General features: G+C 38.0%; 1 protein-coding gene and 1 pseudogene across 1 annotated transcript; one reads left to right on the forward strand and one right to left on the reverse strand.

The window, feature by feature from the left end:
• The first annotated feature begins 14624 nt into the window (after positions 1 to 14624).
• Positions 14625 to 234484, forward strand: LOC149203253 (palmitoyl-[acyl-carrier-protein] 4-desaturase 3, chloroplastic-like; annotated as a pseudogene).
• Positions 234485 to 253840: 19356 nt separating this feature from the next.
• On the reverse strand, positions 253841 to 254973 carry LOC149203254 (uncharacterized). The gene is made up of 2 exons (XM_089401808.1): positions 254417 to 254973; positions 253841 to 254319 (listed from the first exon to the last, which is right to left on the reverse strand). The coding sequence occupies exons 1-2, from the start codon at positions 254436 to 254438 to the stop codon at positions 253841 to 253843; spliced, it is 501 nt and encodes a 166-aa protein (XP_089257934.1). The 5' UTR covers positions 254439 to 254973.
• Between the last annotated feature and the right edge of the window lie 33385 nt (positions 254974 to 288358).

The raw sequence follows: 288358 nt of genomic DNA on the forward strand, positions 1-288358 counted from the left end.
AATAAAATATCAGATCTGCATATTGAGATTCAGATTTTATGATAGTTATATTGTTTACTTAAAGAGAATTATCTGAATCTTCACGTTTTGGAATGTTAGAAGCTCCTGCTAATAACCTGCAAAAACCTTGACCTCTTACAATTTTCGCTGGTTTAATATCTAAATCATATTCCTGTAATGTTGTAACCCAGTTGGCTCTCTTCTCTCCTACTTCCCTTTGGACTAGAAATTGTCTCACTCCTGAGAATGGGACTATTACTTTTGTATGAGTTCTTAGGAGGAATGGCCTAAAGTGTTTAATAGATTTAAACATAGCGAAATCTTTTTTTTTTACTTAGGAATAATTAAGTTCAGCTCCTTGTAAATTAGAACTGAAGAAGGATATGGGTGCTTCAACTTGCTGATCATTGATCTGCGTTAACACCGCTGCACAAGATGTTTCAGATGCTAAAGTATAAAAAATAAAATGATTAGAAAAATTTGGAGTATTCAATCTAGGAGAGTTAATGATTGTCTATTTGATTGAATCTTTTTCATTATGTCCCCATTTGAAAACTGAATCTTTCTTAATCATGGTCTGTAAAGGTAAAACAATATGCAAAAAACCAGGAGCAAATCTTTTTACAAAATTTATTTGACCTAAAAATGATTGCATTGATTTTTTGTTGTGTGGCAGAGGAATATCAGAAATCTCCTTGATCCTTTCTGGATCAATGTAAACGCCATCTTTAGATACGATAAACCCTAAGAGTTTACCTTCATTAAGAGTGAAGAATGATTTCTTGGGATTTAATGAAATCCCATACCTTTCACAACGTTCAAAGATTTGTTTCAAATCATGTAGATGATTCACTTTTTCCTTGGAGAAGACAATTATGTCATCTAGGTAGACAACAACTGACCTATTAATCAAACCTTTGAATGCTATATCCATTGCTCTTTGGAAAGTATCTCCAGCATTAATCAAACCGAAAGACATATTCTGGTAGGCATATGTTCCCCATTTGGTTTTGAATGTAGTCTTTAGTTTGTCATCTGGACGCACTAGTATTGGTTATATCTAGAAAAACCATCCAGAAAAGACATTAATTCAAAATCAACAACTGAATGAAGTGTTTGCTCCATTGTTGGTAATGGGAAATTATTTTTTTGGCATGCCTTATTGAGATTTCTGAAATCAATGCAAATCCTAATATCACCGTTCTTCTTCCTAACAGGTACTAAGTTAGAAACCCATTTAGAATGTCTAACTAGGAAAATTATCTTAGCTTTCAAGAGTTTATTCAACTCTGCTTTGATCTGACTCTCCAGATTTGGATGAATTTTCCTCAATTTTTGTTGCACAGGTTTCTCCTCAGAAATCATTGGAATTGTGTGTTGTATGATAGAAGTATCATACGTTTTTAGATCATCATAATTCCAAGAAAAAACATTTTTATATTTGTTCAACAATCTGATAAAAGCAAATCTTTCTTCTGAAGTGAGCCCTAGTCCCAGATTAATGTTTTGTGGTTTGGCCTCAGTGCCAAGATTTATTAATTCAAACCTCAAAGTAGAACTTTGAAGTTTTGAATTAGTGACTTGTTTAAACCTATCCTTGATATCATAAAGATCTTCAAGTTTGACCACAGATTTAGGTATGGAATTCTTATTGTCTTTGTTTTATTTGAAGATGATGATCATTCTCATCAATAATCTGGTCATCATAAGATTTCTTAGAAGTTAAGAAATTTAAAATGTCTTCATCATGATTAAATACCTGCCAATTGGTGACATTGTCTAGAACAGATGGTCTAAAAATTAATTCAACTGAAAACCTATCAGGACTGTAATCCTCAGATGGAAGGAGCTTAGAAGCAACATTAGCTAATAAATCAGCTGCTGCATTTTGAGATCTAGGAATAGGAGAAATATTAAATGCTAGAAAATGAGATATGAGGTCTTGAACCAAGGACTGATAATGCTTGAGATGTCCTGAAAGGCAATGGATAGTATTCCTTACTTGTTTGATGACAATCTCAGAATCACCAAATACTTTTAGATATTGAATATTCAAGCCTATCGCTTTATAAAGCCCTTGAATCAATGCCTCATATTCAGCAATTCTAGTCTGCATGATAACATAGTTTTTTCCCCTTCAGGACTAACTGAAATACATCCTGCTCCTGCACTGTCATTGGATTTTGATCCATCAAAATATAAATACCAAAATACAGGCTTTATCTATAGGTTTATTTACAATTTCTTCAGCAATACTAACATACCTTGATGTATTTGTATGAGAAAAATTTTATATCTGTGATGTGAAACTATTAACAGAAAAAGGTGATGATTGAGCATTAAAATTACCAAAGAATGATTCAGTTGAGTAATTTCCAAGAATATTATTATTGACAGCTATGGGTTGATTTTCCTACTCAAACTCCATTACAGTATGGGTCATGTGCTTCTCTCGATTGATTTTAATTTGATTTGGTTTCCCTTTATAGGGAAGCCACATATGAGACCAATCAGTAGAAATGTAACCATGGAGTTTCTCAGACCAATCCCTGCTTAAAATTAACCCATAAAACTCAGGGATGTCAACAATCAATATATCGATTCTTTAGACTACTCTCGGATTAGTTGATAACCTAATGGTGACTGAATTAATCTCTCCTAAGACTTTAACCTTAGTTCGATCTAATTGAACAATGTGTACTACAGATTTTTGGGGCTCGATATTTAATTTTGAGCAAACTGAGGCTGGCATTATGTTTGATGAAGCCCCTGAATCTATTAAGAAGTTGTGCAGATTTCTATTGTAGATCTCATAGGTCAAGAGAAAATATGGAGTATGAGAATTAGATCTATCTCCAATCAAAACAACATCAATAGCATCTACTTTATCTGATGGTGGCTTACCTGTTCCTTTAGCTGCCTTGGATAATACAACATTTGGAAGAGGGGAATAAGGTACTGCATTTAATTCTTTGAGCAATAATTTATGTTGATGTTTGAGCTTGTTACGGTCAAATAAAGAAATATTCACTCTAGTCTTCTTCATGTCTTCAATAATGTTGTAATCCATAGAGTCAGAGACTACCAATGTCTTGGATGATGAAGGTGGATTGGAAGATGATGGCTGATTTTGAGTTGGCAACACTGGAGATTTCTTCATGGGAGCCTTATCTTTGGTAGTAGGGCTTGCATTTTTCTTCTTTTGATTTGATTGAATAGGCTCTGCAGCGATTTTACTTCTAGTATTTACTAGGAAAGCTTCCTAATTGTTTTCAGTATCAGAATTAGGCAAAATGAAGTCCCACATACTGTGACATTCAACTATCTTATATTCTTCTGTTTCCTCGAATGAAAAGACTATGTCTTCATCCTCATCATTATTTGGATCTGATTCTGCATTAGATATGCCATTAGGTGGTTTCGATTCAGCTCTTTCGAAATTCCTAAATGGTTTTTTAGTGGAGGTTTCAGCTACCTATTTCTTTATCTCTACCATTTCATTAGACATAGTCTTCAAAACTTTTTGCAAACCCTCCATATCGTAGGGATGTTTAGCTGCTTTCTTTTTCGAATCATCTTTAAAAGTAAGTTTTTTGGACTTTCTTTCATCAAGAGCAGTTTTCTTTTTTAAATCAATAATATGTTTCTCAACGGCGATTGCTTCTTTCATATTCTCTGCTAAAGTTGGCTTTGCAACTCTATCAATGAAGATGGCTATATTTGAAGGTAAAGTAGAAATATACCATTCGATTCGGACCTCTTCACTAGGCTTAGACATAGCAATAATTTTATTTAAGAGTTTATTAAATCGCGAGTTGAAATCTTTAATGGGTTCTTTTGATTCAGTTTTAAGATTGGAGAGATCATTTATTAATGTTGTCGTGGACCTATCATCTCCGAACTTAGTCAAAAGCTTCCCTTGGAAAGCAATCCAACTATTAATGGATCCTGGTGGTAATGAAAAATATAATGATCCAACTGCTCCTTGTAATGTGTATGGGAAAAGCCTCACAACAACATCTTCTTCTGTCACTCCATTTATTGAGAAGATAAAGTTGTTTATGTGTTATTCTACTAGTATGCTAATATCCGGATTAAACTTTGGCAACCACCTTTCAAGGTGCGCCGGTAATTGACTCAAGGGTGCAGGCATTGCGATTGCCCTTCGATTTGTCCATGGCCTCAGTTATGGTTGATTATGTGCCATTCCCACACTAACAGCAGAGGAAGGTGAGGATGTAGTTGCAAGTGATTGGGTAGGGGATGTAAAAGTACCTGTACCCTGTTGAACTATGATATGAAGTTGGGGAGTGGATGGTTGACTTTGCAATGGATTGGATGAAATGGATGATGATGATGAAAGAGTCTCACTGTCAGACTCTAAAGGTGTCTTCCTAGCTCTTTTCCGACTAGGCAGAGGAAATTCTGTTGGTTCAATACCAAGCTTTTCTCTCTGTAATATTGTACGAGGTTGAGAAGGAATGTATTGCGAAGTCACACTGCCTTTGGATAACTCATACTTTTCTTGAGATATTGAAAACCCTTGGAGTTTATGAATTAAAGATTGAACTTCAGGGGGTTCAACAGAAGACTTGTCTAATATGTTCAAGTTTTCAGCAGTGGGTGCTATCTTTTCAACTTCTCGCTTGGAAATTGGAGATTTAGAATGCAAGGGAGAAGTTGGAGGAGATGGTGAGGGAGATTTACTCTCAGAATGGGCTATGGATTTGGATTTTCTTGCCGTTCATAGTTCATGCCCTCCTTCTAGTGGCAAAAATGTTGATGTCTCTAAAATCGTTGCATCAACATCGGGGAAAACCACCCGGTCTAGACCTTAGTGCAGCTCCTTTTCAGTTTGTTGTGGTGGCTCCGACTAGATATAATGGGTCTAGTTTCCCAGTGATGTATGAGTTGATGGGTGATTGTTTTGTAATGTGTAATGAAGGTGATAAGTTTTTTATCCTACAATTCAAAAATATACAAATATAACTAATCTAACCTAGGTATCCTATTAACAACACGATTTTTTATTATTTCTATTAAACAAATAATCATAAAGATGGCTTATTTGTAAAATAGAAAGATGCATTCATATAATGATTACTTTGTTTAAGAAGTTAAACAAAGTAATTATAAAAACATTATCGCACTCATCACAATATATATCACTGAAATATATATCCAAATGATAACAATTCTAAAACCTTTAGAAATGATATGCTAAAGAATTATTTGAAAAACATACATATATCAATAATAGCAAGTTTTAAGAAATGTTCATTCACATAGAGAAATAGTACAAAAATAAAGATAATAGTACCATATGTATTTGAATTCTCCCGATGTAAACAACACTTAGATTCTGCTTTCCTATTTGAGAAAACCTTCAGAAGAATGCAAAAGTGCAAGTCTTGAAAAAGCTTCTTTCACAAAAATGTAGAACTTCGGTCCACTTTTGATAAAAAAATATTAGAAGTACAGAAGTGCAACTCCCAAGTCAAGTTTTAATAAAAATTGAGGACCCTTTCTAAATACATGAAAGGATCTTAAATAATAAAAATAAAAACTAACCATCAATAAAAATCACTATGTGTTGTTCTAACTGTAGATGTGAAAATCTATGATTCATTATAAAAATAGTAGTGCAATAGTGGTTGAACTAATTCACTCAATCGACTTCTTTTCTTGTGATTGTAGCTGACATATTGCAAGAATTGGCTGGATTTCTGGAGGTTGACTCATCCTGGAGCATAGCTAGGCTGTGTAGGTGGCATTGGAAAGTTCGGGGATCATGCAGTTGACCGTGTCAGAAAGGCATTTCATGGCCATTTGTTGGCTATGTGGCTTGACTAGAAAAATCTAGAATGTTTGCCATGTCAAGTTTTGGACTTCTCCAATCTATTTTTCTCTATTCGCCAGCTCCTTCCAATGATGTTCCAATGCCTTCACTTCTGGGAGTTTACCTGGAGAGCAATCGAGGATCAAATTAGACATATGTAAATTTTTATTTACTAATTCGATCAAACTGTTTGTTGCAGCTCTGAATCTAGAAGTTGCTCTTTCGGCTTTCATTAACTGGGACTCCCATCCCAAAAACATGATTTCCTTGTGCGATTCTTGTATTTTTGGAAAGTTGGCAGCCATTCCTTCTATGGAATCTTGCCAATACAGAAAATTTGTTATTCTTTCATCTGGTTTTTCCAATTCCAGTCTGCCGTCCGCTGCCTTTTCAATTAGTGATGCAGAGATATCACACAATGGGTTGGCCAATGATATGTTGTGGCAAGGAATGTTCAACTGTTGGGACAAGACTTTGGTTATCTCCAAGGCTTCTTTTATGAATTCACTTACCTATGGTTAACCCCTGTACCTTTCTATCTTTTCTTGCATTTGTGCAATTTGATCTTCCTTTGCCTTCTTTTCTTGCTCACTTATCATCTGAATTGTGCTTAATTCTTGAGACAACTCTTGTTGTTAATGGAGATTATACTCATCAATCCGTTATTTTTCTAGTTTCAACTGCTCTCTTAGTCGCTCATTTTGTTGTTTCAGCTCTACTAGCTGTTGTTCAAGCTAGATAAGCCTTTGTTGTCCTTCTGTTGATTGCACCTCAAGTTGAGTGATCCTCAAATCCTTTTCCCTGATCAGCTAACTGACCTTTGAGGCTTTATCCATTGTTGTTGTTGTTTAAGCTCCTGCATACTGAGATAACTTTGTTAAATCCTCAGAGGGATTGACTTCTACTTTCCATACCACATCCATCATTTCTGCCTGAGGAGTTTTCCTCTGTCTTTTAACCATAGCCCTGTGCTTCGGATCGTAGAATACATCTAGGGGTGGTATTTATTATGTTCTTAGTACAATCGCCTCTGTAGGATTTTGGGGAATGATTTCTATATCCTGATGTAATATGGGTAGGCCACTTGTCATTTCAATCGGAACACTAATAACTTCAGGCTTTCGTGCTGCAGGCAATTTTGGTGTAGTGAGCTCTTGGGATTTATTCTTTTTTTTATGATTAGGTCAAACTGCTCCCATTCCTTGATTAAAGTAGGATCTATATTGATATTCGTATCAAGGGTCTCACTAGTTCCTTCCTTTATCTACTCCCCTTCTGGGGTCTTTTCCTTTTCAGGAGTCTTTTCCATAATTTTCTTCTCACAATGGCCTTCTAGTTGTACCATAGAGGTAGTATTTAACAAGTCCATAGGTAGTTTTTGCAATCTCTGTGTCCTAAACTTCAAAAATTCCTCTAATACCTCTGCTCCCAATTTGATTTTTTCCAGTTGTTTCACTTGAGAAAATAACTCGGTTGAAGCAAACAAATCATCATAATTATCCTTCTCATGTTCAAACTTGGCAATTTTGACATGAGAAGTGAAATTGCAGACAACATATTTTGGATCATACTGCCTCTTTGGGATGACTGCTAACTTTAACATTTTAATTTTATCAGCTTCCTTCTCTGCATGTTTGAAGCCATGTAGCATGAAAGTACCACATCAGAGGGGAATGAAGGCCACATCTGTTTTTTGGACTCCTTTAGGTTCCTTGACATCCATTCTACTGTTATCTAATATGCTATTTATATGGCAAATAACTTATCAGGGATGTATAAGGGAAGGACATGTGGGTGAGTAGTGCTACCCAAAATTCTGATGTAGGTGAACTCCTCTTCACCAAACCAACTACCAATTGATGTTAAGTTGACACTAGCTTCATTGGAAAACCTAGGAGCAGGTCTATTGAATATATCATAATGAACGGGCAGGATGAAACCATGACAGATTCTATAAAGATGATTTTTATAATGGGCTTTCCACAATTCCTTATGATAGATATGAATGGGGTTCGGGTCCTGTGGAGTCCATTTCCAACCTAAAATGGGATAATTAAAATTGAAACAGATAGTGTCCAAAATATAGGCACTCATATAAAATGGGGGTATTACCCGGGTAGTCACAAACCTGTTTTTCCTATAATCAAGTATTTGGTTGGCCATTTTATCAGAAAAATGGTCACCCAATCCATGATATAAGAGTTAACTACAACCTCCATTAAAGTTACCATCTCTATAGAAAATGTAGCCGAATCTTGGACTCCAAAGAGTCTGCATATCATAGCACCAACATAACAGTAAGGAGATGCTAATGAGTCTAGAAAGTACATACCCGATGATTCATGCTTGTGTTTGTTTGGGTAATGCCTCCACTGTCTGATAGGGTCTAACTCCGTGGTATTTCCTTGGTGAAGGATTCCAAAAATGCTTTGTTGTACTGCTTCTGTGGTTCAGGAAAATGGTACATCCTTTTGATATCTTCCGCTCTAAATGACGCAAACATCCTTCCATCAGTCGTAAAGAACATTCTATTTGTTATGCTGATAATTTCAATTACCCACCTGACTAAGTCATTGTAGGGTAATACTTTGGCATGGGCTACTATTCTGTGAAGACAAGAGCTGGCCAAATCCTTAAGAGTACTCTCTGACTTGTCAGTGGAATCTGTTGTTCCTTGTTCTTCTTCGATCTCTTCCAGATCGTTGGCTTCCAGTAAATTGTATATACTTTCCCATGAAGCCTTGCCTAGACGGAGGCATGTAGTATCAGCTATCAATACCTTTTTTGGTGATTCCTCCTTGGCTATGACAGGGGCCTTTGGTTTCTTTGATTTCTTCATTATTTTCGTTGGATTCATCAATTCATACTTGCTTTCCAAAAAGAAACAAAAGACCGTAACGGAGAAAAAATATGTTTAAAGCCAACACAAAATATAAAACATTAATGGTAATTTAAGCGTGATAAGCAATGATAAGCAATACAAACTCAAATATTACCACAGATGAAACCCTCGAAGGATTCAACCCTAACTACTCTATTAATGTTTTCCGTAACTACCAATCATGATACTTAAATGCCATAATGATATGTCGCATCGCTCATATTAGTAATAGTTCTTTAAAGTGAATCTCGTGACTTTCTCGATCAGTGGTTAGCGAAAATCACATATCGCAAATCGGGGGCACAAACATTATGTTTTAGTTGTTTACTTATATAGCTCTGATTACAATATATAGTGAGTTGTCATAGGGAAGTGAGATAGTCTTTAGGAAATCAATGAATCGTTTGTTTTTCATTTATAATTGATTTAAGTTTTAGACCTGCAAACATTGGTTTAACAATCATATTTCACCTTTTATTGAAAAGCACACTTTTCCAATAATGAAATCGCATCGGCAGATTCCAAATGGGCATTCATTATGTGTTTCATGTTTTTAGTGATGGCTGATTGCGATCGAATTATCACATCAAGAGGTTTACATGGACCCTTGGAATGTTTCCTTGATAACTTGTGATTTGCACTTTCCCATAGCGTTATCACATCGACGATTGCTAATGGAAGCCTTAAGTATATATTTTAAACAAAAGGCGTGACACATTCCTTTATATTTGTTTTACAAGAAGGTCTTGTTTAATATTTAAATTAGATCAGACCTTTTCATAAAGAGTTTCATGTGTTGTATGGATTTTGCAAAGTTTGCGATTGTTATTGAATTATTCATTTTATCTAATTCCTAAAAAGGGGACCCATTTCTTGTTAAAGTTTTGGATGAAAATTTTGAAATGGGGAGGGTTGTTGTATAGCACAACAGTTCCCAAACCTAATCTTTGGATATCATGTAAATTTCATTAAAATTGGTGGTTTTGTATTTTGGATCCCCCCACTTTTAATTGTTGACTAGGTTTGTGGAGGTACAGGGGGGAGGAAAAATGAATTATAACGACCGATCTAGAAGTCGTGTAAACTCGATTTGGAGAAATGATTTTACATTGGCTTGGTGGAACTTATTTTGGACATTTGACTTTATGGTTGAGCATGATATGATGAGGGATTTACTTGACAAACCCATCCAAAATTAAGACAGTTCCCACTGCTCCATCTATATCACAATATTTGAGAATATTAGGCATGCATGTTATAAAAAACTCTACATTAAACTCAATTTGGGAATACCACCAAAGAATTTTGACATAGAATGATGAATATTGTCATTATCCCATCTAGTTGAAGTCCTTCGCTCTATTGATATTATCTTGCAACTTCCACCCTTAACCTTTATATGGACTTCACCATTAACCTTTATATGGACTTCACCATCTAAGGCCTATTCTCCAAATGTTATTAGATAAATAGAATTTTACATGAAGGAATACAAATAAGAAAAGTTGTAATGTGAAGGTCTATGTATTATGCAACATTTTTCAGAATCTATAACATTTAAATGAGAAAAACTAGACTCTACATTGAGGAGTTTTAGAGGTTCCTTCCAATCCCCCTTTGAATAATGGAAGTGGTTAACATCTCAATCTTGTTCTAATAGAGAAACAACAAGAATAAACTCGTGATTTTTAATTTCCTATGCCAATGTATTTTTAGTGCTATCCATGGAAACTATATAATGGACTACTAAAATAATAAATGATTGAGAATTTTAAAAATGCTCAATGCTTATCCTACTTTTGTTTCCTTTATTAGTTGAAGATAACAAAGATCCATGTAATGAAAACCATGTGATCCAGAGGACAAGGCCTTCAGATGGAATATATAATCCCATCCTGTTAAAATTGGGGGTCAGAAACTCCTATTTGTTCACCAGTGGGGCTCACTAGGTCCAATGGACCATTCACTATTATCTATATTAGATCCATGTGGCCTTGCAATGACACAACAAAGTGACCCCATCTTAGCTTTGTCACAATGAACGAAAAATTGATCTTCTACTTAGACGTGAATATCAATCTTGTATCTAATTATTGCCCTCTATACTTGAATAATAACAAGGTCCCATATGTGAATAATAACAAAGTCCCATTCCCTAATCATTTCATGTTACAATCCTTTGCATTCCAACTAAGTGTGCCCATTTTGACTCCTTACTTCTAAATAGAACTAAAATTATGTGATGAAATTCCTACTTTGTTTCCATGGCATCTAATTAGGAATCATGTGCATTTTATTCATCAATTATGGACATAGTGTCATTATCTCTTTATAATGAAATTTATTTTATTTTTTTGTTTGTCAAGTTGTCTGAGTTCTCCAGAGATTGCATTAGGCTTGACCAGTGGCTTGAGAAACCACAACCAAGGGGAATCTAAGGCATCAAAATCACCCATGATCGCACTCGTCTTAGGCCACACTAGCCCTTAACATGGCTATACTTTTTGCCACAGAGTTTCGAACTGGTGACCTTCACATCATAGAGTGACTTAACAATACACCCCATCATCATCTATTCTATGCCCCATGGGAATAATGAATTTTATCATTAAGTTTTATTGTTGTAGAAAAATATATTGTAAAAAAACTTAAATGGATATCCTAGATTGCATAAATCCCTTAGCTATAGATAATAAAATTAGTTTGTACATTGTGTCAATGCTTGTAATTAATAGTTCCTTCAACATAAATGTATTTGTAGACTAATAATAATTCACAAACAAAGGTAGGGATTCATTACGAGGATATTGTTAGTTGCTAACATAGAGAGAGATTACTATTTTTTTGTTATATATAATTAATTGTAGATTGATGTAAATAAAACAAAAGATTTCTTAAATTTTGAAAGGAAAAATATTATACTTTTGAATATTATACATCAAATTTCTATTTTTCAAAGAGAGATTAGATTAACCATTGGCAACAAGAAATGAGTGTGACTATAGTATTGGCCTAAATATGATAAAAAACAAGGGAATGTTGCATGGTATCTAGTCTCTACCAAGGTTCAAAAATTATGTTATAAATTTATTATCAAGGGAAAAACAAATAAATAAAAGATTGATTTGTCAACAATAGAGTGTGACCAATATTCTATAAACTTTTACTTAGAACTTGTAAACCTTTAACGATGCCTCTGAGCCTGGCTTCCCAATCGAGAAACACCTACTTTCATTCCTTTGAAAGACTATTATTGGATGCATAAAGTTTTATACTTGACTATTTGCACCCATGGCTAAGCCAAGGTAGAATCAGAGAAACAATGCACAATAGTAACCCACACACAAGGTGAGATGAACCATCTCACCACCACCATTATTGATCATGAAAATGCATACATGCATACATACATGAAAATAGGTTCTTTGGATTCCTATAAATTTGGATTATTACAAACTACTATTGCCAAGATTTTAACAAGCTTGATTTTGTGACTACCAACTTTCCAACATGTAATAGTTCATTTATACAATTATTTATATCATCCCCCTTAATGGATAAATGAATTCTCTATAATTCCTAACTTGTCTCTACATATTATGAATTTGTACCTTGCCAAAGACTCAATGAATGTATTTGTCACATTATCATTTGTATTACAGTACATTAAATCAAATTTTATTTGAGTGAATCGTTTCTCTTACAAAGTGATCCTAAGTTTCAATGTGCTTTGATCCTACATGGTAAATTGGACTCATTGCCAATTTTATTTAGCATTGATTATCAAATTTGATAGATACAGGCACTCGTTTCCTTTTCACATGTCTTCAAGAATACACCTTAGCCAAATTGCTTCACAGGTAGCATTGCACAATGATCTATAATCAAATTTAGTTTAGGAAAAGGAAACAATTAGTTACTTCTTGCTACAATAAAACACAATTGTAGATTTAATACTAAATGTATATCTAATGGTGGATTTCTATCATCTAGATCTCCTACCCAATCAGAATTTGAATAACCTGTCAACTCAACATTCAAATAATTAGTATATTCGATATTAAAATCTACAATCCTTTTCAAATATTGAATAACTCTCTTAGCTTCTTTATAGTGGTTGTGATGTGATTTAGACATGAATTAACTAAGCATGCTAACTAAATTGCAGTATTAGGTCTTCTTGTGGCTAAATGGTTTATACTTCCCACCAAACATTAATACAAAGTACCATTTACTTCTTTTGTACCATATTCAATGCAAAGATTATCTTTCTATTCTAATGGAGTGGATATTAGATTACATTCACTCATATTGAACCTTCTAGTCAATTCCTTTGTATACTTAGTTTGAGTGATCAAATGCTTACCATATTCCCTCTAATCCTCAATTCCTAAATAACAATGTATCTCACCAAGATCCTTCATTTCAAATTCCTACAACAATTTCTTTTTGATCTCATAAATCAATTTTATAGCACTTTATGTTATGATAAAATTATTAATATAAAATGAAATCAAAGCAACATTCCCATTTCTATCTTTCTTTATGTAAAGATTTGAATCACTCTTAATTTTGATGAAACAATGTTGAATGAAGAAAGTGTTAATTTTCTCACACCATGACTTGAGACCTTTTTTGAGACCATATAGTGTTTTCTTTGACCTGCATATAAGATGTTCTTATCCCTTTTCTACAAAACCTTATGGTTGAAGATGATACATTTATTCTTTTAACTCACAATCTAAAAATATTGACTTAACATTTAAATAACATATTTTTCAATTGTACGTAGGATTTAATGCAATCATTAATCTAATGGCATTCAATTTAGTTATAGGTACAAACATGTCCCATATGCATGATTTTTGTGAATATCCTTTTGCAACCAATCTTTCTTTAAACTTATCTATAATGTCATTGGCATTGAAATTTGATTTGAACAACCGTTTTGAACCTATATGAAATTTATTTTTCAAACAATTTAAGTTCCTAAGTTTCATTTTTCATTATAGAATCATATTTCTCTTTCATAGCATTCATACATTCCATATGATCCTTTTCTTGCTCAAAATTCCAAAGTTCTTCTATAATCATAACTTAATCATCAAAGCATAATATTTATATATAACAAGTGTCTAAATTTCAAACGAGTCTCTATGACATGACATATGAATAAAAACACTTGAATCTATGAAATTTGCATATTACAATCATTTATTTATATTGATAAAGCTGCATATGAAATAAGAAACTTGAGATTTTTGAGATTATTACTTAATGTTATTTCTCTATCAACAAAATTGCCTACATGTCTTACATGCCTTCCATCTTTAGATTCTTGAAACTTATTTTTCCTATGATCCTTAACATAATGCCCAAATTTACCACAATAGTAACATGAGTAATTCTTCTTCACACTTGTATATATCCTTGATGATGCCCCAACTTGATACAATTTTACATAAGAATTGCCTCCAACATTCTTGTTTACTTTACCATGTATAGCCTTTTGGCTTTGGCCATAAACTCTAAATTTGAACTCTAAAACCTAGATTTTTCCTCTATTCCTCTTAGTTGAATAGGATACTTGTCAAATCATAAAACCAAGGCGATTTCTCTCTTGTTGCAAGGCTGATGATAAACATATGAAAATCATCTAACATACAATTTAATGTCATATGTCAACTTTATATTAATCACTAAAAGAATTAAGCATAGATTTTCTTTTTTATTAAGAATCGACAATAATACATTTTATTATTATTAATATATTTTTTTACATGGTATGTGTCAATTTCAGGTTAAATATTATACCATTTTTAGAGTTCTATAAAAATTTGATACTTGAAAAACTCGGTGCTTCCATGTAGAAAAAACAAGTCGTCTCTCCCCTGCAGTTAAGAGATGGCGTCTGCTGTTTATATTGCAGAGTGCACGGAATTTTTCCATGGCGCCACGCTGCCCGCGCGTCAATTTGGCATCCATGACTCCAAGGTTCGAGTGTCTATAAAAGTATAATCCCTATCCAGAAAGCCAACGACCTTAATAGATTTGTTGCGTTGCAAAATTCGATCTGCACACTGTAGCATGGGTAGCTGCAGAGAAAACACGAGGGAATTTTTGTGCTATGTCAATAGTGGATTATGTTGTCCAAGCTCAACCATGTTTTAGAAAATATGTATGTAATTATTAATGAAGTTATTTATTAATATTTTAAAAATTTATTTGATCGAATTTTAATGGCTAGAATGATTATTATGATTAGAAATTTTATTATATAAAATTAGTTTATTCTTGTATTTTAGTAACTAAATTTTTTAATTCTAAAAGAAAATACGACAATTACGCTAATTATAAGCTAGGGAAAAATTGTTGTCAAGAATGTGTTTCATGTTCTTGTCAATTAATTTGGATTTATTGTTTTTTTTTAGTAATTAGGGATAGTTTGGAGACTCTTTGATATAATTACATAAATGCCTTATCTTCTAAACAACTTTAGTATAGACATAGTATAGTGTTCAAGTTCACAAAAGGCTCAAAGAACAATTTTTTCTAGGATTTGGTTATTTTAGAGCTATCAAGCACATACAAAATCAAATTTCTGACACTATATTTCATTTTTCCATCTCATGTATTAATTCCTTAATATTAAATAATAATAAAATTACATCTTAAGAAATTTGATAACACTGGGTGATTGATACATCCAGATTTATGATGGATTTATGCCAATTTATATTTTATATGTTCTCATGTACATATATAAATAACAATTTTTTTTTTTGTCATGGAAATATGTATATGAATAGGTTTTTCTTTTGGATACATGATAACAACATTATCATATTACTATTATGGTAAAATTAACAATATTCTAAATTTTTAATTCTAACTCAAAAACATAAATTTAAGAAAAAGCACACACATATAAAATCTTTGAGAAAATTTGTATTTTTAAAATTATAAATTTTTGTTATTATTATTAGTGATATATGATAAATTTAACAATTTTTTTGTTTATAATTTTAATTCAAAAACATAAATTTAAAATTAGTTTAAAATTATTTCTATTTTTTTTTTATTTTTATTTTTAACCAAAATGAGAATTTTGTATTCATATTGTAGCAAATACATCAAGTAGTACATAGCTATATCTTCAAAAAAAATTCTAAGTTTTCTTATCTAGCAAAACGACAAATTTTTCCAAATGGACTCCAAACTCGACAACAAAAAATGAGGGTTTTGTAGGTATATACCTTACAAAACTGACCCACCAAAACACAAAATTTACATGTCATACTATAATCCTTCATAATTGTGCAAGGTCAATCTATTTAGCTCTAAGGCATAGGAGAGGGCATGATTCGGCCATTAATTTCTAAATCTATAATATTAATTTACACCCTTTCATTAGTGCATAAGTCAGCATCTTTATTAAGATCACAAAGAAGATGGAAATATGCTATTGAAGAGAATTGTTTAAATCTCTAATCTTAATTTACACCCTTTCATTAGGGCATAAGTCAACATCTTTATTAGATCACAAAGAAGATGACAATATGTTATTGAAGAGAACTCTTCCTCTACTTTTCTAGTTCTTTTCATAGGAATTTTTAATTTTTTGTCCCTCGAAGAGGAGCCCTTCACTAAATATTGAACGAGGGAGTCTCCCAAAATAGTGAGAGATGTGTCCTTATTTTCTTTGCCTAGCTAAATCCCCTCGTAGAGGGCATAATCTTCAACTTAGTTTTTTTCATGTATCCTAAGCCCCATGAATACTTTGCAACTTTGACTTCCTCTGAATCATACAACACCCTCTCTTGCCACCCCTTTTTAATTTTAAAACATATATATATATATATATATATATATATATATATATATATATATATATATATATATATACTTTAGGCTCATGCTACATGACAACATGAGACTGGACTATAGAGCCTGTGTGCAAATATAAGTCTAAATTGACTTTATCTGCTTGAGCACAACGATAGATCTGTAACTTAATATGTGAATCAATTTTTCAAACATATAAGGTAAATCTAGTGAGACAAATGTATAGTTGCTGAAGTTAAATAAGCCAATGTATGGTTTCCAAAGTCAAATAATAATAATATAAATGGATGAATTAGAATAAAGTCATTGCATGTAGAGAAAAGTATATGGGTTTTGAGTAAAACCAATAGAAGGTATGGGTCGAAGGGTAGTGTCATCAACCCTTTGCCAACCAAAGCACCATTCTTAAGAATGATGTTGACCATCCACTTTTGGGATAAAGGTTTATGTAGCTTAAGAAGGCTACGAGTATCTTATTCTCATGGTAAGAAGGGTTCTTATATCGTAAGAGAGAGAAGAATACAAATAAGATTATATTCATGTGTCGAATTACAATTTTTAAACATGTTGGTTTAGGTGTTGAACACTTGATCTCTTTGATATATTTCTTCACTGGGTTGTTATTTATTGAATGTTAGATGGAGAAAGGAACTTATGAAAGATAAAAGAAAGCATTTATTATATATTAATGTTTGACGGAGAAAGGAAGTTATGAATTATAAAAGAAAGTATTTAAGTAAGTGAAGCAATTGGAATGTTTATTTGCAGTAAAATAATTTATATTATTTTTATTACATAAATTTTATGAAGGTTAAAATTAGCTTAAAGGCTTTCCAAGAGTTTTAGAAGGATAGAACCAAATTTATTAAGTGTAAATTTGATAGAACAAGAAGTGTGAACCAGTAATGTGTATGTATTATCGATTGTTTGAAGCGTACTAAAACTATCTTTTATTTGCATGGTTTTCGTTGAGTGTAATCCATTCCTTATCTTAGTATGAAGTGATAAAAGAGTAGTGCAAATCATTGATTGTATGATATTATTCTAAGAACAATCTTCACACCTTTTTAGTTTGTTTGACATAACATAGTGGATTCTAGGAGGAGATAAATCTAAGAGTGGGTTTCATGAAAGTCCATTCTACCATTATGACAAGGGGGCTTCACTGGGGGAGCATTACCATACCACGTGCATTCATTTCGTGGGATAGTTGCATGGTGCAAGTAATGCGAACAGGAGATGCAAAGAATTGTTGAATGAACTACAAGGCTAATGCAATTAGACTTTGAGATGATGTAATTCAATGGACCTTTTATATTGGCAACCTTTAGGATTAACATTCCATTGTAGAGGTCTTCATTAGTTATATCGCTCAAATTTCTATGCTCTAACGCACAGACAGTGAGCATGACTATCCATAAGAAAAAATGATCAAGCTTAGATCTCCTATGAATTTCGATGTTAAAGTCGTAAAGCATCTGACGATAAATTCTTAAAACCATGCTCCAGATCTTCAATTGATTACATGGCATTACAGGGCAAGACAACGCCGTAAAAATCCCGAACAAAAGGTCTGGAGAAAAATTAGTATCCTTGAAACCAATCAAATCCAGGAGCATGCACACTTCCTTGCACACTTGTTTCAAAGCATCACTTCCTCCTCTTATTGACAAAACACAGCCCTGTTTTCAGGTTGGCATTGGCAATAGAGGCAGAGAAGATTAAATTTCTTCCACAACACTTTCCAATAATGCTCTTTCAGCACCTCGATTACAGAGAGAGAAGCAGTAGCCTCTGTGTGTGAAACATAGCAAGAGCTAATAAATGCTCAAGGACTCCACTGTAACGTGGATGATAGCGATGATGGTGAATCTCACTATGATGAGACACATGTGGAAGATGATTGTAAAGTTATATGTGAATTGGTGAATCCAGCCACAACTGATGGATTTGGTGAAGTTGAAATTGTCAATGAAATTGACAATGAGCACATGCATGCTCGGATATCATACCATAGTGTAGATGAACATTATGTTGATGATATGTGTGGTTTCTTTTCTGAAACAGGGGTTGATTGTGGCAATATGGTAAGTGCAATGTTTGATAAAACATTGAAGGTTGAAGATGTCACTGTAGCAGCAAGATATGAAGCCGTTGGAACTGTTCATGAAGCAATATGTCATCTAGCAGTAGTTGATGATCAAGAACATGATGAAGTGATTGAAGAGTTTTTTATGAGAATGTTCACTAACATCATAGTAGTTGAAGACAACCTCCATGCAATTGAAAATAAGGCAGATGTAGAGCAAGAGGCTATCACTGAAGAGAGTCATATTAAAGTTGTTTTTAACATTGTTTTTTAATATGCAGGTGTTCAAAATAGCATGGGAGTAGAAGTTGAAAGAAAGGTTGTTAATAAATTTGATGCAGATTACAATAAAAAAACAACAGTACCTGATGATGAAAGTGAAAATAATGATATGGATGTTTCTGAATACAAAGATGAATGCATTGAAACCATTTTTCAACAATGGAGTCAAGAAGAGATAACATTTTTCTATCAAGAAATATGGAAAAAAGAAAGTCATGAATATGAAGAGCAAAGAAGACAGTTTGAAGATGCAATGTTGTGGCAACAATCCATAGTTGAATGAATATTTGAAGAGGAAGGTGTAGAAGACATGATCCAATTGTTTTTTAGAACAAGTTCAAAACAAGTCAAAGAAAAATTGCAGTAACAACAAGTGAATAAAGCCTACAGCAAGAAAGTTCAACAGAGAATGAAGCAATTTCGAGGATATAGAATCTGGAAGTAGAGAAAAAGAAAATGCAAAATTGTAAAATTCTTGAGTCATTGTAAGCCTAGCTGAGACATAGACCAGCAAGCATGTTTATGTGATAGTGAAGTCATGTTGAGTCATACGGTCGTAATTAAGGGGGAGTGTTAGAAATTGTAATTACTCTCGCATGTGGAGTTGGCTAAACATAGAGAGTCAGTTAACTGAGTGATTGAGTGTTTGAGCGTTGAGTCCAGTCAAGTTAAGTGATAAAGGACTTTTAGTGTGTGGTGAGTGATTGGGTATTTGAGTGTTGAATCCAGTCAAGCGATAGATGACTTTTAGTGTGTGGTTGCATGTGGATGCATGCCAAGATATGTTAGGCAAGTCGCTAGTTGGAAAAGGTTAAATACCATTCACCGAGTTCATTGTAATCATCATGTTTTGTGTAATCAATAGAATAGTAGTTTTTCGTGTCTTTTATGTGTGAATTCATACTTTGTCTCCTTTGCCTTTTCAACACCTGCAACCCTCACAACCTTTGTTTATCGACAACCTTCACTGGAGCTCAATAACTACGTGCAACCTTCAAAACTTATGTTTACCTTCACTATTATGTCTATGTAATAGTGTTTTCCTTCTTCCCCATTGTGTAATGTAATGTGTAGTATGTTCTAGGTTTAGTTTAACGGATAAGTTTATGTTGCTATAAGATTTAAGTTTCAAAATTTGTTTTTTTTTTTTAATTTTTACTTTAAAATTTAGAATTTAGGTTTTCAAATTAATTTTTTTAATTAATTTCTTTTAGTTTAATGTTCATAATATTAGAGGAAGTCCTAAACTCCGCTTAAAAGTCCCCTATTTTTGAGGGACAGTCTTAAAGTACACAATGGAATTCCTGGCCCACTGGTGAAATCATTAGTACGAAATAAATGTCATTAATTTCGGTTGCTAAACGCCATGAATGGACCGTCGCCCTTAGCAGGACAACTACGTAAATATATGATATTTGTTAGCATCAAACATGACGTTCTAATAATAATATAATTCTTCCCTCCACAACTGAGGACGCCAGCGATCACAAAAGATGCCCCACGCAAATGAATAATTGTACAAGTAATTGTCGCAGGAAGAGACGAAGCAGGCTACACCCAAGTGGTAGTGGAAATGGACCTTCGATTACGTAATTATAAGATATTTGTTGGCATGGAACGTGATTTCATGATAATAATATAATTCTTCCCTCCACAACTGAGGACGCCGACCAGCACAAAAGATGCCGCACGCAAATGCCAACGTGGGATGTGCTTGATCACCAATTAATTTTAAGTATTAGTGGTCAGCCCGGATAACGGTATCGGAGGAAGCGACAGAGCCAGGCCTCGAATTTCAAATTCTCTTTGCTCGTCAAATGAGAATTTCATGACGTTTTTGTATTCTACATGTCTTTCATTTTAAGTTTTATCTCAATAAATCAGGTTTTATGTTAATAAATTAAATCAGTAACATTGGATCTTCTTTCATTTAACCTTTTTATGTAATAATGAAGAAGTAATTCTATGTTTGTTCATAAAGCTTTGAGGTAGAATCATATAGTTTTCACATAGAACATCCGCAGTGTGAGCATGGCCATTCAAGCTTCCAATGTGAGTATAATACTAATTATATTACACTATATGATGTTGAAAATATTGTGGAATTATGGCAATTTACTAAAAGTAATAGCTAGCAGCATTTATTCATGCTTAACAGAACATTATTTAAACCAAATTACCAAAGTTGTGCTTATAATTGCAAACTTCCAGAGGTCGCATAGATATATCCATCTCTAACAAAAGCAAATGGCTGAAATGTCAACAGGGGATCCCCAATCTCGACAATCTTCAATCACGGAAACACTTGAACAGTTACAAATCTTTCTTGTAAACTTATTTTTGAGTTGACAATTTCAAACGTTGCCAAAACAATAATTTAGGTTTTTTTTAACAGATCAAGGCTAGAGTTCAATTCATAAACGACCTTTAGCATAAACAGAGCTTTCTCATGCGTGTACAAACCAGATTGAATCGAGTTTCCTCATAAATTCCAAAACAAGAAAGGGAAAATTCTAATTAAGAACCCTTTTCATTATTCTAAAAATGCTTAGAAAATTCTAATCACAAACCTTTTTCATTATTCTAAAAAGGCTTTTAAAATTCTAATCACACACATTTTTCATTCTTCTGTAATATTTTATGTAGTTTTACCATTAGCAACACATCTGCAACAATGTACAGAGGACAAAATGTTCAAACATTTGTCAACCCGGAAACATTATTTTTAACATATTCTCCTACGTATATTATATATGAAAGTTTTCAATATTTCCTCACTAACATACTCGAATTCTAGTTTTATTACAATTTCCGGATAAAAAAAAAAAGGATGTGTATGACTAAAATTAAAAAGAAATATTTGTTTTTCATTTTTTTTTAACTTAATTTAATAAAAATAAAAACAAACTGACACCAGTAAGTTTTCAATCTAGTTTTATTATAATTTCCAAATCCAAAAAAATAAGATGTCTGATTAAAAATAGAAAACAAATATTGGGTATTCATTTTTCTACCTTTATTAAATAAAAATAAAAATACAACACAATTTCAAGTAAATTTTGCTCAGGTATGTTAAGATTAGAATGTATGAATGATTTAAAATTCAAGTTAATTTTTTATTTATGATTTCTATATTTTTAATTTCCAAAAAAAAAATAATTTGAAGTTTGAGTTAAGAAATATGTATTATATTTTGGTATTTTTTCTTATAGGAATTTCTATATGTATTTGAAAAAAGAATTCAATAGCTAAATCATGATTTCCTAAAAAAAAAAAAAAAATCTTTTTTCAGTGAAGTTTGAATTAAGAAATCTGTATTATTTCTTGGTTTTTTATAGGAATTCCTGTATGCATTTGAAAAAAAAATTCCAAAAGTCAAACCATGATTTCTTAAAATTATCACCATGAAATTTGCTACCTGTTAATAGCATGTAATTTCAAAGTATACGGAAATTGCCAAATATGATGGTTCATAGTGATTTTTTAAATATATTTTTAAATACATAAATAGATTTAATGTCTAGTGATATTTGAAATAGAATTAAATTGGTTATATTTTAGTTAAATTGGTTAAAAATTCTTACCTATTGCAATTTGAAAATTCAAAATCTTTAATTTTGGATTCCAGAAAACTACCAAATAGCATGAAACATCTTATCCACTCCAATTTTGAAAATTTAAAATCCTCAACTTTAGTTTCTAGAAAACTACCAAATAGCATTAAACACTGTTATACAGATTTTAGATACTAAAAATTCTATGCTTCAGTTAATTACTTAAAATTTATTTGGATGAGTGTTGGATTACTTAAAATTTATTTCGATGAGTGTTGGACAGCTTACTAAGTTTGGACAGGCTCCTTAGTTATGAAATTCCTTACTTAACAAGGTTTCGAACCTTAAAATTTATTTGGATGAGTGTTGGATTACTTAAAATTTATTTGGATGAGTGTTGGATAGCTTACTAAGCTTGGACAGGCTCCTTAGTTATGAAGTTCCTTATTTAACAAGGTTTCGAACCTTAAAAATTTTGTAAAACAATTTTCAGAACATCATGCACAAAATTGGGGAGAAATGGACGAAAATGTTGATTTTGAAATTTTGATTCATAAATAAATCTAATACTTTAAAAACCTCTTATCTATTCCAATTTTGAAAATTCAAAATCTTCAACTTCCAATTCCAGAAAAAAATACCAATAGCATTAAACTTCTTATCCACTCGAATTTTAAAAATTCAAAATCCTCAACCTTTTAATTCTAGAAAACTACCAAATAACGTTAGAGATTTGTTGGCATTGGGCATGGGATTTGAAAACTACCAAATAACGTTAGAGATTTGTTGGCATTGGGCATGGGATTTGATTGATGAACAATAACTGAATGAGTAATTGTTGTAAGTCCCGATAACGGTGGTTGCTACAGAGCAGGTTCTGGAGTTTCTCTTTTGTCAGTAATTAGTTGAAGTGGTAGTGGTCAGCCACGTGGTACTACAGGTGGAGTTTTTCTTTCGTCTATATTTCAGCGTCCATTGCAGTTTCCAATTGAAACCCATTTTTATTCTCCTCACCAGAAGACATGGCATTTACTGTTTATGTTGCAAGATGCACACCATGCTCTGCGTTTTCGCCATTGTTCCACGACGCCAAGCTTCGTTCTTCGGCTCTGCGCTCTAATTTGGCCAGATCGCACATGGTTTCCATGACCCCATGGTTGCCTTTTTATTGGATCGAATTTTTCAATACAATAAGGTTTTTTTTGTTGATTTTTGCATTCTTTTCATTTGTTTCATGTGCTTCTGGATACCAAGGTATAGGTTTATTTCATAGGTTTCTTTGTACGAAGTTATAGGTTTAAATCCGCTAGAATATATGTATCATTGATCAGATCAATTCTTCGGCTGTATTGAAAACGCCGAATTTTCTCATTGGAGCGGGATTGCCAGACACTATAGATCGGTGACAGAGGTGACAGATCGATCTGACAGGTATTGTTTTTTGTTGTTGGGTAGATTCATTTTGTAGATCTGGTCAGAATGAGTAATACGATGGAATCTTACCTTAACGAATCTGGTAAACTTGATGGATCTAACTTCACGAATTGAAAGTTTAAGATCCAGACCTTGCTTGAGGGTGTGAATTCTTGGTCCATAGTTACAGGCGATGAGCGGAAGCCGAACACAGGGCCATAGGAGCATGATTGGGAAAAACGAGAGAACAAGGCCAAAGTCTTGTTTAAGATGTCTATGAAGGACAACGTTATTGCACACATCAGAGACTGTAAAACGTCCGCAGACATCTGGACGAAAATCAAAAATGTGTATCAGACCCAGAACACAAGCCGAGTCTTGGCACTTAAAAGCAAGCTATTTTCAATGAGGATGGATGAAAGGGAGACTGCTACTGCATTTGTTGCGCAAATTAAAGATGTGAAAGACGGATTGGGGGCCATCGGAGTGACGGTGTCTGATGAAGATCTTGTCGCAATCACAATGAACAGGATGCAAGATGAATTTCAAACGTTCATCATTGGATTCTCGGCAAGGGAGAAAGCACCCACATTTGATGATCTCACAGGGATCTTGCAGCAAGAGGAGGAGCGGCGGCAGAACTTGAACCCCCAGAGTGATGATCTTGCGCTGATGGCGAAACGACGATCATTCAAAGGAAAGCAGTCACAGCAGCAATCAAAGCAGAAAGGAGGAACATCACATAAGAATTCACATTCTCATAAAGGTATGCTTGCAAATCATTCTGAAAAGAAATGTTATTATTGTGGAAAGAAGGGTCATATACAGAGTGAATGTTATAAGAAGCAGGCTGATGATGCAAAGAGGAGGCAGGCAAATGCAAAGCACAGAGGATACTTTGTTGAAGAAGATAAAGACTTCAGTCATGAATTTCGACTATTCACAGTCGACTGTGCCCTTTCAGCATCTAATGAGGACGATATTTGGTATGTCGATTCCGGAGCATCCTCTCACATGACAGGTAAAAAGGAATTTTTTGATAGTCTTGAAGAAAGTATAAATGGATCAAAAATATATCTAGGAGATGATAGTGGATATGAGATTAAAGGTTATGGGGTGATTTTAGTTAAGTTACCAAATGGAAAAATTAGTCACCTTACAAATGTTTTATATGTACCTGGAATTAAGAAAAATCTGATATCTGTATCCATGATGGCTGATCAAGATATGCAAGTTGAGTTGTTCAAGACTCATTGTGTGATAAAGGATTGCAGGAATGAAATAGTTGCAACAGGCATGCGAGTTGGAAGCCTATACAGACTGGATGCAAAAAGTATACCAAAGAAAGCCATGGTTGCAGGAGGATCGACAACCGAACAACTCTGGCATCAAAGGTTCGATCACTTGAATCTGCAGGACCTCATGTTATTGCAGAAGAAAGGTATGGTTGAAGGACTCCCTATCTTTCATAATATTCAGTTAAATTGTGATGGTTGTGCCTTAGGAAAAATGCATAGAGAACAGTTTCCTCTGCATGATAGCAGGAAGGAAACAGATATTTTAGAACTAGTGCACACTGATGTATGCGGACCTATGCAGACAAGGTTGCTAGGAGGAGCATATTATTTTCTGTTATTTACTGATGACTGCACTAGATATTCATGGGTTCATTTTTTGAACAAGAAAAGTCAGACTTTCCAGTGCTTTATAGAATTTAAAACCTTGGTGGAAAAACAATTTGGTAAGAGTATAAAAATTCTCCGATGTGATCAAGGGGGAGAATACAAGCTAAGGGAATTCATGAAATTCTGCAAATCTCATGGGATTGTTCAGCAGTATACAGTGCCACACACACCACGGCAGAATGGAGTTGCAGAGCACAAAAACAGAACCTTGGTGGAGTGCGCAAGGAGCATGCTACAAGGTAAGGGTCTGTCTAATAGTTTTTGGGCAGAGGCTATCAACGCTGCTGTATATTTGAAGAATAGAAGTCCTACCAGGTATCTTGGCTTCAAAACCCCTTTTGAAGCTCTATATGGATTTAAAACAGCAATAAATCATCTAAGAGTATTTGGGTCAAAAGCATTTGCCCATATACCCAAATTTGATAGGAAGAAATTAGACCCTAAAGCAGTTATATGCATCTTTGTTGGTTATGGCACAAAATTTAAAGCATATAAATTATTCAATCCTGAGTCTCGTAAGACATTTGCAAGCAAGGATGTAGTGTTTCATGAACAGGTATAGGAAGGGAAAGATGACGTTGGTGATGATTGGCACATTCCATTGTTGTTGGAGGAAAGCAGCGAGGATGAAAGAGAGTAGGAGCAGAAAGAAGAGCAAAAAGAAGAACAACAAGAAGGTGATAATGCAAGCCCAGTTATAGCAGAATAAAACAAATTTGAGGTAAGTCCCCTACCAAGGAGATTAGGTAGGAAGACTTAATTACCGTTAAAATTGAGAAACTATGCTTTGATGTCAAAGGTTTTGAACATTGTAGAACCCTCTAATTACAAAGAAGCTAGTCAATTTAAGGAGTGGAGAGCTGCAATGAATGAAGAAATGGAATCAATTCTTAGAAATGATACTTGGGATTTAGTTGAGCTGCCTAAGAATAAAACACCCATAGGATGTAAATGGCTGTTTAAACCAAAAATGAATGCAGACAAAAGCATAGAGAAATTAAAAGCTAGGCTGGTTGCAAAAGGTTATTCACAACAGGAAGGTATAGATTTTGATGATACTTTTGCACATGTAGCAAAGTTAAATACAATCAGAATACTTATTGCTTTAGCTACTAAATGTAATTGGGAATTACACGAACTTGATGTTAAATCTGCATTTTTAAATGGTGATTTAAAAGAGGAAATTTACTTAGTACAGCCAGAGGGATTTGTAAAGCAGGGGCAGGAACATCTTGTTTGCAGATACCATGGAGATTCGCAAATCTCTCACCAAGAATGGCGAATATTTTACTCAATTATAAAATCTTGTGTTTATTGAATACACAAATGAAATCATTGCATTTCTTTAAAATATATTTTGAAATCAAAATTACCAAAATTACATATCGATAACCTAGTGGGTGTAGGATAAAATTCACCCGTGCCATTCACAGAAAGCATGAGAAAAAACCTAATACTATATATAAAACCAAGAAAAATTCAAATTCATCACTTCTAGGGACCTCGTAACCACCCTTCCAATACACAAGTATGTTCCTGTTTGCAATTAGAAAAATTACCCAAATTACAATTTGTTTACTCCAGCATATGTTGGAAATTTATAGAAGGATGACTAGTGCAATCAATCCATTCCTTTTAGCCCTGGATTTGTTTCAGTTTAAAACATAAGTATACAAATATACCTGTCCAATGTCTATGCTTTAACCATTCACCTTAAGATGTTTTTACAATATAATTTCCTAAGTCTATTTAATATCTTCATTATCATAAAAACCAACCTATATCCATCTTAACTCCACATCTACCACTCTTGGGGGGATGAAATCTATTTATCCCTCTGAGCACTTAGTAGACCCAGAATTAAGATGGATTTAAGATGATAGAATTTCCCCTTTAAATAGTTTATGCTCACATGAATACCATGGTATTACCATGGGTCAATACCATGGGTTATCATAAACCTGGAGCTTAAAAATCACTATTAGTAATTTATAAAAATTAATAAAATTAATAGTTGACCAAGCTAAAATTATTTTTTATTTTAACCAAGCTAAAATGTTTAACATACATTAAATTACAACATCCATTTTTACTCTTGATCGGATCAAATATTTTTCACTCTATTCTAGTTTGCATATCACGATATTTGATACCTCTCGGGGGTTAGTAGATCCAGAGTAAAGATGGATCTATGCTGGTTTAATTCCCCCATTTAAATAGGCTACATTTCAGGTGAATACCATGGGTCAATACCATGTGCCATTTTTATTTTTATTAATACTAATATTAAGGTTAATAATGTTTTTTTGCATGGTACTAATAACAATCTAGTCCATGGTATTTGTCCCATAGTATTTTGCCCATAGGTTTCACCTAAATATAACACATTTTTTGAGTGTTCATAAATATAAGGTGACTTATGGAGCAAATATAAAAAAATGTTTTATTTGTTTACCATACCTCTAGTTTATTTATATTTTTATTAATTTGCCATACCTTTTTTACAAATATGGTATTTGGCCCATAGGATTCACTTAAATAAAACCTCTTTCTTGAGCCTTCATAAATAGAACGAGGGTTATGGACTAAATATAAAAAGAGTTTTATTTATTTACCATGCGTCTAGTTTATTTATATTTTTATTTATTTACCATACCTTTTGAGTAAGTATAAAAAGACGTTTTATTTATTTACCATACCGCCACTTTACTTATATTTTTATTTGTTTACACCCTTGCATGTATATAAGGTGACTTATGGAGTAAATATAAAAAATGTTTTATTCATTTACCGTACCTCTCATTTATTTATATTTTTATTAATTTACCATACCACTTTTATAAATATGGTGTTTGGGCCTTTGGCCCATAGGATTCACTTAAATAAAACCTATTCTTGAAAATGGGCGAATGGATTCACTTAAATAAAACCTATTCTTGAAAATGGGCGAATGGAAGGTTGTAACTCCTAATTTCAAGGGCTAAATTTAACTTTTTTACCCTCTCCCTTAAAATAAGGTGGGCTATTTGAGGTGATTTGTAAAAATGTACTATGATACAAAATATTCGCCCACTAAAAATTTAAAACCCCTTCATTTCGCCAAAGGGCGAACATTCGCCCCTAAAATTTTCTATGTTCATTACTATCTGGGATTAGAAGTATGCAAAGATACTGGGCAAACTTTTCTTACCCAAGGGAAGTATGCTAGAAATCTATTGGAAAAGTTTGGTATGAACTAGTGTAGATCAACAGCGACACCTTTGCAGCAGAATCTAAAGTTGAGCAGTGACGATGGCACTAAATAGGTTGATGCTACAATGTATAGACAACTGGTTGGCAGCTTGATATATCTTATAACAACCAGACTTGACTTGGCATACTCTGTTAGTGTGTTGAGCCAATTCATGTCGAAACTGCTTGAAAGTCACTGGGTAGCAGCAAAAAGTGTGTTGAGGTATCTTTGTGGTACTGTTAATTATGGTATTTTATACACTGACGCATCCGATGTTACTCTAGCAGGTTTTTCAGATTCAGATTGGGCAGGTAACTTGGATGATCAAAGGTCCATCATAGGTTACGCATTCAACATAGGATCCGGGGTCATAGCATGGAGCAACAAGAAGCAGAATACTATAGCCTTGTCATCGTGTGAAGCTGAGTATCAAGCATTGTGTGCAGCGACGTGTGAAGCGATCTGGTTGAGAAGGCTTCTCAAAGATGCAGGAAAAGAACAGAAGAATCCCACTTCCATCAAAAGCGACAACCAGAGCACCATTAAATTGGCATACAATCCAGTGTTTCACAAAAACACCAAACATATAGACACTCAGTTCCATTTTGTTAGAGAGAAAATACAATGAAAAGAAATTGTTGTTGAATATTGTAAAACTTGTGACAATTTACCTGATATTTTTACAAAGCCACTTGCACGTGTGAAATTTGAATTGTTTAGAAGGATGTTAGGAGTCCAGGAGAACCCTTTCTCCATTAAGGGGGGGAGTTAAAAATAATTAATATTATTTTGTATTGATGGAGAAAATGGTTACATTGTTGTAAAATTCTCCCTAGTTTAAGATTAGTTCCTAAAGTTTAGGGGTTTGGGTGCAACTTCCTAATTCCTAGTATTGCATTTAATGATGTAATCTTTCATTGATGAAATAGAGTGTACGAGAGTGATCTCTCTGTTTGTGAGTGTAGTCTCCAGCTGCAGGCCACACCTGAGAGCTACATCTCTTTCTTTTCAATTATGTTCACATTTGATCTCTTTTCACTTACATTGCTAGCTATTATAAAGTGTTGGACACCTAATCCTCAATGGGTTAGTGTGGAAGCTCAACAGACAAAGTAGTCCAAGAGACCTTGGGATGTGAAACCCAACGGTCACAATAGTGTACTATAAATGTATATCATTTGTCAATAAAAAATTGTACTGCATGTTTTATCTTTCATATTTTCTCTTGCTGCCCATGTGTGTTTAACATGGTATCAGAGTAGGCGTATTCCTGCCCTGCATAATTATTTTGAGCCATTTTTTTTATGGCCCTTATGTGTAGATCATTTCAGGAATATTTTCTCAGCTAAATTTTAGCTGCAACTTATCATTTCTCCAACGCCATTTTTGGCCTCTCTCTGCCATTCTGAATCTGCTCAGTCATAATAATCTATGACTTAAATTCTCCATTCTGAAATCCTATCAGCCATATTTTAGCTGAGTTCTCTGCACCCACTAACCAATAGAGAATCCTGGAAACTCTGACTCATTATTCCCCTGCAACTCATTATTGTTCCACTGACCTCCACTACTGAATTTCGTTGAAGCTAAATTAAATTTGCCTATCTGCCAAAGGAACGATCTACGGACCTTCATATGCTTTCTTTCTAAACGCTGTCCTGACTAAGTCTGAGCACTGTCATAAACATTCATCATAAATCTTCACCTGAACGCTGTCCTGATTGAGCGTTGTCATAAACGTTCACTTGAACACTGCTAGCCTGCTCCATCACTAGCGTTGTGCGTTAAAATTGTTTTTGAAGGACTTCAATGAGGTCTTATCCCATTGCTAGTGGCATCCCATTCACCATTTCTTCATGGCACTGCATTACTTGATGAGACAGCTGCTCCATTAATCTGCATCATGCAGAAGGACTGTCTTAAATTCTGTGGTTCATTTGATTTCTCAACACCATATGCAAAGACCCTTGACCAAAGAAAACTAAGCTACGGATATGTCGTTCTGATGTTCACTCTCTTTGGTGGCATCACAAAGGCTGTTGGAGGTCCTACCAAGATCCGAACTCAGGTCGCTGGATTCAAAGTCCAGTGTGCAGAAGCGTGGTGTGTGAGCCCTGGTCTCACGAAACTACACCATAGAACCGTCTCACTGCATGGTCGGCGCTTCTTTTATGACTTCGTTCCTTCTGTCAACGCTTCTTTTGTGAGTTTGAGCAGCAAATCATTTGTGTTGAATATTTTGACATGCCATCACTGTTTTGGTACAATGTTATTCACCACAACCGTTGAATGGGATTTTGACAAATGAAGAAGAGAAATTTGATGTGTCGAAATCGGTATTTATGTTGCATTGTTATGCGAATTAATTTTGTTGTATGCTAAACGTTGCGTGTGATGGTTTGGTGCTTGAATGCATGGTAGTTTTCCTTGGAAGATCTTGTTGCGTGTATAAGACTCTATGTCAGAAATTAAAACGATGGATTGATATTGGATTTTGTGGATGGTGGACATACATGGTTTAGTATTAAATGTGATTGAGAAGCTCCATCGAGACCCATGAGCCATTATCATTATTTCTCCATTATCGTTATTTCTACATTATTTCTGTCCATAACGCATCTGTCCATATTCCTTTCTGCTACGCCACTGCGATCTGTCCATAACGCTCTCTATAACGCATATGTCTCTCATAAGCCGCGGCTTGTCTCTGATCGCATCGGAAACTGAATAGTCGAGGTTCTAATCTCCATTATTTCTGCACTCCATCTCTAGTATCTATTGTTTAAAATTGGTCGCTGTAAAAGAGCAGTGGTGTACATATGTATTGGGCTGTAGGTATACATATTATATTATAGTCATTGAACTGTGGCATATGACAGCATATGGTGTGGCATATGACAATGTATTACTCCGGGAAACATGTTGTTCGGTGCGTTGATAAACCATGAACGTTGAAAGTCATGGTATATGTTTTTTGCTGCGCTGAAAAGCCTTTGAAAGGCTGTAAATGAAGTGATGGCAAATATGAGCGTTGGAATTAAGCATATGGTCTTTGTTGTGAAGCCGTAAAAGAAATCTTGAGAATTGTTCATCAACGAATCTCATATTGCAGCCATTGAATTGTGCTCCAAGACAATTCATCACCAGCAAAGAGGAAACGTAGTGAACTGTGACAGAAATGGTCCTGCAATTGCACCCAAGAATCGCCTTCTGCATAAACCACAACCACATGTGACAGGTAATTGATTTTTTGAGGATAAATTCTCTGAATTTTTGAGCGAATACGACGAACGAAGCTTCAGCGGCTGCTGTTTCTTATTATGAAGTATTTGAAGTTTGAATATAGAAAAAGGAAGTGTTGTGGTATGGAGCGAAGGTGTCAGGCAATTTGAATGAGAAGGGAAGCCCTGCGAGTATCGGCTTGAATTGGGCAGAGCCATCGCCACAACAAGGACGCGATGCAACAGGTAGATAGTCGAAGTCGCCGATTCGGTTGTGGTTGGGAGAGAATGTGCGCAGTCACAATCCTGCGACTGAGGTGACTGGTGTTAACCATTCATATTCCTGGGTAAACAGTACGCAACAGGCTCATCATCCTACAACGGAAAACCCTTTCCCTACATCATTCGGCCTGAATCTTCTGGCACATATGTCAATCAATTTCACTCTTTCCCTGTCAGCAAAAGAGAATGATCGACATGAGCGTTCCCTACTTTCACTCGATAGCAAGATCAGGACCGAGGGGAGCGCTTCCATCGGCCATGTAAGAAGAGGCGGCGGTGTGATAGGCACAAGATATCAAAGAACGCACAACGAGGAGGCAATTCCATTTCTTGGGCAGTGCACATTAGAAACAAATGTTGAGGTGCCATTTTGGGCACTGATAATTGCATATCTACTAATTTGTGTTAGCTGACATTTAATTATCAGGTTCTATCTTCCAATTTGCTCGTTGTTTAGTTAAGCTTTTGAATGAGAAAAGTCCATTATGGAGTAGCTATCACTTAATGGCCATTGCATTTAATTTCTGAATTTGCTTTTGGAAAATATAAGTTTATTTGGAGACTGTTACTACATGTGGAAGCATTAAAAACAATGTACAGTGAATAAACTTACGAAAATCACCCACCGTGGAGAACATTGTGGCAAAAATCATTTACATATCAAGGTTTATCTATTGAGATAATGACCAGACTTGAAGATGCATTAAAGTTATTGAATATCCTAATTCATTCCACTATTGATGGGATGCTAAAAGTCAACAAAGAAACTCTTTTTGACATTCAAACTTATTTGCAAAATGCACAAGAAAAAATCGATTTTTTGCAGCTTGAATCACAGCTATAGCAAGAAGAGATACATCAAAATAGACATCATTCTGGACCTGTTTCTGTTCAGAACAATGAAACAAACTCCCATAAACAACGAGGAAATATTGTTGAAGTTCATTCAGATCCAGTGCCCAATAAAGCAGCAGTTGTACATGCAGATGCAGAAACTCAGTCTTCACTTCCCAAGCCCATCATCAGACCTTGGGAACAGCTTGTCCACAACAAGCACAGAACTGGTCTTGGATATGACAAGGACTTGTCCTTTCATATTCCAGACTATGCCAAGCCCATTCAGTTTCAGAGTGTTGGATCCATTCATGACAGTTCACCTGCTCCTCATGACAGTTCACCTCCAGCTATTCCAGATTTTGCTCCTCTTCCACAGCAACAACAATAATAGATTGCGAAATGCCAACACTGTGACCGAGTTGGCCATTTGAAAGATCACTATTTTGATCTTCATCCATGTAAGCATTGTCATAAAACCAGTCATTCTTCACATAGATGCTTCAGAAACAAACGTCCTGCAACAACAAAGATTCATCTTGGATGGATCGCTTCTTGGCAATGGGCATCAATAGCCAAGAAGATATTCCAAACACATGTCAGAACTTTTTCCAGAGTATTGAATAGTCTTGCAGTTGAGTTTTCTCCATCATCTCACCTTGTATCTGACAGGGGGAGAAATGATGGTCATCTACAAGCTTCAAAGTTACATCAAGCGAGCCTGAGCCTCAACCTGCCACACCGTTTCAGAGTTGTAGCCAGAAACAAAGATGCCCGTGAACATGCCTTCAGTTGGTAATCTGGGACACTTCCTCTAGCATAAGACTTCAGCTTCTTGCCAGTTTTGGAAGAATTCCAGAAACAAAATTGAGAACACTTCCTCTAGCAGAAGACACCAGCTTCTTGCCAGATTTGGAAGAGTTCCAGGAATTTCACTAAGCATTCTAGAGTTGTTGGTTATCCTTAAACCATCACAGGTTGAGACTTCCCTTTTCAGGTTGAAGTTCTCCCTTTTATACGGGGTGAGACCTCCCTTTCATGGTTGAAGGTTTCCCTCTTCAAAACAATAGGAGCACTTCCTCTAGCAGAAGACTTCAGCTTCTTGCCAGTTTTGGAAAAGTTCCGGGAACTGCACTAAGCATTCCAGTGTTGGTGGTCATCCTTAAACCACCGCCCTTTATACCAACATTTCATAGAGCACATTCAACCTAGTGTTGCCATGCATTTTTTGCACATTTTGTATTACAGCTCTCTTCTTGGACTCATGCATAACCCTTCGGATTAAGGGGGGGAATGTTGGACACCTAATCCTCAATGGGTTAGTGTGGAAGCTCAATAGACAAAGTAGTCCAAGAGACCTTGGGATGTGAAACCCAACGGTCACAACAGTGTACTATAAATGTATATCATTTGTCAATAAAAAATTGTACTGCATGTTTTATCTTTCATATTTTCTCTTGCTGCCCATGTGTGTTTAACACAAAGTATTAGCAAATTATTTTATGGAATTTGGGAGTTTCCATGAATAAAAGTGCAGATCCTCTGTTAATCACATGTTTGGTTATGTAGTCATAGATTTTGTTTCTCAGTGATCTATATTTTAAATTCTAACCCTTCATTTTTTATTTTGCAGAGCATCTGCATATGATTTCCTAAATATGTATTTGATTATCATAAACTTCTAATGTCATCTTTCAGGGAATTCGAAAATATCAGAATCCACTTCCAACCACATGAAGAAAAGAAAAAGATCAGAATCCATTTCCAACCACATGAACCGCCAATAGGTGGCCCATTCCATGCCACCTGAGAAGGCTGAGATCTTTAAATCTGTAGAGGAGTGGGCAGAGAAAAATATACTGATTCATTTAAATCCCATTGAAAAGTCTTGGCAGCCACAAGACTTTTTGTCTGATCCTTCTTCTGAGGGCTTCATTGACCAACTTATAGAATTGTAGGAGTGGTCCCATGAATTCCCAGATGACTATTTAGTTTGTCTAGTGGGAGACATGATTACCAAGGAAGCATTTCCTACTTACCAAACTCAGCTTAACACATTTGATGGTGTCAGAGATGAGACTGGTGCTAGTCCCACTTCCTGGGCAACATGGACACGTATGTGGATAGCTGAGGAGAATAGACATGGTGATCTTCTTCACACATTATCTAATAGGGTGTGCGTTTAGTTGAATATTCAACAAACAAGTCCTGATTTAGAAACTTTCATGCGCTTCACCTTAGGACAACTATTGTAGTACTTTCTCTGTGTCTGTAAAATTATAATCCCTGTACAGGAAGCCAGAGAACTCACTGGATTTGTTGGATTGATAGCCTTGCTGAGTTTATTGGATTGGAAAATTCAAGCTGCACAGTTTATTTTTAATAGTTCATTTCTTGTTGTGCAGAGCACCTGAATTTAGTTCCCTAATTATGCACTTGGTTCTCATGCATTTCTGATGTCATCAGTTTCATCTTTCAGGGAAGAAAAGATTAAAATGCATTTCCAACCACATGAAGGTCGTGAACAGGTGGCTCATTCCATGCCGCCTGAGAAGGTTGAGATCTTTAAATCACTGGACGAGTGGGCAGAAAAAAATATATTGATCCATTTAAAACTTGTTGACAAGTCTTGGCAACCACAAGACCTTTTGCCTGATTCTTCTTCTGAGGGCTTCATTGACCAAGTTATAGAATTGCAGGAGCGGTCCCATGAATTGCCACATGACTATTTAGTTTGTCTAGTGGGAGACATGATTATTGAAGAAGCATTGCCTACTTATCAGACTTAGATTAACTCATTTGATGGTGTAAGAGATGAAACTGGTGCCAGTCTCACTTCATGGGCAACATGGACATGTATGTGGATAGCTGAGGAGAATAGACATGGTGATCTTCTTCATAAATATCTTTACTTGTCTGGCAGAGTGGACATGAGACAGATTGAAAAAACCATACAGTATCTTATTGGATTTGGAATGGTAAGTGACGATACAGTGTCTTAAAATCAAAATGAGAATTTTTAAAATCAAAATGAGAATTTTGCATTCATATTGTAGCAAATACATCTACTATTACATAGTTATATATTCAAAATTTCTTCTAAGTCTTCAAACTACAAAATTTTCCAAAGAGACTCCAAACTAGACAACAGAAAGTGGGGTTTTGTAGGTATATACTTTACAAAATTAACCCACCAAAAAACAAAATATACATATCATACTATAATCCTTCATAATTGTGCAAGGTCAATCTATTTAGCTCTAAGGAATAGGAGAGGGCATGATTCAACCATTGATTTTTAAATCTCTAATGTTAATTTACAATCTTTCATTAGTGCATAAGTCAACATTTTTATTGAGATCACAAAGAAGATGGAAACATACTATTGAAGAGAACCCTTTAAATCTCTAATCTTAATTTACACCCTTTCATTAGCACATAAATCAACATCTTTATTAGATCACAAAGAAAATGGAAATATGCTAGAGATCACAAAGAACATGGAAATATACTATTGAAGCGAACCCTTTAAATCTCTAATCTTAATTTACACCCTTTCATTAGCACATAAGTCAACATCTTTATTAGATCACAAAGAAGATGGAAATATGCTATTGAAGAGAACCCTTCCACTACTTTTCTAATTCTTTTCATAGGAATTTTTAATCTTTAGTCCCTCAAAGAGGAGTCCTTCACCAAATGTTGAATGAGGAGGGAGTCTCCCAAAATAGTGAGAGACGCTACCTTATTTTATTTGGCTAACTAAATCCCCTGGTAGAGGGCATAATCTTCAACTTGGTTATTTTCATGTATTCCTAAGCCTCATGAATACTTAAAAACATTGATTTCCTCTAGATCATACAATGCACCCTCTTGCCACCCTTTTTTAATTTTAAAACTTATTTTTATGTGCATTTTTAATATAAATATTTTATTATTATTTTCTAAACTAATTTTATTTTACACTCATGCTACATGACAACATGAGATTGGACTATAGAGCTTCGGTGGAAAGATAAGTCTAAATTGACTTGATCTGCTTGAGCGCAACGATAGATCTATGACTTAATATGGGAATCAATCATTCAAACATATATGGTGAATCTAGTGAGGCAAATGTATAATTTCCAACGTTAAATAAGAAAATGTATGGTTTCCAAAGTCAGATAATAATAATATGAATGAATGAATTAGAATAGAGTCATTGCATGTAGAGAAAAGCTTATGGGTTTTGAGTAAAACCAATAGAAAGTATGGGTCAAGGGTTAGTGCCATCAACTCTTTGCCAACCAAAGCACCATTCTTAAGAAGGGTTCTTATATAGTAAGAGAGAGAAGAATACAAGACTATGTTCATGTGCTAACTTAAAATTTTTAAACTTGTTGGTTTAGGTGTTGAACACTTTATCTTTATTATATATTTCCTTACCAATAGGTTGTTATTTATTGAATGTTAGATGGAGAAAGGAAGTTATGAATGATAAAAGAAAGCATCCATGTAAGTGATGCAATTGTAATGTTTATTTGCAATAGAATAATTTATACTTTTTTTATTTCATAAATTTTATGAAGGTTAAAACTAAGGTTATGCCCAAAGGCTTGCCAAGAGTTTAAGAAGGATAAAATCAAATTTATTAAGTGTCAATTTGATAGAACAAGAAGTGTGGAACTAGTCATGTGTATGTATTATCGATTGTTTGAAGTGTGTTAAAATTATCCTCTATTTGCATGTTTTTCATTGAGTGTAATCCATTCCCTATCTTAGTATCAAGTGATAAAAGAGTAGTGCAAAGCATTGATTGTATGATATTAGTCTAACAACAGTCCTCACACCTTTTTAGTTTGTTTTACATAACATGGTGGATTTTGATAGGAGATAACTCTAAGAGTTTGTTGCATGAAAACCCATTCTACCATTATGACAAGGGGGCTTCACTAGGGGAGCATTACCATACCACGTGCATTCATATTGCGGCATATATATTGAGCAAAAATGGTATTATATATTGGGGGATATTGTTATGAAACCAGCTCACAAAAATATAGAAAAGATAAAAGAATGACTTGGAAATAAGCCTCTTCGAGGGGGCAACCTCCTTTACATTACAGAAATGAAAAATTCTTGGATGATACAAATGACAAGACCTCCTTTTTATATATATCAGTCTAAGGGGTCATAATGTAATCAGAGCCGACATAACAATTATAATGTAAGGGCACAATAATAATAATACTGGGCTTCTATGGGGCACAATAATAATAATATGGGGACTACATGGGCACAACGATATAATAAGGGGGTTGCACTAATAACAATAACAGGTTACACTAGTATTATAGGGACCTAACATGCCCCTCTCCTTCAAAAAATGTTGTCCTCAACACTTGAGTAGTTTTGGATGCTTATGTATAAAATTCTCGTCCTCCCATGTGGAATCTTCAGTAGGTAAGTTCTTCCACTTGATGAGATACTTTTAAATTGATCGATTTCATAGCTGTCGGGTTCTTGTTTCCATGACTACTTCAGGTTCCAATATGATTTTTCCTTCCTCGTCAAGTTCTGACAATATTATTTGAACTGGGAGCTTGTCACTTATAAACTTGTTTAATCATGAAACATGGAAATCTGGGGGAACTCAGGAAGATGCAGGAAGCTCCAATTTGTATGTCATAGTAAAAATCTTTTGCAGCATCTTGTAAGGACCATAGTAATTTGGTGATAGTTTATTATCCTTCTTAGCTTTCTTGAGGGACATTTTTTTGTATGGTTGTTTTCATAAAAATACCCAATCGCCTATATCAAAACTTCTTTCGCTGCAATGTTGATCTACCTGTTGTTTCATTCGTTTCTGTGCCAAAGTGAGGTTATCCTTTAAGATTTGGAGAACTTGTTATTGTTGAGGGTCTACCTTAACACCTTCATGAGATACAATATGACCTAAGTATTCCACCTCTTGTACTCCAAAGAAACATTTGGAGGTTTTTTCATATAATTGTTTCTCATCCAATAGTCTGTGCACTCTATCAACATGTTGAACACGATCCTCCCAAGACTTGTTGTAGATTAGTATATCATCAAAAAATACTAACACAAATTTTCTAAGGAAGGGTTTGAAAATTGAATTCATCAAACCTTGGAATATAGAAGGTGAATTGGTAAGGCCAAAAGGCATGACCAAAAATTCATAATGACCCTCATGAGTTCTAAATGTTGTTTTCGGAGGGTCTTCAGTCTTCATTCTGATTTGATGATATCCTGCATAAAGGTCCAACTTGCTGAAGTAAATTTCTCCATGCAATTCATCTAATAATTCATCAATGAGAGGAATGGGAAATTTATCTTTAATAGTGAGCTTGTTGAGCTCTCTATAATCCAGAGACATCCACCATGATCCATCCATCTTTTGCACGAATACTACTGGAGAAGAGAAAGAACTTTGACTAGGTTGAATTATACCAACCTCTAGCATTTCTGCAACCATACATTTAATTTCACTATTTTGTGCAAAGGTATATCTATAAGGCCTGATGTTTGGAGGAACATTTCTTGGAAAATGAATAGCATGATCATGATCACAAATAGGTGGGAGGCCTTTGGGAGTCTCAAATACCTTGGAATGATTGTCCAAGACTTTTTGGAGATCTAGAAAAATAGATGATTTCGACGTGGGAACCTCTAGCGAATATAAATGTGCAATTATGTCATGTTTTTCTTCCTTTAGTAGCTTTTTCATACCGTTAGTGTTGAAAATTGGCAACAAGAAATTGCTAAAAATAGAAGTGCTAAAAATAGCAGTTTGGACATCAGTGCTGGATTGGGCAATAGGGAATGAAAAATGGGAGTGCTAAAAATAGAAGTTCTATTTTTAGAAGTTCAAGTTGGATTCCTATTTTTAGACAGTCCCTGGTCTAAAATAGGAAGTAAAATTTGAATTTGGTCTTACCAGTAGTTTGAATATTAATTAATTAATTCTCCATGAGTTAATTAGTTAAGGAAAATCAAACTTGAAGTCTTTGTGAGAACATGCAATAATTTCTCCACTGATTGGGAAATGTGTCCTTGATTTGCTCCACTGATTGAGGAATTAAGGATGAGTTCTATATTGACAGGATCAGTTGACTTAGTTTAACTTAGTCAAGTTCAGTTAGATTAATTTAACAAGTTGTTAAATTAATGAGATATAGTTTGTTGATGCTTGCATGCATGTGACAACTGTTATTTTTAGATAACTTTGTATTCACTCATGGATAACTGATGCATGTCAGTTCTGTCAGAGACCCAGTTGAGATCAGAGAAGGGATAGTGTACTATCAGCTGGATGAATATTTTTCCTATAAAGGAAGCTCATCCATGATGAGAATTTATCTCCTTCAGGTTCGTGCAGTTAGATCATAGGTTAGTGAGTGTGTAAAGAGGCCAATTCACACAGGTGGTAGCACTGGACCCCAAGGAAAACTACACAAGGAAATAGGAGGCTTGGAGGGTAGAGGAGAAGTTTTGTGAGAAGCCTTTGACTGTTTATGAGCAGCAGAGGGATTGTACTGAGAGCTGGATAGCTTCCGAGCTAAGGCTTTGTGTAATCCGGACTATATTTCCACTTGTATGATAATACAGGGATGGGGTTTTAGGCTAAGGCTTTCCCCGGGTAAATTCTTCTGTGCTATGTGTGGTTGATTCCTTCTTATCACTTATATGTGTTCTTATTGATGTTGGTCATGGTTGATTAAGCTTCTACTAAATTGTTTGTAGAAGTAGATCAAGTGTTTTGCTTTAGTACATTGCATTACCAGGTTGATCTACAGGTGGGAAATTTCTACATGGTATTAGAGTTGCCCGATTTGTAGAAAAATTCTACAAAATTCTGCATGGTATCAAAGCACAGGTGATCGAGGAGAGAACAATATACTGAGAGGAGATTTCAAAGTTTTGAGTTTTGGGCCGAGAGTTTGCAGAGCAGATATGAAAATTTCTGTACAAAATTTGCAGAAATAAATAGCAGATTTTGATTCCTTGTGGAAAAATACCCAAAATCAAAAAAAAAAATCAGCTGAATCGGAGTTCGGATGAGGGAGATATCGCTGATTTAAAATCAGCTCTTTTTCTAGAAAATTTCATGATGGTGGGAAAGTGGAAATAGATTGGTGTGCTAGCTAAGAACCTGTATGCACTTGAGGTACAAGATGCATACAAAGCCTTGAGGAGCAAGGAAAAGGTTAGATACTTGGTGGTTGAGAGGGAGAGTAAATTACCTCTCAACATGTAGCGCCAAAAGAAGTCTCAGACAATTGTGGAGGAGCCATGATTGTTGCAGCAACTTCAAGAGGTTGTGGAGCAGCCATAACTAGAGAAGCTGAGAGGAGATCGAGTAAGGACATCCACTCATGCAGAGACCTCCAGTAGGGGGGAACTTCAAGCCAGGTGGGCAGAGGGATCACATGCAACCATACCTCCAGGTAGGAGGTGGGGCGATGTGGAGTGATCATCCCATGGAGGAGGAGCAGAATCCTTGAGGTACCCAACCTCTTGGATGAGACCTTGCTATGGGATCCCCAATGTGGAGTAGAAGGAACTGACTGATTGAATAGAGACAGATGCAGATGGAGCGGTAGAGAGAGCTACAGTGTAGGGAATCCCAAGACAATGCAGAGCATGCAGGCTGTAGCAATGCGAGAGGCACAAGTGTGTTGCATTGTGCAGGGTAGCACAGAGAAGGGTGCAACGGTGTGAGATGCATGGATATGTTGCAGTAGCTCAAAGGTCAGAGAGGGAGCACTTGTCAGCAGCAAGTAGAGCTTCAGCATCAGAGTATGTTTCTAGCCCAACAGAGTGGTCAGTTGGGAGTTTTTTTTGTTCCTAGAGTTGCTGGAGCAACCACACTTGGTAAATGTGTTGCATGCAGAACATTCTAGAGGTACGAGATCAGGTTCGAGAGGAAGCCTTTCTTGTTGAGAGGGAGTGTTGAAAATTGGCAACAAGAAATTGCTAAAAATAGAAGTTCTAAAAATAGCATTGCTAAAAATAGCAGTTTGGGCAACATGGAAAGAAAAATGGAAGTTCTAAAAATAGAAGTTCTATTTTTAGCAGTTCAAGTTGGATTCCTATTTTTAGACAGTCCCTGGTCTAAAATAGGAAGTAAAATTGGAATTTTGTCTTACCAGTAGTTTGAATATTAATTAATTAATTCTCCATGAGTTAATTAGTTAAGGAAAATCAAACTTGAAGTCTTTGTGAGAACATGCAATAATTTCTCCACTGATTGGGGAATGTGTCCTTGATTTGCTCCACTGATTGAGGAATTAAGGATGAGTTCTATATTGAGAGGATCAGTTGACTTAGTTTAACTTAGTCAAGTTCAGTTAGATTAATTTAACAATTTTTTAAATTAATGAGATATAGTTTTTTGATGCTTGCATGCATGTGACAAATGTTATTTTCAGATAACTATGTATTCACTCATGGATAACTGATGCATGTCAGTTCTGTCAGAGACCCAGTTGAGATTAGATAAGGGACAATGTACTATGAACTGGATGAATATTTTTCCTATAAAGGAAGCTCATCCATGATGAGGATTTACATTCTTCAGGCTTGTGCAGTTAGATCAGAGGTTAGTGAGTGTGTGAAGAGGCCAATTCACATAGGTGGCAGCACTAGACCCCAAGGAAAACTGCACAAGTTAATGGGAGGCTTGGAGGATAGAGGAGAAGGTTTGTGAGAAGCCTTTGGCTGTCTATGAGAAGCAGAGGGATTGTATTGAGAGCTGGATAGCTTTCGAGCTAAAGCTTTGTGTAATCCGAACTATATTTCCACTTGTATAATAATACAGAGATGGGGTTTTAGGCTGAGGCTTTCTCGGGGTAAATTCTTCTGTGTTATGGGTGATTGATTCCTTCTTATCAGTTATATGTGTTCTTATTGATGTTGGTCATGGTTGATTAAGCTTCATCTAAATTGTTTGGAGAAGTAGATCAAGTGTTCTGCTTTAGTACATTGCATTACTAGGTTGATCTACAGGTGGGAAATTTCTACATGGTATCAGAGTTGACTAATTTGTAGAAAAATTCTACAAAATTCTACAGTTAGAGATGATTATCTTTCTCAGTTTCCCTGCAACACCCCTTAATTTAACTTCCTTTCCTTTCGAAAAAAAAAATCAAGAAGAGTTCTTGAAAATTAAAAGTTATCATACCCAAAGATTGTATCCATTGGACTCCTAGTACAACATCAGCGCTGCCCATTGGAATGGAAAGCATTGGACTATTCAAAACATATTCTCCCATGGATAGCTTAATATTATGGCACTTTCTAGAGCAATTTATGGTTTTTCCATTTGCAACCATCACTTGACACTTTGGTACTGGATATAGGAAGAAATTCAATTCCTTCACTATCTTACAATGAATAAAATTATGGGTATTGCTCGAATCAATCAACACTATTACAATTTTCTTCTTGATACATCATTCTATCTTGATAGTTTGCACAGTGGTAATTCCTACCAATGCATTACAATATATGACCAGACTCATTTCTTGATGCTCGATGTGATCTTTCACTTCTTGAACCTTTTTCTTCTTGACATGTCCTTCTATCTTGAGAGTTTGAGGAGCAGTAATTCTTGCCAATGCTTTACAAGATATGATCAGATTCATTTCTTCTTTCTCTAGGGTTGGTTCTTGGTGTATATCCTCTTCTTTTGATGTTTCTTGATCCTTTTCTTGATCCTATTCACAATCTATGTAAAATAATTTCTTCTCAGCACACTTATGACCTTTAGTGTACTTTCTATGACAAATGTAACAAAGCCCTTTTTCTCTTTTTCTTCCAATTGTTGTGGTGTAAGCCTTGTAGGTTGTGGAAGGCTAGGAGAAAAAACACTTCCATATTTAGAGTTGTGAGTGGTATGATTCCCTTTTTCCATAATTCTGCTTTCAATTTTTCTTGCCAACCGGAATGCCTTCTCCAATGAATCAGGTTCCCAAAGACGAACATCATGTTGAATGTTATCCTTTAAAGTCCCTATGAAGACATCAATCCTTTGCTTCTCTAGAACATAATTTACCCTTATATTCAATTTTTGGAAGTCCTCAATGTGCTTTTCCATTGAATCCTTTTGTTTGAGATTTATCAATTGGCTAAAGAAGGTGTTTCTCTTTGTATCCTCATAATGTGCTATCATTTCCTCCATGAAAATTGACCAAGTGAAAAGTGATTTACGAGAACAAAGCCATTTATACCATAAAAATTGATTTGATTCTAAATATAAGGATGCAATACGTACCTTTTGTAACAGTTGTACATCATGTAGAACAAAATTTTATTCCATCTGTAGTATCCAATTTACCGGATCCTTGCCATTAAACTTCCTCAAATCTTCTTTTCTTTATTTTAGGATCTCGATCTTGAAACAACTGTAACTCTGTAATTTTGGATCTCCAAGGTCTAAAATTGTGACCTAAAATGACCCTCTACATCCTCTTTCCAATGCCACCAGTATGATCAAAATTGGATTCTCCAAGAAAGAGTTATGCCCAATCTCCCAAGATGACCTACTTATATACTTTTTCAATAGAGAAAACTTGTATAAAGTGCCACGTGTTACTGTTTTGACCTTCAGACCCAAAAATAATATACAGAAAAGAACATTCTATCCTATTTCCGTAGCTTCTGACGAAATTTCAATCTGATGCTCAGAGCGAAAGTTATGACGATTTTCCCTAGATCACCTGTTTGGGATGTAATTCAGGAGCCTGTAGAAACCATAAATGTCTTGGACTGTATCTCCAAAAATATAGTGAAACAAGATCTTAAATTCAGGCCTAAGCTTCACCATGATTTCCACTCAAATGGGTTTTAATTTTAGAGTTTGAACCTCGTAGATAACAAATTATAGCAAAAAGTCCACGATGGCCTGTTTGAGTTGGAATTTTGGAGCTTGCAAAAACCCTAACTTCCTCATATCATATCTTCGAAATATAGTGAAACAAGATCTGAAATTCAGACCCAAGGTTTAGAACGACTTCGGCTCAAATGGGATTTTGTTTTATCTTCTGAAACTTTATATAAAAAACGTTATATCAAAAATTCCATCATGGCATGTTTGGAGTAGCAAAACCCTAGACTCCAAGTCTCTGATACCAAATGTTATGAAACCAGCTCACAAAAAAATAGAAAAGATAGATGAATGACTTAGAAATAAGCCTCTTTGAGGGGGCAACCTCCTTTACTTTACAGAAATGAACTATACCTCCTTTCTATATATAGGAGTCTAAGGGGCATTGTAATCATAGCCGACATAACAATAATAATGTAAGGGCACAACAATAACAATAGTGGGCCTCTATGGGGCACAATAATAACAATATGGGGACTACATGGACACAACGATATAATAAGGGGGTTGCACTAATAACAAGAAGGGGTTACACTAATAGTATAGGGACCTAACAGATATATAGAGGGTAAATGGTTTTTATATTGGTAGGTATTAAAAATGGAGCTCGAAGTTAATGAAAAAATATAAAGGGATATAAAACATGTTAATGAAAAAATGCATACCTACAATATATAGTGAAAGTAGGAGTTTTTTTAATTGGAAAGGTGTATTGGGTTCATAGTGGTAGGGGGTTAAATAATATGATTTTTAGAGGTATTTTCTAATGTATATTCAAATCAAGGGTATTTTTTAATATGTCATGAATGCACGTGATATGTCAAAGGTTCATTGAGTGAAGCCCCCGTGCATTATGATTAGATATAAAATATTGGGAGTAGGATAATGAGATAACATAACTTCACATTCATATGGTCTTCTATGAACTCACCTATTTTCCTTGTTTACTATATTCTAAATCTATAATTGAATATGGGATATCATATATTTTTCTAAAGAGAATCAATATAGTTTATTATTTTTAACATGGAAAATTACTTTAATGTCTTCTCTAAACTCGAAGCCTTATCTTAATTTGTCTATGGGATGGTAGAGTTGAACCTAAAGAGTAGTTCAATGAAAACATAAACATGTGCAATAGGCCTTAAGAGTCTACTTTGAAATTCTTATGATTAATTGCATTTGAACTTAAAGCCTTATGCCCTAAAATATCAAAACACTATATGTGTATTATTAATAAATTAAAGAGATAATACTATACTTCAAACTTCTTTTTATTTTGTGATTCTTTTAGAAAACATGCCTAGATAATCTCAAAAATTGATATGTGGCATAGTAGCATACATTGTTGTACAATGCCATGGGTGACATAACCGATTGTTGACAAGGATCTAATCATAAGATTTCCATAAAACGATGAATATTTTGAGGTTTTGGCCACTAGAGTGGTCCCTACGAGAGAACTAGAGAATTAAACATGTCTTCTCCATCTGATTCGTATGTTAATGAGCATTTTTCTTTGGTCTCTTGTGATAGGCCATGCTACAAGAATGAATGGGTTCCATCACCTTCCATATAATATTTATAATACTTTCAATGCTTCAATATTGAGGGGTAATCCCCACTAGTCAATCAAATCATCAAAGGTATTTTAAAGGTGGTCTTTCTGGTATTTTAAAGTTGAATCTTATCCATCTCCTTTCATAGACATAACCAGGTCCTTCTAGCTTCTAAGGAGAAGATTTATCCAATCTTATAGTTTCCGTAGAACATTCACTTTTGGTTGACCTCTCCAGGTCCTTTTCGATTTGAAAATGAGTTTATTCATCTCTACTTGGTCAAGATCCTTTATGACATATCCAAATCTGTTTGTATACCTCATCATTCCTTTTAATGAGGGATACATATTCACATCATAATAAGCTAAAATTTGTTCACTGGAGCACTGAATATGCACTGGAGCTCAATTTATAATTTCTTCATCATGTCTTAAATGAAGTGATCTGGCCATTTCTTTATGCAAAGACTCACTTCATTTCTTGAGATATATCCAATATTCATCATAGGTACCAATGTGCCATCCTTTATCTTTTACTTCCTTTTGAAGTAAGTCTTTCATGTGTTGATCTTGGTTGTTCCTTTTGTTACAATAATAATCCTTTCATCAACGCTTCCATAAGCAAGTTCTGGTGCTCCCTTTATCATGTAGGCAAGCCTTTTGTACTGTTGTTATTCCCTTTGTCTTGAGACATCCTTTTAGTCATAATTTTGTTTATCCGTTTTTATTCTTAGTATCATAATGTTCCTACAAACCTTATTTAGGATATCAAGTAAGAAACAAATATAAGGACAAAACATGGGAATAAATTTAGCCAAAATAGAAATATAAAATTACTTATCTTTTAGTTTGTAGTTGTCAAATCCCTCTTGATCCTAGCTCCCTTACAAAAATCCACCTGCAATCCTTCTTCTTAACATCGATTATACAACTTTATTTCTTGTAAGAGTTATAAGAGCTAGGTTTTCTTCATCCCCTATATCTTCTACTCGCATTCAATAATCTAAGTTTGCACTAGGGTTTTATCCTTAAAACCCTAGGATTTACAATAGGTTTCCCTTTGCCTTTTGTAAGAAAAATCCTTCTTCCTACTATATAGCTTAGTACTTTATAATGTTATCATAAGTCATTATAATAGTAGTCTTTATAAAGGTCTTCATTTTAGAGGAAGGATTTACCATATAATTATAAAGGAAGTACCAAAGCTATGCATAAAAAAATATTTAAAAGAACAAGAAACTTGAATAGAGTAAAAGATACTTATCTCTTGATTGAAAGAATCCTTTTACTTCCTTTGAGGTGGTTGGGTTATCAACATCCTTGACCATCAATTGTTGCTTTTGAATAATCAATTTCAATTCATTTTTATGCTTATCAAAGAAATGCATCACATATCAACATTCTATCGATTACATTATGGTTTCATCTCAAAAACCCTAGGATTCAAGTTTTTAATACAACTTGTAGTTTCCAATTTTTCTAGGGTTTACAAACCTTAATACTTCCAATATCTTGTGTCATACAACCATAATGATCTTAAGAAAAATTTCCCTCTTTAGATTTTACGAGCCTAGCTCCCTCTCACTTAAATTGTCTTTTAATATTATTGTTTTGGATCTTAGAATTATGTTCACCCTTATTCCATCAGTCAATCAAGGATGCTCCTTCCAACAAAGACACAATCATTACACGTCGAGACATATTTTCAAATCTCCAATAAAAGTGAGGTGTTTTTATAAAAAAATCTTATAGTGTCAAGATTTAATGATGGGGATAGTTCTATCTTGGAAACACTTGAAATCCTTAAACCTTAATTGTCTTCTAAAATGAACTTGGATTGAAACTCGATCATGCAACTCAACTTTTAACCTATCTCAATTTGGGTAGGTCTTGAATTTAAAAAACCACTCTTCTTAACTTTGGAAATGCTTCAAATGTGGCATTAGATCAAGCCTTTGTTTCCTTTAGAAAATTTGGTCTAGTTTCCAAAACAAAAATCTCCTTGTCTTTGGTTTTTTATCTTCATCATTTTCTAAAAGTAAATTTCAGTGCATTCAAGGGCTACTCTTTCACCTCGGCTTTGATACCATGTTGTTTTTTCTTATAATAGAAATGGATTTCCTAATATGAAAATTACTTCCAATGATTTGTAATCTCAAGTTGTCTTTATGTGACTTATATCATTAAGTAATTATACATATAAAATATCAATTATAATGCAATAATGACCATAGGATCATAAAGAGATATACAAACACAATAAGAGACACAAGATTACCCTATGGAAATCCAACCTTGGGAAAAAACCAACCAATTTTTCTTCTAAGGAGAATTCAATCTTCAACAAATTTTATAATATAATTTGTCTATAAATATGTGCCAATTTCCAAGCACAAATACTTATTCATGGTTAAAGGATAGACAATATCTAACTTCTATTTATCTTGATCAAATCAAGTTAACAAGTTGCATTTCGATATGCCTAGAAATATTTACGCAAAATCTTGGTCTTCTTCAGAAACCTGACTTTCTACATCTGCTTCAAAAACTCAACTTTTTACATCTGCTTTAGAAACTTGGCTTTCTGTGTCTACTTCAAAAACTTGGCTTTCTGCCCAGAGATGCATCTACTTCATAAACTCATATTTTTGTTTCTTGTCTCCTTTGCTTAAATGAGCAAAAGGTATCTTGTCTTGTTTGATTCGAATTGCTCCATTTGGGGAAGTCAAATTAAGTATTTATATTGGTAAAGTGGGTTCCCTTTTGACCAAGGGTCACCTCCCTTGGTGGTGTGAACTTAGGCTTCTTAGAGCCTACATAAAAATTAAATTTTCCTTTTAATATTTATAATTTTATTTTTTTTTATTTTGAAGGTTCCTTGGCATGCAGGAATACCTCCTGATGCTACACAAATAAACATAGGGGTGGTCCCCTTGGAAGGACTTAGGAACTAGAGGATATCACAAGAAGATATGAAATGTCTCTTGATTTCAAGGTCGTCCTCATTGGAGGAGACTATAGGTAGAGATGGTATAGTGTCCTAGTCATAGTACTTAGGGGTGGTGCCTAATGTAAGATCAAGGCATCAAGGGTCTTCTTCGTCTTATTGATTATTATTTATTTTAGAGACTCATCTCTAGAGATGGTCCCCACTAAAGGTAAGGTATGTAACAACCCCCTTTTGATTCCTTCTCTCTTAATTACCCAAACCCCTATGGGTGTTCCCCAATGAAACCCTGGGAATTTGAAATGGGAGGATAGAAAAAAAAACCATAGATTTGAAGAATTTCCTCCCAATGAATAGGAATTATAATGGAATTGGGCCATTAAATGATACAAAACAATTACTACAACAAAAGAGACTAAAGAAGTCTTATGTCTTCAATCTGAAGGGATGGTCCTAACTAGTTGATTAGAGCATCAAAAAGGTAATTTTCCCTAACTTGATTTTCAACGGAGGTATCCATTAAAGGAATGGGGAACTTGAGGAGATCGCAACAAATATCATTTAGTTTCTTGATTTTAAGGGTGGTCCCATAGAAGGAGATTGTAGGTATAAATGGTATAGTGTGAGGGTCTTGGTACTAGGAGGTGGTCCCTCAGGTAATATCAAGATGCCAAGGGCCTTCTCTTTTACATTCATTGTGCTAGATTTTAAAGTATTTTATCTCTCGTTATGGTCCTCACTAATGTAATAAATCACCATGTGGTATGTAACACCTCCATTTTGAATCATTATCTCTTAGTCACCTTGACCCCTATGAGTGTCCCCCAATGGTACTTGGGTAATAAGAGATTACAAGAGAGAGAAAAAATCCCATGGAGCTAAAGGATTTTTTTCCCAATAAACAAAGCCACAAGATAATAGAAACAATCAAAGAGACATACAAGTGAATAAACAAAGACGAGAAAGCAAGTAGAAAGAAATTTTTGGAATCATATATGTGTGTTGGGCTAATTAATTACCTTAGTTATTAAAAAATTTCATACATTAATTCAACATAGGGTCCAAATGCTTAAAATATGTTGTTCATTTTATGTGCAAGATACAAATTCTTAACTTGTATTAGTTTGTGTAAGAAGGAAAATTTGTATCATTAGTCTACAAATTGAAATGAAATTATGACAAGCAAATGCACCACACTTCATAAGAAAATAAATCACAGTTGAGAAAGTAAACAAATGGAAATAGAATGCATTGCACATTAAGTAGTGCTTTGTCAACTTCACATTTCTCTCTTATTTCTTATATCCCGAGGGATTGAACCATTTTCCCTTGAAGTTGGCCTTATCTCTCTTCTTCCAATATGTTTGGAACTCAACCCCATGCTTGGATTGCTCATTGCAATACTTATCCTTTCAGACAATGTCCTCCAAGGTTCTTGACTCATCACACTTAATTCTATCTCAATAAGCTTCTGGTAATCCACTAAGGTACCTTTGAATATTCACCTTCTCAACTCTAATATACAATGCATACCTCAATAGTTCTAAGAATATGTTGGTGTAATCATCTACGGTAAGTTGGCTTAGCTTATGTGTATGGAACTCTTTAAATTTTTTGTCATAGTACCTCTCAGATAGATACTTATCTCAGAAATATTTCTCAAACTTTCCCCATGATAGTTCTCTCTCTCTAATTCCCTTGACATATCTCAAACCCTCACACCATATATCAACTTTTCTCTTCATGTTGAGAATGCCTACTCTAGCCTTCATGTTTCTAGAGTGGTCATGGACTCTAAAATATTTCTTCATTCCCAATAGGCACAATTCCTCTTCTTCAGCCTTCATAACTTCTCCATCAAAGGTAGGGGGATTTTCTTTCTTAAAATCCTCTAGCATTAAGTTTTTCTCACTCCTTTTCTAGTGATGTCTTCTATTTGCAACACTAGACAATTGCTCATGGTTGTCAGCCCTTCTTTCCATAGTGATTAATGGAGCTCCTCCTCTCATTGTTTCTTCCCTTACCTATTGACCTCTTTTCTTTGACATGCTTCCTTCTACCGTATTAGTCTCCAATCCATGCTTCCATACTTCATATGAACTTTTCTTCGATTTGTGCCTATCGAGGTAGTTGGAACCAAACTCATATTTCTTTTTCCATTGTAGACCTAACAAGCTCTATAAAATCACCATATTTAGTTATGCTTGTTTTTCTTCATATTTGATAATCCTTTCATTGTCTACCTTACAACTTCTCAATTCATCCCTTAAGCTCTTGAGGGTTTCCATCTAGTGAGGGGAATTTTCTTCAGTCCTCTTCCTGATTATGTTGGGATTTATCTATGTTGTATTTTACCATTTTGTTGCTCAGTTATTCATTTCTTAGCTATAAATTTGTGTCTTCTTATGTGCTATCACACACACATAGCTATTAATTAAATCTGGAATGAATATAGTAATTTATTGCCTTGGTATATCAACATTAAACATGCTAATAGGAAATTGTTCATAAGAAAAACACCCATATTAGTCACATAAAATAAAAGGACATGTAAGCATCCTATCAAGGTTAGAAACAACATCAACTGTAAATCCAAAAAGATTAGCATGTGCAATAGTTAAATTGTTGTATTGATTTAGTTTGTGAACCACTTCAGGTCCAACAATTAACCTAAGCTCTGATATTACTTTTTAACACTCTCTCCCACACCCTTGTACCATCTTAGGCTGAGAGAGGTGCCATTTTTTTCTTTAACCTAAATCTAAAGGTCTATTATAGGGATTGGGTTAGAAAATATATATATTTTGTAAAGTATTCAAATCTCAAATAAAATTCCCACACTGCGTTTAGTTTGTTGTGATATTTCCACCTCAATCTAACTCTTGGATTGAAAGTCATGCCCCTTATAATTCTATCCAATCATATTACACCATGTGAACATTGAGCTTCCACATAGAATCCACGGTCCCTATTGTTTTCCTTTGAGATAACCTAAGGTCAATTGGTTATGCCAAAGCATCTATAATGTTTTGTTGATTTTAATGATTTGGATGTCCAGTGAACTATTTACAAACATGTGCTTTAAACTTAGAAAGATTCTTAATAAAACAAAAGGTTGTTCTTTACATAAACATGGTTATTTTGATTTTAGCGGGATGGATGAGAAGAAAATGTAGAAGTATAAGTGATTTAATATTCAAACTAAGTATTTAATCGTCTATAAGAAGAAATCAAGAAAACAATGTTGCCCAGATCAACAGAATATAATTAAACTATTACAGAAATCTAGTACAATTTAATTTCAAAGAGGAATTTACAACAACAGATAGTTCTACAAATTAATCTCTTATTTAAATGTAACTTCACGTTGGATTCAAAATGAAACTGAGATTCAATTAAATTTTCAATTGGATGACTGTAAAATAATTAATTATTATGAAGAATACATAATGAATAACATGATGAAAATAACTCACTGAGAGACAAGCCATATGAAGTAAATCCAAAATATTTTATTATATAAAAAATGGTCCAACTTAGTAAAAATCTGTGTGATAACTGGTTCAATGGTTCAACCCTGAATACTTCGAAAGAATGAAGTATTTAAACAAAATTACAAAAATATTATAATAAATGCCTGAGTGACATGACATTCTATTATTACTTAGAACTAACAGAAACATAAGTAATTTGATCAAAAGGAATGAATGTAAACATCTAGCGTTGTTATGTTGGAGAGTAGTGATGAGTGGCCACTATTTGGGTGCTGCGTTGGTGAAGTTGACGTGTCCTTTAATCCTGAAATTCACACAACTTTTCCCACCTTTCTTCATTTGGAACAACTATCTTGGTTACCTTGCGGTAGATTTCATCTACCTCAGTATACCGAGAAAAAGTGGGTTTAACTGTGAAAATATGTTTTATCTCATGTTGAATAAAACTTATGTTGTTGATGGCTTCATAAAATTCTCTACCTGTCATAGAACCTTTGATATTGGAGGACTTAGTTGTATCCCTGGCAATGTCCTGAAGCTTCTTCATGTAGTCTTCCCTGGTCATTAATTTATCATTGATTACAAACAGTGAAGGCAGACCCTTCTGGTTCAATGCATCAATCCTTGTGAAAAGCCTGTTGACTGCTACCTCTAGAGTGTGACACTTCTCTGTCAACTGTATAACTAAGTTCTTCTTGGTTAGAACTTTCTTCACATCTAGGATGGTTTCTGTTTTGTCAGCCACTCCTAGATCATCCAGCTCATTTATATTTTTAGAATTGAGGAATTTTATGATGCGGTTGGCTGTAGTAGGAATTTCTCCCAGTTGAGCATTGATAGTGGCAATGGTCTTCTTTTCCTTCTCCATGAGTTCCTTCTGCTAAAAAATAATCTAAATACATGTCCAGATTTCATCTACTTCTTCAATAATATTATTCCATATGACTTATTTAACCTGACCTAGTGTAAAGCCAATAGAAGATTTAGTTGTTGACTTCTTCCATGCCTCGATCTGATTTTGAGCTCTCTAAAGCTCTGATGCATGAAAAATCTTAGATTTCTGGTGATGATCATTTAGAATTTTCACTTGGTCCTGCAAATTTTTGATCTCTTCAATCTGGAGAGACATGTTTTGTACTGCATTGGCCAACTGATCTGTGGCAGCTCCTGTACTTGTTGTAGTAGATATGGCTGTAGGAATTGTTGTGATGGGAAGTGCTTTTAAATGGACAATAGTATTTTTAGCAGCTTTCTCCTTTTCTTTAATCAATTTCTCCATCTCAATCTCCATTTTCTTCAGTTGTGCAGTCTGCTCCATGATGAGCTTCATCATATCTGCATTTTGTGTCTCTGTCTCTTTAATATCCTTGGCTAGAGGATCTTCTATAGCTGGTAATTTTAACTTATTCCTTAATGTTGCTATGTCCAAATTATTTTTCTTCACCAATTCCTCTGAAACATTGATGTTGGAAGGATCATAACCCAGTTTGATTACCAATCCCTCCAGGGTTTTAACCCTGGTGTCTTTGGCAAGCGCAGAGACCTTCTCTATATTTAGCTATGATTGGACAGTTTCTAAGGTAACCTGCAGTTTTGATAAAGTCATAGAAATGTTAGTAACAGTTGAAAATATAATTTTCCCAGTCTTCTTATGCATCTCCATTTCGTCAATGGGATGTATATCCCTTACATTGAACTCAAAGGTTGTCTTCTTGTAGTCTGATGTTTCCTTGGGCTGGGGAACTTGTGCTTGTAGGAATTCCATTTACATCTTTCCTTTTTATGAATCAAAGGCTGAAAGTAGCCTTCTTTGAGCACCGAGAGTCTTCTTCGAGAACTAGTTGTAGGTGTTAATATTCAAGGTTTGATTCCTGACTTTTATCTCCTTGAAGATGTCCATTATAATCTTCTATGTTTCCCCTGAAGTATATGTACCTGTTTGCATAATTTTTTGCTGCTCTTGTGAAGTTGTGGAGGTGGTGGGAGAATGTGTTGTTTGATCACCCACTAATGAGGAAATAAGTGGCTCATTAGTGGTGATAATGGTCTTCTTCTCTGAATATTTGATGATGCTTCATCTGGAACTAAGCATGGCCTTCTTTCTATACATTACTTTAAATCCTTCACTGAAAATGTTAGTCTCTAAAGGAGACTCTTCCTCTTTGCTTCTCTTGGTTGTTTTCTCCTGCATGGTAGGAGTTTGCACTATAGATGATGATACCTTGTTATAGACATATTTGGGCACATCAACCCCAAACTTATATATCGATAAACTAGGGCTCATCAACCCCTAAAAGAGTTGTTTCATGCCCTAAAAGAACATGGTCATCTGATTACATCATTCCCCAAAATTTCCACTTGAGAAACCATCCAGAATTGGCCTAAACTGAACCATACTGACTGCTACACTGGCTAGGTGCGATGCATACTGAGTGATACACTACTCAGGTGCGATGCATATTGATTAGGCCTTCCATAGGGTGCAATGAGCGAGGATGGACAAATGTCTGGGACAGTTTGCTAAGTGGATGTTCATAGAATCTTCTAGAAACTTCCCCTTTGCCACTTACCTCTCTGAATTCTCCCAAAGTTGAGTAAGGGATCTAAACTTTAGTTATCTCTTCTCTTGTGGAACCAAGTGTAACAAGTGGAATGACACTAAACAAACCCCAGAGATGACTCACACCCTTGCAAACATCTATAAATGGATCCCTCATCCAAGAGATCTAGAGGGCTGGAATGTTGTGAATTACAAGGAAGTGATGATAATTTGTAATTGAGGAAAGAGCATTGTATTTTTGGTGTGATCTTGCTATTTCATGAGGTGAAGAGGGCTTGATGCTAGAAGGATGATGTTGGATCAGACAACTGGGTTGTAATTCTCCCTTTTATTTAATAAAGTTCTTCAATTTTTCTTCCATATGATTGTGCAATTGTGAATGTTATCATTTGTGAATGCTATTATATGTTCATTATATATCTGATTGTGCAATGTGTATGTTGTAATAGATCATCATGCTTTGACGGTTCTTTGCTGCTGTACTTGTGCAGGTACTCTCCAAGCGGATTAAGTAAGAAGAGGAGTTGCAAGCTTTGTTAAGGGGGAGAGAGATCAAGCAAGGGATTAAGTGGAAGTTCCAGGTTGATCTTTCTCTTATCTATTACACATAGAGGAAATCATTGAATTGCTTTAAACTGTTGTTTCTAGGGTAGCTGCCAAACCTAGAGGGCTAGTCGTTCGACAAGACACTAATTTCCCAGAAACAAATTGGCGACTCTGCTGGGGAATTGAATAGATGTTTGTTTGTTGTTATTTTTTGCTTTATAAACTATAGACAGACCCTCAAGTCAGCCAGGTAGCCTTTGAACTACTCTTTCTCTGCAATTGCATAGTAGATGAATGCTACTTCAGTCAATCTTTGGTTTAGTTTATGAATTAAACATTTGACTTACAAGCATTATAGATGCCCTTTTGGTAGCTCAGTAACCTCTCAAGACATTCCTCTGTACTTTGCTCTTTACTCTCCATCATAGCTCAGCTTAACTCACTAAAAACAGCTACACATCTGAGGCAAAACCCACTTCAATTGCACTCCCTGGCCCATCGCACTGTCTATCACTATAAACCAGTATGCATTGCACCTCTCGAGTGTGTAAAGTGCGATGCATCCCTATTTCTATGAAGCCCAGGTGCGATGATTGACTGAACCTATTTCCATTCCAGAAATTGGGGGTTTTTGTCCTTGTTTTCAGTTTTGTTTAGTTGTTTTGCTACTTATGAATAGTGCCTCCTTACTCAAGCCTGCTTGCATCACATAGATCAGCCTCCATTTATTAGGATTAGTGAATGTTTTTTGTATTTGTTCATCATTTACAATCCTTTGTCGAAAAGTTGTTTAAATCGATTGGTCGCTTTGATGCAAAAAGTGTCGTAATTGTCGTTTTTTGTCGAAAAGAGAAGTGTCATGGATTCTTCCTTCCCTGGATAGTCGATTGAACTTTTCATCATGTACTTGGTTTGATTTTTTGATATTCGAAGTGTCGAAAGCATTGTTTTTATTCAAAATTGAAGAGTGTCATTTAGTCTTCCTTTCTCTTTTAAAGAAGAAATTGTCGAAATTCCATTTTGAAAGAAATATTTCATATCTTTGCTGCATTTAGTTTTCCTTTCTAGCATTTTTCACATTAAGGAAAACAAAAAATGAATACATGCATTTGCATTTGCATTTAGTTTGTGTGCGAAAAATGATTTAGGAAAATGCACTAGTGTGTGCTCTTTGCTCTTTGCTGAAAGAATTGTAATCTTCTTTCCCTAGTAGCTAGGACTTTCATTGATCGAAATAAAAAAAGATTGTTTATCATAGTAGATTGCATTTTAGGAATTTCAAATCATCATCACGTGGTGAACCATTGAAAGGAAAACTTTAAACAAGATCAACTTTAAAATAAATTTCAATGAACTTAACAACGTTTTGGAACTTAACGCAACATATCTAAAGGTCTAGGCTAGAGATGTGTTCCGGCGTTGTAAAAACTAGTAACTATCGTTTTCATTGAAGGTTGAGTGATTCCTCCTCATTGATATGACAAGTGCTAGCACGGACTTGTGCTCCCCGTACTGTTGCGTATATATTGGGAGACCACAATAGGCTTATATCCTTTATCCATAGGAAGCTGAGTCTACCGCCTTATTGATCGCAATGCACTGAACACAGCATTCAAGAAGATTGACTGTCGTACATAAGTCCTTTGTAATTTCTCTTTAATTTATCACCAAGGTGTATATTGCAGTTTTGTGATTGGTTTGGTAATCCCTCTGTTTAGATTTCCAGAGTAGTCACTTTCATTCCTTTTCAACTCTTTAAAAGAAAAGGTCCATCTGAGCACTTGTCACTTCAGGCTCATTAAAAATCGAAGGGGACTAGAGTCATCTTTAGCTTTTTCTCGACTCTTAAAAACTGAAAAAGAAAAGTTGTGTCAAAGCGTCATTAAAATTAATTAAATTCAGAATAACATCCCTGTTCCTTAGTTGATCTTAGGTTGAGATATATGGAGACAAATCCTGGATCCACCAATCAAGGAATCCATTTTGAAGGGAATCCTAGTCCTTTTTCTTCTTAGGGAAATATTGGTGCTCCGTATATGGTTACATTTTCCCTTCTGGAAATAACCATTGGCCTGCCGGTATGGCTGTTTTCAACCAATGTGGTTCAAAATGCCCTGATTCCTCCATAGTCGAATCAAAATCCAGTTGATATTGAAGTCGACCCTTCACCTTATTCTTCGTTTGTTTCTCCCTCCCCTTCCTCATCTTCACTTGGTGAAAGTAGTGATGCTAGTAACCAAGTGGTCGAGAAGAAGAAGAAAGGGAAGGAGAAGAAGAAGAAGCCAACTCAGCAAGGGGGAACCCAAGCAACCATTGCTTTTAATGCATCATCTGGTGAAAATCCGAACAGTAGACTTTCCAAAGCCAAATATCCATGCATAATTTTTGCGAGTGACAATTTTTTTCGAGACTGTCCTTGTTTTCCTTGGATCTTGAGAGAATGGTCTCCCCGTTCACACCATCTTGTGTCATCAACTTTTGGAAATCATGTTGATAACACACCTTTAACTGGTGATAGTAAAGTTCATGGATAGACGAGAAAAGTTAGATTTCTATGTAGGTTATGTGAAAGGAACCATGCCCTTCACCTTTGTCCCTTTTTGGATGAAGCCAAAAGAGTGTTGGATAACCATCTTGCTTCATCGTAGTGACTTCTATTTGGCTACAGGAAACTCTCCCCAAGTCCTTTACTAGTTGAAAAACCGACTGACTTAAATCAACCATCAGTCGAAACCACTCTCTCTGAAAGTGAATCTTATGAGTCTATACCTGACCAAAGTCAACAGGTCGAGGTGACAGGTGACCCAAGTTCACCTTCAGATAATCGTACCCTTCCCAAAGAGAGTGAGAACGATACCGTTCAAATTCCTTTTGTTACTTCAGATGCCGATGAACTTGGGGGCAATCCGCCTGTTCCATCTAGACAAGAGGAAAACCCTCCAGCTCTCATAGCTCAAAGGGTTGATTCCCCCATTTTTCGGTACCCCCTCCAAGTAGTCTAGTCACTTCCTTTAATTGGAATCAACTAACAAGATACTGCCTTCCTTATCATGTACCTTTCTAGATCATAGTACAAATTTGTAAAATGATCGTGTTTGGCACTATTATAGATGAAGGGGCATTAGTGAGTATCCTTTCCTCAACTGCTTGGAAAGTGCTTGGTTTGCCATCACTTATGCCTGTTACACAGAATCTGTTAGGCTTTAACAAAGGAACCAATCAACCGTTAGGGATCCTTCCTAAGTTATCGATCACTTTGAGAAGGAAAACCGTTCATTTGAACGTGATGATAGTCCCAGGACCGTTAGATTACAATTTACTTCTTGGGTGTGAATATGTTTATAAAATGGAAGCTATTGTTTCAACACTCTTCCAAGTGATGCATTTCCCGTATGAAGTCAAAATTGTCACCATTCACCAGCTTTCATTTCCTGGTTCAAGCATAGCTCCAAGTCAATCATCATCCCTAAATGGTTCTTTTACATCAACTGTATCTCTTGAATCTTCATTCCATCCACCCAATCGCCATGATTACTCTAGTGAATGTAATGAAGATTAGGGGGCATGCACCCTTGTCTATTTTGCAGATGAATCCAGCTGAAAAGATAAGTTTCTCTGTAGGTGATGTGATTGGTCTGACACACCATTCACCTTTGTCTATTTTGTGGACAAAGCCAAGGAAGTGCTTTGTCTTCTGGACGAAACCATCCTACCTAACCTCAATAAATTTCCATATGGCTATTGGAGACTCTCCTTTTCATCATGCTGGGGGCATGCATACATTTTATTCCCATTTTTCAATTTCATTTTAATTCTTCGTTTTGACATTTCTAGCTTTTTAGTTTTGTCATTTCTAGCTTGTGTAAAAATGAAACTAAAACCGAGCATAGTTCCCCCATGGTTCAAGCTCATTAAAAAATGAACCCACCTTCGGGTAATTAACCTTTGTGATTGCCATGCTATCAGCCTTTTGAGCCTTGGTTGTGTACCTCTCATCACCTCCATTCTTTTGGCCAATCATACGCTTCCACATGGTTGTTTACCTTTTTTGAGGAACAGTTGCGATCAGTGGTCTTATTATCCAGCCTCTTCACAGAAATCACCATGTTTTTAGAAGTTCCAAGATTACCCAGAACTAATTGCTATCCTAGACACCACATGTTCCTAAAAATCGAGTCTCCTTTAAACCCTTTTTAGACTCGTTAAATATGAAAATATTGTCGAGCAACTGGCCTTTCCAGCTCATTAAAGTGCTTGGAAATGTCATCCCTCCTGTATGATTTTAATCTTTTTCTGACCCAAGGGATTATCTCACGAAAAAGCTCAAGCGCTTGTCTTTTTCAGCTCGTTAAAGTGATCGAAAAAGTCATCCCTTTTGTATTATTTTAATCTTTTTCGGACCTATGGGATTATTTTACAAAAAATAACTTCTAGAGTTTCCTTTTCGTCCCTTTTAAAACTATCTAAACATGAAAAGCACTGAGTTATCCTTGTCGTTAAACTCATTAAAATAATAGTGACAAACTTGTCCATTCTAGACAAGACCGAGTTTCACTATTGCTAGACTTGTTAAAACATAGCGATAGGTCAAATTATAGAACAAGCATATGTTATCCTCCTCAAGCTTGACAAATTTTAGGGGGTACTGGTCAGCAATGACTGGGGAAAAAGAGAAGAAAACATGAAGAATTTATGGTAGCAGGTCGCTCCTGAACATGACACTTTCACTTCATCACCATGATTGAGTTGGGTTGGGTTATTCTATTTACCAGTCATCTCACCATTGGTCTTTCATACCATCCATCTTTTGGGGTTAATGCTACCAATTCATCTCAGTGTCACCGACATGTTCAAGAGAAGTCATTTAGTGGAGAAACCACCACCCAGTTAATGTCTCATCCACTACAATACCTTCAATCTTCATTTTTCATGACTGCCATTCCTAAACCTTGTGTCGTCATATCGTTTTCAACTCCAGAAAATTATTTGTTTTGTTTCCTGTCGTAGATGTGGGATACATCAAGGCCCTCCTACGATGAGTCACTTCTTGTCAACATCAGCTCATTATCCAAGAAGTTGACTTAGAAACAACCCTTTCAGTGTTTTGAAGCTTGCATGCCTCAATGGCAAGTTTCTCACTTCCGGCGATGGGTTGATACCAGTGGCCTTCGATCGAAAGATTTTGCATGGTGTTCGACATCGGATCGTATATTCACACCACATGAATTGTATTGTAGTACCTTGAGGGTCATTATCATTATCGGTGATTCCTCTCACGTCTGTTAACAACTCACATTATTGGCTGGTGATCAGGCGATGTCTTTCCATGTTCGACTTTAGCACATCTCTTCACAAGGATTGACTTGTACATCAAGCGAAGATTGAATGAGTTTGAAGACCCCAGATCTAGTTTCATCCATCCGGGCTGTGATATATTCAGGGATATAAAAACATCAAATGTACAAAGACGCTGCACAGATGGTCATTCGAACCAAGGATGATGACTCTACATCTGAAGAAGCATCAGTCCACATCTGTCGACGACTATCTGATCTATGTACATGAAATGAATTTATAAAGCTAAGCATGGGAATGCCTACCTCAGCTAGATCATGAAAATTATATTATGATGATGTATTGTATTATATCTTATACAGGTCACCTTCCAATTCGAAACCTCGGATCCTCATGATAAAGCATTTCACTCGACATCAATATTTACGACTTCATGCTTTAGGGGGCAACTGTTATAGACATATTTGGGCACATCAACCCCAAACTTATTTGTCGATAAACTAGGGCTCATAAACCCATAAAAGAGTTGTTTCATGCCCTAAAAGAACATGGTCATCTGATTACATCATTCCCCAAAAGTTCCACCTGAGAAACCATCCAGAATTGGCCTAAACTGAACCATACTTACTGCTACACCGGCCAGGTGCAATGCATACTGAGTGATACACTGGTCAGGTGCGATGCATACTAATTAGGCCTTCCATAGGGTGTGATGAGTGAGGATGGACAAATTTCTGGGACAGTTTGATAAGTGGATGCTCATAGAATCTTCTAGAAACTTCTCCTCTACCACTTACCTCTCTGAATTCGCCCAAAGATGAGTAAGGGATATAAACTTCAGTTATTTCTTCTCTTGTGGAACCAAATGTAACAAGTGGAATGACACTAATCAAACCCCAGAGATGACTCACACCCTTGCAAACATCTATAAATGGATCCCTCATCCAAGAGATCCAGAGGGTTGGAATGTTGTGAATTGCAAGGAAGTGTTGATAGTTTGTAATTGAGGAAAGCGCATTGTATTTTTGGTGTGATCTTGCTATTTCATGAGGTGAAGAGGGCTTGATGCTGGGAGGATGATGCTGGATCAGAAAACTGGGTTATAATTCTCCCTTATATTTAATAAAGTTCTTCAAGTTTTCTTCCATATGATTGTGCAATTGTGAATGTTATCATTTGTGAATGTTGTTATATGTTCATTATATATTTGATTCTGTAATCTGTATGTTGTAAGAGATCACAATGCTTTGACAATTCTTTGTTTCTATACTTGTGCAGGTACTCTCCAAGTGGGTTAAGTACGGAGAGGAGTTGCAAGCTCTGTCAAGGGGGAAAGAGATCAAGCAAGGGATTAAGCAGAAGTTCCAGGTTGGTTCCATTATATTTCTCTTATCTATTACACATAGAGGAAATCGTTGAATTACTTTAAACTATTGTTTCTATGGTAGCTGCCAAACCTAGAGGGCTAGTCGTTCAACAAGACACTAGTTTTCCCATAAACATACCTATTGTTCTTCTGCCTCTTGTAGGGTATTCGTTCTTCTCTATCTCTGGCCTGGATGTGTGAAAGTAAGGATTAGACTTGGTTTCTACTCTTAATTTAGAAATGATCCCTAATGGATCATATGACCAGGTAAAGCTAAGGCTAAACTACATTTCCTTCAAGAGTTTATCTGCTTCTTCCCCTGCTACCCTGCTGTTGCAAATGAAAGGGCCAATCTATGTTTTAATTTTAAACTGGGACTTTTTCTTGGCAGTAACAAAGTGGATTTCATCCCTGTTGATCATCTGCCTTATTTGTTCCAAAGCAAAAATCCTCATTGGGAGGAATTTTGGTAGCTTGTAAGGTGGGAGTTCACATCCAAATATTCTTAGTTCTATATAATTCTCATAAAGGTACCAGTCTCTTGTCTAAACTTGATCTGATAGCTACAACACCCTTCTGATTTCCTCACTGATCCTCAGTTCTATTCTGCTGCTTAGGAGACCTATTACTGGGTGAACAAACATCTCTATAAGCTTTTTATAAGTGTACTCTTTCTGCTCCTTCATGACCAGAGTAGTCCAAAAGATGTCTGACTACTGGTTTCCTGTCTCATCCAACTTTTGCAAAGATAGGTTGATGTTGTCCCCTTGAAAGTATAGGAACATGTAGACTAATACAGAGGCATACTTGAATACCTCTTCAGTTGGAAATTTGATAAGTTGTTGATGAATGGATTTTGCAAGAAATTGGCTGAAGTTAAATACAATGGAGGGCTTAGAATCAACATAGAAGATGGAAAAAAAATCCTATAATGGCCTCATCTACCCACTGATCAAATTAGTAGCCAAGGAGGTAGGAAACAACTGTAATAATATGCTTGGATCTCTCAGGGAAAATTGAGGAGGGATAAGGAGGATTTTTCTTTGGTAATGAAGCATCTTGTGTCAAAAACAACTCAAGTGTTTGGGCTCTCTTGGAAAAGTCTAGTTTATGGTATAGTACAACCACTGCTTCATAGAAATTGTGGGGGCTTGCATCATCTGATCAATGGCCTGAGGGGTTATGGTAAACATAATTTCTCCAGTGGGGGTGACAATGGCCCTTTGGCTTGGAAAATAGGATGCATGACATTTTCTAATAAAATTTGGGGTACCGTGGGTACGAGGAAAGATGTAGTGAGGTAAATTTGACTCCCATAGCTATATGTCATCAGACTTGTCAATGTATTTGTCCTCTAGCCAACAATACATCTCGAAGAGGTAAAATTCACAGAGTGTCTCATGGATTTTATAGCCTCTGTCAGGAAAAGGAATATGATGCAAATCTACTAGAGGATAGATCAAAGGATTAACAGGTTCCTCTGGTCCTTTGTCCTTTGGAGGCATATTGGCTATGGTTAAGAACAAGAGTGAAAATTGATTGGAGGTTTGAATGTACAAAGAGGGATCAAGTTTTGGAGGTAAAAGCAAAGGTAATAGGTTGAAAATGATTGAGCAGAGAGTGTCGATGGCAATTGAAAATGTTGGAATGAGTCCAGCAACCTGTAACAAATCAATATTAGTGACAATATGAATTTAGTAACCTAATCACAAGTGGAAAGGAGGTTTATATAACAAATTTGGTTTTTCCGTTGAAAGAGCATGGGTCCGTATTATTAATGGCTAAGCAAATTGAATGCTTAATGGGTTAATTCTGGAGGGAATGAATGTGATTTGATGGATTTAATGGATATATGAGGTGGCAAACGGTGAATGGTGAGAGTGCAATGGATATGCAAATGGTATCGGCGGTAAGGGAAGCAAATTTTTTTTTTTTGGGGGGGGGGGGGGGAGTGGTTAGCGATTTCACCCAAGGGGGGTCTGAAATTCTTTGGCATTGGCACGTACGGAAGGGCGTAGTTTCATATACCACCCATTTAGGACCCCCCACTCGATGGTAAAGCTCAGATGGTGAGGGGGGAGCCGAAAATGTATGCGAGCCGTCAGATGTGGGAAGATGGGCAGAGATAGAGTGTGATATCTTGGGGAGTTAAATCATGACATGACGAGACTGTTTGGTGGGGTTAGGAACTGATTTAATACAATGTTGGGGAACATGCGATGTAAGAGGAGTGTTAAAACTTAGGGATATGAAGGTGGAGGGTAATGTGAGAAGAGGGGGAATGGTTTGGGATTTTAAACTTAGGGATAGGATTAATACCAAAATTGATTGATATATGAAACCTTACAATAAACCTTTACTCCTCTGTCTTTTCTTCTGCACATGAGAACAATGTTTTTGATAATTGACTTGTGGCACATTTAGAATAGCAGTCTGTGCATTTATAAAAACATAAAATGAAGCCTTTCATTTCTTTTTGCTTCCCTAGCATTTTATTTTCCTTTTTCCTTCTTTATTTAGGGAAGCTACCACGTAACATTTTATTGATATGGATGCCTATAAAACATCAAATTTTCCTAACATTTTAACTTTTATTTCTTTTGCATCCATATCCTAACTTAACATTTTAAAATTATTTTGACTAATATATTAACTTATCAAAACCAAATAATGTTACAACATCAGCTCCATCTGGGGACTGCTTCCTCCTGTTGGATGCAAAGAACAAGCAGATCCAAGGGCCTTCTCAGGCTATGCAGTCTTCGCTTAAACAAATACTCACTTTCAAATTTTTCAAAAATTAAATAAACTCTCTGGATATTTACAGATGGCAAATAAGTGGAAAATCAATACTGAATGTAATGTTTCAAGTATCTCTCATTTACTTGCAATGAGGAATACTCTCCATCCATATTTTGTAGGATGAATGTATTTTTCCCTTTGACTTCTACAATGCTGAATGGACCAAACCAAAGGTTGTCAAATTTTGCATGCTTGCCTTTATCTTCTCTCCTTGTATCCCATTTAAGCACTAGATCTTCATTCAACTCAATAATTTGATTAATCCTTCTTGAGAAATCATATTTTTCTTCATAGGATTCCTGGAAGAATCTCATAACAGGTAAAGCTAAATGAGTAGGAAAAATTGCTTCCTTGCCATAAAGTAATTGGAAAGAAGACTTGTATGTTGATATCTTAGGAGAAACTCTGTTTGCGCAAATTGCGTGGATTATATGGTTGTTCCAACTCTTTTTATGGTCTTCAAGAGACCTATTAACGACTTTAACTAAGCTCTTGTTGGAGGACTCTGCTAGTCCATTACCCTATGGATGGTATGGTGTAGAATGGTGTGAAAGTATTGAATACTTTTGACAAAATTCAATCATTTTAACACTGCTGAAAGCTGCTCCATTATCTGTAACAATTTGTTGAGGACATCCAAATCTTGATAGGATGTTTTCTTCAAGAAATTTAATCACAACAGTATCAGTTGCATTTTTAAGAGGCATGGCTTCTACCCACTTGGTGAAATAGTGTGTAGCAGTTAAAATCCATCTATGTTGATTACTTGATTGTGGATGAATTTCCCCTATAAAGTCCAATCCCCATTGTAAAAACAGAGCATCAACTCATGCTGGAACCAAAGGAAGTGTAGACAGTTTCTATTTTCCTACAAATAATTGACATGGTTTGCAACTTCTTACTCTTACTCCAACTTCTTTGAAAAGTGTGGGCCAATAGAAACCTTCTTTTAGAATTTTGTAGGCTATTTCTCTCTAGGCATAGTGTCCACCACAAAACCCTGCATGAAATTGATCTATAATTCCCTATGTTTCATTTTCAGTTAAACACAAAAGAAGGATATTAGGAGGGTCTTTCTAGTATAGATTAGCATTGATAACAAAGTATTTTACTGCTTTAAGCTTTAGGGATTTTCACTGCCTCAAATTAAGATCAGATGGACATTGAAAATCCTTGAGAAACTGCACAATATCAGAGTACCAGACAGAAAGTAAATTTTTCTTATCTATGTGAACAGGAATGGCTTGGTCTGAAGAAAGAGGTTCTTGTGGATTCTCTCCTTCTTTAAGAGGAAGAGGTTCTTGTGGATTCTCTCCTTCTTTAAGAGGAGGAGGTTCTTGTGGATTCTCCTCAGATGTCAAAGAAAGGTCTTGTGGATTCCCCCCTGATATTAAGGAAGGTTCTTGTGGATTCTCCCTTGATGAAATTTCAGAAACCATATTAATCCCCAATACTTTGCAGTTGGACTCAGCTAACAATTTGGTCAGGCCTTGGCCTTTTACTAGCTTTTTGGTTTTAATTTCAAGGTCATATTCAAGGATTTTAGCAATCCATCTCCCTCTTCTTCCTTCAGTATCAGGCTGGGTCAAAACAGTTTTAACAACATGATTAGGGACATAAGATGTAAGGTGTCAATGCAGGACATAGGTTCTCAAGGCTTTGAGGGATTTAAGTAAGGCATAAGCTTGTTTTTCAATGATATCATACCTAAGTTCAACATCCCTCATAACTTTGGGAAGGAAGGCTATAGGCTAGTCATCACCATTTGTGTTCTTCTATAAAATTACAGCAGCTAAGGTTGTCTCGGATGCAAAAGAGAATATGCTAAAAGGTGAGGAATAATCAGGGCTACCTAATGTAGGGGCCTCAGATATAAAATCTTTGATCTAATCAAAAGCATATCTAGTAGGGACTGTCCATTTCACTTCATTTTTTTTCTTCATCATATCTATTATATCTTTAACTATCTCAACATAATTTGGGATGAACCTTATGAGAAAATTGATCTTTCTAAGGAAGATTTGTATTTCTTTCTTGTTCCTTGGTAGAGATAGGGTCTGAATAGCTAAAACTCTCTTTGGGTCAATTATAACTCCCTCCTTGGAGATTATATGGCCTATTAATTTCCCTTCCTTCACAACAAACAAAGATTTCTTTGGATTGATGGATATGTCAAATTCCCTGCACCTGTCAAAAATCTTACTCAATTGTTTTAAATGATTTTCATCACAATCAGAGAAAATAGTTAAATCATCTAAATAAATAATAGTAAATTTAGATGTTTTACCCACAAATGCTTGGTCCATGGCTCTCTAGAAAGTGGCTTCAGCATTGGTTGACCCAAATGACATTCTAGCATACATGAATGTACCCCAAGGTGTGGTGAAAGAAGTTTTGTCGTGGTCAACAGGACTTACCATGATCTGGTTGTAGCCAGAAAATCCATCTAGCATAGAGATCCTATTGGAACCTGAATCTTTCTAAAGTAGATGGTATATTTTGGGCAATGGATAATTATCCTTTAAAGATGATTTGTTCAAATTTCGGAAGTCTACACCTAGCCTAATCTCACCATTTTTCTTTTTGACAGGAACTAAGTTGGCTACCCAATTAGAATACCTTGAAGGCACAATGATATGAGCATCAAGCATTTTTTAAATTCTTTCTCAATGGTTGACAATAGTATGGGGTTAATTCTTCTTATTTTTTTACTGAAAGGGTTTTTTTCTGGTTCCAAAGTAATCTTATGCTCAATCAAAGATGTATCATAAGTTTTTAACTCATTATAAGACCAAGCAAAAACATCTTTGTAATTTCTAAGAAGATTTAAGGATTTGTTCTTTACATCTGAAGGTAAAGTTGATGACAATATAATATTTCTCACATCATCCAAAGTCCCAATTTTGCATTCTTCGATTTCCTCTTTAGGTGAGTTAAACATGGGGTTTTTAGAGACATCATTATTATCAAACAGTTTTCCCAATGGGACTAATCCTTTAGGAATAAAAATATTAGATAATTGGATGATATCATGATCAAGAATTTTGGGACTGAATGAAGTTTCTGGATTTCGTTTATTTAATTATTGAATATTGTTTTGATCTCCTTCAATTTTCATATTTGAGAATTCATCAATGACTTGAAGAAAAGATTTTAATTGTTCATGATATTCAAAAATCTGCCAGTGTTTAAGGTTATCAGGAATTGATGGTCTATACTTGACTTGAATTTGGTATTCTAACAATACTAGTTGAGGGATTTTGAAAGAGCTTGTTGATACAACAAGTGAGTCAGCATGCATATTTTCGTCTTTGGCAATAGCAGTTATGTTAAATCCTTGGAAGAAATTTTCAATTGTGTCCCAGGCTTCATTTCTGTAGGACCTAAGCCTCGGGTGCTTTCTTTGACACAAATTTCTAACCTGGTTCACTATAAGCTCATAATAAAAAATACACTCAAGTTTTGAACCTTTAAACTCCTAGCTAACTCAAGACCAAGAAGAAAAGCCTCATACTCAACCACATTATTTGTGACCTCAAATTCAAGTTTACATGGTGGAGTTATGTTTTCCTTATTTGATGATATTAGAAAAATTCCTACTCTTGCTCCTTCTTCTGAGCAAGAGCCATCAAAATAAAGTATCCAAATATCTGATTCTACTACTTTAGGTTGGGAAACTATATTTTCAATGGAAAGTTGAGTGTTTGATGAATTTTGTGAGGAGAAGTGAAGGCACCCAAAATCCTAATCTACTGCATAGAGAGGGTGGTTTTTTTATTGATCGGGCCTACAAAAGGTATGAAGGAATTTGACTTCCCTATATAACCTTAGATTCTCACCTCTACAAACTGGAATAGTAGCAGAAGACATGTCCATCTAAAGTGATCCTCCAAGTTTAGCACAACATGATCTAGATAGAAGCATGCCAAACTTGGCAGAAATATCAGTGACAACTATGCCTAAAACTATACTCTTGATAGTATTTGAGCTAAGGTCACAACTAGGTCTTTAATCAATCCTAGGCATGGTACTTTCTTTGAGTCAAAGGTATAAAAGTCACGATAAGAATGGGTGACTTGTAACTGATGCTGATCCATAATTACCTTCGGCATAAGGTTATGAGAAGCTCGAGAATCCAGCATGCAGATATACAAAAGAAAATCATGATCTCTTAATGTTACATAAAATGGTGGAACAATTTCATCAATCATATTAGAAGTAGGGCCAAACACTACCGATGGCTTTTCATCCTGCAAGCTAGTAACATCTCCCTCATCATCTACACTAGAATATTGTATCCATTTAGACACTTGATTTTTGTAACCATGATTTTTGGAAAGTTCAACTAAAGGTATATGAATCTTGACCCTTTCCAATTCCTTTTCAATATTAAAAGTTGTCAAAATGGTCTTGTCAGATGAAAATGTTTCAATGGATGACTTTGTAGTCTAAGGTGTTGGGGTTTGTGTTTGAATGGCTTTCATTGCAGGTTCAATTATGGTGGTAGATTTTCACTACAACAAAACCCTATGATTAGTGTCCCTTTTTACATTTTTTTTGCATATAGAGCCCATTTTTGGTGCTATTTGCATCCATTTATCAAATATGGTGCAAAACTTGACACAAAATTTGCATCGAGTTTTGCACCAAGTCTTACACCAAGTTTAGCACTAGGTATTGCAATAGGTTTTTCACTGGGTTTTGCACCAAAATTTATACCGAGTTTTGTGTCATCCTTTGCACCAGGTTTTGCATCAAGTTTGGCACCTAATTTTGTTTGACATACTTTTGCATCCTCATTTGCATCCACCTTTTTCACCTACACTTGCTTCACCTTTTGCATCAACTTTTGCATCCTTTTTTAAATCATTTTTGCATCCATTTTTGCATCACCTTTGTGCCAAGTTTTACATCGAGGTTTGTGTCTAGTTTTTCATATAATTTTGCATCTACTTTTGTTGCATACACTTTTCCATCTTGTTTTTCATCCATATTTACATCCTCTTTTTCATTTATTATTGTGTCCACTATTGCATCTAATATTTTTGTGCCACAATTTGCACCTAGTTTGACACCTCTTTTTGCACCCACTTTTGATTATAATTTTGCATCCACGTTTGCATCTAGGTTTTCATCAAATTTTACATATATTTTTTCATCCCTTTTTATATCCACTTTTGGATTAGGATTTGCATCGGGTTTTGTGTCTCGTTTTGCATCTACTTTTGCATCGAATTCTATTGCATCCACTTTTGCATACAATTTTGCATCCACTATTGCGCCCATTTTAAAGTCCACTTTTTGCATCCCTTTTTACATCTTCGTTTGCATCATAGTTTGATTCTTTTTTTGCATCTATCATTACATCCATTTTTACATCCACTTTTGTTGTGCCACAATTTTTGCCATGTTTTGCACTTACTGTTGTACCCACATTTGCTTCCAATTTTGCATCCATGTTCACAACCTCTTTTGCATCAAATATTTTCATCAAACATTGCATCTCTTTTTGCATCCACTTTTGTGTCAGGCTTATGCATTGGGTTTTGCATCTCCTTTTGTATCTACTTCCATTGTATCAATTTTTTGCATCCAATTTTGTTTCACCTGTTGCATCAATGTTTGCTTCCACTTTTACATCCCTTTTTTCGTCTTATTTTGCATATTTTTTTGTCTGTTATTACATGCACTTTTGTTCCACCATATCTTGCACCTACCATTGCAACCACATTTTCTTCCACTTTTGCATCCACATTTTCACCCTCTTTTGTGTTCAGGTTTGCATCGAATATTATGTATGTTTTTGCATCCCCTATTGATCTCCTTTTGTTGCATCCATTTTTGCATCTAATTTTGTGTCCACTATTGCACCCATGTTTGTGTCCATGTTTACATCCCTTTTTGCATCTTATTTTTCATCCACGTTTGTCTCTTTTTTGCATCTAAGTTTGTGTCATTTTTTGTGTCCATTGTTGCATCCACATTCGTTTGACCACAATTTGTGCCAAGTTTTACGCCTACCATTGGACCCATTTTTGCTTCCACTTTTGCATTCATGTTTGCATCCGAGTTTGCATTGACAATTGCATCTGCTTTTTCTTCGACTTTTGTGTCAGGTTTTTCATGTTGTTTTGCATCTAATTATGTTGCATCCAATTTTACTTCTATTGTTGCCCCCATTTTTTTGTTCGCTTTTGCATCCATTTTCCAACACTCATCATATTTTTTGCATTGATGATATTCCTTATGACATTAACAATTACGAACAATTGATGACAATGTCAATAATCATGACAATGATGAAAATGAAGATGATGGCAATGACATGAATTGTGAATATGATGATAAAGATGATGGTGGTTACAATGACAATGATGATGATGGCAATGATTATGAAGATGGCGATGCTAATGACCTTGGTGAATCTTCCCAATTTCAAAATGCTGTCATTGTCATAATCATAAGCATTATCTTTGGTGTCATCATCCTTGTCATCATCATCATTATCATCATTATCATTTAGGTTATCATCATCAACAATAATGACATGAATGATGATGATGTCCATGATGACGATGACAACAATGATGATAGAAATTACATTAATAATGATGAGGGTGATGATAAAAATGACAATGACGACGATAACAGTGGTTGTGATGATGATCATTGATCATCTCTCAAAAATAGATTTGTTATTTCTCTTGCGTATATCGTATGTGTCCTAAACAACCCTTTTCTAGCACTGATCACATTTTTTGGGTTGATGATATTTCTTACGACACCTCTAATTATGAACAATTACAAACAATGTCCATAATAATGATGACAATGATGATGATGATGATGGAGCTCATGATGATGGCATGAATGGTGATTATGATGATAATGTAATGATGGCAATAACGATGACAATGATGGTGGTGATGATGATGATAATGAAGATGATGACAATGATTATGATAATGAGAATGACCTTACAATCTTATGGATTCGTGAACAATTACTAGTTTCAATACCATCTTCTCGATACATATTACTATCATACTTTTTACATTTTCCGTCTCTCTTGAGATATCTTACTATAATGGTGTTGTCAACACTAGAAATATATCTTCTTGTAGTGGTGGTTCTATTGTTAGCACCAGAAAAGTTTTTGTTAAATTTTGGTATAAAAAAATTGATTTATGCAATTATTTTGATAATATATGTAAAAAAGTAAATAACATACAATTATTTTCATTGTGCTGTCATTGATTTTCATGAATTCACCAATTTTAAGACCATCTTTGACATACAAATTATTATTAAAGTTTTGTTCATTATATCCTTCTTATATCTTGTTGTAATGGCAGTATTAGCACTAGAAAAATATCTTGTTGTAATGGTGATGTTAGTTTTAGCACTAAAAAACCATTAAATTTTGGTTAAAAAAAGTTGATAATTTTATTTTGTTTTTTATTTTTTATTTTTTAATTTGGGAATTTTTTTTTTTTTTTTTAATTCTATTTTTATGTAGTAATATTTTTTTTTGTTAAATTTTGGTTGTAACTAGTTTTTGGTCAAATCATATGTATTAACCATGTTCTTTGTACTACAATTCTAATTTTTGGGACAAAATTGAGCTTTCAAATAAGTTGCAAAAAACATATAAATGGAAGAATAGCGATGACAACTATTTGTATTGTCCAATTGTTCCAGATATCATGCATGAAAATCTTCAACATTTTTAGAAACAATGGATTAGAGGTGAGTGTGTAAGTGTACATAATGTTTGGATGATACATCAAAACAAAGTTGGTTTCATTGATGTGCTTAGGATCTAATTTGGACAAGAAACCCTAGGTTTTAGAAGTATGCAAATAATTAATTTGGTTTACCTTTGATAACCAATGAAATTTTATTTCCTTTTCCTCCTAAAACGAAGGAGGATATGGAAAGAATCCTCATTAGAAAAAAAACTTCTTGCTGAAGATTTATAATTGGTTGCAAAATCTCAACAACTGGCTATAGAAGTTTTTAGTTGCTACTAGGGAAATAATTGTTGGGTTGTGTTATATTCTTTCCATAACTAGCCCACATAGTTAACTGGGGGGTTAGAGGGGGGGCGGAAGCCCCCTTCGTTGCGCCGATTGTGTAGCGGGGGGGGGGGTCATAGGGGGTTTGAGGTGTACCCGTAACCCCACTTTATGGGGTCCGAGGTAGCGCCCTGGAAAATTTTGGTTTTGGACCCTATGTTAGGATGGGCGGACCCACCTATGGTTTTGTGCATGATTTTCGCACATGTTTTTGGACGTGATGGTTTTCGGTCCATGGTATTGGACGCAATGGTTTTCGGTCCATGTTATTGGATGCTTCGACATGTATAAATATGTATTATAACATTGAAAGGAATATAATAAAAAATCGAGCTGGTAGTCCCAGTTTTGGGATCTAGGGGAAAATCTTTGTGTATATGTGTTTTATGTGTTATCCTCTCGCATTGTTTATTTTCTGTGTTTAAGAATTTGTATGCAGGTAATTTCTATACGGGGTTAAAACCTACATTTGGTATCGGAGTATTTTTGCCTTCAAGGGGATGCCTTTGTTACTGAGGGGTTTCGCTCGGGCCTGTGGTAGACCCTGTTCAGTGGGAGATCTGCGAGATTGATTCTGGTGGTGAAAGAAGATGGCAAGTAGTGGAAAGATAGAGATCGAGAAATTTAATGGTAAGAGTTTTGAGTTGTGGAAACTCAAGATGGAGGATCTGTTGGTGGATAAAGATCAGTGGATCGTGGTAGATCTGGGTACTAAACCAACGGGAGTGTCTGATGGAGAATGGAAGAAGTTGGATCGGAAGTCAAAGAGCACAATATGATTGTGTGTCTTAGATTCAGTATTGTTGAATGTATTAGGGGAAGCTACGGTGAAGGCTTTGTGGGATAAGTTAGGGACTTTGTACCAATCTAAGTCTCTGGTGAATAAACTGTTCCTGCGGAAAAAGCTATATAACATGAGGATGAAAGATGGAGACTCAGTGACAGAGCATCTGAACGCATTTAATACTGTGGTAAGTCAATTAGCATCTGTTGATATTAAAATTTCAGATGAAGGTAAGTTCATCAGTTTATTGTGTTCTCTACCAAATTCGTGGGATAGTCTGGTTATTTCAATAGGTAGTAATGCAACTGCCTTGCAGTTTGATGAAATAGTCTCAGCCTTGCTGACCGAGGAGATGAGATGAAAAAATATGGAGATCCAAAATGGTGATGCCTTTTCTGTGCAAGGACGGTCCCAAAACAGAAACAAAAATAAGTCATCGAGTGGGAGATCTAAATCTAGAGGGAGATCTAAATCTCCAGGAAACCCTGTAAAGGCGGTGTGCTGGAAATGCGGAAAGGAAGGGCACTACAAAAGGGAGTGTAAATCTAAAGCTCCTGATAAAGGAAAGGGATCTAATGATGCTCCTTTTGCAGAGGCGAAAACCACCTTAGATGAAGGTGGGGATTAGTACTTGGCTTCTTCAAGTACACATGTAGATCATGAGGCATGGTTGATTGAATCACGTGCATCCTTTCACTTCACTCCCCATAGAGAGTGGTTCTGCGAGTATGAGAAATACAATGGTGGTGATGTCTTCTTAGGGGATGATAGGAAGGCTAGAATCATTGGTCATGGAAAAGTAAAGTTGAAGTTGCAAGGTGGAAGGGTTAGAACATTTCTGATTGTTCTGTATATTCCTGCATTGGCCAGAAATTTGATTTCTATAAGCAAGCTGGATGATGCAGGTGTAAAAATAGTGTTTGAAAATGATACGTGCAAAATGGTTCGGGGAGTACTGGTATTGATGCGGGGAATTCGAATTGGAACTCTCTACAAGCTGCAAGGTAGCACTATTATTGATGAGTGCAACAGTTTTGTGGTTCTTGAAAGTGAAGCAGAAAATCTAGTGGTCTTTGGAGACAAGAACATGTTGCGGCATCAAAGGCTTGGACATATTGGAGAGAAGGGCCTTCGAATACTTCATGGTAAAGGTATGGTAGAAGGTATGAGTAATAGCTCTCTGGATTTTGATTTCTGTGAAAATTGTGTATGTGCGAAGCAGAATCGGGTGAGTTTCCCCTTTGGTAGTAAGAGGACGAAACAGATATTAGAAATTGTGCATAGTGATGTGTTTGGACTTGTGAAGGTTCCATCACTAGGTAAGTCTATATACTATGTATCATTTATAGATGACTGCTCAAGGAATACATGGATATATTTCCTTAAGAAGAAATCTGAAGACTTTGACAAGTTTAAAGAATTTAAGGCTCTCATGGAAAATCAGGCAGAGAAGAAGATAAAGGTGTTGAGGACAGATAATGGTGGAGAGTTTTGCAACAAGGAATTTGAAGAATTCTGTAACAAGTGTGGTATAGCACGATAGAAGACTACTCCATATACACCTCAACAAAATGGAGTTGCAGAAAGAATGAATAAGACATTGATGGAAAGGGCAAGAAGCATGCTCAGTGGTGCTAGGTTAGGACAAGAATTTTGGGCAGAGCCGGTGGATACTGCATGTTACCTGGTCAACAGGTCACCTTCATCAGTGTTGGAGGATAAGACTCCACAAGAGGTATGGACTGGTAAGAAACCCTCTCTTTCACATTTAAGGGTATTTGGATGTGATGCATATGTACATGTTCCAAAGGAGAAATGAACCAAGTTGGATAGTAAATCTGAAAAGTGCATCTTTATTGGGTATAAGGATGGTTTAAAGGGTTATAAGCTTTGTAACCCAGTCACATGGAAGGTTGTGTATAGCCGAGATGTGGTGTTCGGAGAGGTAAAAGATGTTATTAAACATGAATTCCAACCAAAGGAACCTGAGAAGATAGAGTTTGAGCTTAAGGAGGAAGAATTAGACTCTACAGAAGAGGAGGAATCAGAAGATGAAGATCCACAAACTCCGGGTGAGAAGATCAGTTCGAGAAAGAAGGCAGCCAAAAAGGTATAGTCCATCTGCTTTTTGTTCAAATTTTTCTTTATTTATTACTGACGATAATCCCAAAACTGTGAAGGAAATAGTAGATTCAGAGGATGGAAAACTCTAGAAAGAGGCCATGGTTGATGGAATGGCATCTTTGCACAAAAATGAGTCTTGGGATCTGGTGGAGTTGCCGGCTAGAAGGAAACCCATTGGCAGCAAATGGGTGCTCAAGAAGAAGACAAATGCAGAAGGAAAGGTGGAGAAATACAAAGCTCGGTTGGTAGCAAAAGGTTATTCCCAGGTGCCGGGAATTGGTTTTGGTGATATTTTTTCTCTTGTTGCCAAGGTAACTTCTATTAGATTACTTTTATTTGTTGCTGCTGCTTTTGATTTTGAGGTAGAATAGATGGATGTGAAGAAAACATTTCTTCACAGGGATCTAGAAGAGGAAATATACATGAAGCAACCTAAATGCTTTGCGGTGAGGGGTAAGAAAGAACTAGTATGCAAGTTAAAGAAGTCTCTGTATGGGTTAAAACAGTCATCAAGGATGTGGTATCAGAAATTTGATGCATTTATATGGGGACTTGGCTTCACCAGAAGCAAAGCAGATCACTGTGTGTATTTTAAATTAATTGGTGACCATGTTATTTATCTGGTCTTATATGTGGATGATATGTTGCTAGTTGGAAATGACAAAGAAATTATCCAGGATTTGAAGACCCAATTTTCCTTCAAATTCGACATGAAAGATCTTGGTGCTACAAACTATGTTTTGGGCATGGAAATTAAAAGAGATCGGGCAAAGAGGAAGCTCTGGTTAAACTAGAGGAAGTATGTCGAGACAATACTACAGAGGTTTAATATGCAGGATAGTAAATTGGTGAAGGTTCCTATTCCTGTAGGTGTGAGGTTATCTGCTGAACAGTGTCCCAAGACACAAGAAGAGGAAGAGGACATGTCCCGTGTTCCATATGCAAGTGCAGTCGGTAATTTGATGTATGCAATGGTCTGTACTAGACCAAACATTGAACATACAGTGGGAGTATTGAGCAGCTTTATGTCAAAACCAGGGAAGGAGCACTAGACAACAGTGAAGTGGGTTTTCAGGTATTTGCGTGGCACTAGTAATTATGGTTTGTGCTACCAAGTAAGATTAGGATTGGAAAGAATGTTGGATATTCATGGCTTTGTTGATCCAGACTGGGCTGGAGATCTGGATCATGTAGAAATTTTGAATAATATGAAACTTATTCATAGAGATTATCCTGATTATACACTATTTCAGAATGCATGCATAATACATAACCTCCTCTACGTTGATCATCAATTTTGTAGAATTAAAAACAATGAAACATCAATCGCATGCGCACATTAACACAGTATGTATTGGGGAAAGCATAAAGCTGAAAACCCCCAACTATCTATATATTATAATGATAGAGAACATGTAACAATACATAGTACAATACTCCTCACAAGTACTCAGTACTATCTCCACCTGCTACACACAAACGAGCTCAGATCTAAATCAAGTCATAGGTTCAAATCTCCTTCGCTGTCTGCCTGCCTCTACTGTGCAATCCAAAATAAGAATAGGAATGATCCAAGCTCATTTTCCTTGGCTTGTACTGTGCAATCCTCATTGGAAATCTCCATCATTGATTGTGCAAATCTCATGCACAGCTATAATCACAACTGATAGTAGTCTCCACCTCTAACACCTGTCTCCACTGAATTGTCCATGCACTGAGTTAAATGATGTATTCTTTAGTTGCTTTATGAGTTAATAATTAGTGAATTAATTAATAATTAATTCACAGCACTCATCACTAGTGTATTTGGCAGTTAAACTAAATACAACTAGTTCAACTAAGTCAAACTGAACACAACTCCATCAACTCCTCAATCAACTCCACCAAACTCAATCACTTGAGTTCTAACTGAAGTCCATCATGCAATAGCAAAACTAACCCATAAGAAAAGCATATTTCCTTCTAGCAATTTCATGTGCCACATCCGTAGCTTGAACTGAAGTGCTCCAAGAGGATAAGATAATGTTTATAGTCCAAATATTATTAAGAGCTAATAATATTCGACTGTTCTATTTTTAGACTGGCAGTCTAAAAATAAACTCCGCCCAGATGTCTAAAAATAGAAGTCCATCTATTTTTACCAACATGACCAATCATCCACAAATAGCATCCTGCAACTCATAGACCATGATCCATATGTCTAAAAATAGACATAGTCTAAAAATAGACATAGTCTAAAAATAGACTTTGCGCCAAAAATAGCCTATGGGCCCACTTAGTGAAGGCGACTTCTTTTCACTAACCTCCATCATCTTGTTGCATTTTCAACACTCCCTCTCAACAAGATATGGATTATCTGCAACCCCTATCCTGCAACTCTGGAATGTCTGCATGCAACACATTTGCCCGGTCCACTTGCTCCAACAACACTTGGAACAAAAACACTCCCAACTGACCACTCTGTTGGGCTAGGAACATACTCTGATGCTGAAGCTCTACCTACTGCTGACAAGTGCTCCCTCTCTGACATCTGTGCTACTACAACATCTCCATGCATCTCCCACCATTGCACACCTCTCTGTGCCACCTAACACTGTGCAAAACACTTGTGCCTCTCACATTGCTGCAGCCTTCTAGCTATGCACTGTCCTGGGATTCCCTACACTGTCGCTCTCTCTGCCGCTCCATTTGCATCTGTCTCTACCCAATCAGTTAGTTCCTGCTAATCCACATCGGGGCTCCCATAGCAAGGTCTCATCGAAGAGGTTGGGTACCTCAAGGATCCTGCCCCTCCTCCCTGGGACGATCACTCTATATCGCCCCACTTCCTACCTGGAGGTATGGCTGCATGTGATCCCTTAGCTCACTTGGCTCAAAGTTTCCCCCTACTGGAGGTTTCTGCATGAGTAGATGTCTCTACTCGATCTCCTCTCAGCTTCCCTTGTTGTGGCTGCTCCACAACCTCCTAAAGCTGCTGCACCAATTCTGGATCCTCTACAATCATCTAAGACTTCTTCGGGCTCCGCATGTTGAGAGGTAATATACGCTCCCTCTCAACCACCAAGTATCCATTAGTTGCCTCGCTACTCAAGGCTTTGCATGCATCTTGAACCTCAAGAGCATACAGGTTCTTGACCCATGAACCAATCTGCTTCACCTGTCTAGTGATGATGTGTCCAAGGAAAACCTTTCCCTTACTGAAGACTACATCATAGCCTCTATCTTCTAGCATCACGATCGACACCAAGTTTCTCTTCAGTCCTAGTACATACTTGACATCGGTCAAGGTAAGGTGAGCTCCATGCTGCCTCTGAAAAATAACCGTGCCTACACCTGAGACATTATACTTCTCATCATTACCCATCGCTATGAGTATCTGGAGATCTTTCTCCTCCAAAGTATTGAACAAACTCTTGTCACCGGTCATGTGGAAAGAAGCTCCACTATCAAGAAACCAACTACTTCCGACCATGGATGAAACCATGCATGCAAAGAGTGTGAAATCCAACTCAAACTATGAAGCAAGTGCCTCACCTTCAGATCCTTCCCCGAACCCCTTCTTGGATTTCCTCCGTGGACAATTTGCAGCATAATGGCCCACCTCATGACAACGAAAGCATCACACTTTTGATTTTTCAACCTTCTTCCCATCATTGGAAGAACTAGATTTAGAAAGAGAACCATTCTCCTTCCCTTTCTTTGCTTTGGCAGCCAAAGCGCAATTTTCATCATCAGATGCCTTTGATGAAGATTCGTCCCTGGTATTCCGCCTGATCTCCTCTTGCACAAGATCAGGCCAAAGTCTCTCCCATCTTGGCAATTTCTCCCAACCATTATTAAAGTCCTGATAGGAATGCCAACTCTTCAAAAGACCAAGGAGAGCCAAGCTCACCAAGTCCTCATCATCGACAGTCACCCCCACACTTCCCAGCTCATCCCAGCATTGAGTGAACTTCGTGAGATACTTGGGCATACTATCTCCTTTCTCACACTTAATGTTTCTGAGTTTATCCTTGAGCGCCAACTTCCTCTGGTTGCTCTTGCTTTGGAATAAATTTGTCAACACTTTCCACATCAAGTATGGAGAAGCCTTTCCATGCAGGCTGGATACAATGTGATCCTTCACGCCCTCCAACAGAACCCTTCGACACTTTGCTGTCTTCTTTTTCCAAACCTCAACGTCAGCAACATCAGTAGGCTTTGGGACCTTAGCATCTATGAACTCCTTCAACCCATTGTCATCTAACACCGCCTCCATCTTGTCTTTCTATGCAATATAATTCGAGCTGCCTTCAAGAGCATACTCTAATCGCAATCCGTTGAAAGACATTTCAACTTCGACACCAAGAAAACACTGTTGCAAATTCGAATTCCACCAGCTCAAAACTCAACCGCTTCTGATCTAAAATTCGTGAGAACAAAGTATTTCTCGTACAGAGATTGACTGTATGGGCTTTTACTGAATATCTCACCTTCCAAAAGAAGGATGAATCCAGAGGCTACCTGGCCCGATTACAGACTCTGCCTAAAGAAATAAAATGTAATCACTTTCTGAATAATAGATCTGATGATCAAATCTGCTCTGATACCATGTAGAAATTTTGAATAATATGACACTTATTCACAGAGATTATCTTGATTATACACTATTGTGGAATGCATGCATAATACATAACCTCCTCTACGTTGATCATCAATTTTGCAGAATTAAAAACAATGAAACATCAATCGCATGCGCACATTAACACAGTATGTACTGGGGAAAGCATACAGCTGAAAACCCCCAACTATCTGTATATTATAATGATAGAGAACATGTAACAATACATAGTACAATACTCCTCACAAGTACTCAGTACTATCTCCACCTGCTACACACAAACTAGCTTAGATCTGAATCAAGTCACAGGTTCAAATCTCCTCCGCTGTCTGCCTGCCCCTACTGTGTAATCCAAAATGAGAATAGGAATGATCCAAGCTCTTTTTCCTTGGATTGTACTGCGCAATCCTCATTGGCAATCTCCATCATTGATTGTGCAAATCTCATGCACAACTATAGTCACAATTGATAGTAGTCTCCACCTCTAACACCTATCTCCACTGAACTGTCCATGCACTAAGTTAACTGATGTATTCTTTAGTTGCTTTATGAGTTAATAATTAGTGAATTAATTAATAATTAATTCACAGCACTCATCACTATTGTATTTGGCAGTTAGACTAAATACAACTAGTTCAACTAAGTCAAACTCAACACAACTCCATAAACTCCTCAATCAACTCCACCAAACTCAATCACTTGAGTTCTAACTGAAGTCCATCATGCAATAGCTCAACTAACCCATAAGAAAAGCGTATTTCCTTCTGGCAGTTGCATGTGCCACATCCTTAGCTCGAACTGAAGTGCTCCAAGAGGATAAGAAAATGTTTATAGTCCAAATATTATTAAGAGCTAATAATATTCGACTGTTCTATTTTTAGACTGGCAGTCTAAAAATAGACTCCGCCCATATGTCTAAAAATATAAGTCCATATATTTTTACCAACATGACCAATCATCCACAAATAGCATCCTGCAACTCATAGACCATGATTCATATGTCTAAAAATAGACATAGTCTAAAAATAGACTTTGCGCCAAAAATAGCCTGCGGGCCCACTTAGTGAAGGCAACCTCTTTTCACTAAGCTCCATCATCTTGTTGCATTTTCAACAAATCAGAGAAGATCTACAAGTGGGTATGTGTTTAACCTATTTGGAGGTGCAGTCAGTTGGATGAGTAAGAAATAATTTGTAGTGGCACTATCAACTACAGAGACAAAATACATGGCAGCCACTCATGCAAGCAAGGAAGTAGTTTGGTTGCAGAGATTGTGTTCAAGTATGGGGTTAGTACAGGGAGCTATAAGGATAGATTGTGACAGCCAAAGTGAAATTTTCTTGGCGAAGAACCCTGCATATCATTCAAAGATAAAGCACATTGATGTTTAGTATCACTTTGTGAGGGATATGATAGAAGACAAAAAGGTGTTGCTGGTAAAGGTGGACACTTTGAAGAATACTGCGAATGCATTGACAAAATTTGTGAGATCTGAGAAGCTCTCTTGGTGTAGAGAGACAATGGGCGTTTTAGGGCTGGAAAAATTACTAAGCTCTCTTTTGGCCCCCTGCGGAAAGAAAAAAACAAGTGGGAGAATGTTGGGTTGTGTTATATCCTTTCCATGACTAGCCCACATAGCTAACTGGGGGGTTAGAGGGGGGGCGGAGGCCCCCTTTGTTGTGTCGATTGTGTAGCGGGGGGGGGGTTCACGAGGGGTTTGAGGTGTACCCGTAACCCCACTTGATAGGGTCTGGGGTAGCGCCGTGGAAAATTTTGGTTTTGGACCCTATGTTAGGATGGGCGGACCCACCTATGGTTTTGTGCATGATTTTCACACATGTTTTTGGACGTGATGGTTTTCGGTCCATGGTAATGGACGCGATGGTTTTCGGTCCATGGTATTGGATGCTTCGACATGTATAAATATGTATTATATTTTTTTTTGGTTGATAAGTGGGTGAATCCTGAAAATGACTCTTACTTGAGATTATGAGTTCTAAACATGGTAATTAAATGACTATTACAACCAAATAACAATGAATCATTTCAAAATGGGACATAATAATTGTCCTTATTTAAATATGAATTACATACCCTGTAAATTATCTTGAAGTCTTCATTGATGTTATCATCTGCTTCTATGTCTTCCAATTGTTCCTTGTCAATGTTCCTATGTTCTTGTACGCAATTAATATTACTCTTCATAAACCATTCTGCTAAAGTCATATTGTGATCATCCTCATATTCACCTTCATCATGTTCTGTATCAATAAAAGTTGTTTCTAGATAAAAAAATATCAATGTTACCAGGTCTATTAATTTGATCTTAATTTTGTATATCATCAATATTCCTTCTTCTATAAGATCATTTTCCTTTGGAAATTGTTGGTTTTCATGGTGAATTTCCTCATCTAATTTATAATTTTGTGAAAATACACCTTTGGCACCGCTTCTCCATACTGCTAAAGGAATGTTGTCACCATGATCTAGTTCATAGTCTTCTGGCTGAACATCATCATCTTGAACATCATCATTAATGCCAATTTGTTCTGTGTTCCCTGATTCTTGAACTATATTTGGTTGGTCACCATTACTTTTCTTTGTATTAATTGAGGCATCTTCGAATATATGCCTTAACCTTGGATCATAATGAATGACAAATATCCATTTTGGATCCAAAATATCTTCATAGAAAAAAACCTACATGTGAAGAAGATAAATATATGAGATCTCCACTGGTATCAAATTTTATTATCAATGAGAATGTATATATCCACAATAAAAAATGAATTAAAAAATTACATAAGACCATTATTTCTTATATTGTTTAGTGAAAAAATGCCTGTTCACAATGAATTGGTAGAACATAAGGCTCCTTATCATGTGGTAGGTATTTTGATGAATCTACAGAAAAAAATTCACTATGGATATCATGTCTTCATGTCCTATTAAATGCTTCATACCATTTAAATTTAAAAATACTACATTTGAAAGAGCGGTAATCTAACTCAATAATTTCTTTCATTTTTCCAACATATTGAAGATTACCTTCAATTACATTTTTATCTATTGGACTTGCTCTACTTGATTGCTTGAAATCAAGCATGACCCCTCAATCGCAAGATCATATTTTTGCATCTACTCTTTCTACTTGATAATGATGACTGTATGCCCACATCGCGGGATACTTCCTCACCTATGACAAGCCATTTACTCGAGTGAAAATAAATATGATTGTGCATAGTTAAATAGTTAACCATGTGATTAGTGTATTCAAGAAACATTTTGTAATAATTCAAACTTTACCTTTTTTTCACATCCTCTGCACATGTTGATCTCATCTTCTATTATGCTTGCATCTATTCCTTCCTCATCTATTCAGTTTTGAATTTGTTTAGAAACCCATTCTATTGTGCATTCTTTTCCCCATTGACTGGAAATATCAGTGGGAAGTGGGGTATTCCTTGGGTTTGATATCTTAAATTGTTTCCTTGCTTCTAACACTTGTTTCCTTTTTATATCATACATATCAATACATTTATTCATGAATTCCATTTGGTAGAGGACAAACTTATTGAGCACAACACTTTCGTCAACACCTATTAAAAATCAACATGTATAATTCAAACTTTAAATATTATTCTTTTAATTCAAGAAGCCCAAAATTATTTAGTAAATGATTCTAAAATAACTATAATAATGAATATTTTGCATACCAATTACTTCTTGAACACCATTAGTTTGAGGCTTTTCTCCATCTATAATATCATATGCACGTTCTTGATCCCAAAATTGTGCACCATCTTCAAAATATTTACCAAGGAATTCACATAGGAAGAAAAAATCTTCATTTAGTACATACCCTTCAGCCACACAACCCTCTAGATGTGCCTTTTGCCAGACATATCTTTTTAGGGTTTTCATGTATCTCTCAAAGAAAAACATCCATCTCGTTGAAACGATACCTGCCATTTCAATGTCATCGACTAGATGTATAAGTAAATGGACCTGTATGTCCATGAAACTTGTAGGGAGCTCCTTTTCAAATACACATACCATTTCTATGATTTCCTTCTTCCATCTTGGCACTTCAGACTCATGGATCTCCTTAGAGGTCACCCACCTAATTAGATATTGTCATTAAGTTAGTATAAATTTTTAGGGACATTTAGAATGAGATATAATATATCATTGTGTCATATAGAGGAACATTTCATACCACGTAAAACCTTGTAAATATCAAGCGACCACATATCTCGTAAAGGTTGACAATCGACATATGGCATTCCTCAAGTCAGTTGTAAGGCATGAATCCCATGTTATTGCTAGTAGCATGATATGCTGTCAAATCAAATTATTATAGTTAATTAGTATTAATTTATCATAATATATGAAAATATTTTTTAGTAAGTAAATGATAAGAATAATAATTAATTGATGTTAATACCTTGATAAAATTGTGATAATCATGTGTTTTAAATCCTGTGATATGTCCCTCTACTGTAAAAGCTTTATTCAATGATGATCCATATCCAGTGAGTGTTCTTATTGAATGAATCACATTTTTGAGTTGATATAACTCTTTCATTTTTAGTATCCATGGAGCTTCTGCATATGAATCATTTTCCTTACTTGTCCACAAATGTCTTCTATCAAATTTGGTACGTGAAGGAGCAATATCCCTCCTTGATGATAAAGTGTCTTTATCTTTGCTAGATATATGTCGAAAAATAGAATCACAAACATTTTTGAAAATATTTATAGAAGCTAATAAATGAGATATTAATAGATCCTTCCAGTAAGGGAGATCATAAAATATGGATTTCCTTTTCATTCCCTTTGGCATTTCAACCATAACTTGTTCTGGTTCCTCAATTGAATGATCATGATAAAAAAAATGGTTCCAAGCTTTTGATTCATCATCTCCATACATTTTAAGCCAATCAGTTGGACCCATAACTTTGGGAGGAGATTTATTTTCAATTTTTCCATCAAATTGATTCTTTAGGCGGTTTCTAAACTTATGGTTAGGTGGTATAAAAACCCCGTTGTTTGCATAAATAACTTTGTGTAGATATTTAGAATATCGCCCCTCAAATTGTTCTGCACATCTTGGACATGAAAAAATCCATTTTGTTTGTAGCCCTATAATCAATAACTAGCTTACATAAGAAAACAATAATAATGTCATACTTATATACAACTTGAATTGAAAATAAATTATGATGTACTACGAATATGCAAATTATTTGATCTCTTACCAAAACAAACACCAAGTCCTAGGAAATCATGAATTGTCCAACATAGTATGCCATAAAACATGAAGGACATATTTGATGGAGGACATGATATGTCATACATTCTTATGCCTTTCCATAACAATTGCATCTCATCAATCAAAGGTGCAATGTAAACATCCATTTTTTCACTTGATTTTTTCCTGCAACGATGAGAGTTAGCATAAGGTGTTCACTTCTAACGCTTGTCCATGGGGGAATATTGTATACTATTAGTCCAACTGGCCAAACACTATTATTTGAGCTTAGGAAAGTGAAAGGGTGCACTCCATCCATTGCAAGTCCTAACGTAATACTGCGAGGTTCATCTTTGAATTTTCTTGGCCATTTTTCCTCTATATGTTTCATTGCTTTGGAGTCCATAGGTTTTTGCATGAATCCATATTCACTCTTGTTCTTTGCATGCCAATCCATCAATTGTGAAAGAGATTTACAATGAAACATCTGTTGTAGTCTAGGAATAATTGACATGTGTCGTAAAACCTTATTTGGAACTATAGAACCTTGTACATCTGTACGATATCTTTTCTCTTTGCAAACAGGTCATTCTTCATTGTCTTCATATTCATATTTATATAAGATGCAACCATTTTTACATGCATGAATTTGCTTATATTCAATCCCTAACTTGACTAACAATTGACACGCTTCTCTACAGGTTGATGGAAACACATTATCTTCAGGGAATATTTTATCCTTTAGAGCCCTGTAAGTTTTTTTTTTTCAAACCCACGTGTTAGAAATGTCATTTATAACGTTGTTTATATACCATAATGTAAAATCCACCTAAAATTAAATTAAATGAAGTTAGTAATTATGTTCTAATTGAGGACACAAATTGACAGTGCAAAACTAGAAAAATAATTCAAATTACTTTAGTAAGGTAGTGAAGCTCTTGTCTGACCAACCAAATAATGACATGATTTCCAATAATATTAATGTGCATGAAAGCTTGGATGTTCTACTTGCACCCGATTTCAACACCACTTTCTTTACTGCTTGCTTAATTGATTCATTGATGTTGATATCATCATAACTATGTTGGTGGTAATTTCTCTCTATATCAGCATCATCATTATTATGCATAGGATCATCACCCTCATCATTGTTTCCATCCCCAAAGAAACTTGTGAGCATTTCGTTCAATCCTTCTTCATTCATTACATTTCCTTCAACATCTCTACTTTGAGCAGTGGATGGCATGTCATCAGTGTATGCTAATTCCATCAATTCCTCAAATTTTTCATGTGGTAGTGCTCTCTTCAATGCTTCTCTTCTTCTCCTAGTATGGTTTAAAGGATGAATTGGATCATCTCATTGAATTCTTAATGGTCTACTTGGATCTTGATCATTAGTAGGTGTATCATCAACATCATTTACCTATAATTAAATACAACCATTATTTAATGTTAGATAGCAATTATTGTATAAAAAATGGATCCATTTCAAAAATATATGCAATAAATTACTCAACAAAACAATATTATACATATATACAATAAATTAAAAATATTATCTTTGAACACATAGTCTTAAAAATAAGCCACATCAGTTTCATATTCTTAGATTTTTTGCCTTAGGAACATCCAAAAACAACAATTGTCTCAAAGTATTCATCCATGCATGTAGTATCATCATGACCAACCTCTTGTTCATTGTGTTGATTTTATATTGCATTTACAAACTCCATTTTCATATCCTCTTCCACCCATTTCTTTTTGTGTGATTTAATTGTATGGCGTAGGCCACGTCCATATGTAGGTATTTTTATTGGTCTATCAAAATGATTAAACTCTTCATTTGTTCTAATTCCATTGCCAACCTAAAATAATTGATACATGCATTATTTTTTCCAAGGTTAGAGTTTAGACTATATAATGTACTTATATTGTCCATTAATTTCTAGTTGAACTTATTTATCACACCCACAAAGTATAAAAATTGTATCAAAGTATTCATTCCATGTATTATCATCATGACTAACCTCTTGTTCATTGCCACCAATTTCTATTGTATTTACAGACTCAATTGTCGTATCTTCTTCCACCTACTTTCTCATGCGATGTGCTTTAACAGTATGGGGTCCACCCTTGTGTACATATTTTGGTTGGTTTACAGTAAAAGAGTTCAACTTTGTATTTGTTGCAAACACATTTTCCACCTAAAATAATCAATGACATGAATTATTTTTTTTCAAGTTTGAATAATAAACTATATAAATTATTAGGTTTAGGAAAACAACGATGGGAAACTAAATTTCATTTTATTAATATTTCATAAATTAATGTAATATTTAAGTACCTGATGCCCTAAATCATGTTGTGTGTCTTTATTGGAAATAAATTCATTTGTTTCCATGGCCTCTCCTAGCACCTGCAATACACAACAATGATTGCAATTTTTATTAAAGTCATCTATGGAATTGTTATAATCTTATTTCTTATTCCATTATTTTAACCATTCTAATTTTCATGTTAGTTATTTTCATTTTCATTTATGAAATTCTCCACCATTGTTGTGACACTCTTTTGATAATGATTGAACCCGAGTTGAAGACTTAACTTTTCATGCATATCTACACTTCTAATTATTAGGGTCATATCTATTGAATTTTGGATACTAGTTTTTAACATGGATATCAAGTTGTTTATCTAGTTTGAATGTACATTAGGAACATAGTGGTACTAGACTATCATGAAATTGTTTGAATCCTATGGAGATTTCAATATTTACTGAACATTAGATGTTGCACATATTATAATACCATGTCATACATGTGAAGCATATTTAATATATGTTATATGATCTAAATTACACCTTTTCACTAATATTAATACACAAATGATATTTTTTTATTATTGGAAAAAAAACATTATGGCACTTCCACCTAAATAAATAATGACTAAAATAATTATTGCATAAATCAATAAATCCTAAAATGATGCCTAAGTGATCTAGTCCTCCCAAAGATACATGAGTAAAGTATAAATGGTACAACTATGAGCACTACCATGTAAACAACACATGTTCAAACCTTTACAGGGGTAGAAACTCTATGCACATTGTGCATGAGGGAAGGTGTTTGATATCTTATAGTTGGTTTCCCTTCATCACCAAAGTGGATTAGGTTATGAGTGGATTGGAAATGCAACCCTTATTTGTTCCTTTCAGCTTTTGGGAAATCTCAAGTTCAACTAGTGCTAGTAGATGGTTTCAAAGATGTTTGCTAGGGTTTTTCAACAAGGTCACTAGATCCCAATGCAACATAGATACTTCAGATTTGTTGAAAAGTAAAACCCCCACATGGCACTGAATAGATCATTAATGACTACCTAGAGAACTTAGACCAAATTAATTGTAGAAGTAAAACTACAACCAAATTAATCATGAAAGTAAAAACTACAATTGAAAAACAAAAGATACACTTGATAATATACTAGAATTCATCCTCTCCCAATCCAAAGTTGATGAATAATATGTTAAATATTTGATGAAACTCATGAAAGATAATAAGCATGTCTATCAATATAGGAGTGCATGAACTTGCTTAATGTGTAGTTGTTAATCAACGATGATGAATATCCAAAGTTGATGAATAATATGTTAAATCTTGATGAAACTCATGAAAGATAAATGTGTAGTTGTTAATTGGAGATGATGAATATCCAAAGTTGATGAATAATATGTTAAATCATTGATGAAACTCATGAAAGATAATAAGCATAGGGCATGAACTTGCTTAAGGTGTAGTTGTTAATTAGAGATGATGAATATGTATATATATTTATTTATGTATTTACAAGGGATTATTGTAATTTCAAGAAATAAATATACATGGCCAATAAATAGGTTATTTTTTTTTGGCTTTCCCTAACTACGTTGGAACCTATGGCCCTCACCCCCATGTTCAATGGCTGACCATATATCATTCGCTTAGGAAAAAAGGTGGAACCTATGGCCCTCGCTCCCATCTTCGATGTGCTGATCATAGATCATTCACTCCGGAAAACCCCGATTTCGAATAGAAAAAAGGTAGAGGGAGAGGAATTGGGAGGATAACCAAAAAAATACGTGGTGGGAATGAAAAATGGCTAGTGCTGGAACCTATGGCTCTCATTCACATCTTCAATATGTTGACCATAGATCATTTTCTTTGGGAAAGCCCCGATTTGGAATAGGAAAAAGGGCAGAAGGAGGGGACTTGGGAGGATAACAAAAAACAGTAAAAGATGCAGTGGGAACGAAAAAGGGCCAGCAATACCAGATCATCCGTAGATTGAATCTATCGGTGGTAGGAGAGAAGGAATGTGCATGGGTTGGGGAGGCAGCGGGACAAATCTGCGTAGCTTATAAAGACGTAGCATAGAGGTTAGCTGATCCATCTAAACTTACCCTCACCAAATTTGACATTATTCATGCTGTTTATACACATTGTGTGAACAACTGATGGAATCCCCTAAAATTTTTGTTCGTAGAGTTATTTTTTAGTATTTTTAATGAAAGGATTATTATAAGCCCTGACTTCCTATTTCTAGGTTATCATTACTTTTTCCTAGGGCAAAGGAATTGTAGACGTTCTATTAGCTAGCCACTTCTAGTAGAAGAAATTTGTGATTATCTAAGATAGTTATTGCATCCCTTAACATTGGAAAATACCTTGGAACCTTTTGCCTCCCATTAGACATAGTTACAGGTTGCCTCCCTAGGGTTTTTAATTGAACTGAGGGTAGAGGATCATACTCAGGAACCCCTTAGAATGTAATGGTTTAAGGCTTGGAGTAGAGGCCTACTTTGCTTTCTCTTGTTGAATAATTAGTTTTGGTGTTCTCTCGATTCCCAACATAGGGTGGAGGTACTAAAGCTGAAATTTTCTGGGTGGAGAAATTCTCTGGAAACCTTGAAAGGTGGCGAAAATCTCTGGAACCATTGAATCAGAAGAGGGTGGAGATTTTTGTATCTCTATAATCCCTTCAATGTCTGATGGGTTAAGGAAGATTTCCTTTAGAATCTTGGAATAAGCATACATATATAGGCAGGGTGGGGGTGGAAATGGCCTCTAGAATGCTTGGTTAGGTCCTAGGCTAGGGGGTGATAGCTGCTCTACTCGCATATTTTCAATGATTAGGAGGAGAACTAGGGACCTTGTGCCAATGCTGATTTGGATTACTCAGAGTTAGAAACCTAAAAATAGAGTTAAGTATGGCGGTATTGCATGTAAGTCCTGTATGTTCTAAAGGATTCTAAAAATGTACATTTATGCACTAGTTACTAGTTGTACATTTGCATGATGGATAACAAACAATCATGGTATGGATGTGCTGGGGTATTTACTTAGCAATAGATTCATTGACTTGGAGCTAATTTAATAACATGTATTTTCTTTAGTGACTGGAATTATATGTACACAGTAAAAAGAAAAGAGACTTATACTGAATTAACTAATGTGATTTCATAGCAAGAAAGAACTCATGGCAGCATGCCATTCCTACTGTAAAGTTATCCACCAATATTGTGTAACTGGAACTGCTATTAAAAATTGCATACAATTCTTGTTGTTACAAATTTCATTGTTATAATGTATTGCTATGATTGTCTATGTCCTATCACTTGTTGTTCCACTTTAATATTCTAAAAAGATATTATGAGTTGTTTTATTACCAAATACTACCAAAAACTTATGGAGTGAAACCTAATATGTTGTACTGCATAACCATGATTTAGGCACAAAGAGAAATGTGTGAGTGCATCTTAACCCTAGGTAGGACAAGAATTTACTTGTAGATGGGTATGATGTCATGAATGCTATTACTATAGTGTTGTAATTACCTTCGAAATATCTCAATATAGGGTCTGATGTGACATGAACAAAAATGTGCAATCCTATTCCATTATTAGGCAAGATGCAATGATACAATGGCATGTACTATTGTTATGAAACTTTGTTGAGCCAATTATATAAGTTGGAATCCATTATAAGCGCTTTTGTAGCATGCACTAGTAATCCTATAATATACTTAGTCGACGAAGAATCAAACATTGTATCATTCTACTACACCAGTTACTGAGACTAACAATTTTTTATAAGGTATTTGGAAGGTGACAAAGATTCATGGACCTGTTAATGCCTCTTCTTTCTCATTTATTTGATGTTGATAACCTCATTATGGGCTACCATTTCATTGGTATGTTTAGAAATGAAGTTTTGAGTCTATTCTACAGTCTTCCAATTTCAGGCTTAAGTTTGTAGTGTCCTTACAATTTGGACATTTTTCTTAGCCGTTTTTGAACTAAGGAGTTAAGTTTGAGAACTAGTTGTTGACATTGTCCTGGCTGGTTTGGACTGACTGGTTGAAACTTGGTCCAATTACAGCTAATTGTCCTTTCTTTTCTAATGTTAAAATTGGCAACTAGGGCCAAACTCCATGTGGGTCACCTTATTTATGAAAGCTAATATTTTTCTTGGATTCCTCTCTTTCAGAGGTGTAGGATTGATCTAAAGATCATCTGATTTTGATATGAATTTATTTGTATTATTGACAAATTGTCAAGGTCGGCCAGCAAGCAAATTACCCCCAGCTCAACCTCAACGTTGCATTCAAAAAGAGGAGACCTCAAGTCATTTGAGGAACACATCACTCATGATGTCTATCTCCACTCATTTGGGTTTGTCCTCTCACAAGGAGGATGTGGTGGAAAGAAAGGCCACAAAGGCATCCTAGCCACAGTTAAAGAAGAGATCCCTAGCCATAGTCTTGAAGGAGAAGAGGTCATGCCCTAGCCATAGTCTAAGAAGCCTCTTATAACAAGAAAAGGATCCTTCCATCCACACTCAAGTGGAGTCCTATCCATTGTCAAGAGGAGCTCCAATACGCAGCCCTAATTTGCCATCAAAAGGACCTACCTGCTGTCAAAAGGAGGGCCCTAAAATGCAGTCAACAAGAGCCCTACTCTGCAACAAAGAGAGGCTAAATCCATAGTAAGGAGGAGGCCTAGTCTACAACAAAGAGAGGCCTAATCCATAGTAATGAGGAGGCCTAATCCACAACAAAGAGAGGCTTGATCCATAGCAAAGAAAGAGCCTTAACATGCTTAAAATGGATAGTGTATAAATTTTCTTTGCTCTAGGTGAAAACATGGTGATAGAAACAATCTAAGACATGCCTTAAAGACTATGTGGAAGGTTGGTAAGGCACGGTCATAAAGTGAAGGAATGTGTTAAAGAGATCTGCCCTATAGATTAGTGTATGTATACAGTTGGATGCTTGAAAGTGTTGACAACAAATTCAAGTTCTTGTAGGATAAAATATTGCTACGTTGATGGTGTTTGGACATTGGTTGATGAAGGATCGTAGGCCTAACTTGCTATTGGGCTAGACCCAGGCCATAGCCAGTTGTAAAGGTTTTTCTAAGGGTTGCCAAACCAGACTTTGATAGCATGGCAGTGGTGGAGTCTCTCCTTGGTACCCCACAACCTTAGAAGGCCTACTTTATTGAGTGTGTGGAGAATCAAGATCATGAAGTAGTGACAGTTAGTGCAACAAGAAGACATTAGAGTTTTGGGAGATGTATTAGGTCAAGGGTTGACCATGTTTAGCTCATTTTAATGAACATCCTGTTGGTGCCATATGAATGATCTTCAGAGGAATATTTTGTCCTGTTTGATCAGCATTAACTTCTTTGGTCAAGACTTTACAGTTGTTGTCATAAAATATCAGTTTTTTATATTTGTAATATCTCCATCTCTCTGCTGAACTATTGAAGAATATAAGGATAATTGATCAAGGGTTTCCCCACATTGGGTTTTTTCCCTGACTGGTGCCACATCTTCTGTCCTCTTGTCTTGGCTTGTCTTCTACTATTTATGTTTATGTTCTATCTATGTTTTACTATCTTGCCGATGTGGTTTCTAATATGGATATTGATATTGGGCTAACAAGAAAATTGAAGTAAATTGCTCTTAAGCATAGAACATACCAAAAATTAACACCTAATCATGAGCTGCCTTGTAATTGCATCATTGGAATGGATAAGCTTGAAATCTATCTACAAAGCATGAAATATGGACTTTGTTTTAGTTAAAAGGAAAGAAAACTAGTCTAGCATTATAAGTTCAAATAAGACCTTTGAGGATGTGACACATACATTGTTAAAATTCGAAACTAGTGCCAAACTCCATGTGGGTCATCTTATTAATGGCAGGTGACATTTTTCTTGGATCCTTCTCATCGAGAGGTGTAGGATTGATCTAAAGATCACCCAATTCTGATAAGTATTTATGGAGATGTGAATTTATTTGTGTTATGGGACAATTCGTCAAGGTCAGCCAACAACCAAATAAACCCCACATGTGCTCAATGTTTTAGTATAAATAGAGGTGCCTTGAAAGTCATTTGGACACACTCGCTTGGGATCTCTTCCTCTCTAATTATCTTTGGGTTTTAGTAGGAGAAGAGATCCTAAGGGATAATGCTGCCCTAATGGAGAAAGGTTCTACGCAATCTAGAGGGAGTGCCTTAGGCTCTACGCTGCCCTAATGAAGAAACCCTAATCAGCCCTAATGCAGTGATGGATGAAACTACTATAGTGCAGCAAGGAGAAGTTCTAAACTGCCCTCAACACTGGTCTAGAAGAGACCTAAGCTGTTTTCCTAAAGAAGATACCTAGCCCTAGTCACATATCTAAATGGAGCCACAAACAAGCCCTAGCCGCAGTCATGATAGAAGCCCTAGCTACAGGTGGAAAGGAGACTCAACCGCAGATGGAGGAGATCTCTAGAATTAGTTAAGGTAGAGGTCTAGTGGTAGTTGAAGAAGGCCTAAATCTATAGTTAAAGGAGGCCTAAATCCACAATTATAGGAGGCCTAAGTCCATAGTAAAGAGAGCCAAATTCATAGCAATTGAGGAGACCTATACGCAGCTAGAAAAGGAAACCTAGCCACGTAAGAAGGACCCTACATGTGCTATAGGTGACAGCATGGAAATATATGTGTGATGTAGGTGAGAGCATGGAAATCTATGTGTGTTGTAGGTGACAACATGGAAATCTATGTGTGTTGTAGGTGTTACAGTGGGAATGCAGTATAGTTGTACATGATGCAATACATGGACAACAAGTACATGAAAAAATGCATGAAGCAGAAAGGTACAACATGTCTATATGGGACAGTTAGTGCATGGAGCAGCAAAGTACAACATGTCTAGATGGAACAACTAGTACATGGAGCAGCAAGGTACAACATGTCTAAATGGGACAACTAGTACGTGATGCAGCAAGGTACAACATGTCTAAATGGGACAACTAGTATGTGGTGCAGCAAAGTGCAACAATGGTACTTGGGACAACAATGAAGCTTGATGGTGTAAGCAAATGGTGCAACAGTATGATGTGTACAACATGGTCATAAGGTCCAGTAATGTGATGATGTGTACAACATGGTCATGAGGCCCAACAATGTGATGATGGGTGCTGCATGGTGCAACACGGTGAGGTGCAACATGATGACGAGATGCAACACAATGAGAGGTGAAGGAGTCACCTTGGAGAATCAGTTGAAGCAACATGTCTTCAATTGATCTCATGTAGAGTTGATCTACTCTCTTATCTAGAAAGTGTAAGTGTTGACTTCTGTTGTAAATGTACTATCTCTCTCTCTCTCTCTCTCTCTCTCTCTCTCTCTCTCTCTCTCTCTCTCTGTGCTGAACTATTGAAGAACATATAAGAAGAATTGATCAAGGGTTTCCTCACATCGGGGTTTGTCCCTGGATAGCGCCACATCTTATGTCCTCTTGTCTTTGATTTTCTTCTGAGATTTATGTTTATGTTCTATCTGTAATTTACTTTAATGCTAATGTGATTGCTAATCTAGAAAAGATATTGAGCTAACTATGAAAATCAAAATAAATTTCTCTAAGCATAGAACATACCTAAAATTAACATATATTCTATAAAATTTTGGAATGTATTAGTTATTCAACAATGATTACACCAACCATTAAATCCCGTGAAGTTCAAGTCTGGTTACGTTGATGTTGTATACAAAATTCATAAGAACGAGGCAGATGGTATCACATCAACATCCAGTTTAGTAATCACATCAACATGATAGTAAAATGTAGATAGAACATAAACAATAACAGTAGAAGACTAGCCAAGGCAAGAGGACACAAGATATGGCACCAGCCAAGGACAAACCCCAATGTGGGGAACCATTGATCAATTCTTCTTATAATTCTTTAAAAGTTCAACAAAGAGAGAGAGTACAATGTATAATATTCACTTGTCCAATTACAGTGAAAAATATGATTAGTCAAATAGGACAAACATAAAGCCTTAACCCGAAAGTCAATGTTGGTCAACAAGGTAGATTTCTTCCTCAATTCAGATCGGTCAAACCCAATCAAATTTGGCCTTCACCAGCAAGTATAATAAGCCCAAAATAGTCTGAAAAAGTCCAGTCAAACATGGTCAACAAAGGTCAATGTTGTAGCCATCCCTATCACAGTCAACATTGGTCAAACATAAGGTCAAATTGCCTCGGATTTTTTGCCCACAACTGTGACATGCTCAAATAGAATTCCTCAACCCAAAACTGTACCTAAAATAGGTCAACACTTGGTCAACGCAGAAAAAATAACCTCTGCAATTTTGATCAAATTTGGTCAATGGATGGAGCATAAAACCCTTCCTTTCCTTCGTACGTGTGGAGAGCAGCTTCTGATTTTCATACCCAATCAATGAAGGACAGAGAAAAGGTGGACCAGGGAAATGTTACTTTCCTTTTAGGGGTTGGAAACACCTAATAAGGTTGACCTTTAACCATCCCTACATAGGGAGAAAACACCATTGCAAAATCAAGGTCCTAATTTTGGAAAGGGATCCTCGTTTGAAGTACTAAATTTCCCATAACATTTGAGTTTGGTTCACTTAGATGCATTAATGATCTTGGTCCCTAATGACTAGTTGATTTCACAAGAATCCTTGTTGCTCTTGTCAGGTGGACTAGTAGTCCAGGTCTTGGGCACCTACTCCATAGGTACCCAAGCCCTTTAGAGAAATATATTGGCATAAATAGGTGAATCATTGAGAATCTTAGGCCTCCTAACAACATCTTTGGATGGCACATGTCCAAAAGCACCTCCAACACCTAGGACATTGGTTGAATTTGTCCCAAATTTGATGATTCTTCATGATGCCATAACTAGACCCAGCATGCCCCCATGCCAGCCTTGATATAGATTGTGGGGTAGTAATTGATTCAGAGCTCAAATGAGGATAATATCACCATGAGAGACTAGGGAGGGCTTGTTGCACCAAAGAAGCCCTTAACGCTAGAGCAAAGGAGGCCACTTTTTGCGGTTGGAAACCCATAGAGCCCACTTTGTGGTGCCCCAGCTAGATCTTGGGTCTCCATAGGGGGAAATGAGGTGCATTTGAGGGCCAACCATCAAATCATATACTTCACATGCTTCTACACCACCTTGGACACCTCATCGCCATTGGACATGACATTTGGAGTAATGATGTTTTATGAATCGGCCTTAGAGAGCTTACAATTCACACATGGGGTTAATTGTTGGCATTGTTGTGTTGGCATGGATGTCAACAATGAGTTACTAATGTAATAGCATGGATTGCAAGTGTCTAATACAATAGAGGCTTGGAGATATTTGCCTAATAGTGGTTGATTAAGGTATAAGTCAATCTTGAATTGATCAACAAAGAAATCATGATTTACATGGGGTAAACCTATATTAATTGTGTAGTAATAATTGTTTACATTGACTCATTGTCTACAGTCTATGTAAATTACACAATTTCTTTATTACACACCCCTGCAGATGTTGCCAAGCACCGAAAACAAATTTTCCCCTATCCATTGCCTCAAAAACCTTGGCTTCTCCATTGGTATTCTCTCGTGGTTTTGGTGTCGGCTTGATTCCCATCAGATTTTCCAATGGTTTTTCCCATGGTATCTCCCATCAGACCAGAGTGATGGTTATATAAACTAGCACTGAATGGCACAAAATGAAGCATTGATTTCTTTGGCAGCATGTGTTTTGAAGTTTGGTGAATGGAGGAAATCAATCTGGGCATAATTTTAGCTTCAACTTGGCACATAGAACTAGTATGATGGCAACGATATCTATTGATATAGTAAGTTATAAATATGCCTTAATGCTATTTTTGTGAATTGGTGTAATAAACCTATAAAATTGCAGCAACGTTCTTTTTGTAAAACCAATAATTATTTGATGGTCTGGTTTATCCAATATGGTGAGTGCAATGGCATAATATGCATCTTTGTTTCAGTGTCAATGGGACCAAGGTACTGATTTTCTAAGTTGAGAAAGGTGGTTTTTAGGAATGTGTAGATATTTTAAACAGATCAAGAGCATGAGTTTGCTGCCTTGCAATCATTGATCCAGTTGATGGATCGAAAGTGGATGCTTCTAGATCAGTGGTTTAAATCATATGTATGACCAGTGCGTTAGATTGCATTTGAGTATGGCAGGAATGGTAATTTGATGGTTTGATATGTGTAGAACAATGGTTCATGCGATAGTCTGGTAATGTATTGATTTAATCTTCTATAGTGATTTATGCTTGTCTGAATAGAAGCGTGATGGCATATGGTCAAACATGGTTCCTCTCTGTCTATAGTCTGTGATGCCTATGCCTTTGGAGATAGTACAAGTGTTTCAGCTTCAAATTGTAATGATGTTTGAACTAGCTACCAGAGTGTTCTAGACACATTTCCTGAAAATAAATTCAATCATGTAGCCTCCTACTTAGGTTGTTAAATTTTATTAACAAGATACTGGAATTTGTGTTAGATCTGAGCATTCTATGGTGGCTAGAAGATATTATACATCTCATCCTTAGTTAGGCCACATGTTTATAGTTTCTAATGAAGGATATGATTTGTGACTGAAATTTCTTCTTTGCATAAAAGGTAATTCATCTGACACAATTGTCTGATCTAGTACAAAAGTATGTAGTTGCTAATCAAGTTCGAGCTGATTAGTTTGAACTGGTGGATTGTTTGATGATTTGATGGGAGAGCTGCATAAATCTAAGGTAACGGTTTGCAATAATAGTGTTGTGTTTGCAGGTGTGATTTGTAAAATTGAAGATATTGGTTACATGATTGATTATAGCAGACCTTGTTATGTGGTTAAAATTTGACCATTAACATCTGATGACCACTCATCATGAATTCAACCTGAAGTTCAAGAGGAATGCGAGGGTACTAAGAAATAAGGGAAGGCTAGTGAAAATAAGGAAGAGGCTCTTAAAGAATTCAAAGGTCCAAATTTACATGTTTCCGCCCACACATGTGAGAAACCTAGGGATTTTGGATAAACTTGAGGTTTGAAAATTACAAGATAAGTTGCAGACTTCCCTTGGAGAATCAAATGACTAGAAGAGCATTTATTTGAAGGAACATTGTTTCACTACTCTTGGAAGACCTTATCTTGCTAAGGAAAGGAAAGAATTTGGTGGCTAACGTGGTTCTTGGTTGCAACTTGGGTCTAGGGTTTGGTCTTGGAAGTCTCCTTTGAAGTTGATTCCATAAGAAGAGAAGTTATTTTTGGGTTTTCCCCTTGGGGGGGTTTTGCCTTGGCCTGGAGCCTATATATTGTGGTCATTGTGTATTGCTATGATCTTTGTGTTTTGGCATTTATTTCATGATAAGAACATAAGAATAATAATCATGAGGAAGAATGTAAATCACAAATAACTTTCATGGTTTGGAAAAGTAAATTAAATGCTGACCTAATAAAATTTTTCCAACATGGTATCGGAGCTTAGGGAAAGAGTATAAGAATTTTCGCAATGCTCAAAATGCCTAAAAGAAGGGGCTCATTATAATCTCCTTGAAGAAAATCCAAGCTAGAAAGAACTATTCCCAAGGCATTTTTAGGCAAAGATCATATCGAAATTATGTACGAGTTCTAAAGCTATTATGGAAGACATAATGCTTACACTTTACAAAATCATGGGCTGAACTATCTCAATTTATAAAACAAAATAAAGGAAGGTCTATTAGGGCACATCAAAGGTTTCCACAGGGACATAGAAACAAGGTTGAAATTTTTACAACAATAGTGAGAAGGCTGAGCTCCTATAGTGGCTGTTGGAAGTGATGGAGGTGTCTTAAAGGGTAGTGTTGCATAAGCTTGTAGAGAAATCGAGATTTTAGAGGTGCAAACAAGCCTCTATTGTAAGCCTCATATCCCTATAATGGTTTCATACCTAAGCCAAAGTCTATAAGGTCTAGACTCAAGCTCATAACAATCTTTCTAGCCAGAGAAGGAAGACACCTTGTAAAGGATATTAGACCAAAGATTTGAAAAGCGTTATGAATCTAATGTCAATGTTTTGCAGTGATTGTTGTAAGCCCTAACTAAGAGGGATAAAGTTGCAAGAAATATGCACTAGACAAACACCAAGTCCGTTTCTAAGACAAAACAAATTAAAGAAGAAGGGACTAGAATGGTAATTACAATGTACCCTAACATGAAGTCTTAAGGAGTAGTAGCCCGGCATCCTGAATAGGGGAATTTTTAAGTGTCTTGGGATCATTTGAAGCAAGCCTACAATTAAATCTTGAAGGTAGTAATAATGCTCAGGACTGTGAGATCGAGAAGAAGGCTTTGAAGCAACCTCCAATGATCATGAAAGACAAAGGTACATAGTCCTTATGTTCGGGAAGAGTCAACCAAAAATTAGAGGATAGGTTGCTTTAGTGATAGTGGTGACTATTCTAGTAGTTCTTGCTTGGGTTTCACCTAGTGGATTAGAGATTTTTTCATTAAATTGAAAGAGAACTATTATTAGCTCTAATATTAGCTCCTACTGGCCATTGATACCTTTGTAATTCATCAAGAAGCTTCAAAACAAAATGCTACGAAGGTAGTCCACAATACTATTGAAAATAATGAAAGTACCATTCCTGTTACCAATCACCAGGCTGGAGCCACCACCTCCATTAGTGCTAGAATAAAAAGGGCTCATAGAAAGAAGAAGAGGAAGGAATGTCTAGTTAAATTTGATTCTTCCAACAATTTCTTGTTGACATTTAAGGATCAGTTTATAAAATTTCTTGTTAAGTTAGTTTAATTTGACATAACAAGTTGGCTAGCTAAATAACGGGTTGGCTAGCAAAATAATAGGTTGGCTAGCTAAATGAAAAACTTCACAACAGAAAACAGAGGGAGCTAAAGATGTAGTGTTTATAACAAATTGATATATCTTATATGTTTTTGCAATTTGGTTGAGTTTTACCTTGAATTCAAATGAATAAAAGCAGTACTATCCAATCTACTTTTCATAGAAGCTAATTGACAGTTGTATGACCAGAGTTATAATAACCACTTTAGGACTCCTCTTGTGACAAGGAAGCCATAGAATTGTTATGAAGTGGAGCCTACCTGGAGTTATTTGGTTAAAAGAGAACAACTATGAATAGGAAGAATCCTGCTAAAATAACTATCTCACAATCTTTTCAACTATTTTCATTGATAAATTCAATGCGTGCCTCATTTTTTTCCATAACTTGTCATCCAGATGCCTAAGCCAATGTCTAAAACCTGCCATTGCTAGAAGTTGCTTGAAAGACTAAACCAGTACAGACATCGGTTGAAATTATACCTCTCCTTAAACCTGTAAAATAAATGATTTCAAAAGATTTAATCACTTCTTTATTTCAAAGGTTTAACCTATTGATATTAATTGTTCTTGGGATTGTGACCTTATTCATAATGCCTAAGATGACCATTGAACCCCCATGGAACTTTGATGCTTAAGTTCTAAGAAAAATGCAGACCAATGCCTAAATCCAACCTTTTTGCCATGATTTTGGAGTTGATTCAATATTCCAAGGAAACTTAGTTATCAGTCATCCTCCTTGGTTATCATAGGGTTCTAATACCATTTGGCCTTACTCATTGAGACCTAGCAACCCAATCTGAAATGGGCATTGGTATAAATTTTTAAATAGGAAACATAAAATATATCATGTGTTATAAGTTATGAAACTTATGAAACAACAAATCTACTGAATTCCGCATTTTGTATCCAAATATGAAACTTATTGTAAGGAGGCCATCTAACTTATGAAAATATTCACTTACAATAAATAAAATACTTTATATATTTATTCAAGTCATGTAGATGTCTGTTTGTCCTCCACATATATGATAGTATAGAATTAATGAAACTTTCCTTCAGAGATGACATGACAATATATTGTAAAACAAAAGAATAGTACAACAGATCTACAGTGCCTCCCCACATAAGAAATTTCAAACTAACATGCTACTTAAATTGAACTTGGACCATAATGCAAACTATGATGAAAAATATTTACCTTCATATTTGGAAAATTACTAAACTATTGAAGTGTGGTGTTATGTTTTCTATGTTTCCAGAAGATCAATATGCGTTCGTTGTTGTATTTTAGAATCTAGATAAGCCATACAGAAACATGTTGAAGGCTAGTTATTTGGTCCCAATTCTTTTCTAGAATCATTTTAGTCAGTGCTCAGGATTAGAAACAGACAGAAACAAAATTATACTCTAGGGCTTTTAATTTTACTCATGCAACCCCAGTTTGCTTCAAGGGTTGTTCATGCCTCATTTGGAGATGCTGAAACTGAAGTTTAACTGAAAGTTTTTCTAGGAGGTAAGCCCCAACAAGAGATAGATTCTAAAGAAAAATGGTTAAATGATCTTACCCAGCAAAGACATCATTTTATTACTATCCTCAAAATCATAGCGAGAAATTGCATAATTAGGAAAATCTACACAAGTTTCATAAGTTTCATAAGTTTTATATATTTGGATACATTAAGTTTCAATAAGTTAGACCTCTCCTTGGTTGTTCTTTACAACTATCTCCTACTTCTTCCCCTCTTCCCTTGTAGAAGACATCAGGTCTTGAAAATACAAACTTATTTTATAATATTGCACTGGGAAAAAAGGACATTGGATCCTAGTACTGATTACCAGCTCAGTGATGGTGTTGAAGTGGCCAACCTTCTATTTAATAGAAACATTCTTGGATTTAATAAGAAGAGAATATACTCAATTCTACATTATGTATCCAAATATGAAACTTATTGTAAGGAGGCCATCTAACTTATGAAACTCTTCACTTACAATAAATAAAATACTTTATATATTTATTCAAGTCATGTAGGTGCCTTCTTGACCTCCTGAAACGTTTTATCCTCCACATCTTTGATAGTATAGAATTAGTGAAACTGGCCTTCAGAGATGACATGACAATATATTGTAAAAAAAAAAAACAGTACAATAGATCTACAATGCCTCTGCACATAAGAAATTTCAAACTAACATGATACTTAAATTGAACTTGGACCATAATGCAAACTAAAATGAAAAATATCTACCTTCATATTTGGAAAATTACTAATATGTTGAAGTGTGGTGTTATGTTTTCTATGTTTCTAGAAGATCAATATGTATTTGTTGTTGTATTTTATAATCTAGATAAGCCATACAAAAACATGTTGAAGGCAAGTTATTTGGTCCCAATTCTTTTCTTGAGTCGTTTCAATCAGTGCCAACGATTAGAAATAGACAAATACAAAATGATACTCTAGGGCTTTTACTTTTACTCATGCAACCCTACTTTTCTTCAAGAGTTGTTCATGCCTCATTCAGAGATGCTGAAATTGAAGTTTAATTGAAGGTTTTTCTAGGAGGTAATCCTGTGCGAGAGAGAGATTCTGAAGCAAAATGGTTAAATGATCTTACCCAGCAAAGACATGGTTTTATTACTAGTATCCAAATCATAGCGAGAAATTACAGAATTAGGCAAATCTACACAAGTTTCATAAGTTTCATAAGTTTTATAAATTTGGATACAATAACTTTCAATAAGTTAGGCCTCTCCTTGGTTATTATTTACTCCTACCTCCCAATTCTTCCCCTCTATCCCTGTAGAAGACATCATCCTTGACAATACAAACTTATTTTATAATATTTCACTGGGAAAAAAAGACATCCGATCATAGTATTGATTACCAGCTCAGTGAAGGTGCTGAAGTGGCCAGCCTTCTATTTAATAGAAACATGTTTGGATTTAATAAGAAGAGAATAGTTTCCAATGGAGGACCATTCTTTCCAATTACTATCAACTGTTAATGGAAGTTTGGATTGTAAATGTCTTTTAGTCTTTCTTCCTAACAAATTTCTAGATATTTAATTCCTTTCTTAATTTGAGCAAATGTTTAACTTTATTCTTTGTAGGAATGAATGTTGACGAAAATAAATCAACTATGCAGCAAGAGGAGGGAGAATATCCTTCAAATGCAATTTCCGGTAGATGTTTAGGAACTTCTACAAGTGCATCAGGGCAATCAATTTCTGTGGAAAGTGCAAGTGGTATATCAAGAGGTAGTGATGCAGCAATTGCAACACCTTCCAAAAACAATCATATGGCAAGGGTACAACGTTTAGATATTCATCATTAGGACATAGATTATTCAAATACTACAAGGTGAGTCTCATGCATTACTCTATGTTGTTGGTTTCTTGGGGTTGTTTGTTTGTTATGTTTGAGATAGAGCATTACTGATCGGTTGTACCTTTGCACTTGAACAACACAAAGAAGAGAAAAAGAGTTCCTAGAGTCAATGGTGGGGAGAGGAGTGGGAGGTGACTCTAATAGTTCAACATGAAAGGTGTATCACCACAATTCACCTATTCTCTTTCTTTTCATGACTGAAATTTTCTTTTGGTACATGATGGTCGATGGACGTCTTTATGTTGTTGGAGGTAATGGAATTGATATAAATCAATAGTAGATTCATATGTGTTTGTTCTCATAATGGCAATCATCGGGCACAAAGGGAGGTAAAATGCAAGATAGGTGTGGACCTCTCCATCCATGGAGAGAATGTGGGTAGCTAATATATGTGGAGTTCTGTTTAATTCCTATGGTTGACTAGCTCAAAAAAAATCTTGATCCACTGGCAGATAATGTTTTTGTTTGTTATACATGGTATCCTTAGGGCATGCTTGTAATTATATTTGTATTAAACATTGGCCTCAGGGGTTTGTTTCACTTACTGTCGATTGTTTAATTGTATCCAGTCAGTCAGAAGGTTGAGAGCAAGTGTCGGACCACATATAATGAGGTAAAAACATGACCATAGAGACTGCTTATTATTTAGCAATTGTTCCTTGTTTATTTGTTAAGTATGAATCCCATTTGTTTTCTCATCATCTTATCTTAATTAGTTATTGAAATTATTATATGTAACATTTTTGAGCAAGCATTGTAGAATGCATATCTATAATTTTTTACCATTTCATATAAAATGCTAAACTGAAGTAATGATTGACAAATAGTACAATCAATGGGAATTATTACATCCTCAGATCTCTGAAATCGATCAATATGACTGAATCACTGGTGATATAGCTGGGTAGGTAAAACGAATATTGGTTCAAGTGAAAGTTCTACAAATGATATGTTGAGAATGCCCCCTAGGCACATGCTCCAGTGTTGGCTTGTTGAGGCCTAACCAAGGTTCAGAGGTGATTTAGCCAAACAAATCCCAATACTGCTGGCCCTTCCGGCAACATTCCACGGAGCACGGACTGAGGTCTCACTCGAAGTAGTATGGGAGGGTGCTAGAACCAGGTTTCTGCACCCTCGAGATGTCTGATGCTTTCAAGTGGTCCATGGTTCGACCCTGCGCACACGTCACTATGCACACTTACCGTATATCGCAGCCTGAGATGCTACCTTCATGCAGTGCTACTTGGGGGCCGAACAGTGTTATTACCCAAGTCCTTACTAGTAATCCTATATGTGTTGATTAACTTAGATTATTTGTATGCTTTCAATTATAATTAACAATATTCACAATTCATACAAGTGCACACAGTAAATAAACAGTATAATTGAAATTCATATCCAACAGATAATAACCCAAGACAGATACACATAATTCAAAAAAAACTTCTCTTTATTATTCTCTTCCTTTGGTTACAAACTGTATTCTACCATGCGCACTCAGCTGCAGGGGTCCGCGCACTCACCTGCAGACTCTCTGCAGAGCCTTTTCCTACTACTACGACCCAAGACACACTTAGACTCTTCCTCTATGCTTCTATCTCATACTTCACTCTCAATTTCTTTCTTAACTATCTTTTCCACTTAGAGCTTCACTATATTTATACAATCCCATGGTCCGCAGACCATGGGTTGGCCGACATTACATTCAAACTTAGGGCGGACAACCCTATGACTCTAACATACATTATGCACCCGCAATTTGTGGGGTCTTACAATAATATTACTCAAAGCATGGGCTTTGAGCCTCAAAACATGATGTGGGGGGATTCCATGCCCAACAGGCACCCAACACAAAAATCGTCACTCACCCTCGAGTCACTCAGCCGGCGCGGCGATCTCGGCGTGGAGTCCCTCCAACTGGTCACGAACGGTCGTGATATTCACAATGCACTGAGCTAATGCTTGTGGAACCTGCTTCATTCGTTTCTCTGAGACCTCTATGTCCGGCGTGTTAGCTTGCATCTACGCATGCATTGCCTAAATGTCTGCAAACTTCCCTTCAATATTTGCTGTGATTGTGAAGGCCTCGTCAATCCATGGCTAAATGCGCACTTTGAGAAATTCTTTCTTATGGTGCATCATGTCCACCTTCTCCTTTAATGCCTTGGCTTGCTACATCCTCGCAAGCCGCTGAGTGAGGACTATTTTCTATGCAGTTCCTTTGATGCTATCATACTGCTGCTAGAGTTCACGTGCCTCTGTCTCTAGCCACTCGATGTTGGGGTCCTCCTGCAAAGTCGTGAGGACCCTAAGTGCTTGTTCCAAAATGTCGGTAGAGTCATGCACTGCACCTCCAATTTCTTCCATCCTTGCTGTAATAGCACTAGCACGCTATTCTCAGACTTCTGGGGGAGTGGAAGGCTATGCCTTCAAGCACAGCTAGACAATCTGAAGGTTCAACTCCAGTTGAACCTTTATCGTCTCTTCTCTTGTGTCACGGACTCCACTTGCAAAACTGTGGATCCACACTTCTACCAGTAGATTTGATGCAATGGCTAGCTCCGGGACGTGTCAGAAAGCGTCATCTACCATGTGCACCAAATGTTGATTCTGCGACACCAACTTGTCATGCTGCAAGTTGAGCTATTTTATGTTTATTTTCTGCTCGCTAAAAACCTAAATTATGCAGCTCTCCCTGGCCCACAGCTTTGTTGCTATCCCATCCTGTAGCTGATACAACATTTCCCGGGGAAGGGTAGTCAGGTTAAGGCCAAGGTCTATCATCGTGCTAAGCGACAACGAATCCATCGTAGTAGATGACACTAGAGCGCCCTCTAGAAACGCTATTGTTTTTTCCATCCTCGCATGTAATATTTTCTCTACTGCTGAAGTTCCTACTATGACGTGTGTTGATAGGGTACATTCCTAAGGGTGTCATACCTGTAACTCCTATAGTTTCACCCTGAGGGCCCCCAACACAGTCTGATGCTCCTACATGAAGCTGTGAAGTGCTACACCTGTGACATTGCAGACCGTCTCGCCGATGTCATGGAGATCACCTTTGGTTAAGGTGATCGGGTCAATGGCCAACCTCAAGGCCTTGACCTTCTTCCTTGGGCCTAATCTTGCTAGGATGCGCGGGCATTTTAACTGGGTTGAAGTGCCCCTGGGTCTGTGATCCCTCTTGTTGTTTCTATTTCCTCTGCTTCCTACCCTGAGGACGTTGCTTGGCCCTCATCTGTTTATTTTGTTGTTGCCTCTGCTACCTTCTGTTGCTCCGTGGCTTTCTGTGCTACTTCGTACACTTCCCTTTCCTCAGCTGTTGCTTTTTTGTTCCACCTTTTCTTTGCTAATTGAGTGATGTGTAGCTTAGCATTGTCCTTTTTCTTCTAGGCTGCCGCCTTCTCCAATTCTGCCAGGTTTGGAGCGCGCCATTCGGGAGCCCATGTCTCTAAGACAGTAAAAATTGCGTCATCAGTGGCTACAAACAGTAGTTTCATCAACTTTGAAGTCTACAAAACTCTGTAGACTATTGTTCACTGTAGGATAGGCATGACCTCTTATTGATCTAGACCCGGATGCTCGCCTCCATGAGTACCCATAAAATTTTGATGTCGCGGATCCATTTTTTGTCCTTGGTGGCCCAAAGCGAAGTGTACTTCGTGGTGATCCAGATTCAAACAGGAATGCAACAAATTACAGAGGTAACCATAAACACAAAGATATAGTAGAACTAATACTTCATTTCATTAATGTAAAATACTGAAATATGCTTACAAACAAAATTGAAATAAACCAGCTAGGGCAATGGTAGCTTATCTCTGAGAAGAGATGTGGCGGCCTCTGAACTGTGTTACAATAAATCTCGAGGGCCTATTTATTGTTGAGAAACAATGGAAAACCCTAATCATCCAAAAACCTAACCCTAGAAGATGAAACACCAAACAGTGGGCCCTGTTTCGGTAAATTAGTACATCAACTTCTCAGGGTTGTCAATTTGGCATACGATCTCTGTTTGACGTGAACAGTATCTCGTTAGAAATATCTATATGAGAACTATAACTTTGGGAAGAGAAACATTGGACCATGGACCCATGTTGCTCCCAGTTTTCCCAAAAAACATTGTTTAGGGCCTCAAAACGGCTTCGGAAGTTCAGGACCTGAAAAACTGCTAAAAATAGTAAATTTTGCTACAATTAAGGAAACTGAAAAGCTGAAAGAAACAATGGTGGGGGTCCAAGTGGAGTTGGCAGGTGGCCACCAATATCCACTTGGATCATTACTCCCCCCTTAGGAAGAAATGGTCCCCATTGCGTTGAGTTCCTCCATTAGATGAGGAAACTTCTTCTGAACTTGGTCCCTGATGAGCCACTTGCCTTGGTCAAGGAGTTGGCCTGCTTTGACAACTTGATACAATTGGATATTCTAATAGTGAGTGTGCTTGATCTGTGTGTCCATGATCCGATCCGTTGCAGCTTGTTCCATGCAATCTGGATTTAACTTTGTGGGTGTGAGCTGTTCTACAATGTCGGATGTGTCTAGTAATGGTGGAAAGTATGGTAGAGGATGGTCCACATTGAACACTTGATGAAAGCGAAGGAATGGGAGAATGATGTGATCCAAAGTATTGTCTTCCGCAGCCTTGGTACTAGTGTAAGGACCATGTCGGAGTGGTATGAGCCTCTGATGGCTCTTGTAAGGCGTTATTTCTGTAGATGCAACTAGACTTTGTTGCGCACTTGAAACTTGCGTGGTACCTGATAGTGCAACGGTGTCCCTATGGGTGAGGAGAAGATGTTCCTATTTGTTTTCATGACCATATCCATCTGTTGCTACTGTTGCTGCGTGGAGGAACCCTTTGCGGGGGTCATGGATATGGCGACGATCTTCCCCTTACTTTGGGAGAGAACCAGGCAGAAAATAAATTTCCTAGTCTGTGAGATGATCTTGCTACCTTTCTTAGCAGTGATCAAAGAGGTGGCGGTAGGTGGGGCTACCTCTGGTATCCTGTATAATGAATTACCCAAAGAAATAATAACAACACGAGGCCTTGACTCATACACAACATGTCGCCTCCACAAGTATGGTTGGCCTAATAATACATCACAAACATCCAGAGGTGTAACATCACACAATACCTCATATGTGAAGGGCTTGATGCTGTAGGGAAGGTAGCACTGCTGGCGAACTCGAAGATCTCATCCTTGGTGAAGCCACCTGATACTGTGTGGCTGCGGGTGTGGTGTAGTCGATAAGCCCAACCGCTTCATGATCTCTGCTGAAATGAGGTTCTTTTGGCTGCCACAGTCAACGATGAATTGAAGTGGCGAACTCTTCACCCACATATGTGAGTGGAAAAGACACTCTCCCTCTTCTGGATCTTCGAGCTCATTCTTCTGGACCTTGGCGGTGGCAACAATGGCACTGGGCTCTGCGTCAATGATCTGCTTTCCTTTGCCATTCCCCTTGTCGGGTTCTAACTCAGGGTGGGAACATGCATCTGATTCTGAAGCCTTCAACTTGGCCACTAGTGATTGCTTGGTCCTACACTCACTTGTGTTGTGAGTGGGGCTCATGTGGAACTCACACCATTTTCCTGTGTCCTTCTTCGACTTCATGGTGTTTCTCTTTTCTTGTGGCTTTGACGGGTTGTCTTGGGTTGCCCCATTTTGGCTTTGTCCTTGGTTCTGCGATTTTGGGAAGCCTTTCCCTTGCTTCGAATTTGCAGATCCAAAATCCCGCTTCTTTTGTGTGAACTTTTGCTCGATTTTGATAGTGTATCACTACGTCGTGCTAAGTGAGGAGATGTTAAGGAACTCTATTTGTTCCTAGATGTATCTATGTAGGTAGCCGTAGTATTTGAGTACCAAATGTAGCTCAGTGTCCTTGATACCCAACTATGTTCGAAAGGTATGAAAAATTTATGTGAACTTTAGCACATCTTGGTCCCTTCCCTATCAGAGCGTGGTCCACTTTATGTATTTGTCCTCATAGCTTTTGATAAGGTAGTACTGCTCCTTGATGGCTTCCCAGAATGAATTCCAAGTGGGTGTGGCTGAAAATAGTGAGCCTGTACTTTCATCCTTCTGCTCGCAATAGGTTTCCCACTAGTCCTTGACATGGGGGGCTGCCTTGAGAAGAGAAAAAATAATCTTTTCCTGGCCGAAAACATCATGAACAGAAAAATACCCTTCTAGCAAATTTAACCATTTATCGAGGACATCTGCGTCTATCTGACCCTCGAATATGGGGATTTCAAAATTAACTTTTACCTTAAAAGATGTGGCATTTCCAAAGTAGCTATTGGAAGTCAATACATCACCCCTGGGTAGCTGCTGAAGGATCTGGGCAAAGCCATCCATCATCGTGTTCCTTTGTCACTCGAGGGATTCTTCGAGCAAGATTGTAATAGGATCTCCTGCCCCCTCGTCTTTCTTTTCATCTGCCATGGGAGGCCATCGGTATTTTCAAGGCTGGTCTTGCAAAGGTTCGACCAATTCAAACCTTAACTCCTTATATCCCGAACTCGTTGGGGACATGCAAAGAAAAACAGAGAAAAAGCAAACTTGGCTCTGATACCACTGATCCAAATTGAAATAGGAATGCAACAAATTACAGAGATAACCATAAACACAGATGCAGTGGAACTAATACTTCATTTCATTAATGTAAAATACTAAAATATGCTTACAAACAAAAATGGAAATAAACCAGCTAGGGCGATGGTAGCTTATCTCTGAGAAGAGATGTGGTGGCTACATGACTCTAAACTATGTTACAAGGAGGCTCGAAGGCCTATTTATTGTTGAGAAACAATGGAAAGCCCTAAACATCCAAAAACCTAACCCTAGAAGATGAAACGCCAAATTATGGGCCCCGTTTGGGTAAATTGGTACATCAACTTCCCAGGGTCGTAACATTGGCATACGATCTTCATTTGACATGCACAGTATCTCGTTAGAAATATCTATCCGAGAACTATAAATTTGGGAAGAGCAACATCAGTCCATGGACCCATGTTGCTCCCAGTTTTCCCAAAAACATCATTCAGGGCCTCAAAACTGCTCCATAAGCTCAGGATCCGAAAAACTACTAAAAATAGTAAACTGTGCTACAATTAAGGAAATTGAAAAGTTGAAAGAAACAATGGTGGGTGTCCAGGTGGACTTGGTGGGTGGCCACCAATATCGACCTAGATCATGCAGCCTCTGGTATCTCTCTTTCAATGCTGGGGAATTGACTGTCCTCCGACAGTTCTCCCACTACTAGCAATATGGATAATAGCAACCATGCGTAGTGGAAGGTTTTACCATACTCTTGGGCTTCATGACAGTTTGTCAAAAACTCCTCACAGAGGAATTCAGAGTAGTTGAACTGGTCCCCCTCTGTGCACTGCTCGGCTAGCGCGACCACCGATGTTAGTACCTCATCGGCACAACACTTTGTCATTACTTTGCCAGCCAGGAGTTGGGTCGTTATGCACAACCCTTTTTCCTTGATGCAAGAGATGACGTAGCCCCTCTTCTTCTTCTCCAGCTTATATTTTGCCTTCATGACTTCCGCGAGAGCCAAATCGCTACCTTTTCTAGCTATAGTCGCAAGGTCAATTCCATTATAGGGGAGCTAAGAAATCCGGTGAATGAGGTCTACCATGATGGGAATAGGATCCTCCAACCATAGATACCCATCATGCACCAGGCAGAGTAGTTTCCTGATGACGAAAATGGTGATGGGTGCGTGGTGGAAATGTGGTAACCATAACAAGCGCAGCAACCTAGCCTTTTCCACACTCTGCATCCATTTCCATGGCTCTAACGTTATCACTGCCCCCTGAGTGTTCTAATTCATTAAGTTCCCAGTCTCTAGGTGTGGAAACTTCTCGCTGTTAGCAAGGTCCCAGTCTTCAAATTTCATGGTTGGCATGCAGCCTAGGTGCATGCCTTCAAATATAATGCCATATGGGAGGAGCGGGGTCTGGAGTGAACTTTTCGTTTCGTCCATGCCCTTTGGCACATCGGTTTTCTCTTTTCACGGAGTGATATACACTAGCAGTTTTGTTGCAGAGCCCAACTGTTGGATACCTCCTCCATGTCTTCTTCTTCCTCTGTTGTGGCAATCAGGGCCTGCAAGTCTTCTTCTTCCTCATCTGTTTCTATTGTGACTGCTTTCCCCTTCTCTTCCATTGATAGTTTGTGCCGAAAATTCCATGGGGACATTCGTACTGGCCCCATTGCCTATTTATCCTTCTTGGGCCTCGGTGTTCGTGGTGATTTGGGGATTTCTGTCATCACCTCAGCACCTTCTGGAACATCCTCCACCATGTGGGTCTGCGTGGCCTTGTCGGCAGGTACCTCTTCAATTCTGAACCCATTCTTAGTGGCTTTCATCCTTTCTAGGTTGTATTCTGTCTGTCATGAACTTAGGGGCTCAATTATCGCTCGGCTCTCAATGATCTGTGCTCTGCTCAAACGCTCAATTCTCAAATGACCAAGTGTTGTTCACTGGCTAGCCCTGTGAGTTTTATAGCGCCTTTCGAATTCGAATTCGAGCATTCCCCCCAATTTCGAGCCATTAATGCTTTCGTGGTGGTAGAGTTTCCCAAATCTTGCCCATAAAACGCATCTTAAATTCCCGCCACCTGCTCCATTTGGCCTCAAATCGGACATCCCATCATGAATAGTCATACCAACGGTCACTTCCTAGCTGACCCGTACAACAGCGCAACCCTCCATGAATGGTTGTGAACCTTGTGACATTCTGATTCTGTGCACATCTCTAATATCGTGCAGCTCCCAGCCATAATATTTTATAGTCCTGCACTCCATTTCAACTGCCTGGAGCGCTAAGACTGTTCTTCCTATGACTAGTTAGGTGGTTGCACCACCCTTCCGGGGCTCCATCCCATCCTCTATCATAGTTCGTGGAGAATCCCCAGCTTCCATTGTGGTGATCGGCATCGCACACTCTCCTATTTACAATGTGTTATCCTGTTTGGCAATATGCGGTCCCAACCACGGCAGCAGACTAACTAGTCCATGACGATAGTCCTCCAACTCGTTAGTACGATTGTACGCATTTTGCCTTGCCATCCTCGGTTTTTCAACGAGAAATTCTTTCTTTATTTCGATTTCCATCTTCTTGACCTGTGAATCCATTAAAGTGCTTTTATGCCTTAGTTGTACCTGGTCTTTTTGAAGTTCACGAAGTATAAAGTTTCCCTGTCGGATTTCTTCCTAAAGTCTTATATGTTCTATTTCACGTAGCTGTGTGATTTCTTCATTCTGGTTGGCGTGGACTATCATATCTATGGGTGCTATTATGCGCAGACTCGGCTTCACAAGCTCCACAAGGACTACATCCTCTGCTTCATACTTCAGCTTCAGAAACGCTTACATAGTCAAAGTTTTGCACTTGGTCCTATAAGCCCATACAACCGCTGGTATGCGCAAGTCCCAGACAGTGTGTCTCACATGATGGACCCTATTCAGCACTTCGCACACCTTGTCAAAGGCTTCCTCATTTATGATTTTTGGTGTGCTAGGTTGTATCATACTTCGCTGTTCGTGCACTTGTCTTGCCTGCTTCTGCTTGTTGTTCATGTTTCCTATCGTGAGACCGGTGTGCATTCATGCGTGCTGCGTACCATACCCCTGTACTCATCTGGAAAGGTGGGCACGCATGCTGCTTCATCCATCTTGCTAAGCTTCCATCCTCATCTGAGGCTTCCAAAATCGTAAGTGCATCATCCTTTTGCATCCACGCCAGTCCTCCAAGCTTCTCTAATTTGTACCCTACCACCTTGCAGGATTAGCGCACAGTGCCCATTTCAGAGCATTGAACTGCTGCTATTTTGGCACTGCGCTTTCAAATTTGTTTAGGAATTCATCCACCGCTATCAACCCTTCATACATAGGCAAATTTCTTACCTCGGTTGTCACACAGCGTAGTGATCTCACCATCATGTTGCAATTGAGCGTGGTTACCTCATGTAACTGGTTCTGCCATCGTTTTACTTCCTCATCTAAATCTGATGTGTAGGAGCTTTCACGCTACCATGAAATCTGGCCATCCACTGTAGGATTCACCCAATCCTGTTCCCGAGTGGTTATCTTGTAGATACAGTCTAGCCCATCGTCACTCTCGTCGTCATGTACTGGCTCTATGTAGTGTGATCCTTCTGCGAGGTCTAAAGGTACCACTACACGTAGTGACTTTTTCTCAAAAATCATTGCACTTCTTCAGATTTATGACTCTATTCATATCAGTAGCCCAATTTATTCCCAATAGCATAGTATAGGGATTGCTATCATTGATAATCTCTATCACCTCTAAATCTGCAAGCGTGCTCACACCTCCAATGCCTACCATTATTCCCAGCAATCTTCCCATCGGTAGGATCTTATGTTGGTTCGCCATTCACAATTGAATAGGGTACCATTGCAACGCAGGCCTACCCGTACACTCCCATGACTTCTTTGGCAGTACATTCGTGTCCAATCCTAGATCTAGAATTACTTGATCCATTTCATACTCCTTGATTTACGCAGTTAATCTCATTTCCCTTCATGTTCGCGATGTGTGCTTTCCGAGATTTTAGACTATGCGCGATTCTCCCAACCCAATGCACGTGGTGATAAGTTCATGTAGTCCCTTCACTGCTTTGCTATCGCTCAACAGCTTCATACATGTCTACAGAAAGGCAGTGAGCATTGAAGGATCCATCTCCGGCTCTAGTTGATCCTAACTACCTGAAGTGGAGGCCTCCATGAAGCTCTTCTTAGCTTCCATGAATATCTCCTTTGCGTGCCCCAAATCAAATTCAAGTTCCTTTGTAGGAGCCTTACAAACCCATGCACTTTCTTCAGGCTACTTACCTTTGTCATCTCCTATCATGATACCGCTTCGGAGCACTATGTTTACATTTGGGTCCTCTTTGCATGGCTTAGACCTCATTATTTACAAATTCTGAGTTGAGGGAGGCTGGAGTGTCACTTTATCGCATAGCCTCGCTATCAATGTAGAGCAATCCTCTGTCTCATGATCAAACTGACTGCAATATAAACATGATGATCTCATCGGATTTGTACAATCGCAGGCATAATGCCCTGTCCCTCCACAATTTTAACAAATTAGTTGTCCATGACCGCTTCCTGGTCCCATTCCACCTTGACCTTGTCCGCGCCCTTGAAATCCAACATGCTCCATCCCTGAATTTGGATCGAGGGCTCACGTTTTGGTTTGTGCTTTGTAGGCAGGAGTCTGATCCATCATCAACTTGTAACTTCTATAGGTGCGCTCATCATGGCCTACCGACTTGTAGTAATTACAAAATAGTTGCTAGGATGTCTTCGTATATTTCTGTAATAGGTGACAGTTATTTGTAGTGTGTTTAACTCCTGTCTGACAAATCATGCACCATAATGTAGGCGTCGTGCTCAGCCCTGCTTGTGCCTCTGGTCTTAATGGCATCGGCCCTCCTACCGCTAGATAGTTCGCGAAGACTGGACAATGGTCCTTGTCATGCCTCTAGCCTTTGCATTTAATGCATCATACTTCATTGCGTGCTTCTAGGCAAGTTTTCCTGTCTTGTTTCAAACTCTTCATTTCCAAACAAAAATTTTGCAATTGCGCATGGATTCGTTGAACTACTAGGCCAGGATCTTGTATTGGGGTCTCGTGTAGTCTCATCGTAATCTCTAAAGCTTCTACCTGGGTGGATAACTTCTGCTGTGATAATGTCGTCCTCAAATGTGGCGTTAGTGATGCTACAAACCATGCGCGATGCTGTCCATTCGTTAAGGTCATGTTGGCTTTGTGAATCATACTCTTCAGTCTTTGATCTAGATCCCATGGGGTCTCACCTAGAAGCATCATAATTTCCTTAAACCCAATAATTGATTGTGTCTCCGAATTTGGCTGCTAAATTCTCTATTCAGTGTAGCCTCGATATATGTGATCCTCATGTTTGGATGGTCATTAGATGCTTAATCTACCATGTTAGTGCGCGATCCTGCAACGTGCTTACTAGCGTTGCCTTCTTTATATTGTCATCCACAACTCCTTGTGCTTCCCATACGGCCTTTACCACGAACCAAAATTGGTCTAGATCTTCGTTCCCTACTCCTCTGAATACCTGAAATTTTCGCACTCACCATATTGAACTGTGGTGGTGGCAGAGGTGGTGAGGGTGGAGATGGACATGAAGATGGTGAGATTGGTGGTGGTGTAGGTGGGGGTTGTATGTGCAGAATTCGCTGCATTATCACATTAATCGCGCTTCTCGAAGAAACTTTCACGAGCTCTCCCTCACTTTCCCACTGAGGAAAAATCAAAGGGATATTTTCTATCTCTGTGCTACCTTCGTTTCTATAGATCCTCCCAATTCGTGTAGCCCCAAACATCAATTTATTCACATAACCCTCTTTTCACACAATAGCATCTTAATCCAAGTGTTCAACGATTTAATGTACTTACCTTGCTATCCTTTGAGGAAGCTTTGTTCCACCTCACTGTAGCTGACGGTCGTATCTATAGCGAATTCATTGATAAACCCTCCTATAAGTCGATCGAGCCAATGGTCCATAGCGCAAGTGATCTTATCTTTTGATGCTTCTAGTCTGCGCACTAATTATGGAGTACACACAATCGATTTGTTGAGCCTACACCTTCCCTGACTATCTGTAAGCTTTGTGATCCACTCATACAACGTAGAGGACAAGGATGCAAAGGAAATTTCATGGATTTCTGTATATAAGTAGTACTCTAACCACTGTTTCTTTGATACTCGTGGATTCTTGTTTTCCTACACTGTGAACTCGTGAATTTTTTTGTCCAGCCACTCTTCAATTTCTTTCTTCGTCAGATTCTAGTGACACGACATCAGACATCCCTTATGTAGATCCTAGTCCCGACAACAAAACAATTTGTTGGCTTGTTGGGGCCTGACCCAGATTGGAAGTGATTTAGCCAAACAAATCCCAATACTACTGGCCCTCTCAGCAACAGTCCATGGAGTGTGGACTAAGGTCTCACCCGAAGTAGTATGGGAGGGTGATAGAACTAGGTTTCTGCACCCTGGAGATGTTTGATGCTTTCAAGTGGTCCGCGGTTTGACCCTACGCGCATGTCGCTACACACACTTGCCTGTACCTTGCAGCCTGAGATGCTGTGTTCACGCAGCCCTACTCGGGGGCTGAACAGTGTTATTACCCAAGTCCTTACTAGTAATTCTATTTGATTTGATTAACTTAGCTTATTTGAATGCTTTTAGTTATACTTAACAATATTCACAATTCATACAAGTGTGCGCAATAAATAAATAGTATAATTGCAATTCATATCCAACAGATAACAACCCAAGATAGATACACATAATTTAGACAAAACTTCTCTTTGTTATTCTCTTCCTTCAATTACAGATTCTATTTTTCCTTGGGCACTTAGCTGCAGGGGTCCGCGCACCCAGCTACAAACTCTACTAGGCCTTTGTGCACTCAGCTACAAAGCCTCTTCCTGCTACTACAACCCAAGACACGCTTAGACTCTTCCTCTATGCTTCTATCTCATACTTCGCTCTCACTTTCTTTATTAACTATCTGTTATAGACATTTTTGTGCCTTACAGCATTGAGCATGAAATGTCCATAATCTAAGGGATCCAAAGTCCCTAAACATGTTGTTCCTACCCCTAGAGGAACAAGGTGTTACACTAAAAAATGTCACCATGGCTATTTACAGTTAGTACGGCTCTATCAACAGTCATGCTATCCTCCTGGGCAAGTCTTATGCCTCTGCTCTCAATGTCAAACTCCAAAAAGAGAGAAAGTCTTTGTAAATGTGTTTATCTCTGGGTATGCAGATTCTCTCGTCCTTACCTGCGTATACGCGCCTAATGTTCACAAAAACTACGTACTTGTACGCTCTATATGTAAAGGGGCAGGTGCGTACCCCTGTAAAGGTCAAAAGGCGCGAGTTTCATCTTTAAAAAGTTACTTGTGGTCACTTATAGATCATTCTAGAAGGTTGTTCGACGTGTATTGAGCGCCTCCAGATGGTTCATGTACCCCTATGAAAGAGGAACTTATCCCATCAAGAGAGGAGCTATCCCATCCAAAGAGGGGATTATCCCATTGATGGTGGACCTGATTAACTTCCTCTTGAGCACTATAAATACAGGCATTGGGCCAGAAGGAGGGGAGGTTGAAAGCTAAACATTTCTAAGGGTAGATGCTGCTGGAATTAGGACTCCCATTTAGAAGCTTGTGAGGAGAGATTACCATCTTTGCTTGTTCTATTTGGAAGTGGGTGAGCTTTGTCAAAGTAAAGGAGAACTCTTGATGGACCCTGGGAGGGACTTGCACAACACCAAGGCTCAGGTTGTAATTGTTCCTTTTGTTTCCTATTAATGCAAATGAGTCCATTCTTCTCAATAACTTGTTATTTATGAGTTGTTTCATGTACTCCTTGGTCTACGTGTTAAATATGTTTTATTTTATGAGATTATCAAGTGCTATTTAATCGTTTGATTGTTAGTGAATGCAGGTTTCGAAGTGAAGGAGGAGCTCATCCGGATCAGCGAGGCTGGACTGCTACAACAGCGTTGGACTACAGGTAGGATCTAAACACTTGATTTCTTGTATAGTAAATGCATGTTTAGAGAGGGATTGCTCTTGTTTGTCTTGTTTGTCACTAGAGAGTCTTAGGCTCCTAGGGAGGTTGGTTGTGTCCGCACTATCGACTCTTTCCGCCTGACAAAATGGTGACTCCGCTGGGGACTCCATTGATGTGAAAGTTTTTTCCTTTGTATGCAACTTTGATCTGAGAAAAGTCATTTATTTTCTGGTTTTTGGCTCTGTGACTTTGTATTTGGGTGGCCTAGCTTAGGGTTAGATTGAATTTAGTTTTTCTTGGTTTTTCCAGTAGTACGCACCCTCTGAGTATTGCACAGTGCGTACCCGTACGCACTGTTGCTGTGTGCACAGAGCGGGCCCGCACCTGTCTTAACAGGTTGCCTGCGTACCCTGCTAAAAATTAAGAAATTTCCATTTTTTACATTTTTCCTCTTAGATTTTGCTTTTTCTTAGTTTTTACTGCCCAGATCCATTAGTCTCCTGTCAAAGATCTTCACCTGAACTTGTTTCGATAGAATTGAGTGTTTTAGTGGATTTCATAGAAGTTTAAGCCCTAGGGTTTGATTTTTGAGTAGGTCCTGTAGTGACTTTGGCGGTAGAAGTTGTCAAGCCTTAGATCTCTCTGGTTTTGTCAGCCTTCTTAGGAGTCGGACCTGTCATAAAGTCTACCTGTGAGAGCAACTTACCTTTGAGTTGTCTCTTTGGCGAATTTTGAAGTGCTTGTTGATTGAGTATTGAATTCCATTTTACAAAAAGAACAAAAAGATTTGAGTTTTGTTTTGACTGGTCTTTTGATTCTACATTAGCTGGTCCTTGGCTTGATTGTAGTCAAGTAAAACAACCTAGAATCATCTTTGTAGGCTTTTGCCTCGTTAGGTTTGCTTTAGAGTAAATTTCTTTTTGATTTGCTTGAGAGTCAATTTTTCATAGATTTTATAGATTTTGAGATTGATTTTCGTTAAAATAGATTTATATGCTTTATTAAATAAGAAAAAATACAAAAACATCTCCTTTGAAAAGTTTTGTTTCAAGTAGCTTTGAGGTATTTTGAAAGAAAAAGAATTTTTCGTGCACGTAAGGAGTGGTCATGTTTGTATGCTTGGAAAGATAAAGAGAATTGTTTCTTTGATTGTCTTTACTAAGAAAGTTGTTTTCTATAAAATTTGTGTTTTCCAACTCTCTTAGTTAGGAGTTTCATTGAAAGAGAAAAGTAGCGTAAATCATCTTAGGTGCATCTTTGTAGTGGTTTGAATCGAGTCTACACACCATTGGTTTCATTTCCGCTACCTTTTGTCTTTAAGAAAAACCATAAAAGTAACGCTTAAAGTACATCAACTTAGTAACTTTTATTTACTAGGGCTCTAAAACACCAATTTAGATCAGGCTAGTGTCTTGGAGTAGGAGAGTAATTAACTCTCCAAGACAAAAAAACCAAACAAGTAGCTTATCTTGTGATAGAATAAATCCAATTGTCTCATTTGTACTCTGGGAAAGCTCCTCTTAAAGGAGCAGCACGAGCTCCTGTCCGAACCAGTGAGGGGATCAATCCTCCCTCGTTGGGAACGACGCCAGACACGCACGTATTACAAACGGTAAACCTCGGATTAACCATTGTCGAGGAGCCAGGGGTCACTTGTCGGTAAACCTTCGATTATTGTCAAGGAACCGGCAAGGGGATTGAGCTTGATACTCTGCCCTTGCGTGCTGTCGGAGTGTAGACTGTTCCCCCAGGTGCATTTGTTGCGATTGGTAACCTTAGTGACCATTATCTTTAGGATTCTACCGAGGTGACGGTGGAGGGAAGATCCCACTGTACCTGGAGCAGACGTCGGCTAGACTCACTTGGATTTTCCAGGGGGTTCACTTCACTCGAGACGGTTAAAGTAGAGGAACTTGTGTCGGTCTATTCATTAAGCAGGTTGTCGGGGTAACTGTTCCACCCGCCACTTCTGTACTGAATCCAGCGATGTTGGGTTTCATCTCCAACTAGCGTTTTCGGTCTGGAAGGCTACTGTTTGTGCTTGGTTTGACGCCCTAGATTCTTTAGGCGTGTGATTCAAATTTGTTTGGTTCTTTAGAGACTTTAGGTGGTTTGATTTGAGATTTTACTTTGTTTTCGTGTGTAGTAGTTAAAAGTTTTTAGCTGTGGCGGAATTACCGAGACAGTCCCGTAGACTTCGGGGCAAGTCACCTGAGATTGTTACCGGAACTGATTTGTTGAGGAAACTCCGTAGATCACGGGGTGGACCTCTTGAAGACGTCCCGGGTCAGTACGAAGGATTGAAGGTCCTTGTAACTCCTCCTAGTGGCAGTAGAGTAGGTTCACCTGAAGAAGGAGAGTCTTCCTTGGTAGTCCATCCAGATTACCAAAGTCTAGAGATAGGTTATAATCCCGACGCTGTTATAGTTTCCGAGCTTGCTGTTAGCTTTTCATCTACTAGTGATATAGGCGAAGAACCTGAAATATCTGAACCTGTTACTCCAACTTCTAGTGTTCCAGATTCACCAAGATTCGAACGAGTTATCACCAAAAATATTCCTACTGGTTTGATTGCTATTGAAGAACTTGCTCCAGAGGAAGAAATAGGCGTCTCTAACCTTGAAGATCAACCTACTATTGAGCTCAGGGAGCGTGAATCTATCTTTTACAGTCCTCCTAGAAGTACTACTTGGTACCTTTCGTTAACAAATTATTTAGACAACTCAGGGATAGGTTTTTCTACACCTCGTACTCCTTTCCCACCTGGAGGTATTTATGCTTCTGTAAATATGTCTGGTTAGTCGTCCGTGTTCACTCAATCTCCTGAATCTTTCTTACACGGCGGTCCTTCTGTTCCCACCGGGTATCAGTCACTTTCTGGTACCTTTGCGGGGGCATCTCCTCAACCCATTGATCATGGGTTATTAGCTGGAAACAATGGTAATAAACCGTTGGGTGTAGGAGACATTTACATGATGTCAGGTTCAGTTCCTGTTTCTCAACCTCAAGGTGGCCAATTACCGCCTGGGGGGCAACCTCAAGGTACACAAATTGTGTTTGGGGGGAAGCCTCAAGGTCAGTATGTACCTATGGTGAAATACATGCCTCAAGGTCAACCCCAGCCTCAATATGTACCCTAGGGTCAACCTCAGTATCAATATTTACCTCAAGCGTATCAACCCCAAGGGTATCAACCTCAAGGGTATCAACCTCAAGGTCAAGGTCAACCCCAGTATCAATATTTACCCCAAGGTTATCAACCTCAAGGTCAATACTCGAGTCAAGGTTATCAACCACCTCAAGGTCAGTCATATGTTCAAGGTATGGGAACTGTACCTTTCAGTTATCAATCCTATCCTCAATCCGGTTATGGATCTCAGTATCCTCAACCTGTTACGGGTCAATACCCTGGAATGATAGTGTGGGATCCATCACAAGGTCAACAGGTGTTGCAGCCAAGTATACAGTTGGTACCTCAAGCTGGACAACCCGTAGTTTCTGGTCCACCCCAGCAACCGCAACCTGTCCAGTCAAATGTTCAAACTTCTGTAACTTCGGTAGTTACTCAGCCGCCAATTGCACCTAGTACTCCATCTCAAACGGCTGCTGCAACTACCGCCACATCTGCCGCACTTACTTCTGGAGTATCGACAGCTCCGGTTTCTACTGTCTCTGCAACCACTCCTCAGACATCTTTACCGTTGTCTGGATCTACGATTCAAACCACGGTCCAGATGCCTATAGGTCAGCCTGGTATAAGTACGGTTGTCACTACTCAACCTCAATTTGTTCATCAACCGTACCAGGGACAGTACCAATATGGGCAAGCTGTCCAGCAGCCAGTTTACCAGTATCAACCGTATCCTGGGTACACTTATCAACAACCTCAACAACCCCAGTACGGTCCGGTTAATCCTGGTTTTCCAGGAGGATATAATATCCCTAATGCGATTCCTGTTCCTAGTTATCCTGGATATCCTCCTCCTGGGACTGGTCTTGTGACCCAGAGTTTTAGAGATCCTAACCGGCAATTACCGTTTATCGCAACTTTGGATTTACCAGACTTGACGCGCCTAACGAACGATCCAATTCAATATCTTCCGTTCTGGCCGCCAATGCCAAATAAGTTGCCCAGTGATATACCCAAGTTCGAAGGTAAGTCTGGAGAGGATCCGTCCAATCATGTGATGACTTACCACCTCTGGTGTGCTTCAAATTCTATCTCGGATGATTCGATCCGCTTACGTCTTTTCCAGCGTACACTCATTGGTCTCGCGGCCAAGTGGTACATTGAGTTACCACGGGCCTCTTTTTACAATTTTAGCCAGTTAGCTACCTCGTTCTTAACTCACTTTCAGTTGCCGGTCAGATACGATAATGGCACGGAGTTATTAACTTCACTAAAACAATCGACGTCCACGTATATTTCTGATCACATTCATGAGTGGAGACGTCGAAGAAGGTTAGTGAAAGGTTAGTGAAAGTTTTTATTCCGGACCAAATCTTAGCTGAATGGTTTGTTAAATCATTATTACCGAAGATTACTGAAGATGTAGCTAAGGCCGGAGTAGTTACTGAGGAGCAAGTCATTGCTCAGGCGCAGTACCTTGACTTAGTTTATACTCAGTCAGGTACGTTACACGAGAAGATCCCAGATCTTCCAAAATCGAATCAAATCGCTGCTGCTCCTTCGGGATCTCATGCCGCTGATGGTATGATTGGTACGGTGAACACAAAGAGCAAGAAGAAATCTTCCAAGAATTCTACTACTCCTATAATCACCTTGCCTGATTCCCCGACAGGAGAGTCTTCTCCTGAACTTTCCGCCGATATTCACGCTGTAGAGTCATCTACGGCCAAATCAAAAAACGGTGGAAAGAAGAAAGGAAAGAAGAAGGCTAAAGCAGACAAGGCTCCGAAGGAGAAAACAGAAAAGTCGGAAACCAATGACGAAAAGCGCAAACCTCGATATCCTTGTCTTATTTGTGAAGAGGATCATTTTACAAGAGATTGCCCTCATCGGGCCGAGGTTGTGAAAATAGTCAAAGGTTCTCCCACTCCTGCTGTGTTAAAAGATCCATTTCCAAAGCAGGAGAGTAAGATGATAGGTTCTTCCTCGACTGCCAGTGAAGAACCCATTTTGATGATGTCTCATGTGAGGATTGCGACTCGGTCGCAAGATTATGGTAGTAAGAATCCTGTTGATGGTAAGGAAGCAGAATCTTCTCATTCTAATCCATCAACCTCAGCTCCTGGTTCCGATCCACTACAGATCGAAAAACCTAACCCGGACTTAGTAATCAAACCGCCCGCCAAGGGTGTACTTCGAAGGTCTGCTTTCAATCCACATGCGAGAGCGGCCCAGAATTACAACATTGTTGAGGACTTAGCTGTTTCACCCTCAGCAATGTCGGCTTTAGAAGTGCTGCAATCATGCCCAGCACAACGAAAATTACTTTTGTCGGCTATCGGAGCTGTTGATGTTCAGGACCCGAATCTGATAATCTTCGATCTAGAAAATAGTACACCGCGTCTACCCCATCAAATGGCTTTCCAGATTCCAGTGATAGTAAAAAACAGGCCTATTCATCGGACTGTAATTGATGAGGGAGCTTCCACGTGTATTATGTCGATTCAGTGTTGGAGATCGCTTGGTTCTCCTTCGCTGAACCAATCCCCGACCATCCTTAAGGCCTTTGATGGCCGTGGGTTCCGTCCGTTTGGTATTCTACAGGAATTGCCTATAGGGGTAGAAGGTAAAACCGTTAGTCTGGATGTGGAGGTGGTTGATGCCCCTCTAGACTACAACCTTCTTTTGGGTCGAAGTTGGTCATATGCTATGACAGCGGTCGTTTCATCGGTCTTCAGAGTAATAAAGTTTCCACATAACGGTAAGATCGTGACAATTGATCAGCTGACATACTTTTCATCCGACCCAGCCTCTTCAGAGAGTATCCAGCATGTCGGTAAGACGACAATCCCTTATAGGGACGTTGGCGTAGGTTTAGTTAAAGATTCCGGTTTACTGGGAACTTTTCCTTTCCCTCCAATCAACGCAGACCCTTCATTTGCATCAATTCATATGATTACATCAGACACCATTATTTACGACGATCCTTGGATTGTCCCATCTGAATCTGAGATAGACTCATTCGGTGATGCTATGCCTTTGAGTCCATATGAAATTGCTTATGAAGCCGTCATGTCTTTTACCGACTCGCGTTCAACCCAAATCGACCAAATGAATGTGGTCAGTGAAGAATCACTTTTCACATCAACCTCAGAACGGATAGCGTTTCCCGAAGTCGTGTCATCTGACGAACAACTTCGCGAAATCCTAAGTGTAGACGATCTACCATGGGAAGATCTCCATCATAGATCTTCGTTTTTACCTGAGGATGATGCTTTTGAAAATGATTTTTCATCTATTTTTACCGCTGAATATGTCAAAGACGCTCAGAATCCAACGAAACATTCTGATTCAGAGTTGAATTTAGGGAATATTTCTCGCACTATTCCCATTGACATTTCAGTGAAGCCCGGAATTGAGGAAAACATTCATATAGGTGCCTCATGTACAGAAGATGAAATTCAAACTTACAAGGCCCTATTCCAAGAATTCCGCGATGTGTTTGCCTGGTCTTACGAGGAAATGCCAGGAATCGATCCTGCCATTGTTGTTCATGAAATAAAGACCTACCCGGACGCTAAACCCGTCCGGCAACGGTTGCGTCAGATTCACCCTCGAAAAGCGGCTGCGATTAAAGCAGAAGTCGAGAAGCTGTTGAAAGCAGGTTTCATTTATCCAATCCCGTTAACGGATTGGGTATCGAATATTGTTCCGGTTAACAAGAAACAAGGAACAATAAGAATCTGTATCGACTATAGGGATATAAATCGAGCTTGTCCAAAAGACAACTATCCTACGCCTTATATCGATCAAATCATTGATGATTGTGCCGGAAGTGAAATGTTTTCCTTTATGGATGGTTTTTCGGGCTATAATCAAATCAATATTCTACCTGCCGATCAACCAAAAACGGCATTCATTTGTCCATGGGGGACATTTGCTTACTGCAAATTACCTTTTGGGCTTAAGAATGCCGGAGCCACTTTTCAACGGGCGATGTCTTACGCATTTCATGACATCAAGCACATTGTGCAACCGTACCTCGATGATTTGCCTGCTCATTCTTTACATCGAGCTGATCACCTTGTCCACTTACGAGCAATCTTTATGAGGTGTAGGCATTATCGTATTCGGTTGAATCCCCACAAGTGTGTATTCTGTATAGAAACGGGTCGATTGCTGGGATTTTTTGTTTCAAAAGCCGGCATTCGCGTCGATCCCTCGAAGGTCGAAGCTATCATCAAATTGCCTCCTCCTTCGAGTTTGCGCCAACTCCAAAGTTTGCAAGGGAAAGCAAACTTTTTACGCCGATTCATTCCAAACTACGCCGAGGTCACTAAAGGTTTTACACGGTTGTTGAAACAGAACGCTCAATTCTTTTGGGACGAGATTGCCCAACAATCTTTTGATGCACTTAAGCACGCGTTGACCCATGCACCGTTGTTGCATCCTCCCAACTACAACCAGGACTACTTCTTATACCTCGCAGCTTCGCATTCCACTATTGGAATGGTGTTAGTTCAAGAAGATGAATTCGGAACGGAACATGTGATATATTATCTTAGTAGGACATTAAACCCCACTGAGCTAAAATATTCGCATGTGGAGAAATTGGCCCTGGCAGCCGTTCAAGCTGTCCAGCGTTTTCGTCACTACATTCTTCTCCGTAAAACTACAGTTATTTCGGATTGCAACCCTATGATTTATATTTTGACTAAACAACTGCTAGGGGGCAAGTACTCTAAATGGATCGTTATCCTGCAAGAGTTCGACTTGGAGTTCGAGAAGTCCAAGTCTAAGAAATCCTTAGTTTTTGCGGAATTGATGTGTGATTTCCCGCATGCTGACACAGAAACTGTGGCAGAGGAGTCCATTGCGGACGAATCTTTGTTTCTTATCAGTACTTTAGATCCGTGGTACGGGGATATAATCATCTATCTCCAAACCCAAACCTTTCGGCCTGAAGCTTCAAAGTCGGAACGTCGAAAAATTCGGTTTCAATCCCAGCAATACAGAATTATTGGAGATACACTTTATCGCCGGGGGGCAGACTTAGTTTTTCGACGTTGTTTAACTCACGAAGAGGCTGAGAGGGTTTTGAATGATTGTCACTCTGGAGCATGTGGCGGTCATATGTCTGGGTATGCCACAGCTCAGAAGGTGTTGCGCGCTGGCTATTTCTGGCCGTCCATGTTTAAAGATTGTATCATTGTGGTCCGAAAGTGCCACAACTGTCAAGTGTTTGATCGCAAGATGCGCGCACCACCTGCTCCTCTCCATCCTATAATTTTCGTTGGTCCTTTCGCCAAATGGGGTATCGATTTTATTACTTGTAACCCTCACTCGGCCGGGGGGCATGCGTATATCATCCTCGCGGTTGATTATTTTACTAAATGGGCCGAGGCGATGCCTACATTCGACGCAAGCGGCAAAACAGCTGCAGTTTTCGTATTCAATCACATTATAACTAGGTTTGGTGTCCCACAAGTGATCATCACTGACCATGGGAGCCATTTTCGAAACATCATGATGACTGAGCTTACAAGCCAGCTTGGTTTGCGCCACGATAGCTCTACTCCTTATTATCCGCAAGCCAACGGTTTGGTTGAGTCTATCAACAAAGTTCTGGTTATCATGATCCGACGAATCATTGGTATTCATCGGTCGAATTGGCACAACATGTTATTTTCAGCGCTATGGGCATACCGAACTTCAGTGAAAACTTCAACAAGGTTCACTCCTTTCCAGCTAGTTTATGGCTTGGAAGCTGTGTTACCCATTGAATGCGAAATCCCATCACTTCAAATGGCTGTCGAATTACTCCCAGCTACTTCCGAAGAGGAGAAACGTTTATTATACTTAGCTTAGTTAGATGAGACTCGACGTGACGCTGCATTGGCAATCGAGACTCACGCGAAGCGAATGAAAGCTCAGTATGATAGAAATGTGACCCCTCGAAGTTTTTCGGAAGGAGACCTAGTGCTATTATATGATCAAGCTAACGATAAGCTAGGTGCTGGAAAATTCATTCCTATGTGGCATGGACCCTACATTGTAAAGCGAAAGCTAGCAAAAGGGGCCTATGAGCTGGTAGATTTTGATGGGGACTCTTTGGGTAAACCCAGAAATGGACTTTACCTAAAGAGGTATTATGCTTAAATGGTGGGTATGGAGAATTTTAGTTAGGTTAGGTTTTCTTTCTAGCTAGTATGTTTGTTAGTTTAGATAGTGTGATTAGCTTAGAAAGTGTGTTTTTCATCGTTATTCTGGCTTATCTTGGTTTTACTCTTGATATTGCAGATGTCGACGCCTCTCCAAACGTACATTGGATTTGCCGATGGTGCTTGTCGTAGTACACGGAATATCTCTTCTGCAGCTTGGGTTATCTATTCACCCTCTGACGAGTTAGTTTCTATGCATGGGGTGAGCCTCGGTCAAACGATGAACAACATTGCAGAATACAGTGCAGTGGTTGAATTATTGTCTGAATCCATTTCATTTGGAATTCGACGTTTGATAGTGAGGTTAGATTCTGAACTCGTTGTATTACAGCTTAATAGAATATATGCCATTAGAAATCCTGTGTTATTAAGGTTGTTTTTGAGAGTTCGCCTCTTGGAACGTGAATTTGATTACATTGAATATCAGCATATTCCAAGGTCTTTAAATACATTAGCAGATGCAATTGCTTCTCGAATGTTGGACAGACATTTGCGATAATCATGAAAGTAAATTTAAAAACATTTCATCACATATGTTAAACAAGATAAGCCGGTAATAATGATATATATATAGATAGGAGTGTGTCAAAAATATACATCGTCTTCGATCATAGGTTGAAAAACACCTTATGATCGGCAAAAATGATAAGTACAAAAAACCAAAAATGTCATATGTGTCTACAAAAGTGACTAGCCAATCACTGGTGGTGCTCTCTATACGAGACCACTGCCCGTGCTACCCTACACAGGAACCTCCTAAAAGGTCCTGGGACTGCGACCACATAGCGCTGAAGTCGAATAGGAATGTCATCTATGGTGGTCTCTGGTATACCCACCGTCAGATGCTCTAGATCCTGTTCCAGCTCGGCTAAGGTCTCTGCGGCCGCATCCTGTGGGGCTGGTGCTGGTACAGCTGGTACTCTCCTCTCAAAAGCCCGGAGGTTGGCCGGACGCCGTGGACCTACATCTGCATTTTGAAAATTTGTGCTGTCAGTTTTGAGGCGATATATATATTAAAAAAAAAAAATACATAATTTAAAAACTTGTGAGGAATGAAATACCTCTGTCGTCCCACTGTTCTCCCTGTGGAAGAACCATGTCCGGATCATTCCGAAAATCCATTCCGGCATAAGGAAAATCCTGAATAGCAAACACCTGGCTCTCTAGCCAGTGAAGGTAACCATCAGGAAATCGAACAACTGTCGTGCCCTCATCAGGATGCCGGGCCATTACCGCAACCCATCTCGTCAACTTAGGCTCCCGAGGAGCCCCAACTGGAACAGTAAGATGCTGGGGGATCAGCATTGGAACTCTCTTTAAGGCAAAGCTCACAACTAAAGGCCCATATCCAAAGGTCTTCAGTTGTCCGTTCTTTGCCCTGGTCAGTTGGCCCTTCATATTGGCCAACACAACATCGCACCAGTTGAAAATGGTGCCTCGGTAGCAATCTATCGCCATCCGCATTTGGGACCCGGTGGCAATGTGTAAGGCGGCTGCGCCGCAGAGTCTGGTAACAGTAAAGGCTATCACCATAAGTTCGGGCAGGGATATGTACTTGATTTCTATCCCTTTCTCCTGGTTCTGATAGTTACACCACTCTAGCCGAAGGCTAGCAAGGGATTGGCCACCCGGCCTAGTCCCGGACAGAGTCAGTTGCTTGCCCCTATTTGGCAAGCCAGAGAGAAAATATATGTGGGAGGGCTCTATCTCGAGCTGGTTCTCTCCGATGTAGAAGCATTGATCCTGAATGTTCCACCTTTCAACCAGCCACTCAAGGAATGGCACCTGGCCCCTCATGCCAGGTATGGCCCAGTATTTGTATAGTCTGCATGCTTTTAACGCATCAATGGAAGGTTGATGACCAATTGCGGCCAAATCAACGTCCTCGTGTTCTCTTTCTCTCCAATCTAGCATGGTGAATGCCCTACACACCAAAAAACAATAGTTAGAATTCATTTGAAAAAATTTGGTTGGTTGAATTTGGAGTTTGGGGTTTCAAAATGCGTGTTTCACGGGGTACGCACCCCGCGTTCAAAACACAGAGCGGCGGTACGCAGCTGGTCTGAAGGCGGGCTACGTACGCCGACCTTTTTTCTATATACAAAAAAGGTCGGGGGACGCAGGTCACCCATGGGGCACCTGCGTACCCCGAGAAACATATCCTAAAACCCTAAACCCCCTAAAAAAATCAAACTAAAACCTAAAAATGAATTTTAAACGGATGAAATTGAAGAGGAGGATGTTGTGGAATACCTGAAAGAGACGACGCTCGATTCTGACGGTCGGATTCTCCGCAATGTCCACAGGAAGTTTTCTTGTCAAAAGCCCTTTTCTCAACCTCAACAGTAAAATGGTAAAAATGACACGGTAAAAAGTCTTTTTATAGGTTTTTTGGATGAATGAATGTTAAGTTTGTTTATTTTTCACCATGAAAAGATATTTTTCAATGTATTTTTGCCCATATTAAACAGGTATGAGTAATGTGTTGTTTTTGTGCAGGACAAAAGGACTTTAGGGTAAAATCATCATTTTTCACGAACCAAAATATCAGAGTCATCTTTTAAGCTCTTTTCTGACTCCTAAAACATGAAAAGATTGCCGAGTGTTTCTTTTACACTCGTTAAAACGGAACTAAAAGACGGTCCCCTTATAGCTCTTTTCTGACCGTAAAAACAGGAACAGATTGTCGGGTTTTTGTCGTTTCAAACTCGATACAGAAATAAAACAACGTGTCCTTGATCACTTTTTACTTTTCAGGTCAGAGACACTAATCATGAAAGTACTCCTTGGTCGCAAGATCAAGCGGTTCTCCCAGGTATTATTTTATACTTTTTCGGGCTTGGGGGACACAAATTTACGAAAAAGTTCAACCTGGAGTCTTCTTAAGTTTTTCAGACTCTCTAAAATTGAAAAACGCCGAGTTTCTCCTATACTGGGCTCGTTAAAATTTCACAGTAAAGGACCTGTTCAATTACAAACATGAACGAACCACTCCTCCCTAGGGTTCGAATCAAAACTAGGTTGGACTCATCCAAAGGATGAGCTTATAATCAAGCATATGTTATCCTCCTCAAGCTTGTTAAAAATAAAGAGGTACTTGCCAGAAATGGTGGGGGAAAAGAGAGAAGAATGAGCCTATTTGTTATCCTTTGTCTCAGAAGAAACCTTATTACCACTCTTGAACACGACACTTTTCATTCACCTGGGTTGGGAAATCCTTTACCTCACAGTTGATCAAACCACATTGAAAGTCTTCAGCTGGGTTCTGGGGATTAACTTTGAGTCATTCGTCACCAAGCCATCTGTTGTGTTGTTATGTGTTCAAGAGGTCTGCAAACAAAACTTTCATCTGCAAAAATACTTGTCATCCATTTGACCATCCCTGAGTCAGTCCTTACAGCAACATTTCTTCAACTTGAACAATGATTTCGTGTTGTGGGCTTGCCTGCAACGGGTCGCTTTCTATCGACATCAGCACATTATCTAGAGAGATGACTTAGAAATCGTCAGTACCTTGAAGTCTGCATGCATCAATGGCAGGTTTCTCGCCTTTGACGTCAGTTTACATCATTGACTTTCGATCGAAGGATTCCGTGAAATGTTCGACATCAATTCATTTATTCACATCTCATGGATTGTACTGGGTACTTTGAGAACCATTGACATTACTGGTGGTCTCTCTCACACTTGTTAACAGTTTACATCATCGACTGGTAATCAAGTGGTTTCTACCATGTTCGACATCAACTCATTTATTCGCATGGCTAGAATCGTACCAATTCGGGAAGTAGAAATGAAGACCCTGGATCTAGTTTCCACCATCCAGGCTGCGAGGAGTTTTGTATTCATTATCTAGTAGACTAATCATAAACAGATGGCTGCGCCCATACTGTGTCTACAAAAGTCTATGATTATGATGTACTGCAAGATCATTCCTGTATCAGAGTAGTTAGTCTGTTAGTTAAAGTTTTGATCTGAGTATGGGAATGCCTACCTCAGCGATGATATAATCTTATACATGTATCTTGTGTTGAAAGTTGCAGGTTCTGACCAGGTTCTCCACGAGATAATCCTTGAAATGATAAAGCGCTTCACCCTTCCTAGATAATACAAAACCCTAATCTACTACAGGCTTCACACTTTAGGGGGCAATCTGTTACACTAAAAAATGTCACCATGGCTATTTACAGTTAGTATGGCTCTATCAACAGTCATGCTATCCTCATGGGCAAGTCTTATGCCTCTGCTCTCCATGTCAAACTCCAAAAAGAGAGAAAGTCTTTGTAAATGTGTTTATCTCTGGGTACGCAGATTCTCTCGTCCTTACCTGCGTATACGCACCTAATGTTCACAAAAACTGCGTACTTGTACGCTCTATATGTAAAGGGGTAGGTGCGTACCCCTGTAAAGGTCAAAAGGCGCGAGTTTCATCTTTAAAAAGTTACTTGTGGTCACTTCTAGAGCATTCTAGAAGGTTGTTCGACGTGTATTGAGCGCCTCCAGATGGTTCATGTACCACTATGAAAGAGGAACTTATCCCATCAAGAGAGGAGCTATCCCATCCAAAGAGGGGATTATCCCATTGATGGTGGACCTGATTAACTTCCTCTTGAGCACTATAAATACAAGCATTGGGCCAGAAGGAGGGGAGGTTGAAAGCTAAACATTTCTAAGGGTAGATGCTGCTGGAATTAGGACTCCCATTTAGAAGCTTGTGAGGAGAGATTACCATCTTTGCTTGTTCTATTTGGAAATGGGTGAGCTTTGTCAAAGTAAAGGAGAACTCTTGATGGACCCTGGGAGGGACTTGCACAACACCAAGGCTCGGGTTGTAATTGTTCCTTTTGTTTCCTATTAATGCAAATGAGGCCATTCTTCTCAATAACTTGTTATTTATGAGTTGTTTCATGTACTCCTTGGTCTACGTGTTAAATATGTTTTATTTTATGAGATTATCAAGTGCTATTTAATCATTTGATTGTTAGTGAATGCAGGTTTCGAAGTGAAGGAGGAGCTCATCCGGATCAGCGAGGCTGGACTGCTACAACAGCGTTGGACTACAGGTAGGATCTAAACACTTGATTTCTTGTATAGTAAATGCATGTTTAGAGAAGGATTGCTCTTGTTTGTCTTGTTTGTCACTAGAGAGTCTTAGGCTCCTAGGGAGGTTGGTTGTGTCTGCACTATCGACTCTTTCCGCCTGACACAAGGCCAACTAAGCACAGCAATTCACAGAAGTTCTCCACCTGAAACCACTCAAAAACAAGTCAATTCAGGATCATGTCAACTGCTCCACTGAGCATCTGTGCTGAATGTCAACTGCTCCACTGTCTACCTACGTTGAATGTCAACTCCAACAAAGGCTACCTACGCTGAGTGAGTTTGGACAAGTGGCAGGCTCATTCCTCAATGTGTCAATGCTTAGGAAGCTTCCAAAATGACACTTGCCTCAGGGAATTCGACTGGTGATGAGTAAGAGGTTCCAAATCTCCAAGTGGAAGAAAGAACCTCCAAGTGGACTCAAGAACTGAGAGAGGGAGAGGACACTAGTCAGATCTCAAGCTGACTCACCCTCTCTCCAAAATAACTATATATAGATCTCTCCTCCATGAGATCTAGAGGCTGGAATTTTGTTATTGCAAAGAATTGTTGTTGGTTTGAGACTGGAAACATTGGGTGCTTAATGCTTTGAAAGGAGCTGAAGAAGGAATTCCATTTTGCTGGGAAGGAGATGCTGGATTGGAGCCCTCTGGGTTGTATCTCTTCCTGAACCCTGTTATCAATCAATAAAGCTATCTTGGTTTTCTCCTATATACTGGTGTATTTGTATGATTGCATTAGTGTATTTGATTTACTTCTAATCCTGAATCATTTGTGAATATGAATATCTGCCTTTGTGTTGTGTTCTTCTCTTGTCGCAAGTAGCTGTTCTCTTGTCACAGGTAGCTGTTCTCTTGTGATCTCGTGGGAATCAAGTAGCTGTTCTCTTAAGCAAGCGAGGAGGCAAGTAGTTGTGAACACCCAAAGAGAAGAGGATCTAGATCGAGGGACAAACGGAAGACAACGGTAAGTCTATCGATCTCCCCTCTTTCACATTTCATAAAGGAAGAAACCAGAATAGCAGTATCTGTTTGTTGCTAAGGCACTGTCACACCTTAGGTGGATAGGATCGTCCTGCATAGGCATTTTTCCCCACAACACTATCTTTTCCTCTTAGAGCTTCGCTCTATTTATACAATCCCATGGTTCGTAGACCATGGGTAGGCCGACATGTAGGTTTTAACCCCAAAAATTACATGCATACGAATTCTAAAACACAGAAAATAAGCAATGCGAGAGCATAACACATAAAACACATATACACAGAGATTTTCCCCTGGATCCCAAAACCGAGACTACCAGCTTTATTTTTCATTATGTTCATTTTAATGTTACAATACATATTTATACATGCCAAGGCATCCAATACCATGGACCAAAAAACCATCGCGTCCAAAACCATGGACTGAAAACCATCACGTACAAAACCATGAGCAAAAGATCATGTAGAAAACCATAGGTAGGTCTGCCCAACCTAATATAGGGTCCAAAAACAAAATTTTCCAAGGTGCTGCCCCGGACCCCATAGAGTGGGGTTACCTGCACCCCTCAAACCCCTTGTGACTCGCCCCGCTACACAATCGGCGCAACGAAGGGGCGGCTCGCCCCCCTTATAACACCCTAGTTAACTATGTGGGCTTGTCATGGAAAGAATATAACACAACCCAACATTCTCCCACTTGTTGTTTTCTTTCCACAGACGTCCACATGAAAGCTTTGTCATTTATCCAACCCTGCAACGCTCATTGTTTCTCTACACCAAGAGAACATCTCAGAGCTCACAGATTTTTTCAATGCATCTTTAGTATTCTTCAAAGTGTCCACCTTTACCAGCAAAATCTCTTTGTCTTCTATCATATCCCTCATAAAGTGATATTGAACCTCAATGCACTTTGTCTTTGAATGATATGCAGGTTTCTTTTCCAAGAAAATTGCACTTTGGTTATTACAATCTATCCTTATTGCTCCCTGTACTAACCCCATACTTGAACACAATCTCTGCAACCAAACTGCTTCCTTGCTTGCATGAGTGGCTTCCCTGTATTCTGCCTCTGTAGTTGATAGTGCCACTACAGATTGTTTCTTACTTATCCAACTAGCTGCACCTCCAAATAGGTTAAACACATACCCACTTGTAGATCTTCTTCGATCCAAATCTCCAGCCCAGTATGCATCAACAAAGCCATTAATATCCAACACTCTGTTCAATCCTGGTCTACCTTGGTAGCACAAACCATAATCACTAGTTCCGAACAAATACCTGAAAACCCGCTTCACTGCTGTCCAGTGCTACTTCCCTAGTTTTGACATAAACCTACTTAATAATCCCACTACATGTGCAATGTTTGGTCTAGTACAGACCATCACATACATCAGGCTATCGACTACACTTGCATATGGAATAAAGGACATGTCCTCTTCCTCTTCTTGTGTCTTGGGACACTATTTAGCATATAACTTTACACCTATAGGAATAGGAACCTTCACCGCTTTATTATCTTGCATGTTAAACCTCTGCAATATTGTCTTGACATACTTCCTCTGGTTTATCCAGAGCTTCCTCTTTGTCTGATCTCTTTTAATTTCAATGCCCAAAATATAGTTTGCAGCACCAAGATATTTCATGTTGAATTTGGACGACAAATGGGTCTTCAAATCCTGGATAATTTCTTTGTCATTTCCAACCAGCAACATATCATCCACATACAAGACCAAATAAATAACACAGTCACCAATTAATTTAAAATACATGCAATGATCTGCTTTTCTTCTGGTGAAGCCAATTCCCGTTATAAATGTATCAAATTTCTGATATCACATCCTTGGTGACTACTTTAACCCATACAAAGACTTTTTTAACTTGCATACCAGTTCTTTCTTACCCTTCACCGCAAAGCCTTCAGGTTGCTTCATGTAGATCTCCTCTTCTAGATCCCTTTGAAGAAATGTTGTCTTCACATCCATCTATTCTACCTCAAAATCAAAAGCAGCAACAACAAATAAAAGTAATCTAATAGAAGTTACCTTGGCAACAAGAGAAAAAATATCATCAAAATCAATTCTCAACACCTGGGAATAACCTCTACCAACCGAGCTTTGTATTTCTCCACCTTTCCTTCTGCATTTGTATTCTTCTTGAACACCCATTCACTTCCAATGGGTTTCCTTCCAACCGGCAACTCCACTAGAACCCAAGCCTCATTTTTGTGCAAAGATGCCATTTCATAAACCATGGCCTCTTTCCAGAGTTTTTTATTCGCTGAATCTACTGTTTCCTTCAGAGTTCTGGAATCATCATCAGTAATAGATAAAGAAAAATTTGAATAGAAAGCAGATCGACTATACCTTTTTGGATGCCTTCTTTCTTGAATTGATCTTCTCACACCCGGAGTTTGTGGCTCTTCAACTTCTGATTCCTCCTCTGCTGTAGAGTCTGATTCTTCCTCTTTTGGCTCAAACTCTATCTTCTCAAGTTCCTTTGGTTGGACTTCACATTTAATAACATCTTTCACCTCTTTGAACACCACATCTCGGATGTACACAACCTTCCTTGTTACTGGGTTCCAAAGATTATAACCCTTTAAACCATCCTTATACCCAATAAAGATGCGCTTTTTAGATTTATTATCCAACTTGGTTCATTTATCCTTTGGAACATGTACATATTCATCATATCCAAATACCCTCAAATGTGAAAGAGAGGGTTTCTTACCAGTCCATACCTCTTGTGGAGTCTTATCCTCCAACGTTGATGAAGGTGATCTGTTGACCAGGTAACATGCTGTCTCCACCATCTCTGCCCAGAATTCCTATCCTAACCCGGCACCACTGAGCATGCTTCTTGCCCTTTCCATCAACATCTTATTTATTCTCTTTGCAAATCCATTTTGTTGAGGTGTATATGGAGTAGTCTTCTGCTGTGCTATACCACACTTCTGAAAGAATTCTTCAAATTCCTTACTGCAAAACTATCCACCATTATCTTTCCTCAACACCTTTATCTTCTTCTCTATCTGGTTTTCCACCAGAGCCTTAAATTCTTTAAACTTGTCAAAGACTTCAAATTTATTCTTAAGGAAATATATCCATGTATTCCTTGAGAAGTCATATATAAATGATACATAGTACACAAACTTACCCAGTGATGGAACCTTCAGAGGTCCATACACATCACTGTGCACAAGCTCTAATATCTGTTTCACCCTCTTACCACCAGAGGGGAAAATCACCCGATTCTACTTCCCATATACATAATTTTCATAGAAATCAAAATCTAAAGAGCTATTACTCATAGCTTCTACCATACCTTTACCATGAAGTATTCGAAGGCCCTTCTCTTCAATATGTCCTAGCCTTTGATGCCCCAACATGGTCTTCTCTCCAGAGACCACTAGATTTTCTGCTCCACTTTTAGGAACCATGGAAATGTTGCATCCATCAATAGTAGTGCTACCTTGCAGCTTGTACAGAGTTCCAATTCTAACTTCCCGCATCAATACCAGTGCCCCCCGAACCATCTTGTAGGTATCCTTCTCGAACACTGTTTTTACACCTTCATCATCCAACTTGCTTACAGAAATCAGATTTCTGGCTAATGCAAGAATATGCAGAACACCTAGAAGTATTCTAACCCTTCCACCTTGCAACTTCAACTTTACTTTTCCGCGACCAACTATTCTAGCCTTCTTGTCATTCCCCAAGAAGACATCACCACCATCATATCTCTCATACTCATAGAACCACTCTCTATGGGGAGTGAAGTGAAAGGATGCACTTGCATCAATCAACCATGCCTCATGATCTACATGTGTACTTAAATAAGCAAAGTACACATCCCCACCTTCATCTGAGGTGGTTTTCACCTCTATAGAAAGAGCATCATCAGATCCCTTTCCTTTATCAGGAGCTTTAGATTTACAATCCCTTTTGTAGTGCCCTTCCTTTCCACATTTCCAGCACACCACCTTTACAGGTTTTCCTAGAGATTTAGATCTCCCTCTAGATTTAGGTCTCCCACTTGATGACTTATTTTTGTTTCTATTCTGGGACCTTCCTCGTACAGACAAGGCATCACCATTATGGCTCTCCATATTTTTCATGTTGGGTTGTGTTATATTCTTTCCACGACCAGCCCACATAATTAACAGGGGGTTAGAGGGGGGGTGGAGCCCCCCATTGGTTGTGCCGATTGCATAGCAGGGGGGTCACAGGGGGTTTGAGGGGTGCAGGTAACCCCACTCTATCGGCAGAGCCACCTATGGTTTTGCGCATGATTTTCACACATGGTTTTGGATGCGATGGTTTTCGGTCCATGGTTTTGGACGTGATGGTTTTTGGTCCATGGTATTGGATGCTTTGACATGTATAAATATGTATTGTAACATTGAAAGGAACATTATGAAAAATCAAGCTGGTAGTCCCAGTTTTGGGATCCACTGGAAAATCTCTGTGTATATGTGTTTTATGTGTTATGCTCTCGCATTGTTTATTTTCTATGTTTTAGAATTCGTATGCAGTTAATTTCTGCATAGGATTAAAACCTACATTTGGTATCAGAGCAATTTGGCTTCAAGGGGACACCTTTGTTGCTGAGGGGTTTCGCTCAGGCCTGTGGTAGACCCTGTTCAGTGGGAGATCTTCAAGATCGATTCTGGTGGTGAAAGAAGATGGCGCGTAGTGGAAGGATAGAGATCGAAAAATTTAATGGTCAGAGTTTTGAGTTGTGGAAACTCAAGATGGAGGATTTGTTGGTGGATAAATATCAGTGGATCACGGTAGATCCGTGTACTAAACCAACGGGAGTCTCCGTTGAAGAATGGAAGAAGTTGGACTAGAAGGCAAAGAGCACAATACGATTGTGTGTCTCAGATTCAATAGTGCTGAATGTATCAGGGGAAGCTATAGCGAAGGCTTTGTGGGACAAGTTAGGGACTTTGTACCAATCTAAGTCCCTAGTGAATAAACTATTCCTATGGAAAAAGTTGTATAACCTAAGGATAAAAGATGGAGACTCGGTAACAGAGCATCTAAACGCGTTTAATACTGTGGTAAGTCAGTTAGCATCTGTTGATATTAAAATTTCAGATGAAGATAAGTGCATCAGTTTGTTGCGTTCTCTACTAGATTCATGGGATACTACTGTTATTGCAATAGATAGCAATGAAACTTCCTTGGAGTTTGATGAAATAGGCTCATCCTTGCTGACGGAGAAGATGAGACAGAAAAATATGGAGAGCTAGAATAGTGATGCCTTGTCTGTACGAGGCAGTCCCAGAATAGAAACAAAAATAAGTCATCAAGTGGGAGATCTAAATCTAGAAGGAGATCTAAATCTCCAGGAAAACCTGTAAAGGTGGTGTGTTGGAAATGTGGAAAGGAAGGGCACTACAAAAAGGATCATAAATCTAAAGCTCCTGATAAAGAAAAGGGATTTGATGATGCTCCTTCTGCAGAGGCGAAAACCACCTCAAATGAATGTGGGGATGTGTACTTCGCTTCTTCAAGTACTGATGAGCCTCATAAATAGGTAATCATATGGGCTCATTTTGCCTCCTAACCTAGTCAAACCAACCATTCTCTTAGTTTATTACATGATTTTCTGATTATATTTATGCTTATAGAGTGAGTTGAGTTAGTTATTGTGCCATGTGGTCTAATGTGCATTTAATGTAGATTATTGATGATTTTTGAAGTCAAAGTCAAGGATCTAGTGGAAAAATGGCAGAAATAACTCGAAGGGGACAGAGGAGAGGACTTAGAGGAGGGAATCCCCCTCATTTATTACTCCTCACTTTGAATTCTCCTTCATTTAGCTCAGAGTACAAGCAGTCGAATCATGCAGCCGGGCAAGTGGAGGATGACCGATGATTATCTCGAGTTTTGGAAGCCAAGCCTCCCTGATTTTAAGGAAGTTTTTGGTAGCTTCATTTGTATAAGTAGAGAGGCCTAGAACCTCACTAGGGTCAAATTTTTGTTGGATTTTTGCTTATGTAAACTCTGCTCAATTTCAAGCTCATTATTTTGTGACAGTTTCATGTAATCTTGTTATTGTTTTGAGAATAAAGATGGAATCCTTTTTGAGCTAGCACTTAGTTACCTCAGAGGGTTGAAGCTCTTGGGTTAGGGCCCAATCCAAGCAGCCAAGCTCCTCTTTACTTGTATCTGTATGCTTTGTTTCAGTTTGTAGATTAGTTTGTTGTTAGATGTATTTCTTTTATGTTTAAGAATATGTTGCTTTTGATGATTTAGTAGTTTGCTTTCATTTGTGCTTTCTATAGCAGGTTAAATATTGATCAACAAAGATTCAAAAGGCTAGCAATAGTGCCTTGCCCTCTATTCCTCCCTTTGGGACCATGATTTGAGGCAGAGACCCTCTTGTTGCCCCAAAAACACAGATTTTCCTCCTTCATAGGACTTCTAGTGTTTGCAGCTTTCTAGAAGGTTAATAGTCAGGTCTTGCTTCACTTTAGATATTCTTCATCATGCTTACTTCCTGATTTGCAATAGTCTTCTTTCATTCTTTCCTTTCCTACAATATTTCTCAACATTTCCTTTCATAGATCATAGTTTAAACACTTTTTATGCAAAACTCTGTTTTTCCTCAATACATTCACTTCACTTGTTGCTTGATTTCCATTGTTTACTGTCAGTTCCTATGTAGTAGATCTCTTCCAGTAGTATCCTAGGTTATCAGCAATCACACCCTCCATCTAATCCATGCCCTATTGGTCTCCCAAATCTCACCTCAATTCTGCCTTAGTTTCCTGCATTTTTCCTAGGACTTCTTCCTCTCTCCTTGAGCAAATCCAATCATCTTTCTCTCTCCTGGTGATTCATGGTAGGCCATAGGCACCCTAACACCTCATTCCAATCTTCATCCACATTTTCACCCCCTCTCACACCCTCAAAACAGTGAAAACTACTCTTGGCCTCCTCCTATAGGCGTCCTATAGAACGTTGTTTTTCCTCCTGTAGATTTCTTGTGTCCTCCTGTACATTTTTTTGTAGGCTTTCTTTTGAAGGCCAAGTGTGGGAAAAGCCTCTAGAAGGCCACCTAAGACCTCCTAGGACCCATCCACACCATCCTACATCCTCTCAAGTGCCAAAACCACCCTCCAATGCCACCTATTCGCTGCCGCACTCACATACAATAAATTACATGCATGTCAATTTCACATAAAAATACATAAAAATCCAAAAATATGTTTTTTTGCTTATTTACTTCCAGAAATAGAATAGTTAGATGTTGTTTACTTCCTTGAGTAGGTAATGGCATTCCTTTAATGGTTTTCATAGTGCTTTATGCAAAAGTAGAATTAGTTGGTTAATTAGGATTTACGAGGTTTTCTTTACATTTCAACTTTTCTCCTTTCTGCAGTTAGAATAGCATTTGTAGAGTAATATTTCTTTCCTTCCATCACATATAGAGCTTCTTCTGGAATCCATAGAAGTTGGCTTGAGTTCCTAGTGATCTCGCGCCAACTGATCAAGTGACAACCTGTAGTGAGAACTAGTACTTGTGCATACATCACCAACACTTCCAAGTTTGTTACAAACTACTGGGTTGATAAGAGTAAAGTAGGCAGCCCAGGAGTTGCAACATTATTGCTGCAATATTGGTGCTCACCACTTTTTGACACCGTTGCTGGGGAAGCATCAGAGTATTCTGTGATTACTACTTTCTTTTATTTCCTATTGCAACATTCTGCTAATAGTTCATTTCATCAAAAGTAGACTAGTTATTTCTTTTCCTTTCAGGTTCGACATTTCCTTGCTTTCCCTTTCAATTATGCAAATTTCATTTTAGCAAGTTCATTTTAGTTAGTTGTAATTTATTTTGTTCAATCAATTTTAGTTTTGTAGGTACTATTAGTGTGGGGAAAAAATAAACAAAAACCAACAAAAACGATTTCCTTTCATGCCTCGTAGGAATAGAGATAACTTAGGAAAATTCTTTCCCAACACCCCCACTGCTTCACACATCCAACCTTCTCCCTTCTTCGGTGGCTGTGATCAAGACGAACCCTTAGGTGAATAGCCAGACATATTTGAAGAACCTATAGGGGAAGAAGAAGAAGAAAACATTCCTTTGGAGCCAATGGTTGAAAACATAAATGCTAGGGGGAATGGAGAGAGAATAGAGGGTACCTTTCCCATTCGGGAGACCAATGGGGACACTAAAATGAAGAATATAAGCCCTTCTGCCCTACCTCATTTCCATGGTCTAACTACAGAATATCCTAACACCTTCTTGTTCAAGTTTGTTGTCATCTGTCGAACTTATGACTATGCAGAAGATGAGAAAAAGTTGAAATTGTTCCCTTCTACTCTCAAGGATGCAGCACTATGCTGGTTCATGGGATTACCTGGCAATAGCATCACAACTTGGGCTCAGATGCAACAGGCCTTTAACAACAAGTATCGAGACTATTGTAGGTCAAAAGATACTAAAGAAGAAATCTTTTGAATGACCACAGGAAGTGATGAGTGCCTAGAAGACTATGAAGAGAGGTTCCAGCTCAGTTACAAAAAGGCCGGGTGTACACTTTACCCTGAGTCTCTGAAGCTGGTCCTGCTCAGGGGAATTTAGGAAGATCTTCTAGACACCCTCCATTTGCTGGCTAGGGGAGACATCTACCAGCTACCCTATGAGGACATAAATACATTTTTAGAAACCATTCTAGGGCAGCCAGAAAGAAGGGTATGGGGAGTCAACCCATAGCCAGTACCTCCTCCTCCAACTCATCCATCAAAGGAGAAATTGGAAACATGCTGGAAGACATCAAGAGTGAGATGCTACAGACTCTTTCCATGCAAGTGGACACCTTACATATCAAAAGAAAAAAAAGAGGAAGCAGAGAGGTCTTTGGCCATTTTTTGTCGTAGATGCACCAAGAGGCATCTTAGGAATGAATGCCCATTGAAATCTGTAGAGGTTTGTTCAGTCTGTGAAGAAAATCATTCTACAGATAAGTGCCCTTCCTTGCCCAAACTTAAAGCTGTATATCAAGGGGCTGAGGGAGTCACTAAACAACTCTATTACATAAACCAAAGAAGGCCGCATGGACCTAGACCATACCAGCAGGGGATGCAAGGGACATCTTAGGCATACTATAACCCCAACCAAGTGCCCTCCATACCTTCTTGGAGTCACCCTGCTCATCCTTCCTGGTCCATACCACCTCCTTTGTCCTTCACATCTTAATATCATGCCCAACCAGCCACCCATTTTTTTCAATCCTATGCTCAGCCGCAGCCTTAGTGGAATGCATCTCATCAAGGATGGAGGCCCCAATACAACTCCCTTCCCGCTCTTATGCCTCCACCACCTGCCCAACCACAACCGTTACCTTCAACTCCACCAAGGCAATCCCAAATGCCTGCCTAGCCAAATCCGAACCCGAACAATAGACAGGCTTAGCAAGTGTATAGTGGGGAACCATCATGCCCGACTTATGTTGTGGAGATTCAAGAAATCAACTTGCGATCTATGAAAGTTCTCCCAGATAGCCAGCCTCCACCCACAGTGGTTGAGGAAGATAAAGAGGAAAGCGAAGCTAAAGAAAATCCACCCTTTCCTGAGAGACTATCCGTGATAGTCCAACCTACCCCAGAAGAGACTAAACTCCTAGGAGAATTGAAACATTTATGTGTAAAGATACCACTTCTCCAAGCCATAAAAGATGTGCCTATCTACAATAGGTTGATCAAAGAGAAGTGCTTTAGGCATCTAGGAAGGCGCAAGAGAGATGCCCCAACCATCAATGTCATAGGACAATTGTCCAACCTGATGTTGGGGTAGGTAATCTGTCCAAAATATTTGGACCCTGGAAGCCCAATAGTTGATGTCCACATCAATGGCACAATGATCCCGCATACCTTGATTGATTTGGGAGCTACCGTTAATGTGATGAAAAAGGACACAAGGCTCAAACTCAACCTCCGGGGCTCCTTGAGGAAGACCACGACAGTGCTATAGCTAGCAAACCACTCCACAGTGACCCATGAGGGGATTGTGGAAGATGTGATGGTATCCATTGATTCTTAGGAGTACTCTACTAATTTCTTAGTTCTCCAGCCAAAGGCAAAGCTCATTGGGTATCGTCTCATTCTGGGAAGACCCTGGTTGGCTACAACCAATGCCTACATCAGCTATCAAGTTGGTAACATGACCATAAAGAATGGGCACATGTCCAAGTAGTTAATCCTATATCCTCTTGCCCAACCCTTGCTAGAACATGATCTACCTCTCTAGTTGGAGGAGGAATATGAGGATGAAATTTATTCCGCACCACTTTCTACATTAGAAACTGCCATGGGGGAAAACCTCAAGATGAGGATGATATGATTGAAAATTTGATTCAGAATCCACCTCCCAATGTATCACCATTAGAAGACATAGTAAGAGAAATCCAAAACAACCCCTCAACTAATCTCTGTGTGGCTGATCCTACTCCTCCTTGTGTCAAAAATATAGAGTTTGGCCCAGAAAGAACATTGAAAATCAATCCATCCCTATCTACTTCCCAGGAGAAGGAGCTATGCAGCCTGCTAAGAAAACATCTAAATGCCTTCGCTTGGAGTTATAAGGAAATGAAGGGAGTGCACCTTTCAGTTTGTACTCATCATATATACATCAAGGAAGATTGCCAGCCAGTCATGTAGCCTCAAAGGAGGATGAATCCTTCACTTAAATATATTGTTAAGGAAGAACTACAGAAATTGCTTGATGTAGGATTCATCTAACCCATCTCTTACAGTGAATGGGTCTCTCCTTTGGAGCTAGTGCCAAAAAAAAATGGTAAGTGGAGAATCTGTATCGACTATCAGGAATTGAACAAAGCCACTAAAAAGGACCATTTTCTTTTACCTTTCATAGATCAAGTGTTAGACGGTCTGGCAAGGAAAAAGTTTTTCTCTTTCCTAGATGGGTTTAGCAGGTACGATCAGATTCAAATCAGCCCGAAAGACCAGGATAAGACCACTTTCACTTGACCTTTGGGTACCTTTGCATATCGGGCCCTTCCTTTCGGTTTGTGCAACTCTCCAGCCACTTTCCAAATATCAGTATTGAGTATATTTTCTGAACTAGTTCATGATGCAGTAGAAATATACATGGATGATTTTACTCCTTATGGTTTTGACTTTCAGGAAGCTTTATCTAACCTAGGAAAAGTTCTAGATAAGTGTATTGAGATGAACCTATCCCTCAGTCCGGAAAAATGTGAGTTTTTGATGATTGAAGGGACCGTGTTAGGTCATGCAATATCTAAACAAGGACTGTGGGTGGACCCCAACAAAATTTCCATCATCAAAAGGGTCCCACCTCCTCAGAAGGTGAGAGATGTTAGAAGTTTCCTAGGTTTAGATGGATATTACAAAAGATTCATTAAGGATTTCAGCAAGCTAGCCTCTCCTTTGTTTGGCCTCTTAGGCAAAGATGTTGAGTTCATATGGTTGGAAAATTGTCAAGAAGCCTTAGATACCTTGAAGAGCAAGCTAGTGACTGCGCTAATTCTCAGAGGCCCAAACTGGGCCCTACCTTTCCAAATTCACACAAATGCCTCGAACAAAGAAATAGGAGCAGCCTTAGGAAAAATTGGTGAAAAGTTACCTTATGCCATATACTTTATAAGCAAAAACTTCTCAAAGGCAGAGTTAAACTATACAGTGATCGAGAAGGAACTCCTAGCTGTCGTGCATTCCTTAAAGAAATTCAGACATTATATCACAGGTTATCAAACCTTTGTGCACACTGATCATGCTGCAATTAGATATTTAATGAACAAACTAGATGTAAATGCTCGCATTATGAGATGGTTGCTTTTACTGCAGCAGTTTGATTTGACCATTATTGATAAGCCTGGTAAAGAAAATGTTGTTGCTAACTTTTGTCTAGAGTAAATTTTCCTACAAGTGAAGAAGGAATGGTGGATGACCAAATGCCAGATGAGCACCTATTTGCTATATTAGTACTCTCTCCATGGTTTGCTGATATAGCAAACTACTTGGTTTTGGCACAGTTCCCACCACGCCTGTCCTCAAAGGAGAAGAGCAAGATAGTAAGGAAAAGTGCCCCTTTCACCTAGATTAGGGGCAATCTCTTCAAACTTGGCCCAGATCAGATCTTGAGAAGATGTGTCAGGGAGGAGGAAGTCTTTGACATCCTCCTGAACTGTCATGACAGGCCTTGTGGAGGTCATTTTCCAGCAAAAATAACTGCCTTCAAGATACTGCAAGTAGGCTACTATTGGCCCACTCTTCATCAGGATGTGAGGAGATTTACAAGCTAGTGTGATCGGTGTCAGAGGATGGGGAAACCAACTCCAAAGGATGAGATTCCCATGCAACCTCAAGTGACCTTTGAGCCATTTGAGAAATGGGGCATCGACTTTGTGGGTCCTATCAGCCCTCCTTCAAAGTGAAAACAATACATCATTGTGTGCACTGATTACCTGACAAACTGGGCAGAGACAAAAGCAATCAAAGCAGCAATAGATGAAAAAGTAGCTGAGTTTTTGAGAGAAAAAATATTCTACAAGTTTGGGTACCCAAGAGAGTTGGTCACAGATCAAGGCAGTCAGTTCACTTCCAATTTGATTGAAGACCTGCTCACACATCATAAGATCAAGAACAGGACTTCCACCCCTTACCATCCACAAGCCAATGGAAAAGTGAAGGTCACTAATAGAGCATTGGAAGAGATCCTGACCAAAGTAATGAGTAGCAGCAGAAAAGACTGGGCTAACAGATTAGTTGAGGCCACTTAGGCCTACAACAAAACATGGAAGACCACCACAGGGTTCACACCCTATGAAATGGTCTATGGGAAGAAGGCTTTGTTGTCAATAGAGTTTGAGTTCAATACACTAAGGATGACAGCTCAACTGGACCTAGACCTTAGCCATGCATAAAAGGAGATATTACTTCAGCTCAATGGATTGGATGAATACAGATTGCAAGCCCTTCTCCACACAGAGGTAGTTCAGCTTCAGAGGAAGATATGGCATGATAAAAGTATCAAGGAGAAGAAATTCCAAGAGGGAGATTGGGCGCTACTCTATGATTCAAGATACAAAGATTTCAAAGGTCAGCTAAGCACAAGATGGCTGGGACCCTGCACTGTGGAGAAATGTAACGACAATGGTTCAGTTCTGATCAGAACCATTGATGATGAATCCATCCGCATGCTTGTAAATGGACATCGGTTGAAGGTCTACAAGAAACCCCTCTCCAAGTGAGAGTTTATTGAAGGTATGAATAAAACAGGGATTGTAGTGGAGCACGTCTTGGCTTCCACCTCACCCAATCACTGAAGAAAAATAAAAAATAATAAGGACTTAGGTGAAAACCTCCATGAGGCACTTGAGTCCCATCATTGGGTTGAAAAACTCTTCTGAGGCGGCCTAGTGATGTCAAAAAAAAGAGAAAAAGGATAAGATCCCTGGGTGAGAACCTCCCTTGGAGGCACCCAGGGTAGGCAATTAGGGTGGAGACCTCTCTGAGGCGCCCTAGTTGTTTTTCAAAAAAAACAAAAAAACAAAAAACAAAGGAATAATAGAGGAAACAACACCATCCACCTCACCTGAAGCCTACCCACTACCTCTCCATCCTTATTTACCTATAACATCATCCTCAAGCTCCAGGCACAGGAAGAAGCTGAAGTTTCAAGGGGAGATGCAGCTACATGAGCTCCTATAGGAATTCCTGTAGCAGCTGATCCCATCAAAACCTAGCACCAGCAGCAAGAGAATGCAAATGAAGGTTGATAAGAAACCTGAAGCTCAAAACCAACCAGAGAAGAACCTGTACAAGACACAGCCACACATCAACAAGCAGATAACATGCATCAAAAGAAATAAAGGCATGTAGTAGAGAGAAGAGCCACAACACCTCACAGCCAATACATTCAGATCACGAGTAAGTAACTAAGTCGCTCCTCTATTTGCATATGTGTAATTAGAAGTCATGCAAAAGCAACGAGATGGTTGAGGTTGAACGAGGGAAAGGTGGCTAGTTAACTTGGCCACCTTCATCTAGTTGACTCCACTCATTCGAGATGTCACCCACACATGCGCACAGTCAACTCCAGCACAAGATGCCAAGGATAGGTAGTGGAGGAAGTGTGAACTCCAATGCAATGATGGGAGATGATTACGAGGAGAAGCCATGATGACCAAGTAGGTGGGGACCAATGCTCCAAATATGGCCAATGTATACCTTGCCAGCTCACCCCTCATCACTGGAAATATCCATAAAGGGTAACAAGTCCTCCTCCCCGAGCACTCTCACCACCTTTTCCTTCATTCTCTCCTCGTAACTCAGCTACAGTAGTCTCCTTGTGCCCCCACAACCTTGTAACCATCGTCCTCCATCGATCTCTCCCATATTCCTGCTCTCGACATTTTCTATAGGAGCACCTACAAGAATTCTAGAGGAGGGACAACAAGCTTCTACATGAGGGGTAGTTAGTTGTTTGGAATGGAGAAAACTCAATTTTTTCACGATTCTCAGTCTGAAGAGGTAGGGTTCATGCAGGCCCCCTATTAAATATCAATATATGCAAGAAGTGGTTTCAATTTGAGGAGGAAATAAGTCTTTAGGAGAGGAGAAAATACATAAAAAAAAATCTGCTTATTTAAAAAAAAAAAAACGCAGTCTCCTCTGTCTCTCTATTTTTCTCAAAATTTATTGTCTCCATCTCCACATTTGGTTTCCCAAGAGTATAAAAAAAATGTCAGGAGGGTTTATGACAAAGGAGCCCACTAACTCCACTAGGCTCCATGCACATCCACAAGTGGTGGACATATTCACAAGGGAAAATTGGATGAATTTCTTTGAGACATTCCAAGGGTTTGATGAGGAAATTTCCCAAGAGTTTGCTCTCTCTCTGGTACCCCACACAAGAACTCATGCCACTATCACCTTTAGAGGTCCTACCATGGAGATAACCCATGAATTCATTAGTAGGGTCACTACCCTTCCTCTTGGGCTACCTTAGAGTAAGGATGAAAAACCAATTGGCCAAGCTGCCAATTTTTTTTCTTTTTTCCAAAACAATGAAACCCTTGTAGAGGATAAAAATGGCATTAGAAGGGCTAGCATACCATATCCTTGGGATGGAGTTAGCTATCAAATAATCAAATACATTTCCTATGAGGGGAGGTACAACATTTTCTATGGTTATCACTTTAGGATCGTCCATGAATTAAGGTATGGCATGGATACTCCAGCACCTCAGAAGCTCAGTATCCCCTACTTCCTCTTGCAGTCCCTCATTGACTCCAGCACTCAGGTTCAAGTAGGAAATTCAGAGCAGCTAGCTCACCATGGGTGAATCAAAATCCTAGTGGAGGAATCCCTCCATACATTTACACTCCCTAAAGCATGGGAAGTCTTCTGAAACATGACAGCTAAGGCTAACATAAAGGCATTAACCTATGACGTTAGTCCTACTGGCAATGAGGAGGAAGAGCAGCAAGGGGGAGAAGATGAAGCCACTGGTGACTTAGCAAAACAAGAAAGGAAGGAGGAGGACACTGAAATGGAGGAAGAGAGAGCTGAAGAAACAGAGCAGAAAGAGACAGAAGGAGGAGAAAAAGAGGCAGACAAGGCAGAACAAGGAAAAGGTTCCCCTAAGACTCTGGAAAGGGAGGCAACAACTGCCCTTACTGCCCTCAGTACACCAATCAAGCCAGAGCAAAAGAGGAAAAGACAATCCTCCATGTATTTTAGGGCTAGGAAGAGCACAAGAATCAAAATAGGCAAGCCTCAGCCCTCTTCAAAAGTGCCAATTACAATTGAATATTCACCCTCTCCCAAGGGGAAAGAATCCCCTTCCAAGACACCTATCACATATGAAAGGGGGACTCCTAGATCTTCCAAATGGAAGGAAAAGGTAGTACTACAGGACCCTAAGACAATCCTATAGGAGGCTCAAACAATTATACAGGAGACACTATCAAAACTACAGGAGACCCAACAACTTGAGAAAAGGATAGAAGAACAGCCACAGGTGAAGGAGGAAGAACCAAAGATACAAGAACCTGATCCTCAACCTAGTTTGGATTCCTATTACAATCTTCTTGAGGAAGGAAGGATAATCCCACAAAAATTTGCAATTCCACATAGGTAGATGCAAATAGCCAAATCCAAGGGAGTTGAGGATGTTGGCCATATGGAAAACAAACTCAGAGAAATGGGTAGAGAGTTGAGTGCTAATAGAAATAGGGAAGCAATTACAAAAAGCCACCTTGAAACTGAAAATGAATTGTTAAGGAGGCAGCTGCAAGAGAAGGAGACTCAGCTGGCGTGCATGGCCAACTTATTCATGAGGGCATTGCAATGTAGAACACCAGCAAAATCCTATGGCCTCTATCTCAAGGACCAATGGTTAAAATTAAAGATAAAGACTTTGGTACAAAGAGGTACAATGTCTTTCCAAGATTATAGGTACTTTATGGATCTGTGTGACCAAAGCACATCAAAGGGTAAGGAAAAGATGGCAGAATTATACCTACATAACATGGCCCTCATAGACATGAATGTGTGGGACCTTAATGCTAAGCTAGGGGACCTACAATTAATGGCCATGGCCTCATGGATGAACCATGAAGAAATGAGGGCAACAAAAATAAAATGATTGACGGTAAAGGAGCATAATTAGCCACTAATGATAAGAGCTGAGCCATCAGATCCTATGGCACTCATCAGCACACACAAGCTGCTTGCTAATGACCCTCAGATTGCCCTTAGATATCTCACCAATCAGGCACAAGCCATTGCACACTTTGAGGATACGCAAAGGCTACTTGGGGATGACTGTGTGCATGCATGCACGATGAGATGGAACACCTTACCACACAGTCTGCAGATCAGGGAATATCATTCCCCCATGAGGCTGAAGGATGCATTGAGAAGAGTGCCAATGTACAAGCACTCCATGCAGAGGCTGTAGGTCAACTGGATTGGCCTCAAACTGAGTCCTCCACTGCTGTTAGGCATTGCTGGAAGGTAGAAGGGAAGAATAAGAGGAAGAACAGTGAAGGATATAGACAGGAAGGCAGGATTCTATGGCAAAGAAGAGTAGACCACATCAGAAGCCCGAGATGCTAGGGAGGCCACTAGGGCCATAAAAGATTAGGAGATTGACTAAGTTGCTCACAGGATGGGCAACACTTTCAGTAGGGGAGTGATGATGAGCCTCATAAATGGGTAATTATATGGGCTCATTTTACCTCCTAACCTAGTCATACCAACCATTCTCTTAGCTTATTACATGATTTTATGATTATATTTATGCTTATAGAGTGAGTTGAGTTAATTATTGTGCCATGTGGTCTAATGTGTATTTAATGTAGATTATTGATGATTTTCAAAGTCAAAGTCAAGGATACAGTGGAAAAATGGTAGGAATAACTTGAAAGGGACAAATGAGAGGACTTATAGGAGGGAATCCCCCTCATTTATTACTCCTCACTTCGAATTCCCCTTCATTCAGCTCGAAGTACAAGCAGCTGAATCATGCAGCCGGGCAAGTGGAGGATGACTGATGATTATCTCGAGTTTTGGGAGCCAAGCCCCCCTGATTTTAAGGAAGCCATTGGTAGCTTCATTTTTATAAGTAGATATGCCTAGGGCCTCAGTAGGGTTGTATTTTTGTTGGATTTTTTCTTATGTAAACTCTGCTCAATTTCGAGCTAATTATTTTGTGACAGTTTCATGTAATCTTGTTACAGTTTTGAGAATAAAGATGGAATCCTTTTTGAGCTACCACTGAGTTACCTCAAAGGGCTAAAGCTCTTGTGTTAGGGCCCAATACAGGTAGCCAAACTCCTCTTTACTTCTATCTGTATGCTTTGTTTCAGTTTGTAGATTAGTTTGTTGTTAGATTTATTTCTTTTATGGTTAAGAATAGGTTTCTTTTGATGATTTAGTAGTTTGCTTCCATTTGTGATTTTTGTAGCAGGTTAAGCAGTGATCAAAAAAGATTCAAAAGGCTAGAAATAGTGCCTTGGCCTCTCTTCCTCCCTTTGGGACCATGATTTGAGGCAAAGACCCTCTTGCTGCCCCAAAAACACAGATTTTCCTCCTTCATAGGACTTCTAGCGTTTGCAGCTTTTTAGAAGGTTAATAGTCCAATCTTGCTTTGCTTTAGTCTTCTTCATCATGATTACTTCCTAATTTGCAATAGCCTTCTTTTATGCTTTCCTTTCCTATAGTATTTCTCAGCATTTCCTTTCATATATCATAGTTTAGACACTTTTTATGTAAAACTCTATTTTTCCTCAGTACATTCACTTCACTTGTTGCTTGATTTCCTTGGTTGACTATCAGTTCCTATGTAGTAAATCTTTTCCAGCAGTATCCCAGCTTATCATCAATCATACCCTCCATCTAATCCATGCCCTATTGGTCTCCCAAATCTCACCTCAATTTTGCCTTTGCTTCCAACATTTTTCCTAGGACTTCTTCCTCTCTCCTTGAGCAAATCCAATCATCTTTCTCTCTCCTGGTGGTTCATGGTAGACCGTAGGCACCCTAACACTTCATTCCAACCTTCATACACCTTTTTTACCCCCACTCACACCCTAAAAATAGTGAAAACTTCTCTCAGCCTCCTCTTGTAGGCCTCCTGTAGAAAGTTGTTTTTCCTTCTGTAGATTTCTTGTGTCCTCCTGTAGATTTTCCTGTAGGGTTTCTTTTGAAGGCTGAGTGTGGGAAAAGCCTCCAGAAGGCCACCTGAGACCTCCTATGACCCATCCACACCATCCTACATCCGCTCAAGTGCCAAAACTGCCCTCCAACACCACCTATTCACTGCCTCACTCACACACAAAAAATTACATGCATGTCAATTTCACATAAAAATCCAAAAATATCTTTTTTTGCTTATTTACTTCCAGAAATAGCATAGTTAGATTTTGTTTACTTCCTTGAGTTGGTAATGGAATTCATTTCATGGTTTTAATAGTGCAAAAGTAGAATTAGTTGGTTAATTAGGATTTACTAGGTTTGCTTTACATTTCAGCTTTTCTCCTTTCTGCAGTTAGAATAGCATTTGTAGAGTAATATTTCTTTCCTTCCATAACATATAGAGCTTCTTCTAGAATCCGTAGAAGTTGGCTTGAGCTCCTAGTGATCTCATTCTGGTTGACCAAGTGACAACCTGCAGTGAAAAATAGTACTTGTGCATATAGCACCGATGCTTCCAAGTTTGTTATGAACTACCGGGTTGATAAGAGTAAAGTAGGTAGCCCAGGAGTTACAACATTATTGGTGCAATACTAGTGCTCACCAAGTACACATATAGATCATGAGGTATGGTTGATTGACTTAGGTGCATCCTTTCACTTCACTCCCCATAGAGAGTAGTACTGTGAGTATGAGAAATATGGTGGTGGTGACGTCTCCTTAGGGGATGATAGGAAGGCTAGAATCATTGGTCACAAAAAAGTAAAGTTGAAGTTGCAAGGTGGAAGGGTTGGAACACTTCCATGTGTTCTATATATTCCTGCATTGGCCAAAAATCTTATTTCTGTAAGCAAGTTGGATCATGCAGGTGTAAAAATAGTTTTCGATAAGGATACCTGCAAGATGGTTCGGGGAGCACTGGTATTGATGCGGGGAGTCCAGATTGGAACTCTATACAAGCTGCAAGGTAGCAAAGTTGTTTATGGGTGCAACAGTTCTGTGGTTCTTGAAAGTGGAGTAGAAAATCTAGTGGTCTCTAGAGAGAAGACCATGTTGTGGCATCAAAGACTAGGACATATTAGAGAGAAGAGCCTTCGAATTGTTCATGGTAAAGGTACGGTAGAAGGTATGAGTAATAGCTCTTTGGATTTTGATTTCTGTGAAAATTGTGTATATGGGAAGAAGAATTAGGTGAGTTTCCCCTCTTGTGGTAAGAGGGAGAAACAAATATTAGAGATTGTGCATAGTGATGTGTTTGGACCTGTGAAGGTTCCATCATTGGATAAGTCTATGTACTATGTATCATTTATAGATGACTTCTCAAGGAATACATGGTTATATTTCCTTAAGAATAAATCTGAATTCTTTGACATGTTTAAAGAATTTAAGGCTCTGGTGGAAAACAAGGCAGAGAAGAAGATAAAGGTGCTGAGGACAGATAACGATAGAGAGTTTTGCAGTAAGGAATTTGAAGAATTCTGTAAGAAGTGTGGTATAGCATGGCAGAAGACTAGTCCATATACACCTCAAAAAAATGGAGTTGCAGAAAGAATGAACAAGATGTTGATGGAAAGGGCAAGAAGCATGCTTAGTGGTGTTAGGTTAGGACAAGAATTCTAGGTAGAGGTAGTGGAGACAGCATGTTACCTGGTCAACAGATTGCCTTCATCAGCGTTGGAGGATAAGACTCCATAAGAGGTATGGATTGGTAAGAAACCCTCTCTTTCACATCTAAGGGTATTTGGATGTGATGCATATGTACATGTTCCAAAGGAGAAACAAACCAAGTTGGATAGTAAATCTGAAAAGTGCATTTTTATTAGGTATAAGGATGGTTTAAAGGTTTATAAGGTTTGGAACCCAGTAACAAGGAAGGTTGTGTACAATCGAGATGTGGTGTTTAGAGAGGTGAAAGATGTTATTAAACATGAATTCCAACCAAAGTAATCTGAGAAGATAGAGTTTGCACTAAAGGAGGAAGAATCAGACTCTAAGCAGAGGAGGAATCAGAGGATGAAGAGACATAAAATCCGGGTGTGAGAAGATCATTTTGAGAAAGTAGGCAGCGAGAAAGGTATAGTCCATTTGCTTTCTCTTCAAATTTTTCTTTATCTATTACTGCTGATGATCCCAAAACTGTGAAGGAATTAGTAGATTCAGAGGATGGAAAACTCTGGAAAGAGGCCATGGTTGATGAAATGGCATCTTTGCACAAAAATGAGGGTTTGGATATGGTGGAGCTGCTGGATGGAAGGAAACCGATTGGCAGCAAATGGGTGTTCAAGAAGAAGACAAATTCAAAAGGAAAGGTGGAGAAATACAAAGATCAGTTGGTAGCAAAAGGTTATTCCCAGGTGCCGTGAATTTATTTTGGTGATATTTTTTCTCCTGTTGCCAAGGTAAATTCTCTAGATTACTTTTAGCTAGTTTTGAGGTAGAACAGATGGATGTGAAGACAACATTTCTTCATGGGGATCTGGAAGAGGAGATCTACATGAAGCAACCTGAAGGTTTTGTGGTGAAGGGTAAGAAAGAACTGGTATGCATGTTAAAGAAGTCTCTATATGGGTTAAAACAATCACCAAGGATATGGTATTAGAAATTTGATACATTTATATGGGAACTTGGCTTCACGAGAAGTAAAGCAGATCACTATGTGTATTTTAAACTAATTGGTGACCATGTTATTTATATGGTCTTGTATGTGGATGATATGTTGCTGGTTGGAAATGACAAAAAAATTATCTAGGATTTGAAGACCCAATTGTCCTCCAAATTCGACATAAAATATCTTGGTGCTGCAAACTATATTTTGGGCACAGAAATTAAATGAGACCGGGAAAAGAGGAAGCTCTGGTTAAACAAGAGGAATTATGTTGAGACAATACTGCAGAGGTTTAATATGTAGGATAGTAAATTGGTGAAGGTTCCTATTCCTGTAGGTATAAAGTTATCTGCTAAACAGTGTCCCAAGACACAAGAAGAGGAAGAGGACATGTCCCATGTTCCATATGCAAGTGCAGTCGGTAGCCTGATGTATGCCATGGTATGTGCTATACCAGACATTGCACATGCAGTGGGAGTATTAAGTAGGTTTATGTCAAAACCAGGGAAGGAGCATTGGACAACAGTGAAGCGGTTTTTCAGGTATTTTCGTTGCACTAGTGATTATGGTTTGTGCTACCAAGGAAGACCAGGATTGGACAGAGTGTTGTGTTGGAAATAATACTGAGAGGGGGGGTGAATCAGTATTATCAGATCAATAAAACCTTTTCAATTTCATACTCAGAAACATATACGCGACTTCAGTTAAGTGAATCCGCGTGTACACGCGACTGTGTCTAAAGCAACTAGCGTATATGCAGATATCTTATGATTCAGTTAATCTTATCTTCAGTAAATGCATCAGAACATTATTAAGCAATTTAACAGTAAACAGGTGCAGTATAACAGAACAGAACATCACACAAGAGCCATACACATGAACACCATGATATAAGGTGGAAACCCAATGTGGGTGAAAACCACCTGCTGCAATTCGTCTCTTTCTTCTTTAATGAGAAACTTCTTTTACAATATACTGGTGCAGTCCTTTACCAGTATGCAGGCTACAACCTGCAGAGGGCTACAACCCTCTCTTTCGTTTTCCAACCACTTCTGGAAGGGAGCTACAACCCCCTCAGCTCTTGTACTAGCTGATCCATTTACTAGTACGTAGGTGCTGACCCTACAACCTTCAGGGACCACGTTTCATCAATTTTCAGACTGGATCCAAGAGTACAAAGCAAACATTACCGCAATACAATCATCAACTTATACTTGCATCATAATTCATTAAACAACCCAATACCGAATCACTGAAACCCTGTCATCAAGAACACAGAACCCAAACCAGAATCTAGAACTCTGCAACAACCACCAGAATCAGCAACAACCTGAAATATCAACCCTTATCATGCATACGCTACTTCACTGTACCAAAACCGCATGTATACGCGCTTTCTCCAAAGGCAACCCGCGTGCAGATCTAGAAATGATTACTTCTGCCTTTGCTGTCAGATCCGACCCTTGCCAAGCGTCCCGAACAGATAACCAACAATACCAGATCCTCTCACTGCGTCAGACACCCATACACTCTATCTTTGCCTAGTGATCTTCTCCTTATATAGCCTTAGGCCTTGTTCAATACCAAGAGCCAAAACCATAGAAACACAATACCATCAACTTCAAAACTAGGGATCGACACGCCCGTCGAGACACAATGGTCCGAAACCATAGGCACAACTTCCAAGGACTAACCGCCATGGACCAAAGGTACTTTTCCACATACACGCGCTTTTTCTGAAGCCAACATGCGTGTACACGCGACTTGGGCTTAACAAACCTGCGTGTATGAACTTCCTTGGCAAGCTATACTAGGATCTGTCTTCTGATTAAGTTGCCATCTCCTGTACCAACTTCTGAGCATCTGTACCAACCTCTGAGTGAGTTGCCATCAAGGACAACACTTGAATCATAATGCCAACAATCTCCCCCTTTGGACTTGATGGCAACCACCACACCAAGTCACTCTCCCCCTTTGACATCAAGGGCAAAGGGTGGACCAAGATATTCTCTTCTTTGGTATACCCTCTCCTGTCCATACTGCTGTCCATACTCCCCCTGAGTACATGCTGAAATCTCCAAATGTGCTCCCCCTTTGTGTATGCCAAGGTGTACCAATCTGCTCTTGCTGAATTGTGCTGTTCATGCTCCCCTTGACTGTAGGCAAGATCTGCAAAAGATGTTCTTCAAGAAGAACAAAGTCTTATACATCATAGAAGACCTTCCTATCACCAAAAGACTCAACATACATTCATCACCCACCCTAGTGGGGATATACCAATATTGACTCATCTACCTAACCATGTGAAGATGATAATACATGAACATTTCATCATTCATCCCAGGCATAGTGGGGAAACCAACATAGGCCGTTACATGACCTTGACATCATAAAAGAGATACATGACATAGTGATGAAATATCTAGACCAAGACTTATGAACGCCACCAACAGCATCATGATCTGTACCATAAGCATCAGCCTGCAATACCATTCCTAAACAGTAAGATGTATCATTTAGCTTCATAGACTTTATCAACACCTTCTAACCATAATGCCAACAATGCATTATTTGAAGAATATTCTCCCCCTGAGTGTAAGCCAACCATGTCTGAACCATTTCCTGAGTCTGTTCTGCTCCCCCTGAGCCTGAGCCAACCATGACTACCCTCTGTTCTGCTGCCCTTTCTCCATATACGCGACTTTGCAGCCTGTAACTCGCGTATATACGCGACTTGTCTTCATTATATAAGCGTATGCAGGATGGAATACTGAATTTCACTTTCAGATTCCCCTGTGTCTGTTATGTCAGCTGACTGAGCTATCCCACACCTTTCTGTCTCTGTCTTCTTCAATTCCTGCAACTGTGATGATGTATGGTCCTTTTGTCTTGAATTTTGAAATCTGCTCCTGCATTCCCTTGCTTTATGCCCATAGTTGTTGCATGTATAGCACCTTATATTTTTCATGTTCCTTCTATCACAATCAATTGCTTTGTGTCCATATGCATTGCAGGCAAAGCAATACCCTCTGAAGTACCTGGGATGCGATGATCTTTCTTGAACCATTCTACTTCTGCATCTGGCTGCAACATGTCCAAGATTATGACATACATAACATTCAACATTATTCAGCGGAGGAAATAATCGTCTATCATGTCCATAGTTAGGAGTAAAGGATCTTCCTTGAGGAATTTCTTTCCTTGGTTGTTCCTTGAGCATTTCAGATTTCTCATTAGAGTTTCTTGTCTCACCTTGTGAACTAGATTCACCTTCAACATATTCATGAAAACCAAGACCAGTCTTGATAGCAGGAGATCTTTGACTATTAAGAATATCATCCAAGACTTTAGAACTATCTTGAAATCGTAAGAGCTTATCCTTTTCTTCTAGTTTACCTTTCAAGATATTTACCTCAACCTGATGTTGTTCTTCCTTTTTCAGATACTGCTTCCTTAGGTCTTCTTCTACTTTTCTCCCTTCTTCCACTTGTCGCTTTAGTTTGATCACTTCATGTTCTTGATCTTCAAGATCTTCTTTTAGAGAGAGGATCTTTGATTCAAGTCTCTGAATAGTTGTGCTCTGATCTTTTGCTATATCCTGCAATCTCTCCCTTACTCTGGTTTCTGTTTCCAATAGTTCTTTTAATTTGGCAGTTTCTTCAGTTTCTGCATTCTTCTCTTCATGTGCCATGAGACTTTTAATATCATCGCTATTATTGGATGAAGCATTCTTCTTCTTGTGCGCCATGAGACTTCTAATATCTTCACTATCATTTAATGAACTTTTAATATGGGAATAATAGCTTCTACCATCTTCTTCATATATCCTTTCTTTGTTATGAGGACATCTAGCAGCATAGTGACCAACTCTACCACATAGAAAACATTTGAAAGGTAGCTTATCTTTGAACCGTCCAGTTCCCCGTTCAAGATTCTTGACAAAATTTACCTCATCTTCTTCCTCTGACACTTCGAATGCGGCCTCTGGTGGTACCTCTTGTCGCATTTCAAAAGCAGTTAAGATCCCGTGAAGCTGTGACATGGTAATTTTCCGCACATTCTCCTTTTCTTCTATGGCAGATACTTTAGAATCAAATTTAGTAGACAGAGATCTCAAAACCTTTTGAACTAAGACAACTTCCTCAAATTCTTCACCCAGATCCCTCATACAATTCACAATCTCATCCATACGCAGGAAATAATTAGCTACGCTTTCATTACTTCGCATCTTAAGAGTTTCATACCGGATTCTGAGAGTTTGAAGCTTCGCTATTTTTACCTGATCATCTCCTTCGTAGCTTGTAACGATTTTGTCCCATATTTCCTTAGCTGATTTGAGATGCATGATCTTCATAAATTCTGATTGAGTCAAAGTACTCAATAGGACATTAACTACTTTGGCATTGAGCTCATATTGCTTTTTCTCTGCTGGATCTGTAGGAGTTGCTGATGGGAATTTGTATCCTCCTTCAACGAGTCCCCAAACTTCTGCTCCAAGAGACTGTAGATATGCAGTGGTTCTTATCTTCCAGTGAGTAAAATTGTTCCCGTCAAAGACTGGTGGCCTGATGTGTGCCTCTCTTTCTGGATTAGCCATTTTGATGGATCTTTTCCTTCAAGCGATCAAGCTTCCTCTGAAGGACCTGCTCTGATACCAATTGTTGGAAATAATACTGAGAGGGGGGGTGAATCAGTATTATCAGATCAATAAAACCTTTTCAATTTCATACTCAGAAACATATACGCGACTTCAGTTAAGTGAATCCGCGTGTACACGCGACTGTGTCTAAAGCAACTAGCGTATATGCAGATATCTTATGATTCAGTTAATCTTATCTTCAGTAAATGCATCAGAACATTATTAAGCAATTTAACAGTAAACAGGTGCAGTATAACAGAACAGAACATCACACAAGAGCCATACACATGAACACCATGATATAAGGTGGAAACCCAATGTGGGTGAAAACCACCTGCTGCAATTCGTCTCTTTCTTCTTTAATGAGAAACTTCTTTTACAATATACTGGTGCAGTCCTTTACCAGTATGCAGGCTACAACCTGCAGAGGGCTACAACCCTCTCTTTCGTTTTCCAACCACTTCTGGAAGGGAGCTACAACCCCCTCAGCTCTTGTACTAGCTGATCCATTTACTAGTACGTAGGTGCTGACCCTACAACCTTCAGGGACCACGTTTCATCAATTTTCAGACTGGATCCAAGAGTACAAAGCAAACATTACCGCAATACAATCATCAACTTATACTTGCATCATAATTCATTAAACAACCCAATACCGAATCACTGAAACCCTGTCATCAAGAACACAGAACCCAAACCAGAATCTAGAACTCTGCAACAACCACCAGAATCAGCAACAACCTGAAATATCAACCCTTATCATGCATACCCTACTTCACTGTACCAAAACCGCGTGTATACGCGCTTTCTCCAAAGGCAACCCGCGTGCAGATCTAGAAATGATTACTTCTGCCTTTGCTGTCAGATCCGACCCTTGCCAAGCGTCCCGAACAGATAACCAACAATACCAGATCCTCTCACTGCGTCAGACACCCATACACTCTATCTTTGCCTAGTGATCTTCTCCTTATATAGCCTTAGGCCTTGTTCAATACCAAGAGCCAAAACCATAGAAACACAATACCATCAACTTCAAAACTAGGGATCGACACGCCCGTCGAGACACAATGGTCCGAAACCATAGGCACAACTTCCAAGGACTAACCGCCATGGACCAAAGGTACTTTTCCACATACACGCGCTTTTTCTGAAGCCAACATGCGTGTACACGCGACTTGGGCTTAACAAACCTGCGTGTATGAACTTCCTTGGCAAGCTATACTAGGATCTGTCTTCTGATTAAGTTGCCATCTCCTGTACCAACTTCTGAGCATCTGTACCAACCTCTGAGTGAGTTGCCATCAAGGACAACACTTGAATCATAATGCCAACATGTTGGATATTCCTGGCTTTTTTGATGTAGACTGAGCTGGAGATCTGGATCAGAGAAGATCTACAAGTGGGTATGTGTTTAACTTATTTGGAGGTGTAGTTAGTTGGATGAGTACGAAACAATCTGTAGTGGCACTATCAATTACAGAGGCAGAATACATGGCATCCACTCATGCAAGCAAGGAAGTAGTTTGGTTGCAGAGATTGTGTTCAAGTATGGGGTTAGTACATGGAGCTATAAGGATAGACTATGATAGCCAAAGTGCATTTTTCTTGGCAAAGAACCCTGCATATCATTCAAAGACAAAGCACATTGATGTTCAATATCAATTTCTGAGGGATATGATAGAAGACAAAAAGTTGTTGCTGGTAAAGGTGGACACTTTGAAGAATACTATAGATGCATTGACAAAATCTGTGAGCTCTGAGAAGTTCTCTTGGTGTAGAGAAACAATGGGCATTGCAGGGCTGGATAAATGACTAAGCTCTCTTGTGGCCCCCTGTGGAAAGAAAACAACAAGTGGGAGAATGTTGGGTTGTATTCTATTCTTTCCACAACTAGCCCACGTAGTTAACCGAGGGGTTAGGGGGGGGGAGGCCCTTGTTCGTTGTGCCAATTGTGTAGCAGGGGGGTCACACGGGGTTTGAGGGGTGCAGGTAACCCCACTCTATGGGTTTTGGGGCAGCACCCCAGAAAATTTTGGTTTCAGACCCTATGTTAGGTTGGGCGGAGCCACCTATGGTTGTGTGCATGATTTTCACACATGGTTTTGGATGCGATGGTTTTCGGTCCATGGTTTTGGACGTGATGGTTTTCAGTCCATGGTATTGAATTCTTTGGCATGTATAAATATGTATTGTAACATTGAAAGGAACATAATGAAAAATCAAGCTGGTAGTCTCAGTTTTGGGATCCAAGGGAAAATCTCTGTGTATATGTGTTTTATGTTTTATGCTCTCGCATTGTTTATTTTATGTGTTTTAGAATTCGTATGCAGGTAATTTTTGTATGGGGTTAAAACTTACATTTCCATCTCATCTCCTCCGTTAGCAAAGATGAGACTATTTCATCAAACTACAAGGCAATTGTATTGCTACCTATTGTAATAACCAGACTATCCCACGAATCTAGTAGATAACACAACAAACTGATGAACTTATCTTCATCTAAAATTTTAATATCAACAGATGATAACTGACTTACCACAGTATTAAATGTGTTCCTATGCTCTGTCACCAAGTCTCCATCTTTCATGCTCAGGTTATACAACTTTTTCCACCGGAATAGTTTATTCACCAGAGACTTAGATTGGTACAAGGTCCCTAACTTGTCCCACAAAGCCTTAGCCATATCTTCCCCTGATACATTAAACAATACTAAATCTAAGACACGCAATCATATTATCCTCTTTTCCTTCCGATCTAACTTCTTCCATTCTTCATCAGACACTCCCATTGTTTTAGTACCCAGATCTACCGAGATCCACTAATCTTTATCCACCAACAAATCCTACATCTTGAGTTTCCACAACTCAAAACTCTAACCATTAAATTTCTCAATCTCTATCTTTCCACTTCTCACCATCTTCTTTCACCACCAGAATCGATCTCATAGATCTCCCACTGAATAGGGTCTACCGTAGGCCCGAGTGAAACCCCTCAGCAACAAAGGCGTCCCCTTGAAGCCAAAACAACTCTGATACTAGATGTAGGTTTTAACCCTGTACAAAAATTACCTGCATACGAATTATAAAACACAGAAAATAAACAATGTGAGAGCATAACACATAAAACACATATACACAGAGGATTTCCCCTAAATCCCAAAACCATGACTACCAGCTTAATTTTTCATTATGTTCCTTTCAATGTTACAATACATATTTATACAAAGTTCAATTTTTCTGTGTTGTGCGTCATTTCATCTCAATTGAAAATACTTCATGCTTAGATTGTTGATATCATATGCTTGATTTGTTTGTAGCCCTTTTGTAGTAAGCAATTGTTTCTTTTGCAGGATGTTCTGAATTCAAATTTACAAATGAATTTAAGAGAAAAACTAGGAGGAAATCCTAAAGGCTTTTCTATAGGATATGCTTCTGCAAACTCATCTATATTTGACAGTGCCACAAACATGTCTTGTTCAAACAAACCAACATCTTTATCAAGGTAAGGTTTTGGTTCAAGTTTTTTTAACAAGTAATTTATCTATTTGTTGTTCCACTAGGTTTTACTAGCTTTTTATATTATAATATATTGAGATGTTCAATTTCTGCTTATAAATTGTTTCTGTCAAGCCAAAATGTTCTTGACCTTCTAAGAAAGTCAGATAATCCAAAAGAAAGTGATGCATTAAAGCGCACTATATTAGGAACTTTAATGTATCTAGCTATAGTTTTCCCACAACATGAAACAAGCTACCCTAGTCTTATCTCATCATACCCCTGCTAGGAGAGATTCTATTGTCCTTCAACTGCTGGCTCAACTTTCATGGCACACTAGTATGCAAGTAAGTTTTCCCTAAAGCTATGGATCCATTAGAAAATCCTTCATCAATTAATTAATGTAGCTAGCTATAGTTTTCCCACAACAAGAAACAGGCTACCCCTAGTCTTATCTCACCATACCCCTGCTAGGAGATTCTATTGGCCTTCAATTGGTGGCTCAAATTTCATGGCATGCTAGTAAGAAAGCAAGTTTTCCCTAAAGCTATGGATCCATAAGGAAATCCTTCATTAATTAATCAATTTTAAATAATTATTTTCTAACAATTTATTCAACACATTAGCAAACCATGTTTCTCCACACATTATTGTAATAATATTACAAGAACAAAGTCAAAGTGAGAGATTCCACTACTCTACAAGAGTGTTGAGGTTTGATATAAATCATTGATCATTTTACAAACCATGGATGTAGTAATATTTCTGTAGGATAAGATATCAGTTATATTTCATCTGATAAAGAAATAATAAGTGACTTACAGACTGCAAATCAATAAGTACTTCCTACAATTATGGAAATTGTCAGCCAAACATAAATGGGAATTGTAGTGTGCTTGGTTTTCTATCTCTCAGTGCATCATATTTTAGCAGAACAATGGGTTGGCCTTCAATATGTTTAACAAAAATTTCCCAGTCACCCAGTATTGGACCATGAATATTTGGTGCAAACTACTCAAGACACAGTGGAGAATAGATAAGAAATCCTACCCTAGTGAGGTCATGCTCCCCACCAGCTACAGAGGCTTAAGTTCCCCATGCATGTGAATCAGAAATGACTAAATCAGATTGCAACCGATAACACCATTGGTGGGCTATTGACACCCACAAAATGTGGAACAAATTCCTAATAATCCATATTGATGAGACATGCATAACAACTAGCATTGTCTTGGGCAACTCCAATACCAACATCATTGGCATAACTGGATACCAACATCATTGGCAAGGATGGAGAGAGGAAATTTTATAACCCCATAAGAGATTGTAAAATAACACAATATAGATATATATATATATATATATATATATATATATATATATATATATATATATATATATATATATATATATATATATATATATATATATATATATATATAACTGTAGGCAAAGACACAGCTGTGTCATTCCAGCATCAAGATCCAAACATTAATTCAAGTCACAATGGGCAGATAATACAACATTAAGTTTTTCACATGGGTAGATTTCCTAGGAATCCTAATGCAAATAATAAATTCAGATAAGTTTCATGTAATTTTAGATACCACCAAAAAGCTGGCACCACCAAGCTGGCACCACCAACTCCTCTCGAGCATAAACTTCTTCCTTCTAGGAATAACACCTTCTATATTCCCTTAGTAATATTTTATAAATTTTTACTAGTAGATTTTTCCTAGTAGTTGCTTTTAGGGTCTGCTCCATTTTACCAGGCCTTTTCTTTTAACTAGGATGGGTGATGTTAGGGCGTTATTAGAAATTATATTTTTATCAAATTATAGAATAAATTTTTATCTAATTTCTAATTATATTGTTATCAAATTACAAATTAGATTTTTATCTAAGTTTTAATTGGTAAAATTTTGATGCTGCTTGTATTATGTAATTATATAAAAATATGTTGATGTTTACATTTTGTAATTATGTAAAAATGGAAATGTTTTTTTAGAAAAAAACATGGAGTGGGAAAAGCAATGCCATGAAGTCTTTTATAATTGTTTTTCAATGAACAATGGCATGAAGTCTTTTATAACTGTTTTTCAGTGAGGTCCTTTATAAACAACAACATATTTTTACATAATTACATTAAACAAACAACAACATATTTGTACCAATTAGAAATTGGATTTTTACCAAATTTCTAAATGTTCTTTTTATCTAATTACAAAATATAAACAACAATAGATTTTTAATAATTACATAATACAAACAACAACAAATTTTTACCAATTAGAAAATTTATAAAATCAAATTTATAATTGGTAAAAATCTGTTGTTGTTTGTATTATGTAATTATGTAAAAATATGTTGCTGTTTATATTTTGTAATTAGATAAAAAACATTTAGAAATTTGGTAAATCTAATTTCTAATTGGTAAAAATCTGTTGTTGTTTGTATTATGTAATTATGTAAAAATCTGTTGCTGTTTATATTTTGTAATTATGTAAAAATGGTGATGTTTTTTTAGGAAAAAACATGAAGGGGGGAAACAATGGCATGAGGTCGTTTATAAACATGATAGCATAAGAGTTGAACCATTCTGTCACCTAGGACTGGAGAATCTAATTCCAAGAAAGAAAGAAATTGTCAAAACAGAAAATACAATTTAGCTTCAGCGTTTAGAGTGTTTTTATTACATAGTTGGACTTTTAGCTAACTTGTCTGCAAATTCCACCCTAGAGAGCACTTCTAGAGAGTCATTATGAGATTATTCACCTATAATCCTTTATTTTTTTTTAGAGAACATCCCTTCCTATCGATCTCTTCTACTTTGGGAATATGGCTAGTGGAGAAGGAGGTGCAAGTGGATCGGAAAAGGTAATCTTACTTTGTTTTTATAGAATAATTACAAGATATAATATGTTTTATTTTTTATTTTAGGTTTGAAGTTAGAATTATAATTTTATAATTATACTTTGTGGTAAATCATTGAAACTTGGACAAGGAAAGAATCTGATAACAAAGTCCTTGCTTGAGGATGTTTTTGGGACAGAAGGACTTAAAAACTTTATGCTTTGGATGTTGAATCCTTAATCCATTTTCTTAAGAAAAAATCACCTGAAGCTAGTCAACTAGGTCTAGGTAATCAACAAGCTTTACGAGAATCGATAAATTCCACATCCTCTCTTGGATCAAGAAGAAAATCGAAAAAGTTTCATTAACATCAAACACTAATAATGAAGAACATTGGGTTGAGACATCTTGTGTGGTGGAAACTCCAGGGACCACAAATTCTTGTTCATCCTTAGCTTATGCATCATCTATTGGTAGTTTAGGTAACAAGATAGAGTACGATCCTGTTTCACGGGAGATAAGAAGAACATATGCAGGAAAATAATTCTTAAATAGGCTAAAGGACTCATGCCTTCAATGATTTAGAGTTTATCTTCATCTCACCTTCTCCAAGATTCCACTTCACCTAAAAAAGATGGTGGTACACGACATGGAGAATGAATTTAGTACTGATTGGTCAATTAAGAAGATAAAAATGCAAATGTCACTCAACTGTAAGAGGTTTCGTTGCAACCTTACAAGAAAAATTTAAAACATTCCTCAAGATCAAAGACTGAAATAAATACCATTTGACATACCTTTTAAACTATGGAAAGAACTTGTAAAATCATATAAGAAGTTGGATGCACAAAGTAACGCTGGCGATGAGACCATTCAGGCATTGAGTTTTTCATTAAACATTATTTAGAATGTATTAATACCTATAAGTATCTTAGATGTGTATTTATGTGAAAATAAATTGAATTGGTTTATGTTTAAGGACAAGGCATGCAAGGCGAGGTTAGCAAAGACAAAAGTCACTCATCGTAGTGGTCAAAAAAGTTTAAAAGCACTAATAACAACCTTTGTCAGTATATTAAAAATGTGAAATTTTTTTAATAAAATTTGTACTAGAAGAAAGTCATTGTTATCTAATTTCTCCCTATTTACTGATTTTGACAGGAACTAAAATATGGAAGACCTCCAAATCATTTGGAAAAGGAGGTGCTGTAGCAAAAGAGATGGTTTGAATTTGTTTTTTGGATGGACTCTATGGTATGTAATCTTAGTGGGATTTCGAGTATACTTTTGAACTGTATTTTCATTTTATTTTTTAGTACTATTAGATATTATATATTACCTCATTTTATGGTTAGCATTGTATAACAAAAACATGCGTTGTGTTATGGAATTAATACTAACATGTGACATTGATTTTTTTTGCCAAAATGATATAGGTAATGATTTCCAAGACGATGATCGCAATCATGATCCAGACTATGCTCAACATATATTTAGAGATGATGAGGATGAGGATGATGGTGGTGAAGGAGGAGATGATAATGATGGATGTGTTGGTGGTGATGATGATGTGGATGAGACTAATGAGGATGGTCAAGATGATGATCATGAGGATGATCTTTGTGGTGGTAGCTAGGCATGTACATGCATTATTTTTTATGAAGAAATTATTGTGTAGAATGAGATTGTTATGTTTAGATGGATGTTGTGAATTTACCCTATATCAATGAAACATTTTGATTTGATAATCATACATTGAGTTTGAATTGATTAAAGATGATGATGATACTATCATTATTATATTTTTATTTGTTTTATATATTGGAAAGTATCATCATTAGTTTGATAGAGAATTATAATGTATGAAGATATTGCCATCTTTGGATGTATGTTATTAATTTATAGTAGAATAATGATATTCATGAAATATTTTGATCTGTTAATCACATTTGAATTTTAGTTGTTTTGATTAAAAATAATACTGATCTTATTAGTATTATGTTGCTATTATATATATATATATATATATATATATATATATATGTTGGAAATTGTCAATGAATCATTGTATATGATGACATTGTTAATTTTCTGGATGGATGTTGTCAATTTCCCTTAAATTTCTTTACAAATGATTTTGAATTGTGATATCTTCTTTAATGATATTTAGAAACTATGATATATTCCACTATGCAATTGAAATTGGTAAAATGAATCTATAAAGGAGGTCATATATGTAAAGAAAAATATACTCTACATAAGAAGTAAAATGCGGATGTAACCATGGATGAAAAATTAAAAGTAAAATTGGATGTTAAACTAAGAATTAATACAAAATGAAAACTGTTAGAGTCGGTCTAGTTATCCCTCCGTCAGAGATCAAAGCTCTTTTGCATTTCATGATTAGGTGTCCCATCAGTTTTGATCAGTTGCATTTCGTCAGGCATGCCATAACTCTGATGGAGCGGGTTGTGTCACTCATTCCCCTCGTGCTTGGCACTGCTGGTTCAGGCCTGTTTATTAAAATAAGTCTTCAAAGGTCATTTACAATCATGTTTTAAATTTTGAGGTCTTAGGTCTAGGGTTGAGTCAATTTTGTCTTGAAAAGTCTTAGAAGACCAGCAGGCCAGAGGGATGTCTTTGATAGATCATCACTTCAATAATTTTCATCATTCTACAACTGAATTAGGACTTCTCTTCAAAACTCTGTTTTGAAGATAAGTCGCCATCTCATTTTTGTAAAAATTGTCAAATTTTTCAGTTTTTCAATCGTTCAAGTGCAGCCTTGGTCTTCTTTGCCAGAGCATATCAGAGCTATCCCTGCAAAAAATTATCAGAGAAAATCATTATTTCAACCAATTTTAAAAGGGGAAACCAAAAATGTCAAAGCCTATTAATTTTGAAAAAGTGCCAACAACCAAACATAAGAAAATGGGTTTTGGGTTAAGCAAAAATCAACAAGGAGTCTATATGAAGATATTTCTCCTTTTGCAACCCATTCCACATTCCAAGAGCAAAGAGCAATGTTCTCAGGTGATTTTGTGAGTTTGTGAGCAAATTGGGCCGTTTCCAGGGCGCACGGCGCATCAGGTTGGACGCACAGCGCATCAGTGGTGCGCAGTGCATCAGGCGACAAATTCCAGTGCTATCTTACGCGTGCGCGGCGCATCAGGAACGCACGACGCGTTGGGTGAGGCGCGCGGCGCATTGAAGTTTATTCCCAGACTTTGTCCAAAACACACTCAAACACCTCTTCTCATGCATCAAATCATAGGTAGGCTTTTATCCACGACTCATTCTTGGTTTTGAAAGGTTTATGTAAAGAAATTATGTTATATTTGCCATGAAAAAACCAAGTGTAAAAAACCCTCCTTGTCCATTAATTTGTTGTAAGGATTGAAATGCCAAGATTGCTGTAGGATTTTCAAAAATAAATGTTGCCAAGGTTTTCCTATTTCCTTGGTTTCCCATCCCCTATATTCACCAATATTTTCCCCAATAATTCCTCATAGAACCCTACACTATCCTCCCTCAAATCCTAACCCCTCCCTTCTACTACAAACATACATTCCCTACCTCATCCCAAACCCTAAAACTTCAAGATTTCCATGCCCCTTCCCTTCCCTAAATTCCTTGTTTTATTTCCATTTTCCCCATTTCCCTAATGTTTTCCCTTTCTTAACAATTCCCTTGTATATTTGTGTCCCCTTGGTCACAGCATTTTGAGAAAAAAGAAAAAGTCTACAGTCAATTTTGCACACAGTTGTATATCAACATATATATATTCCAGCTACCTTGTTTTTAAAGAACATGTCAGAGACCGAGTCAGTATATGAGAAGGATTATGATAATGACTCTACATCGGAGGTAAATGTACCTAATGTGCCACGGAGGTATCACAAAGGTGGCAAAAGTGGACAGCATGTTAGGGAGGAACCTACCTCTTTGGCTCAATTGCAAGCCTGTCCACTTGTAATGGACTGTTTTCGGTATCAATCATGTTTTGAATACTGTGAGCAGATCTCACAAATCCAACATCATCGGGAACTAGTCTGTTTATTTGTTCTACATTTGCAGGATGGTCATGTAAACCTTGCCAGAGTGAATTTCACCTTGTCACCTGAGACTATTGCTCAGGCCACTGGGATACCAAATGTAGGGGAGGAATGGAGTAAACTCCAACAGTTAGACAGATTATACTATGAGCCATATATCAAGCCCGGGTATATAAGACATTTGAGTGCAATTTTTCCTTTCAGATTCCTAAAGGATGAGTATGCACCATTGATGAAACTCATCATCCGATATTTCAGTTGCGAGGGCAGATTCTCACGACTCTATGCGTACCATGTTCATTTGTTGATGCATTTCACAAGGGTACGTATGATGAACATTCCGTTTTTCATGTGTCGCAACATAGAAAGGATGGTGCCTTTAGTACAAAGGAAGAGCCCAGCACATCAGCATAAGAGCATCTATCATTATGCATTGATTAAAATCGTAGTGATGCATCAGTTGGCACAGCAGGGCATTACTTGGGAAGATTTCATCTCCCGTGATTACTTTGCAGCATTACAGCCACCTCCCGAGATAGTTCATGATGAGGGAGGACCTTCACACTAGCTAGACTGTTATGAAACCAACTCAAGAAAAGATAGAAAAGATAGATCAACACCTTAGAATTTAGCCTCTTCGAGGGGGCAACCTCCTTTACATTACATAAATGAACAATTCTTCGATGATTCAAATGACAAAACCTCCTTTATATATATAGGAGTCTAAGGAGCCACAATATAATCCAGCCGACCTAACAATAATAATATAAAGCCACAAAAATAACAATAGAGGGATTTTATGGGCACATTAATAACAATATGGGGGCAATGGGGCACAACAATATAAATAAGGGGTATAACTACAATAGTAATGGGGTAATCACTAGTATTATAGGGACCCAACATGCCCCTCTCCTTCAAAAAAGTGTTGTCCTCAACGCTTGAGTAGTTCTGGATATTTCTGCATAAAATTCTCATCCTCCCATGTGGAATCTTCAGCGGATAAGTTCTTCCACTTGATAAGGTACTCTGAAATTGATCGATTTCGTAGCTGTCGAGTTCTTGTTTCTATAACTGCTTCCGGTTCCAATATAATTTTTCCTTCCTCGTCAAGTTCTGGCAATATTGTTTGAACTGGGAGCTTGTCGCCTATAACCTTCTTTAAACATGAAACATGGAAAACTGGGTGCAATCGAGAAGCTGCAGGAAGCTCCAATTTGTATGCCATAGTACCAATCTTTTGCAACACCTTGTACGGACCATAATACTTTGGTGATAATTTATTATCCTTCTTAGCTTGCTTGAGGGACATTTGCTTATATGGTTGTAGCCGTAGGAATACCCAATCACCTACATCAAAACTTCTTTCACTGCGATGTTGATCTGCCTGTTGTTTCATTCTATTCTGTGCCAACACGAGGTTATCCTTTAAGAGTTGGAGGACTTGTTGTTGATGTTCGATGTGATGTTCCACTGCCTGAACCTTAGAATTTTCTCTTAAATATGATGTGATGGATGGTGGTTGATACCCATAAAGTGCCATAAATGGGGTCATTTTTGTTGCTGTATGAAAGGAAGTGTTATACCACCATTCAGCCAGAGGCAACCATTTGACCCATTGTGTCTGTTTATCAGATACAAAGCAACGAAGATATCCTTCCAAACATTTGTTTACTATCTCAGTTTTCCCATCAGATTGAGGATGATAAGATGAGCTATGAGCTAACTGAGTACCAAGACAAGAAAATAATTCTGTCCAAAAATTTCCAGTGAAAATGGGATCTCTGTCACTTACAATAATCTTTGGGTTTCCATGTAGCTTTTGAATTGTTTCCATAAATGCAGTAGAAACTGTACTGGCTTTAAATGGATGTGATAATGCACAAAAGTGTGCATACTTGGTAAGTCTGTCAACTACCACCATGATGACACTCTTTCCCTCAGACTTGGGTAAACCTGTGATAAAATCCATTGAAACCTCCTCCCAACGTTGGCTTGGAATGGATAAAGGTTGTAATAGACCCGGTGTCTTAATTGTTTCAACTTTATTTTGTTGGCAAACCAAACATTCTGCCACAAACTTTTGAATATCTGATTTAAGGCCATCCCAAAAAAATTCCTTCTTAACCCTGTGGTAAGTTTTTAAAAATCCTGAGTGCCCTCCTAAGGGAGAAGTGTGCAATTCCATAAGAATCTTTTGTTTTAGCTGGGAATTCTTACAGAGGTATAAGCGATCTTTGTACCATAACGAATCATTTTTCCAGCTAAATGTATCAGACGTACTGGAATCTTGTTGTAGCTTTCGAATAAGTGCCCACACTTCTTCGTCATTCTTCCATTCCTCCCTTGCTTCATTTATCCAATCTGGTTGGATAATAGAAATGGCGCACAACAATGCTTCCACATCCTCATCCTTTCTTGAGAGTGCATCTGCCACCACATTTTGCTTCCCTTTTTTGTAGATGATTTCAAAGTCATAACCCAACATCTTTGTGACCCACTTTTGTTGCTCTTCAGAGGATAATCTTTGTTCTAAAAAGTATTTAAGGCTATCATGATCCGTTTTTACCTTGAAGTGTCTTCCCATTAGGTAGGGTCGCCATTTCTTAAGTGCATGGAGTATTGCCAACATTTCCTTCTCATAAATAGCTTTTCTTAAAAACTTTCCCTTGATTGGACGACTTTCAAAAGCAATGGGTCTTTCATCTTGCATTAGAACAGCACCAATTCCATTTCCTGAAGCATCACATTCCACAATAAAGGTTTTTGTGAAGTCCGGTGTAGCTAAGACCGGTGCTTGGCACATTGCCTCTTTAAGATGTTCAAAGGCCTTTGTTGCTTCCGGAGTCCATGAAAATGCATCTTTCTTCAATAATGTTGTTAGAGGTGCTGCTATTCTCCCATAATTCTTAACAAACTTGCGATAATACCCTGTCAACCCAAGAAATCCTCGCAGATGCTTTATGGATGTGGGGATTTTCCATTCCTTAATGGCTTTAATTTTGCTAGGGTCTACCTTAACTCCTTCATGAGATACAATATGACCCAAATATTCCACCTCCTGGACTCCAAAGAAACATTTGGATCTTTTTGCATATAATTGTTTCTCCTCCAATAGTTGTAGCACCCTGTCAACATGTTCAACATGATCCTTCCAAGACTTGTTGTAGATTAGTATATCATCAAAAAATACTAACACAAATTTTCTAAGGAATGGTTTGAAAATTGAATTCATCAAACCTTGAAATGTTGAAGGTGCATTGGTAAGGCCAATATCTTCAATATTCATTCTGATTTGATGATATCTTGAACGAAGATCCAACTTGGTGAAGTAAATTGATCCATGCAATTCATCCAGTAATTCATCAATGACAGGAATGGGGAACTTATCTTTAATAGTGAGCTTGTTGAGCTCCCTATAATCCGAACACATGCGCCATGATCCATCCTTCTTGTGCACCAATACTACTGGAGTAGAGAAAGAACTTTGACTCGGTTGAATTATACCAGCCTCTAGCATTTCTGCAACCATACGTTCAATTTCACTTTTTTGGACATAGGGATATCTGTACGGCCTGATGTTTGGAGGAACACTTCCTGGAATCAGATGAATAGCATGATCATGATCACGCATAGGTGGGAGACCTTTGGGAGTCTCAAATACCTTGGAATGATTGTCCAGGACTTTTTGGAGATCTGGAGAAATAGATGATTCTAATGTGGAAACATCTAGCGAACATAATTGTGCAATTACACCTCTTTGCTCCTTTTTTAGAAGCTTTGTCATACCATTAGAGCTGATTATCTTTCCTGGTTTCCCTGCAATACCCCTTAATTCAACTTCCTTTCCTTCTGTAGAAAATTTGATGAAAAGTTCTTGAAAATTAAAAGCTATTGTACCCAAGGATTGTAGCCATTGGACTCCTAGTACAACATCAGCACCTCCCATTGGAATGGAAAGCATTGGGCTAGTCAATACATATTCTCCCATGGATAGCTTGATATTATGGCACTTTCCAGAGAAATTTATTGTTCCTCCATTTGCAATCATCACTTGACACTCTGGTGCTGGATATAGGAAGCAATTCAATTCTTTTGCTACCCTACAATGAATAAAATTGTGGGTGCTTCCTGAATCAATCAACACTATTACCTTTTTCTTCTTGATTTGTCCTTCTATCTTGATGGTTTGAGGAGTGGTAATTCCTGCCAATGCATTACAAGATATGGTCGGATTTATTTGTTCTTCATCTAGGCTTTGTTCCTGGAGTATATCCTCTTCTTTTGACCTTTCTTGCTCCTTTTCTTCTTCCTCTTCACAATCTATGTAGAATAATTTCTTCTCAGCACACTTATGACCTTTAGTGTATTTGCTATCACAACTGTAACAAAGCCCTTTTGCTCTTTTTTCTTCCAATTGTTGTGGTGTCAACCTTATAGGTTGTGGAAGACTAGGGGCAACAACACTTCCGTCTTTATAGTTGTGAGTGGTATGCTTCCTGGTTGCCATAATTTTGCTTTCCATTTTTCTTGCTAACCTGAATGCCTTCTCTAATGAATCAGGTTCCCAAAGGCGAACATCATGTTGGATATTATCCTTTAAAGACCCTATGAACACATCAATCCTATGCTCCTCTGGAATATCTTTTACCCTTATGTTCAATTTTTGGAACTCCTCAATGTGCTCCATTATTGAACCCTTTTGTTTGAGACTTATCAATTGGCTAAAAAAAGTGTTGCTTTTTGTATCCTCATAATGTGCTATCAATTCTTCCGTAAAAATTGCCCAAGTGATAAATTGTTTACGAGAGCAAAGCCATTGATACCATACAAACTGATTTGGTTCCAAATATAAAGTTGCCATACGTACCTTTTGTGTGTTTTGCACATTATTGAGATCGAAGAATTGCTCCATCTGTAATATCCATGTGGCGGGATCCTTGCCATCAAACTTCCTCATATCGATTTTTGGAATATGGTGGGTCTTTGATCCAACATTAGAGTCTATGGAATCATGATTAACATTTCTTTTGTTCACATCATGAGTTTCCTTTACAACCTTTTCACCATTAGTAAGTATTTCTTGTAGAAAATTTGTCAAATCTGTCTTCAAATCTGCCATGTCTGTCTTCAAATCTGTCCTCAAATCTGCCTTCAGATCATCCATCTTAGCTTCCATGCTCTTTATCTTAGATTCCATGCCAGTTATCTTAGCATCTGTTAGCTTTTGTGAGCGTGACATTTGTTGCACTTGTTCTTGTAATTTTGATATATCATGTAGCATTTCTTCCTCTTCTTCATGAGTCATGCTAGAGCTTTCAGGTTCCTTACTAGGTGTTTTCATTTTCTTTCCTCGGGGCATCAGTTACCGATAATAATGCTTTACTATGCCCTTTGAATTCCTTCAAACCAAGCTTATACAAAAATTTAAAAAAAAACTACACACCTTTTTTTTACTTTGTAGAAGCCTGATATTGAATCTGATGTATCTCTGTAATTTCGAATCATCCAGTTCTGAAATTGTGATCCGTAGTATCCTTCTATGTCCTCTTTCCAATGCCACTAGTCTGATCCAAATTGGATTCTCCAAGAAAGAGTTATGCACAATCTCCCGCAGTGACCTGATTATAGACTAGTTCAGTAGAGCGAACTTGTATGAAGTGCCACGTGTCACTGTTTCAACCTTTGACTCTGAAAAATATATAAAAGAAAACTACAGTCTGTCCTCTTTCTGTACCTTCTTATGAAATTTCAATCCGATGCTCAGAAAGAAAGTTATGACGATTTTCCCCAGGTCACCTGTTTTGAGTGTAATTCAGGAGTCTGCAAAAAGACCAACTTCCTCAGATCATATCTCCGAAAATATAGCACGAAAAGCTCTGAAATTCGGACCCAAGGTTCAGCGCGATTTCTTCTCAAATGGGTTTTTTTTGCGACTTATGAAATGTCACATAAAAAAAGTTATAGTGAAAATTCCACGATGACCTGTTTGGAGCAACGAAACCCTAGAATCCAACGCTCTAATACCAAATGTTATGAAACCAGCTCAAGAAAAGATAGAAAAGATAGATCAACGCCTTAGAATTCAGCCTCTTCGAGGGGGCAACCTCCTTAACATTACATGAATGAACAATTCTTCGATGATTCAAATGACAAAACCTCCTTTCTATATATAGGAGTCTAAGGAGTCACAATATAATCCAGCCGACCTAACAATAATAATATAAAGCCACAAAAATAACAATAGAGGGATTCTATGGGCACATTAATAACAATATGGGGGCAATGGGGGCACAAAAATATAAATAAGGGGTATAACTACAATAGTAATGGGGTAATCACTAGTATTATAGGGACCCAACACAGACATTCCCGAGACTAAGCATATAAGTGCTCCTACATATGTGACATACCAGCGAGGCTACAGGGCCTTATTTGCATCTACACGATGAGTACTATCTCCACCCGGGGTGGAAGGGGTCTCGTTGGCTTCATGAGCACAGCGAGTGTTATCTCCACCTCGTGTGGAAGGGGCCTCGCTTTCGACAGCAGCACCGCAGGTACAAGATAAGGGCAAGAAGCCCAAGCATGAGGAGAGGCCTTCAGGTGAGCCATCAGGTTTTGTTACTATTCATGATGATGAGACAACTTCAGAATCAGAGAAGACCCAATATATTAGGTATCTAGAGTAGCGGAATAAACAGCTTGAGGACCAGTGCATGATCATAGAGCTACAGAACATCTGTGAGAATCGCCAAGCTGCCTAACATAGAGAAATTGAGTTTACCTCTCTAGAGCAACAGGTACATGAGGATCGAGAGGCTAATCTCGAGAGGGTCAACATCTACTTGGAGGAACAGCTGAAAAAGGCCAATAGAGACAATGCATTATTGAAACACATGGCTATGCATTACAAGGTCCGGAACCTAGTTTGCAAGGCGCGAATTAGGAGTCTTAAGGCAAAATTGAAGAAAGCGGTCAAGAAGCAAAAAAGACAAAAGGAGCTTGATCGTCTTTGGATTTTGGCCGAAGCCTCTTTGGCTGAGCATAGTACTTGATTGGGGACCCCCAGCCCAAATTTCAAGGAATTTGGAAGAAATTTTGTCAATTTTGAATTTTTGGCTCTAAAAACAGGTTTTTTGGCTCAACGCGTAGCGCGCAGCGCGCGACCCATAAGATTGGGAGGTCCAAATCACAAATGGTTTGCATTTTTGGATTTTTCATGATGAAATATACCTGCTCAGCTATTTCCAAGGCATTTCATCAAGGTTTGGGTCCCCAAAAGGTCAAAAAACATGCAAAAAATGACCTCACTACCCCTTTTTGGACACACAGGAAGCAGCGTTGGGAGAATGCACTTTTGGAGGGACAAATGGACATCAAATTGGAAAATTCCACTTGGGTTGGAAAGTAGACATCTAGGTCTTTCTAACGAGTCAACTTGAGCTCAATTTGGATGCCGGGAAGTGCCCCAAATGCAGGTGGAAAGGCGCGCAGCGCATAGGACTCAGGCGCGCGGCGCATTAGGGTTTATTGGTACAATTTTCATCTTCAACTCAGGAAACGTAGCCAGTTTGACCAGTTTTGACTTGTGATGGGATTTTTCACCCTTCTTGATGTAATTAATGGAAATTTATGTTGACTTGACACTTATTTACCTATTCTAGATGATTCATTCATAAAATAGCAAAAATTTAATGAATGAATTGGTTTCCTAGCTTATAGAGGCAAGTTGTTTTGACTGCCTAGATTGTAGTGCTTTGTTTAGAATTGGTTGAAACAGCTCCTAGGATGATGAGTTCGACCCCTAGAGGCAAGGTAATGTGTTAGCTTGCCTATATTATGTATTTTCTTAGTCATTTTCAGGGTTGGACTCTTTGGGAAGAGGCTTTGAGACTTTATTGTACATTTTACTTCAGCATTTTGGCAAAGGGAAAACCAGGGTTTTGCAGCACTTTTTGGAATTCTTGTGGCTTTATGTCTTGATGGTGTGCTTATTTCAGTACGTGTAAGTTTTTTATGTGTATCATTTTCCCTCTCTCATCTTCTGCAATTGAACAAATGAAGTGTTAAGGTAGAATTCATAATCTGTAATGCTCTGCCTTTAAGTTTGTTTGATATCCTATGTTTTCATCTGTTTAAGGAGAACTCTTGAGGTTTTCTTTCTCTCCTTAGCTCCTCACCTGTCTGATCTATTCACCTCATTGCTTTTAAAGAATCAAAACAATTGCCTACCCTGCTCCAATCAGACCTCTGCAGAAACTGTGTCTCATCCCCGCACCCAAAATTGCCTTTCCTTTTGATTCAACAAAAACCCCCAAAAACTCACCTTTGAACTTTTGCACTTAATATCTAGCCTAATATTAGTTACATTTTCAGTCATCTCGAGCCTAATTGATTATATTTTTCCGAGATTGACCCGGAGAGAGCCCTCTCTTGTCCTCGTAGGGCTAGCTACGAGGCTGAGCGTGGTTTGATGTTGCCTTGAGTTTTGCCTTCCTCAGCCTGAGGTAGATTCGAGCGTTAACATAGTGGCGAATCCACTGGGGAAGAACAAATGGTTTACTTGTTGATGTCATTTGTTTTATAAGCTACAGACGGAGCCTAAAGTTATGCCAGGTAGCCTTCGAAACGCTTTTGCTTTGCATTAGCGGAAGTAGATAAACGCTGCTTCAGTCAATCTCCGGTCTAGCTTGTAAACGTGACATCTAACTTTAATTACCCCAGTACATGTATCAAGTTGCAGATCTGATGCTGATGGTGGACAGCAGTCAGACACATATGAAGGCTGAAATCATTCACCTGGCGACTCCTTTCACTGAAGAATCCAGCAACCTGTGCTTCATGGTGACTTCACTGCAGAGAGATCAGTAGCTGTGAGATTTTCAAGATGGACCGAATCACAAGAAGATACGCTCCCATGAGCCGCGATCACATCCCTGGTTTTCCAAATAAAATTCCGAAGGTAGATTGGTCAAGGAATTTGCCTACATTTAAAGATGATGGTAGGAAGGACGCTGCTCTACATCTGGTTAGATTTCACATGCATATTCGCAAGTTGAAGGTTGATTTTCCTGAAGATTGCTTGATGAAGATATTCTTGGCCACTCTGGAAGGTAAAGCACAATCTTGGTATGAAAGTTTGCCGCCTGCTTGTATTTACTGTTTAAAGGATTTTCATGCTATGTTCATTGAAAGATATATGGACTCTTATCCATCATTAAATTTAGTTCAAGACTGTTGCAAGCATGCTTATAGTTTTATTGAAAGCCTTGAGAAGTTTTATGAAGATGATAATTTCATGGATGAAGAGATCATGGAAGCCCTGTATGAAAATCCATTTCAGCAGCATAAAGAAAACTTAGAGGATACTTGTCCAGATGATCAGGACATTTTGCAGCAGAATCAAGATCAGCGGGCTGAAGATGGTCATATGGTGGAAGATGATGAAAGAGAGGGTTATATTTCAGATCTGCCCACAGAAGAAGACAGCGTGCAGGGTAGTCAAGATTCAATTTCAGAATGTGATGCAGTCAAGTCAAATATTTCAGATCAACATTCAGATCATGATGACCAAGAATACCTTGTGCCGAATCCTATAAAGAAAAAATCGGCTATTGAGATCATCTGGCATGAAGAAAATAGAGTTACAAATCTAAGTGCTCCCATCTCATCAGAACAGAGTCTTCATGAGGAGGTCATTCAGTCTGCTCATGAACAGCAAGGTGAGATCTTTACTCAAGCAAGTGAAAAAGTTTCTTTGAGTGAATTTGTGGCAAACGATATAAATGATAATATTGTGCTTGATAATATTGAATAATGTAATAAGGAACTTGATAATTTGGTTGTGATATCATATGAAGATGACCTACCATATTGTCAAACTACAGAAGATCATAGCATACAATATTACCTTTTAGATTCTTCATATGTTTCATGTGTTGAAATGTTTTTACAAGAGGAGATCTGCTCATCTACCTGTTCAGAGTTTTTTGAAGCCCATGAGCATACTTTTACCGAAGCACATGATGAAGACAAATCAGAATTTGAAACAAAGGAAACCTTGATCTTTCAGCAGGAGGTGGTAATGGTAAATCTTCATGTTTTTTACGATCCTGTAGCAAGTTTGTTGCAGCCAGCAGTGAAAGTGTTTATTACAGTGTTTTGTTGCAGCCATGGTCAACTATGTTTTTGGATGCCTAGTGATAGGTTTGTACTTTTGACCAGAAGATCTGATAAGAAGAATCAGCCAAGAAGACATCTTCTTGATTGGTTGCATTGGCATTTTGATATATTTTGAGGATATATTGTCTTGTAAGAAACACAGGTGGCCATGTACTGCCACCAAGCTTTTGTTTTAAGTTTCAGGTCTTAGTATTTATGAGTACAGTTTGTCGAGTCAGTTGATTAGTCCTTTCAGTTTTAAAATTGAGTCAGTTTTGTCAGAGTTGTATTCAGTTTTCAATTAAATCTGCAGTCAATAAATGTGTCAAAGTTTTGTGTCAATTGTTGGAATGATGACTCCATCCCCCAATGGATGAAGGCATTGTCTATCTCTTACAGAGATCTGCGGTTCTTGGCATCTCCAAGGAGCTACCATCCCCATTGGATCCAATGTTAGAGTCGGTCTACTTATCCCTCCGTCAGAGATCAAAGCTCTTTTGCATTTCATGATTAGGTGTCCCATCAGTTTTGATCAGTTGCATTTCGTTAGGCATGCCATAACTCTAATGGAGCGGGTTGTGTCACTCATTTCCCTCATGCTTGGCACTGCTGGTTCAGGCCTGTTTATTAAAATAAGTCTTCAAAGGTCATTTACAATCATGTTTTAAATTTTGAGGTCTTAGGTCTAGGGTTGAGTCAATTTTGTCTTGAAAAGTCTTAGAAGACGAGCAGGCCAGAGGGATGTCTTTGATAGATCATCACTTTAATAATTTTCATCATTCTACAGCTGAATTAGGACTTCTCTTCAAAACTCTATTTTGAAGATAAGTCGCCATCTCATTTTTGTAAAAAATGTCAAAATTTTCAGTTCTTCAATCGTTCAAGTGCAGCCTTGGTCTTCTTTTCCAGAGCATATCAGAGCTATCCCTGCAAAAAATTATCAGAGAAAATAATTATTTCAACCAATATTAAAAGGGGAAACCAAAAATGTTAGAGCCTATTAATTTTGAAAAAGTGTCAACAACCAAACATAAGAAAATGGGTTTTGGGTTAAGCAAAAATCAACAAGGAGTCTATATGAAGATATTTCTCCTCATTTGCAACCCATTCCACATTCCAAGAGCAAAGAGCATTGTTCTCAGGCGATTTTGTGAGTTTGTGAGCAAATTGGGCTGTTTCCAGGGTGCGCGGCGCATCAGTGGCGCGCGGTGCATTAGGCGACAAATTCCAGTGCTATCTTACACGTGCGCGGCACATCAAGAACGCGCGGCGCGTTGGGTGAGGCGCGCGGTGCATTGAATTTTACGCCTAGACTTTGTCCAAAACACACTCAAACACCTCTTCTCACGCATCAAATCACAGGTAGGCTTTTATCCATGGCTCATTCTCGGTTTTGAAAGGTTTATGTAAAGAAATTATCCTATATTTGCCATGAAAAAACCAAGTGTAAAAAACCCTCCTTGTCCATTAATTTGTTGTAAGGATTTAAATGCCAAGATTGTTGTAGGGTTTTCAAAAATAAAAGTTGCCAAGGTTTTCCTATTTCCTTTGTTTCCCATCCCCTATATTCACCAATATTTTCCCCAATAATTCCTCATAGAACCCTACACTATCCTCCCTCAAATCCTAACCCCTCCCTTCTACTACAAACATATATTCCCTACCTCATCCCAAACCCTAAAACTTCAAGATTTCCATGCCCCTTCCCTTCCCTAAATTCCTTGTTTTATTTCCATTTTCCCCATTTCCCTAATGTTTTCCCTTTCTTAACAATTCCCTTGTATATTTGTGTCCCCTTGGTCACAGCATTTTGAGAAAAAGAAAAAGTCTACAGTCAATTTTGCACACAGTTGTATATCAGCATATATATATTCCAGCTACCTTGTTTTTAAAGAACATGTCAGAGACCGAGTCAGTATATGAGCAGGATTATGATAATGACTCTACATCGGAGGTAAATGTACCTAATGTGCCACGGAGGTATCACAAAGGTGGCAAAAGTGGACAGCATGTTAGGGAGGAGCCTACCTCTTTGGCTCAATTGCAAGCCTGTCCACTTGCAATGGATTGTTTTTGGTATCAATCATGTTTTGAATACTGTGAGCGGATCTCACAAATCGAGCATCATCGGGAACTAGTCCATTTATTTGTTCTACATTTGTAGGATGGTCATGTAAACCTTGTCGGAGTGAATTTCACCTTGTCACCCGAGACTATTGCTCAGGCCACTGAGATACCAAATGTAGGGGAGGAATGGAGTAAATGCCAGTAGTTAGACAGATTCTACTATGAGCCATATATCAAGCTCGGGTATATAAGACATTTGAATGCAGTTTTTCCTTTCAGATTCCTAAAGGATGAGTAGGCACCATTGATGAAACTCATCATTCGATATTTTAGTTGCGAGGGTAGATTCTCACGACTCTATCCTTACCATGTTCATTTGTTGATGCATTTCACAAGGGTACGTATGATGAACATTCCGTTTTTCATGTGTCACAACATAGAAAGGATGGTGCCTTTAGTACAAAGGAAGAGCCCAGCACATCAGCATAAGAGCATCTATCATTATGCATTGATTAAAATCGTAGTGATGCATCAGTTGGCACAACAGGGCATTACTTGGGAAGATTTCATCTTCCGTGATTACTTTGCAGCATTACAGCCACCTCCCAAGATAGTTCATGATGAGGGAGGACCTTCACACCAGCCAGACATTCCAGAGACTGAGCATATAAGTGCTCCTCCATATGTGACATACCAGCGAGGCTACAGGGCTTTATTTGCATCTACACGACGAGTAGTATCTCCACCCAAGGTGGAAGGTGTCTCTTTGACTTCATCAACACAGCGAGTGTTATCTCCACCTCGTGTGTAAGGGGCCTCGCTTTCGACAGCAGCACCGCAGGTACAGGATAAGGGAAAGAAGCCCAAGCATGAGGAGAGGCCTTAAGGTGAGCCATCAGGTTTTGTTACTATTCATGATGATGAGACAGCTTCAGCATCAGAGAAGACCCAATATATCAGGTATCTAGAGTAGCGCAATAAACAGCTTGAGGACCAGCGTGTGATCATAGAACTACAGAACATCCATGAGAATCACCAAGCTACCCAACATAGAGAAATTGAGTTCACCTCTCTAGACCAACAGGTAAATGAGGATCGAGAGGCTAATCTCGAGAGGGTCAACATCTACTTGGAGGAACAGCTGAAAAAGGCCAATAGAGACAATGCATTATTGAAACACATGGCTATGCATTACAAGGTTCAGAACCTAGTTTGCAAGGCGTGAATTAGGAGTCTTAAGGCAAAATTGAAGAAAGCGGTCAAGAAGCAAAAAAGACAAAGGAGCTTGATCGTCTTCGGATTTTGGCCGAAGCCTCTTTGGCTGAGCATAGTACTTTATTGGGGACCCCCAGCCCAAATTTCAAGGAATTTGGAAGAAATTTTGTCAATTTTGAATTTTTGGCTCTAAAAACAGGTTTTTTGGCTCAACGCATAGCGCGCAGCGCGCGACCCATAAGATTGGGAGGTCCAAATCACAAATGGTTTTCATTTTTGGATTTTTCATGATGAAATATACCTGCTCAACTATTGCCAAGGCATTTCATCAAGGTTTGGGTCCCCAAAAGGTCAAAAAACATGCAAACAATGACCTCACTGCCCCTTTTTGGACACACAGGAAGCAGCCTTGGGAGAATGCACTTTTGGAGGGACAAATGGACATCAAATTGGAAAATTCCACTTGGGTTGGAAATTAGACATCCAGGGCTTTTCAAAAAGCCAACTTGAGCTCAATTTGGATGCCAGGAAGTGCCCCAAATGCAGGTGGAAAGGCGCGCGGCGCATAGGGCTCAGGCGCGCGGCGCATCAGGGTTTTTTGGCACAATTTTCATCTTCAGCTCAGGAAACGTAGCCAGTTTGACCATTTTTTACTTGTGATGGGATTTTTCACCCTTCTTGATGTAATTAATGGAACTTTATGTTGACTTGACACTTATTTACCTATCCTAGACGATTCATTCATAAAATAGCAAAAATTTAATGAATGAATTGGTTTCCTAGCTTATAGAGGCAAGTTGTTTTGACTGCCTAGATTGTAGTGCTTTGTTTAGAATTGGTTGAAACAGCTCCTAGGATGATGAGCTCGACCCCTAGAGGCAAGGGAATGTGTTAGCTTGCCTATATTATGTATTTTCTTAGTCATTTTCAGGGTTGGACTCTTTGGGAAGAGGCTTTGAGACTTTATTGTACATTTTACTTCAGCATTTTGGCAAAGGGAAGACCAGGGTTTTGCAGCACTTTTTGGAATTCTTGTGGCTTTATGTCTTGATGGTGTGCTTCTTTCAGTACGTGTAAGTTTGTTATGTGTATCATTTTCCCTCTCTCATCTTCTGCAATTGAACAAATGAAGTGTTAAGGTAGAATTCATAATCTGTAATGCTCTGCCTTTAAGTTTGTTTGATATCCTATGTTTTCATCTGTTTAAGGAGAACTCTTGAGGTTTTCTTGCTCTCCTTAGCTCCTCACCTGTCTGATCTATTCACCTCATTGCTTTTAAAGCATCAAAACAATTGCCTACCCTGCTCCAATCAGACCTCTGCAGAAACTGTGTCTCATCCCCGCACCCAAAATTGCCTTTCCTTTTGATTCAACAAAAACCCAAAAAAACTCACCTTTGAACTTCTGCACTTAATATCTAGCCTAAGATTAGTTACATTTTCAGTCATCTCGAGCCTAATTGATTATATTTTTCCGAGATTGACCCGGAGAGAGCCCTCTCCTATCCTCGTAGGGCTAGCTATGAGGCTAAGTGTGGTTTGATGTTGCCTTGAGTTTTTCCTTCCTCAGCCTGAGGCAAATTAGAGCATTAACAAAAACAATGACGTACAAAGTGTTTTAAACTAGAAGTGAAAAATTATGCAATAGTTGACACAAAGAAGAGAACAAAACATGGCATACAAAAGGATATCAAATTGGGAAAAAACAAGGACACTTAAATGGACACCAACTAGATGCAAAAAAACATAGACAACTAGATGTAAAGTAAGATGCAAAGTTGAGTGCTAAAAAGAAGCAAAAAATGATACAAATTAAGATGCCAAATGATGATGCAAATAATGGTGTAAATTTGGGATGCAAACTTGGGTGCAAAAAGGGAAGAAAAAAATATGTAAGAAAAGACATAAAACAAGATGAAAAATGGGACTAAAAAAAGGAGAAACCAAGGATGCCATATTGGATGTAAAAAATGATGCATAATCAGATGTAAATTTAGGCTCAAACTTAGACACAAAATTATATGCAATTGCAAACACAAAATGAGGTAGAAAAAGATGCAAATTTGGATGGCGAAAACAATGTAAAACTAGACACTAAAAAAGATTCAAAATTGGATGAAAAAGTGAGCGTAAATAATGGTGCAACATTGGACACAACTAGACATAAAAATAGCTCAAAATTGGATACAAAAAGTGATGCAAAAGTTGGCGCAAAAAGAAATGCAAAAGTGGACGTAAAAAATGGCTCTAAATTGAATGTACCATTAGACACAAAATAAGATGCAAAGGTAGACACAACACATGACTCAACATAAGATGCAAATTTGGATGCTCAAAATGATGTAACATTGGATGCAAGAAATGGAGTTAAACACGATGCAAATTGAATGCAACAAATGCTGCAAAATATGGTGCAAAATGGGATGGGAAAATGGAGACAAATCAAACGTAAAAGCGGACGTAAAAAATGGTCCAAAAAAAGATGCAAAAATGGATGAAAATTTTGGTGGTAAATCAAATTCAACACATGGTGCAAAGATAGGCACCAACGCTGATGCAAAAATAGGTACAAAATTAGAAGCAAAAACTATTGTAAGACTAGATGAAAAATCTTGTGTAAGACTAGATGCAAAAACTGACACAAAATGGATGCAGAAAAAGGCGTTAAATTGGATGCAAAATATAGTGTAAACTTGATGCAAATGCTGGCGCAAAAATGGAAGCAAATAATGACACAAAATAGGAAGCAAAATATGATGAAAAATAGATGCAAAAAATGACACAAAACTAGAAGCAAAACCTGTCATAAAATAAGATGCAAATCTTGGTTCAAAATTTGACACAAAAAATGATGCATAGTTTGGTGTAAAAAATGATGCAAAATATAGTGTGAAAAGTGATGCAAAATTAGGCACAAAAAAGGATACTTTAAAAATTGTACAATAGAGCCAGATTTACCGCCAGGTTGCTCATCACAATTATAAAAAAGTGCACTAAAATCTGGCGTTAAATCTGGCGCAAATCGTTGGTTTTGTTGTAGTGTTTGGAGGTCTACTAAGACCTAATATTGGTCTTAGATCATACCTCTTATTCAATTATGCAATCAGAAATTCAAAGAATGCTAAATATTTTGAAAGTTGAGCATCTCCTACTTCTTGTTCAAGAGACTTGGGTGAGGATGAAGGAACTATGGCCATTTGTACTGCTGAAGAATCAATATTATTGATATCTTTAGTGATTAAAGGGCCTTTATCATGTGACTATTGATAATCAACCATCAAAGGTCGTTGAATGTTTTGGTCAAAACCTGGTCTCTGAAGAATTTGCATTTAAGGAGTTCTTCTTAATTGAGTTTGAGCTTGAGGTCCGACAGTAGTTTTCTGAACAGTTCTAGGCTATGTTTCAATTTTAGAAATCCTATTAGAAAGGTTTCTAAGCAAAGATGTAATTTCATCAAATTTTTGATCTTAAATTTTAGATTTAGAAGAATATGAATCATCAATTTTAGCTTTAAGTTTCCTTTCTTGTTTCTCTACTTTAGCTTTAAGCTTGGCAGAAGCTGACCTATTGGCTTCTACCTCTATAGAATTTGATTGCATATCTTCTAATGTGTTAGAAACCCTTTCCCTTAGCATGACTGCAAAGTCATCATCGAATTATTTGGAAAATCTGACCTTTGTAGTTGCTACTGGTGGTTTACAATCAACAAGCATTTTATGATATAGTTTGTTAAACCTTTTGATGAATTCAGCAATTGGTTCACCAAGTTTCTCTTTAATTCTTCAAATTCAGTAAGGAAGTAAATGGGGTCTTTCTTTACCCCCCATTGGTTTTTGAAGATAGTTATAAGATTATTCCAACTTCTGATAGAGTCAAATTTGAACTTCCTAAACAAGATCCTAACATTTCCTTCTAAATATTGTACAATACCATATAAACATTTTTCTCTTCTATGTTCATATTGCCAGCAAAATCAAGGAAGTTTGATACATGATCTGTTGGAAATAATACTGAGGGGGGGGGGGGTGAATCAGTATTATCACATTAATAAAACTTTTTCATTTCCATAATCAAATTCATATATGCTACTTCCACAACTTCTTATGATTAAGTTAATTGATCTTCAATGAGTGCATTAGAACATTATCAACCCTATTATCAGATAACAGATGTCGTAATAGAGAATAGATCATCACACATAAGGCACACACATGAACACCATGATATAAGGTGGAAACCTAATGCGGGAGAAAAACCACCTACTGCAAGTCATCTCAATCTTCTTCTTAATAAGAAAATCCTTTTACAATATTTGTACTGGTGCAGACTTATACCAGTACGGGAGCTACAACCCCCTTTGCTCTTGTACTAGCCGATCCATTTACTAGTACGCAGGCTGCTACCTACTACAATGCTCCAAAGATCTCCCTTAGCTTTTGTACTAGCTTAGATACTAGTACATAGGTGCTGGCCTACAATCTTCTCTCCTCCAGGTACCACGTTTCATCAATTTTCAGACTAGATACACTGAAGCACAACACATAATCTGAAAGGCCACTTTTCATCCAATTTTCATACTGGACCCAACAACAACATTGAAGCTCATAATCAAACAACCTTCTGAATCACCCAATCACTAGATCCATACATATACAATGATATTATGAGGGTTATCAACCAGATCTAGTACATAAAGATAAGTCATTAATCATGCTGTTATCTGAACTCAATACCAGTAACCAAACATCAGTTATGCACCCAAAACCCTGCAGAATAGTCAAAGGCAGTTAAAACAAATTTTAAGCAGGGATCGCAACTTCACTGGTATAGATCTGCGGATATCTGTACTACCTCCGCAGCTGCGCCTTCTGTGGTGCCTCTGCACTGCGCCTTCTGTGGCGCCTCCGCACTGCGTCTTCTGTGGCGCCTCTGCATTGCGCCTTTTGTGGCGCCTCCGCACTGCGCTTTCTGTGGCGCCTCCACACTGCGCCTTCTGTGGCGCCTCTGTCGTGTCTCCGCACTGCGCCTTTTGTGGCGCCTCCGCACTGCGCCTTCTGTGGCGCCTCCGCACTGCGCCTTCTGTGGCGTCTCCGCACTGCGCCTTCTGTGGCGCCTCCGCACTGCGCCTTCTATGGCGCCTCCACACTGCGCCTTCTGTGGCACCTCTGTGGCGTCTCCACACTGCACCTTCTGTGGTGCCTCCGCACTGCGCCTTCTGTGGCGCCTCTGCACTTCCGCAGCTGCAGCGCTCGAGAGATCACCCTTCACAGATTTGCTTTCAACTTCACTTTCATAGATCAAACTTTCAAAACAATAACCCAATATTTCAGATCTTAAGATATTCAATTGCAAGGATGAATTAGCCAAGTGATCTCATTTGCTTTATATAGGCAAGCTTCTTCCTAAAATCATGGATCAATACCATAGATAACCAATACAAGGGGCCCAAAAACATGGGGCTCAATAATACCAAGGACTAACCACCATGGACCAAAGGTAAGTTCTCGAACATATACGCGCTTTTCCTTGCATGAAAGTGCATACCATGGTCCAAAACCATAGGTTCAAATACCAAGGACTAACTACCATGGACCAAAGGTAAGTTCTCCAACATATACGCGCTTTTCCTCATAGGTTCAAATACCAAGGACTAACTACCATGGACCAAAGTTAAGTTCTCCAACATATACGCGCTTTTCCTCATAGGTTCAAATACCAAGGACTAACTACCATGGACCAAAGGTAAGTTCTCCAACATATACGCGCTTTTCCTTGCATGAAAGTGCGTGAACTTTTTCTCTTCATGAAATAAACTTTTCTCTGCATAAAAGTGCGTGAACTTTTCTCTACATGAAATAAAATTTTCTCTGCATAAAAGTGCGTGAACTTTTCTCTACACTATAATTTATTATCTGAGATGAGTGGGTTGCCATCAAGTACAACATATGTATCATAAAGCCATACCAGAATCATAATGCCAACAATCTCCCCCTTTGGACTTGATGGCAACCTCAAAATCTTTAGCTCATTCTCCCCCTTTGACATCAAGGGCAAAGGGTTATGCTCCCCCTAAGAGCATGCTCCCCCTGAATATGAACCAGATCTGTAAAGAAGAAACATGATCCACCAAACACCATAAATGACCATGAAAGAGATAGATTGCAGCAATAATCAGACCAGCATCCAAGATCTCCTTCTGTACGTCCTCCATAATGCCAACAATGCATTATAAGCTCCCCCTGAGTACCTGTTGAAATCTCTGAATGAGCTCCCCCTTTGTATATGTCATGGTGCACCAATCTGATCATGCTCTTTCTGAGAACAAGCTGAAATGTCTGCTCTGCTATATAGTGTTGTTCATGCTCAAGCTCCCCCTGACTGTAAGCAAGGTCTGCAAATGGATGTTCTACATCACAAATGACCTTCCTAAAAGATTCAATACATACATCCATCACCCAACCAAGTGGGGATATATCAGAAAAATGAAAACCAAATACATTACATCTTCATCCCAGGCATCGTGGGGAAACCAACATAGGTCGTTACATGACCTGAAGATATGACACTATTACATCATGAATCTTGATATGACGTCACCTAAATAAGATGAACATCAGCAAAAACACTTTATGATCTGCTCCATAGTATCTGTCAACAGCAACTAGACCAGCAACTTGTATTAGTGCATGAATCATCAAGGTATGTCCGCATCAACAGAATTTCACATTCTATGTGAGAAACATCATAGCCATCCAGATCTACATGAATCAAGTATCATCAATTGGGAATATCTGCATTAATCAACATATGTATGAAACAATCCTATCATCATATAGATAAGAGCTAATTATCATCATGTCTCCAACAATGCAACTTTGAATAATCATCCCTGTATCCAGCCAACAATCCTCATCCATTTGTGCCAAGAATGAAAGGAATCATAACTGTAATATATGATCTTTATGCATATGACGACAGCAGCATATGAGTGACTCAACATCAAGAAGATGTGAATTCAAGCTAAGTGCTTCCCATGCAAGCATCATTAGAGAATCAACCATAAATCTGAACAACTCATAACCATAGCAAGATGAATCATTTATCCATATAAGTATCATCACCAAGGACTATTAACCATAATGCCAATAATGCATCAAGTCCATATGCTCCCTCTAAACCTGTGCCATCTGTCTGATCATGCATATCAATAAGAAGTATCAAGACATCATCAATATCAAGTTAGAACCAAAACACTTCTAACCATCATATCCACACATCATTATTATTAACTAGAGAAAAACTGATCCTTCTCTTGAATCTGTCCCTACTTCCTTTCTTCAAACAATCATATACGCGACTGTGCAGTAACTAACTCGCGTATATATGCAACTTTCCTTTATGGAGTTTGCATATGAGATTCAGGACACTGAAGTTTTGTACTTTCAGCTCCCTCTGATTCTGGTATGTCTGTACGTTGTGTAGTGCCGCCTTTTTCTGACTGTACTTCCTTTTTCCTCCATATCTTCAAGCGTGATGATGACATTTTCTCCTTTTGATATGGTGACCACACTTTGTTCTTGCATTCCTTAGCTATATGTCCAAGCTTATTACATGCATAACATCTTACATGTTTCATATTCCTCCTGTAACAATCAGCAGCTTTGTGACCAAACATATTGCAAGCAAAGCAATATCCATAAAAGTACCTTGAATGTGATGATCTTTCTGCATAATGGTCTTGAACCCTTCTTCTTCTACATCTAGCTGCAACATGTCCAAGATTATGACATACATAACATTCAACATTATTCATAGGAGGAGTAAAGGATTTTCTTTGAGGAATCTCTTTCCTTGGTTGATGATGAGATTGATCTTTCATTTCTTCGTTGATCACTTTAGATTTCTCTTTAGAGTTCCTTGCTTCACCTTGTGAACTAGATTCACCTTCAACAGATTCATGGAAACCAAGACCAGTCTTTATAGCATGAGACCTTTGACTACTAAGAATATCATCCAAGACTTTAGAACTGTCTTGAAATCGTAAAAGCTTATCCTTTTCTTCTAGTTTACCTTTCAAGATATTTACCTCAACTTGAAGTTGTTCTTCCTTTTCAAGAGATTGCTTTTTCAAATCTTCTTCAGCTTTCCTTCCTTCTTCCATTTGTTCCCTTAGTTTGAGAATCTCCTTTTCTTGTTCTTCATTCAGATCCTGTTGCATTTGATGAACTCGGAAGGCACATTCTAGTTGAGATTTTAAGCTGGTGACTTCGTTTTCTTGTTTTGTAATAGCTTGGAGTAGATCTGTATTCTGCTTCTTTGATTCTTCAAGATCTCCTTTTAGTGAGAGGATTGTAGCTTCAAGATTTTCATAGTAGCTGGATCTATCTTTGAGTTTCTTGATGGTTGTGCTTCTTTCGTTGACTTCTTTTCTTAATGATGTCACTTCATGCTGCAATTTTTGACATTGGTCTTCCTTGTCCTTGAGTAGCTTTCTTACCTTGTTTCCTTCTTCTAGTTGGGCCTTTAGTTTGGTAGCTTCTTCTTTGAAATCACATTCCCTTTTGTTCAATAGATCTTGTTGATCTCTAATTTTGTCTGTCAGCCTTTTAAATTCTGCCTCTATTTGATATCTTTCTTGTTCACCCATAAGAGCAAATTCAGTAGTTTCGCTATCACTTTCATCTCTTCCAAAAGGAAAGATAGCTGGAACATCAGAGGATAATATATTCATACCTGATAATGATTCTGAATCTGATTCTGAATCTGAAGAGCTTCTTATACCTAATCCCCAATAGATTCTCCCACTGTCATAGTTCTTCTGAGATGACTTCTTTTTCTTAGGTGCTTTCTTCTTAAGCTTCTTTCCCATTGTTCCACGGATCTCCTTCAAGCGATCAAGCTTCTATCAAAGGACCTGCTCTGATACCAATTGTTGGAAATAATACTGAGAGGGGGGGGTGAATCAGTATTATCACATTAATAAAACTTTTTCATTTCCATAATCAGATTCATATATGCTACTTCCACAACTTCTTATGATTAAGTTAATTGATCTTCAATGAGTGCATTAGAACATTATCAACCATATTATCAGATAACAGATGCCGTAATAGAGAATAGATCATCACACATAAGGCACACACATGAACACCATGATATAAGGTGGAAACCTAATGCGAGAGAAAAACCACCTGCTGCAAGTCATCTCAATCTTCTTCTTCATAAGAAAATCCTTTTACAATATTTGTACTGGTGCAGACTTATACCAGTACGGGAGCTACAACCCCCTTTGCTCTTGTACTAGCCGATCCATTTACTAGTACGCAGGCTGCTACCTGCTACAATGCTCCAAAGATCTCCCTTAGCTTTTGTACTAGCTTAGATACTAGTACATAGGCACTGGCCTACAATCTTCTCTCCTCCAGGTACCACGTTTCATCAATTTTCAGACTGGATACACTGAAGCACAACACATAATCTGAAAGGCCACTTTTCACCCAATTTTCATACTGGACCTAACAACAACATTGAAGCTCATAATCAAACAACCTTCTGAATCACCCAATCACTAGATCCATACATATACAATGATATTATGAGAGTTATCAACCAGATCTAGTACATAAAGATAAGTCATTAATCATGCTGTTATCTGAACTCAATACCAGTAACCAAACATCAGTTATGCACCCAAAACCCTGCAGAATAGTCAAAGGCAGTTAAAACACATTTTAAGCAGGGATCGCAACTTCACTGGTATAGATCTGCGGATATCTGTACTACCTCCGCACCTGCGCCTTCTGTGGCGTCGCGACCACCGCACCTGCGCCTTCTGTGGCGCCTCCGCACTGCGCCTTCTGTGGCGCCTCTGTGGCGTCTCCGCACTGCGCCTTCTGTGGCGCCTCCGCACTGCGCCTTCTGTGGCGCCTCCGCACTGCGCCTTCTGTGGCGCCTCTATGGCGTCTCCGCACTGCGCCTTCTGTGGCGCCTCTGCACTGCGCCTTCTGTGGCGCCTCCGCACTGCGCCTTCTGTGGCGCCTCTGCACTGCGCCTTCTGTGGCGCCTCCACACTACGCCTTTTGTGGCGCCTCTGCACTGTGCCTTCTGTGGCGCCTCTGTGGCATCTCTGCACTGCGCCTTCTGTGGCGCCTCCGCACTGCGCCTTCTGTGGCGCTCCGCACTGCGCCTTCTGTGGCGTCTCTGCACTGCGCCTTCTGTGGCGCCTCTGCACTGCGCCTTCTATGGTGCCTCCGCACTGCGCCTTCTGTGGCGCCTTCTATGGCGCCTCCGCACTGCGCCTTCTGTGGCGCCTCTGTGGCGTCTCCGCACTGCACCTTCTGTGGCGTCTCCGCACTGCGCCTTCTGTGGCGCCTCCGCACTGCGCCTTCTGTGGCACCTCCGCACTTCCGCAGCTGCAGCGCTCGAGAGATCACCCTTCACAGATTTGCTTTCAACTTCACTTTCATAGATCAAACTTTCAAAACAATAACCCAATATTTCAGATCTTAAGATATTCAATTGCAAGGATGAATTAGCCAAGTGATCTCATTTGCTTTATATAGGCAAGCTTCTTCCTAAAATCATGGATCAATACCATAGATAACCAATACAAGGGGCCCAAAAACATGGGGCTCAATAATACCAAGGACTAACCACCATGGACCAAAGGTAAGTTCTCCAACATATAAGCACTTTTCCTTGCATGAAAGTGCATACCATGGTCCAAAACCATAGGTTCAAATACCAAGGACTAACTACCATGGACCAAAGGTAAGTTCTCCAACATATACGTGCTTTTCCTCATAGGTTCAAATACCAAGGACTAACTACCATGGACCAAAGGTAAGTTCTCCAACATATACGCGCTTTTCCTCATAGGTTCAAATACGAAGGACTAACTACCATGGACCAAAGGTAAGTTCTCCAACATATACGCGCTTTTCCTTGCATGAAAGTGCGTGAACTTTTTCTCTTCATGAAATAAACTTTTCTCTGCATAAAAGTGCGTGAACTTTTCTCTACGTGAAATAAACTTTTCTCTGCATAAAAGTGCGTGAACTTTTCTCTACACTATAATTTATTATCTGAGATGAGTGGGTTGCCATCAAGTACAACATATGTATCATAAAGCCATACCAGAATCATAATGCCAACATGATCCTCCACTGAGGGACCTATTTCTCCATTAAATCTTGACAAATGTTTTAGGTATCCATCAAGAAAATCTCCTAGCTTTGCTGGGAGAATGAGAGCATTATACCTTTCTTACATAATGGGTCGAAAATCCATTACAACTGGAGGAGTATGGGGTGACTGAGTGGGTGATGATGAGGAAGAAGAGGACGATGAGGATAAAGGAGATGAAGATGAATCCATAGGGGTATTAGTATGGGGAGGAGAGAAAGATGGAGGAGACCTCTTTAAGGATTTGAAAGGGGTTTTAATAACCAACTTCTGAACTCCTGGTGGAAAGTCTTCCTTATTATCAAACAAAGGATTTGAATAGACGTAAAATTTCTCTTCAATATTAGTAGAGGATGATGGAATAGAATAAGAAGTTGGAGTAATGAAATCTTGAGGCTTGAATTTAGGTAAATGCAAACCTAATTCTTCCTCAGATGAAGGTTATTTGATAGGAATGGATGGGACTTGATATGACTCAAATGACTGAATTAAAAACGTTGATTGAAAATTTACTCCTCTAGAATGAAGTTTAAAAACCCTAGGAGGTAGTTTAGTCCAATGAGGATGGGATGGTATAGATGAAAATGGATCTATAGATGAGATTTCTTCAGGGTGTAAAGCTGAAGATGAAGAAGGTGTTCTACGTTTTCTCCTTGAAGAGGCTACCCAAATAAATCTTTCTGGCTTTGCTAGAGGGTTAACAATCTCATAATCAGAACGTGATCTAATGTTCTTAAAAGGAGCCAACTTGGACCAGTGGAATCACTAGGTGAAAGGTTTTGACCTATAACCTTATCCTGTATTCACCTTAAAGGAAAGTGAAAATCGTTGTCCCAGGGAAAATTTAACTTTCAATTCTTCGCTCCCCGGAAACGGCACCAATTTGATGTTGTCCTTTGAGATAACCTAAGGTCAATTGGTTATGTCAAAGAATCTATAATGTTTTTTTGATTTTAAGGATTTGGATGACTAGTGAACTATTTACAAATAGGTGCTTTAAAATTAGAAAGATTATTAATAAAACAAAGGGTTGTTCTTTACATACACATGGTTATTTTGATTTTAGCGGGATGGATGAGAAGAAAATGTAGAAGTATAAGTGATTTAATATTCAAACTGAGTATTTAATTGTTTATAAGAAGAAATCAAGAAAACAATGTTTCCTAAATCAACAGAATATAATTAAACTATTATAGAAATCTAGTGCAACTTAAGTTCAAATAGGAATTTACAATAACAAATAATTCTACAAATTAATCTCTTATTTAAATGCAACTTCACATCTGATTCAAAATGAAACTGAGATTCAATTAAATTTTCAATCAGATGATTGTAAAAGGATTAATTAATATGAAGAATACATAATGAATAATATGATGATAACAACTCACTGAGAGACAAGCCAGATGAAGTAAATCCATAATCTTTTATTATACCAAAAATGCTCTAGCTTAGTACAAATCTGTGTGATAACTGGTTCAAGGGTTCAACCCTGAATACTTCGACATAATGAAGTAGTTAAAAAAAATTACAGAAATATTATAATAAATGCCTAAGTGACATGACATTCTATTATTACTTAGAACTAATAGAAACAGAAGTAATTCGATAAAAAGGAATGAATGTAAACATCTAGCCCTATTACGAAGGAAAGCAGTTTTTAAGTGGCCATTATTTGGGTGTTGCACCGATGAAGCTGACGTGTCCTTTAATCCTAAAATTCACACAACTTTTCCCACTCACACAACTTTTCCCACTTTTTTTCATCTGGAACAACTATCTTGGTTACCTTGCGGTAGATTTCATCTACCTCAGTATACCAAGTAAAAGTGGTTTTAACTATGAAAATATGTTTTATCTCATGTTGAATAAAATTTATGTTGTTTATGGCTTCATAAAATGCTCTTCCTGTCATAGAACTTTTAATATTGGAGGACTTAGCAATATCCCTGGCAATGTCTTGAAGCTTCTTCATGTAGTCTTCCCTGGTCATTAATTTATCAATGATTACAAATAGTGAAGGTAGACCCTTCTAGTTTAATGCATCAATCCTTGTGAAAAACCTGTTGGCTACTACCTCTAGAGTGTGACACTTCTCTAATAACTATACAACTAAATTCTTCTTCGTTAGACCTTTCTTCACCTCTAGGATGATTTCTGTTTTTTCATCCACTCCTAGATCATCCAGCTCATATATATTTATAAAATTGTGGAACTTTATGATGCGGTTAGCTGTAGCAAGCATTTCTCCCAGTTGAGCATTGATAGTGGCAAAGGTCTACTTTGCCTTCTCCATGAGTTCCTTCTGCTAAAAAATAATCTGGGTACATGGTCAAATTTCATCTACTTCTTCAATAATATTATTCCAGATGACTTCTTCAACCTGACCCAATGTAAAGCAAATAGAAGATTTAGTTGCTGACTTCTTCCATTCCTATATCTGATTTTGAGCTCTAAAGCTCTGTTGCATGAAAAATCTCATATTTCTGGTGATGATCCTCTTGAAGTTTCACTTGGTCTTGTAGCTTTTTGATCTCTTCAGTATGGAGAGACATGTTTTGTACTGCATTGGCCGACTGATATGTAGCATCTCCTGTACTTGTTGTTGCAGATATGGCTGTAGGAATGGCTGTGATGGGAAGTTCTTCTAAATGGGCAACAATATTTCAGAAGCTTTCTCCTTTTCTTTAATCAATTTCTCCATCTTTTCTCCATTTTCTTCAGCTGTGCAGCCTGCTCCATGATGAGCTTCATCATATCTTCCTTTTGTGTCCCTATCTCTTCAATATCCTTGGCTAGAGGATCTTTTGCAATTGGCAGTTTTAATTGCTTCCTTAATGCTACTGTGTCCAAATTCTTTTTCTTCACTAGTTCCTCTGCAGCATTGATGTTTCAAGTGTCATAACACAATTTGATTACCATGTGCTCCAGGGTTTTAATCTTGTTGTCTTTGGCAAGCGCAGAGACCTTCTCCATCTTTATCTGTGATTCGACAATTGCTAAGGTAACCTGCAGTTTTGATAAAGTCATAGTAGTGTTAGTAACAGTGGAAAATATCATTTCCCCAGTCTCCTTATGCATCTCCATTTGGTCAATGGGATCCTTTACATCAAACTCAAAGGTTGTCCTCTTGCATTCTGATTCTCCCTTGTGCTGGGGAACTTATGCTTGTAGGAATGCCATTTGTACCTTTCCCACTTTGAGCACCAGAAGTCTTCTTGCAGAATTGGTTGTAAGTGTTAATATTCAAGACTTCATTCCTAACTTTTATCTCCTTGAAGATTTCCATTATACTCTTCTCTATTTCTCATGAAGTAGACGTGTGTGTCTACATAATTTGCTGCTACTCTTGTTAAGTTGTGGAGGTGGTGGGAGACTATGTTGTCTAATCACCCACTAATGAGGAAACAAGTGGCTCGTTAGTGGTGATAATGGTCTATTTCTCTAAATCTTTGTTGAGGCTTAGTTTGGAACTAAGCTTGACCTTCTTTCTGTACATTACCTTAAATCCTTCACTAAAAATGTCAGTCTCTAAAGGAGCCTCTTCCTCTCTACTTCTCTTGGCTTTTTTCTCCTGCATGGTAGAAGTCTTCATTGTAGATGATGATACATGTTGTTCTTCTACCTCTTGTAGGGTATTCTCAACCCACTCTAACTCATTCTTGTACTTCTTTATATCTGGCCTGGATGTGTGAAAGTAAGGAGTAGACTTGGTTTCTACTCTTAATTTAGGAATGATCTCTAATGGATCGTAAGACCAGGTAAAGCTAAGGCTGAACTGCATTTCTTTCAAGAGCTTATCTGCTTCTTCCCCTGCTGCCCTGCTGTTGCAAATGAAAGGGCCAACCTATGTTTTGATTTTAAACTGGGACTTTTTCTTGGCAACAACAAACTGGATTTCATCCATGTTGATCATCTGCCTTATGTATTCCAAAGTCAAATTCCTCATTAGGCGGAATTTTGGTAGTTGTAAGGTGGGAGTTCACATCCAAATATTCTTATTTCTATATAATTCTCATAAACGTACCAGTCTCATGTCTGAAATTGATCTTATAGCTACAACACCCTTTTGATTTCCTCACTGAACCTCGGTTTGATTCTACTACTTAGGAGACCTATTGTTGGGTGAACAAACATCTCTGTAAACTATTTATAAGTGTACTCTTTCTACTCCTTCATGACCAGATTAGTCCAAAAGATGACTGACTGTTGGTTTCCTTTCTCATATAGCTTTTGTAAATATAGGTTGATGTTGTCCCCCTGAAATTATAGGAACATGTAGACTAATACAGAGGCATACTTGAATACCTCTTCAGTTGGAAATTTGATAATTTGTTGATAAATGGATTCTGCAAGAAATTCGCTGACATTAAATACAATGGAGGGCTTAGAATCAACAAAGAAGATCGAAAAAAATCCTATAATGGCCACTGATTAGAGTAGTAGCCAAGGAGGGAGGAAACAACTGTAATAATATGCTTGGATCTATCAGGGAAAATGGAGGAGGAATAAGGAGGATGTTTCTTTGGTAATGAAGCATATTGTGTCAAAAACAACTCAAGAGTTTGGGATCTCTTGGCAAAGTCTAGTTTTTGGTATAGTTCAACTAGTGCTTCATAGGAAAATGGGGTAGCATTCTCTATTGTGGGGGCTTACATCATCTGATCAATGGCCTGAGGGGTTATGGTAAACAAAATTTCTCCAGTGGGGGTGACAATGGCCCTTTGGCTTGGAAAATAGGATGCATGACCTTTTCTAATAAAATATGGGGTGTTCTGGGTACGTGGAAAGATGTAGTGAGGTAAATTTGACTCCCACAGCTAGATGTCATTAGACTTGTCAATGTATTTGTCCTTGAGCCAACAATACATCTCAAGGAGTTCAAATTCATATAGTGTCTCATGGATTTTATAGTCTCTGTCAACAAAAGGAATATGATGCAAGTCTACTGGAGGATAGATCATAGGATTAACATGTTCCCTTGGTCCTTTGTCCTTTGGAGGCATATTAGCTATGGCTAAGAACATGAGTGAAAATTGATTGGAGGTTTGAATGTATAGAGAGGGATCAAGTTTTGGAGGCAAAAGCAGAGGTAACATGTTGAAAATGATCAAGTAGAGAGTGTCGATGGTAATTGAAAATGTTAGAATGATTCCAGCATCCTATAACAAATAAATATTAGTGACAATATGAATTCAGTAACCTGTTCACAAGTGGAAAGGAGGTTTATATAACAAATTTGGTTTTTTCATTGAAAGAGCGTGGGTCCATTGAATTAACAACTAAGAAAATTGAATGCTTAACAGGTTAATTTATAGAGGGAATGAATGTTATTTGATGGAGTTAATGGACATATGAGGTGGCAAAAGGTGAATGGTGAGAGTGCAACTGATAGGAAAATGGTATCGGGGGTAAGGGAAATGACTTTTTGGAGAGGGGGAGTGTAGTTAGTAGTTTCACTCAAGGGGGGTCCAAAATTGTTTGGCACTGACACGTAAGGGAGTACATGGTTTCGTATACTACCCATTTCAGAGCCACCCACCCCCCCGATGGTAAAGCTTAGATGGTGAGGGGGGGCTAAAATCGTATGCAGGTCGTCGAATGTGGGAATATGGGTGGATATGGAGTGTGATATGATGGGGAGTTAAATCATGACATGACGAGATTGTTTGGTGGGGTTGGGAGTTGATTTAATACAATGTTGGGGAATGTTCGATGTAAGAGGGGTGTTAAAACTTAGGGATATGAAGGTGGAGGGTAATGTGAGAGGAGGGGGAATGGTTTGGTATTTTAAACTTAGGGATAGGATTAATACCAAAATTGCTTGATATATAAAATGTTAGATTAAACCTTTACTCCTCTATCTTTTCTTCTACACCTGAGAACAATATTTGATAATTGACTTGTGGTGCATTTAGACTAGTAGCCCATGCATTTATAAAAACATAAAATGAAGCCTTTCTTTTATTTGTGCTTCTCTAAAATTTTATTGTCCTTTCTCCTTCTTTATTTAGGGCATCTACACCTAACATTTTAGTAATATGGATGCCTATAAAAAATCAAATTTGCCTAACATTTTAACTTTTCTTTCTTTTGCATCCATATCCTAACTTAACATTTTAAAATTATTTTGACTAATATACTAACTTATCAAAACCAAATAATGGTATAACACCTACATGGACCATGTGGCACTACCATGACAACGTAGGTGTGGGTCCCACCAAATCTTTACCCATGGTGTTATCTGACCCTTCATCATTATATCTAACCCATGGCTCATCCATCCCTTCAACTTTATGCTACTACTCTACACCCATGGATGGATGGATCTCTCGATCCATATGTACTTGAGGGAAGTCTAGTGTAGGGCCCACCATATACCATGTAGCATCCATGTGGTGGCCCTTGGCACTGCCACATAGACTTATAGTGGGGTCCAAAGATTCCTCGTGCCTTGGATTTTTTTTTTTTTATTATTTCTTTCTCATTATATCCATCCCATGAGGATTTGACCATCTCAAGGATGAAAAATTCCTTACCACCCTAGACCCCTCAATTTATAGATCCAAATATCTGTGCAAAGGTAATCTAGCCTCCAGGCTCATGTGTTCATGTGTATGTTGTTGCCATTTCTGACCTCTAGATCCCTAATGCGGAAGGTGATTTAAAGGAGATATATGGATCGAATGAGGATTGGTTTTCTCATGAAGTAACTACTCCATTCTAGCTATGAACCGCAGATCACTAAATATGGGTGACATTTGATAGCAAGATATGACCTAGATGAGGTCCAACTTGCAAACAAAGGAACTATTCCTTGCCAGATCCGGACCACAGAATTCCTAAGAAGTGATGAATAAGATTAATCATTGACCTTTATAAGATAACATCAATCTACAACCCACTCATACATGTTTGCAACTCACTCTTAAGAAGTTTAGCATGCATTCATTAATATAGTGATTTCTAATTAAATAAATAGAGTCATGATCCAAACTATACTGACAAGGAAACTTGTAGAGATTCAAAGTTTGCAATAACTTTCACAAGCTAAGGATCTACCAACACAATCACAAGTAAGGCAATAATTTTTCCAATTCAAAAATTAATGTAATTGAGAACTTATAACATAGTTAGCTAGTCATGAATAATCTTCAAACAATGAGTCTTAAACATATAATATATCTTGAAATTTAGGAAGATGGAAGTAACCAAACAGTTCAAGCATTCATTATCACCACAAATACATAAAATAGCTTGTAAACCATGAATATGATAGTGATTTTATGCATTCTATCATGAGTAATACAAAACCACACATATGTCATTCACATAGTAAAGAATTCCATAATCCATAATCCAAATATGCATAATCCATTATGCATACAGTTGTCCATCCCTAACCCATATCAAAGGTCTGATGGGATTCTTGCATATGGGAATTTCACTCTAAGGCTTGATCAAACACTCATTAGATGCATTTCACTGTCCACGTGGTTTGACAATTGTCTTTTCATAGCAAGAACTACATGGGTCTATAATCCATTGTCCAGGTGGTTTAACATCTCTTCATCAAGCACCACAGTGGTTCAAATTTCCTTGTCTAAGTGGTTTAGCAGCTATACAACAAGCATCACAGTGACACACTTACTCTCTCAGTTTAATCACAGGGCTTCACATAAGGCCCAGAAGTGAATAGTGCTCAGTTCTATGAGATTGGATCTTCTATTCTAGTTGTTTAGCAGTTTTCTTTTCATATCAAGCACTATGAGGGTTTGTAATCCACTCTCCAAGTGATTTAAAAACTCTTTAGCAAGAACCACAGTGGCTCAGATTTCCCTTCCCAAGTGGTTTATCATCTATACAGCAAGCACCACTGTGATTTGCAATCCATTGATCCTCGCACTAACCATTTGGTTTAGACTCATAGTCCAATGGCCTCCACAGAACAATATAGGGGTTGACACCCAAAACTTAGAGCACAAGCAAAGGTACATTCTAGTCTAGTTCAATATTTCCAACAACTCCTAGCTCTTTTCATCTCTACAAGGTCTTTTTCTCTATCTATTGTCTAATGTGTGTGATCTTCTCTACATATTTTGTTTGTGTCTCTAGTCTTATATTCTCTCTTTCCTCCTCCATGTATCCCTCTCCTTTTTCCTCCCAATATAGTCACTCCCTATCTCAATTCGCGAGGAGAGGACAAGGATGGGTTTTGTCCTCCACCCTTGTTGCGCACTCCAAGACTTCATACTATGTCAACTCAAGCAGCCCATGGTCATGGTGATAGTTAATGGGAATAAATAAGGTAGGTATGGCATACTCACAACACACCACAAGAAACCCAAACAACCCATGCAACCCCCTCCCTGCCAAAAATAAAATAAAATTATTGGATCTGTGTCCCTCCCATTAGCCAACCATCAATTCTTTTTCACCTAAAGTTATGAGTTTCCCAAAAGTTCACACAATGATATTTACATGTACAAGATGTATCGAAAAGGGTTATTTCAAGAGAAATATGTCCACAATCAAATTTCATTCACTCTACAACATACATATTTTTTTATAACTTGTCTTTGAATGCTTTAATCAATGATATATACCTTTAGTTTTTTCCATGAAAAATAATATTGTGGGCTCTTATGTGACCTCTCTTCACACTTGGAATAACATGGATTATGTTGCCTCATTGCTTTATGCTAGTTGTGGTCTAAATGCTTGGCTTGATTCTAGAAGTAACCATGTATCTATATACTCATCACATTGGTTGTTTTTGGGGTGGTCCTTGAGTAGTTTTAAAATCATCGAGGAGGGTTCCCATATCGAATATTTGGCTACCATGTAAATTTCATAAAAACTTGTGGTTTTGTATTTTGGTTCCCCCCACTATTAATTGTTGATCAAGTTTCTGGGGGATGAGGGAGAGGAAAAATGAATTATAGTGGTTGATCTAGAAGTTGTGTGAACTGGATTTGTTGATATCATTTTACATTGGCTTGGTGGAACTTATTTTATACATTTGAATTTATATTTGAGCCTAATATGATGAGAGATTTATCTGACAAACCCATCCAAAATAATGAAAATTCTCATTGATCCATCTATATCACAATATTTGAGAATATGGGCTTGCATGTTCTACAAAACTCTGCGTTGAACTCAATTTGGGAACACCACCAAAGAATTTTGACTCAGAATGATGAATATTGTTATTATACCATCTAGTTGAAGTCCTTCCCTCTATTGATATTATCTTACAACTTCTACACTTCACCTTTATATGGACTTCACAATTTAAGGCTTATTCTCCAAATATTATTAGATAAATATGATTTTACATGAAGGAGTAGAAATAAGAAAAGTTGCAATGTGAAGGTCTATGTATTATGCAACATTTTTCAAAATCTATAGCATCTAAATGAGAAAAACTAGACACTACATTGTGGAGTTTTAGAGGTTCCTCCCAAGCCCCCTTTGGATAAAGGAAGTGGTTGACATCTCAATATTGTTCTAATATAGCAACAACAAGAATAATATCACCATTGTTCATTTCCTATGCCAATGTATTTCTAGTGCTATCCATGGAAATTGTCTAATGGACTACTAAAATAATAAATGATTGAGAATTTGAAAAATGCTCAATGCTTATCCTACTTATGTTTCCTTTATTAGAATTTGAACTAAAATTATTAAATGTCACGCAATTCCTACTCTTTTTCCATGGCATCTGATTAGGAATCATATGAATTTTAATCATTAATTATGGACATAGTGGCATTGCCTCTTTATAATGAGTTTTTTTTTTTGTCTAATTGTCTGAGTTCTCCAGAGATTACATTAGGCTTGACCAGTGGCTTGAGAAACCACAACATATGGGCATCTAAGCCATCAAAATCAACCATGATCGCACTCGTCTTGGGCGACACTATCCCTTACCATGTGTAGATTTTTGCCCACGAAGTTTCAAACCAGTGACCTTAACATCACGATGCTTGACTTAACAATACATCCCATCATCGTCTATTCTATACCCCATGGGCATATTAAATATTATTATTAGGTTTTATTGTTGTAGAAATTATATTTCAAATAAATTGAAATGGATATATTAGATTACATAAATCCCTTAGCTATAGATATCAAATTAGTTTGTACATTATGTCAATGCTTGTATTAGTAGTTCCTTCAACATAAATTTATTTGGAGACTAATAATAATTTACAAACAAAGGTAGGAATTCATTACAAGGCTATTGTTAGCCCCTAACATAGAGAGAGATTACTATTTTTTGTTATATATAATTAGTTGTAGATTGATGTAAAGAAAACATAATATTTCTTAAAATTTGAAAGGAAAAATATTATGGTTTTGAATATTATATATCAAAATTCTATTTTTCAAAGAGAGATTAGATTAACCTTTAGAAACATAGATTTCAAAACGAGAAACAAGTGTGACTATAATATTGGCCTAAATATGATAAAAAACAAGGGAAAGTTGCATGGTAGCTAGTCTCTACCAAGGATAAAAAAATTATGCTATAAATTTAATAAGGGAAAAACAAATAAATGAAAGATTGATTTGTCAACAATAGAGTGTGACCAATATTCTATAAACTTTTACTTATAACTTGTAAACCTTTAACAATGCCTCTAAGCCTAGATTGTCAATAGATAAACAACTACTTTCATTCCTCTCAAATACTATTATTGGATGCATAAAGTTTTAGACTTGACTATTTGCACCCATGGCTAAGCTAGGGTAGAATCGGGGAAACAATGCAAAATAGTAACCCAAACACAAGGTGAGATGAACCATATCACCACCACCATGATTGAGCATGATGTGTGGCTACGAACTTTTCAAGGTGTAATAATTCATTTATACAATTATTTATGTCATCCCCCTTAATGGATAAATGAATTCTCTATAATTCCTAGCTTGTCTCTACATATTATGAATTTGTACCTTTCCATAGACTTAATGAATATATTTTCCACATTATGATTTGTATTACAGTATATCAAATCAAATTTTATATGAGTGAATCATTCCTCTTACAAGTGATCCTAAGTTTCAATGTTCTTTGATCCTACATGATAAATTGGATTCATTGCCATTTTTGTTGAGCGTTGATTATCAAATTTGATAAATATAGGCACTCTTTTCCTTTTCACATATCTTAAAGAATACAACTTAGCCAAATTTCTTCACAGTAGCATTGCACAATGATCTATACTCAAATTTACTTTAGGAAAAGGAAACAATTAGTTACTTATTGCTACTACAAAACACAAACAATTAGTTACTTCTTGCTACTACAAAACACAATTGTAGATTCAATAATAAATATATATCTAATGGTGGATTTTAGCGTTGCACAATGATCTATACTCAAATTTACTTTAGGAAAAGGAAATAATTAATTACTTCTTGCTACTACAAAACACAATTGTAGATTCAATACTACATATATATCTAATGGTGCATTTTCTATCATCCAAATATCCTCACCAATCAGGTTTTGAATAACCTATCAACTCAAAATTCAAATGATTAGTATATTTGATATTAAAATCTACAATCCTTTTCAAATATTTAATAAATCCTGTAGCTTATTTCTAGTAGTTATCATGTGATTTAGCCATTAATTAACTAAGCATGCTAACTAAATTGCAGTATCAGATCTTGTTGTGACTAAATTATTTATACTTCCCAACAACCATACAAAATGTCATTTACTTTTTTTATACCATATTTAATGCAAAAATTAACTTTACATTCTAATGAAGTAGATATTTGTTGATCTCAGCTCCATTCCTGTTCATGTTGATGCCAATTTTTCTCTTGGCCATTTTATTTTGCATTGTTGGCTTTAAGTTTTAGAATTTCCGTTTCCAGTTATTATAATGCATTTCCAAATTAGGGTTTGGATGATCCACCATTTGGCCTTTTTATCTTATAGAAAGGTGATCTCAATAATGTACTGTCTGTAAAAGTTCTCCGAAACCAAATAACACATTCATATGTTACCTAGAAAATCCCTTCACAAGTTGTACAATCAATTGAACAATATAATAGCAAACTAGTTTTGGGAATTTCCACCATACGATCGTTTAAACTCCTTTTATTAAGGTGATCTCAGTAATGTGCTAGCCAATTTTACCGGGTAGCTGTTGTGTTTTCTAAAGGTGTTCTAATTTTTTCTTTCAAGGGTGTTGTTTATTTATTTTATATTTTGAAGTTTTTTTTGGTTAGAATCTCGTGAAACAATATTTGTTAGATTTTATTGTTTAAAATTTGTTTTTGAATTTATAATAGATTCAGTATCAATAGTATACACAACTTGTGTAGAATTTACAAATCAAATTTATAATTCCAACAATTTTTTACCACAAATTAACTAGAAAATATACCAAAAATCTTCAGAAACATAAAATATTTAAACTACAACTTTTTTAGAAAGCTTTCATTGCACCTCCTAATTCGTCTTATTTATATGAAAGGCAAATAGCTGATTCCTTTGAGCTTATTTATATTTTGAACAATCACTTAAATCTATTGAAAGTAGAATAGGAATTTCCACCATATCAACCTTCTGGCCCCCAATATTAAGGCGATCACAATACTATGTTGTGAATTTCATGAAGGTAATGTGCTAGCCACTTTCCCCTTGCAGTAATTTATTAGATGCATTCATTGAGATTTTTTTTATTTTTATTTTTAATGCTCTTGCTGTATATCACTCTTTTCATTTGAAACACTTCCATTATGCTTATCTTATTTACATGAAAAATTTGGTTCTTAGTAACGTATGATTTGTGAAAATCAAAGTTCTACCTTAACCTCCAAAACCATTTTGTTTGTCTAAGTGCTCCAAATTCAAATAAAAAAACACTTCACCCCTGTATACATAATATTCCACCAGAATCAATCGAATATACTCCCAAATTAGCTTGTGGAAACTCATATGATCATTTTTTCCCTTTATATTAAGATGATCATAGTAATGTGATTGCTAATTTCACCCCGTAACACTTCTGATTTGAACTACTATCATCCCATTCGCTCATGTATGAAATTGGTGGGATTTGCTAGCTTAATAACAATTTTATAATGCAGAATAAACACTTAAAAAATAATCGAAAACTTTAATGCCCAATAAATCATACATCCGTCCATTGATGCTACTCACACAATCATGTTTGCAAGGATACCAACACAGGAATAAATCTCTCTCCAAGCTTCTGAGATATAATTTGTAATCAGTCCCTTCTGCTTTTGGCACTGGAATTTTCTTCTTGTCGCTATAGCTAATGATCTTCGTTGTGCTTGGACCTCTACGGCTGTGATGCCCAATTAACCCCTCGTCACGATATGGCAGCAGAAACCCACGCCACGATATGGTAGTAGAGCAGATAAATGACTAGCTACCAGCTGACCTTTCCACGTTTGGCATATAACAGAAAGAAAATTCTTTTAACTTCAAAAAAATAAAAATTTAGCCAAAATTTCTTATTCGTGTGGCACTTCCAAGCTCTACTTACTCTAACTTGATGGTGTAAGACTGAAGGGGATTGAGTTAGTGAGTTTGGGGACCAAACAAAAGTATTTATAGCCAAGCTTCCATCAAGATTTTGTTGGCTATGTGTCAAGTGTTCCATAGATCATGGTAGAGAACTATAGAGGGAGTAATGGACCACTCCAGGAGCTCGCAACAAGAAATTAATTTAACTATAGTTGATTTCTGTAATTTAAGGAAGTAACTGTAGTTGGTTTCCAGAAATTACTGCAGTTGGTTTCCAGAAATTGGTGGCCATTGGGAGAGGGAGCTTAACATTCTCCCACTTGGTCCATACTTCTAATCTTAATGTCTCATCTTACAACCCATTGATAATCTGTATTAAGTAATAGATACATGAATCATGGTGATAAGTCCTCTAATGATGAGTATTATCTTCCATGTATTACTATGTATTTATTTCTATTATAATTTATGTGGCAACCATTTTTTAATGAATAAACCCTATGTTTATTCTTGGTCCTACATAGATGAATTCTCTCAAATCAAATTAAGGTGCACATAAATATGAGAAAAACATCACAGTAATTAAGAATTTCATTAAAATAACATTGTCCATACAACGAGAAACTACATAATGGAACCAAGTCCCATATTCATTACATGATCCTTGAATTTAAATGGTGGCATGCCCTTAGTCAAAGGATCAGCGATCATCAACTCAGTGTTGATGTGCTCAATGACCTCTTTCTTTTCTTTAACACGTTCCCTTATATCTAAATACTTAATGTCGATGTGTTTATTTCGACTCCCACTTTTTTTGTTTTTAGCCATAAAAATAGTAGCTAAATTGTCACAATACATTCTCAATGGCTTAGAAATAGAATCCATAATTCTAAGCCCAGAAATGAAACTCTTAAGCCATACACCATGTAAAGTAGCCTCAAAACAGGAGACGAACTCAGCTTCCATAGTGGAAGTGGTAATCAAGGTCTGCTTGGCACTCCTCCATGATACAGTTCCATCGGCCATCATAAAAATGTATCCTGATGTTGATTTGTGTGAATCAACACATCCAGCAAAGTCAAAATCTGAGTAGACAATTACTTCCAAATTGTCCGTCTGTCTATACATAAGCATGTATTTTTTTGGTTCCTTGAAGGTACCTCATTACTTTCTTTGCAGCTCTCCAGTGGTCTAAACCTAGATCACTCTGATATCGTCCCAACATTCCCACAACAAATTCAATGTCAAGTCCTGTGCAAACCTGAGCATACATTAGGCGTCCGACAACAGAAGCATATGGAATGTTCTTCATTTGTTCCCTTTCAAAGTAGTCCTTTAGGCATTGATTCAAATTGAACCTATCACCCTTCACAATGGGAGCTACACTTGGCGAACAATCCTTCATCCGAAATCTCTCTAAAATTTTATTAATATAGGTTTCCTGTGACAGACCCAAGATGCCTCAAAACTTGTCTCTATGGATCTTAATGCCGATGACATAAGATTCCTCACCCATGTCCTTCATATCGAAATTTTTAGAGAGGAATTGTTTCACCTCATGTAACAAACCCTTATCATTGGTTGCTAGCAAAATTTCATCCACATATAAAACAAGAAAACATATTTTACTCCCACTGACTTTCAGGTATATACATTGATCCATAATGTTTTCTACAAAACCGAAAGAAGAAATTACATTATGGAATTTCAAATACCACTGGCGGGATGCTTTTTTAAACTGTATAATGATTTCTTAATCTTGCAAACCAATTTCTCACCATCACTAGATGGGAATCCTTCAGGTTGTTTCATGTAAATCTCCTCCTCTAGATCTCCATTGAGAAATGTCGTTTTCACATCCATTTGTTGCAACTCCAATTCAAAATGGGCTACTAATGCCATAATGACGCACAAGGAATCTTTCTTAGATACAGGAGAGAAAGTCTATGTGTAGTCAATTCCTTCTTTCTGAGTGAATCCCTTAGCAATGAGTCTTGCCTTGTATCTCTCAATGTTACCCAATGAGTCTTTCTTTGTCTTAAAGACCCATTTACATCCAATGGATTTTGCAACATTAGGAAACTCAACAAGATCCTAGACTTTGTTACTCTTTATAGATTTAATCTCTTATTTCATGGCATCGTACCATAATTCTGATTCTTTGCAACTCATGGCTTGTGAAAAAGACTCGGGATCATTTTTGGCTCTAATGTTGTGGTCAGATTCTTGCAGATACACAACATAATCATCAGGAATTGTTGATCTCTTTCGTCTAGTATATCTTCTTAATGTTTTATCATCATCTTCTTGAGAAGTATCTGGTCCAACTCGTTGTTCCAAAAATCTTGGAAACTCTTGAACTACCTGATCTACTGGAATGTCGTCAACATCTTGTGGAACTTCAACAATTGGTTGTTCAACACCAGTTTGTACTTGAGGGGTGCTATGAACAATAACCAATCTATCACTTGAGGTGGAAGGTCGAAATTCTGAATGATCCTTCCCAGAAACTATGTTCCTGGTTTGATCCCTCCCACTGATCAAGTCATTTTCAAGAAAGTTTGCATTTCTTGATTCCACAATCCTAGTACTGTGAGATGGATAATAAAATATGTAACCTTTAGACCTTTCAACATATCCAATGAAATACCCACTGATGGTCCTTGGGTCCAGCTTCTTCTCTTGTGGTTTATATATTCTCACTTCAGACGAGCATCCCCAAACACACATATGTCAAAAACTCGGTTTCCAACCTTTCCATAATTCAAATGGCATTTTAGGAACATCCTTGGTTGGAACTCAGTTTAATATATACACTGCCATCTTAAGTGTTTCAGTCCACAAGGATTTAGGAAGATTGGAGCTACTAAGCATACTCTGCACCATGTCCAATAATGTTCGGTTTCTTCTTTCTGCAACACCATTCTGGTTGGGTGAACCAGGCATGGTGTATTGGGCAACAATCCCATGCTCTTGAAGAAATTTTGTGAATGGCCCAGGTGCTTTTCCATCTTCTGTGTATCTGCCATAATATTCTCCACCTCTATCTGATCTCATGATCTTAATTTTCTTGCTGCATTGTTTCTCTACTTCAGCCTTAAAGATCTTAAAGGCATCTAATGCTTCCCTCTTTTTATCAAGCATGTAGAGATACATATATTGTGAGTAACCATCTATAAAAGAGATGAAGTTATCTAATATCACAATCTTAATTTGCTTGCTGCATTGTTTCTCTACTTCAGTCTTAAAGATCTTAAAGGCATCTAATGCTTCGCTCTTTTTATGAAGCATGTAGAGATACATATATTGTGAGTAATCATCTATAAAAGAGATGAAGCATCTCTGACCATGTGAGTCCATGTCTGGACTACATATATCAGTATGTATGATCTCTAATATGTTTGAACTCCTATTGGCACCTTTATTTGACTTGTTGATCTGCTTTCCCTTTATGCAGTCCACACAAGTCTCAAAATCAATAAAATCTAGACTATTAAGTACCCCTTCATTTACTAATCTTTTAATTCTTTCTATGGAGATATGACCTAATCTCCGGTGCCATAATTTAGAGGAATCTTTATTAATAACACATCTTTTAGTGCCAGTGTGAACATGCATTGAATCATAAGTGACATTGTTTTGTAAATTAATGCAGTAAAGACCATTAGGAAAAATACCATTCCCAACATAATCAGATTTATAAAATAAACAGAAGGATGTTTATGAAAAGTTAAAGGAATATCCAAAAGGTACAAGCCTTGAAACTAAAATCAAGTTTCTAGAAAAACTTGGAACATAAAAGGTCTTTTCTAATTCTAAAAAAAAGCCACTACTTAAAGTTAAATAGCATGTTCCTATAGCTTGCACACGCGAGCCCATATTGTTTCTTGATAAGATGCTTTGCTTACTTTCCACTGGCTTCCTTAGGTTTTGCAAACCCTGCAAGGAATTCAAAATGTGAATTGTTGATCTAGAATCAATACACCAGGGGTTAGAATTGAGATTAACCATATTAGATTCATAACAAACAAACGAGATTGGATTACCTTTGTCAGTAAGCCATTTCTGAAATTTGGTGCATTCCTTCTTCATGTGTCCCTTCTTTTTACAGAATAAACACTTGGAATCCTACTTGATATCGGCTTGGGGAGGTACTTTACCTTTCCCTTTCCCTTTACGTTTCCAGCATTACACTTTCTCCCAGTTCCATCACCAGTCTCTCTTCCTCTTGAACACACATGGTCATGAGTTCATTAATTGACCATTTATCCTTATGTGTGCTGTATGAGATTTTGAAGGGTCCGTATTGGTGTGGAAGGGTGTTCAAAATGTAGTGCACCAAGAAGGACTCTGATATTTCAACCTCGAGTTTATTCAATTGAGCCACAGTGTCCCTCATTTTGCATGATGTGCTCGCGACACTGGTGAGCCTTAGGGATGAGAACGTCATGATTAGGGTGCTTGCTAGTGCCTTGTCTAAAGTGATGAATTGATCATCAATGGCTTTCAGCAAGTCTCGGACCTTTTCATGTTGATCAATGGAACCATGAATACCAGCTGAAATTTTAGTCTTAATGAACATCATGCTTAGGCGATTGGATCGCTCCCATCATTCATAAAATGTGATGTTCATTGTAGTGCTGGTATTAGTGAGTGCCGGTGGTTCATCTTTCCTAATAGCATAGTCTATGTCCACCCACACCAAATGAAGGAGAACTCTCTCCTTCCCGACCTTATAGTTATCTCCCTTAAGTTCAGGCATATCACAACGAATTTCAGAGAATTTGCAGGTTGTACAATTGCATAAAATTAAATATCACATGCTTACGTTAAATTAGAGGCCTAAATAAAACTTTATGCTTTATCAATGTAAATCATGCTTAGAAATTGAATCTAATGACATAAAAATTGTCTATGGACTAAATTTTCAATTCAAGCAGATTCAATTATTCTTTTTTTTGCTAAGGCAAGAGCAGATCCTTCTTATTCAATTAAAAAAGATAAGTAGTGTACAATCAGCCACCTCGGCAGTGGGGCTCACCAAAAGGACAGGCCCACCCCAAACCACTATCACGTGACGACAAAAAGAACCCAGGGATGTGGCCCACCAGAACAAACCAGCCATCCAAAACAGATGGTCGGATCCTAAGCTAAAGATCTAGTGGATGAAAAAAATAATGGGAGGCCAACATGCTCACCTTTTAACCAACAAATCGGACCCGATACAACCTGTAAACCATAATTTATAGTCATATCAGGTCCAATTTTGGCTTAACCAGCGATCAATTTTACTGCCCGAAATCCACCATTTGTGCACGATCCCCATGGGGTCATGCAAACATCTCGAAGCATAACCATTGTATCGATCCCACTAGCATGCACATTCAATCCTAGCTGTTGAATGCCCTCGCTTAATCCAACGGTTTGGGATCATATCGTGTAGACTAAAGGCACCAGTAGTTAGCGCGTGATGAGGGCGATATTTCCTCCCCACCCAAAGCCACATGTCGTGTGGTGAGTGGAATCACTCCCGATTGTGAAAAACTGCTTCCAGCCTTAAGGGCTTGTGATAAACTAGAAACCACCCTGAGGGTAGTAAAGTGATCACCGAAAAACAAATGGGGGTTTTGCACCTGCCGAGAAAGTCTCGATTCCAGTGCAATGGCCAAAGGAAGATGAAGATCCCTCCTTCCATCCATCCAACTGAGACTACTAGTTTGTTGTGACCTGGGTTAAGGAGATCGACACAGACCTGCATTCTAAGAAGGACCTCACATAAGTCATGACATTTCATAATGAATCCAAATTGACAAGACCCCTTCTGTGTGGCTCTGCTTCGGAAATTTTGTCTCTTGATCTTTCCTGATGTTGTTGTCAGTCGTTGATGGCCCTGGATGAGCATTCCTCCTTCAACCTATCATCCATAATCTCCTCCCACCAACAACACAAGTCGGTGTGGTTTTTTTGTACACCCTCATTTGCAAGCCAGTCCGCAACTTTGTTGGCTTCCCTGCGCACAAGCATCAAATTAAGAGTTCTCAGCCTACGTAGGTGCACTTCGATTCTTTGGTAGACTTGCAGAAGCTGCCAGTGTTCTGAGGTTTTCTCTGGAGTAGCACCTGCATTTATCCTCTTCACTGAGTTGATGACTAATTCTAAGTCAGCTTCAATGATGACATTGTGAATGTTGTGCTTGAGCAGTATTTCCAGGCATGATTCCATTGCCATGAGCTCAGCCATATTGTTGGTTGCTACTGTTAGATAACTATGGAAGATGATTTGTATGTTTCCTTCTTCATCTCTCAAGACCCCTCCATAACTAGCTTCTATCGGATTCCCTTTTGAAGCCCTGTCTATGTTGAATTTTAAAAATCCATGTGAAGGGGGTTGCCATGAAGACTTGTCTGTTAGGGTCTTCTTATTAATCTACATAGAACCCTGAGGGGGATGAACCTTGAGCTCTAACTTCTCCAAAATTCTGGCCTCTCTTTGACCAATGGGTTTGCCAGTAGCTGCACCTCCCAGGATATGAATAGTCTCTTTAAGTTGTTTAAGGATTAGCTTAAGGATACTGCTCACCAAACTTGTTTTCTCCTTGAAAATCCTGTTGTTACGCTCCTTCTAGACATTCCAGATTATGAATCCTGGGGTCAACATCCAGGCGGAGTTAACAATCTCATTTTCTGGAAAGTTTTTCCACCAATTCTTCAACGTAGTAGTTATATCATTAACATTTCTGTCTGTCTCCTCAAAGACTTCTCCAACCCAATTCCACAGTATTGTGGTGAAAGTGCATCCATTCAGTAGATGATGTCTAGTTTCTTCTTGTTGCCTACATAAATGACATCTTGAGGGGCCGACAAAGCCTCTTTTTCTTAGGTTATCCCATGTCAGAATCTTGCCCTGTTGAACCAGCCACTTGAACAGTTTTACTTTCATCAAATGAGGATTTTCCCAAATTTCTTTCCACATCTTATCAATGTTTGGAAGGTTTAGCCTTGCATCTATTCTTTTGGCTTCCTTAAGGTTGAAGAGATCTGTCTTGTTCTTTCCCCATATTAGTTGATCATTCAAGTTTTAGTTCAAGATTTGTCTCTTGTGTAAAAGACCATGAAGTTTTGTAGCTTGAGTATGAAACATGCCCATTCCATTGTAATCTGGAAGTTTCCAAGTTCTCCATTTCTCATCATTCCTTGCTTGGTCCCAATAGTCACTTACCCACCTTAGTCCTTTGTTGATGGCATCAGTGTGAATGTCTGCTAATTATTCTCTTCGGAGATTGTCCTCCTACTACCAATTGTCCTCCTAGAACCAAGCCAAGTTCCCATTTTTGATCTCCTAGAAAATATGGTTTTGGACTAAGGCCCTGTTCTCCCATGCCCTATTCCAAATAGTAGAACCTTTTACTTGTCCTATCATTCTAAATAGATTTTCCTCCTACCATTCTCTAGCATATTTGTGCTTCCAGATTTTTTCCCAAGGGGCTTGTATTTCTTTCAACCATCTCTACTAGATTTTGGCGCCAAGAACTCTGTTTAGAATTCCTGGGTCATGAAGACCCAAGCCACCATGGGACTTAGGTTTTCAAACTCTGTCCCATGCCGTAAGGGCCCATTTCTTCTTTTCTTCTCCTTTCCCCCATAGAAAGTCTCTCTGAATGGCAGATTACATCAGTTGATTCTGGAATGGCAGATAGCATATAGATAGGGATACTTTCGAGGACAACCTTAGTGAGAACTAGTCTCCTTGCTAGATTTAGTGCTTTGTTTGTTCATTTTCTGATCTTATCTTTTAGCTTATTAAGGAAAGGCTCCCAGATATCCTTGTGAAGCAGCTTGCCAGTGAGAGGAACTCCCAGGTACTTCACAAGCAGTGACTCTCTTTGAAAGCCCAAAATTCTGGAAATATTTCTTTGAATTAAAATATCTATATTGAAAAAGAAGATATTTGATTTAGTGAGACTTACTTCAGTACCTACTACCCTAGCAAACTCACTAAGAATCTGTTTGAATTCTTTGGCTTCCTTAACAGTGGGAGTGCCTTGAAGCATAGTGTCATCCACAAATTGCTGATGTGTCACCTTGTCCCCATTATGAGTGAGTCTCAGACCCTGAATTCTCCCTTCCTCCTTAGCATCTCTGATATCTCTTCCTAACCCTTCCATCACTAGAATGAAGAGGAAAGGAGAAAGAGGATCTCCTTGCCTGAGACCTCTAGAAGGCTTGAAGGTTTTGGAAGGAGTGCCATTGAGAAGAATTGAACAGTTGGTTGTGGTAACTAGCGCCATAACCCATTTATTGTGATCAAAGCCATAGGCTTTTAAAATTGCTCTTATGTACGAACAACTAAGTTTGTCATAGGCCTTTGCTATGTCCAACTGCATTATCATTCTTGCATATTTGTTGGTAATGAGTGAATGAACCATTTCATGTGCTTCAGATATTATCTAGAATTTGTCTTCCTTCCACATAGCCCATTTGTTCCTCTGACACTAGGGTTGGGAGGAGAGGTTTGAGATGGTTGGCAATGACTTTGGATATAATTTTGTATATCACATTGCATAATGCTATAGGTCGAAATCTGTCTGGAGAGGTGGCCTTCTCCTGTTTGGGGATTAAGGCTATGAAAGATTCATTGAGCGCCTTTAAGACTTTCTTAAATCTTCGAGAGTCTTCCACTACCTCCAGGATGTCTTGTTTCACTATCCTCCAACAAGCTTTGAAAAAGTCCACATTAAAGCCATCCAGGCCTAGTGCTTTCCCATTTTGCATCTCTTTCACAGCTTCCTCAATTTCTTCCTCTGTTACTGGTCTATTGAGATTGAAATTATCTTCTTTGGTAACCAATTTAGGGATATACTAAGTGAATTTTTCCATAAACTGGTATCTATCTTCTGAGGTTTCCTCAGCAATTTTCTGAAAATGCTGGAGTAGAACCTGCCCCATCTCTTCATGAGTGTTCCTCTCTATACCATGTTGATCTGTAATTTTCACAATTCTATTGTTGTTTCAACGAGCTATGGTGTGTCTGTGACCGAATTTGGTGTTTCTCTCCCCTTCTTTAATCCATTTTACTTTGGATTTCCATCTGAAGAGTATTTCCCCTTGAAGGCATCTGTTGTCCCACTCCTACTGGAGTGACTCTGCCATCTCTTTCCTTTCATCTGTGTAGCCTTTTGTGATAAGAATCTGGTTTATTTCCTTTAGTTTCTTTTCCACCTCTCCTTTAGCTTTGAAGATATTACCAAATTCCTTTTTGTTCCACTCTTTGAGTCTCCCGTTAATGTGTTTGAGCCTACAGTGAAGCAGGAACATCTTTGTACCTTGAAGGTGAAGCTCTTCCTTCCACCATTGTTCAACATTTGTGAGGAAATCTAAATGCGTGAGCCAAGCATTCTCAAACCTGAAGCGGGTGTTCCTTGGTTTGCTAAAATGGGAAGCTTCCAATTGGATAGGCCAATGATCTGAACCTCCAAAAGGTAGTATGAGTGCAAAAATGTTGCTTCCCCTCAAAAGAAGTTCCTCTAAAATAATAAATCTATCCAATTTTGAGGTCACTTGCGTAGGGCCCCCTCTTCTATTATTCCAAGTGAATATTCCATTTCTTGTTTCCATATTGACCAATTTCATATTGGTGATGAATTTCTGGAAGGCAATTGAGTCTCTTCCAAGTATTCTAGTTCCTCCTTTCTTCTCCATGAGTGATTTTGTTATGTTAAAATCACCTCCAAGAATCCATGGTAGAGCTAGGTATCTCTTCTTCATATCTTCCAGTGTTGTGAGGAGTCGAAGTTTGTCCTCCATTGGTTGTGGACCATAGACATTGATGATCATGTAACATTGCTTGTCACCCATTGTTTGGAAAATCAGAGAAAGGTGATGTCTGGATGCCTCCGCAGCAATCACACCAAAATTCTGTGGATCCCGGAGAGTGAGAATACCACCAATAGATTTATTTGCCTTAACTTCAAGGTATTCATATCTATTTACCCATTTTCTATGTTTTTCACAGATCTTCTCTACTGAGCATTTTGTCTCTTGAATGAATACTATGTCAGGTTTCTCTTCTCTAATCCTTTTACCAAGATTCCTCTATTTTCTTCTGCTCCCTAGTCCTCTAATGTTCCAGGTTGTGTTTTTCATTGAGGTGAGGTTATAAAGGAGTAACTAGAAAGGTCTTTCATCCTTGTTGAACCAATCATGAGCTTGCCACACTCCAACAGTAATTCTTTCAGTCTTTTTCTTCCCCTCCTCTTGCCTGGATTCTTTGTTAGTTTTCCTGTTATTAATCCTATTGAGGAAGTACCTTTGTTTTCCTGGTTTTCATGTCCTATTTTGAGTCCTGCAGCTATTTGATGTGCCCTGTTAAGGAATATCTGTTGGACTTTGTCCACGTCCTCCTGAGGGATGGAGTTTATTCCCAGGTGCCTCCTTGGTCTAGAAGCTTTTCCAACTGTAGGTTCTCCCTTTCCAGGATCTCCTGTCAATCTTGATCCTCTGTACCATTTTCACTTTCAGTCATTCCCTGGTCTTTTCCTACTTCCATGGTATGCAAACGGTCCGTCGTGTGTTCATTCTATTCCTGAGTGTACTCCATGTTGTTCTCTTTCTTTCCCCCTTGCTGTCTGATTCTCTGTATTCTCTTTATTCCCACCCTCAGCTTCTTTTTCTCCTAAGATATCAAAACTGTTGTAATCTTTTGTTTGATCCTTCACACTAGGGTTCTTTTGTGTCTTCCTTCCTCCTCCTTTTCCTTTTCCTCCCACTTTGGCAAAACTTGGTCTTCTCCTTTGTTGGTATTTAGGTTTTCCTCCCTTTGATTGAGAGGACGGTCTCTGGATAGATGCCCATGCTCATGCCATTTGTGACATCTGAATGGGATGTGTTCATAGTCAACTGCTTGAATCCATTCCTCATCATAGACTTCTAGAATGACCTCATCTGGAAGGGATCCTGATAGGTCCATCTCCACACAGATATGTGCATAGGATGTATATTTTCCCCTTAGAGTTGCCTCTGAAATTTTTAAGAAATGACCTAATTTATTGCCTATAGCTTTTAAAGACTTTGGCATCCAGTAATATAAAGGTAAGGAGTATAGTCGAATCCATACTGGTACCAAAGTGAAGGTTTCTCATTTTGGCATAAAGTTCATCGTCATGGCTTCATATAGAGTCCAACAACTGCAAAGAAGTATGGCCCTCCTTCAAACATTTTGTTCCTGTCTTCCATGTTCGTAAACACCACAGTGAAAAAACCTTTGGATCCAAGGTGAATATTTAACTCCCCCTTTGGTTTTCAGTTGTATTTTATCTAGGTGTACAATGCTTTCTTTGATGGCAAGATTCTCATGAATTTACATATGATGGCATAGTTAGCCATGTGATCCCTGTGCACTTGCAGAGCTGGATCATTCAGAATAACCCAAGGTTTAGTTATGGTCTTGTGTTTACAGGGCCCCATCTTAGCTCTATTCTCTGACCCTTGACCTCTGTCTCCCTCTGTCTCCTCCCGACAGTCTTCTTCGTGGGCCCCTTGATCTGCATTGGTTTTGTAGAAATTTTGAATAATAAACACTTATTCACAGAGATTATCCCGATTATACACTATTGCGGAATACATGCACAATACATAATCTCCTCTACGTTGATCATCAATTTAGCAACATCAAAAAACAATGAAACATCAATCGCATGCACACATTAACACAATATGTAACCCGGGGAAAGCATATGGCTGAAAACCCCACACTATCTGTATATTAATGATTGAGAACATGTAACATTACATAGTACAATACTCCTCACAAGTATCCAGCACTATATCCACCTGTTACACATAAAACTAGCTCAGATCCGAACAAGTCACATGTTCAAATCTCCTCCGCTGCTTTGCCTGCCTCTATTGCACAATACCAAGTGAAAATCCCTCACACTGAAAATCACGTGAGCACAAGCTATAATACTGGGCATATACTGTGCAATCCTCATGGGCATACTCAATCCATTGATTGTGCAAGATCTCATGCACAACTATAGTCACAACTGATAGCAATCTCAAACTCTAACACCTGTCTCCACTGAACTGTACATGCACTGAGTTAACTGATGTATTCTTCAGTTTCTTTATGAGTTAATAATTATTTAATTAATTTAATCAATTAATCTAAATCACTCATCACTATTCTATTTGCAGTTAGACTTATTACTACTAGTTTAACAAAGTCAAACTGAACACAACTCCATCAACTCCACATCCAACTCCACCAAACTCAACCACATGAGTTCTATCTAATGTCCTGCATGCAATAGCTCAACTGACCCACAAAGAAATCATATTTCCTTCTGACAGCTACATGTGCCACATCTATAGCTCAAACTGAAGTGCTCCAAGAGGATAAGATAATGTTTATAGTCCAAATATTATTATGAGACAATAATATTTGACTTTTCTATTTTTGACTAGCAGTCTAAAAATAGACTCTGATCACTCCTGCTATGATCCAAAAATAGAATTCCATCTATTTTTACCAACATGACCAATGATCACTCCCGCTGTGATCCAAAAATAGAAGTCCATCTATTTTTCCCAACATGACCAATAATCCATAAACAACATCCTACAACTCATAGACCATGATCCATATGTCTAAAAATAGACATAGTCTAAAAGTAGACTTTGCGCCATAATTTTCCTATGGGCCCACTTAGTGAAGGCGACTCCTTTCCACTAAGCTCCATCATCTTGTTGCATTCTCAACACTCCCTCTCAACAAGATATGGATTATCAGCAACCCCTATTTTGCCTCGATGGTATTCGCATTTGCTCCTGGTGAGCGCCTTCGTTAAGATATCAACATCCTGATCCTCCGTTGGAATGTATGAAAGTAACATGATTCTCCACTACACATAATCTCTGATATTATGGTACCTGATGTCAATGTGCTTAGATCTATCATGAAATACAGGATTAGTCGAGAGTTTAATGCAACTCTGGTTATCACAGTAAATCACAGTAGGCTCCAAGTGAGAACCGAACAAACCGACCAGGATCTTCCTCATCCATATAGCCTCGCATGTAGCCAAACTTGCTACCATATACTTGGCCTCTGCTGAACTGAATGCCACGTCTCTCTGCTTCCTGTTGTACCAAGAAAATGTTGTCGACCGGATATTAAAGACCCCTCCTGATGTGCTCTTTCTGTCCATTGGGCTCCCTACCCAATCTGCATCCATGAAGCCACATAGCTTCACCTCATCCTCCTGTCTGCACCACAATCCATATCCCGATGTGCCTCTCAAATAAATACATGCTTGCCTGCCTTCCAGAAGAGCTTGGTTGGCTTAACCATAGCTTGTGAAAGCTGGTTAATTGCATAGCATATATCGGGTCGTGTATTGACCAGATACATAAGCGACCCCACCAACTATCGATAAACAGTGGCATCCACTTCTTCTGCCAAAGTGGCATCCTCCTTCCTCCAACCTCCAGGAAGAGGAGTATCAACAGGCTTGCAGCCATGCATGTTGAACTTCTCTAGTATCTCCTGAGCATACTTACCTTGAGAAACAAATAGTCCATCACTGCGCTGCCAAATTTTCAATCCCAGGAAATAATGAATGATGCCCAAGTCCTTCATCTCAAACTCCTTAGCAAGATCATCCTTGCATGAAAGTATCAAAAACTCATCACCCGTTAGAATCAAATCATCTACATAAAGTACAATGATAAGCAACTTACCCTCCACCACAATCTTGTATAGGTTAGGATCTGCCTCACTCTTGGAGAATCCAAGTCCGATGAAATAACTGTCTATCTGTGTGTACCAAGCACGTGGTGCTTGTTTCAACCCATACAACACTCTCTTGAGCCTGCACACATGCGACTCGCTGCTGAAGATCTCAAAACCTTCGAGCTGCTCAATGTACACCTCCTCCTCAATGACTCCATTGAGGAACGCAGTCTTCACATCCATATGATGAATGTGCCATCCCATTTGCGCTGAGAGAGCAAGAATCATCCGTATGGAAGAATATCTTGTGACAGGTGCAAAAGTCTCCTCATAATCTATCCCCTCTATCTGTGAAAAGCCTCGGGCAACAAATCTTGCCTTGTACCTCTCCACACTCCCGTCAGCTGCCTGCTTAACTTTGTAGATCCATCTCGAACCCACCATTGATTTCCCTTCCGATCTAGGAACAATCTCCCATGCACTGTTTCTGACAATCGAATCATACTCTTCCACCATGGCATCTACCCATGCGGGATCCTCCACAGCTTCCTCGAAAGAGGATGGCTCAGTCACAACACATTTTCTCATAAGAGCCATGTATCTAGTGTACCGATTAGGTGACTGTCTCTGCCTGCATTGGGCTGTAAGTGGTCCTACAACTTTCTCTACATCTTGAGCCAGTCGCTTAGCTTTTGTCAAGCGCTTTCACCCTCTGATGGTTGGCGTTGCATGAGTGGTCTCTTCCACTCCATGAACCTCGTTCTGTGGCTGATCCACATCCTGAAGCTCATCTTTAGGAACTAATAGCTCCTCATCTGCATGCAAGTGTAGCTCCCTCTCAAGTGAACACTTCATGGCTTTCTCCTCCTGAAATTTTATATCCCGCCGCACAACAATCTTACCACTGTCTGGAAAATACACACAATAGTTGTGGGGCGTATCAGTGTACCCCACAAATATCCAAACCTCTATGGTCGGCTCCAAATTCTTCCTGGCATCCTTCATCACATGCATGTAAACGTTAGCACCAAAAATCCTCAAATGAGAAAGATCAGTCTTCTTACCAGAATAAGCCTCCTCGGGTGTACTCATGCCAAGTATCCTGTGAGGACAACGGTTCTGGACATATACTGTAGTATTGCATGCTTCCACCCATAAGTGAAGGGGTAGGCCCTGATCATGCAACATCACTCATGCAGCACCCACGATTGTTTTGTTGTTCCGCTCAGCAACCCCGTTCTGTTGTGGGTTATGGGGAGCTATGAGCTCTCTTCGAATCCCTTCTGCTTTGCAGAAATCCTTGAACTCATCAGAGATGTATTCACCACCATTATTGCTCGTAAGAGCCTTCACCTTCTTCCCCGACTCCTTCTCGACCAGTGCTTTGAACTCACAGAACTTTGAGTATGTCTCGCTCTTCTTCTGCATGAAGAAGATCCAGCACTTACGAGAGAAATCATCAACAAAAATCACATAATACCTGTTTTTTGTTGTCGAACTTACTGAGAAAGGTCCACACACATCTATGTGAATTCTCTCAAGGATCGTTGTGGCACGACTATCCTTCTCGTGAAAGGTGTCTTTCACAAACTTTCCCAAAGTACACCCCTTGCACTAATCTGACTGCACAAGAGTGCCTTTAGGAAGCCCTGTAGTGATCTGCTGCAGTATCTTCAAGGCTCCATGGTGAAGGTGACCCAATCTCCTGTGCCACAGCTCGCCATCATCTCAGCTCACCAATCCTTCTTCCTTGCATGCCATTGGTGCACAGCCATCTACTTGCAACTGATAAAGGTTCCTCACTCGAACCCCTATCTTCCGGGTTTCTCCAGTTGTCTTACTGCGTAGGAAAGCCTTTCCCTCGTTGAAAACAACATCATATCCCTTGTATTCTAACATCGCCACAGAGATGAGATTATTCTTCAATCCTAGAACATGCATCACTTCCTTCAATATGAAGGGTTTACTAGACTCCATCTCAAACGAAATGGTACCGATACCGGTCGCACTATATCTACCATCATCGCCCATCTCGATGTGCACTCCAAGATCTTTCTCCTCTAGATCAGAAAACAAATCTCGATCTCCTGTCATGTAGAAAGATGCACCATTATCCAAGAACCACACCGATCCCATCACACTTGAAACCAAGCATGTGATCAATGAAAAATCAAGCTCAAACTGCGAGGCTAGAGCCTCTCCTGCTGCAGATCCAACAACTTGCTTGTTCTTCTTCTTCTGCGGACAATTAGTGGCATAGTGTCTGTGCTGGTGACAGTGAAAGCACTTCACCTTGGACATGTCATGCTTCTTGCCTTTCGCACCGGACTGAGAAGCTTTCTTGTTCTTCCCCTCCTTTGCATTGGCAGCCAAAGCACAATTTTCTTCATCAGGTCCCTTTGATGAAGATCCATCCCTTGTATTCTGCCTGATCTCCTTATTACACAGTAATTTGTCACCATTGGTTACCGTCCCTGTTACCCCTTTCCCGCACTTTGGAGGACTCATTCCGGGACATGTGAGCAGTGACATAACTTGAAAACACTTGCATTATGTTCCCCTAAGTATGGACTTCATATGCCTTGAAGACATCTCTTGCAAAATATCCTTAAAAAGTCCCCTTTTTCCATTAGCGCGGATCCATAATGTATCACTCGCGCCAATGAAGGAAATTCTCCAAAGAGGGCACGCTCATTGGCACTCTGTCTCAGAGTCTTACCCGCGCCAACCAGGTTTGGAAAAGTTTGTTCACAAACGCACGCCCAAGAGTTTTTTCCTTTCGACTCATGTGGCTTTTCAGGGATAATGTCAATATCATGGATGTCGAGAATCATCATCCACAATAGCTTTTCGAGGATAATGCTTATCCCATGAATGTCTGGATTCATTGTATCTCTTCCTCCTCCTCCATCTATAAAAGCTTGTTCTGGTGCATTTGACAAGCTAGTTTTGAGTATAGGGAGAATGATACTGTCAGAAGTCTGAGAGATTGTTGTTGAGTCTTCTTTGCATTCATAGTCAAAGAGAGAGAGAGGCTTGTTCCTGGTCCCGACAAGCTTTGCAAGACATGTGTAGCTGATCACCTAGCCAAAGGACGATTTGACGTCAGAACTTCGGTTGTATACTCCTTTGTTGATTATCAATAATAGATGACTATCATTATGGTTCCATTCTTGCTGTTCATTATAATGATGATCGAATTATATCTTTTTTGACCGATATATAATTGCATCTATTGGATTTTATGCTTGTATTTGTATCGTTCTTTGCATGTGCTCAAGGTCACTTCCTGTCGACTTCAACTCATTATCCAGGAAGCTGATCTAGAGACTCCCTTCCTGTGCCTTGGAGCCTGCATGCCTCAATGGCAGGTTCTTCGTGTTCGACGTAAGGTTTTCATCATTGGCCTCTGATCGAATGATTCTACGGGTGTTCGACGCCAGCTCACTGATTCACACGCCGTAGATTGTACCTATAGTACCTTGAGGGCCATTGTCATTATTGGTGGTACCTCTCGCGTCTGTTAACAGTTTTCATTATTGACTAGTAATCAGACGATGTTCATGCATGTTCAACTTCAACTCATATATTCACATGCTTGAACTTGTACTTTTGTTCGGGTTGAGATGGAGCGCAAGACCCTGGATTTTGTCTGTTGGAATCCAGGCTGCGATTTTGTGGATTATTATTACATGACTCATTCACTGGATGGCTGTGACCATACCTGAGTCTATTCATCGATCCTCACCGGATGGCTGTGCCCATACCATGGATCTAGATTATTATGTACTCTGTTATGGATGGCTGCAACCATACCACATATATCATGTACTTGAGCTATCAGTTCTATCTCTCTATGCAGATTCTCCGGCTGCAGCTGCATGTGTTCTTGTAAAGCATTTCACCCCTCTCTCTCTCAGGCCTCATGCTTTAGGGGGCATCTGTTACACAGTAATTTGTCACCATTGGTCACCATCCCTGTTACCCATTTCCCACACTTTGGAGGACTCATTCCGGGACTTGTGAGCAGTGACATAACTTGAAAACACTTGCATTATGTTCCCCTAAGTATGGAATTCATATGCCTTGAAGACATCTCCTGCAAAATATCCTTAAAAAGTCCCATTTTTCCATTAGCACGGATCCACAGTGTATCACCCGCGCCAATGAAGGAAATTCTCCAAAGAGGGCGCGCTCATTGGCGCTCTGTCTCAGAGTCTTACCCGCGCCAACCAAGTTTATAAAAGTTTGTTCACAAACACACGCCCGAGAGTTTTTTCCTTTCGACTCATGTGGCTTTTCAGGGATAATGTCAATCTCATGGATGTCGAGAATCATCATCCACAATAGCTTTTCGAGGATAATGCTTATCCCATGAATGTCTGGATTCATTGTATCTCTTCCTCCTCCTCCATCTATAAAAGCTTGTTCTGGTGCATTTGAAAAGCTAGTTTTGAGTATAGGAAGAATGATACTGTCAGAAGTCTGAGAGATTGTTGTTGAGCCTTCTTTGCATTCATAGTCAAAGAGAGAGAGAGGCTTGTTCCTGATCCCGACAAGCTTTGCAAGACATGTGTAGCTGATCACCCAGCCAAAGGAGGATTTTACGTCAGAACTTCGGTTGTATACTCCTTTGTTGATTATCAATAATAGATGACTATCATTATGGTTCCATTCTTGCTATTCATTATAATGATTACTGAATTATATCTTTTCTGACCGATATATAATTGCATCTATTGGATTTTATGCTTGTATTCGTATCATTCTTTGCATGTGAATGCAAAGAAGACTCAACAACAATCTCTCAGACTTCTGACGGTATCATTCTCCCTATACTCAAAACTAGCTTGTCAAATGCACCAGAACAAGCTTTTATAGATGGAGGCGGAGGAAGAGATACAATGAATCCAGACATTCATGGGATAAGCATTATCCTCGAAAAGCTATTGTGGATGATGATTCTCGACATCCATGAGATTGACATTATCCCTGAAAAGCCACATGATTCGAAAGGAAAAAACTCTCGGGCGTGCGTTTGTGAACAAACTTTTCCAAACTTGGTTGGCGCGGGTAAGACTCTGAGACAGAGCGCCAATGAGCGCGCCCTCTTTGGATAATTTCCTTCATTGGCACGGGTGATACACTATGGATCCGCGCTAATGGAAAAAGGGGACTTTTTAAGGACATTTTGCAGGAGATGTCTTCAAGGCATATGAATTCCATACTTAAGGGAACATAATGCAAGTGTTTTCAAGTTATGTCACTACTCACAAGTCCCGGAATGAGTCCTCCAAAGTGCGGGAAAGGGGTAACAGGGACGGTGACCAATGGTGACAAATTACTGTGTAACACTCCTCCTGCACAAGATTTGACCAAAGTCTCTCCCATCCTGGAAATTTCTCCTAACCATTGACAGAGTCCTGATAGAAATGCCAACTCTTCGGAAGAAAAAGGAGATCCAAGCTCACCAAGTCCTCATCATCAACAGTCACCCCCACACTTCCCAGCTCATCTCTGCACTGAGTGAACTTCGTATGATACTTGGGCATACTGTCTTCCTTCTCACATTTGATGTCTCTGAGTTTATCCTTGAGCGCCAGCTTCCTCTGATCGCTCTTGCTTTGGAATAGATCAATGCTTTCCACATCAAATATGGAGAAGCCTTTCCATGCAGGCTGGACACAATGTGATCCTTCACACCCTCCAACAGAACCCTTCGACACTTTGTTGTCTTCTTTTGCCAAGCATCAACTTGAGTAGCATCAGTAGGCTTTGGGACATCAGCCTCTATGAAATCCTTTAGCCCATTAACATCTAACACTGCCTGCATGTGTCCTTCCATGCAATATAGTTTGAGCTACCCTCAAGAGCATACTCCAATCACAATCCATTGAAAGCCATTGCCACATTGATACCAAGAAAACACTACTGAAAATTCGAATTCCACTAGCTCCAAACTCAACCGCCACTGATCTAGAATTCATGAGAACACAATATTTCTCGTACAAAGATTGACTGTATTGGCCTTTATGGGATATCTCACCTTCCAAAGGAAGGATGAATCCAGAGGCTACCTGGCCCGATTACAGACTCTGCCTGAAGAAATAAGATGTAAACACTTCTTGAATAGTAGATCTGATGATCAACAACTCTGATACCATGTAGAAATTTTGAATAATAAACACTTATTCACAGATATTATCCCAATTATACACTATTGTGGAATACATGCACAATACATAATCTCCTCTACGTTGATCATCAATTTAGCAGCATCAAAAAACAATGAAACATCAATCGCATGCACACATTAACACAGTATGTAACCCGAGGAGAGCATACAACTCAAAACTCCACAGTATATGTATATTAATGATTGAGAACATGTAACATTACATAGTACAATACTCCTCACAAGTATCCAGCACTATCTCCACCTGTTACACACAAAACTAGCTCAGATCCGAACAAGTCATAGGTTCAAATCTTCTCCGCTGCTTTGCCTGCCTCTATTGCACAATACCAAGTGAAAATCACTCACACTAAAAATCACGTGAGCACAGGCTATAATACTAGGCATATACTGCGCAATCCTCATGGGCATACTCAATCCAGTGATTGTGCAAGATCTCATGCACAACTATAGTCACAACTGATAGCAATCTCAACCTCTAACACTTGTCTCCACTGAACTGTACATGCACTGAGTTAACTGATATATTCTTCAGTTGCATTATGAGTTAATAATTAGTGAATTAATTTAACCAATTAATTCACATCACTCATCACTAGTCTATTTGTAGTTAGACTAATTACAACTAGTTTAACAAAGTCAAACTGAACACAACTCCATCAACTCCACATCCAACTCCACCAAACTCAACCACATGAGTTTTAACTGATATCCTACATGCAATAGCTCAACTGACCCACAAAGAAAGTGTATTTCCTTCTGACAGCTGCATGTGCCACATCTGTAGCTCAAACTGAAGTGCTCCAAGAGGATAAGATAATGTTTATAGTCCAAATATTATTATGAGACAATAATATTTGACTTTTCTATTTTTGACTAACAATCTAAAAATAGACTTTGATCACTCCTGCTGTGATCCAAAAATAGAAGTCCATCTACTTTACGAACATGACCAATCATCCATAAACAATATCCCGCAACTCATAGACCATGATCCATATGTCTAAAAATAGACATAGTCTAAAAATAGACTTTGCGCCATAATTTGCCTGCGGGCCCACTTAGTGAAGGCGACTCCTTTCCACTAAGCTCGGACCATCATCTTGTTGCATTCTCAACAGGTTTTGCTGCCTTCCACCTTCTGAGTTTCTGTGTCTTTTGTCTTGACCTCCAAGGGCTGTGGAGGTTTGTTCTTTTTTCTACCTCTTCCTTTGTTTGCTACCATATAACTATAGGAGGGAGTGGAGCTCCCTCCTCGCTATGTCTCCATGGATGCTTGGTACTCTCTGCCATGTGATTCGTTAAACCCTAGAACCAGAGCTTCCGCCACCCCAAGATCATTATTCCTGTGTTCTGTCCAATCGTCTACATTACCTCTTCAACAAGGTATGTTCAAGCAGATTCAATTATTATTTATGATAGAATTTATCAAATTATTCACTTAATTCATAATTCTAAAGGGTATACTATGATTATAATTCGATATAAATTCTATCTTAGTTTTGAAATTTATGGTTAAACTATTAATTCATAATTCTTGTGGGTAAGTTATGAACATTTTATTCTAATTAATTATATAAATATAATAAAAATTCTTGTGGGATAAAATTTATGATATTTAGTATAATTAGTTACAATTAATGTCTAAATATTCTTTACGTGATCCTAATCAATCATAATATATAATATTATTTAATTAGAGATGTTGTGGCTATTCTCTAATCAATAAAAATTATATGGATCACTAGACATTATTTCTTTTATGCATAAAAAATTAGCTTGAAATAAACTATAATATTCATGCATAACATTCAACGATGGGTCTCGTATACTCATCCAAAATAGCATGTTTTAATTTAAAACAGAAATAATCAATTCATGCAAATTAAATACGAGCATAATTAATAAATTTTGCACAATAATTATCCAAAATGCATATAATTAGATAAATATTATAAGCTAAATAAAAATGAGCAAAAACTAGACATATTTCCAGAAAACATTGTACAAGTTAATGACAAAAACCCAGAAATACGATTATTGGGTTGAATCATCTAAATTCAATCAGAATTTTAACAATTAGATTCTCACTCGTCATAGTCCAGAAACACTATACAAGTTAATGACAAAAAAACCCATAAATATGATTATTGGGTTGAATCATCTAAATTCAATCGCAATTTTAACAATTAAATTCTTGTCGACCATATTTCCATAATTGTGTTTCTTTCTTAGAGTAATAGCATAAATCTATAAATGTTATTTAACTGTTTCACTTACTAGTTTATATTTTTCAAAACATTATTACTACAATTAAACTGATGCTTGTTGTAGCTTTGGAGGACCAAAAGATAATGAAAAGCGGCCATGGATAATGATAGCAGGAAGTGAAATGCAGATAATTCAACTAGGCGGTAGGCCAGTATGTCTATAAACACCAAGGAAGAGATAAAATAGGCTTCGATACCAAATGTTAGCTTAATAACAATTCTATAATGCAGAATAAACACTTAAAAAGGAATCAAAAACTTTAATGCCCAATAAATCATACCTCCGACCATTGATGCTATTCACACAATGGTGTCTACAAGGATCCCAGCACAGGAATAAAGATCTCTCCAAGCTTCTGAGAAATTATTTGTAATCAGTCCCTTCTGCTTTTGGCACTGGAATTTTCTTCTCGTCACTGTAGCTAATGGTCCTCGTTGTGCCTGGACCTACTATGGTTGTGATGCCCAATTAACCACTCGTCACGATATGGCAGCAGAACAATGTTAACCCATGCCACGATATGGCAGTATAGCAGAGAAATTACTAGCTGCCAGCCGACCTTTCCATGTTCGACATATAACAGAAAGAAAATTCTTTTAACTTCAGAAAAATAAAAATTCAGCCAAAATTTCTTATCCATGTGGCACTTCCAAGCTCTGCTCACTCTAACTTGATGGTGTAAGACTGAAGGGGATTGAGTTAGTGAGCTTGGGGACCAAAAAAAAGTATTTATAGCCAAGCTTTCATCAAGCTTCTGTTGGCAATGTGTCAAGTGTTCCACAGATCATGGTAGAGAACTACAGACTGGGTAATGGACCACTCCAGGAGCTCCAAACAAGAAATTAATTTAACTGTAGTTGATTTCCGTAATTTAAGAAAATAATTGTAGTTGGTTTCCAGAAATTAATGCAGTTGGTTTCCAGAAATCGGCGGCCATTGGGAGAGGGAGCTTAACAAGATTAACAACACTTTAACCATTCAAGTGATTATTTGCGAAAATGTTAAAATACTTTAGTCCATACACATACTGCACCTAAATCAATTGAGTAAATATAAAAAATAGAGAAATAATTTGAAAAAAAGGCTTTTCAAAGTGTAGAGTAAGGAACCATCTTATTCATTTCAAGAAAATCAAAGCAGATTTCATGAATTTTGTCCTCAAAATTTTTCAATACGTATCTTCCCTAACCCTTTTACCCTTTTGAATCCGCCAATGAATCAAAGTGCAGATCCCCTGTTAATAACATGTTCGGTCATGTAGCCACAAGTGGATTTTTTCTCTCACTGATCAGTTTCCATGAATCAAAGTGCAGATCCCATGTTAATAACATGTTTGGTAATGTAGTCACAAGTGGATTTTGTCTGATTTTGTCTCTCACTCATCCCTATTTAATTTTTAATAGTTCATTTCTTATTGTGCAGAGCACCTGCATTTAGGATTATGCGCTTGGTTCTAATGCATTTCTGATGTCATCGGTTTCATCTTTCAGGGAAGAAAAGATTAAAATCCATTTCGAACTACATGAAGGTCGTGAACAGGTGGCTCATTCCATGTCACCTGAGAAGGTTGAGATCTTTAAATCACTGGAGGAGTGGGTAGAAAAAAATATATTTATTCATTTAAATATACAAGACCTTTTGCCTAATCATTCTTCTGAGGGCTTCATTAACCAAGTTATAGAATTGTGGGAGCTATCCCATGAATTGTCAGATGACTATTTATTTTGTCTAGTAGGAGACGTGATTACAGAAGAGGCATTACCTACATCATATTATGCTGAACACATTTGATGGTGTAAGAGATGAGACTGGTGCCTATCCCAATTCTTGGGCAACATGGACACGTATGTGGAGAATAGACATGGTGATCTTCTTCAAAATACCTTTACTTGTGTGGCCGAGTGGACATGAGATTGAAAAAACCATACAGTATCTTATTGGATTTGGAATGGTAAGTGAGGATACAATGTCTTAATGTTTCAAGGAGTTTGTCAAAGTATTTTATTATGTTTGCTATTCGTAGCAACAAGATGTGGGATTCCACTCTAGATCGCTAGCATTGGAAGTTTTTTGTAGGATATTTTAGTTTTTGAATGAGAATTTTCTGACTTAAGCTTTTTGCTTGTTTAGTATCCAAGCATAGAAAATAGTCCCTAGGTTCTTGTACACTTCCTTTCAAGGAAAGAGAAACATTCATATCACATGGAAACAAGGCTAGGTTTGCTAAAAGATATGGTGCCTTGAAATTGGCCCAATTATGAGAAAAGCCATGAGATTGCATACACAAATATTGTTGAAAAATTGTTTGAGATTGATCCTGACACCACAATGATAGATTTTGAAGATATCATATGGAAAAAGGCTATAATGCCTGCACATTTGATGTATGATGAGCAGGATGATAATTTGTTTGACCACTTTTCTTCTATTTCTCAGAGATTAGGTGTGTACACAGTAGGAGACTACACTGACATCTTGGAATTCTTGGTTAAGAGATTGAATGTGAAGGGAATAGGTGGTCTTTCTAGTAAGGGAAGGCAGGCTCAGGATTACGTATGCATGTTGGCACCTCACCTCAGAAAGCTAGATGAACAAGCTCAAGAAAGTGCAAAACAAGGAAGAACTTGTGCTTTTAGTTGGATATTTAAAAGAGAAATCCTGTTGTAGAAACCTTCTTGTGCTTCAGCTTAGGAAAACTATATTAGTACATTGTTTAGGATAAAGTTCTGAGTGTCTATACAATTATAATACCTATCCAGGAAGTCAGGTAATGGATTTGTTTGATTACAAAATTCGATCTGCACACTTTAGTGTGGGTAGCTGTAGAGAAAAGACCAGGAAGCTTATGCTTTTCTCCATATATTTCAGTAATTATGCTAGGTGAAAATGTAAAATGCCTTATTTGTAGTAAAACATAAATACCAACTTCATTTTTTTTAGGTTGTTTGAATGGTTGTTTTGTTCGGTATGATGGAATATAAGATTCTATTATTTTTATAATATTTGATGCATGGAGTAGTTTCTAGGGTTGTATAATAATCCTGGTGAAGGTCTATTCAATAAAAATGTATCACATACTTCTTACTTTTTGGATTTAACGTTGAAATGATTAATAGTATGGTTTTTTTATACCAAGAATTTAAACGAGTCAATTGAAGCTTTTGAAATGTTTAATAGTATGATATTTTTATACCAAGAATTTAAACGAGTCATCGTATCAAGTACACTCATAGGACTTTGATTGAGAATGTGTTGTTGCAACTGCATGACCTCCAAAAAAAATGGCCTGATCATTTAGTTTGTAAAATATTCCTTGCCTTGTTATTTCCATCAATGTACAGTTTTTCTATCGGCCACTTTATTTTGCTAAGTGTACAAATGGTGTTGAGTTTTATTTTGATGTCATTCATATCACAAAATTTTTGAAAAGCTCTCGAAATAAATTCTCCTCCACAATCTCTCCTTAAGCATTTGATTTTGCAACCTCTTTCATTTTCCACATGGGTTTTAAACCTCTTAAATGTATCAATGGCCTCATCCTTGGTCTTAAAAAAGCAACCCAACACTTTCCTTAGTAATCATCAACAAAAGTAATGAAATATGATAACTTACCCAAACTCTTTGAGTGTATAAGAACACAAATATCTGAGTGAACTAATTAAAGTCAATAACGATCCCTCTATGCATTGCCTTTTGAAAATTTCTCTCACATGTGTTCCTTTAGCACATCCTTCATAAACCTCCTGTTGGAATCACGATTGTCGTTACACCAAAACCCGTAGGTGTTAGCAACGGACAAATCGTCAAAGTTAATGGATCCTTGGGAGGTTGTTAGGCACATGCTATGAAACACACAAGGAGCATTGATTTTCATTCTTCTAACAATCTACCCACACCCCCAACATGACTCAAGTGTGTTTCAAACTCGATACCTTTCGCTTTGATACCACTGGTTGGAATCATGATGGTCATTACACCAAAACGTATAGTTGTTAGTAAACAAACACATCACCAAAGTTAACAGATCCTCGAGAGGTTGTTAGGCATATGTTGTAAAACACATGGGGAACATCGACTTTCATTCGCCCAACAACTCCTTGTGTTCTTGAACCTTAGGCAAACCATAAACCACTACTTTTGATGTTGGACGTTTCAAACTATCAAAATTTAAATGTCCATACCTAAGTTGCTACAACCAACTTTTGTCATCATATGCCATGTTGGGAATACTACAATTATGTCCTCCAAACTTCAATGGGAACATTCTATTATTTGACATAGACACAATAGTAACCATCCTATTGCTTTGATTCCTATCACCATCATAGATCCATATTAACCCCGAATCTATCAAGTGTCAAAAAGGACCAATTATCTTTAGATGCAAACCTACTTTTTGAGTGCAAAACTTGAGGAAAGGTTTGCACCTAGAGAGATTTTATCCCTCCCAGTGCTTGATAGATTGAGGGTTACAATGGATCTAGGTTGATTTTAGTCATTCACAGTCACACAAAATTTGTCGAACATCTAATTATTCTAATCATTTTAAATATTATAAATATGTTTAAGACTAATATGGTCATTTTAATTTTAAATTTACTCAGTTACCTCAGTATTTTTAGATGACGAAAAATGATAAAATAAAATAAAATAACGCAAATTGACAATGTAATGGTGTTGAATGATAAGAATGTAGTCAATTACAAATAGTCTCCATTGTGATCATTCTCAAAATATTTTCTTCTATTGTTCTCATTGTCACACTTGTTAGTTTTGCCATCTTTTCATATCAATTATATGAAAAGGGAGGTTGAAATCATAGATCATTCAAATCTTTAACTTCAGCTATTGTAGTAAACACCATACCTTTTCTATATTTCTCTCCAATATTAATAGAAGCATCCTCCAATTTCAATCAATTGACCTAAGGAGTGTTAAACCCCAAGTAAGTTTCAATGGTAGTTGCTTTCTTTTATCTCATTTGAATGCAAAGTGACTAACAATGTTGAATGATGGGAAATATGAATAATAAGAATGCAGTCAATAAAAAATAGTTTATAGTTTCATGAAGCATCTATTTCAAGTAAGTGAATGAAAATTCAAGTATTTTATTTATGGTTGAATTACTATAACACATGCATCAATGTACATCGTTAATACTTTTTTTTTCTTACACTGAAACCAATGCATGCTATTAATCTAATTACTCTAAAAGTAATGTACAACATACATCTAGTGACATCAAATCATAAATCAACACCTACACTGAAATAAATGCATCTAATTCATGCAATCAAATAGGATTAGAAATCAACATATACATTGAAATCAATACATCTAGTGCAAGCAACCAAATAGCATTAGAAATCGACAAATACATTGAAATCAATGCATCTAGTGCAATCAATCAAATAGGATCAGGAATCAACGTCTAAATTGAAATCAATGCATCCATTTTAGTGAAAAACCAAATATATATGGCTTTCTAAATCCAATTTATTTTACCTTTTGTAAAAACTTTACCTCATCTTCTGTTATGGTTAATAATGTTCAATATTATATAATAATATATAATATATGTATTTTTCTCTACATATTTCTTTCTTCTTCCCCCTCTTCATTTTTGTGTCTATCTCCCTCTCTCTCTATGCCTCTTGTTGATTTTCCAAGTGCAATAGAAACTAGCACAATATTTCTAAAAAACTTATAATTAATTGTGATGTATATCTTCTTTTACTTTTATTCCAATATATAATTAAGTAATTATACTTCAAAAATTCAACCATAAAGAACAATAGAACAATAGAGATCACAATGCACAAAGAAGAGACAAGATTTACCCTGGGAAAACCCAACAACCTTTTCAATAGTGAAAATTTTTAGTTCAAAAATAGACACATGCCCCCCCCCTCCACATCAAGCCACCCAATCTGATCCGGAAATTCACTCTACCTAATCTGACCTAGAAATGTCAACCTCCTTACAGCTGCCAATTGCCCTAGAATTTCGGCCCCTGCAATTTGCTAGGATTTTGGCCCCAACAAAAATCCCAGAAAAACTATGAATCATGAGAGAGATAATATGTCCACATATGTAAGTTGATGAGAGAGAGAAAAAGAACCAATTCATCTTCTTCATCATCCTATTTATCCTTCATATCCTTCGCTTGCTTTCGCATAAATTGTCTTGTGAGATAGATGTGAATTGCCCAATTGGAGGAGGTTGAACTGCCATTACATAGTGATTTGTATTGGCCGAATGGATGTGTCTTCTACCAAGGCCGACTTGACTTGGAGCTAGATGGACTTGACAACTTTTGGAGCCAAAAATTACAATTCAAAAATTCAATTTTTCTTCTTTTAAAAGTCACAATGGGACTTTGACTAAAAATATATTTTTCTCTGACTTTAGCATTTAAAATATGCTTTACAATAATAAATACAAGTGCATAAAATCACCAAATATACATTATGAAAACTTACCATAGTTATAAATTCAACACTCCCTCTTAACTAGGGAGGTATTCATAATCACTGTCATAGGTGTTCTCATGTTGAAAATTTTCTATAAAAAAAGGGTTATATCAAATCAACATCTTCAGCATCATCAGCTACCATCGGCATTTTCTAGTGGCCATGTTTGGGGTGGTACCAAAACCCATGGAAATGCCAACAACATATCAAGAATCACTCCTTCAGGGTGAGTGGTCCCCATGGCCTCTTCCTAGGCCAAAATGTTGGGACCTCAACTAGCTAGTACTCACTCACCCTTCCTGGTGAGCACTCTGGGCCAAGACCTCACTCAATCCCTCCTAGTTGGAAATCGGGTCTAGATGCTAAAATGACCTTACTACACCATTCCAGTGTGTGATTAGGCATAGGACCTCACTCAACCCTTCCCTGGTTAGTGATCGAGTCCAAATGATGAAAGGACCTCACTACACCCTCCTTGATGTGTGATCGGGTCCACAAACCTCACTACACCCTTTCCTAGTGTGTGATTGGATATCCTCGGAGAGGTACTCACTCAACCCTTCCGGTTGAGCACTTAGGGATTCTCAGACCCATTCTCCCTCTTAGGAGAGTGTCCATCTGTGTTGCAAATATATCAACACTCCCTCTCAACCAGAGGGGTAATCTCCACAAGCCCCCACTTGTTTCTAAGGTAGACTAACATGTCCTTGGGTAACAACTTCGCTAGAAGATTAATTGTCTGCTCATTGGTCTAGATGTATTCAAGCCTTATCTCTCTCCCCTACAACATGTCATGGATGTAGTGGTACTTGATATCGATATGCTTCGACCTGTCAAGGCACACATGATTCTTTAAAAGCTTCACACAACTTTTATTATCGCAACATATCCTCATGAGTTCCAACTCTTGGTCAAATAACCCTCCAAACATCTTCTAGAGCCATATTGCTTTGGTACAAGCCTCATTATTTTTGATTTACTCTAATTTTGCAGTGATGAGTGCAACCAAACTCTACTTCTTGCTCATCCAAGATCATAGTGGAGCCTAACCTGAAGCATACTCTTGAGGTACTCTTCATATCCTCAACACTTCCATCCCAGTCTACATTTCTATATCCCAGAAGTTGCACATCCCTATTTGCAACATATCTCAAGCCATAATTCATAGTACCACAAAGATATGTTGAAATGTGCTTCGTTGTAATATAATGCTCATGCCTTTGTTCAACCTGGTACTGTCTCAATGTGTTCATAGCAAATCAAATGGCTGGCCTAGTGTTAACCAATTACATCAGTGAACCAATCAACTGTCGGTCCATAGATGGATATACAAAAATGGATTCAAAGCCTCTTAACTTCTTCAAGTTTGTCACCATGGGAGTAGTCATGGATATACAATCCATCATACCAAAATTCGAAAGGATTTCAATTACATACTTTCCTTTACAAAGGAAGATTTCACTAGGTTTCTACCATGCTTCTAGTCCCAAGTAATAATGCATCAACCCAGGATCCTTCATGTCAAATTCAGAAGCCAACTTCTTTTTACATTGAATAATAAGAGGCTTAGCACCATTCAGAAACAAATCATCAATGTATAGCATTAAGATCACAGGCACATTCTTCACAACCTTAAAATAAGTTTTTGCATTAACTTCATGTTTGGTAAATCCCAATGTCATTAGGCAGTTGTCAATACATTCATATCGAGCTCTTAGAGCTCACTTGAGTCCATACATGACCTTCTTCAACCTATAAACATGAGAATAGTTTTCATGCACCTTAAAGCCTTGACACTGTACTCTATGTACACATGCTCCTCAATCACACCATTGAGGAAAGAAGTCATCACGTTGAAAATGTAGCAAGAAAATCTCAGTTTCACTTTGCCTTGGTTAAACTAGAGAAAATTTGAATTTCTATTTCAGCAGAAATCTTGGAGGTAGTTAACTGAGGTGACATGGAACTTGTCACTCATTTAACTCAGCTAGTTTGAGTTGGGGAAGCTTGCGTTCAGTTTAGTATGTTTGATTGCTAATTTGTAGCAATCTATTTCAGTTAATTTGAGTTATTGTCAGGTTAACTAGTTCTAACTGCTAGAAGAACTAGTGGAGGTCAAGTTGTGGAAATGGAACTTCAAACACACTTAGTGATCATCTAGTTAACTGATCAATCAACCCAAAATAATTGTTGCATTTAGATAATTTGAGTTACCTATTTGAGATGGAGATTCCAAGGTAGTGTACTATCAGTTGTATCATATTCCAATGTGTACAGGTGGTGCATGCAGTGAAAGGAAGGACCTAAGGCAATTGCGCAATTCAATAGTTGGAAATTCCTAAATAGTAGGGGCCAATTTCTCAAGGTAAAAATGAAAGGAAATAGGAGCTTCGAGGGCTTGAAAATTGGCCAAAGTGTTAGGCAAAGTCATTCAGTTAGGCGTAGGGATAGACTATACACTTGCAGGGTGTGCTCAGGCTTCAGAAAGCATATGTATTTAATCTCTATTCTATTATTAATGAAATACAAATAGGAAAGGGTTTTGAGTAGTTGTTTTCCCTAAACAAATCATTGTGCATGTGTGATGTTTCCTTTATCATGTCTATGATTTGTGTTCTAGATGGTGAATTAACTTCCACAGATTAGTAGAGTAGCTTCAAGTCTTGTGATTTAGTAAATTTCATGAGTAGTTTTGAATCTACACATTAATTTATAGATGGTATCGAAGTTGGAATAATTGTAGAACATATATTTCAAAGTTGTAATTGAAGGAGGTTCGAATTTTAAGATCAATGTTGCGGGTTTTCTTCAGGATTGAGAAGATTGCTTTCAATGGACTTAGGTTCGAGTATGCCTTGGAAGGCACCTCAAACTTTCTTGCATGGAAGGACCACATGGAGGCAGTATTGGATGATAATGGGTTGCTAGAATACATCAAGTCAGATGAAGCAAAACCCTAAGCATCTGATGCCTAGAATCTTGCTCAGTGGAAGAAAGATGTGGACAAGGTGAGGAGAATCATATTGGAGGGAGTACGGGATCATATTATATCAAATATGCATGGAAAAGAGACTTTGTTCATGATGTGGAAAGAACTGACTGAACATTTTGAGAATAATAGTGACCATAGGAAGCTAGCACTCAAGGAAAGCCTTGAAGTATAAAGATGCAGAAGAACGACATAATTCTGCAATATCTAAGCAAGTTTACATAGTGTCGTGATGAACTTGGTAGGGTCGTTGTTAATGTCCCTGAAGAATACTTGGTAGCTCTAGCCCTTTTGGGCCTTCCCAAGAGTTGGCATAATTATCACGATTCAGTAAATGGTAGGGATAAACTACCAATCTGGGAGTGCTTATGGTCTGACCTAGTGTAGGAGGAAATAAGGTAAAATACCAAAGACGAGACTTCATCCAAGGGCAAGGATGAGGATAACTGTGCCTTGGATGGGAAGATAAAGAAAGGGAAAGAGAAGAAAACCCAATCCAAAGTAGAATCTAGTTAAGGGGGCAAGACGAAAGACTTCTCCAGAATCAATTGTTTTCACTATCATGAATTTGGGAAATATGCCATGAAGTGTCCACATAAGAATGCAAGCAAGAAGACCTCATGAGGAGCAATAGTTGAAGCTTTCACTTCATAGTTCAAGCTTGATTTTACTCTCATTGCATACATGACCAACACAGTGATGGGAAGCGTGTGGTACCTAGACAACAGTGCCCCATTCCATATGACGAGGAATAGAGATTTTTTCTGTGATTTGGAGGAGAAGAATCTCCAAATGCACATCGAGATGGGAAACAATGTAAACTTTGAAACGGGAACTATAAACTCAAAACGGGAACTCTAGCCAAAAAACCTCGAAAAAACATAAAAAACAGTGTTAAAAACGAAAAGTGTTGATGCTGGAATAACACTTTTTTTTTCTTGGGTAATTTTTCAACATGTTTTAAAAATGGCGGTGAAAATCAAATTTTTGCACAAAAATTGTCCAAAAAACACCCTCAAATCAAAAAGTGTTAACGTTGAGGAAACAGTTTTTTTTCAAATGTAAAATTTCAACATTTCGAAATAATGGCGTAAAATATTTTATCATGACTCCGAAAAACATTAAAATTTAAAAGAAATAATGAAAGCATAAAATAAAAAAAATTAAAACAATGAGAACACAAAACAAAAAAATTAACAAAACATAAATTAAAATATATACTACAAAAAAAAAAAAAAAATCAATCATAAAAATGTAAAAAAAACAAAATTAATGATAAGAATTAAAAAAATAAAAATAAATAAACATTATAAACAAATAAATAGTAAAAAAAATATTTAAAAAAAATGGAAAAATGAATAAAAAAATAAAAAAATTCTTCTAAACCATAAAAAAATTGGCAAAATGAAAAAAAAAATATGGAAAAGAAAAAATAACATTTAAAATAAACTTAAAATTAAGTAGGTTAAAAAAAAAAAAAATTAAGAAAAAATTAAAAATTAAAAATAAAAAATTAAAAACAAACTAGATTTGAAAAATGTAGAAAATTAACCAAAAAAAATATTAAAAACAACTAAAATTAAGATTAAAATGTCGATTACTTAAAAAATAAATATAAAAATATATAAAAATAAATAAAAAATAAAAAATGTTAAAAAAAATTATCTCATCAACCACAAAAGAATTTGAAAATATATATATATATATATATATATATATATATATATATAATTAAGTAAAAATAGAGAAAACGAAAAAAAAAAACATTAGCAAACACTAGGAAAAAAAAAACTAGTTAAAAAAAATAAAAAATAAAATAAAATAAAATTAACAAAAAAGAATAAAAAAACTAGTAAAATTAATATAAAGAAAATTTAAAATTAATTTTTTTTTTTTAAACAATTTTTTTATTATTAAAAAAAATTATTATTATTATTATTAACTTTTTATTTAAAACAATTTTTTTTCTTATTTAAAAAAAAAAAACATCAAAAAAATTAAAAAAAAAAAATTAAACGAATTAAATTTTTTAATTTAAAATTTAAATTTAAAAAAAACAAAATTATGGATTTTTTTGAAAACATTTTTTTTTTCTTTTTTTTTTTAAATAATTATTGTATTAAATTTTTTTAAAAAAACATTTTTTTTCCTATTTAAAAATAAAAGTCATTAAAAACATTTTAAAACAATAAAATTTTTATTTAAAAAGTAAAAATTTATAAAAATTATTTAAAAAAATATATTTTTTTCCCGCACCGGCCGCCCACGGCCGCGCCACCACCAGCAGCTAGGGGGTTTGCACCCAATTCCACGCCCCTCATCCGCCCATGGTGGCGCGACCGTGGGCAGAGGGTCCTGCACGCAGGCCCTCCACCCACGGCTACGTCACCACGGGTGATCGAGGGGCAGGCATCCGATTCTGCGCCCCCCAGCTGCCCATGTTAGCGTGGCCGTGGGCGGAGGGTCCTGTGCACAGGCCCTCCGCCCACATCTGATTCTAGAATCAGACGCCCGCCCCCCGGCTGCCCGTGGTGGTGCGACCATGGGCGGAGGGCCTGTGCGCAGGACCCTCCACCCACGGCCACGCCACCATAGCCAGTCGGGGGGCGGGAAAAAATTATTTTTTTTTTATATTTTTTATATATATATATTTTTTTTAATTTTTAATTTTTAAATAAAATTGTTATTGATTTAAAATGTGTTTAATGATTTTTATTTTTAAATAAGAAATAAAAAAGAAAAAAAAACACTAATATAATAATTATTTTTTAAATTAAAAAAAAAAAATTTGTTTTTAAAAAAATCCATAATTTATTTTTAAATAATTTTTAAAAAATTTTAAATTTTAAACTAAAAATTTTAATTCGTTTAAAATAAATTTAAAAAAGTTTTAATGATTTTTTTTCAAATAAGGAAAAAAATTTGTTTAAAAAAAGTTAATAATAATATATTTTTTTAATAAAAAAAAATAATTTTTATTTTTATTTTTTTTTAATATTTTAATAGTATTTTTGATGTTTTTTTAAAATAATTTTCATATATATATATTTTATAATTTCAGTTTATTTTAATATTAATTTTACTAGTTTTTAATTTTTTTCGTTAATTTTTTTTTTTTCAACTAGTTTGTTTTTAATATATTTTTTTTTCCTAGTTTTTGCTAATGTTTTTTTTTTAATTTCTCTATTTTTACTTTTTTATATCTATATATATATATATATATATATATATATATATATATATATATATATATATATATATATATATTATTTTATTTTATTTTCAAATTCTTTTATGGTTTATGAGATAATTTTTTTTTAACATTTTTTATTTTTTATTTTTGTCTTTTTTATATATATTTTTATATATGCTTTTTAGAGACAATTATTTCATGTGGATTGAAAATTTAATTAACGATGTATAAATATGTAGAATATCAAAAATGCAAAATATCTACCTTCTTCTTCAAATATGCAAAACAATAAAATCCTCACTACAAAAAAAAATAAAAATAAAAATAGAAACAAAAAAATATGAAGAAGAAGACCACTTCCAAAGTTATTAAATTTACAAAATAATTATTTACTTTTCATACATTATAAAATTAAAAGTAAAAAAAAAAAAAGCCTTTTAGAAAAAGGGCATGGTGTAGAATTACCACTTTTTTAGATCAACATCAAAATCACTACCATTCTAAAACGCAATGTACATAAAAAAAAATTATAGTGCAGAAAACTATGCTCTAAAAAAAACATGTGTGTTCTGCATCACCCATTTTCAAAATCGGGTCACTTTTTTGCTATCTCTACAAAATCGGTAACAGTATCAGTTCCCGTTTCAAAGTTTACATTGTTGGGAGATGACAGAAGGTAAGGGCAATCGAGATTGGTATAGTCACCTTTCAAAGGTAGTCGGTCTCCCCTCTTAGGCAGAAGGATGAAATGTTTGCTTTGGGTCTAAAGAAGAATCTTATCTTTGTTGTAGGTTTGGAAGACCATGGTTATGATGTGATCTTCAGCAAAGGAAGGGAATTCCTGATACACATAGCCATGGGACAGGTTATGAAGATCAAGATTGGTGTGAAGAACCTCTACAAGATAGATGTGGAGGATTGTGCTACATTGAGCACAAAGGCAGAGAAGGTGCAGAGCCTTGATGTCGGTGAACTTTGCCATAGAAGACTTGGCCATTTGCATCATGGTGCTTTGAAGATCATGCAACATATTATCAAAGGCCTCCCAAAATGAGCACTAGAGCAGCAAGACACATGCAACAAGTTTAGGGAATTTTGAGGTATAAAACGGGCCTCCAGCGGAAATTATAAAATAATAGTGGAAATAATAAAATAAGATTACATTACATCATCTAATTTTAGAGGGAAAAAAAGAAAAAACTATTTTTTCAACTCGTATTGTCAACATATCTCCTTATGGGTTTACTCAAATTTCGAGTGGCAGCATTCATTGGATGCAGAATTTGATTCCTCACTAAAGGAGTACCCATGTTGGATAATTTAGATGAACCCTACTACACAAAAAATGAGAAATACATGAAATGCATGATTGTCATCACGTTTTTTCATGTATTTCTCATTTTTCATTTAAAAGGGTCCATCAAACATATGCAACATGGTTACTCCTTGGATGAAGAATTAAAATTTTCATCCAATGAGTACCCTCGCTTGAAATTTGAGTAAGGCCTTAGGGCGATAAGTTGAAAATACAAGTTGGAAAAGTAGTTTTATTATTTTATTATTTTTTAATATTTTTACTTTTTTACTCCAAAAATGGTGAATCATCCCCCATCGTTGAAATCATCACTTTGAATCCTATTGATCCTTATAAAGTTTATTTTGGTTGTACATTTTTTTAAGAGGCCCATTTTAGACCACAAAATTCTCCTAATAAGGTGTACATTGGGGAAACATGCAAAAGCCAATTTCCATGATCAGTATAGCAGAGCACATGCAGTCCTTGAAAGGATCTACTATGATGTTTGTGGAGCTTTCTTGATAGCCTCCACTGTCAGGAACAAGTATTTTGTCATCTTTACTTATGATTTCTAGTGAAATTTTTGGATCTTCTTCATGTGGAAGAAGGATGAGACTTTCTCCAAGTTCTTGGACTTGAAGGCACTGATTGAGAAAGAAACGGGTAAGAAGGTGAAGGCTTCCAGGATAAATAATGGAGGTGAGTACATGTTGCATGAGCTTAAAAATTTATGTGCAAAAGAAGGCATTTGACGAGAGTTGACAACACCCCACAACACTCAGTAGAATGGGGTGGCTGAGAGGAATAACTAAAGCATTGTGGGAGAAGCACAGGTGATGTTGCATGACCAAAGCCTACCTATGCACTTATGGGTTGAAGCATGCACCACATCGGTCCATTTGTAGAACAAGAGTCCTCATCAGATTCTTGGCACGATCACACAAGAGGAGGCTTTCTCGAGAGGAATCTAGATGTGTCACACCTCACGATCTTTGGAGCCTATATCTATTTCCATATCTCCAACTTTTCATTATTTCATCAGATATTTATTTGCCTCAACTACTCATTTGTCCTTTGTGGGTGTCCAAAATCCTTTTCCATTAAATACTATCACAATAGTCTCATTGCCTCTGACATCCATTGTCCTAACTTCTGAAGTTAGTGTAGCTTCATATCCTAGCCCCATGGCTACCCGATATGCACCTTTGGATCTTAGAGGTCAGATACATAACCTCCCTTTAAATTATGGACAACACCTAATTCCATCTAATGGTATTGGGTATTATACAACTCAACAACATGTAGACAAGCTTAATAACTTTATAGGTCTAGAGGAGGTTGACCATCAGGATGTAAAATTGAGACTTTCTACACAAAGTATATCTAGAGAGGTAAAGAAATGGTTCAGATCTTCACCTACAACACATATTTCATTAAATTTGGAAGTTTTCAATGGATCTAGAATTTAGAACTTTAACTAGATTAAGTTTTTTCAAAATGAGGAACTAGAAAGTCACTTAGTTCACTAATTTTAATGTAGATATTCACCATTTTTTGTGTAAAAATTATCATGATAAGCTTTATAAAAAAAATTATATAAACTTGCTAAAGCAAATCTTTCACATCTTAATCTTGGATTCCTTACATTATCTATTTTAATAGTTTTTATGGTTTATATTAAAAGATAAGTTTTTTAAGGTTATTTTATGAAAATAATGATGTGTATTTTACTATAATTAACCCATTTAATTATAATCGAATATAGTAAATATCATGTATGTGTTAAGCTACAATTATTACTAAGAAAGTGTTGGCACAATTTAAAAGTCTATCGCCTTTGCAACACTAATAATATGGTTGAAGATTAAAAAACTCTCGTAGATCATCCAGTTTATACTCATATTGGAATTAAATTTCAAAATATTTGCGACACTGCCAACCTTTTTGATTGTTTAACTAAACAAAATTATGATGGTCTTGAAACACTTCTTTTAATACTTTTTGAGCATATTAACAATAAAATTCGAAATAACTTTTAGTAATATCTTTTTACCCATTTTTGGTCTTAGTGGATGATAATCATCATTATCACCATCATAATTACATACTATTGTAGGAAGTTTGCACCATTTTAGAGTTGAGGAGAAAAAAAAATAGTATCAAATTAAATGTTGAAAGTGAGTAGTAGCATAATTTATTTTTATTTATTATTTGTACTTTTATGTTAATAAAAAAGTTGATTGAGGCTTATTTAATGAATAATAGATTAATATGCAAGATACATATTAAGTATAAAGTTATTTAATGACAAATGATCTTAGTGATGTGTCCAATATATACCATTATTTAGAACTTTAACTAAATTAAGTTTTTTCAAAATGAGGAATTAGAAAGTCACTTAGTTCACTAATTTAATGTAGATATTCACCATTTTTTGTGTAAAATTATCATGATAAAATTTATAAAACAAATTTATATAAACTTGCAAAAGCAAATCTTTCACATCTTAATTTGGATTCCTTACATTAACTATTTTAATATTTTTTATGGTTTATATTAAAAGATAAGTTTGTTAAGGTTATTTTATGAAAATAATGGCGTATGCTACTATTATTAATCCATTTAATTATAATCCGATATAGTACATATCATGTATGCGTTAAGTTATGATTATTACTAAAGGAGTGTTAGCACAATTTAGAAGTCTATCACCTTTGCAACACTAGTAATATGGTTGAAGATTTAAAAAACTCTCATAGATCATCTAGTTTATACTCATATGGAATTAAATTTCAAAATATTTGTGACGCTACCAACTTTCTTGATTGTTTAACTAAACAAAATTACGACGATCTTGAAACACTTCTTTTAATGCATTTTGAGCATAACAATAAAATTCAAAATAACTTTTAGTAATATCTTTTTAGCTTCTTATATACCTTATTTGGTCTTAGTGGATGATAATCATCATTATCACCATCATAATTACATACTATTGTAGGAAGTTTGCATTATTTTAGAGTTGAGGAGAAAAAAAAAATTAGGATCAAATTAAATGTTGAATGTCAGTAGCAGATTGAGGCTTGCTTGAATAATAATAGATTAATATATATCATAAAGTTATTTAATGACAAATGATCTTAGTAATGTATCCAATATATACTATTATTTAAAACATTAACTAAATTAAATTTTTTCAAAATGATGAATTAGAAAGTCACTTAGCTCACTAATTTTAATGTAGATATTCACCATTTTTTCTGTAAAAAATATCATGATAAACTTTATAAAAAAATTATATAAACTTGCTAAAGCAAATCTTTCACATCTTAATCTTGGATTCCTTACATTATCTATTTTAATAGTTTTTATGGTTTATATTAAAAGATAAGTTTTTAAATGTTATTTTAGGAAAATAATGATGTGTATGTTACTATAATTAACCCATTTAATTATAATCAGATATAGTAAATATCATGTATGTGTTAAGCTACAATTATTACTAAGAAAGTGTTGGCAAAATTTAAAAGTCTATCGCCTTTGCAACACTAATAATATGGTTGAAAATTAAAAAACTCTCATGGATCATCCAGTTTATACTCATATTGGAATTAAATTTCAAAATATCTGTCATGCTACCAACCTTCTTGATTGTTTAACTAAAAAAAATTATGATGATCTTGAAACACTTCTTTTAATGTTTTTTGAGCATAACAATAAAATTCAAAATAACATTTAGTAATATCTTTTTACCTTCTTATATACCATATTTGGTCTTAGTGGATGATAATCATCATTATCACCATCAACATTACATACTGTTGTAGGAAGTTTGTACCATTTTAGAGTTGAGAAGAAAATATTTTTTAGGATCAAATTAAATGTTGAATGCGAGTAGTAGCATAATTTATTTTTATTTATTATTTGTACCTTTATGTTAAAAACTTGAGGCTTACTTAATGAATAATAGATTAATATGAAAGTTATATATTAAGTATAAAGTTATTTAATGACAAATGATCATAGTAATGTGTCCAATATATACCATCATAGATCCATTTTAAGTGCAGATGTAGGGATCAAATTTCTTCACGTGCAAACACTTTGAGTGAAAAATACAATGTGTTATTTTTCATTGTTGAAACTGTATTTTTGAATGCTAAATAGAGTATATATATGACCAAATAAAAATTTTAACCATAAAAAACTTTTTTCTTATATATAGATATATATGAAGTTGACATTGACATAAATTAGTTAAAATAAATCTTCAAATAGTTTCTCTGTATCTCTAGCTGAAATATTTTTGAAAAGTATAAGATTTAAACATCTAATTCACACATTTATATACTTCTAATTACTTTACAAAATATTCATTTTTTTTACTTTTCTATTTAGAACATAATTTTTATTTTCGCCCCCATATTGGGATGTAAAATGAGCCTCTCGTCTCAATTACTAATCATTTTAATGATCAAAATCAATCATGAATTAGAATAGTAACAAAATAGTACAATTTGATTATTTTCAAATACAACAAGAAAGAGAGAAAATTGACTAAGATATTTATTACAAATGTTTAGTTTTTATTCCTATAGTGTTTAAGCATATTATATTGAAAAGAACATATTAACATTCATCTAAAGCTTAGATTCCTTACATTATTTCTATTATCATTAACATTTATATTTATGTATTAAATTTGACTCATGAATAATAGATTTTGCCAAACAAAACAAAAAAACTTACCTATAAAGTTATTTAACAATATACTAATATTGTTTTTCTTACTATTATTGACCATTTTAAATTGACACTAACTACTTTTCCTAAGTTGAGTACGAATTAATTATACTAGTACAATGTTGGCACCAATTCAAAATCTATAAGAGGAAATATTTTATAATTCTAGTTGTGTTGTTCAATGATCAAAATATTTCTTTTATAAATTAGAGGGCAACAAAATAGTGAATTTGATTTATATCAATTATAATAAGGAAAGCTCACCTCAAACATTATATCAAGTGTCTAGCATTTATTCATTAAGTGTTTAAATGGTTTATATTAAATAGAATACTAATTAAGTACTCCATTGTTTTTTTAATAGACCAAGTATATAAGATGTTTTTAAGTGCATTATTGAATTTGATTATGCATATTTGATATGGTGAGAAGTCATGTTGGTCAAATAAAACTTTGAAAACTTAAATATTTTATGGCATTGTCATGTAATTTGTATAACACATGGTTACATTGAAATATTAAATAATATAAAACTCCTCCAAAAATAATATGAAGAGAATATTTGATAAAATGTGTCTGAATGTGTATTAATAGATCCTTCAAAAAAAATTACATTCACGAATCATATAAACCTACTCTTAAGATATTCACTCAAGTAGATCAAGAATGGCTTCTACACCATATTTATTTATCTTGGGCTTCTTGCAATGTTCTTTCTTTGGCATCCATGCCTATACTATGGTATTAATTGGAATATAGCCAAGTTCTATGTCATCAGGATTTGGTACCCAATATTGCTCTAAAATTTTTCAATTGTATTTCCCTGACATAGGCTTCCACCAGTCAACCTTTACATGAAGATTCTCACTTTCATTATCCCTAAAGATATCTGAGATGGATTTTTCCATCCAAATCATCTCTCCTGCATCCTCGTTTCCTAATCTAACTAGCAACATCTTTCCTTTCTCAACATCAATCATCGGATTGAAAGTTGGTTTTGGCTTGTTGCATTTGGGTCCAACATATATTGGTTCATCTATCACATTATCAAAATCTCCATCCATAATACTTGAGATTACTTGGAGTGCATTATGATCAACATCAACAATGTGCCTTGTCCTAAGCCAGAAATCCTCAGAAGATGAATCACTCCCATCTATTATTCTATGATCACTATAGATTCCATCTAATGTAACAAGAACTTTTCCCAATACACCACTTTATTTTTCCATTCCTCTGTAACAATTGGTGAATCCTCATTCCCAATAGTGTCTTTCCACATTTTTATGTATGATGTTATCCCTTCCTTTAGTTCTTTTAAATAGACATCATTTTGTTTGGAAGCTAAGAAATATGGCTTCCCTATGGGAATTATAGGTTGGCCTTCATCATCTATATTCCATAACTCAACTGGTTCTGACCACTCAATATCTCTAATTGATTATTTGTACCTTAATACTGGAACATCATTGAGTACAAGAAATTGGAAGTATTGGACACTAAGATGTCCAACTAGTGCATTTTTTCCCTCCTTGATGTATCCATTAAGGAAACTTTTGAAGTCATAGACCTTGTCAATAAGTGTAGGTGGAAACACTCGATTTTCTTCAATTGTGAGATATGTATCCATCATTTCAGGTAAAGAATAAATATCTTTACTTTTTAGGTTGGAAGACATTCTTCCATAGGTTCCATCTATGTCTTCATGGGTGTGCCCCACAGGCAAGAACCCAACCTCAATAGTGATGAAGACACCAAGTGCAGTTAAAAGAGATAGAAACATGAAAAGATAGCGATTCTTATTATCACTTGCTGCATTGTCCAAATGTAACAACAAATGTGGAGGAAGAGGTTTAAAATCAACATTTTGACTTTTTGAACTTCCATGAGATTTAAAAGCATCCTTGTACCCTTGACATTTTGAGTAAATAGAGGTGTCAAGTAATGCATTTGTAAGTGGGTTTCTTGAAATTCCACTTTCATAAAGTAGATCGCCATACATATCCATTTATGGGTCTTCAAGGTCCCTTAAGCACTTTGAAAGGGATGTAATAGTAAATTGTGATCCCATATGGACAAATGGTAAGGAGAAATGACCAAAACCTCCTGCCTTATGCCCATGTGTAAGCATACCTGTCAATGACAAACCTAAATTTGTTCCTACAATAGATTTAGATTTGACATGTAGCCTTGGGATTGAAGTCTTTGTTTGGTCCATTTTATCATGGATAATGCTCAAATACTCCTTTGGAAACCGCTCTGACATAATTCTATGGGCATAGTAGCAATATCTTGCACACATAACAATCTTGTTATGTTTCTTCAACCTACCTCGTGCCTTTTCTTCCATCTCTTTTGTAGTTGCTGACTTCATTTGTGCTCTCAACAGAATACATTCACTGCATTTACTGAAGTTGGTGTTCTTTGAAAATGCCACATCTCGAAACTTAGTATTCCAGATCTTGCTCATTATTGACTGTGATGTTGATGGGTAATTGAGCTTTTGAAGAGCCTCATTGATCTCTTTTAACAAAGAATTTTGTGTGTAAGTCGAAGGAAGCAATCTTAAAGAAGCAGATGTTCCATCTTCTTCAACTTGACGTGTTTGGTTTGGTGAAAAATCTGAAGTATCCATTACAATTTTGTGCAATATTTCTATGGCTGCCACTGTGTGAGCTCTTGCTTTGCATGTGTTGGTGTTACCATGAATAGCTTTGATCTGTCCATGTTGGAAATAATGCTGGTAGTTATAGAATGTGCTTTGAGGAATTTTATGTATCTTATACCATGCTTTCTTACAAATAATATTCCCATTAAATCTCATGTCCTTTACATTTCTAGAAATAGGTACTAGGCCATGGCCATGGCCCTTTGACATGACTGTGTTTGACATGAGTGAATTCAAGACAAATTCTCTAATACCATTTTTATTTATTTGTCTCATATCCCTTCTAGCACCTGCAATGGCCTTCCTATCCACATGTTGAAGACAATCTTTTCTACAACATACATCTGCTGCCAAAACTCAAATTTCTTTCTCTTCATCTATTTTTGTTTGACATTTTGCAATTTTTTTTGTAGCCATAACTCATTTAATCCTTTTATATGGCTTTGTTACATGCATATCAATTGAGTTTCTATTCTTTTCATTACAAAAGTACCCATCCCAATTGTTTAAGGGATTTGTGTCCTCTATAACATCCCATATCACCATTTCCTTGGATGGCTCCTTGAACTTTTCCTTGACCCTTAATATCACACCTTTGTTGTCCACCAACTTATTTATTGGCCATCTAACCAAACAGTGTATAGACATATCCCCAATTCTTCATATCTCACAATTTCCGTCTATCTCTTCTAGAAAAACACCAAAATCCATTTCACCTAGTGTTTCACCCTCAACAATGTCATTCTCGTGGACATTAACTAGCATTCCTTTGGCAATGCACATGCTTGTTCCCATGCATTCATGTGTAAGAGAAACCTTTGTACATATGAATCTAACCCTATCTTGGGGAATATTTGTGGCATGATCATGACAGTGAGGCTCCAAATCTGATTCTGGCCAAATTTCATAAGATTCTAATGCACCCCCAATTGTATGCTCAAATCCTGTTAGATGTGGTAGAGGATCATTATGTTTTAACACCTTCTCGATTTTAACCATTATGCATCCTTTCTTTACCATCTTTCCATGCACTTTATGCCCAAGCTCTTTATTGAATATGGAGCCCTCGCCCACCTTCACTCCATGTTGCAAAAGATCTACCTTGTTTCCAATAGAAAATGTGGAAGAAACATTTGCACCTATAAACGAATGTAAATAAGGTTAGTATTTACTCAAAAAAAAACATTTATTATGCTATCAATAATATATAACACATGCTTCAATATTTTGATTTACCTATGTTGTGTCTCAAATCCATGATCTTCCATGGATGTATGTCCCCTTCATTAACATCCTCATCAATCAAATCTGGTTGAGTTACATCAATTATCAAAATTGTAACATAACCAGCATTAACCCTTTCTCCAACATAATAAGTTCCAAACTATGCAGATTCGACCCTTCCTAGCGCAATGACTTGATCATTAATAAGGAGATCAACATAGTCCCCTTTTGCCAAAATTATATTTTCCATTGTAGCTTGTATCAATTCTGTAACAACAATTAAATCGTAACTTGTAATTAAAAGGTTGAACTGTGTAAAGTGCGACTTTATATTTTCACAAAAACACACAACTTACAAAAAAGTAATATAGATGCAAAATTTAAAATAGTATGGTAGTAATATTGTATGTAATGAAACATTGTTTCCTCAAATGAAAGCTAACAATCAATATCATTCCTTCTACTACAAACATAAGCATATTGCTAGAAGCAACATTACATGGTCAAATAAATCTAGCACATGCTAGATCTCCTTCTATGACAAACAAGCACATTGTCAATAAGAATATTCTAAGGCAAAGGAAATCCACCACATGCTAAATTTCCTTCTAATGTAAATAGAAGCATATTACTCACAAAAACATTTCAAAGTAAAAGAAATCTTACACATTCTAGAGTTTATTCTAGCACAAACACAATCACATTGCCAAAAACAACATTGCAATGTGAAAGATATCTAGCATACGCTTGATTTACTTCAATAACATTGTAGGGAAAACAAAATCCAACAACTTCTATCAAAAACACAATCACATTTCCAATAACAACGTCGCAAGGTAAAATAAATTTAACGCATGCTAGCTTTACATGTAGCATAAATACAAGCATACTACCAAAAACAACATTTCATGCCAGAAGAAATCTAGTGCATGCTATATTTCCTTCTAACACAAACAAAATCACATTACCAAGGTGAAGGAAATCTAACACGTGTTAGATTTCCTTCTATAATAAACAACCAAATTGAAAACAACAATATTGCATAGCAAAAGAAATCTAGCACAACTTCTAGCCCAAACACAAGCACAACATTTCCAATAACATTGCCAAGGTGAAGGAAATCTAACATTTGCTAGATTTCCTTTTATCATAAACAACCAAATTGACAACAACAATATTGCAAAGAAAAAGAAATCTAGCATAGTTTCTAGCCCAAACACAAGCACGTTTCCAATAAAAATATTGCAAGGTGAAAGAAATTTAACGCATGTTAGCCTTACATGTGACACAAATACAAGAAAACTACCAACAACAACATTGCATGCCAAAAGAAATCTATTGTGTGTTATGTTTCTTTTTAACACAAATCAAGAAAGTGTAATGGTGATTCTCTATTGTGAAGACCTATATTAAAAGTGGTGTAATGCTAATAAGACCAATGTAGCTACTGCCAGGATACCAATGTAAAGTTTCATTGTTCAAAAGTTTAGGGCCTCCTTGGTAAAACCATGCATGTCATATTCAGTGACTATGGCATACTCTGAGGTAGATTCAGTAATAAATTTTGTGCATCAATAGAGTTTTGGCATTTTCTGGCTAAGTTAAGGCACCAACACCACAATTGTTATGAATCACCTAGTCAAGTCTCAAGAGAGAGCCTCTTTTGTCTCATCACTATATCAATCCATGAAATGGTGGAGAGCCTAACAACCTTCTCTTTTAATCACTCAAGCTAGACCAAATTGACAAGTTGTATTCCTACCTAACCAAACATTTTCCATGTTTTTGCTTCCTCATAAAAAGATAGCAGTCTAGGGGTTATCCTGATGCAAAATGTACCTCTCGGCAGACTATGTTAACACCTTGTTTTAGGAGATTAACCCACTAGCCTTTGTTCTATGGTGACTTTCCAAACCCAATAGGTCCTCCATAAGATTACTCTCGTATTGAATCTAAAACCATTTAACTATGATTAATTGGTAGCACATGCAATTTGCAAGGAAGGGTCACAGTTTCAGGTTTGGACCATTTAGTTAGGTTTATAGCTTAAATGGCAGTTTCATACTTCGAGTTAAACTATCTTTGACATATATAATATAACTGACCTAGTCCATTTTTATATCACTACTACAACAATCCATGAAATGTGCATGCAAGGTCTAAAATCAATGCTTGACTTGGCTTCCATAATAATGTTCCACATTTGAATGGACTTCCCAAAAGATTGCATTGTGTTTATATAATGCTTCATGCATCTCTAGTAAAAACTAAAGGCTAGATGCCAAATGTGTTTGTCAGATGTTGCTTATGAATGCATAAGATAAGGTTGGTGTATTTCATATATTCTCATGCATCTCTAGTAACAACTAAAGGCTAGTTGCCAAAGGTGTTTATCACATGTTTCTTATGAATGCATAGATAAGATTGGTGTCTTTCATATATTCTCATTACAATACTGAATGCTGGATCTAACTCTTCAATGGTCCATGGATTGAGTTTTAACTCGTTGAGGTATCTGTTACAATGGGCCAGTATCTTGAGCACTGGACAAACGGGTTGCTTGGTTTTTTATTGAATTCGATTACAAAGGAGGTATGCTAGAAACTCTTGACATCTTCTACGGTCCTCACTCAACCACACAACAAGTGGATTACTGGTAATCCCAATTAGATGTTTGGGTGCCATAATACCAAACATCTATATCGGAACGTTCACTCAGATTTTGTGGGGATCGTATCAAAAGGAATGGAATGGCTCCTGGTTTCAATCAGGTTCCTACTTTATATAATATGGAACACACCCCTCGGGAGCCCTCAAATGAACTGCGTATGTTTGTGCTTAAGGAGGCTCCCATCCATAATTGCATAATAAAGGACACTAGTCAAATGGCTCTTGGAAAGATAATCCTTGGAATGGACTCCCAATCGGTGCCACATAGACATAGCATAATGGAGAATAATGTAGATTATATTATCATTCATATGGCAGGTCAACATTGACACATTTCCAAAGGCAAATATTCCAATCCATATCTAGATCTGAGGTCTTCGGCTTCATCTCCTCCCTTATATAAAAATACAGAAATGGATACTTCCCCTATCTCAATATAGATACAGATGTGGAAAACCTAAATATATGATGAATCGTTGGGTCTTGAGCTACTAACAGTCAAAAGGGCCTTCTTTCAGGCAAAAAAGACGTTTATTAATCTGGATCACCCCAGAATTGGATTGACTAGGAAAAAGAAGGCATCAAGTATAAAATTATATCCTCTTGTGTTGGTGTGGGGTCCAAGCTCAATACATGATTTTATGAAACCATTGAAGCATCTCGTTATCCATCCATTGATCTGGGTACCTCCAATGAATACTACGAAGCAATAGAGCATGAGCTGTTCACTCTTGCTCCCCCAATCATCCAGTTTCTTCACAGGCATGAGCTGTTCACTCTTGCTGATATTGGCTGCCAACAATCTGTCATTTCTCCACTGTGTGGAGGATGGGGAGACTAAAAAAATTGTAGAATTATTTGGAATTAGAGTCAGGCCTTTTGCTGAAGCCCAGTAAGCTCCCATCCATAATTGCAGAATAAAGGACACTAGTCAAATGGCTCTTGGAAAGATAATCCTTCGAATGGACTCCCAATCGGTGCCACATAGACATAGCATAATGGAAAATAATGTAGATTATATTATCATTCATATGGCAAGTCAACACTGACACATTTCCAAAGACAAATATTCCAATCTATATCCAGACCTGAGGTCTTCGGCTTCATATCCTCCCTCATATAAAAATACAGAAATGGATACTTCCCCTATCTCAATAGATACATATGTGGAAAACCTTAATAATGATGAATCGTTGGGTCTTGAGCTACTAACAATCAAAAGGGCCTTCTTTCAGGAAAAAAAAGACTTGTATTAATCTGGATCACCCCGGAATTGGATTGACTAGGAAAAAGAAGGGCATCAAGTATAAAAATATATCCTCTTGTGTTGGTGTGGGGTCCAAGCTCAATACATGACCCCAACCAACCATGCCTCTAGTACTAGATAGAGTGTGAATGAAAAATCAAAGCAGAATTTGCAGTCTTAGACCAAGGCTAATATCCACAAGTGCTCTCCAGTCAGCATTTCACTCATCCTGTGCAGACAAATTAGAGAAATGCTCAAACAAAGCATTTTTAGCACCAGCACCATGATTTGATCTATTATGAATTCCTTTAAGACGGACTCAATTTACAAACTAGCTATTAATGTAGTAATGTTATTGTCCAAACAAAGCTGAAAAGCACGGGCAAGAAGGCAACAGCTCTAGCATTACTACAGTTACCAGCAGAGTAAAGTTCAGAAATACAGGCACTAAGACAAACAACTATATAATCAATTTAGTTGTCATCTCAGTAAAGTTTACAGGTGCAGGCATTAAAGATAATCGCAAAATTGAACAGTGCACAACAATCAGGCAGATCATTGTCAATGAAAAACATCACTTGTCTATTGTCATTTAGAATAGCATCACTTGTCTGTTGTCATTTAGAATAGGTGCCAAAGGCAACTGCTGGGAAAAAAAGATGTACAAAGGGGAAAGCACAACAAGTGGACCCTAGAGCATGAGTTGTTCACTCTTGCTCCCCCAATCATCCAGTTTCTTCACGGGCATGAGCTGTTCACTCTTGCTGATATTGGCTGCCAACAATCTGTCATTTCTCCACTGTGTGGAGGATGGGGAGACTAAAAAAATTGTAGAACTATTTGGGATTAGAGTCAGGCCTTTTGCTGAAGCCCAGTAACTATGAGAAGAGGTTTTTGCATTGGCTCATTCAAAATTTTGAAAATAAACTGTGGTTATGGGAAAACAGATGGCTCTCTTTAGACAGTAGGATGGTCATGATAAAGGTAGTCCTACAAGGTATCATTGTCTACTGGATGCATTTGTTTCATTTTCCAATGTCAATTATTCACAAAATCAACTCCACCATCGCAGATTCCTTATGGGTTGGGTCTGGTTACAAAAATACGCTTCACCTATCTAAACTAGACTCAATTTGCAAGCCCATTGATGGAGGTTGGGGCATCAAACACACTCACACTTTCAATCTGGTACTTCTCATCAAAAATCTATGGACGGCCTTCAAGTGCCTTGGTATTTAGCAAAAAATCATTATTAAAAAATATCTCAATCATGCTACCCTGGAAAACTGGATCCTAGTTGGGGCTCCGGTTAAGAATAATGTGTCTTTCATTTGGAATATCTTGACGAAATCTAAGCCTTGGATACAGGGATATATAATATGGATGGTTAGACGTGGCGACATAATTCGCATTGACCTTGATGCAATCATTGGATTGGCTGGGAATCACATTCTTCCTCCCCCAATCATCCAGTTTCTTCACGGGCATGAGCTGTTCACTCTTGCTGATATTGGCTGCCAACAATCTGTCATTTCCTCCTCTTCCAGTTGGCCACATGCTGAAAATTTGGCTCTTCTGATGGAGCTCAATGTCAAATGGGAAAATTACAGATCTCATCTCTATCATGCAGATATTGCTCTGTCTAAGAGGGCAGATAGGCATTCTTGGGGCGGTCTTTCTCATGGTGGACAAATCTCTACCAAAGAAACATACAAGTACATATACAACATGCAAAGGTAGTGCGCTAGAACTATTTAGCAAAATAAAGGCACCACCTAGTGCTATGGATAATTCAGTTGGTTGAACTACATAAAGTATTTCGAGGTGTGAGTTCAGTTCTCTTTGGTGCATCCAGACTTGACCTGACCAGACTTTATGTGTTCAGTGGCCATCCAGTTCAGCCCTCTACAGTAAATCAGTCTTATCATATCTGGATTCATATTTCCACCCACTACAAAGGTCTAATCAGACCTGTAGCTATTTATGGACACCGTTCAGTCTACTGGCCATCCAGTTCAGCCCTCTATAGTAAATCAGTCTTATCAGTTCTGTTTTGATATTTCCACCCACTAGAAAGGTCTAATCAGACCCGGTCTTATCAGTTCTGTTTTGATATTTCCACCCACTAGAAAGGTCTAATCAGACCTGTATCTATTTATGGACACAAGAAATAAAGAATGAAATGTTTCAGGAAGTTTCTGGGCATCCACCATGGCTCCAGCCACTGTAACTGCTGCAACTATTAATCGCTCTGAGAAGCCATATTCAGATCATTAAGAAGATTTTATATATGATCTTCTGGGTGGAAGTTTTCTTGTAACTTGCTTTTGTTTTGAATGAACGCATGCTGGAGAAAGCAAGTCCGTTCATATGAATGATAGACGCGGGTGGGGTGAGAAATCAGAGACGTGGGGGCTCTTTTGTCCTTCTGATTCAACTTGATTGATGTCCAAATTTACCTCTGAAAACTCAGAGAATGCATGTCCTTGGAATGGTATTTGGTGTATGCAACACACCAGAGAATTGGTTGCCACAATATTCTCTAAATTAGGATTGGAAGGTATCATTTCCTCATCGCTTCACAATCTCTAGTTATTGTGCACTCTGAATCTTATAAAAAAAATTGTCATTGAAAGAATTCCATCATAGTTTGTGTAGCTTAAAGCGCTCCTGGGAATACATGACCTTAGTTTTAGTTCACAGTGGGGTTTTATTTCAAAGGAACTGTCTAATTCTACTCACCTTTAAGGGGCAAAACTTGGAAGTTTGAGAGGGTCCACACTTTGAATGGCCTTAAAGGAAGTATTCCAGCTCCTTTGACTTGCTGAACCCATCTTGATTCTCTGTCATCTTTTTGGCTTGAATCCAACTAGATCGATCTCATCTTTAACCACAGATCTGTAATTTTGGGATAGTGTTTGTGGATTCATTCAACTAGACACCACAATTACATTGGCACCTATGTAAATAACAGATCTGATGTTATATGGGCATGTAGCTTCAAGGACAGCATGGCGTAAAGCCATTGCCGCTTTGAGTCAGTTGGCCTTCCTAAACCTGTGTAGAAGTAGCCTCACCAGCAAGATTTATGAACCCATCATGAGTTAACCTTGACAAATCTATGAGCAAGATTAGATCCAGCAGAAAACAGCAACATAACATAAGCCCTTACAATGAAATGGGTATTTATCCCAAGAGTTTATTCTTGCACATTCTCATGCTTTCAAGGCTTGCATATGTGCTAGAAATCGTAGACAAGTACCCAGACTTGGAAGAAAACTCAAAGTTGCTATGTAGCTACCTAACCTAATTCCAATTCAAGAGGTACAAAACTTAATGAATAATAACGCTCAAAGTGTTATGCTGCTACTGAGCATGCAGGGGTCAGCAAGAAGAGAATTAGGTGAGAGAGAAGATGTTGGAGCAAAATAAAGATCATTGACATTACAAAAAAAGTCATAGGAGTAAGATCTCTTGATTAGAGATCAATGATGGTTGGAGGACATGCGAAATGGTCTTGAACATGACCATCATGGTTTCCCAAATGTGGTGGTTGTGCAAATGCATCTTTCTGGTATGCTAGATCTTGCACAGAAAAATCTAATTCTGTGACTGTCAGTATGCCATGAAGCAACATAAATAGATCTAGACTTTGTAAAAAAAATAAGAAAATTTTACATCCAATGGATCTCCCTTTTCCATGAGGATTGTGACTCCAAGTGAGTTTGAACAAAATCGTAACATAAAATAGTCATAACTTCCTCAATACTTTTCAAAATCACTATTATGATACCAATTCAGAAGTGGCATATAAATTTGGCCTTTGATGGCAGACTTCAATCTAGTTCCTAGGCAAGGAAAAAATTACCTTGCAATATAGGGCTTTGATATGTAAGGAGGGAAAACCTCTTGAGGGATAACACCTACAATACTACACAAAATCACTATTATGACCCCAATGTGGAAATGGAGCCAAAATTCTGCATCTTGCAGTTTGATTGTAATCAGGCACACTAGTGAAAAAATATGCACGTCACAATTTTTTGATGGTTGAAGGGAGTAGATCTAGTGGAAGTTGAAAAGTAAAAAACCTCAATGAGCCAAGGTATAGAGCCCTTGATTGTAAAAATCCACCAGTGTTAGATCTAGTAGAGGTGTCAGATGGAAACCTTAAGAGGTGACTAGATCTACAGGCTGCAATCATTGTATTACAGCAACAGCTTGTGCACCCCTCTCATCTCATTTTGTAAATAACATAGAAGAGACCTATAGCTTGGAATTTGGATGGATTGAGTGCTTTTTCCTCTTTTGGAATTAGAGTGATGAAGATAGCCTTTATGGTTGGAAAGGCACCTGATATTTGGTGTAACTTTTCTTTCAATGCCTAGACCTCATTTTTAATGGCGAACCAAATGTGGTGGAAGAAATTTGTGGTGAAAACGTTAGGACTTGGATATTTTCTGGCAGACATATCCATGACAGTCAATTTGACATCTATTAAAGTGATGGGTCTCATGGGACTGGTGGCGTGTTGTTTCCAGACTAATTAGGAGATGTGTTTGGTGATCATGTGAATGGCAGTGAAGCCGTCCTATTTGAGTTTCACTGCCATTCCTTATTCACGGAGTTTTATGGTCTCCTTATTCCTACCATTGACTCCTCTTGGCAGCTGATTGTGCATGTACCTCCATATGCATGGATTTATGGTGCTTGTTGGAGCATCCTTCGTGATATCCTTTATGTCTGGCAATGGAGTTTCTAATGAAAGCCCTAGAACTTTTCAAACGTAGAGAGTCAACTTGCCTAAGGAATGGTCACCATCTTATCCTTAGGTTCTGACTTATGGATGGGCTTTTAACATAATGTGATGACCTTGCTTCATATGGCAAAATCCTCTTGTAGCAATCTGACCTTGGCTGCTTGGTTATGCTCATGGCAGTGTTAGTTCATTTATGAAATTTGGCATGTGTTGTGGATGGCAATGATATTGCCCATCTCCTTAGAGAGTATACCTGAAAACTTTGAATACCCTCACTACAAGCACAAGGCATCATTCATGTTTTGGAAAATTACTTCCCTGCATATACCATTGTATAAATATCGGTAGTACAAATTCCAAGCACGTTGATAAGCTTTGGAAATCCTTCCATTCACACACACACATTGTTATTGCAATTAAATATTGGCAATATAAATGCAAGGCATCATTGGTAAGCTATGGAAACTCTCCATTCACTCACACACTACTGTTACACCTAAATATCAACAATACACATGCAAGACACCATTGATAAGATGTGGAATTCCTTCCATTCACACGCGCATTGTCATTGTAATTAAATATCAGCAATGTGGGTACAAGACATTATTGACAAGCAATGGATATCTTTCCATTCACACACACATTGTTACTGCAATTAAATATCAGCAATCTAAGTACAAGAAATTGTTGACAAGCAATGGAAATCCTTCCATTCACACACACACACACTGTCACTGCAATTAAATATCAGCAATCTAAGTACAAGACATAGTTGACAAACAAAGGAAATTCTTCCATTCACGCACACACTGTCATTGCAATTAAATATCAACAATACACATGCAAGTCATCATTTCTGAGCTAAGGGAATCATCTCATTTCTGTGCATACCTACTGTAATTACTGCTAAATTTGAACTCAAAAGTTTACCATTTAGAGTCTTGAGGGCTGGGAAGTGATGTTTGTCTTTTACTGTAGAATGCGTTGCAGGATTCAGGCTAGAAAGTGGTGTCTGCATCTAACATTGAAAGTCAAAGACCTTTGAATACACTATGATGAGTAATACTTGTCATTTTCCATGTGCTCAGAGGAATACCTCTTTACTATATGTGTAAGGAGCTCAAATATTTGTACAGAAGTTACCTTCACTACTGCATATTTATATCAGAGACACCAATAACAATGCGGCACTTATCAGGAGCAGGGGATACTGCAGGGAATACTGGGAACAAAGGTGTATAGGTCTAGTGTACCTACAATCAATATGTCAGTTGGGACAAGTTTGTGTCATAAACAGACAACTTTCATCGGGATTCCATCAAACCTCCAGATATCATGCCAATGAGCCTTTTAATGCAATAAGTGGACACCATGCAAATGCTATGTATGAGATTTTTGAAGGATCAGAACACCTAGTGGCCTAGTCTTCAGACAACCTAAGGCTTCCCTTCTTCAAGGTACCCTCAACCACAGATCTTGCCTTATATCAATATTACTTAAGGGTAATACTATCCAGGAGATCTGTAGATTTATCTTAGGGTTAAAACAACACAGTTTTAAATTTACCAGTCACACTCATGTTTACAAATTTATATCCATTAGTCTTCTCTACAAATTAGAACCTACACACGCAGAAATGTAACCTTGTAACCATGCATGGACATATTTGGGCATCTCAGTTAATTAAACACTCAGCACAGTGTGGGCATTGGGGCAAGGTTTATGATTCTCCTTTCAACCATTGGCAACCAACAATGCAACTACCACCCCCTAGCTTATGCAACCTATCCCAATGTCCAGACCAGTAATTCCAGAGGTCTTGTCCAAGAACAAACTCTCATTGTGTCCCTAAATGACTTCAGGGAGCGAGTTGTATCTCGCCATAAAACTCAATCAGGATGACAATTTAAAAATTGTTGATTGTGTTGGGTTCTTGACATCAAATTACAGCTAGTGGCACACATTTCATTTGATTCAACTATCGAAAACTATTTTATTTGACAATCTCCTGAACTAGGGTTTTGCTTAATATTGGGCAATGTAAATTTTGCACTAAGGTTGTATTTCTCAGGGAAATAGCCCAGGTGATTATGGGCAGTGTGTTCATGTCGTCCATGGTTGATCACACTTGCAAGAGCATAGAAAATTCAATTTTTCTGTTGAGAAATGGCAACAAGAAATTCCAGATTAAATTTGTCCTTGAATTTAAACTAATAATTAAAATAGAATTCTATTCTCATAGCAACTTGTAAATAGTTAATTAAGTTTAATTGGCTTAATTAACTTAGGAATTTCGAGTTGGAAGTCTTTTGAAAGTCATGTAAGTGTTCTCCCTAGGTTTTAAGGGTCCAGTATGAGTTTAGATTGAGTTGAACTAGATAACTCAGTTTACTGAGTTATAGACAATTAAACTAGTTTCTAACTGTTTGTTGAACTAGTAGAGGATTAGTAGTCAGTTAATGCACTAGTGTATCCACAGGTGCTACTCCAGTTAACTGAAGATTCTCTCATCGAAAACTCATGCATGTTAGTTTTGAGAAAGACCCAGTTGAAACTAGAGTGCAGGGACAGTTTACTATTTGTTGTATAATTTTTTGAGTTGTATAGGTCATGCATGCACTCAAGAAGAGGACCTAGATTGGATTGCACAGTTTTGGTGCACTGGATTCCCATTAATATGGGCTATTCATCCTAGGAATTGCGCAAGGAAATAGGGGCTTGGAAGGCAGTGGAAATTGGCTAAGTGTTGGCTAAGAGCAGGCTTGTGAGGCAGAGAGTTGAGCATACTTGTGCGGAATTGTTCTTGTGAGAACAAGCTTTGTATCTTCACTCATATTTCTGATTAATGCAATACAGATAAGCGGGGTTTTGAGCAGTGGCTTTCCCCATTAAAACTTTGTGTGTTGTGCCATTGATTTATCTTCTTCTTGTGTTATTGTGTTCATCGATCTATTAGCTTCCGCTAGTTGAAAGTAGAAGTAGATTCTTGTCTCTTGTTTTAGCAGATTACTTGAGCTTGTGAATCTACAAAAAAATCTACATTTTCTTCCCAATTTATATTTTATGCCCATGGACCAAAATCTCATTGTGTCCTCAAATGGTTTTAGGAAGGGAATTGCAACTTGCCATAAAACTCCAACTGAAAATCCAATTGAAAATCCCTCGATTGCAATGGAATAATAACATCAAATTATAGCTAGGGAAACTCCTCTTATCTGATTCCCCTAGATAAAGGAGGTATTATTTGACAATCCGGAAAACTAGGATTTTGCTCAATAAGAGACAATGCAACTTTTTGAATTAATATTCGATTTTTCAAGACAATAACTTGGGCGATTCTAGGTAGTGTGCTCACATGGTACTTGGCTAAACACACTTGTAAGAGCTTACAAAACTCAATCATGTTTCTTAGTTTGGATTATATATCCCTAAACAAAATTTTCATTCTATCCCAATAAGGCTTCAAGAAGCAAGTTGCAACATGCCAGAAAAACCTACACAAGATACCAATAAAAAAACTATCGATTAGCTTGAAATCCTAACATAAAACTACATTTTGGCGCACCCATCTCATCTAATTCCACTAGCTAAGAAATGTTTTATCTGACAATATCCAAAACTATGGTTTTGGTCAGTAATGGACAATGTAATTCTTGCACTAAGGTTCTATTTTTCAAGACAATATGTCGCGACATTGTGGGTAGTGTGCCCACATGGTCTCTAGGAAAACACACTTGTAGGAGCTTACAGAACTCAATTATGCTACTTGGTTTGGATTTTATACCTCCATACCAAATTCTCATTATCTCCTCGAATGATTTTAGGAAGTGAGTTGCAACTTGCAATAAAGTTTAAACTCTAAATGGGACTTCAACCGAAACAATTGTCTATTATGTTGAACTCCTGACATCGAATTATAACTAGTGCCAACCTTCTCATCTAATTCCACCACCTAAAAAGGTTTTTATTTGCAAATCTCCAAAACTAGGGTTTTTCTTAATAAAGGACAATGTAATATATGCATTAAGATTCTATTATTCAAGACAATAAATTTGGTGATTTTGGGTAGCTTTCCCACTTGGTCCCTGGTTGAACGCACTAGCAAAAACTTACAAAACTCAATTATGTCGCTCGATTTATATTTTATGCCCAAGCAACAAATGTCCATTGTCTCCCTGAAGAGCTTTAGGAAGGGATTTGCATCTCACCATTAAATTGTAACCATGAGTATCATCGAAAAATCATCGATTTCATTGGATTGTTAACATCGAATTTCATCTACGAGCACCCTCTCATTTGATTCCACTGGCTAAAGAATGTATTATCTTACTATCTCCAAAAACTATGGTTTTTCTCAATAATGGACAATCTAATTTTACAAAAATGTTCTATTGGGACCCCAAGCTGCATTTCATGGAGTTGGCACACTTGAGACAAATGGGCAGCATAGAGGTTTACATATCGTAGTTCCAGAGTCTAGCTGTAATGGTGTCGTACATCTCTCAAGCTCAGTTGATTATGTTGTTTGTAGAGGGGTTATCAGATCCCTTGTGTGGATGGATGAGGGCCTACAAGCCCACAACATTGATGGACATCATTTCCAAGACCCGAGACATGATTGATGCAATTCCCAATACCAAGGCCCCTATACCCACTGTGCCCGTGGCTCCTTAGGGGAGAAAATATACTCATCATCCTTAGAGGGAGATTGGGTGTGGTCAAGTTGGATGACGAGACTTGGAGGGACCTATGGAGGAGGAAGTTGTGTTTCACATTCCAAGATCTGTGGGTACCAGGGCACAAGTGCACCAAGGGCAAGGCCCATTACATCAAGGTGTACTCAGATGGTGAGTAGGAGGATGAGGCTGAGCAAGAGATAGACAATGGCGACGGAGGACCACAATTTGCAGGAGGAGAACCATCGCCGCCACCACCACCTCGATGAGGAGGGCTAATTGTTCCCACCAGGGGAGTTCTTGCTTCACTCTAGGAAGTTCCAAAGTACTTGACACTACGGAACAGGGGCACAGTGTAGGGGCAGTGTGCGTTAGTATTAGTGGACAGTGGGGCTACCCATAATTTTATTGATTCCTAGATGGTGGACCAGAGAGGCATACATATAGAGGCATTTGAGGGGTCTTTGATATTGGTACCAGGAGACCGAACTATGCGGTGCATGAGATATGTCCCTAGTCTAACTTTGATTATTGGGAACTATTCCATGACTAACCATTTCTTTGTGGTTGATGTTCCAAACACTAATGTGGTGATGGGTGTCCAATGGTTATATTCATTGGGGTGGGTCACTACCGATTGGAGGAAACTGGAGATGGAGTTCATGGGCCCAAATGGGAAGTTGGTAGTGTTGAGGGGTATGCACTCCTACCCACCATAGTCAATATACGTCCATCGGATGGAAGCAAACATGTGGCGTGGTGGTATAGAGTGAGCGGTGGTGCTCATGATTTCAGAGGCAAGAACTTAGGCATGACTGGTTCATGCAGACATCTTTGTGTTGTTGGAGAGACATCAAACAGTTTTTTGGGAGATCTTTCCAGGAAGGCCTCCTGATCGAGGGTTTGAGCACACCATTGAGTTGGAAGAGGGTGTACATACAATTATCACTACTCTGTATCAACGCCTTTAGGCCTGTAAGGACGATATTGAGAGGTCCATCTAGAAGCTATTGGTGTTAGGGCATATCAGGCCTAGTACTAGCCCTTTTGCTTCATCGGCTGTGCTAGTGAAGAAAAAGGATGGGACCCTTTGCATGTGCATCGACTACTAGGCACTAAATAGAAGACTTTGAAGAACCAGTACCCCATGCCCCGTATAGATCAACTGATGTATGAGCTTAGAGGAGCCAAGTACTTCTCTAAGGTAGACTTGCGCACAAGGTACCATCAAATTCGAGTGAGTTAGTAGGACATTCTGAAGAAAGCATTCAGGTGCCACAAGGGGCACTTTAAGTTCTTGGTGATGCCCTTCAAACTCACCAATGCCCCAACCACATTTTAGTATTGCATGAACCATGTGTTTTGCAAGCACTTGTGCGGTTTTGTTTTGGTGTTCTTCAATGACATGCTTATCTACAACATGACACGGGAGGAGCACCTACAACACTTGGAATAGGTCTTAAGCATCCTGGAGGAGCAACAATTTTATGCCAGGACATCCAAGTGTGAATTTGGGATAACCAAGATGTTGTACCTAAGGTATGTGATAGGAGAGGACGGAGTTAGAGTCCACCAGGAGAAGATTCCCGCCATCCTTGATTGGCCCACACCAAGTAATGTGACGGAGGTGAGGGGATTACTGGGCATATGCACATATTACAAGCACTTCATGAGGGGGTTTTCTCAGTTGGTCGCATCCCTTATGGACCTCATGAAGAAGGGGGCACTCAGTTGGTCAAACACAGTGCAAGAGGCCTTTGAGCACCTCAAGATGGTCATGAGTACTTTCCCAGTCTTTGCGTTACCGAATTTTTCCCAACCCTTTATACTGGAGTGTGACACATCAGGTGAGGGCATTGGGGCAGTGTTGATGCAGAGTGGTCATCCCATACCTTATGAGAGTAGGAATCTTCGGGACTATGAACGGTTGTACTACATCAACACTCCCTCTTAGCTAGGGAGGTATTCATAATGACTATCCAAATTTTCTTTGTTAAAATTTTTCTTTAAGAATAAGGTTACACACTTCATAATACCATTATCCTATGGTACTATAACATAATTATGATCGAGATTCACCATCAAACAACTAGTCTCCATACATAGTCTAGGTGAAACTTCAAAGGCCTCGTCTTAGACCTAATACCAAACAAGCTCACTGTAGAAAGATTTGAGCATGATACTGGGAGGAACTTGCTCATAAAAGTTGCCTCCAAAAATTTCTTCAACCAAGTTCACAATGATAATTACTCTTTCTTCACAGCCATGATTCCAACCCAACAGACATGCTTCTCCAAGACTCTAGGTGTTATCTAGGCTCTTGTTGAGACACCAATCCAAAATACATGTTGATCTATAGGTCTAGGTACCATCTAGGTGATTACCAAGGCATTAAACCAACACATATTATTTCACGGATCTAGATACCATCCAGGCTACTGCCAAGTTATCGACCCAACATTTTTCAGGGATCTAGGTACCATCTAGGCTACTGCAAAGGTACATACCCAACATCTTTCAAGGATCTAGGTACCATCTAGGATATTGCCAAGGTACCAACCCAACATCTTATAGGGATCTAGGTACCATCTGGGATACTGCTAAGGTACCAACCCTATGTACCATCATACAGCCTATTCAACCTAAGGTACCATAACTTTATGTACCATCATACAGGCTACCTAGCCTAAGGTACAACAACTAGTCACCATGATCTGATCGGTGCCTCAACCACATCGTATACAAACTAGTATAGGTTTTCCATCACCAAGGTGAAAACTCCAAGAACATTTGTGTTCCAAGTTCCAACTACATAGGGTTGGCCAAACCCTAGAGCATATTTAACTCCTCACACCACAGGGTCAAAACCCTAACAAATCCTCACATCACAGGGTTGACATTATCTTGGCCAAAGGTCTCAAAAGGCTCACTCAACAAGTAAACGAGCTTGATAGAGGCACTCACTCTTATAGAGTGGTTGTTCCAATCATAGAAAGGTACGTACTCTTCTGAGTAACTAGGCCTTAAAGACCATACTTTCTAAATTAGGAGAATGTATGATTTCAACAATAGTCTGGGCCAAACTTCTACCCCTATTGTTATCTCATTAATGCTCCCTCTTTCTGAGAGAACTTACCTTAATGTGTCCAAGCTTGTCCCTGAAGTACATGTACTTCATCCAGGACAAAGGCTTGTCAAAGGCCCATCACAGCTTTAGCCATTAAATATAATTTAAAAATAATACTTAAATACATAAGAATTAAACTACTCCCTCTGAATCAAAGCTTCTTTTAAATTCATAGTTCTTTCTGGATTCAAAGCTCCTTCTACATTCACAACCCTTTCAAGATTCAAAGCTCCCTTTGAATCCAGGACTTGTCAGAAACTTCTTCCAACCTTAGACAACCTTCAACATGTTCTTGCAATCCTCTCTAGGAGGTCACGGAAGAATAGTTACAATCAAGCAATGAAAATAAAATGAGACTAGATTACTAGAGAAATCAATAATATTAAAGGAAGAGAGATAGAGTATGTATCTTTTATGATGAGTAACAACTCCCTCTTGATCTTATATTTTTGCAGTTATCCAATAGATCAACATTCTTGCTCTAGACATCATTATCATGACCTCGGGTTTCTTCTTTTAGCGGGAGCATCTCATCCTAGGGTTTTGTCCAAAACCCTAGGCATTCTCTTATCAAGCCTTTCTAAATTTGCAAACCCTATAAATCAAAAAGTCAAAACCCTAAATGTACTTTTACACAAGGGATAGATTACTCTATGGTTTTGTCCAAAAACCCTAGAAAATACACCAAACCTCAAATTCAAAGCAGATCAATACTCCAAGTCAAGACTTCAGATTACTTCAAATCAAGACTCCAGATCATCCTTGGCTCTTTCAAAAATTCTTAGCAACTTTGGATCATGAAAATGTCTTAGGCCAAACCTCACAGAAGAACCTCAGATTCACTCCATCTTAGGGTGCACTTCGAACTCCATCTCACGATCATTTTGTAGACAATGTTCTAGTAAACAGAACTTCGAGATTCATCCAAGGAACTTGGATCTTCATTTTGGATCTCATTATTGTCTTTAGGTCATCATATTGGTCTTAGATTACTATTGCTTGGATTATACTTACAGAATGTGGAGCATACTTGTGGAACACAGAACTTGGAGCAAACTCTTTGACATGACTGGAATATGTTATAAATTGTTTCAAATTTCGGCCAAGTTTGGGAGCTTGAACTTGCACCTGGTTAAAAATGATCATAAGCCTAACTTTGTAGAAAAATCATAAGCCAAATTTAATCGATGCCATAGTATATTGAGAATAGTTCCATCTCGGTGTGCGCAGTTTACATGATCTGTCAACTTGAAAAGTAATGAAGATATATAGAGCGTAAATAAGGTAGAAGATGCATACTCTTGTTATCATTACTCACATGGTTGTTTCAAGAGATACTAGTTTATTTCCTTCGACACCAATCTTGTTCATAGAAATAGGTATACTACTTGCTGAAATGTAAATGGAGACTGCAGTTGATAATTCTCTGTAAACTCTTGGTCTAGATGAAAGGAGATCCCGAGTACTAAATCCGTTTTTTAGTAAGCTGCAAGTTATCCATATGTCAGTTGGATTCTTGTTAACCTTCAACAAAGGTTCAAATTAAAGAATTGAGCATATTTTGACATATGATGGGGCACATCAATAGGCATATTAGATCCAGTGGTGACTATGCTTATTAATATGAAAGTGTTGATGGCAGAGGCTAAGACTGGCCAAAACATGTTATGCATTTAAGAATTTCTTGGTTACATGTAGTGCATGTATGGTTGTCTTTATGTGAGGTGACTTTCGGAATTGTGTGTAGTCAAATATGTAATTCCCAAAGAATGACCTTGCCCCACACTGAAGGCAAACCTTGAAAAATGACCTTGCCCCCACACGGCATCACTGGAGAAGGTGAAGTCACCCATATACACATTGAGATTCAAGGTTAGGATGGTAACCACCTTTGGTTAGGGTGGGTTACATCCTCAATGCATAGGACCCTATTTTGCATGCATCTTCAAAACCATGTTAATAATGTATTTTGGTGTTCGGAACCCAGAATTGCAAAGAGGTAGTAACTAAGTTAAAATATGCGTAGAAGTAATCAGAACCACATTTGGAAATTCAAAATGTTTTGAATTTAACAAAATCAGAAGAAAATGTGAAACATGTGGAGGAAAAGAATATGAAATGCTTCAACTCGACCAATCTGAGACAAAATCGTGTATTGCCAATTTGAAAAATGAGATTGAAGATGGCACAGCCCCAAATAGCAAACTTCACAAGTTTTTCTCCGGTTTTGGCCTTTGTGCCCATTTCTATATCGGTCTTTGACAATGCAGGCTCTAGTTCTCTTTTTCTACTTTTGTTGGTAACGCTTCAACTGAAAAAACTGTGCCCACTATAGGGCAAGAATATAAAACTGAAAGAAAAAAGATACCTATGTCGAACTGTGTAACATGTAGAGGAAAAGAATCTGAAACGCTTCAACTCGACCAATCTGAGACAAAATCATGTATTGCCAATTTGAAAAATGAGATTGAAGACGACACAGCCCCAAATAGCAAACTTCACAAGTTTTTCTCCAGTTTTGGCCTTTGTGCCCATTTCAATATCGATATTTGACAATGCAGACTCTGGTTCTCTTTTTCTACTTTTGTTGGTGACGCTTCAACTGAAAAAATTGTGCCCACTATAAGGCAAGATTGACCTAGATAATGATTTTGAAATCGGTTCAGGAGGGCAACAGAGGCTATGACTATTTCATTTATGGAAAAATCTGAAACTGTGCACATGGTTTAATTCAGATTGCACAGTGATGATTTGTGAAAATTTGGAGGCAACCTATGTTTTTCATAAATTTGGAGGCAATAATTCAAATTCGTAAATTCGGAGGGAATAATTTGGAATCATTATAATCTCTAATTTTCTTAAATAGATTTTATCTTTCTTTTACTCAAATTGCGGAGATATTAGGGTCACGGTGCGACAGAATGTAAAATTATGTGTTTTTTTTTTTAACTCTTATTTCTTATTTTTTTTTATTTTCAAGCTTATTGTCATTTAAGCCAGGATTGTTTTTTAGGAAAGATAAAAAGGAAATGGGTTTGAAAGGTTGTATTTTTTTAAGGATCGAAGAGTTCTCATGGTTATTCATTGAGAAATAAAAATGAATTTATTAAAATTATGACTCTTATTGGTATAGGAACCTAACAAAGTAATCATGGAAACAGGAATCCAACAACTACGAAATCGATTAATTTCGGTTATTATGATTGCGAACTTTTAAAAAAAGGCCTCTTTCACGCGCACAGCAGTAGCCCCTGGTGCGACCTGAATACTCCCTCCATCACCATGGCCCTAGGAGGGAGCCCTGAGGCCCCTCCTCCACCAGAGATCCTTGCGTTCAGGAAGCTAATCAGCGACAGTAGTAAACGCCCAGCAAAGGAAACTCAGTGCAAGTTTGTAAAGAAACTGGACAACATTCCCATAGTCGCCCTGCCCGTTGAAGACTCTTGCAGATCTGCTTTGAACTTAGCTGAAAGAGGGCTCATCAGCCAATTTACAAGGCTATGGCCTTCCCCCAAGGCTGTCGAGGCGTGGGCACATAGGAACTGGAAATCACTAGTAAAGGAAGGCATCAGAAGCTTCCTGGTTGGTAAGGGCCTTTTTGTCTTTGTTTTTTATTCAGTAGAAGACAGAAATCTCATCTTTAGGAATGGACCATATTTCATGGGACCTCAGGGTCTGTATCTAAACTCATGGTCACCAGATTTCGATCCGACATAAGATGTGCCATGAGCAGTTCCATTGTGGGTGCGCCTCCCTCATCTTCCACTACACTGCTAGAACCCGAAGTCACTAGAAACGATTGGTAACACCCTGGGAAAATACATAGACAGAGCAGAGAGAAGGGATCAGTGTTCATGTGCAAGAATATGTGTCGAAGTTGACTTGGAAATAGGGTTACCTGAAGCCATAAAGTTAACAATAGCAGACTGGTCTTATATCCAAGAGTTAGACTACGAGAAACTACCATTCAAATGCAGAAATTGCCATGAATATGGGCATTTCGTAAGATACTGCAAAAAAAAAAGGAGGAAGATCTAGAGAAGTCGAAAGGAGAGAAATGGATCCAAGTGCAGAAAGTAGTCCAAGCCAAGGTGAGTAACAGGAATAAAGGGAAAGAGGTATCGATGGAGTCTGGAACTCCCTTAACAGGAATGGTTCAAATGGAAGGAAGAGGAGAACAGCCAAAGACAACAACCACAATAAACCCATTCGAAAGCCTTAGCTCTTCAATTGAAATTCCAAAAATAGAGATAGAGGAGATTGAACGACAAGTTCCCTCACTCAAAGCAGAAAAGAAGAACATGGAAGTAACCCAACTTCACTCCCCAGCAGGAACCTCCTCCTCACCCACATATGCAAAAATGACAAGAAAAACCCCCGGAAACCTCTGGGTCATCAGAAGACGAGACATTCGAGAGAACCTCTAAAAGAGTTGGAAGGAAATCTCATAAGGAAGCCAGGGAAGAAGAGGCCGAGAGGCAAAAAATGTAAGGCAACCAATCCACCATTGAAATGTCTATCGGGAGAAACACCAGAACAAGGCCCTCTAAGGGGGCATCAACTCACTCCAGTCCCGCTAAATAATGAAACTAATCTCTTGGAATTGCAGAGGCTTGGGGAACCCTTCGAAAGCTGAAGCAATCAAAGATATTCTGAAAATAGAAACTCCCGAGATCCTCATGCTCCAAGAGACTAAGATTGAAGGGGAAACCCTTCTTTAGATCAGCAAATTAAAATGGGGAAAAAATGCAGGAAAGGCCATTAGTGCAAGAGGTACCTTTGTTGGCCTAGCAACATTGTGGTCAGAGGACAAGTATCAACTAGAAAGCTCCTTTGAGACCCAACATTGGATATTCACCGAACTTCGGCACCTCTCTAGTAAGCTCTCCATCTCTCTCTTCAACCTTTGTTGGAGAGGTAAATCCCCTCTACGGGTAGAGGCGATCCCTACTAGCCCAGCAGGGGTCTAGCAACAATCACACAATGCTGCTACGCATGTTCCTAATTACAATTAAACAAGAGGTAAAGAACACCTACTTGGATTCCAACGCTGTCGTTTGACAAAGAGATGTTGCCTTCGCTCCTCCGCTTCGGCTGGTCACAATCCTCTGCGATCTCCGCGAATAGATACCTGCACACACGAAGAGGAAACAAACACAAGCGTGAAATCTAGTAAAAGTAACCATACATCAGTCAGAAAAGATGTAATTCACATTTAACCATTGCATAGACAAATGAGAATGGAACAATAATAGCAGTCATCTATTATTAATCAGAATAGAGAAGAGTACAACCAAATGTTCTGACTTCGGTAACCTTCTCAGGAGGGGTCAGTCAGCATGTATCTCAAGCATTCACCTTTGAGGATGATTCTCCCAAGACAAACAACTCTCTCTCACACACAAATAGCACAAAACAACCTTCCCTAAGCAATCAATCACTTCCACACCTAGCACACCACACCTATAGCAGCAATCTGAGCACTACAAGCTCTGTACAATCCAAGCTATTCCAAGCTAAGTCTAACTAGCTACTCATGGTAATGGTGGAAGTTTATATAGGAGGAGGAGTCTCCTAAAAAGGTGGAAGGATGAGCTTATCTTTGAGGGAAACGGTTGCAAAGGGTCGAACAGTCATGCCATAGAAAGGAGTCGACATTCACAAAGCTAACAACCAAGCCTGGAGTTATCTGGAAGGCTGGTTGTTTGAACAAATTCGCCCAAACTGGATCAGCGCGGATAATGAGGAAACTGACGCGATGTCGCCGCGTCTACATAACTGGGACAGTCATGTCAGCGCGGAAGCACATGGGAAAGGCGCGCTGGCGACCAGCGCGGAAAAGTGATGTCCTTCCGAGCTGTCAGCGCATTGAATACACTATGGAGCGCCAGTAATCGCGGATATTTTTCAAACAGACGCGCTAATGCATAAAACTTTAGAAAAATGGGTTTCTGGGCTAGTTCAGAAGGCATGAAGCTTAGCGATTGACACAGCAGGGTGACTGACAAGAAGGCAGTGACAAATTACTGTGTAACAGATGCCCCCTAAAGCATGAAGACCGAGAGAGTGGGAGGGGTGAAATGATTTACAACACACGCCGAACTGGAACACCACCAGGAAGGACCGAAATATCTCTGATAATCAAGTACATGCAGTCTAGGCATGGGCGCAGCCATCCACAAAGACATGCGAAAAGGTCTGTGGAATGGACGCAGCCACCCAGCTAAAAAGACCATAATAATGACAAGGTATGGTCGCAGCCATCCATGAAGACTCAGGTATGGGCGCATCCATCCATCAATGAGTCATGTAATGATCATCCACAAAATCGCAACCTGGCCCACAACAGACAGGGATCCAGGGTCTTACGCTCCGTCCCGATCCGAACAAATTACAAGTTCAAGCATGTGAATATATGAGTTGAAGTCGAACATGCATGAACATCGCCTGATTACCAGTCAATGATGAAAACTGTTAACAGACGCGAGAGGTACCACCAATAATGACAATGGCCCTCAAGGTACTATAGGTACAATCCGCGGCATGTGAATCAATGAGATGGTGTCGAACATCCACGGAATCATTCGATCGGAGGCCAATGATGAAAACCTCTCGTCGAACACGAAGAACCTGCCATTGAGGCATGCAGGCTCTAAGGCACCTGAAGGGAGTCTCTAAGTCGCCTTCCCGGATAATGAGCTGAAGTCGACAGGAAGTGACCTTGATCGAAGGTGGGCCATAATGTTTCCCACATCATCGATGCGAGACAGAGGAAAAAATGATTTGTGTGAGATAGCAGATGAGGCTGTACTATTACAGAGGTCAACTTCTCTTGAACATATCGGCGGCACTATGGCGGGTTTGGCAGTATTTGACATCAAATGAGCAAAGGGTATAGTGATGATGGCAATGGGCAGATGAGAGGTCGAATAGGATAACCCAAACCCACGGAGGCCAGTGAAAAACAAGATGAGATGGTCCCACCCAGACACGAAGCAAAAGAGTGCCATGTTCAAGAGCGACATACTGCCGACATGACTACGATTACAGTTCCATTTTCCCCACCAGTTCTGGCAGGTACCCCGGTTATTTTTGGGTGACAAGCTTGACGGGGATAGCATATGCTTGAAGAGTGTCATCTTGACAATACCCGATGTCATCAAGTGTTTAACGAGCCTGACAAAGGAAAAACTCGGCGTCTTTTCTTGTTTAGAGAGCCTGAAAAGACAGCAGAAAAGAAGACTCCAGGGGGGGTCCTTTTTCGTACAGTTGTGTCTCTCGAGCCTGAAAAAGTATAAAACAATGCTCGAAAGAACCGCCCGACCATTACGATCGAGGAGTACTTCTCGTAAATAGTGCTTTTGACCCGAAAAAGTAAAAAAGCGGTCGAAAACACGTCGTTTTAGAGTCGATATCGAGTGCGAAACGACAAACACCCAGCAATCTTTTTAAGTTACACGGTCCGAAAAAGAGCTTAAAACGACCGCCTCTCGTTCCTTTTAATGAGCTGAAAGGAGGCTCGGCTATCTTCTCTTGTTTAATGTCGGAAAAGAGCTTGAAGACGACATATTTGGGACAAGGCGATTTCAGGACCATGATGATTTCCACCATTTATACTAACCTGCACAAGAGCACTACCCGCATAAATCCATTCGATATGAGTAAAAAACATATTAAAACATGTATTTGACAAAACTAGGGCTAAATTTATGGCAAAAGGTGGCAAAAAACCCAAAAATATGACAATTTTATGAGTTTTTGCTATAAATAGAAGAGGGTGAAAACTCATTTTTACCATTTTACCATTTCTGGATGCGAAGGACGTGGAGAAGCCAGAAAGTTGACGGAGTGATTTCCAGCCCGTACGGACACCATTTCTCGAACCGCTTCTTCCAGGTAGGTTCTCGCTCCCTTGCCCTGCATTTTGGTCATTTTTGGTAGAATTTTAGCGGTCGAATTTGCCCAATCGGGCGAATTCTTAGTGCATGGATGCACTCTCGGTCAGCGCGGATATCCCACGCGGGTCCGCGCTGGCCGAATTAGGACAAAACGTGGCCAACTTCGGGTCAGCGCGGAAAACCCGTGTCCTTCCGCGCTGACCTCGAAAATTAACAAAGGGCTGTCATGGCCAGCGCGTCTGTTTTTAAAACAGCCGCGCTGGCGCGGAAAAATTATTTGGTTTTAATTTGAACGTAAAAAATCCAATGGCAACACTTCTAATTTCTTTTCATGGTTCCTGCAGGACGTAATGGCTTTCCAATGGCAGGAAAGAGTGCACGATGTCGAAGATGTTGCTGCTTGGGCAAATGTGGATTGCTGCAATGCCATGCGGGCTTGCGGTTTTATGAAATTTTTCCTCACACCTCGCCTAAGAGCTCAGCATGATCTTCTCGAGCTACTGATCAGGGCATGGAACCCGGTGGATATGAAATTCACTATCCGGGGCCAAGATATCGAATTTGACCACATGGATATCTTCTTTTTGACCGGGCTGTCACGCCGAGGTGCGAGGCCCATCATAGAGGGGCAGCGACCTAGCGGCGGCACGCTAGATGATCTGATGGCTCGGGTGTGTCCGGAGGCTGAGAAAGCGCGAAGTGGGAAAGTAGCAATCCCCACAGTGGGAAACATAGTGCTTCGCACCATTCTGTTCATGGTGACCCGGGCAGCGGGTAGTATGGCCAACCACGAGGCCTCAAAGACTCATCTCTTGTTAGCTCTCGATTGCCTTGAGCCTACAGTGTTTGATTGGTGCACAGCAGTGACCAATAACATGAAGAGGCAGCTGAGCAACTGTCGTCGCGGGGAGACGAAACAGTTCGGCTACGGGTCCATCTTAGTCCCGCTCATTCTAGAGCGAGTGCAGACGATGGCCGTGGATGCTCCCAGGGATCCTCGGGAGACGAGGGCCTCACGATGGGCTCGAATCATGCCACGCGGAGGTGGCGGCCGGCCACATAGCTGGGGAGCATTTTTCCGAGATTGGCTGGATCAGCAGGAGATCTTTGTGGAGGACTGGCCATATGCGGGCATGGATTTCCGCAATGACCCTGATCTGGCACTGCCCCCAGGTGAACAGTGGGATGATGCAGGTATAACACTTTGACTTTTGAATTTTTTAATGTTTTTGGATTTTTTATATACATGTCTTTAACAAATGTCATGGTATGCAGATGTGGGGCCTACTAGACCGATTGGCCTGGCTGCCACGGCACGGAGAGAAGGACAAGGAGCTGGGGTCCTGGCCTTAGCCCCTCCAGGGGTTGATACGTCAGAGACTGTGGCTCGCAACCTTCAGGGGTTGCTGGAGGGGGTGCCTGACTACCAGGGGGTCGAGGAGGTCCCCATAGAGCATCAGATCCATACAGTGGGGGTGCAACCCAGGGTGCACCGCCTTCTGAGGTGGGTGGCATGAGCAGCTGTGTACTACAGAGAGCATCATCCAGCCGAATAGACGCTTAGGCTTTATTTCCACTGTTATTTTGAGACTCATGACTCAGACATACTGATTTTTGGACATATACACTTATTTTTGAGCGCCTTAGTGCGCCACACGATATATATATATATATATACATACCGGTTTTTGAATGGATCATTGTTACATGTGATGATGTTTTGTTTATGTTATGCATTTATTCAATACAATTGTGATCTTATGTATGAATTTGCACGACACATGACCTATGGATTTTATATTTTTTGATGCAAGCTTAAAAGCACCTATATGTAAACTATGCTTGAAATGATTTATTTACATATGCTTAACTTTATTATGCTTTCTATGTCTTCTTGCATGATGTTTATCTGTTACGCAAATGTCTATCTAACACATGATTTTCCAATGCGTCGGTCAACGTATTTAATCGTCTCGGAATGTGTTGATAAGTAATGTAATCAAAGTTCCGTTCCAACAATCTTACACGTAGGTACATCCTTAATATGCGCTGGTCTCTGACGGAATATCGCCCGTTGAGTTGATGGACAACTAGCTGGGAGTCCAGGTTCACCACTAGTTCGCGGATGCCAAGGTCAACCGCTTCGGCAAGTAATTCAATTACAGCGCTGTATTCGGCAACGTTGTTAGTGGTACGACCTAGGCAGACCCCCTGAAGGTCTAACAGTTCTCCGTCAGCGAAACCAACATAAGGTGCACTAGACATCTGCACAAGAAGAAGAAAACACAATAAGAGGCAAACACGCTTGCACACCAAGGCAAAACGAAAACATGCACAACACACAAAACACACGTATATACAAAGTGAGTGCGCGAAGTTATGCATAATATTTCTTCAGATACAGCCCGTTGCGGGGCTTGTCAAGAGGATTTCCTTCATAATCAATCAACTCATATGCGCCCTTTTGTAAAACTCTTTTCACGATGTAGGGACCTAACCACATAGATTCGAGTTTCCCTGCCCCCAGCTTATCCTTAGCTTGATCGTAGAGCAGTACTAAATCTCCCTCAACAAAGGAACGCGGATGGATATTCTGGTCGAAGTGAGCCTTGACTCTCTTCTTCTGCGCTTCGATAGCCAGAGAAGCCAAACGACGAGTCTCGTCTAACCGTTCTAGGTAAAGAAGCCGTTCCTCCACCGGAGTGGTGTTGGGGAGTAACTCGACAGCTAATTTTAATGAAGGAATCTCGCATTCGACGGGAAGGGTAGCCTCCAGTCCATAAACCAACTGGAAAGGGGTGAAACCGGTGGCATCCTTCACAGAAGTCCGGTAGGCCCACAAGGCTGGGAAAAGCATAAGGTGCCAGTTAGACTTGTGCGTATTGACGGTGCGCTGAAGCATAGTGATCAAGACTTTGTTCACGGCTTCAACTTGGCCGTTAGATTGCGGATAGTACGGTGTCGAACTATCTTGGCGCAAGCCTAGTTGGGTTGTTAGCTCCGTCATCATATGATTTCGGAAATGCTTTCCATGATCTGTAACAATAGCCTGAGGGACTCCGAAACGAGTGATAATATGATTGAATAAAAACTGCGCCGCGGTGTAACCGTCTTCGTTTAATGTAGGCATCGCTTCGGCCCACTTGGTGAAATAGTCCACAGCAACGATAATGTACCCATGCCCCCCGGCCGAACGAGGGTTACAGGACGTATAATCGATGCCCCATTTTGCAAATGGACCTACGGTTACGACAGGGTGTAGTGGTGCAACAGGTGCACGCATCTTCCGGTGGTAAACCTGGCATTCGTGACATGCACGTACAGCAAGGATGCAATCCTTGAAAATAGAAGGCCAGAAATAACCAGCACAGAGGATCTTCTGAGCGGTAGCATATCCAGACATATGGCCGCCACAAGCGCCGGAGTGGCAGTCATTCAAGACTCTCTCAGCCTCCTCAAGGGTTAAGCATCGGCGAAGAACAGAATCGACGCCGAGGCGGTACAGGGTATCGCCCAAAATGCGGTATGGTTGAGCTTGGTGACGAATTCGTCGTCGAGCATCTTTCGATGTGTTGGGACGAAACGAAGACGTTTGTAGATATACGATAATGTCCCCGTACCATGGGTCGAGAGTGCTGATGAGAAAAAGCGTTTCATCCGGAATATGTTCCTCTGAACGAGATGGTGTAGACTGAGATGGTAAGGAGCAGAGTAGTTCGGCGAAGACCAGTGATTTCTTAGACTTGGCTGTAGTGAATTCCAAGTCGAACTCTTGGAGGATTACGATCCACTTGGAGTATTTGCCCCCCAGCAACTGACGTGACAAAATATAGGTCATGGGGTTGCAATCAGAGATCACGGTTGTCGTGCGCAACAGGATGTAATGACGGAAATGTTGGACGGCACAGACAGCTGCCAATGCCAACTTCTCGACGTATGCATAGCGAGTTTCCGTATCCAGAAGGTTGCGGCTGAGATAATATACAACATGCTCGGTGCCATCATCGTCGTCTTGCACTAAAACCATGCCGATGGTGGTATCGGCGGCGGCCAAATAAAGGGTGTAGTCACGGTGGTAATTTGGAGGTCTTAGGAGTGGAGCTGAGACCAGAAGGTCTTTAAGACGCTCAAAAGATTGTTGAGCGATGGCGTCCCAGTGAAAGGGCGTGTCTCGCTTCAATAATCGCGTGAAACCCTTAGCCACCTCGGCATAATTTGGGATGAATCGTCTGAGAAAATTGGCTTTCCCCTGCAGGCTCTGTAACTGCTATAGAGAGGCAGGGGGAGGAAGATTCAAAATGGCCTTGACTTTAAGGGGATCCAAGCAGATGCCTTCCCGGGAGACGATAAACCCGAGCAGTCGGCCAGATTCTACGCAGAAGACACACTTATGTGGATTGAGTCGAATACGGTAGTGTCGACAGCGGAGAAATATTTCGCGTAAATGAGATGGATGGTCTTGACGTTTAGCTGAATGAGCTGGTAGGTCATCCAGGTAAGGCTGTACGATGTGTCGGATATCATGAAAAGCATACGACATCGCACGCTGGAAAGTGGCACCGGCATTTTTGAGACCGAAAGGTAGCTTTTTGTAAGCGAAGGTGCCCCAAGGACAAATGAAAGCAGTCTTGTGCTGGTCTGCGGGGGCTATGTTGATCTGGTTGTAACCAGAGAAGCCGTCCATAAATGAATAAATTTCGCTTGCTGCGCAATCGTCGATAAGCTGATCAATAAAAGGCGTAGGAAAGTTATCTTTTGGACAGGCGCAATTGATGTCGCGATAATCAACACAAACCCGAATAGTACCCTGTTTTTTATTCACAGGGACTATATTAGATACCCATTCCGTGAGAGGAATGGCATAGATGAAACCAGCTCGAAGGAGTTTTTCAACTTCGGCCTTGATGGCTGCAGCCTTTCGAGGGTGCACTGGGCGTAAACGCTGACGAACAGGTTTAGCGTCGGGGTAAGTAGGGATTTCGTGCTCCACGATACTGGGGTCAATGCTGGGCATTTCCTCGTAAGACCATGTGAAAACGTCACGGAATTCACGAAATAAATCAGTGTAAAGTTGAATTTCCTCAGGAGTGCATGTGACTCCAATATGAATATTTTCGACCACCCCTGTTTTGACAGAGATGTCGATAGCCAGAGTTTGCGTAATGTTACCCATATTTCCTTCCGAAGACACTTGATACAACTGAACAGGCGTTTGGAGAGGGATAGATGGGACACATGAAGCAAACCGCTCGAGACATGTGGCCATTTCCGAATGAGGAGGGAGAAACGAAGAGCGATGGTGGTAATCTGACCAAGGGAGCTCCTCGGGAGACATAGTCTCAATGATAGCCTCGTCGGAGGGAAATGATTCCTTCAGGGGATCCGAAGTGGCCTCCCCTCCCATCCAAGGGAAGCGGTCATATGAATCGGGAACGCTGCTTGGAAAAGCAAGTTCAGGAGGTGGAGCCGATGCAGCGACTATCTCGATGTAGTTGAGCTCGGCGGGACTCAACGGCATCATCTCGCCCCAAGAGTCTTCCTGATTCAAGGGAGGGAGAACCCATGGATCGGAACGTACTGTGATCATGTTAACGGAGGCGAGATTTGGAGGTGGGAGGGGAAAGACTCCCATTAGAGAGGGATCTTTAAATAATCCAGCACCCACACTCACTAGCGATTTGGAGGTATGCTCTACGAATGGCACATTCCCTTCAGAAGAGGAAGCGAAAAAGGACAGCTGGTCCACTGTGATGATTTTCCCTTGATGGGGAAAGCGAACGACACGGAACAAAGAGGAAGCCACGGCATGCATGGCATATGTCCAACTTCGTCCAAGGAGGAGGTTGTAAGTGAGATTAGCGTCAACGACTTCAACCTCGACCTCTACCGTTTTCCCTTCTAAAGAGATAGGCAATCGCGGGAGGATACCATATGGACGAGATTCTCTTCCATCGAAAGCCTCTAGGGTGGTAGGAGACTGGCTCAGAGCAGGGGAACCAATAGCCTTCCAACAAGCAACCGACATGATGCAGGTTGAGGCACCTTCATCAATGACCGTACGATGGATCGCTTTGCCATTGATGAGAACCTGTATAAGGAAGGCCACCTGGTGAGGCAATCTCTGCGTAAAACCCTCGAGATCAAAAGAGATTAAATCCGAATCTGCCGGGTCTATGCCACCAATCGCTGATAGCAGGGACTTCCTCTGGGAGGGGCAGCTCTGGAGGACTTCTAATGCGGACATAGCAGACGGAGCCTGAGCTAAGTCCTCGACAATGCTATAATGCTGTGCAGCACGAGCATTGGGGTTATAAGATGACTTCCTGAGTACACCTTTAGGAGGGGGTCGGGAGATCGTCTCGGTGCTGGGCCGTTCAATGTGAAGGGGACCAGAACTAGACGGAGGAGCGCTGGAGGGAACTTTCGGCTCCTTCCCGGCTGAAGATGGATAATCTTTCGCTCGAGTTGTAACATGGATGGGGATGGTTCAAGCCATGAACACCTGAGAACCGAACGAGGAAGAGGATTGAGAAGGATCTGCCACCTGATGCATCTGCTGGGACGGGAAAGGCTCTTTAAGCACGGCAGGGGACCCTGGAGCACCTTTCAAAAGCCGACTAACCTCGGACCGCCTGGGGCAATCCTTGGTGTAGTGATCCTCTTCGCAAATGAGACAAGGATACTTAGGCTTCCGTTTGGCTCCTTCCTCGGAGGGAGGTTTAGGAGGGTTCTGCTTCGGCTGTCCAGATTTATCTTTGGCCTTCCCTTTCTTTTTGCCTTTCGAGGATTTATCTGCCGCGGTGGACTGAACGGCATTTACCTCGGAGGTATTCCCAGGAATAGATTGGCTCTGAGAAGCATTTTCGTTAGACGCATTTTGTTTCTGCTTCCCAGGGTTCGCGGCCGATTTCTTAGATGGTGAGTTTACGGAACCGATAACCCCATCAACAGAAGGCTTTGGTGGAGCTTTGGGTTGTCCGTGTCTCGGGGCATCTGGCAAATACTCATACAAGGTACCTGACTGAGAATACACTAAGTCCAGGTATTGAGCTCGCGCGATTGCTTGCTCCTCAGTTACACACGCCCCCATTGCGATATCTTTGGCAATTTTAGGGACAAAGGACGTGGTAAACCAGTCGGTCAGGAGTTGATCAGGGATCCAAAATTTAATCAAGTGACGGCACCTTCTCCATTCATGTATATGATCGGAGATGTGCGTTGCCGTATCCTGTTTTAGAGACGTGAGAAGATGGGTCCCAGTCTCGTACCGAATGGGTAACTGAAAATGAGTTAAAAAGGTCATAGCCAATGAGTTAAAATCAGAAAACATGCCGCGATTGAGTTCGATGTACCATTTAGCAGCTGAGCCAGTGAGGGTCCTCTGGAAGAGGCGAAGTCAGATAGAATCATCAAGCCATGAGTTAGATGAGCACCAAAGGTGATAAGTCATTACATGGGCCTGAGGATCCTCTCCGGCTTTGCCGTCGAACTTTGGACAGTCACCTGGTATTTTGGTTGGAACCGGTGGCCAATATGGATTATGCAAAATAGGGTCATTTGTTAACTTGGACACATCAGGTAGTTCCAACGTTGCCAAAAATGGTAGCTGCGGGTTGAAGGACATCTGTGGCTGCGGATTCGAGGCGACATTAGGGTTCCACCCAGATTGGGGTTGCCCCCACGAACTTTGTCCGGACGGGCCCAGCCCAAAAGGACCTGACGCGTAGGAATTTTGTCCCGACGGACCAGGTCCAAAAGGACCTGGCGCATAGGGAGTTTGTCCGTAGGAGTTTTGTCCGTATGGATTTTGGCTATATGCGGACGGCTGTCCCTGTGTTTGCCCCCCAGCTCCCCAAGTGTTAGCAGCTTGCCCGACAGGTTGACCATATTGATAATTTTGATAAGGAGTGGCCTGTGGTTGCTGATAATTTTGATAAGGAGCATACTGATTTTGCCCCTGGGGTGGCTGGTAGCCAGATGACTATTGGGTCCCATACGGAGCCTGGTAGGCAGGCTGCGTTTGGTATGAAGGTTGATAACCTGTTTGAGTTTGAGGCCCAGAGTAATGTCCTTGAACCGGCTGGGGTTGAACCATATGTCCCGAAGGTTGACTTGGTCGGATTCGAGATGGACCTGGTTGGCCAGCAGGGTAGCCTTGCTGGGCGCCAGGTTGTCCATGTGCCACCAAGGGTTGTCTTTGCGGAATGGATGGTCGAATCGGCTGGATAGCTGGTTGACGCCGAGGTTGGCCAGCTTGTCTAGTTTGGCGATGAGGGTGGACACCGGGTTGATTCGGCTGTATAGACGGTTGGCCCGTTTGTCCCCCAGTGTGACCAAATTGAGAAGAGGGCTGGGCTTGCTGCATAGCAGGTTGCCCCCCTTGGTGCATGGGCTGAGCAGAGGGTTGGCCTTGCTGTAGAGCAGGTTGCCCCCCTTGCCCAGAAGGATTCATGATTTGAGGGGTGGGTTGGCCCTGTTGAACATAGGGTTGTCCACCCTGCCCAGGGAATTGACCAGACTGGGCGGTAGGTTGGCCCTGTTGTACATAGGGTTGTCCACCCTGCCCAAGAGGATACCCTTGCTGGACTACTGGTTGATTTGGAGGATTGTAAACTGAGCCAGTTTGTCCAGAGGGGTACCCTTGCTGGAAACCGAGTTGGCCTTGGTGAAAAGAAGATTGCTCCGGTTGTCCAGTGGGTTGATTTTGATATGGATATGGCGGACCTCCAATGCCCATGGGTTGTTCCTGGTAAGGTTGACCTTGTGGGCCCCCAGATTGTCCTGGGTCAGGCGGGCCATAAAGTGGTTGCCCCTGGGGGGTTTGCACGTAGAATGGCTGGCCTTGATTGGGTGGTCCTATGGGCTGCCTGGGAGGATCCCGGTTCCCTTTGAACATATGAGTAGCGTAATCGTACATGATATTCAAGGGTTCCTCGTTTTCTTCGAAAGGGCGATGAGGGAGGCCTGAGACGCTCTCAAGGAACTCACCATTTTCATCATAGAAAAAGAAGGGACCTTCGTAATCCCGGTCCGTTATGGGTTCCCCATAAGCATCATATGGCCCTGATCCTGGAATTCCACCAACAAAGGAACCAGCTTGAGGGATTTCAGACGAGGAAACCGGTACAGCACTGACGACCGGAGTCGAACGTGCTACACAGACAGTAGGTTGAGTGGGAACTGAGGTGACGGGCGTGTTAAGCCCTGACGTAAGGGGTGTACTAAGGGGTTGCGAAACAAAAGGCCCAGTGGAAGCAACAAGACTAGGATCCCATATAGTTGTAGAAGTCGTTCTAGCGGCATACCTATCCCTCAGTGATTGGTATCGTGGAGGGAGGGGAGAGGAAGCCGGGATCGGGGTCTCGACGTCTGTGACCACGGGTGTCTCACCGGTGCTGGAAGCTGCCTCATCCATGTGGGAAGAAGACATTGGAGACGACATACCGAGAGGGGTACGAGGGGTACGGGGGGTATAATCGGGCTCCCAGATGGGATTCCAATCCTCTATGTAATCTTCGTCGCCTGGGGCACGTACGTTGATAGGCCGGATACTCGGAACAATGGGAAGAGTACCG

The sequence above is a fragment of the Pinus tabuliformis genome, chromosome 2_1 (assembly GCF_031772625.1).
Source record: "Pinus tabuliformis cultivar Carrire ecotype Pingquan chromosome 2_1, CPIR1, whole genome shotgun sequence".
Classification (NCBI taxonomy): domain Eukaryota; kingdom Viridiplantae; phylum Streptophyta; class Pinopsida; order Pinales; family Pinaceae; genus Pinus; species Pinus tabuliformis.

What these genes read in the sequence shown, in the direction of transcription:
- LOC149203254 (XM_089401808.1), bottom strand. Translation starts at nt 254,438, where the DNA reads ATGGATTTGAGACACAACATAG. An exon ending in GGATTTGAGACACAACATAG is followed by an intron (nt 254,320 to 254,416) that starts GTAAATCAAAAT and finishes ATTCGTTTATAG; the next exon opens with GTGCAAATGTTTCTTCCACA.